This window comes from Aptenodytes patagonicus, chromosome 1 (assembly GCF_965638725.1).
Source record: "Aptenodytes patagonicus chromosome 1, bAptPat1.pri.cur, whole genome shotgun sequence".
NCBI classification, from domain to species: domain Eukaryota; kingdom Metazoa; phylum Chordata; class Aves; order Sphenisciformes; family Spheniscidae; genus Aptenodytes; species Aptenodytes patagonicus.
The window spans coordinates 167,013,657-167,235,240 of NC_134949.1; the positions used below are offsets into that span (position 1 = coordinate 167,013,657).

Genomic DNA, 221,584 nt, shown 5'->3' on the forward strand with positions numbered 1-221,584 from the left:
ACCATACATAAGTCACGGGCAACCCTCAGAAATGAAAGCGAAGGTAAATAATGAGGTGCAAAACCTGCAAAGCTTGTAATAGTTCCAGTATGAAACCTCATTGGGAAAAGTTTGAGTGCCTCCTGAAGCTTTAGGGATCTAATGAGGTACTCATGGATTAATTAATCGCCATTTTGGACTTTTTTGACTAACCTCCACTTAAAGTAATTAAGCCTTTTTGTGGATCTGGCTTTCACATAGGTGAGGATAAAACCTGAAAACTTTTCCAGCATTGCCTGTGTAATAGGCAATTAGGATTGCTGTTTTAGTGCTGAAGATAAAGTTTGCTTTTATTTCTTTTTGCAGTTACACAGAATGTCGTGACAGAACAATCATTAATTTAGAGATTTGCAGTCCTGATAGCCAAGAACCAGTGTTCTTCTGTTTTATAAGCTCAGTTTTGAAGATTTCTCTGGATTGATGTCCTACAAGGTAATCATATTAGAGGGATTCTTCTCTGCAACGTTGAGCGCTGGAATTGGATTGAAGGCAGAATCATTGAACATACTAGAGACGCATGTATTTTGCTGAATAAAGATGCATTTGGGCAAATATTTAAGAACTATTTTGAAAGCAGCTCTGTAGACTTGTTATCACTGACAGATTCAGCAAAACTGAATGAGTAGCAATAGTTGGCAAGCTTCTCCCAACAATATACCAAAATACTTGCAGATTTGTCAGTACTGCTGGGATACAGGGAGCTGGCTCTGAATTTATTTGCCACTGTCTCATTTAAGTCTACAAATATATTACGGAGTCTACGAAACATCTAATGATATCCCTTGTTTCAAAAAAGATTTATTAAGTCAGTTTTTCTGGGATTAGATCAGATGAGATCCACTACGTGTTTCTGAGAAAACTACATATGCCATGCTAATAATTAGAGTTTCACATACTGGTTGAACAGTAGAGGAAATGTAGTTTTTGCCCTCAGGTACAGTGCCAGGCAGAGAGGATTTTTATCCCAACACCGTCAGTGTCAACTGGTAGCTTGTCGTAAGAATTATGCAAATGATTTGCATTATTTAAATATACAGCGTCATCCACTTGGGGTTAAATGAAATCATCAGTCCTCATGCTTGCCTTGGAACATATCCCAGAATAGGAAGGCTAGCACTTATCTACTAATCTACTCAGAACAAGCTTAGAAGGCTTTGACACTCCTCAAATGTCAGCTTAAATATCTCCATTTGTTTATTACATCTAGTTAGTGGGGTCAGTTTGGTATGTTCAAAATAAAGTTATTTAAATTTCCTGCTTAAAAGAAAATCCCAGGAGACTGGAATTTATATTTCTAAGTATTTTCTAACATGATTAGGTTGCTTTCTTCTCTGAACTTGTGATGTTTTTGAACCAACTCTTAATTACTAATTAATCTCTAACAGTCAGATGCTCCCCTGCCAAATAGAATGAAGGATAGCAGCAGAGTAAACCAGGGTGGAAATGTAACACCTCGCCCAGGAATTTTCTGTCTTAACTCAGTGCAGGTTAATGATTCTGCAGGTTAACGGCAGGTGGTCTATGTCTCTTTGACGTCTGCGGTTTCCGTGGCATTCATAGTAGCACTTGCAGTTATTACAATTACCTGAAATATTAGCAGATACCTGAAAAGAGGTTAATGTTAAACTTAATGATTTCAATAACTTCTCCCTACTGTTTCCAACCCTTGTCTTCAGTTACAGAAGACTGTAAAGAAGAAAGCTGTGCACCATACATACCCTACAGAGGAGACTTCTGTGGCAGCGCAGCTTGCTGATAGCAGCTTGCATGGGAACAGGAGGAAGGGCAGAAGGCAGAGATCCACTGGGCTGAAATCAGACTGATTGGTCCTGTGCCTTTCCAAATTTAGAGAATTTCTCTCACTCCCTCAGAAGTGAATAAAGCTTTGTACCGCAGCAGACCTGCTGTTCTCTTAAACTGTAGTGGGTTCATTCTATTACACAGATTATTTTTTTTTACTATAGCTAGAAGATACAGAACATTTTCTAGATTAGTTCTTTCCATGTAGAGCTGGTAGGCTTACAGTTAATGTGAGGAACAATGGAGTGGCTAAAGGAGGAACTTTCGGTGTTTCTTAAGTAAGTTCTAAAGAAGTGGGCAAAGGAAGGCAATCTAGTGGAAAAAATGGCGAGAGTATTGGGTTTTATCTGTTTTTTTTCCAATTGATTTTGCATCACACTATTATAAAAAACATAAAGAGTGCTCAAAAGTTTTCCATTTGTTATGGTTCTAGCCTTTTCAATGAGAAGTTTTGCAAAACTTTAAACACCATGTTAAACCTGAGCTCCGTATCAACGTCTAGTAATACAAATCTGTGGGTCACTATTGCTTCAATAACTCAAACATAATTCAAATAGCACTATCTTGTTTTTCAGCTAGAACCCCAGAGGCGATCACGGTGCAGTGTTTAAGGGACTGGCTCATCTGGAGCTGAGCCAAGTCACCAGCTGGTGGTCACCAGCAGCCGCAAGCTCCGGCTCTTTGCATTGCCCACCTCCATCCCCAGCCAGGGCCTTTTCATGCCTGCTTCCCTGCCGGGTCCCTCTCAGCCTTAACCACCTTCCAACAACAGTCTCCATTTTGTCCCAGCAAGTCACGAGAAATGTGCTGCATCTGCCACCTGGATTCATGCCATGTCCTGCAAATGTGGGTGAGAGGAGAGCAACAGTGCCGTACGTCTTGCAGAGATGCATGGAGGAAACACAGGAAGAGAAGTGCTTGCCTGGGCCTGTGGAGGCAACCTTGCTTACTTCTTCACATTGTATCTTTGTGGACTGAACGTACACACTGACAGTTTTGCACTGAAAGTCTTAACCATCGCTTCCCTTGTAACAGTCGACCACGTGATCCTAAGCACTGAGATCACATGCACCCAGACGTTGGCATCTCTGTGTTCAGGGGCATCACCAAGCACTTGATCAGCAGCTTTGTCTCTAAATACTTGTAAAACACTCCCTTAAAGTTGTTGTCCTTAAATTCTCTCTCACAGGAGCCAGGCTATTTATTTCAGTGAAGGTTGGGATCCTGTGAAAAACAAGAACATATGGTAGCATAACCAGGCACTAGATCCTAATGCAAACATACTAGGAAAACAAGTTTAAGACAGGCAAATTGATTCTGATGTTTCTTAATTGTTGATTTTGATCTCACTCTTTATGTTTAATGTTCTATGTTCATGTTCCATTTGTCTTAGGTGAGACCTCATTCTTGTGAGAATTAAAAATACACTGGTTCAGCTGCCCTTGGCTGAGCAGCTGTCACTGGATTTTAGATCTCTCATCTGAAGGGCGTTAATTTATTACAAGGTAAATAGTGAAACATCAGTAAGCATCAATAAATGACGAGATTTAAGCACAGTGCTCAGAAGACCCAATTAAGGAATCCATTAGGAAGGCGAAATATTATGTATAGCATTGCATCATGCAACATACTTGCATATCTGTACTCTTCTACGCATATTAGAGATCAAGCACTAGCCATCTATTTCAGACTGAATTTATGTCAAAGAGTACCTTTGTGATCTGGAGTATATACTGAATTACCCAAGATCACTATCAGCAATAGCAAAAAATTTAAGCCTTTAAGATGCAGAAAACGAGTTGCATTGTTCCATACAGGTATGGCTGTGCTGAAACTGCCTATTCTGAAAATTAGATTTTAGAAGATATTTATAGGGGTATTCAAAGGATTTTTTCTGCCCGACAACTACCCATATTTCTCAGATATCCTTCTCCTCTTGCTTCACATCCGTATTGTAGGCCTATCTGTGTATCTCCACACAGTGCAAAGGTTATTAAACGCCCATATTTACACTCGGAGGCAAATCTGTGTTTAAGGAAATACGTGGCCACCCACATCATGATGTTTTCAGGCCTGTAGCATAACACTGCTAAGAGATTAAAAAAAATGATAAAGCTTCAAGCAGTTCTTCTCCCCAAATGTCATTATCTTATTTGTATTTGATTTATTTAAATTCGAGCATGAAGGAATAGTCTGGTCTTTTTTTCCCCTACCTCTAATTAGCCATACCAGAGGATGTTTGTGTTTGTATGATTTTATTGAAATACAATGATACCTCAGAATAACTTGCAAAAAGTTGAAGGATATTCACCCCAGAAATGTACTTGCACGATATTTGCAATAGAATTATGTACGCCTCCAGGAAATAAGCATTCTTGGGGTTTCTTTTTTCCTCTAAAAATGTTAGTAATGGCAAAGTTAGGTGCCAAAAATCTGTATCATACAAAAGTGTAAAATTTTGCCCAGCTGGGGCCTTTAAATTGCCATCAGAAAACTAAACTGGTCTTCATTATCAGAAAGAGGAACTATTGTAAAAAAAAAAAAAAATCAGTGTGTTGATAGATCACATTTAAATACAGCGGAGCTATTAGAAACACAAAAAATATGGCTTATTGCAATTATTCTTGATCCTATGCTATACTTTTTCCAGCGTGGGCCATTTTCTGTTCGCTGCTACAAGCACCGTTATGCGAGCGAGATTTCTGAACCTGAGGATTAGACCTAGTCTAAAAATGAAATATAAAACTAATTAAATGCAAAAGCCAGGATTCTTACTGTTCTATTAGCTCACTTCTCTGCATGTAGGAAGTATTCCTTGTTTTTCTTGCTGAGCGCGATTTAATACACTTCAATATTTTTTAAAAATACCTGCTTTATAAATTGGGGTCAGGGGCACTGCAAAAATCCTTGTTAGTGGGGCCGGTTGTAGCAGAAATCAGCGCCCACGGCAAAGAAGTCTTTGCTGGCATGAAGATGATGTTCTGGACCTGCACTCAGCTGCCATTTTGGGCTCTTCCTCTCCTCACCCAGGAGGCAGGACGGTGCCATTTTCCGGTTAGCCAGCACAAACAGTGAGGGTGGTTTTTCACTGAGCTCCCAGGATCAGACTTGACCAGGGCGTTAAACCAGAGAAACGAGCGCCGACATTTCGTGCCATTGTAATTTTTGAAGTAAACCCCAAAATGCCTGGATGCTGAAGCTTCCGGGGGATTTTTGTGCGCTGCCTTCAGCCTGCCTGACCAGCGTGAGCTCCATGCCTCCGTGCTCTCGGGCAGCTCGGCGGCTCCTCTCCAGCAAATGTGCCTGTGCCCAGGGGAAATGAGACAGCAAGCAGGAATTCATCGGGAGAGGAGGAACTGGAAGGACTTATTTGAAGGGGTGTCTAAACCACAACATTAATCTTTTCTATTATTACAGGCACATGCTGGAGCTCTTGCCACAGACTCCTCTGGGGGCACGGGCAACCAGCCACGCCGAGCGGCTGGAGTCCAGCGATGTCTTACCTGCCCATATACTCATCTGGCAGTCGCACTAAACCATCGTTAAGCCGATGTTTGGCATGTTAATCGTGTCAAGAAATAACAATCGAATACTAAACCAGCTCATACTAAAACTCAAGTTTATTGTTTTGTCCCTGCTGTAAACTAAGTTAGCAAGCTTTTCAAGTAGGAGAAAAATAAACCAGCAAAGTCAATAAGCTCATTTGTATGTACAAGACATGCATTCGCTGTGACATTTGTTCCTAAGTACATATTTGGTCTCCGAGTATATATACTAGTAAGTATATATTTACAACACAAGTCATGTTACACAGGTGACAAAAAATTACTAGTACAAATATTGGTTTGATTCAAGAATACCGGGCAGGATATTACTTTTGATTAATTTTATATGTGAAAGTATATTGAGAAGAAAGTATTTTCAGTCATTTTCCTACGGCTTTGATTCCAGATTTCAGTGCGGTTAGTCCTTCCACAACAGCATGGTTGGGGTCTCAATAACAAATGATTGAAACGTATTATCCATCAACATGAGCAAGAACTGGTATGTTTGCACATACAGGAGAAGCAGCTTGCAAGCTGAATTCAACATCAGTGATCTTGCTGGCAACAGGTACATTTGGGAGCAAAAATTAAGCTTTTGTATCCTAGGCTGCATTTAGAAGTCATACAAAACCCAGATATTTTGCTTACTTGTAGGTAAACTGTTTTGATCTGAAGATCACTGCGTAAAAAGACAGACACGATGTCCAGGAAAAGCACCCGTTTGGGGCTTAAGTACCTGCATTCGATGCAACACTTGGGATCCGCCAGTACATTGCAGTGTAAAACAGGAAAGAAAAAAATTGCAACAAAAAAAGAGCATGGAAGCCCCAGATGATTTATGGCCTGATTCAAAGCACCCTGAATTCAACAGCGAGAGTCCTGTTGTGTTTTCGGTGGGGTTTGGCTCAGGTGGGTGCACTTTAAACTTCCAAACCGCAGTCAGTACAGCAGTGAGCTGGGGCAGATGGAAAGTGCCTGTCACAGCCGGGTTGGTTCAGGGAACAGATGGGCTCTGCCACGCTCCCGCTTTGTTTTGGGAGGGGAGTGGGAGGATGCATAGCTAACATTGGGTGGGAGGCTGCCTTTGCTCTGCATGGATGGCGATGGCATGAAAGAATATATTAAGGCGAGAGCAAAAAGAGAGAGGAAGGGAGTGGTCTGAGGGGACGGCTGGGTGGAATGTGCGGAATTAGCACAGGGTGGAGCAAGAGATAGGGGAAAAACCAGAGGCACACTTGGGGGTTATGCAACTTGGCAGGTCTTAAACCTGCTACTGGCAGAGGAGGAATCCATAAAAAGCTCTGAGGAGGAGATGTGGCAAGGGGGATTGACAAGAAAGGTAACACCAACGGGATGGAGCCCAGGTGGTCTGTGCACAGTGGAATGATGACTTAAAAAAAGAGAAAGAAAAAAGTGAAAGAGAAAATGAGATAAATAGTAAAAGAAGAGTTGCTGAATTATCTTGAAGAATTCTAGTTGCCTTGTATGTTGTATCCACAGAGACTCTTTTTCTGTAAGTTCATGCAACTAAAGGGTTTTCTGAGCTGCACTGTCTAGCTAGGATGTCCTGTATCCCGAGTACCCTCATGTTCCACGCGAGGTACAACAGGTGCAAAAGTGTCTTCCCTCTGCAAAATCCAAATGTTATAGGACCTTCTGCATGTGTGTGTGTAGGCAACACACAGCAAAACCCTCCAAATAATGTGCAGGTAAGTAACTTTTCTTGGGGAGTGCTTGTCAATATATATTCTGTGTGCGTGCATGTACGCGACCACAATACACACAACCATAGTCTGTGAGCTAAGCTAAGGAGGCCAGCTAAAGAGGTCAGGGTGCTGCTCCAGCAAAAACCCCCACAGTTTAAAAAGTCATTTTGTGTAATATTGGTGCTTCTGTCATGGAAAGTGCTCAATGGAAACCTGGACTGATCATCAGGTGGCTATTTCATAGTAATGAAAAGTAATGACACGTGCAAAAAAGCCTCATCAGCAGTTTCAGCCTAAGAGAATGAACCCTTGCCCGATACAAGCAGAAAAATGGGAAGAGATCTAATTGTGCTATGTTGGAACAAATCCTAATATTTAGAACTGGATTATATGGACTTTGAAATGAAATTTGATGTCTCACCGGTGTTTTGATGATTACTACAAGCACTCTTAAGGAAGTTTCAAAGTTCTTCGCAAGTAAAAGGCTAATACTTTCTGAATCCAGGGAGTATGCAACCTGGCTTCTCCCTTCTCTGAAAGAAGCTCAAGGAAGAGAATCAGTAAGTGGATCACTTAATTCAAATGACATTGTGTAACCACTTATGGTAAGAATTTAGGGTGAGGCCTGAGAAACACTTTATCGAGATGGAAAATTATAAAGGGTGTGTATCTTCCATCACGTATTGTATTTCTTCATTTTGTCTTGCTGATACAGTGACAGCCAAGATGATCTTCTCAGACATAGCCATAATTAACAAGGCATTGGCCTGGATTCAAGACAAGAGTGTTTTAGACCTTAGAACAGAATTAAGATCCAAATGGGTAGTAGATTACTCACTGCTGAATGAAGACCTTCAAGGATTTAATTAGAGTGTGGAAAAAAAGCAGGTAGACTTTCATAGTGGGCAGAGGTAAAGGTGGACATGCAGTATTCTCTCTTTTCCTGGGCCGTCAAATCCAGCAGGAAAGCCACTATTCGTGAGGAACCAACAGACAATATTGTCAAAACCCAGCTGCTAATGTTGTCTTGGCTAGACCGCAGCAATTATGATGTCTCTGTCAGCACCCTGTCTGACTTTCCCACGGATCCGAGGAATGAAGGAGATTTGAATATATTTACAAATAACAATTTAGTCAAGCAAAAAAATGTAAGTATGTTTGAAAGGAACTCTAGATTTCGGCCAGTCTATCTGAGGAGGTGATTAAACAACAGCTGTTCTTGCCTCCTACAAAGGTTTATTGACCAGTAACCCCACCCCCTGAAATCACAGTGTACATCTGGTCTTTCGTTCACGGTATGATAAAAAAACGGGGTAGTCTGTCTGCTAAATCACTTCTACACCTAGGAATATTTGCTGACAGATGTACTGCTTTCACACCAAACTGTCTCCTGACCCAGCAGGGATTATTTTGTCTCTTCCTTGCTGTGAGAGTGCTCATAATTTGATGGATGGATTCTGCATATTCCCACTGCCCAAGCATGAGGGAGCTGGTTGCTATTATGGCTCTCCCACAATTGTTTTGCACAGATACTAGTCTTTCAATCAGCCATGCTGCTTTATGGCAAGAGAGGAGTGTAATTAAATTATGTGGGCTCAGAAGACTGTAAATGGAGGTGTGGCCTCATATGCTGTGTGACAAAAGGGGCCACCCTCTTGTGACCTTTTCTTAAGGCTTGTCCCCGTGCAGGAAGTCTTGTGCGATAGGTATGAGACACAATTAGAGTTTAATAACTATCTAATACCTGCCCTCTGCATGGACTTTCCTATTTTGCAAGAAAAGCTGTCTTGGGGTTTAGCATAACCCAACACAGAATAACTTTTGCACACAAAACACCAGCACGAGACTTGATGCTATCACTTGTTACACAGCATCTTTCTAGCACTCGTCGTTTCAGGCTTTTCCTTCCTGTAAACACGTTTGGTGGAATTTTTCATAACTGGTGCTCACCAACCAGCAATATTTATTTCTCTCAGACACTTGTCATCAATCCTAACTAGAATGTATGCTGGAGCGGTGGATGAAGAGTCTCAAACAAACGACTTATAATCATTAGACCACTTGTAAACAGAGAAGGACTTATAGAGGGATTCAGAAACAATAAATTCAAGAGAGACTGAATCAAGATTGTGATGTCCATGTTAGGAAGGATTTTGAGGCGTTACATTAACCAAGGATTTGGTATTCACCCAGATAAAAAAAGGGATCCAGAACGCTCACTGTATTAAAGGACTCTTCCTTAGAAGAGAAAGATTGCACAAACCCCAGACAGCGGGGTTTTTAAGTCTCAAAGCTCAGACTCCAGGAAAAAATGCCCTGTATGAAGGGGGAATGGAAGCCTAATGAGATATGCCAGGCATTATGCTAGCTGACACATCAGCTCCTAGATAGTGATGTTGGTATTTGCAGGAGTTATGGCGAGAAGAAAAGTTGAGGTGTGTGAAGACACAGATGCTGGCCAGTGCTGTCTTGCAGCCACAGGTGATAAAAAGAAACCGAGGGGCATCCAGGCACCTCCGCTCTGATCACAAGAACATGCTGGGAACAAGGCAATGATGGTAAAAAGGCTGCTCTCCAGTGCAGGTTTGCAAGTGGGAATCAAATGTCTCTCTCTCTCTAGCTGGGGCTTTGTCCAGGTGATTCAGGGGGCTAAAGTACTCACTCCCCTACTCCACCATTACCTTCGTCAATACCACCTCCATGAGAAGCGTGGCCTTACACGAGAGAGAGACACTATGGTGCTGTACTGCTCAGCTATTTCATCCCTTTCACACGCAGCCCTGAACACCCCCTGACCTGTGAACGTAGCGCTCAGAAGGGGCTATTTCTGCATACCGGGTCAACAGCTCAGATGGCTATATGGGAATTTCTCCCTGTCTGTAAACCCCATGACTAGGTCATGTGTTGACTCTACTGATTTCCTTTTCTGTTTTGACCGTTCCTTGTGTAGACAAGTACTCAAAAATTATGCAAAGGCGAAGGTTTGATTCTCCTTTCCCATTCATGTTAATTCAGATTCAAATTTTTTACGTGTGTGTGTGTGTGTGCGCGCGCGCATATATTTAGCTCATCACGACTGACAGCCCTGGAGCATGGAATTATTTGTCTGGAGTACATGTACGAACAGGCTGGTAGCAGTGTGTGTTTCAGTACCCGCCTTTGCCATTCTGCCTCAGCACTGGAGAGGCTGCAAGATGAAAAAGTAGCCTAGATGTATTACAGCATCCTGTAATTTTATTATGAGACTTACTATATTTTGTGGTCTTCTTTTAACCCCAGAGACTGAAATCCAGAGATTTCCTGAGAATCTCTGCTTTGATTTTTCCAAAGGAAAAGCATTGAGGTCTTGACACTGCAAAGAAAGATTTGAAAATTGTGATGCAAGTTTGCCACAGAGATTTGGAAGGAAAACACCAAAAATCATAAAAGGCACTTTATTATCTGGGGAGGCTGACTCATGTGTTTTGGGAAATGCAATTTGCAGTATTGTGTAAGGTCACTTCTGCCCTACTTCACCTTTGCAATCACTCATACCAAAAAAACCCCATTATAGAGCATTACTACTCTTATTTTGTAATATGCTCAGCTCACTGCTCCAGATCAGCTATGCAAAGGATAGAGCAATGGTCCTGTTGTGTTTTCTTGAACTTCTTGGGCAAGCTTACTGGCGTTCTTAAAACACAGCTAGCCAACACAGCTCTTCTTTGGGGAGATCAGAAGGGGTCAGAGGCAGCAGGTCAGAAAACGATTAATTTTAAGAAATGGATTGTGCCTGTATACATTCAAAATAGTTGAAACCACACAAAAACTGTGCTCAGACTTTATGTTCACATCTCTAGGTATTCTAGGGAGTATCATCTAGCCATTGTCTTGGTGTGCACAGCTGACATCCCTATTGCTATTTGCCCCTTCTTCAACAGAGACAGAGAGGCAAGAACTCTTCAGAAACAATGAAGCAATTCAGGTTGGATAAAATGTCAAAAGGAGGAGGTACTTTTAAACAAGCCCACCAACCCCAGATGATAAAATACTGAATGATGGGAATGGAGAGCAGAATTGTTCAGTGGCATGGAAAATGAAACGACACAACAAATCTAACAAAATTGGCCAGCAGTTTCCTCAATGTGTAAGCAAGATTGCTTTCAACCCAGCCATTCTCTCTCCCCCTGTCAAAATGAATTTCAGAGTTGAAAGCCTCATAAGTTTCGTGGTTATAAGAAAATTTGATGCAGATCCTTAGATGGATTAAGTCAATCTAGCTCCATCCATTCATTCCCTTGAACCAAAATCAGTTTGTTGCAGTTGAGGATCTGGCTTCTTCCTCCTCCACAACTGAGCACAGATACAGCTCCCTGTTACCACCTTATATAGAAGCATCTCACTTACAAAATCTGTGAGTTTCTTTTAACTGTGTTAAAGTTCATTTTGTTTAAGCATGCAGTTCTTCTTGCCTCAACACAATATATGCAGCTGTAATTTTTTTTGTGACTAATTTGCCCTCATAGTTGTGGGCGATTAAATGGCTTTGCCATATTTGGTTGGCAGAGAGGTAAGCACCTTTAAATATATTGTAATTGGGCTTTGGGGTTTTTTTTTGTCTAGCCTTGTTAAAAGCTTAGTTAACACCTTTCCTGGAGATGACTTCATGAACACACAAATGAAAAACTTCTCTGAGTTGTTTTGTAAAGCACAGCTAATTAATACAGTGAAGTACAACGGAGTTAAGTAGGAGAATCACAGCTCATAAATAAAGATAAGAAAATTATAAGAGGTGTGACTGATATGTATGTAATTACCTGCTTGGGAGGCAGCCGGATCTGGAAGAACCAGAAGAGTTTTGGGAGGCAGGAAATCCTGTGTCATAATCCTCATTCCGCCCATGACTCGTGCTGCCGTGGGCAAGTTGCCCTGCCTCTCCTTCCCCAAACAGTAGTCAACTCAATGAGAGTCACGTAAGGATTTATTAATAGAACGGACAAAGCACCTGAAACACTTAAAGTGTCATTTAGGTACTTATGAATATTACATGGCACAGATATTGTCCCAAATTAAAATTTTCTTGCACCATTCTCCATATCCTGTTCAGAAGTGAGGAAACGGAGACTCATCGCTTCTCAGTGGTTGCTCCTTGAAAGTTAAACAAATCTGATTTTTGTTACTTTAAAGTAATGGCTTACAAAGCTGATTGCTAGAAGGGAATTAGCACAGTAAGATGCATGATCTTGAAGAGAGTGCTGCCAAAGGGCTGCCGATAGTACAGAATCAAGATTTTTTGTCTCCTTCAGTCAGGAACAAGAAATCAGTGTCAATCCTCAAAAAAAAAAAAAAAAGTCTCAGTTATTGGCAATTAATAACCAATAAATCTGATGTTATAACTCCATGTTAATCCAGAATTTTACTCAAAAGCAATGTTTATAAAAAGATCTCAACTCCTGTTTTGTAACATCTCACTCCCACAATAGACAGAGGAAAAAAAATCTGAAGATGGGGAAATCTGAGAGGAAGTAAACTGGAGGTTGAGTCAACACTGTAACCGTGCAGTCAGAGGGTAGATGTAAAATCCTGAAATGCGCACATCTGCTTCAGTGAGCTTTGCTGATCCAGTTCCAGATGCATTTAGACAGACGGGGGAGATTCCAGCCATCTCCACAGTGTTCCTCAATATTCAGACCCTGCTGGGGGGGGGGGGGTCTGGATATGTTTTGTCTTACGAACGCAGCTAGAACATCCGTGCTTTCCTATGTTACACGATGACTCCCAATTTGTAATACCAGCTTGTTTATATTGTCTCGTTTGGTAACATATAAGCTGTACATTTGAAGTTATTTACCCACCTTGAGCCTGAAGAAATCACCTTTCTAAGCTGTTAGGGGTTAGCATGGGCCTGGTGAGAGGATTCCTGCGCAAGTTCCTTCCAGGCTATTGCCACCGAGGCACAGGCTTTGAGGGCACAGGAAGAGGAGCAAACCCTTTTCAGGTTCCTCCTAGGACAGTCTGTAAATCCTTTCTCTTTTCAGTATATTTAATTCAAGGAAGATTCTTACCTCCACTAAATGAATGTAATTAATTTAGGCCAAGTCACCTCGCATACATGCTAGATAGACCATGGCACCGTGGCTTCTCTAGCCTCTACACCTCTGTAACATCCATTCACAAAGAAGGCTTGTATTTCCTGTCGGAGTGGATAACTGCACCCTTACAAGGCGGAGGAACTGAAATAGGATGAACTCTCTCATACTTTTCTGTTTGAGTTATTGCTGAGCAAACAAAGACTATTGTGAAGAAAAGAAACTAAGAAAATATCTGAGCGGGACAGTGGAGCTGCATGCTGGTCCACTAGTGCTAAAAACATCTGGAAATATAGAGGATAAGTGAGGACGTTTTTGACCTTCATCTGGGAGGAGAAATCAGAGAGGTGCCAGTAAAAAGTCAGGCTAATGAAAGGTATTTTGCCTTTTTTGTTACAAAATTTATTTCTCCTGGATACTTGGAAGATAATGACTATAACAATACTACAACTGCAGCAAAATGGAAACCAGCCAGGTCATAGTTTTGTTTCTGGCAAGGAGCTGAAGCACTTAATACCTTTGATAATGTTTCATGAAACCAGGCAGATAAATTATGAGTATTACAGAACGTGAAAATGTAAAAGTGAATTGAAGCATATAGGAAAGCTGTTTTCATCAGAAGGTAGATAAAGAGGGTGAAACGCTGGAGAAGGTTGACTGGTCTAGGGCTGACTGTTTTGAATAGTTGACTTGGATGAGGCAAGACTATTTGAATCTGGAACTAAGATTCAGAACTGGAAAGCTGGAAGACTTGGGTTAAATGTTAACAAAACAACTAGAATTTTTGAAACAGAGGAAGTTACCTAGCCCAGCTGGAACGTACAAGAGGAAGGACAATAGCCTTGCACAGATGCCAACACAGAGATTTCAGAGCTCTCCAACAGAAAGCCCAGAAGCAGAAAGACAAGCACAGATCGAATTTCAAATCCATTGAAAAAAGAATAAAATTAAGGAGCTATACACATTGTAACAAACAACATGAGCCAACACAATGTCTGGCATGGGGATGGTGGTGTAAGATCTGCACAGGATTACATCACTCTTCAAGAGCTTGCCAGCAGTAGCAGGTTGTGCACAGCAGGCTCAGAGGGATGAGAGCAGCCTCGCCAGCTCAGAGGAATGCTTTGTACAAGCATTGACTGTACAGCGCGCCACGGGAACGAATGAGCGAGCGAAGCAAGGAAGGAAAGAAGGAAGCATTGTTCGGAGAACAAATGGGGTATTTGCGCTCAGGTGTGCAAGCCAGCGTGCTGCCAAAGGCCACTGGTACCCGGGAAAATCTACAGCAGTAAAAGGCTGGCAAGGGAAAAAAGTCTGTTCTCACCCTGGCTAGCTGGTCATCAGTAACAGGGGTGCACTACCTTAAGGAGAGAGATCTGGCAGAGACTGAGGCAGGACTATGGGACAGTTGTAGGGAATCTGAAGTCCCTCTCTGTGCAACAAGGACTGCGAACACTGAAAGGCTTTAAGCAGAAGACTACCGGCATGCCTTTTGATTTTTGCTGTTCACTCCATCTCTAGGTGAATCGGGGGCCGAGCTAGTTGAAGGGAAATACTCAGAGTCACCTCAGTAAGGCTCTGGTCACAGATTCCTGGAGAGAAGTATTTAACACGACCCACTGCAGGTGGCTTTGCAAGCATCTGCAAAGCTGGGGGTGGGTGAGAGGGCTGGCATCCAGGGACTGAATCCAAAAATGGTAAAACTATAGGATTACCTCTAGCAAGAGGAGAATGCAGAAAAACCTGCCATGAGAAAGGTGCCTTTGTCAAGGATTGTGAGGCTACAGAAAGAGTGGCGTGCCCAAGCTCTCAGTGTGAGACTAATCAGCCAGGGCTAGGATTGCTGCGGACTTTACAGGACCTCTGGCATTGCTCTATGCAAGACGTGGCTTTTCCTGTATTTTCATAGCAGCTGGCCACTCTTGGGGACCGTCAGTAAGCAGCTTCGGCACTTAAACGGATAAACTGTACACAAGCCATATCTCCAGTACTGCATTCAGCCGACCCTGTGTGTGTGCATTGCGTATCTGACCCATGCAGGCGCTGCAGTTAGATGCACTGTGGCCACCCAGAATGGCTCTCCGTCCCGTGGCACTCAGTTGGCCAGACTTGAACTTCACACATGCTGTGTAGACAATCCACATATGCTACAAGGCAGAGTAGAGGCCTTCACTACACTGCCTCAAGCCTCCAAAATCTTTACAACATCCTTGAGTACAAAGCTCAGCTCACACTGTGTTCATGGTGGCGAAAAATAATAGTTTTTCATCCAGTTCTGGAACTTTCACTTTCTAGTGAGAGCGAAGGCTTGTCCCTCGGAAAGTGTAGTACCGTGAGAGGCTGTGAAAACATAACAGATGCTGCTCAGCCCACATCATGTCTCCTTTCATCGTTCATAGTTCTGGACTTTTATTTTTGGGTCTAAAGTATGTTACTAGAAGAGTCAGCTCTTAATTTCAATGAAGGCTGCCTTTCTGGTAACCATTACATCACCTTGGAGGATAGAGGAGATCCAGGGTCCCATGACAGCATTCGAGTATGCAATATTTGCAATATTTCAGTGAATCCTGCTTATCCCCATTTCCAGCTGTCTTGAAGTTCCATGAAAATCACTCCCTTCCACATCTTGACTTACTTACTTTCCTAAACTTTGCCTCACCCCAGAAAAGTAAGACTTCAAATACATGCCGTAAGGGTTTCCAGCTGAGACAGAAGAAAAATCGCTCAAGGATATGCCAGTACTATTCCCAGAAGGAGAGAAGGGGAAACTTTAAGAGGTTATCCATGATAACCTGATGCCAAGCTGAGGCATTTTACGGCTGAGCCTCAGCTCATCCTCCCGGAGTGCAGGCAGAGCTCCGTGTGCCCGTCCAAGCTCTGCCACCAGCCTGCATTTGCAGAGCAGGTAGGAGGACTTTCAACACCCGCTTACCAGACATTACTCCTTAGCAAAGCCTCTTGTGTCAGAAGCCAGTGCTGCTTTGGGAACATCTTGCAGCCATTATGTAGGCTCTCTGTTACTCAGTGACAAGCCATTAGATAACTGTGTGTTACCACCAGGAACAGAACATTTCTGTTAACGTTTCTTCTTAATGGAGAAAAAAGTAGTGGTAGCGGTTTGAGAAGTGACACCCATGCGAAGCTGAAAATCCCCATTTCTTTCATAGCACCACAGATTCCTGCGGCTATGGGATTCTTTACTGTAGGGGAAGCCAAATGATGATTTATTCTGCTCTGTGTACTCATGTTGTTCAGGGTGGGAGCACAAGCCCCCGCTGACACCACCGTTGAGTTCACATGCACCAGAATCTGTGGGGAGAGTTTTTCGAAGACCCACAGTTATTGCAAGAAAAACAAAATGACTTTTTTTTCCCTGACCACATCTGGATGTGGATGTGGTCAGTGCCAGGTTCTGCCCTAGCGTTGCCTGAAACAATACTGTCTGTCCCATGAAGCCCTCTCTAAACTCATGCTATCGCAAGTATGATAGCAAACATTTTAAAACACAGTTATTTTCATTTCTGTGAGATGCCATTGGACTGTTGGATCAACTGCTGACAGAGTCAAGGACCTGAGACCAGCCCGGAGGTGGGCTTTCTAGATTTTTTTTTCTCTCTTTTTACTATTTTAGTCACCTAATAGTATGTGAGCTGCAAACCAAAGCAGATGTGATTATCTCAGCTGTCACTGGGACGGAAGTGGAATTGTAAATAGATAGGATCCAGACCACATAGCACTTTAAAGATCCAATTGCCACACGCCGATATACAAATAGTGACAAATAGGAAACCACTGCAGCCTTTCAAGCATCAATGCAAAGCTTTCACGAGGACTACCACCATTGTCAGCTGTTATTTCATTCATACCTCTGAGTACCACCTTACGTAGAGTGTGCTGCAAAAGCTCCTTCTCAAAGCTGCATGTTCAGCTTTAGTGAGAAAAGGAAATGGTAGGCAGAAATAAAGTATTTGAACTGCCACAGTTATGGCAACCCTAACAGCGGCTGAATCAATGAGAAGTGAAAAGTATATTATGGGCGATGTAGACTTTCGAAAGGAAGAATGTTATTGAGAAGGGCAAGGTTAGAAAATCATCATTAAAACTAGATTTAAAGGTATAAGCAAAGACTCAGTCAGCCTGAAAGAAATTATCTTCACACAATTAAGCATATATTTAACTGGACTTCTTATTCAACTTAGCTTACACTTAAACAGTTTTCCAGTACAAGTAGTAGTTGTTCTTATCACAGCAGATGTTCTCTGAAATTCTGTGTCAGCATCCATTGTAGGTAAATCAACCTGTCTATGGAAAACAGTTCCTTTTACAAAATCATAGGGCTTTTGATATCTAGGACAATTAAATAAAACGGATGGTTTTGCCTATTGTTGTGTATTTATAAGTGACTGGTACCCACAGCACACCATCTGTAGGTAAAATACTGCCTGAATGGTTAATTAATTTTATATTTGCAGATATACTATCGTTAAGTCAAGTCTGATTCTGCTAGCAATTCTAATACCCTAACTTTACATCTTTTTAGGGTTATTACCCTATTTTCTAACAAATATTTTTATTTCAAGGGGACTTTTCAGGGAGCAAGATGCTTCTTGGTGGGAGTAGAACTGGCAACACTTTTAAGGTAGACTTTAATAGTAAACAAATCACTGAATTTGCTAGATTTCTCTGAATATTATATGATTTTTGATTTATATATCTAATAACTTACAGTAGTTTATTTTTACATGTTATGTTAAAAACTGTAAGCTTAAATTCTGCTGAGTCTTTGGTATATTTATTAGAACCAGAAATAGTTATGAATAGAGATAAGTCATTCTTTGACTCTTGCAGTGAAAGCTTACCTGCAACAAACTGTATTATATAAACTCCCAAGTTTCATTTTACCAGTCAAATAATTGAAGTACATGTAATATACTTCAGAGCCTAATGTTACTAAACCGTGCAAAACCTGTTAACAATCCACAGAATTCTATTAATGCAAATACTACCATGGGTAATTTCCCTTCCTTTTTTTTTCTTCTTCTTCTTTTTAAAAGTAAATGAAATGCAGACACCTGATCTAAGGAAGCCCAAAGAAAGACTACATGGTGAGGGTGTTTTGCTCATGTGTATTTCTGAGTATAAAACAGAAGAAGGTTTATTCCATTCTGCATCTCCGAATTAAAAGTACAATCAAATACATTTTGAAGTGCCAAAGGGAATTACTACTCAGGAAAAGTTCAGATCACAATCCTGTGTTTGTCTTGTAAGGGGCACAGGTTACGTGCACTGTGCTGACCTCATTGACATGACTGTATCGACCAGAGGAGCTATCCTGTGATTTTACAGTTAATTTTGATTGAACATATCCCATCAGTATCCTTGTCAAATTTGTCCTCCCTCAGGCTGCAGCTTGAGAGAGAAAGTTAGGTATCTAAAAGATGGATATCCTTATCTATAGCAGCTGCATTATACTTCCTTTAGCGCTGATGGCGGGAAAGAGACACCTCCAGAGAGCAATTCGTCTCACTCTAAGGTAAATGGCTGAAGTACATCAAATGAACTGCCCTCTGGAGATACTTGTTGCTGTCCTTTATCTATATAGCAGGCTTTAGGCAACTATTTAGGTGGTGAGATGTACCCCAACTTCAATGTCTACATTGTTTTGAAAACAGAACTGAGCCATTTAAGCCTTCACCACGTGGGAGTCGCACGCAAAGACTTTGGTGGGATCCCAAGGTTACTGGAAATTTGCAGCTTCCCCAAGACTGCAGCGGTACCTCTCCAGGACTCAGTGTAAACCCAGACAACCTGAGAGCCCCTCTAGCGTACACCACCCGGCTATTGCTGTAGCCAAAATGGTCTCTGTGCTGCTGTCTTAGGGTATTCTGAAGGGGCACGATGGGGCCATTCTGCCAACCTTATGCCACCCAAAAAATATTCTTATGATAATAAAAATCACAGGTACAAGGGGCTTTGTTGCCCATTTGTATGAAGGGAGATCACATAGGCTGTGGCAGAAGCCAGTATCTGAAGTTCAGGTTTTGCAGTATCCAGCCATTACAGTAGGCTTTTCCTTAACATTTTGCACCGATATACCACGTCCGGCACAGCCCAGTGCCTCTTCCATGGGGTGCTGCAGACCTCATCAACTTCTCCACACCAGAGCTTACACCACCGTTGTCACACCTGAAGCTGATACGAGGTACAGCCTAAGAGAAGCTCAGCCTGTGGAAAGGCTACAGGGGCTGGAGATCTGGCTGGAAACTGCATGCTGTGACGGCAGCTGGTGGCCAAGGAGAGCTAGTAGGAATGACGTCGTTGCAGGGCAGCCCCGTATCGGTGCTCACACCCGTGCTCAGGGAGCTGGCCGTTAGGTTTCATTAGCTCCTCTGGCTGCTGGAACAAAATACTCTTTGGAGTGGCAAGGCACAGTTTCCGTTTTCTAGGACACCTGCTTACACTGCTCTTTAAGTCAGTTATTCCCTCTTTTCAGTCTAAACCAATACAGACTTGTGGAACAACGCAATAGTTAATTTTTGAAGGAGAAGGTGACGTAGGACAGCAGTTTTTCACAGCCCTGATCTCAAACAATTTTTTTTTTCCTTGTGGATGAATTTCCTCTTTTTTAAGCTCATAGTTACTGGATACTGTAATCATTTACCTTGGTTCACTGCAGCTTTATAAAACCCAGTGTGATACACTTTAAAAAATGGACTAAATTCAGATTTCAGGTTCATTTTAGCAGCAAGTAAAATGTTTGGCTTGCAAACCGTGCCTTTCAGTAGGCTGAATGTGTTTCCGTGCTAGGAATTTCCAGGAAACTCTTGGGTTACAATTACAAGAAGTTAAAACTGCTGCAGCAGAATTGTTAACTGGAAGTCAGAATTTCCTTTACACCATTCCTCTTATGCTCAGTCCTAACTGGACATCACTTAACGAGCTGGCTTAAATACTATGTTTCTTTTCTTTTTCTGTTACATTGTTTTGGTATGTGTGTGATTTTTTTTTTTTTTATCCTAACCTCTAATTATTTGTTCTTTGGTCTGGTTCTTTTACCTTACACTGGATAATCTACTTAAACCAGCATTTTCTAACAACCCTTCCAGGTTACGGGACTCACTCCTTTAAATTTATTAGGGATATGCCGAATTTTTAAAACAGGTTAAAGACATTTTTTGCACTCCTTTCCAGGCTTCCTAATTACATGGTCAGTAATCCAAAGAAGAATGTAAGCAGGAAAGTCTGTGATAAGAACAATAAAAACAGTGTTTGCTCTAAGGAACAAAACTGAAGCAGGCTTCACAAACTAAAGGAAGAGAAGGAAAGAAGGTAATGGGTGGATTCAGTTGGAAGACAGACACGGGGATTTTTCCTTAAAAAATATTTTAGACAGTGAGAAACTATGAGTGAAGATAACTAGAGCATAATATAAAACCTGAAGAAAGAAATGGAAACATGATTTAATAAGGCTCAGCAAACAGCGAGTCTAGGGATGACACTGCAAGACAGATGGTATCCCAAACAGATCCCTGCTCCGCAAACTCAGATGACCCCTTTTCTTAAAGTTGCAAGGTCTTAAGATGCAAGGAGATGACCCTGGGAAAGTGAGAAAGTGAGGAAGGATAGGGCTGGAATGCTGGCTGAGCGAGCCACAGGGACGGAGGACAGTTTGTTTGATCCTATGTGTCTGTTATTTGAACATAGATCTGAAAGACGATAAGGACCGAAGACCTATTTTTCGCCGCCCAACATATTGTGGAGTTCTTTGCAAAATAAATGCAAAGCTTGTTGAAAGCAGTAGCATTTGTATTTAGTCGGATTTTACTCACTGTTATCATGGGCTTGAGCAACCATGCTGAGAAATGGAAAGAAAATTTGCATCAGAAGAAATGACACACATAGTTTCATGTTTGCTTACTTATTCTATATGTAAAATACAAAAATAATAGAGATGTTTATATGGTTGTTTGTATAGCAAATGTGAGGTTTACAGACAATTTGTCACTGCTGCAGCCACTGGAATGTGCCAGTAAATCTGTGGCCCTGTGTCTCCTTACAGCTGCTTTTACATTTGGAGTATAAGCCATGTTAGCTTCTGAAGGATTTATCAGTTTAGAGGACAGCTGTGGTGTGTTCAGGAGAGAACCTAAGGACAGCATGGCTCCAAAATAAAACTGTGTTTGGCTACTCAATCTTCTGACACGTAAGACTTTTCTACAGAGAAAAGACTTCCAGTGGAGGAGGCAGAGCCTTCCAGGGACCCCCTGCAATTACTTCCCCACTCTACACCACAGGCTTTGAAGGCTTCTTCTGTGAATTTTTCTTGTCTAACAGGAAAAAAAAAAGATAACATGGGGATGGATGAATGGATGGAATATGTACTATTAGAAAAAAATGAAAACATTCCAGCAAACACACTTTTTTCCATGAGAAAAAATCCACGTTAGTCACGTTGCTTGGTAAGCTTCTGGAAGGCTCTTAGATGTTGTAAGATAACACTACACAGAACAGGGTAGCTGTAGCTTGCAAATAGACAATAACCTGGTCATTTTGTTGACAACTTATTTTGTTCACACATGCAATTAAAATTAAATGTAAGGACTGTTTGGTAGTTTTTGGAAGACAGAAGAGTAAAATCTAAGCAATGTAAATCCTCTGCAGCAAGCAAGACCAGTTCTGAATGTAAATTTATTTTCCTTTTGTGTTGTTTTTTTTTTTTTTTTAAACAACGTAAGTACATACTAAACAGCACATCAGGAAAACCTAGGAAATCAAGTCTAAAATGACCTTTTTCCTTTGTCCTTGCAAAGGAAAGCTGACGAATGTTCATGAGCTTCCATTCATCATGTTTCATAGGAAAATAGGAGACAGTAGGCATCTTGAGCTGATCTGTATTGATTCACGCGCAGGGATCCTCCTCCAAGACCGTTGTGCTAAATAGCTAAGCACATTCCAATTGCCCTTCTAAGAAATCTGAGTTTTATCCTAAGTCACATTGGTCATCGGTCACATTTGAAAGGTTTCAAATACTCATTTGAATTATTATTTTGATTAGGAGATATTGCTTCTAGGTAGTATTGCACCAGATTATAAATTCCAAAGTCTGTCGTATAGTCCAGGATTGATTATGAAGTCTTTATCTTTATTTCTTGGAAAGATGTCTGACTTTTGCCCTTTCATTCTGTACTAGTCATGATAATTTCAGCATTCTGTTTTACGATTTTCTTATTTACACCACATCCAGAAATTCACTCTTGCAGCTGTTCCTCATGTGATTATTTCTAGTAGTTTCATTGTGGTTACCCATGTGAATAAGGCTTATTGTTGTGGTATACCATCATAAGCTACAAACATGCAAAAATGATAAAGGGACAGGAAACTTTCAAACCCTTTAAATAATTTATTTTGGTTTTGGATATGTATTCTTTTTTGGTTTTGCTTGGGGTTTTTGTTTTGTTTTGTTTTGTTTTAAGATTGCCCTGCAGCTATTTAAAAATAGCTTTAAAAAGTTTAAAAACTGCTTTCACTGGCTTACTTTAAGTAAGTCAACCACAGGATAGCAAGCAGTTTCAAAATCTGCCAAACCTTTAGCCAGTAGAAATTAGCAATTATGCAGTTATTTTTATTAGCTGCATATTTTATAAAAATATAAATATCTATACAATAAAATATTGTATAGATTGTTTTATTTTATGACAGTATATGACATTTATTTGTGACGGTATAACTGCTATGATTATTATAAATGACAGTCAGATGAACTGGCAAGGAAGAAACCATAGGAACCAAAGTCTAGTATTTTGGAGTATGTATTTATACTGGAGAAACAAGCTCCTAAATACACTACTGTAATGGATACTGGACAAGCAGGCACTATACAAAAAAAATTCTGTTTTCCTTTTCTTGTGAAGAGCATATGGTGAACACTGTTCCCTGGTGCCAGCAAAGATCTCTGCCACATCAGTTACTCTGCCATGGAGATAGGAACTATGAGCTTTTGGACTCACATACAGTGTAAACAATCACCGCTTGATCGCTTTGCTGAATACAGCTCACATCCTATTACTTATTTCTCAGCTCATGTCTTGGAACTGTATCTAAACTGACATCAAAACAAGGAACACTTATCCAAATTCTTCGTGTATGAAGAAGTTACCTACTCAAAATGAAAGAAATGTGAGCTATGCCAAATTAAGGGAATGAGCAGCCAAGTCAATAATGGAGGATTTGTAGTCATAAAGACTACTTTGAATTACAGTGTCTGCAGGAGACCTTGTCAGTACTTCGATGTGTTAGGAGGTTATCGGCCATCTTCTCCATGCTGCTCTTAGTTTAAAGTGGGTGGGGAGTCACAAATATTAACACTACAAGAAATATATTACTGGTTTGTGTAGCAAGGGATGCAGTCTCATAATAATAAATATTGTACCTGAACACTGAAGAACTGAAGTACCAGAATCCTTCCGCAGTTTTTAATGGAAACATCTTTGACAACATCAAGAAAGACTGATTACAGATAAGAAATCCGGGAATCAGCATATGGTCTGGCTTAGCTGGAAATCTCCATCACTACTGAGCAGAAAAATCCTCTTCTAAACGCTACAACAACCCTCATGCTGATAATAAAAGAAAGATGTGTCCCATGGTATGCACTTAAGCTGCTGCTGGTGGTCGTGACATGACACGAGGCCTCTCTTAAAAGGGCACAGCAACCCTAGATGGCAGTTCAATGAAAGCTGTGAAAATAAACAAACATTTAAAATTGTAGAAATTAAACTCTAAATAATTTAAAAATCTGAGTTAATTGGTACAAAACCTCATGCATCCGTTTTTACTTTTGTTAAATGTAGCCTTCATTACCTCAGTTTAACACAAACTATCTAAACTGAGTTTAGACAAACCTAAAAAATCTAAAACAAATTCACAGTAGCTACTTAGAAATTCTGCATCAATTTCCTATCAGGTTTAAAATCACGCATTTGTTGTACTCCATTGAAAACAGAAGAAAATTATGTGGAATTCCGCTCACGTTACATGACTAACTCCCCAAAAGATGCTACTAACGCTCACAGGTAAGCTTTTACAACTAACACTGAAGAAGGAATATTATCCCTGAAGCCTGAATTAAACTGATTAATTGGTAAACTGAAAGCAGTGTCATAATTGACTTATGAGTCAGTGGAAAAGACAGGAAGTGAATTATTCTGTATCCTCCTGAACTTGCACAGGAATTTATTTATGTAGAACTATAGTTACCCTAGTTGGAGTTTAGCCAGGGCATGAGAGGTAACACAACCTCCGCTTTTAAGAAAAAAGAAGCTGTATTTATGCCGTGCATCGATGCAGAGAAAGATTTAGTTGCTTATATTAATCCTGCAAGACCTCCGCTGAACATGAGAAATATAATTGGAAAAACGAGCTTTTAGAATTGCACCTGAATGGCTAGAAAGATTACAGAGCATGTACTTGGTCCTTCCTCAAGTTTCTATTGGCAGGGTTACAATAATTCAGCCTAAAACACAGGGCTACGCTGAAACCGATTACATCATTCTGCGAAGCAGGTAATGCGTGTAGTTTTCTGAACAGTAACACGCTGGAAGTTACTCAGAAACTTCTACTAAATCTTCCTGCCCTTCACCAAATGATATACCCAGATTTCCAGGTAAGGAATAAAACAGAATATTTTTTGCATTTCCATTTATGAGCAACAGACACACACATACACATACGTGCTCTTTCTTACTAATATAATCAAAGGAAACAACATCAAAGTAATTTATGCTGTATCCGCTCAGTGGAAATACACATTTCCTCTACCTTACACTAAATAGCCGGTTTCAGGTATTTGAATTTAAGATGAATAAAAGACTTTGTAGACCTGGGGACACTGTCTGATAAAAAATTATGTTATCTTAAGAATGCATATTATGGATTTCATGGGGTATATCAGCATTGTATAATCAAAGGAATTTGTAAATGTTTGTACATTTCTGTACATAAACTTTGGCACACTGTTATATTCCACTGGGGAAAAAAAAAAAAAACAACCCTAAAAGGTGCTATTCAGAAATAATTGTGTGTGCTGCTTGCATAATATTTGGAAGGATAGGTCAGCCATATCTGGGAAAAAGTCAGTCTTAGCCAGATGCAGAAAAACCACTCCATTATTCCTGTTGGGCATTGGGAGAATTTTGAAAAGGAGCTTAAATGAACCTGCTCCAGCACATCATTGTACGTATTAGTATGTTTGAAGATGCTAAGAAAGCCATCCATCAGTGGTATTGTTTTACTCTAATTTTTACAAGCATACAGACTAGTAGCTCATTTTAAATTAAAATACTGACAAAATGCTATCAAAATGTAGCTTTCTAGGCTTCTGCCTTTTAAAGCACAAAAAAAGGAATGCATCTTCTCTGGATTTTGAGATCCAGTTCTAAGTTGTTCATTATCTGTAAAACCTCCAGACTGTCTGCATATCTAACGTTTAGTGAGTACTCCCTTGCTTCCTCTATTCCTTTTAGCACTTACTCTGACCACATAATTTGTTATGATTTGGTGGCCATTAGCTCGTCAGCTCTTTTCCTAACTGAATGGATTTGCAGACTAGAAAGGTTATGATGATCATCTAGCTTGACCTCCATAGCAGTATAAGCCAAGAAATTTTATAACGTGAATTTTGCTTTGAGTCCATAATTTGAGGGGTGCCTTAGAGCCCAGGATTTAGAAAAGATATTGAATCTTAATTTAGAATTTGGGAGATAGATAGAGTTTAGTGGGTCCTTAGGGATATTATACCAAACAACTCCTCTTGTGGCTAAAAGAAAAGGATCTCATGCTTATTCTGAGTTAGTATAATTTCACTTGCCATTTACTGGTTTTCACTGTCATCTTATCTGACAGATTAAAACGCCTTCTAATATTTGAAATTTTCTTCTCTTGCAAATCCTAGTATGTTACGATCAAGCTTTTGTATAAGCTAAACAGATGCTTCTTCAGTCTCTCACTGCAAGGCAGATTCTCCTGGCTTTTCTAGTTCGTCAGTTACTTGTGTTAAAATGCAATACCACTATTTCAGTAACAGTTTGATGAATGCCATATGTAACAACAACATTATTACTACTTCTTAATATTCCTCTGCTTTTACATCCAAGATTTGTACCATAAGCATGAATCTTTTTGAGTTGCTCATAACCACACTAAACACCTCTATAATTTGACTTAATATTCTTTGTACTTAGATGCCTTTCCACTCATCTGTATTCAAATACAGTTCAGTAAGTCCCATTCCACCCCCACCCCCCCGCAAAAAAAGCAGGCTCTGCTTCAGAAGTAACATCTCCCTATAAATATTTACGGCTGCGGTTACTAGTGATTATTTTGCATTTTCTTTATATAAGTTAATAAAGATTATGAACAGGATTGGAATAAAACCAAATCCTTGTTGTACTTTGCTAAACAGGTATGTTCAATGATGAACATTCAACATTCAATGATGATTTTCAAGATATAATTACTTTTCAGATCTGCGGGGTAACTTTTTTTGTTCAGATAAATATATGTTGCAAGTTTTGTATAAGAATATTTTTACACAGAGTATTGGCACTAAATAGAATATTGGCACTAAATAGAATATTGCATAATGTCTTCATAGAAGCTCAAAATTATAGTTACCTATGCCAGGTGAAACACTAATCCCATTAACAACAGGCCTAAACTCCAGCCAATCCTGCTGATATTAGAAACTCAGTAATTCTTTAATTCCTACATGTGATGCTTATGTTTGACTTTCATGATTTTGCCAAAAGTTCTCGTCATGTTATTTTAGCTCAAATAACCTTTTGCTTTACATTTCTAATGGGCACCAAATCAGTTTCCCTCTTTCATTTCTGGAACGAACATAGACAGGTTGATTATCACCATGAATGATTCAGAATCCCATAAAATTCTGGGACATGTCTTAGTTGGTCCTGGAAGTTTAAATGTTTTTACCTTTACCTGTTGCTATTTAGCATCCTTACTAAGTGATGATTGAGTAAAACATGTGCAATTATATCCACAAAGTATTACTGCATTATCCAGGTTTCTATCAAATAAAGAAAAGAAATGCTTCTGTACGTCCGCATTGTTACTGAAAATTGAAATATTTCAAAGTAGCAGGGAAATCATGCCACTGCCAAGATTCTTTTGTTCTTGATCCTGACATTTTAAAAAACGTACTCCCCTTGTCCTGTAGGCAACGAGCCATGACTTTTCATTCATATATTTAGCTACTGTTGTTCATTCTCATTGTTTCACAACTGCTAACTTACCATTTCTGCTTATCAGCTTCCATATTTTTCCTTTCGTTTTATACACATTTTAATTGTTGCTTTCATTTTCTTTCTTTAACTGAATGCGTTCAGCTGAAAAGAAACTTGGATGATTGTGGCAACGTCATCTTTTGGGAATCCTGTACAGTCTTCCTAAATAAACTACCATTTACCTATTTGATGTATTTTTCCTACGTATCTCTACCTATACAAGCATCATTCAGAGTTTTCTTCAGATTTGGAACAGTGACCCTTTTCCAGCAAAGCTGCAAAATATATATGGGAAATATTTATATATAGCAAATATAGTTAAATCATGCCATTTACATTTAAGCAACCATAAACTCAGTAGTCTTTTTTTTTGGTCAGAATTGTCAGAATTCAAAGCACCTAAGTGCTTTGAAAACAACATACGATTTTATTTTAGAAAATGGTCATCTATTATTTATACAAAATCTAGGGCATGTTTACTTGTGGAGGTTTGAGAGCTAGACATACCCTACAGACTGAGACAAAAAAAATATAAAAGATGATCCTAAGATAGCTCGTTCTAGTTACTTTAGCTAAGTGTTTACATAGCTGCTCATCCAGTTCTGTATTCAGATAATCTGTCTCACCGGTGTCCAATTTTCTGATTTATCAGTCTAAACATTGACTCATAAACACACCAGGTCTTGGATTTGTGAAATCAGGAACTCCAGGTATCTTTACCGAGGCTGACAAGTCTACCTCTCTGCGCGTTCTGTCTGTCTTAAGGAAGCTATAAAGTGATACGAACACCCGAGTTGTGACAGACATCCTACTGAAAAAACATAGGTCACGCATTTGAATAAATGAGCCTTAGATACAGGTCTGCGAAGTATCAGCGGAAAGATCTTTCACGGACAAAAACTGCACGGTGTAATACATTTGTGTATTCGGACTTTTCCTTCTCCGCGTTTCCGAAAGAACTGCCTCAATTATTTGGCATCTTATTAGTTACAGATGTATTTGTGAAGCATCCAGAAAGTAGGCCCTTTCCCTGGCAGGCATTTTTTGAGTACGTAGCCTCCCATACACTCACTTTGTGATCTTTTTTCCCCACCCGAAAGCCCCCCCCCCGGTCCGCAGCCGCTCCCTCCGTCAGTGGTAAGCTGTATACAGTTCAGCGTAGAAAACTGTTTTTAGTTTACACAAAAAGACGCCCAGAAAGATGAAGGCGCGCAAGCCCCGACGCTCTCAAACGCCCCAAGCATTGCAGCGCAGTCAGGCGGCGCCTAAGGCCGGCGTGCCCTCCCAGTTTAACCCTACCACCGGCCAGCCCCTCGGAAGGAACTCACGGCAGCGTAAAAAGCCGCAGCCCGGCACGCGGCCGTGCCTCCGAGCGGACGCCTGCGGCTTTACCTACCGGCGGGCGCTACTCGCCAGGAGGCGGCCGCCCGACGGGGCACCTCACAGGCGGGGCTTCATCGGGGCGCAGGAGCGGCGGCGCCGCCGCCGACAGCGAGGGCGCCCGCTCCGAACGGCGAGCGCTGCAGCCCCGGCGCCCTCCTGGCCGCTTTGTGACTGTCTCGCGGCACCGCGTGCCTGCACAGACCCACGTGCGTACGTGCGCGTACTCACGGCCACAGGTATCTAGAGAGCTATGTACAGGTGCTTATACACAGACAAGACGAGCAGAAGCCGCTGGCGCAGGGCCCGGGCAGGCAGGGCGCAGCCGCCCCACGCCGACACCGCACTGCAGCCGGCGCCCCGCGGCGCTTGCGGCCGTTTATCCCCGGCCCTCGGGACGCGGCGGCTACGCCCGCCGTCTCCGGCCTCCTCCGGCCACGCTTCGCTGCCGACTCCGTCGCTCGGGGCCACACCCCGGGGGGAACGCGGCCCCTCACCCCGGGGCCCGCCACCGCCGCCGCCGCGATCGGGACGCTGCGGCGGCGGCCGCCGCCGCCGCCGCCGCTCACCGCAGCCCGCCCCGCCGAGGGCGGGGCCTGCCCGGCAAGGGCGGGAACTTCCGGCTCCAGCCGACCCCGCCCCTCACCTTGGCCTCGGGTCCGCGCTAAGCCAATGAGGGTGGGGAGTCCCGGCCGGGCAGGTAACCAGGCGCCCAATCAGAAAGGCGCCGCGGGGACAGGTGGGGGCGGGGCCTCGGCGTGCCGCGCGCGCGGCCCCGCCCCTTTGCCCCGCTCGCGGCCGCGCCAATCGGCCTCCGCGGCGGCGCCCCGCTCCCCCCGCCCGGCGGCGTGCGGGCGTGTTTGGAGGTGGGGGCGCGGCGCGCGCCGGGTCCGCCGGGGAGGGGCTACCTGCCAGGAGCGGCGCCGGCTGCGGCACCCGCCGGCGGGGCTCGCGCCCTGCCCGCCTCCCGACGGCCGCCCCCCGCCCCCAGCCGCCGCCGCGTGAGGGGCCGCCCGGCGGCCGGGCCGTGAGGGCAGCGGGCGGCCCGGGCCGGAGGAGCGCGGAGGCAGCCATGGCACTGGTGGCCCCGGAGACTCGGAAGTTCACGCGGGCGCTGAGCAAGCCCGGCACGGCGGCCGAGCTGCGGCAGAGCGTCTCCGAGGTGGTGCGCGGCTCCGTCCTCCTGGTGAGCGGGGGGGGGGGGGGGGAGGACGGCCCGCCAGGGGCCCGGGCGAAGCTGCGGGCGGGGGGAGCCTCCGCCGGGGCCGCGAGGCGGGGGGGGCCGGCGGGGGCCCCGGAGGAGGAGACGGGCCCTTTGGTCCTTCCCGGGCCCGCCCGGTCTGTCACGGCGGCGGGCGGGGGGAGGTCGGCGCGGCCCCGTGCCGGGCTTGCGGCTCTTCGCCTCCCCCGGAGGCTGCTGCGGGCGGGGTAGAGGTGCGGGTGCAGCCGCAGGCGGGGCGGGGACGCTCCCAGCGGCAGCCGCGCGGAGGGCGCCATGGGATGCGGCGCCCGGCGGGCACGGCTGGGCGCTCCCGCCCTCCTCGCTGCAAACTTCTCCTCGGCGTGAGGCGATGCGGGACAGCCAGGGCAAGCGGAGCTCTCCGGGAAGCGGCGGCACCCTCCTTGCCGTAACCTGCCTTAGGCTAGGTGGAGGGGCCTGCGTGCCTCCTTTCTCCTCCACCTGTAGAGGGGGTGCAGCTGGCACTTGGCCTCGTTTGACTGAAGTGCTTTCGTGTGTGTGAAAATAATGGTGCAAAAGTGATTTTTCGTCTTGCTGCTGTCTGCGCGCTTTACAACTAAACCACGTTTTTTGTCGTGTCTGTTGTACAGAACGGAAGATGAGTGCTGGCAAGTCTAGCAGGAATGTTTTAGTATGTTATTTGTCCCTACTGTCTGTACTGTGCTAGCATGTGGTAGTTGTTCTTGCCAGTTCGCAATTGGGCGCATTAGTTTAATTTAAACTGCTGAAAGTAGATTTGTGTGAAGGTGTTAGATGGTGAACTGAGGCATCTGGGACCGAGAGAGAGAGAGAGGTATGTTTTTTTGGCCTGGCTGTACCCAGGTGACGACATCTTAAACAGCCTCAGCAAGATTTTTCAGAGCTTCTCTCTCCGGGCTCTTGTTCATGGCATGCATTTGTTTTCCATGTGGTTTTGTTATCTCCAAGGGGAATGTTTTAGTAAGCACTTAACCCTGCGTAAGTAGAGAGTTTTTGGTGCTGGGGTTCCTGATTCTGGAAGCTGATCTGTCATTTGGTTTTCACTCTTGCTAATGCTAAGTATGGTCTTGTCTAACTTTTTTAAACTGCTTGTCAGAATGCTGTTTGTCTGGTCATAGCTATGTGTTGTGAGAGTAACAAATGCTGTAGCTGTAATTCAAAGACAAATACCTTTCCTTGATAAAATGATGGCTCTAAAATTAAATTACTCTTTATTTAACTGTGGGTTAAGGAATGAATAATAGAAGACCTAATATGCATCGTTCAGGGTCCACCTGAATACTGACAGCTTTCCACAAGACACTAGCACATATACATGTGATGAACATCCAATATATGTTAACGCTTCTCCAGGGATCAGGTCTTTCCTGGGAAGAGTAGAAGAAGGAGACACAGAGAGAGAGAGAGAGAGAGAGAGAGAGATAACAAAAATATTTTTCATATTGAGGGAGCATGAAAGGGATTTAGGTATTTTCATGACACAAATAAATGTTTCTTTTGCAGTAATTGGCAACCCTGCCTCCCCCCCCTTCCCCTTTAGAAGTTTTTTTCCTTAGTTCACTTATGACTAGTGTCATTGAGTTGAGTTGAAAAATATTTATCCGACTCTTTAATTCATTCAGGTTGACCAAATATATAATAGGATAGTATTCGCTAATATTCCAGATATTTTTGCTACAATGGCATATTCTGCAGTATTTTAGGGAGGTGAAAGAAGTGATGGTGTGAAGTGGTGTACTGGCTCAATATTATCCTAGATAAGGTCTTCTATTACTATTTTAGAAAGAAAAAATAGTGACTTACCGTTCATGGCGACTTAACATTCATGTCAGGCTTGTGATCCTTTTCTGTTAGCTTGATGCATGGAGCAAAACCCCCATCTCTCTCCCATACAGTCTTGTGCTGAAGTTCACCTTCCTGTTTCAGCCATATTTTGCCCCTGCTGCTATGTCTTTCTACTATCATAAATGCTGTTCATTTTATCACTGAACTCCTATGTTCTTGCTCACACACTGTTTAAGTCATGAAATAAAAGGCTAGTGATTGCAGGTTTACCTTCACCTTTTTACCGTTTCTTCCTCCTTTGAATGTACTGTAACTCTTTTTGTTAAGCATTGCGATGTTTGGAATGAAATTGCTTTTTTTTTTTTTTTTGAAAAAGGAGTTCAGGTGGGATAACTTTTTTTTTTTTTCTATAAAAGACTTAAAAAATAGTTACTTCTATAAGTTTGACAGGTCGACCTGTTTCTTAACTGTTGGAGTTTCTGGGCTTTATTATCTGAAAAATCTCTTGGGCTGACCTGGTGAACATAGGATTCTTACCAGTATTACAGTAGTTGTGGAATGGTCTATTTGTCTGTGTGGCTTTAAAGAAAAGAAGACCCACTTTCTTTCCTAAGCTGCCTCTCAAAGCTTTTTGATGGAGCACCCCCCCCACCCCTAGGATTTTTTGAACTGGGTTGTCAACAAAATGTCTTGCTTAAAACATCGTTCAGCATTGGTAACTGATGTGATCTTACTGTCATCACTTGCTCATGAAAAAATACTGAAGTTTTCCAATACTGAAAAAATACTGAAGCTGTTTTCCATTGGCTAGGCTTGCAGTGTAGAACCTGGAGATAGGAAAGAATGAATTCAAACTAGCAGTTCTTGGAGGGTGATCTGTCCAGGTACGTGCAACCAAATATTGCTTCTGACTGTACATCTCTGCAGCAGAATGTACAGAGCAGTGGTGCAAATCATCCAGTCCTTACTTGCAGTAGCAGATAAAAGTGAACTGCTAATACCTCTGAGGTTGTATAGATTCTCTAACTTGTTATTGTGGTTACTGTTTTAAGTTCCATCCGTTTTTACCATCAACAATGTATTGCTAGACTTAAAAAAACCCAAAAAACCAAAAAAAACCCCCCCCCCCAAAACAAACCCCAAGACATTTCCCATCTTTAAATGAGGTTTATTAGATCACATTTCTAAAATATGCTTGTATTTTCTGCTTTATAAGTGCTCTTAGGATCATACTGATGAAAGAGGACCGAAACCAGCATGTCAGTAGGATAGCATGGCATATCTTAAATTTTCAGATTGCTCTTCATTGGAACTAAAAGTCAGAGATTTTCAGCCAACTGACAGACTAAATAGCTTGGCTGAGTAGTAAAAAAACATTAAGCAGATGTGGTTAGCCAAGCTAGTTTTCATCACAGAATGAAGCAAGCTATCTTGTCAGCATTTGACATCTCATACACGTTCTTTCTGTTAGATTTAGTTTGCTGAACCAACAAGTACAGTTTGGTTGACCGAACTGGAAACTTCTTACTTGGTAATCAGCTTTTCACTGTGGTGTAAGGCACATAATACGTATCTTGATTATTTGGGTTCAGTTTTTGCCATTTTCTGCTTAACAGTAGCATCCTTGCTGAATATGTTCTTGTGCAGTTGATGTTGTTTTGATTTCAGACTAGCCATGTGACTTAATGTGATGCCTCTGGCCACCCAAATACATTTCTGTCTGGGGAGGAAGACTATGGGGATGACAAGTCTGTCTCTTAAACCAGCAGTCTTACCAAGAGCAGTTTTCAATGCAATTTTAGTATTACACATAATTGGAAGCGGTCTCTTTAAGTGGTGATGAGTTACCCAAAGCATGTTGTATACAGATCAGTAGCAATGCTGGAGGGATATGTGGTGTCTTGATCAATGATATGTTAATGATAAATTATCTCAGTGACAAAACAATGTGTTCTACCCTATATTAAATTAGGCTGACACTTAAGGATAATAAGCAATTAAGAGAATGTTTGGCATACCAGATGTGGTCTGCTTTTGCCTAGCTGTCAATTAAATGCCCTTATCAAATATGCAGATAATGAAAATGTTTAAGTATACCAAATAATGCAGCAGAAGCTGTTTCCCCTATGTCGAAATTAACATTGTACATAAGAAGAAACGAGATATGGAAAAACAGGATGAAATCTGAGTGATTCCCAGATTGTTCCGTGCAGTTCTCCTTTTTGATTTGGACGTATAAAATAGGTTTGAGTATTTGAAGGCTGAAATAATCATATCTTAATATAGTCTTGGGCTTTGTATGTTAGCTTCAGGTACCTGGTAGAGCTCTTGAGTTCCAAAACTCTTGCAGAAATTCAGCTTTTCAGATGTGGAGGAAAATCAGTCTATCATAAAGACAATGCTTGGATCTCCTAACAAGTCTTTGATCTCAAACTCACTGATGTTATTTCTTTTTTTTTTAAAGACGACTTATTCTTGATTTTAACGTGATGTCAACTTTGTCTTCGCAATCCTGATCTCTGCTGTCTGTGAATCTCAATGCCATAAAAAAGATGGCTCGGTGCACTCCATGCTACGTTATTACAATGTTTTTAACATAGTGTTTTTCCAAGAATTCAGTTACTGGGAGGATTACGCAGTATTCATTTTGGCTAGGTGTTTTCCTTTCTGATTCGTTTATCCTTTCGTATGCCCTGTGCACAGAGGGCTTGTGTACTTTTCTGCAAAGCGGCTTCTCTGTATACGATGAATGGAGTATTTGGAACCTCATCAATGAGATTTCAGTTGCAGTGTTTGTGTAGAAAGAGATAGTTGATGTCTTGCTTTAGGAAAGTAGGAATTAAAAAGGGACATGTAATGCTGAAAGGATGAGTGAGGACTGGGGTCTTTTAGAGCTGATGGGTGCAGAGAAGCCGGGAACATGGATAAGGCTTGAGCTTTCTGTTAAGGAATGTGAAATTGTATGTGTAAGGAATTTGGAAGAAGCAAATTGTTGTGAATGGATGAGTGAAAGCAGGGAGATGAGAGCTGACACTCAAGATGTTAAAGGAAAAATCGTTGCTGACAATGAACGTCATCCTAACACATCTCATCTTGGAGGAACTCCATGCAAACAGTATTGCTTATTCAGTCAGTCTTGGAACTGTTGAACTTTCTCTTTACTTGCGGGGGAAAAAACCTGATACTCAACCCTGAAGAAGTTATTTAGTTTATGGTTAGGACAGCTGAATTTCTGTGTGAACAAAAACATATTTAACCATTCAACAACATTAGATCATTCTTGTTAGCTGCACCTTATTTCTTTATTATTTTCTGGAACTTTTTCTGTCCCACTAGATAAGGATAATTACGTTTAAAACAGAGGAGTAAATGCTTTAAAAATAGTTGTTCCTAATACAGCAAATGTCAGGTGTAGGGCGATGCTGGACTGGGTTTTCAGTCTATGGTGGCAGCAGCTCCCATGAAGCACGGAATACCACAGCATACCTTCTCTTCCCTCTCTTCCTCCTGCTCATGCCCTTTAATACTCAATCAGGATCACATATTTGTATGTCAATGAAAGTAGAACTCATTACACCTGAGGTTAAACTTGGGAATTTCACAACTCCATAATAATTTTTTTTCCCCATATTGAAGGTCTTGTGCAATAAACTTAAAACTGTATATCCCACTTAAAGTCATTTGGTTACGCTGCATTGTGCTCCTCCGCAAATGTTTCAAAAGGGTCTGTGATTACTGATTTTGAAAACTAGACCTTTAATGTCAACATCTATGTAGGTGTAGATGTTCGAGTTACTTATAAGCATATATGATTCTTGGACTAAGTGGTCACTTGTATGAGAGTAGTGTGTGCCCGAGATTAGATAACCGTCAGATATATGCATATATATGCAAGCTCAACATTTGTGAATTTGGCAGTTTAACCAGATATTTGTGTTTTTGAGGTAGCTTTAAGATTCTGCCGAAGTCATGCGTGTGTGCTTTGAAAATAGTAAGGAAAAATTACTGGTAAGTCATTGAAGCAAATAAGGGGAGTTAAGTTTTCCAGATAGCAAGAAGCTTGATTGTGTCCTTCTGAGAAATGTATTGTCTATATTGCTTTTATTTAAGAATTTCTGTAACTGTTAGAGGTGATTTGGTGCCAGTGGCTCTTTATGGAGGTAAAGAAAAGGTGTAACATCTTCAGTGCTGGTGTCCAGGAAGTTCTTATTTAGACCTGAAATTTCTGACGGCAGTTGAAGAACTTACCTAGTGCAGTGATCTTAAAAAATACTATATATTAAAAATGTACATAAAACTTCCTTTCTTAGCTAGTGTTTATTTTTGATATTGAGATTGAATGATCTCAAGTACTTAAGTTGACTTAGATACTGAAGGCAAAACTCCTTCATTTGAAAGAGGGTAAAGACAAATTCATTCTCCCTCACCCCCCTTGGGTTGTCTGTGTCCATGAAAAGCATTAATTATGCAAGGCAGAAAAGGCATAAAGTTGCAGAAGTAGTCCATGTATTACACAATTTCTTTCTTGTTGAAATATTTTTGAAATAACTTATATCTAAAGATGAGAAGATACTCTAATAATTCTGACCACGTAACTTATTTTGGACCTTAGTTTAGAGGATAGATAGGTTTGTGAAGGGAGGCTTACATTCTGTCCTAGTCCAGAGGTACTGATGTACTTAGTATCTTAAATTTATTAATATATGAAATAGTGGTGGGTGTCGCATCGTGAGAAAGCTATGGGATTTTTTTCTTCTTTTATTTTTCTTTAAGGGTTCTTAAAGTTCTTTTCGTGAGAATGGAAATAAGCATATATTATCTCAAAATAGAGACTTCCTGTAATATTAAAAACCCAATAAATTAACAGTCTTAGAGGCCTTAAAAACCAACCTGGTTAACATTATGGACAAGACTTCTTGTATTAAGCAAGAGCCAGAATTTCATTGGTACAATGGACTCTGCTTCGGAAAAAAATACTAGACATCTAAAGGTCTTCAGAAAGTTTGGCAGAAGCTCTGAAGGGGGGTTTATGAAGAAAGTTGTTCTGGAGCACAAAGGTTTGGTCAGAGAAATCCAACATCTGTAGCTGAGGTTGCCTTCTACTACACTCTGATTCTGACTGGTTGAGAGAAATAGCAGCTTTGCTGCAGAAACGTGAAGAAAATAAAAATCTTCATCACTGCAGGAGTGGGGGATGGGATTCTTTGTTAGCATAGGGATGAATGCCAACAATGAATGTTCTAACTGTGTCTGTTAGAACAGTTTGTCATCTCCTCATCTGTGCCCAGTGAATCGGGTATGAGAGGAGGAATGGGGAATCCAGATGCTGTCTTCTGCATTCTCCTGCTGTGTCCAGAGATTGCTGCCTGGTTTGGAGACTCAGGCAGTTCAAGTGAGGGGAAAATGAAAAAGAAGAAATCAAGAGCCTTTGTTGGAAACTCTGTCTGGATCCTGCACCTCAGACTGGTGAAACTAACTGCTCTGTTCTGTGAGTAGCACTTTATGTAAGGTAGTGGTGTTGCCTTGGGGCTACTGGTGAATGATTAAAAAAAAGCAGCAGGAAAGGTCTCTCCAAGGCATGTGGTGTGAAGGGGTGCCATGGTTCTCTCTCACAATCACAGGCTGGCTGAGGCTGGAAGGGACTTCCGGAGGTCATTTGGTCCAACCCTCTGCTCAAGCTGGGACACCTGGAGCCGACTGCCCAAGGACCATGTCCAGATGGCTTCTGAGTATCTCCAAGGATGGAGACTCCACAACCTCCATGGGCAACCTGTGCCAGCGCTCAGTCACCCTCACAGTGACAAAGTGTTTCCTGATGTCCAGAGGGAACCTCCTGTGTTTCAGTTTGTGCCCATTGCCTCTGGTCCTGTCACTGGGCACCACTGAGCAGAGCCTGGCGCTGTCCTCTTTGCATTGTCCCTTTAGGTATTTATATACATTGGGATCCCCTTGAGCCTTCTCTTCTCCAGGCTGAACAGTCCCAGCTCTCTCAGCCTCTCCTCACAGGAGGGATGCTCCAGTCCCTTCATCATCTTTGTGGCCCATTGCTGGACTCTCTCCAGTACATCCATGGCTCCCTTGTGCTGGGGAGTCTAGAACTGAACTCATCTGTGTACTTGTTCTGTAAGGTGTTAGTTTGCTTTTTAAGAACAAAGTGATCTTAGCTCTGTGTGCTGAGGAAGCAAGCAGATTGCAGGCCGATTCAGACTGGAGTACTTGTTGGTGTCAGTGTAAATGGAGGCCTTATCTGGAATTCTAGTTTTAAGCCTCTGGGTCCAGGGCGAGCTTTGGTTTGGGGCCCTCTCTGAATAAAAAGGCCCATTCCCATTAGAGGACCAGCTAGAATTTCTTTCTGCTCACCAGCTGAAGGAAAGGATGTCAGGTAGTTTAAGAAGGAAATTAGTTATTCAGCCCCTGGAATTGTTGTGTCAAAAAGGAACATGAAAGTTCTGGATCATTTTTCTATCTTGAGATAATGAGGAGGAAGAAATAAGTCAGTTGAGGCTGAACACTGTCTGAAAAATCTGATTCACGGGATTTTTGTGCAAAGGTTAAATGTAAAGTAGACCTTGTTATGTACAACATTGTCAATGCTGGTAGTTCTGGAAGACATGTCAACTTGATAATTCTGAGCAAATCAAGGAAACATGGTTTAGACTGGCTTTTTTTCTTCTAACTGCTTTTGTAGTACTCTTGAAAAGTTTCTTCTAGTGATGAGTCCAGGAAAGAATACTAGAAATTAAAAAACATGAGGCCCTAAATCAACAAAACGGTTCACCTTTCAAAATGATACCTCACTCTTCTAAACTTGTTTCAAATTTTCAGTGATGAATGAGTTTGTGCATAAACAATGTTACAGTCCCTACAAGTTGAAATCCAATAGTCCCTTTTGAAGTTTCTTCTGCTAAGAAACATAGTTGTTCATGCGGGGGGAATATCAAGTGACCTCACATAAAATTAACTAGGCAACCAAAATATGCTTTAAAACACAACCCTCCCCCAAACCCAAACAAATCAAGAAAACCAACTCCAAAACCCCCCAAAACTAAAAAAAAAAAAAAAAAAAATAAAAATTAAAGAAAATAAATTAAAGATTTATGTTTAGTCACAACAAAGCTGAGAAGGACTAATGCTGATCCAGAGCTGCTAGAATACAGGGAAGCCTGTAGTATAGATCCATCAGTGTAAATAAATAATCCTTAGCTGCTGCTTTGTGTACTTCTGGGTGCTTTTTGATACTCAGGTGTAGCTATTGACTTAAAAAGAGATAGCATGTTGACAGATACTGACCTAGGTTTGGAAATTTGAGGCACAGACTAAACTGCTTTTAGTACTACCAGGTACTCTGTGGATGGGAAGGAGTTACTTGGTGAATTCAGAGAAAAGACGTGGGTTTATGTTTTTACTACTATAAAATTAATCCCACAACAAAGAGTGACTACACATTATACTCAGAATGGATAATGCTTGCATAATTTTAAATAGAGAAAGCATTTAAATATCTGGTTACGTCAGTGCAAGATGTAATACTTCACAATTTTTGTGTTATCATGAGTGAAATGTAGTTGATTTCAGGAGCCTGGAATTCAATGTACATGAGTGTGTAGACATTTAATTTGGTTTCAGCTTTTAAGTCCAGTGCCTCCACTGCCTTTCGATGCTTGTGTTCTGACACTGAGATACCAATCTAGCAAACCAATGCTACCTTATTGGGTACCTTATTGTGTACCCAAGGCACGGCTGCTCTTCATATGCTGAAGGGAGTACTGAAACATACATGAATAAGAAAAATAGAAGCTCCACAGAATGAGCTGTGTGTTTTCAGTGCGAGAGGCAAAGGCTAGTAAGATAGCTCTCAGTCTTATTTTAACACGTTTGTGAAGAAATCAAAAGTCAAATGGAAACGTTAGCTAGCATTGTGGATATTAACATATAGAAAAGAGGCTTTGGTTTTAAGGTGATGGAAAAGGAGTCATCCATATTCCAGTTTGATGGCATTGTCAATGCTATTTCGTGCTTTGTTCTTTAAGGTTGCGTAATTGTCTTTATATAATTTGGTTTCAGAAATACTGTTCTTCACCAGGGTGCTGATACTGGCAGAGAATCTGCTTACACTTCAGTCATCTAGCCCGTTCCTCACTTGCCCCAGTACAGTGATGATGACAAGTGGTATTTCAGACCTCTTTCTGCCAGGCATATTTGCACCCACTTGCACTGGCACTAATACCTGCGTAGCGTAATGTCATCGGATTTAGTAGGTGCTTTAGCTGAAAATCATAGTAGTATGTTTGCCTTTAAGAACGTTCAAGGAGGCTTCACTCTTACTGTTTGCTAGTCCAAGAGGGATTTTAAATTCATGTTGGACCTCAAACGTCAGTGAGTTTAAAAAGAGCATTCAGGTTAATGAAGAGATGACACACATCATAATTATTTGAAGCACACTATTCTAGTTTCCTTCAGAAATTGTCTTGGGATTCTTGCTTGCCAGGCTTGTTATCACCTTGGAGTTATTTGCTGGGTATTGTATATGGCCTTAGATGGACCAATAATGTTATATGTTAATTTCTTCCCAGCCAGAGTGTACAGCATGATCCAGTAAGTTTTTCTTCACATGAAATATGAGGTTTCTAATAGGGAAAAAAAAAATCCTGTTGTATACAGTCTTGCTAGTAAAGTTCAGCATAATATTTTGGCAGCTAATGGTCTGCTGGAGGGGAAGTTGGAACTTGTTCCTGACTGAGCTAGGAACAAAGGGAAGGAGAAAGACCTGAATCTGAATAACCTCCATAGAAGGATTAAAAGTATAAAAGGATGTATGAGCCCTGAAGTTTCTGCTACTCTTCGCTGAACACAGTTAAGGTTGCTCAAAAACTGGGGTTTAACTTTTTTTTTCCTAGTCTGCTGTCCTGTTGACCATTATTTATTCTGGCATGATTTCATTAGCGTTTCTGAAAATAATATCCTATAATTAGTGACTTGTTCTGTAGTTCTCTAATAATAATAAATTTCTGTTGTGGTTATCTTACCAGTTATTTAAGAGCCCAGAACAGTCATGTCAACTTCAGAAAGCTGAAAGTTACGTGACCACTAGATGGAGTCCAGTGAGCATATTTCAATACCAGAAATCCTATGTTATGGCTTGAAATATGAAACAGTTAAAAGGGCTAGGTGTTTTGTGTCTCACGCTTAACGATAAATGTTCATTTGTTCAGTTTTGATTGACTTGGACAACTTCCTAAAGTGCTTTGGGTTATTCTTGATATGTCTATCCTCAAGGTATACTGAAGTTTGAACTTAAGGCACATGCTTTACTGGCAGCTCCCACTGCTCATCTGTGGATGAAAATGTATTGTTATTCATGTAAGAATGGACTTGTGAGAAGACTGACCTTTCTGCAGCTCTCAACTATGTGATCAAAAACTACTAGCGAAGATATTTTTTATATATATATTTATATAATTTTGTAACTAGCAGGGTTTTAAATTTGTGTGCATCTCTCCATCAGCACATTCATCATACTGTGTATGCAAGATTTGGAATAGCATTTCTTGGGTTGTGTCATTTATGCTTCCTTGCCACTTCTCTAAATGTATAAAAGGCATTCCCTTGTTTGTCGATTAAAAGAAACTTGTGATATTAGCCAGCTATGACGGCTTCCTTGACTAGATGGGACAGAACTAAATCTTGCTCCGATTTTCATAAGCATTATTTTTTACTTTGATATGATCTTTGACGTTAGGGACATCTCACACGAATGATAAACTGTTTCTGGTCTTCCACCCGGTGGTATATTTAGTATTTGTAATGTCACAGTAGTTTTTTGTTTCTGTTCAATGCAAATCTCTTCTTGAGGCCTTGCTGAGTGTGCAGATTCTTGGTCAAAATTACACGGGAATCCAAGCATGCTATTCTCAAGACTACCTCCTGGAGTAACCATACTGCCTTTCTTCTGAAGGACGGAATTCTCTTGGATCTTTTCTCTTTCTCTGTCTCCATGGTTAGTGTGTGGCTACCCAGTGTAATGCCACAGAATCATGGAAACTTACAGGTTGAAAGGAAAATCTCTGGAAGTTGCCTAGTGCAATCCCTTGCTCAAAGCAGGTCTGGTTAGAGCAGGTTGCTTAGAGACTATGCCAATCTGGTTTTAATATACACAAAGATGGAAATACTTTAACTCCAATAGTTGATGACCCTCATGGTTTAAAAAAAAAAAAATCTTTTTATGCAAATGGAATATTCTGTGTCTGTTACCACTTGTTCTCTGACTATACCTTCAAGAAGAGTCTGGCTCCATCCTCTCTCTACCTTCCCATTAGGTAGTTGCAGACAGCAATAAGATCTCCCTTTAGCCTTCACTTAAGGCTGAACTATCCAAGGTCTCTTAGATTTGTCTCATACATCATATGCTGCAGCCCCTAAACCATCATGATGGCCCTCTGCTGGAATCAGTCCAGTATTTCAATATCTTTCTTGTACTGAGAAGCTCAGCATGTTCAGCTTGCTGTCCACCAGGATGTCATCCTTATCATCCACTCATTCAGATCACATCTGCCTAATTTGGCTAAAAGGATGCTATGGGAGACTGTGTCAGAAGCCTTGTTTTACTAACGTTATTCAACGTCCACTGCTATCTCCGTGTCCACAGAGCCAGCCATCTCATCACAGAAGGCAAACAGGTTGGTCAGGCATAATTTGTCCTTGGTAGATCCATGTTGTCTACTTGGAACCACACTCTTATTCTTTATATGTCTGGAAATGGCTTCCAGGAAGGTTGCGTCATAATTTTCCTGGAGACTGGAGTGAATCTGACCAGCCTGTAGCTCCTCACATCCTCTTTCTTGCCATTCTGGATAGTGGATATGAGGGTTACTAAGAATAATCCATATCCAAGCAGGCACTCTGCACTAGCTTTGACAAATCAGGTGCTTAAGAATTTTACTCTAAACACAGAGTAAAACTCACTGTTGTGGCCACAAAGCAGCTTTTAGCACAGTTCCTTCTTTCCGAAGAAACATCAGTTCTTGAAGAGAATTGCCTGACAAAGCTCTTCTATGAAATTTGTATGAAATAGTCACTGCAGAAACAGTCCTTGCAACAGGAACCAGCACTTGAATTTCCTTCTTCCTCTCCTCTAGGAACATTCCTAGTAAGTATGAACTGTTGTCTGTACACTTCTTTTCCCTCTTGTAGGGCTATTGGATCTTCAGTTTTCCTGCAGTATAGCTTTATTGGGCAGAAGCGAGTATGTTGACTTTGATATACTATCATCTGGTTGTTAAGGCACTCCAAAGAGTGATAAGTGATGTTGGTTTTAATCTCTTCGGGCTGAGGAGGCTTTAGGCCCACATCTCTAGCATTCTGAGCTGATACACAGGCCGCTGCCAGATGGAAGGTAGTGCTCCACCTACAGATACTGTCATGTGTTGTGAAAAGCTGAATTCAGTCAGGATGTGTTAAGATCTCTAAGGAACCAGATGTTCACACCTGTCAAGATGGCATCAGTTTGGGCATGTTAAATACCAAGGACAACTTTGTAGGTAAAAATGTAAGTACCTACTTCTAATGTTTTAAGAGATTAAGCATATTTTTGTGGCTCTTATGCTGGGAGCTAGGTGCTTGAATCCTGCCTGAATTACGTTCTCTGGCAGATATGGGCCTGTGTCTTTATGAAATGCTTTGCTATAGTGATGGCATGTCTGAAGACAGAACGTCCATGTTGTTTTTAGTAAGACATTTGATTGGAAGGTCTCCCTAGTTTGATCTGTACTCTCTCAACTGTTCAATTTCTGTCTAGATGCCTCTAATAAATTCTCATTTTGTTAATAAGAATTTTATAGGATCCCCTGAAGATTTTAAATCAACCCAGGTAATTATTCCCTAAAGGATTCTACCTTTGTAAGTGTTAACCAGTGTCAAACTGAAACTTGTAAACATTGGTTAGAACTGTCTGATGTCTAGCACGCATGTTTACTTTGTACCCATGTGATTATGCTTGCTGGAACTCATTTGGTTGTCACAGGGTTGCTTAACATGTTGATTTGAAGTCCTCCAGTTTCCAAGTGAAACGTGATTATTAGGCATTCACTGTAATCAGAGGAGGACTGGTGGTTAGACCCTTAAAGCAATTGTCTAACTGTACTTTTAAGCTGTTCCCAACAATTTTTTGGAGGGGAACTAGAGCTTCTTCTTTATTACATGTCCAAGAGAGCACATCTCAAAAAGATACGATTGTGAACAACTTGGAGCTAACACAACTAATTAATCTTTTTGTCTTTGGGAATCTCATAGTGCAGTCAGTACAGATTCAATATAGTATACAGCAAGGAGGAGCTTGTTGCTCCCCATATAAACAGGTGGTTTGGCTTTGGGATGTAGTATTTGCAATATATACTAAGTCAAATAGCTCTTCATAAGTCTGCATGCTTTCTGGTACAGACCCTTTTTCACAAACCAAGAGAAGACAGACATTAGCGATGTCTCCTCTTCACAACGTTCCTTTCCTCCCCTCTACTCTTCCTTATGGAAGACGACCTTTTCATAACCCAGGCTCAGCTAAAAGGCAGTTTGCAATGTCTAGCTTGCTGCTCATATGATGTACGGTCCGGGCTTGTTCATATGTTGATTTTTTTTTTGTTTTGTTCTGTTTTTTACCATTGGATTAAGACTTTTACCTACCACAGGCTGTCCTTTAGCTCTCTTGAGTTGGTAGAAAAAGTTCTGTCAGACCTTTACAAGAATTTTTCCAGCCTCCCGTTTCACTTTGAGATGTAATACTGTAATGGATAATACTACATTGTGTCACATTTCAGTCTGGATGTTCACCGCTTGTGCAGCGTGGTTGCTCATTACAATTGCAGGAATCTCCTTAGTGAAGCTGGAAACTTCCACTTTGCACCAAGTTAATGTCAGGAAGGAGTCTGCTTGCTGGCAGACTGCTTTACATTGCATACTATTCAGATTTCTCTTAATACCAATATTTAAGCATCTGCTCAAGCTCCTCCTCCCTGTGGTTTCATCCCACCCCTCATGTCCCCGTATTTATCTCCCTTTCAAGCTCTATTTGGAATGCTTTTATGTCATTGTTGTTACCACTGTGTTGATCCAAGTCAGTTTCAGTTGTCTTTTCTAAAATAGTGTAGAAACATGATGCTAAATTTATTCAAGATATAGTCGGAATTAAATTTGCTCTTAATTGGTTTTGAATTAGAACACCTCCCAGGGTCACTTCCAACCTGAATTAGTCTACAATTCTGTCATCTGTTTGTCTTTCCAAATGAAATTTTTTGTCTTCCTGTTTCTCCACATCCTACCTAGTGCTTTAAAAATGAGGTCATTTTCTAGGCATTTGAAGGAACTGTCTAGTGCATGATAATTTGTTGTAAACTGTTTTATTTTTCTCATGCTCTCTTAAGGCACGAGCTACTTTTTCTACTTTTTGCTAGAAACATTTCCAATTATGAAGTCTTCGAAATTGCATGGAACAACCCTCTAAACAGGGCTTTCTTTTAATAATCTCTTAACTTTTGATACCACGTTTGGAACCTGAACTTTGTCAGGTCTCTGTAATCCTGCATTCCAGATAGGAGTGAAGTGGACTTCTGCACTAGAAAGAGTTAACTTGAATGTATTTTTTAGGGCTGCCTTCCATGGTAATTCCCATGACTATTCTCCCTCACATGTTTGCAAGCATGTCTTTATCCAACCTTAGTGAACAGAGCAAAGCATTTCCCTCACTGTCCTGCTTCTTGTTTTCAAAGAGGGTAGGGTAGGTAGAGAGACAGAAGAAGGTACAGAGACATCGCTCTGCAAGGTTCATGGTTATGTATGAATTACCTTTGCCCTTCAGAGTAGGATTTATGCCAAATTCTTCACCATTACCTTCTTTATTCTCACCCCATGAAAAGCTATTCCTTGTTAACAGAACTGCCTTAACACAATTTGTATTTCTTACAGTATCTGGAATGTGCTAACTGCTGCCTTTGAGAATATGGGACTGGCAGGAACTACTTGGATCACTGTCAAATATTGATTTTTTTTTTTTTTTTTTAAATCAATGTGTCTGCATGTTGTTATGGTGTATTTGGGTTAGAAATGTAATGAGAAGCATACTGAGAGGTATTAACTAGCCAGACATTAAGGAAAAATGCTAATAAATCTTAAACATTTCTTCTAAATGTCTCATTATAATGTGCAGGTATTTCCTTGAGATAAGTTAATTTGCATGGGGGCAAATCTGTAGCTGACATCATTAATCTGCTTATTCCCTCCCTTCATGCTTCACTTAAGTCCATTTAATTTAGCTTGTTTTAACTCCATTGCAACAATTTGAGTTTGTAAGTTCACCCTTTCATCCAGTTTTACAATTTGGTAAGTAAAAAAGTAAATACATCTCAGTGCTTTCAGTTTAGCAGAAATATAAAACTAATCAGCAATCTCTGACAGGGTGATTGATACTATTATGGTGTGAATTGGGACAGTTATTTCTTACAAATTCCTTGCCTTTAAAAGTAGTTTAAAAATTTAACACTTCTCAGTGTCAATTAAAGATGTTTACATACTTTTGTGACAGATACCAGTGCAGCATGTGGAGTAGAATCCCGTAGTGATAAATGCGATCAATACAGGTGTGATTCACTATAAAGCCAAGACATTTATGTATTTTAATTTTCATGCTTTTTTTTCCTGTTTTAGATGTGGATGTTGATCTGAACTAGATGCTCAGTCAGATGGGTTCTTTTTTGCCTTTTTTTCATGACTATTGGCTATTTGCAGTCAAGGACTAGATAAAGTCAGTTTCTGGCAGGTGAGAATTGACTGATGACTTTGCATGCGAGGAAGAAAGGAGAAAGTAAAGACAGCCTTCATCTCCCTGGTGGTTTGCCTGAACTGATAATAGCACGCTGATAACATATAGATTTGATTGAAGTAGGTTTATATAACACGCTGGGGTTTTTTTCAATAGCAGCAGTGATTTAAGAATTTTCCCCTCATATTTTGAGTTTTTTATTTTGAAGTTTTTTGTTTTAAACACTAAAAAGCACATATAGGTCAAGCAAAGAAATGTTTGCCAGTACGAACTCTGTGCTAAGCATTCTGGGAGAGTGCTTTCTTGCAGCAGATGAGGATTCTTTGTGGCTGGCAGCAGAAACTGCAGCAGTATCTTTGCAGTTTCCTTTCATCTTTGATTATGTTCTAAGGATCTCTGAAATATAGGAGCTCTTTCCCTTACCCTCTGGAATATCTTTTCATCTCTGTTGCGGAGTATAGCACATGCTGAAAGCCTCCTATCTTCTACAGTTGAACTATCCTTTGCTTTTCATCACCCTCTGATTTTTGTCTTCTGCGGCTGGATTTTTGGCAGTGTTTGGCTTAAGTAAATAGGATTACATTTCAGTAGCTGATGGCTTCTAGTTGAGGAACACACTAAATGTCGGACGTAATGAAGATTGTACAAAGAAATATTTCTGTGAAGCACAGGAAAATTATTCGAGTCGAGCAAAGGAAGACGACATTCTGCGAATGCAATCAGGGCTGCTAGAAATGCAAAATTCAACAGATTTGGAATGGGTTGCACTACAAGCGTGGTTCTGTTTAAAGGCATTCGTACGGTTTTTGAGAGAAACTGTGGTTATATTTGCAAACAGCAAGGGGAAAACAATGCCCTTGAATACACAGCATTCAGCTTGCCAAATGAAGATTCAGGAATATTGATTCATTCATCCCTGGTAAATACAAACTTGTTTCATTAATGATTTTATCTGCTAACTGAAAGCTAAACTAAAACGAGGATACTGTGTTTATTTAACATCTGCTATGTACTGACATGAATATACCTTGTCCTGATATTGTAGGATGTTAGTGCATGTATGTGACATGTAAGACGTGTGCATGCAGCTGTGATGTTAAAGCTTAGGATTCATACTCACTATATCATTTAGATTTGTATTGATAGCTCTGAAGAATTTGCAATCCATAAACAGGATTGTTATAGAAGATCGTCTGCTGTTAGATCTTTCTAAACATACTCTCGGAATGTATTTGGCACTTCAATTGAAGAACAACAGATGATTACGTTATTTGGAAAAACTAAGGAATGCATTGTTGGGAAAACAGTAACCCAGGATTTAAGGTTTATTTTTTTCAGATGGATTTGAGTACTTTTTTTTTCCTTTTTTTCTCTGAAACTATTCTATTTCCGTTTAACTTACTGAAAGGGATACAGGAGCATTCTAGAAGAAAAAAATGGTTAAAGGGAGTAATAACTGTTTTCTGAACCTGCTTTGCTCTCAAAGGCTTTTTTAGGTGTTGCCTGATGCAAAGAAAACAGGTGTTAAAGCGACACTATCTTCTTTGTACCCCCCAGGTTAATGACGCATTTGTGCGTCAGATGTATTGCATTTAGGCTTGAGGGGGTGGAATTGCAATAGCTAATGTGCACCGCTTGCTTCAGAATTGGGCTAGTTAAGGATTTAAATATTTATTTTAAATAATTTGGGGTTACTTGTTAATTGCTTTGTCACTGACTAGATAGTTGGAATAAGAGGGGTGTGGTACACTGAAATAACTGGACAGATTTTGACAAGCTTGTCGTGCCTGCTGGCATACCCACACTGTGCAATTGCAGTATGGAAAGCCTTTAGAAATTTCACAAAGCTTTGTTGTCATTATGCTGTTCAGATCCTTTCTTGCTGAACTCAAATATAAGAAAAAAAGGTGTGTGTGAATGTATGTATCTGTGTGTGTGTATATATATGCATGGGGTGTGTATGTATATTTATATGCACACACACACATATACATATGTTTATATACATGGATACACACACATAAGCTTCCAGGAAAGAATACAGTATAATGTGAACTGTCTTCAGATGCTTAAAATAACTTATAGTATGTATATTACCCATCATGATAGTGTTGCATTTTATAAATTCTTAGTATGATTTGATATTAGAAATAAAATGGCTTCCTCTTGGTATTAGAAGCCTTTTTACACTGTTAGCCATTTTTAAGTTAGCCTCATACAGATGGTTGTTAGACATTTGTTAAACTCTGGACAATGAATACTTTCAAGAACTTTTTCACTCCATTGAATTTAAGACCTAACACCTTTACAGGCCTTAAATTCTACATGTAGTTATATGAGTGAATGAAGAAATAATTTTTTAAAATGTAATATGAATTATTGTAACTTGGAGGGTGCAGTGAAAACTTCTTGTATTGTATAACATTTTTTTCTTTTTGTTTCATGTGGTATTGTTCCAGCAATAATTTCTTTTTAATTTCGCCCTACAGAATTGGTTTGCAAACTGGCAAGATTAATCACACAATTTGCTTAGTCTGCTGTTTAGAACTGAAGTTCCACGTTTGTGTGGTTTTTTTTTTTAACTCCAAAATTTCTAGATGTTTTTGAATAATGATACTGTTTTTTTGAATTTTCCTGTATGGCTTTGTCAGCTTGGTTTAACTGGAGGTAGTGGAGCAAGATAAGTTTCTTCCTGGGATCAATACCTGAAGGTTAGTATGGAAGAGTGTGCGGAATTGAGGGGTCAGCATGCCTTCTTGCTCCTTGTACTGAACTATGTAGTCCCTAAGAACAAAAGTCAGAATTTACAAGAAGAAAAATGGGACTTCGTGTAAAAGGTCACAGCTGGCACTGGCTATCGCTTTCTGAGATGTTGTCTGAGGCTGGGGAGCCGTTGCTACTGACTTACCCCTGAAGGGTGGAGAGCTGGATTCTCTGAACAGTGGGAAGAGGGGGAAAGATGCTGCAGTCCTGGGAACAGTGACAAGTTATTTTATGAAACTCATCTAAGTATAAACATGAAACTCTTAAATGACATAATTTTTGTACCCTCTGCTATAAAAGCTTATTTGGCCAGCTCTTCCCCCTGTGAAAGGTGGCTTTCAGGAGGAGAGATTACCTCGCTTCTCACTAAGAAGCCGTGCAGGGAGGTGAAGACTGCAGGAATCCTCTTCCTCTGAAGAGAAGCCGTATGGCCAAGACCAAAAGAGAGCGGCAGTGTGTCACTTCCCTGTGTTTTCTTTTATTTTGGCGGTTTTTGCAACAGATGCAAGCGTCCCTGTATGGCTTCGCCTATTTGTTTGTCTGTGCTTGTAACACATATTCGAGCTGCAATTTCTTATCTCTGCCTTTTTGGCTGTACCTGTTATCTGGTCTGTTTAGCTATTTTGGATCAAGTATCTCCTGATACAGAGCTGTTGTCAGAACACCAGGTAATTTCAGGGAGTCCTTTAATTTAAGAACACATTGATTCTCTTGCAAAGCCAGTGTTGAATATCTGTGAAAATGTTCTGTGAATAGAAAGCTCTCAGGAAGCAGTTCTCCTTGAAGGAAAAATCTCCTGTTCTGTGAAGAAGTAAGGAAGCAGAAGTAGTTGATTTAGCATACATTTTTCTTATTTAACCTGTAATCCAGAGGTCAGGAGGTTATATCTAAAGCCTTACTAAATTTAATTAAAGTTTTATCTTAAGCAGGTCTGCTCTTTTGCATGAAGGAAATCAAAGATAAAATGAAGCCTGCGTGAGAATGTCTTCTCAGGAGTACAGTTTATTTCTATCCATCTGATGTCATTCAAACTTGCAATGAAAATGCTATTTCTTATCTTTGGGATAGGAACATTTCTAGCCCATCGCATACACTTTATCTGGCTAGAACACAGGGTCTCTTAGGGTCTTTAGGTCCACATGGGTAAAAGTTAATACGTTAGTAAAAGATTATAAATTTAGTTTGAGACGCTATTAAAAGTTGCATCAAAATTAATGAAAATATATTTTCCCCAAATGTCCACCTAGGGCATATTTATTTTCTGCAGGTATTGAGAAAACATTCTAATTTGCTAAGTTTTGTAGTCAGTTGAAGGATACAGTTTCAAAATATTAGCTTGTATGCTTGAACTACATTACTTAGTTTGTTTTGGTTTTCCTATGATTTTTTTAAAATCCATTCTCAGCATGATGTTACATGTTATTTCTGCTGTGTTGCAGTATCTTAGAGTTAGGAGGGGTTTTTTTCATGGCCTTTATTTTTATATTCAAATTCCATTCTATTGGTAATCGTATAACCAATGACTATCTAAGAGTGAAGTGTTACTGTATGGTTTAGGGCCTAAACAGCTGTTTCAGATGATAGGCAAAGATGGAACATAAGCAAAGGAGAATGATGTGGTGACAAGAAAACTAACAAGATTTTAAAAGTTTGGGTTTTGCTAATAAGCCCCTTGAAATATATTCAGTGAAGGAAGAGGCTAGCTGAGCGTACTAGCAAGGCCGATGGAGGAGCTAGAAACTTCTGAAGTGCGACAGACTGGGCTGAAGGACGTTAACTTTTTTTTCTTTCTTTCTGTTTGTCTGAAAATTGCAGAAAGCAACATGCTTTTTTTCCATGCTTGAAATGTTTTTTGCTCAGTTTGCTTCTTATGGCCTATTCAACACTGCTGTTTCTCTCATTAAACTTTATAACCTTGTAGTTTGGTAAAGCTACTTCAGGTAGTTTAGTAGCTGTAGCATGTGCAAGATGTAGCCTAATAATTTTAAGTAGTCTTTTATTAAGTCTGATGTGGAAAATATCCTTAATTTGAATAACTGTTACTTAATTTGTGCTTACACAATTTCCAACAAGAAATGCAGGGCATTTTGAAATAGTGTATGTCCAGATTTAGGTATTTGCCGGAAACAGAACCACTCGCCTTATATTTTAGTAACGCCAGTTTCTTAGCCCGTGTAACCTGTTGACTTGACACCAATGCCATCATTAGGTGTTACTGAATTTTTGTGTGGCTGCTCTTTCTGTGCTGCTCATGAGTCATTTGGTTTATTAATAAACTGTGACATCTTTAAGATATACCAGAGTCTGTGCATGTGAGAAGATTGATTAATGACAGCAGTGAGCTATGTCATTCTGGAAATAACTCCACAATAGACTTTCAAGTTGCAGATGTTCTGATTTTAGAATAATTTTAAATTATCTGTGTATGATTTTCAAAAAAGACTGTTTTCTTGATTTAACATGTGATGTGTTTAAATTTAACCTTAAAACATTCATTTATTAAAAGGCCTTATATTAAGGCCTGTCCTTGCTATCTGAATTAACAAATTAATATCAACTTGCTTATTTAAAGTAGAAAAGTTTAGTATAAATAAAGTAGAAATACGTAAAGGAGAAAGTTCTAAGGAAGTCATTCTGCTGAGTAAGTGGAAGGTGTTTTTTTTTCTAAATGGGCTTAAACAGCTTATGCAGCAATTCTGTAATGGTGTGCAGATAATTTGTATGGCTTAGTCTGTTATTTCACTCTCATAACTTGCTTCAACTTGTAACTGTATTACAAGTGGCTTTTATTCATCAGCAAATGGAGCATTAGACCTCATTAGGCTTCTTAATAAGGAAGAAACAGACATGTTTGAGTACAGCATCTAACTGTTGCATAGTTTTTCATGGGTCACTTGCATGAGAGTGCTTCTTTTATCTCCTTTCATCTTACTGCTTCGGGTGAATAAAAACCTGATGTCTTATGTGCTGGCTTGTAGTTTTGGCTGAATCTCCTGATGGTTTCTGTAGAATTTTTTTTTGACTCCTCATTAGACTCCTTTGGGAAGAATGCTCAAATGTCCATCTCTGGTATCCCTCTGCCCTCTCGTCAGGGGAAATTGCAGCACAGATTCACCAAACGTAGTTCCTGCAGCAAATAAACTTCTTTGAAACATGCATGTGAGAGGATCATCAGACATAGGTTGGCAGACACTCAGTGCACTGGCATGCAAAATATAAGATTAAACATTGTATCTTCAGGAAAAATTATTTAAGATTGAGGATTAAATCTGAGGATAGTTGGTCAAGCCAATATGCCATAAGCCATTGTTCATCCATGACAAGATAGGTTGGACTAGCACAGAAAGATATCCAGGCCAAACATGGCATTAGGTTGCATCCAGGTAGAAAACGTGTTCCCTTTGAATGTAGCAGCAGAGGCTCTTGGAGGAGCTGGATATCCTGCTTTGAAAGCAAGCAAGATGTCTGGAGTTAAAAAAAAAAAAAAGACAAAACCAACAAAAACCAAACCACCAAACAAGCAACTTTAAAGCCTTATATGATCTTGAGGAATGGGAAGAAGACTTCTATGGTGGAGAAGCTGCGTGGGTGGTGCTTTCAAGACTAAAGTCTAGACTTAGTGAACACGCAGAACAGAGTTGACTTCTCTGCTCTTTCTTCCTGATTGATACTTCCTTCCACCTGCTTTAGGAACAGCCTGAAGTGCTCACTTGAATCATCTACAGATGCAGGTATCCTATTCTGGCATGAAATTAAATGTGATTAAAGTAAAGCTGGGAGCCAACTGCTAACTCTTGCAATGTTCTTGTTTCTTAGAACTCTACATTGTGAAGTCCGAGACAGGTTGGTATTTCAGTTTAGAGGCAAACCAAGATGCGCTCTTACTTCAGCCCAAGGACAGAGGTGAATTAACAATCTCCAAAAGAAGCAAATCGCTCCTGGAAAAAGTCTTGTAAGATTGGTGTTACACAGTGGGAAGACCCCTACCTCAGGCTTCCTTGGCACAGAACTCCTTCAGTTTGAGGGATCTTCAGACTTGGGGTTTTGACTTGCTTCTTTGTCTTTGGTTTGGTGTCTGTGCTGTCCCATTAGTTTCTGGTAATTGTAAGGTACTGTCCAGGTAGGACAAAAGTCATCTTTAGTCCAACACTGTTCTCACAGTCAGTCTGCTTGTACATGTCCTATCTCTAAGGAGGTATGTCAGAAAAACAGTTAAGTCCTTTTGCGTAAGTGCAGTTTTAATCTTGAAGTCTCCTATCCTGACTAAATTCTACTGATTTTTTTTTCTTCTTTTTTTTCTTTCCCCTGGGACCATAAGGAAGTCAGGTTTTCCCTGAAAACTAAGATATCCACTAAGTTGGTATGAAATGAATCAGTCACCAGTGAGTCAAACAAATGCACCTTAAGTTGATACTTCATAGATAACAGTATGCAAAAGTGTGACATGGACAAGACAAGTTAATCTGTATTTTGCTTAGCTCCGCTGTGATTTTAAACTTATTTTAGTTTGTATTTGTCACAGAGTAAGAGTGTCCAAACTAAGGTACTGTATCTTATCTGACAGATAGTAATGTCTAGCTGAGGGTAGTAATGAGATATGCCATGTTGGTGTTAACAACTTTAGCCAAATTCTCATTCCATGAAATAAAGAGCTTTTAAAAAATGCATTGTACAAAAACATTATGGATCCAGTAGAGGCACTGACTAGGAGAATCCTTTAACTTTATGCTGCCACTAAAACAGGCAGATCAGTTTTTTATTCCAACTTCTTGAGTAGTAATACAGACCTGTACATTGGTGTTATCTTTTTTCATCAATGCAACCTACTTATTATAGAGACCTTTTCTATGTGGTAGCTCAGCATCTTTGTCCTGTCCAGGCCACTTCACACTCTCCCTAAAAATAATGTTTTGAGAGTAATTTCAACTGTAATCCAAAATTTGAGATTTGTATGGTTCATTTTGATATAAAGAGATGCCTCTCCAAAGAGGGATTGTGATTCTACCTATTTCAGAATGGGCTTAATTCTTGCTTTGCCAAGGCAAGTCAGTGAAATGGGAGTATTTTAGTTATAATGTTGACAACATAAGTTACATAATATGTAGCACGCTCATATCTGTGTCTTACACTTTTATATTTTTCCTTCTTTTCCTTTTTTTTTCCTTCTTTTTTCTTTTTTTGGATGATTTTCTTGCTAGAGAATGTACTCCCTATTGGTGGGACTGCAAGTTACACATTTGCAGTATTTGCCATATGAGGAATGAGTCTTCCTAACTGACTTTCTTGCGACTTTTTGTATTTCATCTGAATGTAATATGCATGGCAGTGAATTGCCAGGTGAATTGCATACTGTATTCCATCTGCTATCAGCTGGCTGAGCCTTTCTCTTGAACTTGTGAATATATTCTTCCAGGGCAAGTGCACATCTGTTGGTCACTTATGAAACTTAGAAGTATTAAGATATGTGTAGCTGCAACACTGAATCTTCCACTGATATGTGAAATGTTATGCCTTTAATACAGCTGCAAGGCAGGCTGCCAAGTGTGGGAGGGCAGTGCTAGAATACCTCTTACTAATAGAGGTGACAGCAAGAAGTATTGGCTTTTGATGGTGCTTGTCATTCTGCTAAAGTGGGTCCATATTTTCATATGATCTACTGCCTTAAAAACTCAACCCAACCCCCAAACCAACCAACCAACCAAAAAACCCAAACCCCAAAACCCCCAACAAAACAAAGCATCAAAACCCTTCCAGTTGTCCATCCTTCTCATTTTTGAAAGTTACTTGTTAAGAGATGCTGTGAGTTGCCAGGGAATTTAAAGAGCCACAAAGGAGTAGAGAACAGGTGTAGGGTTTTAGTAAATGAGGTTGTCAGATCTTTCTATTTTCACATACACAGGACATGCAAACCTACAGCAGGATTACTCCTTCCTCCTCTCCTCCCACCCCCCCCACCCCCCCCCAGTTGCTACAGGTTAAGCAACAGTTCTTTCCCTAGAACAGCTAACAGAGACAAGTTTGATGGCTGTAATTATAGCTGGTAGATTTAGTGAATGCTGATGCTGGCCACTGAACAGGGTTTAGTGATCTTGATGCAGGTTGTAAGTGGGACTTGAAGCAAAAGAAATGCTATTAAACCAAACTACTCGCGTTTTAGCCTGTTCCTGCAGTGAGGCTGGGTAGTCATCCATTCTTCCATCAAAGGTCAGAGGAAATTCTCATATGCTGCGTGTTCCCTTGCTATCACTTACTCTTCATTATGTGGTATTGTGCATTAGGAAAGCAAGCTCCTGGAGTGAAAAGTGATTTGAAGGAATAAGAGGGTGTATGTGGGCAACTTGTCTTTTGGGCAGCAAATTTGCTGGATGAATCACTGAGGTATGCTGGGAATACTGAGAACTTTTTTACCTATGTAATTTTGTAATTACATAGGTAATTCCTTAAGGGTATACGACGCAAGAAGAGAGCCAACTCTTTGGCTATTGGAAGTAATATGAAAAGTACTGCTGTTAAAAGTACCATGAGAAGTCCTTCAAACCACTGTGTTTGTAAAAAGATGAAATGCATTTTTTCCATAATAATCTGAGTTATTTTGCAGATAGGTCTCTATTTAGCTAGTGATCTTCTGCAATTTTGGGAGCCATGTTGGAAATGCAATCAAATAACTTTTGTACAGTGACATTCTTTTTGTACGTGCATTGTTTTCCTGGATTCTCTGTTGATCCTTATTCAGATAACTGCCTGATACAACAAATTGAGTAGTATTTTTTTTTTTAATTGCAGTTAAATGGTTTAAAACTACAGGTCATGTAATGAGTTGATAAATTTTCAGCATGTCTTAAACTCCTGTTTTTCATCTTTTACTTTTTGAATCATAATGTGTTATTGGTCAAGTTTTGTAATATACCTCTTTATTAAAGTAATGTACCTCTTTTAACTATGTGGTGCCTGGGTAAGCAGTAGCCCATGTTTTTGTGGTGTGGGGTTTTTTTTTTTTTTGTTAATTAAATTATTGAGATAATCACTAAGTCCTCAGCAGAAAATAAATGTTGGAAATGCATATCAATTTAGCAATTAAGGTCTATTTCATGCAGGATATAGCTCCAGAGGTACTGCTTCACACTTTCGTTGTTCTTAAATAAAAGAACCCCCTCTAATGGTATATGTGTGTTAATGAAATGCAAGGTAGAAATTACATTAACTATTCAGTAGGAAAAAAAACTTCTGCTTTTTTAAACTGATGTTATAAAAATGTTGCCTTGTTAGCTTTCTTTTTCTCCTTCATTATGTTTTGAGAAGAATAGGGAGAATGATGGGGAAAGAAAATTGCATTTTTACTGAATTAAAGTAATCCAGATGCATTCCAGAGAAGTACCTGACCAGGATAAGTGTGTTGCAGTTTAAAAGTAGAATCCTTTGTTAAATTCACCAGGAGAAATACTATTTCAAGTGTATAATATTTTAAAGTCTTTATTAGTGTGAGTGTTTGCAAGTGCCTTGTGCATAATAAGGTTGTGCATTTCTGGTTGCAGTTAAATATAATTGCAGCCCATCTCAATGAGACAAATTCCTGTTTGGCAGCTGCATCCTCAAGTAATGGTATAATTTAGTCTAAGCTGTTCTCTACTTCCCTTTTCTGAAAACAAAAGGAGCTGGTGCAAAATAAAAGTGAAGTGTAACTAAATGTTCTTGAACTATTGTCTACCTTGATTTACACAGGAAGATCGGTTTTTGTAAATTTCACTAAACTGCTAGTTTCCTTCTTAACTCTTCAAGAAGCTTTATAGAGTGTTGTTTTCTAGAGTTCAGTATCTATGTATTAGAGAGACTGCTTAAAAAGTAAATGCATTGAACTTCTTTTTCCTAGAGAAAAAGACAGAAGCATAGTAAATCATTATTGTCTTGACTAATGTTAATTTTATTATTTCTTTCAGTCCACTCATTAGAAATGTGCTTGCATTGTGGATTGGGTGGGCAAACTCTTGGTCAGACTCAATTTCACAGTTGCAGTAACCTGAAATAACAATATCTTACGCAGGTGTGAAAGCAGAGAGAAGGGGAAGAGAAAGGGATATTAACGTCTTATGTTAGGTCTGAAGGGTAAGAGACCTGTGCCTGAAGTTGTGCCTTCTTAAAAATACTAGCAATAAAAGAGGATATTTGTGCTTCTCCACAACTTGATCTGCTTTCTGCAGATTAAGGTGACTTTCTCTTCTATTAGAGAATAGATAAAAATTCATGTCAAGTTAAATTTAGGATGTCAGTTATATCGAAGTGAGATAATTAACTGTCCAAAGAAGTGGAGCAGGCTGAGAATTGAATGAAGGTGGTGGCTTAGTTTCCACAGCTGTCTGGTTGCTCTAGTGGACAGGGAGTCTAAAATAGGGATGTGCTTCTCTGGGGAGTTGAATTTTCTCTCAAATGTATTTTTGCTTGGTAAATACAGCCACTGAGGTTTGCGCACTTGGAGGTTGCAACTCATTAGTGTTAAAAAGAAACAAAGGAAAAACCAAAATACCCCTCTCAAAACCTGGAGAAAACTGCTCATCACAGCTCACTTTTTTTGAGGAGGAATTTAGCATACAGCCATGTGCTAAACCTATTGCATGGGGGAGCTAGATTAGTCAAACCTTCAAAATTACCAAAAATGTCAACTGGATTGCATACAAAATTGCTTTGCACTACACTAAAGAATTGTACAGAAATGATCCCAATAAAAATTGCTGCCTCTTATTTTGCGAGTGTGTGTATGCTGAACAGTGTCTGTAAGTAACGATATAGTAAGAGAGTGGATTGGATTACAAAAGCAAAGTTGAAGCATGACTTGAGTTTGTTGCAGTTAAGGACAGGAATGGAAGATACTAACCACTGAGCACTGTGTAGCCTTGAATCACGAGGCCAAGAGACACTTCTGAAAACTGTTCACAAGACAGGGAAGACATCCCCTCCCGCTCCCCCAGTGTTTTGTACGGTCAGCAGAAAGAAAATCCTATGGAAGCCAGTGATGGCTGGCTGGTCTTCGTGGCTTGGAGAGCTGAGGTTCTGTCAAGTGACTTCACTCAAGATGTGTGAAGATTTTGTTGCGTTGTCTTCTTGGTGGTTTTTTGGAGGGTGATCAGTGGTGGACATCTGCAATGCTGGAGGGTTCTGAGGAGAGAGGAATGAGCTGAGAGCACTAATAATGTGCAAGACAGAAGTGAGCTAACTGGCTCAAGCAAGGAAAGAGGCTGAGGGAGACTGGTAGTTTACTTGAAGAGTTAAGTGCTTAAAAGTTGAAGGTATAAAGAGTTTTTTTTAAAATTTATTTTAATTTTGAGTTAGTATCTTTGTAGAGTATATAAGATTTTTACTGCGAAGACAATTTGATGTTAAGGTAAATTTTTAATATGGATTTAGCACTAAGATTAAAAAGAGCATTCCCACCCTACCCCCCAAAAAGAGCAACGTATCTGTTTGGGGCATTGGTCTTGGCGAATGTACTTGGTTAGTGGCTGTTTGTTGATAGTACCTGAGTAAGTGATATTAATGTTTAAAAAAAAAAAAAAAAAAGTAACAGGGTTTTATACTTCTAAAGAGGCCCAGTTGTCAATAAGTGGCTAATTTTTACAATAAAAATATTTTAAAATATTGAAGCCTTGATTTTATAAGTGCTGTAAAAGACTTGGGCTGTTTTAAATGATCATTTTAGAAATGCACATTCTCTTTTGTGTTTGACTCGTAACCTTAAGGCATTAAAATGGTTCCACCTTTTTTTTTTTTTTTCTTTTTCTTTTTTTTCCCCCAGAGGAATACAACGTGCTTAGGGGCTGGCCTTTGTCTGTCATGCATTCCCACCATGACAGATTTAGCGAACTGCAGCTGAGAAGTTGGGCTAGTTTGTACTTTCTGCTGCTTGTGCCAGGGAAAAAGCTATTATTTTCACTGGATCTCTGGCATGTTGATTATTTTGATGCCAAAAAGCATACGGTTTTGCTGCTGTTTGTATTTTCAACCAAAGAATGCAGGCAAGAACAAACAGAAATCCTAAGAAAGAGCTTATTATAGAGTCTCCGCAGCAGTGCAAGGATGCAGGTCCTTGTGAAGTAGAAGTGGAGAGTCCTGTGGTAGTGCTGGTAAGAATTGTTTAAGCAAGCCATCTCTTCCCTTTAATAATTCCAGTTCTGTCTGCCAGTGAAAAACTGCTTAATCTGACGCTAATGAGAAGTTCCAGCATTCTTACTTGTGAAGAAGGTGTGCTTAGGATTTGGGTTTGATACTTTGTGTGTTGTCTGCCTTTTTAATTATTTTTTGCTGTTCTGTTTACCAAATCTTTGGTTCTCTCTGAGTGTGACTTTGGAATTTGGTTTTCATACTAGCTGCTTTTCGGTGTCTGTTCTGTTTAGCATAGTTGTACAGCTCTTTGAACGTAGCATGAAAACTATTTACACTTTAAAATACATTCTAGCACTTCTATTTATTAACTGCCCAGCATATCTTTCAATTAAAATATATTTGAACTCTCTAAAGACTGTGTGTATAACGGTTAAATTTTACTTAAATGTTCTAAGAACTGTCTAAATAATTCAGGTGTACTTCTGCTAAAGGATCTGTTTTCCAATGCCTTCAGTGCACATTATTTAGGAATTTAAAGTTTTAAAGTAGCTTCCAGTGAGGGAAAAGGGAATATTTCTGTATGTGAGGGAAGTAATCAAATAAGAATATTTTTTTTTTTCCCTATCGCTACACACTTTGTTCTGTTGGATTTTCAATAGTACAACAAGAGAACATAAGCAGCAAGCTGTAATGAATCCACCAACCCTCTCCAGATAGGACAATAAACCTTTTCAAATAACAGAGGAGGATTGTTAAACTAATATATCAGTAGAAAGAAGTACTTTGATAGTTCTTACTAAAATTTCAATTTTACTTAGTAATATCTCGTACTTAATTGCTGAATTAAAGGATGACGGTCTCCTCTTTATTTGTCTGGCTGTGGTTGAAGTTAGTGGGAGCTGTGATCCTCAAATTATGGTCCCCCCCTTATTTGAGCTTCACGCTACACATTTAAGAATTGAACTAAAACATTTTGGCTATATATATATTTAATAATACACATCTGTAACTTTGTGGGAATTGTTACTGTATATAACTGAAAGCTTACATGTGTGTTAGTAAGACAAATTTTCTTTTCCTTCACAGTGTTTTATTTAGTTTCATTCTATTCAGAGCAGTTGTTAGTAAAACGTGTTTTTTTTATATGGGTGTGTTCTGATTTCTGGTCCAGATTTTCATCAGTACAATATGAGCTAATCTTGTGTGTGCTTTCCTGCCTTTGGAATGTTTAACTTTATTTAGAACTGTTTTTATTCCCCCATGAATACTCAGAGAGGATATTAGTGTTTCTGCAGATACTTGGAGTACTGCAGTTGATCAGCAAGCCTATGTACTTACTTTAAAAAAAAAAAAGTATAAAATATTATTGTGTTTACTTACAACCATTTATGAAGTACATCCTTATAATTTTTTCAGGTACTACTTAATTTAATGTTCATGGATTAATATACCTCCAGTGTTTGCCCTCCCTTTTTCATTTTCAGATGAAGTGGGTGCGTTCAAAACAAAGGTCAGTATTTCAAGGGAAGAACACTTAGGTTCCACATAGGTCACATAAAAAATGTCTTTGCTGTCATTTCAGTTGCTATTTTGGTCTTAATCTGTTACATGTATAGACAAGCATATATATGGCATATAATTATAGATGGTGTAATATCCCTTTTTGCTTCTGCTTTTGTCTAGTTTATTGAGGAAAACTAGATGAAATGGTGCAAGGACACTTTGCACTAAGTGTACTGCTAGGCGCAAAGCAAAAAGTAGGGTGTTATGTTTCATGTAACACCGACATTTGGGTCCATTTTTATTTCATTGGGTTGTGATATTGCAGTAGATTTTTACTGCCACAGTGAAAGTGGGTATTTTCTCACTGGTATAGGGTGCAGTAAGGTAGTAAGTAAGACTGATAACGTTGCTAGTTGGTGTAACAGAATGTAAACAGCAGAACTTCTTGTTTTCTGGATTAGAAACCTTAGAATTGTATTAGATAGCAATCCTCAAAGGCATTTGGAACAGCGAGGCTTCTGGTTTACTCTAGTAATACTTCTCATAGACTATTGCCTAAAACATTCTTTCAGGTGTGGATTTATTCCTTTTGTATGTGTAATTATGACGTTATTTACCTAGCATTCAAGTTTGAGTATTCTTTATAAAGATGAGGCAGAATCAGCTGTCAGGACTTAAAGGAAGCAACAAGTTTTTTGTGATATTCATTTAATTCTTTTAAATGTAGTTCACAGAGAGTCTGCTAGAGTATTTAGAGAACTGAATATTTATAAATATAAGTGTCCCACGTGATATTGAAACTATGTTATTTGATTGAGTGCTGTGCCTGAATGAACTTTTCCTGGATAGGTGGGTAGGTTCACAAAAGGAGTTGTCTGCTTTTTTCAGTGCCAGAATGTTAGTACGTGTGCTCTCTTGTTTTCCTGCGATTTGTATTAGATTGTGTCATAACTTTGCTTTTGAGGTTAACAAGCAAGAAAAGCCCACGGACAAAGCATTTAGATTTTCTGGGTGGTGCCTCAAAACCTTACTTGGGATGAACTGCTGTTGTGCTAGCTGTTAGTACACGTGCTGTCCAGTTCCATTTTGATAGTTAGAAGTAGTAACTGCTTATCAAATCAGATGATGTTTCTGGGAAGTTGGAACTTCTGGAGGCCGTCTTTCTGCTTGGAAACACACTGGCAGTATAAAATGTAAGACACCTGAGCTCGTCTGTCTAGCAGAGCATTGCCCAAGTCTGATTCTAGTGTTAGAAGTTTCTGTGCTGATAAGAGAACTTCGTAGGACACAGCATACTTGCTTTGCCTCTGAAAGTAAAGCAAAACACAGAGGAGGCTAGAAATTAAACAACTAGAACTGCATCCATATTAACAACCTGAGGTAAACGCTGGCAATACAGAAGGTCTTATCAAAAAGTTTGAGCTCTGAAAAGTGTTCTTGTGTTTAAATGGACCTTGACCATCAACGAAATACTTCTTATAAATAAAAGCACAATGCTTTCTAATTTAGACTGTGTTCATTGAGTTTTGGAAACCCCCATTCTCTTCTGTTACAGCCCCCTGAAGACTTGGGTGAACAATAGAACAAAAGTTTTCAGGTTAAGCGGGATGGGGGGGAAGGAGAAGTTAAGTATTGTTTTTTAAAGGAACACTGTGCAAAGAAGCCTGTATAACTGTCTACTCTACACAGAGAGAGAGTATGGCTCACGCTGTGTCTGTAGCCCCGGTAAAACTCCTGATCTGTTTATGTAAGCATGAAAAGAGGTGACTTAATGCATTTCATTATTTCAAGTCCTAGAGACTTAAAAGTTTTGAATTTGTCAATGAAAGCGCATTGTTGCTAAATATACGCATAGTGGTGGTTTTTTACATAAACCTATAGCAGCTTATTCCCTCCCACTGTCCCAAAGTTTACATCACAAAGTTAACCATACCTAAGAAAGGGGATAATAAGTAATGTAATATTTAAGAATAAGCTCTAGGATACATATAATTTTTTGAATGGATTTTTAAGTTGATTAAAAAATAACCCAACCTGGGCAATTTATTTTGAGTTTATTTTGGTTGTGGGACAATAAGATAAAGGGAGCTGTTACCCATGTTTAGTATTAAATAGTCTTATTATTTGTCCAAAGTGGCTTGCCTCAGGCCAATGTTGAGAAATACGTAACACCATATATTCATCAATTCATATTCTGTGTTGCCTGCTTGTAGCTCCGTTCTACTCTTTATGGGGACTTGTTAATTTGCAGGCTTATGTGCTAAATATGTTTTTATAAGGTAAATGATGTTTTGTATTGTAGCATGAGGCTAACAATACCCAGTGTGCTTAACCTGACCATCCTTTGTTTTCTGGGAAGAGAAAGATAACTTTTGTCTCAATTTAAACATACAAGAAAAAACATACTGTATTATTTTTTTCTGTAATATATAATGTAGGCAATCATTGAACTCCTAACTTAAAATTCCTTTTATCTGATGACTTTTGACACTGCTTGTCCAAATATATAAACCATATTCTGGCAGATTAAAATGGTTACCATGTGGGTGTCACGACTGCTGTTTCGAAATGCTTCTTATTTCTGGTATGTTTCCATACCTATAACACACTGGCAAAAAACAAAGTGGTATGGCAGATACTTTGCTGTTTTATCTTCCCACAAATACGGCATTGGCTAGCTCGAGTGCTGGACCCCATGAAGCCCTATGCTCTTAGCATTTTCTTAAATAAAAATGTTGCTTGTTGCAGATTAATAGGAAAAGTTAAGCCTTGTTTGAAAGACTGACTTTTAGTGCCTGTAAACTTGATTTTGCAGGTTTGACTGGGCTGAGTTTTATCTGTGTCAGCTGGTCCATAAATCATATTCAACAATACTGTACCTACCCAGCATCTTTTCTTTTATATTACATGAAATAATAGACCGGGAAATCTTTTTTTCTGAAGAAGAGCTTGAGAGAGAATCTGCTTCCTTGTGGTGTTGGAGGTTTGGCTAAATGCCAACATCAGTGTGCTGTTTATTGTTTTCTTTTTTCATATCTGGTTCAAACTGATAAAACATCCTCTTCCTTTTGAATCTGACAAATGACTAAGAAAGAAATGAGTAATGCTTTGGAGAAGCCTGGGGAAGCAAATTATTCATGAATTTTTAGAGAAATGATATTTCTGCAAATCAGGTACTTTACTGATTAAATGGTGTGGTTTTCTGGTACCACTAACTACCTCTGTGTTCCATTGACTTAGAGGAGAGGTATATAATCAGGGCCTCAGCTCCAGAGAGCTTTAGATTCTTTAAAAGCTTCTAATGAGGGAGGATTCTTTTTTAATCTTGTGTTTACAGCATGTAAGCAAAATGTGAGCAAAGCTCACTTTCATCAATTTTATGGTTGTGGTGGACCTGTTTTGTGACTATAGGGTAGAGTCATGCATTTGCAATTAATTGGATGCTTTCTGAAGCTGCAATATATGTATCTTTGGTTTTTGAATTAGCTGTGCTAGAGAAGTGATTTTTGTGTGTGTGTACACCCATGAAATAATTTTGGTTACGCTCTTTTTAAAAGTAAGCCTTTTCCTCTATTTTTGCTCGTAAAATGAAAGGAGCCAGAGATAGCTTCCTTCCAGTCTTCACCTGTTGCCTTCCCAAGAGAATTATGTGCAGCACCACATAGAAATCCATTACCCATTTGAGATGACAGCTTTCCCTTGCTACCAGTTAGTGGAATTGGTGCTGTGATCTGTCTGCTTGCTAGTTCAGACAGTAGATGTCCTGATATGTGAACCTTCTGACAGTATTGATCACGTATATGTTTCTTCTTTCCTTTAAAAGGCTTCCCAAATTGCATTTTAGGTATATTAAAATAGTGGCCTGAATTTTTTTTTTTTAAGGACACTTTAAAAATTGTGAGCTGCACTGAAGCTGAGTAACAGAATTCAAAAATGTTTTTGCAATAGCTTTTAATAAGGACAGAGTTTCATGTTCTGTTTAGTAATCTGAATCTCTCCTGCTTCTGAAAGGGTCCCATCAGCTCCCATCTGTTGGCACAAGTGGTCATGCAGCCGTGTGATCAGCATTTCAGAAAGCCAATCTGGCTTAACGCTCTCTGATTGGGAGGAACCCTCTAAAGCCAGATCACTCCTAATCTGTCTCAAAATACAATTGCTCAGTTGCTGGTACTAGTGTGAGAAGGCTCAGGAACGTGCCACGAGAGAGAGAGTGTCCTCCTAGTGTCAGCCCTCCTTTCAATTAATTTAAGCCAATTGTGAAGCCGAATCTTTAGCTGACAGAAGGCACTGATTGTATTCACAACTCAAATGGTCTTTCTCCCCTACTCATTTCTTAGACCCAGTTTAATCTGGAGTATTTATTTTTGTTTCTCATGAGGGTCAGTCATCCTGCACCACACTCAAATCAACCTGTCACTGTAGCACATTGCATATCATTTCTCATGACAAACTCTTCAAAAGGAATGGTCACGTGGTAAAGGCCAACTTGACCAAATGGACTGACTTGGCCATAGTACTGTAGTAGTCTCTAAACCTTGTTTTAACATAAGAGTGTACTGCACAAGAGCTCAAGCTCAGTGATTGACAGGTGAGCATCTTGCTTGCCTGGGTAGGTAGGTAGAGACCTGTTACTTACATTGAAAGTGGGAGAAGGATGAGCAAAGGGTGTCTTGCTTTATGAATGATAAGTTGTCTTGTACTTCATTTAAAGAGCAGTAAAGTTTGAGTGGCTCTTCATACTCTGTTATCCCCATCTCATGTGCTTGAGGAAGCAAATTGATACTGGACAGTTATTGCCTTGGGGAAGAGTTGGAGAGGGTAGGTGAAGTTACTGGAATTTCTTTGGAATCAGAACTTGGTATGACAATCTGGCACAGTGGGGCTGTTCAACCTGAAATTTTGTGAAGGGGTAATTTGGTAGAGCCTGCATCTCAGAAATGTATCAAATAGTTGGGTGAAGAAGGTGCACCTGGCCTTCTGAGTACTAAGGAAGCTTGGAGCACACCATTTCAGTAGTTTGGGATTCACTGCAGCAGTCTGAATATTCAAAGGCAGACTTAACAAAGTTTTCTTGCAACCAAAATATTTTGTGTAATTAGCACATTAGAGAAAATGTAACCTTTTTCTTATGCTGTGTTTATGTGTTTGTCTTATACTTTTCTGAGCTAAGTCAAAATGGTCCAGCCACTTCAGCTACAGATGCGTGCATGAACATAAGCTTAAGCCTTTTCTCATGGACACTGGTGTTAGTTCTTGGCTTTGTGATAAGCCATGTTCGAGAGGAGAAGGTGTACCAGCAGCTGTGGTTCAGGTGCTAAGCTCTCAAAATGTGTTGGGGTACAATATACAGCGAACTGAACAGCTGTTCTCCATCTCCTCTGAGGAGAAAGATGGTAAGCTCAGCATGTATTGGCCTGTGCTGAGCATGTTGTTAGACAGCTTATGAACTTTTAGTGAATCCTTCCAGTGTGATTGTAAATGGTAGCTAGTTTTGTTGAGAAAGCTACATTTTATTCATCATTTTTTGGTAGATTTGTTTTCCAGATTTTGCTTTTTTTTCCCTTTTCGGCTGTTATGCTGTTATGTTCTTGCATTTTTCTTAACAGTAAAACTACTATATGGTAGATATGAGGGAATCTCAAGTAAGTTTTGAGTAGCCTGTGAACTAAGCCTGAAAATTTTGGTAACCTTCTCTGACTAAAGCTTTCCTAATTCCTTGAAAAGCAAATTTATTTGATTCGCATTTAGGTGAAGAAAAGACCTGTATGGTTTCTCAGGAATAATATTGATATACTAATTATTAGAATAGGATAGACTATTTCAGTCAGAATGGACCTACAACGATCATCTAGTCCTACTGCCTGACCAACTCAGGGCTGACCAAAACGTAAAGCATGTTGTTAAGGGCATTGTCCAAATGCCTCTTAAACACTGACAGGCCTGGGGCATCGACCACCTCTCTAGGAAGCCTGTTCCGGTGTTTGACCCCCTCTCGGTAAAGAAATGCTTCCTAATGTCCAGTCTAAACCTCCCCGGCACAGCTTTGAACCATTCCCACGCATCCTGTCACTGGATACCAGGGAGAAGAGCTCAGCACCTCCCTCTCCACTTCCCCTCCTCAGGAAGCTGTGGAGAGCAACGAGGTCGCCCCTCAGCCTCCTTTTCTCCAAACCAGACAAGGCTATGAGGTCCTCAGCCGCTCCTCATAGGACATTCCTTCCAGCCCTTTCACCAGCTTTGTTGCCCTCCTCTGGACACATTCAGGGACCTTCACATCCTTCTTAAATTGTGGGGCCCAGAGCTGCACACAGTACTCCAGATGAGGCTACACCAATGCTGAATACAGCGGGATAATCGCCTCTTTTGACCGGCTGGTTATGCCGTGTTTGATGCACCCCAGGATGCGGTTTGCCCTCTTGGCTGCCCGGGCACACTGCTGACTCATATTGAGCCTGCTGTCGACCAGCACCCCCAGATCCCTTTCTGCAGGGCTGCTCTCCAGCCACTCCTCTCCCAATTTATACTTGTGCCCGGCGTTACTCCATCCTAGGTGCAGAATCCGGCATTTGGAGTTGTTAAATTTCATCCCGTTAATCATAGCCCAATGCGCCAATCTCTCTAGATCCCTCTGCAAGGCCTCCTGTCCCTCAAGAGAGGCAACAGTACCTCCCAGTTTGGTATCATCAGCAAACTTGCTGATGGTGCATTCAACTCCTGCATCCAGATCGTTGGTAAATATATTGAACAGGACTGGCCCTAGAAGTGAACCCTGAGGAACACCGCTGGTGACCGGTCGCCAGCCAGATGTAGCCCCATTCACTACAACCCTTTGAGCTCTGCTGAACATAAAGATATTTATTCTGTGCAGTACAGCTGGAATGTCAAAGGTTATTAACATAAGTTATGGAAATACAGATATAAATCTCATCTTGTCTGATCAGCTGTAATGATGGCATAAGCTAGCTTTGCTGCTGTTCTTATGTTTAATGTACCTTACTTTGAAATTAGTACTACTGATGTTAATAAAGTATCAATTGGGAAGTATCTTGTAATTGCCACTTGTTTAAAAAAAAAAAAGAAAAGAAAAAAAAAGGTAATTTTATGTCTGATACTGTGATATGCAATTTTAGTTGCAGAAAGTGCAAGCTAGATTGTAACTCCAGCTTTGCATTAGTTTGCACGCTCCGAGGCAGTGCTGCCTCATTGAGAGCTCTCTCTAAACCTTCTTTGCCATCTGACCACTTAACAGAATGCTTGGCAGGGTGAAGGTTTTTCTCTGTCTGATTGTGCACAGCCAGCTGTAGTGCCTTGACAGCGTTATAGGGTTTAAATGTTGAATCAATGCATAGTAACTGATGAAAGTTACTCATGCAACCAAGAGGAAGCAAATGGCCTATGGGAATTTTGAAAAAACTATGGAGAAGGAGGAATGTCAATTAGCCTACCCCTACTGCAGGTTACTACTGAATTAAAGTTCAGTCTTATCTTTGAATTAAGATTGTTTTAATCCCTGCTAAACCGAGGTCAGAGCTTTCTAGGCAGTATCAAGCAAAGGTAACCACCAATATAAGAGACTAGTAATTTCTTTATAATTTTTTTGCAGTGAAAATACATATGTGATTATTCTGATAAGCTCTGACTTAGTGTGTTTTGTGAAATAGTTGTTTCTTCCTTCTGAGGCAAATAGCATGCTTGTGTCTGTAATTATCAGTTGTACTTATACATGTAGTATAGTGTGACATAAAGTCTGCATTTTGAATGCTGTAAGTTTTTGATGTAGATGAAATCTCATTCTGCCAACTTTTTAAAGAGTAACTTCTTAAAATGAGTCAACAATTGTAATTTTTCCTTGAAATACCTGAATTTATTTTCCTTTCCCCCCCCCCTAGGCAAAACCAAAGCTCATAGAACCAATAGACTATGAAAATGTCATCGTTCAGAGGAAAACGCAGATTTTGAATGACGCTTTACGTGAGATGCTACTGTTCCCTTATGACGACTTTCAGGTAATTTAATCCTCTCCCTGCTTGCTTTCTTTTTTTTTTTTAAAGATTTTTAGCAGTAGTAGTCATGAGATGATAACTTCCCATTTCTTTGTTTTTTTAACTCTTTAGCTAAAAAAAAAAAAAAAATCTTTGCCATGAGTCGCTTTACACTGCTCGATTTATTCTGTCACGTTACAGAAGAAGAAATAGTACAATTTCTTCATCCATTCAGATTATAAGGTCTACTTCTGCAACTCAGCAATTTTACTGCCTTTTGAAGTAGGTGATAAGTCATTTTTAGATATTTCCCCCCCTTTCTGACATAGGAAATCATGTGATGTTTCTTCAAAAAAAGCATTTTGTTGTGCTTTAATTCTTAAATTAATTGGGTTTGGTTTTTTTTTTCCCCCTCCTTAACAGTGAAGGCCATGAACCTGTTCAAATGAAAGCTGTTACTCTCAGCTGTGTTTTACCAGCCAAAATTGGGTCTTGGCAAAATACCCTCTACATAACAGTGCTCTGACTTGATTAAGCCAGACTTTACCAAGATTTGTGATCATCTTGATATATTTCTATAAAATAACCATGTTTATTAAATAAAGTTTATTTAAATACACTTTTTTGAATCTTGTTGTAGATCCAGTTAGGATAACCACCAAACATCTTAGAGACTGGAGTTGGTGTAAATAGTGAGGAAAGTCTCTCACACATGCCCATACCTGCAGTCAGAATGTCTGCCTATATTTGAAAAGTATGCAGACATCTGAACTGTCTGTAAATTAACTACTTCTGGGGACTGTATCATAGTTGAATACCTTAGAATTGTTCTGCAAAAACCTATCTGAAAAGCTGAGCACTTTATTCAGCCAAGTAGTTTGTGTTTATCATGGGGAAAGTTGGTGATGTGTTGGTGTTTTTCTGCAGAAGGGCATATAAAGTCCCATAAATTACACATGTTGAGTTTTTCACAAATTCTTTCTAGCCTATTAAAGTATTTACCGGAGTGCACCTGGACTCTGTTTTTAATATAGTCTATGTGCTTCATTATCACTGATTCTTATGTGAATAACTCTACTTGTAGCCTTCCCACTCTGAGCTAAAAATTCTGGTTTTAGCAAGCTACAGGTATTTAGAGTCATTTGGGCTTCATGTGTTCTCAGCCACATGTGAAAGTTTTGAAGGACTGCAAGTAAGACTTCTTACAAAAGGAAGTCATGCTGCCTATGAACGTTATCTAATGATACTAGTGTTCAAATCCTAGACCATTTATGATGATGCTGTACATCAGGTATTGGCTTTGGGACTGACACGCATGTGTGGGCTATTATCAGCCAGATCCCCTTCCACAGCGTGTCTCTTCAGTATCGCAGATCAAGAGGAATCAAGGATACTTCTGCTAAGCGTACTCTTATCTAATTAACTAGTTCAATTATCAGAGGTCATCCTGGGGAACAGCTCTGAATTATCAATGGAGAAGAAACCTATCAAGAATATCCTCAGGCATTTTGTTTGAGCAGTCTGGGGGATGTCTGAAGTGTTTAACTGCTGTTTCAAGTGGCCTTCTGCAATTCTTAACCTCAGGCCTATATGACTGAAGCTAGTCCATAGTTCTCAGTCTGATCCTGTAAAGGGGATGACTGAATTTTGTTCACAAACTGTAATGCCTTTTGTCATCCTTTGTTTGGATTCTATGGTCAGATTTTCATCAAGGCAGTCATTAAAGCGTGTGTTACATCAGAGGATTTCCTTCAGGTAGTCACAAGTTTGGCATATAGTCAGATTTCCTGTTTCTTTATCGCTCAGCAGTGTAATATCTGAATACATTTTCTGCGTTTCCTCTATATAGTCTTTGGCAGGGTCTCATTTTATACTTGATTTATATGAAGACTAGTTTGTACTATCAAACTTCATTATTAAGCTATCGAACTTTTATTTCCTTCTAGGATTTGCTGGCACAAACTTACTCCAAATATTTTTATTGTACACATGACTCTCCAATACTACTTTGATCTATCTAGCTTGTTTTCAGCAACACAATGCATTTAAATCTGTCATTCAATGTATTAAGAAAATATTACCGAGTCACAGAACAGAAATCCCTTATGTGCTTTATTTATTTTTTTTGCAAGTTAAACCTTTTAACCCGGTTCAGTTTTCCATAATCATATTTACAGTTTTGAAACCATTAGTCTTAATATGGTTGCCAATATCATTTGAATCATTTAAATAATGGCATATTTTCGGTGTTTGCCATTCTGGTTCACATGTTTTTTTTAATTCCTTTTTCCTAACTTGTTGCTGTCACACAATGTGTGGGCAGCTCTTGGATAAGCCTCGGCTCATATGTTTGATACGGCCCTTATCCCCCACAAGATGAATTTAAAATAGTGAGCTAGAGTATTTAGAACTACCTGTATACACACTTAGAACAGTTTATAGGCGGAAACTCCTACCATTGTCTGAAAACCTGTTCAAGCCATTTCCTCTTAGAGCATTTAGTTTTTATTTTTACAAAGTTTTTCCTCGTGCTTAGGTTAAACTGATTACAATCTAAAAAACACTTGCCTAAAAAGGAAGCCAAGCCCTGATAATTTATAAAGACATTAAGAGTAAGGTTGTTTTGTTACCAGCATGGCCTTAAAACTAGCGCTTAAAACAGCACAGAAAATACTTTTCAGCACTAGATATCACTTCTGTAATCTACTGAAAATTGTAGAAGTTGTTACGTAGTTTCAAAGAGGCAGATTGATAACACTATTGAATTTGTGCTACGGTTGAAATTATTTTGGGAGAAATTGGAGACAAATGTGCATAATTTGGATAACTTTTTTCAGGTAATGCAGTTAGATAACTGAAATGTAATTTAATAATTGTGTTTTTCATATAACTAGTAACAATACTTGCAGGAATTCAAAGGCAAGGTTTTTATAACAAATGTTATAATGTCTTGTTTTGTGGTCATGGGCAGTGCCACGTTCAGTTTGTAACTCTTACTACCTCAGAGAAGCTAAATATTAAAGGAGAACTGATATGAATTGTTAATCCATATCGGAAAAGAGAGCTTGCACAGCAGCTGGCTTCTTTGGACCACATATAGCTTGCTTTTCTTTCTCCAGATGGAAAGTTATTCACCTAGTGAGGGAAAGGAAAAAACCCCAGGAAGTCACCTTTTTCTGTTCAGCTGTGACTGTTCTCCAAACATGCTGTCAGAAAGTAGCTCTAAGCTCAAACCATTACCAAAGAAATATTTGAGCAAGGATGGGGCAGAAAATGCTCTGCTCTGGGAAAACTCATGAAGATTGAAGGGTTGTTCCTCAGCCAACTGATCTAGTTACGTGAACCTTTCCAGATTTCTGCTTAAATGCATTTGCTATCATCCTAAACTTGGTTAGCTGAGGTTATGAATCCTGTTTTGTCTCCTTTTATATATGTTTGGTAGCAGCTCATATCATCCAGAAAAGGATGATTTTTGTCCTGCTTCGTGCTAATCTTCAAATCCAAATAAGTAGGTTTGTAATTTTTTTCCTTCTTTTGAGTTTCTACGTTTTCCTTGATGCCATCATAGCCAAATAATAGCAAGATTTGCTTTTCTCTAGTTTCCAGAAGAGCTCTTTATCAGCAGCTTTCTCTTCACATATTGGGTCATTTTTTAATTTACCATTTCAAGATTGTTTCAGTTGCTTTTCACAAGCTCAAGTTCTGAGTTTTCTGCACTGAATTCACTAATCAGGTTATTCCCTAACTTGTTCTCATCAAATTTATAGGGGCAGCCATGTTGTGTTTGCCATGATCCTTTTTACTGTTTACTGTTTCACTGTTAACATCACTGAGTTTGCTTTCATTCTTAGTAATTGGACTGTCTAAACTTTCAGTACCTTTGTGCTTTGTAGTCTGTTCATTTCTAGCTGCTTTTTTGTTGTTGTTTGGTTTTCGTTATGGTCCCTGTATAATGTGTTTGTTTAATTAAGATGATAGAACCATTTTCCTGCCACCCATTGGATCATCTCCTATTAATGTTCTTGCTACTCTCAATTACAGTGCTGTCAGTCATTCAAGCCTATACCTCTTCTAGACTCTTGCTGAGAAGAGTCTTCTCTTTCATAACCTTGAATGACTATATCCATTGGGTACTCTTGTATCCAATTTTGTGCCTCTGCATGGCTTATTATAATCATTCCAAGTCACCTGAATTTCAGTAATTTATTCAATAATGAAATAGCTTCATAACTAAATAGCATTAGTTTAAAACAGGCCACCTTCATGGATCACATTAAAATCATATGCTCAATGACTGCGAAATTGGTGATGTTTACATTAACTGCATAGTAGGTAAATTATTAAAAGAAACCTTAACCCAAAACTATAGTAGTGATTAGTTTGCAATAAGACACCTTGTATCTAAATGCTTTTGTTTCAAAATACCTAACTTCTGAGTACTACCTCCATTCTTATAAGAAATATTTTTCCTAATACAGGATAAGTGTACTTGTAGCAAATACAATGTGGGTACATTCCTACCCAAATTAAATATGGCATTACAAAGTTATCCCACTGTTATTTTGAAGGCATTTTGGTGCCTAGCTTAGACATCGTTTCACCTTTGTTACTTTTGGTTTTGAGCCATATGGATTTAGCACACTTTCACTTAAGGCGTTTGGCTTTTAGTTAATGCGAGTTAAGTACCTCTGAAAATAGATATTATGCCAACTTTGCACAAATAAAAGTAAACCCAGCTCATTCTACAAGAAGACACATCTTGAGTAGAGGGAACAAGCAAAAAAATGTTCAAGTAACATTCTCATTTTAGAGAGCACAAAGTAAACTGGTCAAGATACAATAACATACTGAAATGTTCAAAGAAATTTCACTATGACTTTTTTCTTTTAAAATCTATTTTGTGTTTTTCCTTGAGTCTTTAACCAACTATTCTAAGTCAAGGCTTCAATTTAGTTTGGAAATTACCTTATAATACAGCTTCTGACACTTCCCATACAACTGATAAGTCTCTTCTGGCACCTAGTAGCTTTAAGGGCATGATCTAACATACAGCGTGCCATCTTTTCCATTGACTCTTTTAAAACAATTTCTGTCACTGCTTCTTGAGCATTTGCCTCTGTGTAACATCATCTAAAGTAAGGATGGCCTGGGTACGTGACTGTTGAATTGAAACCCTGTACTTTTCTCCCCATTTTTCCTGCATTTTGCATAGTCCCAATTTTACCAGTAAGATACAGGACTTTATTAATAAACCTCTATTGGTTATATATACACTTGTACACTGTTGTGGCTTTTTTTATTCCTTTCCCAGTATTTTGAATAATCAACTGTTAATAATTTCAAGCATCCTAAAGGGATGTGGAGGGGGAAGTGGTTTGGGGGGAAAATTTTACTAGCTCATATTCAACAACCAACACTGGAAAGAGCGTGTGAAGAGGAAAAAATAATTTTTAAAACAGGTATTGGCAGCGAGTATGTGGTGTCAGCAGCAATATTTTGTACTTTCTCTGTTCACTGTAGCTGCTGAGACTTGCATAGAATGAGAGTGCTGTCACTAGGTCGACACTGTCAAATTTACAGAGCAGGAGATGACACCTACTTGAACACCTCCAAAGTGGAGAGAAAAATATAAAACACCCATGTTAAAAACACAGGAGGGAGAAAGGCAAAAGCTAAGGAATAACAAACCAAAATGGATATGTCTGAAGACAGGTCAAATGGACTTGAGGAATGTTGTGTGTTGGCTGTCTTCTGTCTCTTACCTACACCTACTGTAGTCCTTTCCTCTAAAATATCTGCACGTGGACCTGTTGTTCAGTGTAGAATTGCTGAGGAAGATACCTTCCTACACTAGACAAAACACTGGTAATTTAAGATCTGCCATTATTTTTTGCTATAGAAATGTAGGTGTTGGCACCTTATTTCCCAAAACGAACTGAATAATTTTGAGAACTACTTCTTTGTGTGTGATTTGATTTTGGATTTTTTTTTATTTTATTAAATATTTTGTATATGAAAAATTTACACATGCTTATTTTTCATCTTGATAGAACTAAACACTGATTTTGTTGATTAGTACTTTGCAGCATTGGCTTTTGTATAAACTGTGACCTGGAAAAAGGCCCACCATAGCTACACATATATACATTCATTTTAAATACTTAAATACGCATTCTGCTAAGACACCCCACTACAAAGTACTTGGCTGTCTTTTGGCAGTTCTTTAGTGCCACCTACAAGCATGTTTGTCTTAAGAACCTTGGCCATCTTGCTATTACTTTGCCCTAAAGCATTGGGGAAGGAGGACTAGGATGACTCAGAAAATTGCATGCCAGATTTTAACATCAGTAAAATGTATTATTTTTTTTAACCTCAGAAACAGAGCCATTTGCTAAAACTGTCAAGAACATGAAAACACCTTCTAGCCTGAGATAAGTAAAATGGGAAATCTAGCTTCAAATTGGTTATACGTTCCCAAATCTGAAGTAACGCTAAGTCTCACTAGCAAACACAACCTTGTGACAGAAAGAGTTTGGAAATCTTAAACTATATCCATCGCAGTCTGTACTGATTGTGGACAGATTCACTATCTGTATTCCATCAGGTTTTGAGTAGCAAGTACTCCTTGGCTGTGAGACTTGGTGAAATGTCCTTTCTGCTGTGGCCTTCTCTGAAACCTCAGCACATAGTGCTACTACCCTAAATCCCTGAGAATCACTTAGAAAGTAGTATCAGTAAAAGAGTCTGTTAATTGTGTGCCTCAGTAGTACGTGTGAATCCTGGCTAGCGTTAAAAGCTGTCTTCCTTAAAGAAGATTAAAAAAACCTTTCAATTACTGTGCTGTCAAACAGTAATTGAAAGGTGTTGGGTTTTTTTATCTTCTTTGAGGGCATGAGACAAACACTGTAGTTCCTGATGCTGCCATAAATCAAATGGTAACTCAAACCCAGAGAGCTGAAACATTTCACTGCTATGAAACAGTTCAACCAATGTAGTTTTGAAGAAAGTCTGTAGAGATGACAATCCTTCCTTCCTAATTTTTCTTTTGGAATACAATGTATATGTATGTGCATGCTTGCATTTTAAAATATTGTTGTGCTGTTGCTTTAGTAATTATTTTTAGGAATTTGCTCCAAATCAAAAGATATTACTCATTGCATTTCCTGCCTCTCTGATGAACTACTGCATCTGATGGGTGAGCTGAGAAAGAGGCAGCATGCATTAAGACAGTTACTAATATGGACAAAATTGACAAATTAAATTCATCTGTTTTGTCACTGATCTTGCTACAGTACTAAGATAAATTTTTTATATGTGAAAGACTAGAAAAAAACCCTTACTATCGTATTGATAATTGTGCAGTAGGATAACAGCAGCAGATGTTCTAGAAGTATGTACCGCTAGTTCAATTTTACTGAGTTCCACTATAGTGGTAGGACTTGATTCATGAGTTCATGGCTTTCCCATGATAAGTGCCTGGAAAGATGCCATCCTAGTCTCTGGGTTTTTTAAAATAATATTTTTTTTTTTAAAAAAAGCATAGTCTACCTGCATGCTTATAGAAAATATTTATATATTATATAAAATATAAATAATTTCCTATCAAATATCAGACTATTTCAGGCTGAGAAGAGGACCTAGACATTCTGGCTTTTAGCTCTTATAAGGTAGCTTAATACTCTTAATAATCTTTCTTCCTGTAGCTTGTGAAAACAAATACTTTAAGCTCAATATGGTTTGAAATAAGGAATATGTTTCTAGAATTCAGAAAACTTCATTCTTAAATGCTGTTAGCACATGAATGAGTATCATCTTGCAGGTTTTTTTTTTTAAACTGTATATTGCAAGATTTATTGGTCCCATGAAATATTTTTGGTTTTATGGTTTTTGCTTTTAATACTTCCCCACCTCTCCCACCCAAGCAGTTAGCATTGTCGCTTTTCAGCAGAGTTCTGGACTAGATGAATGACTTGACCGTGAGTATGGGATAATTTTTTTTTTTCTTTAAATCTTTACTGTACTTGAATAGTCTAACTTCAAATAGCCTCCCCAGACAATGGGGTGAGGCTTTGGTAATGACAGAAATAATCACCTTATGGATCAAACTCTCAACAGAGATAAGGTAATGTACTTGTGCACCCTTTCTTTTTGACCATTAATATGTGGAGTTTTTTCTTTTCACATTTTACTCTGATCCTTCCTGGTGCTGCAATGCGTGGAGTGTAGCTAATAGGTGAGGGATCACAACCCCTTCCAGCTCCAAGCTATGCAAACTCCCTTGTCCATGTCTGATGACCTAAGCTGTGAGATTCTTTTCCACATGGTGCAAAAGAACTTCTATTGCCATGTAGTTATTTTCATTTGTGGTCCAGAAGATTTTGTAAAGTTTTCATCTTTTACACTTACAAATTTAAAGTACCTTAAGGCTTACTTTAGTGCTGGTCTGAGAAGCAGAATTTCATGGTCACAGAGAGATTTTCTGCTCTCTGGCAGCCTTTCTATGCCTCTCTGAACTCCAGCATAGAATAGGAATAAGTTCTGACTTGATAGGCTGTAGTGTACACTTCAGTGATCCAGGCCTTCTTTCTAAACCTTCAGTTTAACAGTGCAAGTCTCATTTTTTTGCCAGCTGAGATCTGTAGTTGAACTACTCTTCTTATTTTGGTGTGAGTTTGTTACTTTTCTTGAGTAATAGTTTTTATATGTAGTAATTACACCTCCTTAATGTCTGTCTTCAAAATTTGGAGTTATGTTATCATGGTGGAATTATTTTTACTAGTATTTTCTTGCCCATGTTAACAAAATAGGGGAAAACATTTTTTTGTGGCATCTATTTCTTACTGATTTCAATCTTGCCCTCACTGTGAAAGAAGGAACACGTTGATAATCTTTGAATGAAAGCAAATTCTCATTAATTGGCTCTTCTGAAACAGTGTATTCAGAGGATATTTTCTGCTGAGCTTCTGTCTTAGTTATAGTGATATAACTGAGTGTTGCCATAATGCATCATCTTTCCTTTAATTGCAAGTTTCATTAATTGTTTTTGTTGTTTATCAGACAGCATTATTGAAGCGGCAGAGTCGATACATTCATTCAACAGTTCCTGAAAATGCAGAGAAGGAAGCTCAAAGCTTGTTTGTAACTGAGGTAATATTGGAATTGGATGTGGCTGTGTGTAGTAACAGTATTATACCTGAATTGTTTTTCTTCTGCTTTGTTTACCATTTAAAAAACGGGGGGGGGGGGGGGGGGAAGCCCTGAAAAAAATATTAAATATTTATTGCCATTTACTTGTCAATTATTTCAAGGGAAAATTTCCAGGAAAACCTAGTATTTTTTCCATTGGTGGCTGGAAAAGAAGGATTACAGGATAGCTTTGAATTATTTTGTTTGTGTTAATTGGCTTTTGCAGATGCTTCTCCCTCACCTTCTTTATGCTTTTGGCTTTCCCAGATGAACATGGGTGATTTCCATACATAATATCCAGAGCAATAGTAAATATGGAATGAATCATTGTGACTTGTTTTTCCTGATAAAGTGTTTCACACCAGTCATTCTTAGTTTGTTCATAATAGTCTTGTACACTTTGCTGGAACAGAGGTATTCATAACTGTAACACTCGTAGAGGCTGAAATTCATTATGACTGCTCAATTTGTATGCTATATGTAGAAGAAACATCCTCAAACCTAAAGCTTTTCATAACTGCTTGCTTATGTTGGCATTCCCTTGGTTCTGACTGTGATGTTGTATTTCATTTGGTGTCTTGTTGGAGACTTTTAGGAATGAAAGGTTTAAAATTTTTGTCTTTTTTATATTATCTACTGGTTTTCTACTGATATACTTTAAGCTGATATTTTAACATCTGAAACAAGTAAATGTCTGTTGTAATTCCAAGAAAACTGAAGGAGCTCCAAATAGCTGAATCTACCTCAAACCTCAAAGTGATTTATCCACGGTGATACATACCCTTAATACCTAACCTAAACAGTTCTAAGATAAATTTGAAGAAGGTAGACAAGGAGGGAGGAGCGTTATAGGTAATTCATGAAGTTTAATGAGTTTCTGCAGAAACAATTGCTTGGCAGGTATTAACTTTGTATTTTGAAATATAAAAGAAAATATCTTTGAATTATTAGATGCTATGTTTGTGTACATGTAAGTCTATTCGTGTAACATACAAAATTTTGTACCGTATGGTTTCTGGCAACGGATTTTGTCAGTTTTATGTTACTTCGGTCAAAGCCAAGATAAATCAGTACTTTTATGTTGTAGCAATATGGGTGGAGTAAAACGGTATTTCCTGTGATCTAGACCAAGAGCTTAATGACATAATTGCTTTTCAACAGCTGCAAGCATGCAGTTTAGATTTAAATATTAATTTAATTGCACTAGAAGTATCAATTTAAGGAAAAGATGTTTTTAGTTTCTCTGTATCCGTATGTGTGAAATTGAATATTCTATTTTAATAATGTATCTATTTTAATGCTGAGTTTTCTAAAGGCTCAGTCAAGTTTTCAGCTGCAGCGAAACGCTGCTTTAACTTTTCAGACAACTGAAGATGGTTAATCCAGATGCTGTGTATTAACCATTTTCTGGTTTTATAAAATACATGTCTAGCAGATGATAACATCCTATTGAAACATTACTTGTTGCAAAAAGCTGTATTGCACTAGACTGTATTGCAAATGAAGGGAAGTGTACAGAATTTTCAGAGACCGACATGTAACTGTGGTAGTTCATAAACAGCCATATCTTAAGAGGTTTTTTGTGTGTGTGTCTAGGGAATGCTGTTAATCCTTTTCCAATTAATACTGATATTTGGTTTTCATTAAAACAGTGCATCAAAACCTACAATTCAGACTGGCATGTTGTTAACTATAGATATGAAGATTACTCAGGAGAGTTTCGACAGCTTCCAAAGTAAGTATGTTATCTAGTGGTATAATAAAGATTTTGAATTTGTGAAGGAACTTTAACTGTATTTAATATAAATGTATCTATTACAGAAATTTATTAATACATGTAATATGTAACTTTAAATATGCTATAACACTGTTTAATAGACAGTAGAGATGATAAAGATTTGTTGGATGGAATTTATATTGATGAACTTGAAGGTGTAAAATCTTGTTAAGCCATTTTCTGGAAAGATACCGTAATAATGCCGCCTTATTAATAGGCAGGTCAAAACAAGAAATTGTATCATTGACAATGTGAATGTAAGTATGGTAACTAAACCAGGCTAATGTTTAGATGAAACTAAAATGGTGATATCCTGTTTTTGTAGCTTCAAAGGCAGCTTTTGGAACTCTCTTTAGGAGCTTAGGGAATAGAACCTAACCGAGATGGTTAGAGCAATTGTTTGAACTAGTGCAGATTTTCACAGGATGATTCAAAGCAAGAGCCTAATCTACATCTACTACAGACTTTCTAAACCATCTGCTAGAGAAATCTTTTCCAACCTTTTCAAAATTTTGTAGGGAGAGTATAAAGATTAGGCCCTTAACTTAAAATATCTGAGAGTGGCTGAATACTCTGAATCCCACAACTTTGGAAGATCTGTGTCTTCCCTACCTACTCTCCTGCATCTATCAGTTAAGAAATAGCTTTCTTTCCCTGTGAAAAGTTCCGATATACTCACGGGTTTTGTAAAAGTCAGTACCTGTTTTTTACTTGCCCTGAACAGAAACCACGATAGTCAATAGGAATTTAAATAAACGCATTGTCCTAAAAGGAGACAATGGTTACAGGTATGAATGCTTGCTCCTAAGGTATTAGGAGTGCAGTGAATGAGAAGGCATTTGGTTCTCTTCAGTTACACCTAAGGACAGTGACAAGCAGAACAAAAGAAAGACTGTGGGCAGACGTGCAAATTAGGAAAATTGCTGACTAAGAAATATGTTTCAGGAAAAATACATGCTTTTATTCAGTTATTCTTGTGCTTTTTCCTCTTCAGTTAGGAAAATAACATCTTTATTTTTGCAGCTGTAAAATATGTAACTAATCACAAAATTTCTAGTATCTTAGAAGCTTTTTCTTTCCTAGCAAAGGGTCAAAATCAGAGAAGCTTCCAGTTCATTTATATGAAGTGGATGAAGAAGCAGATAAAGATGAGGTGAGATAATAGTAATTCCTTACTTTCTCTTGCTTTCAGTAAAGAATTTTGGGTAAGGAGAGGTTACAAGTTGGGTTAAATGTTGATGTCAGTAAATAAAAACGGAGATTAGCTTGAACAGCCTGATTGGGAAACAAATGTAGTTATTTTACCTATCTCCTTTTGAATAGCCTTGTACTCCTGAGATCTGTCATGTGAGTAGAACAAGTTTTGACAGATGGTGAAATTGAAGTTTTAATACTTGGTGACATATAATCCTTCAGCTTTCATAAAATCTGTCTTGTCTTACACTGTTTCTGTGTAGACGGGTATATAGAGAGAAATGTTTCATGCAGTTTAATCACGAAGCTGAGTAAAATCATAGGTGATTGTTCCAACATGACAGTACACACACTTTAGCATGCATGACAGTACAGCATACGGTGTGAGTTAAAATTAGTTTGTCACAAATTTGAGTATAGGATAAGACCTGGAGATCCATTATGGAAACGAAAGCTAAAAAAATTGACTAAAACTCCAAGGTATTTTCTTTTTTGTCATTGGCTTAGGGAAACCAGAGATCTATAGCCTCAAGCAATTTTCAAGTATGTTTCAAATGTCAAGGACTTTTTTCAGTAACTGCTTCTGTTATTTGTGTAATTTATTTAATTTTTACCACGCCCTGTTTCAAAACCCCCATCCCATTCAAAAGCCCCATCCCTGGAAGTGTTCAAGGTCAGGTTGTATGGGGCTTTGAGCAACCTGGTCTAGTGGAAGATGTCCCTACCCATGGCAGGGAGGTTGGAACTAGATGATCTTTAAGGTCCCTTCCAACTCAAACCATTCTGTGATTCTATGAAAACACACTGTTTAAATGCCAGTGTTTTCTTTTCTTACGAGTACTTCAGCTCTTGCATCACAGAAAAGAATTAAAATAAAATGATTTTTTGTGGTTTTTACCCTTTGACAATTACTTTGCTTCTAAATTCCTTGTGTTCAGAACTGCTGCATATGAAATAAAAGTAGTTCCTTTCAAGTTTTCCTGGATTAAATGTGAAAAAGTAGTTCAGGGAATGCATCTGAATAGGTAGATTCCTGAACAGATAGTCTCAGGATGCCATTTCTCCTGCGTTGCTATTAATCTGCACTGTGACATTTGGACAAATAATTGCATGCATCTGTATCCAAATCTTCCTATTTGTAAGATTGGAATAATTATGATTTCTATTATACTGAAATTAAAAAGACTTGACGTTATTTACTGTGATAATATTTCTGACAACAGAAGTGTTTTAGAAAACAGTGAGTTAAACATGAAAAAAATTAAATGGAGATAAAACTGACTGTGATTGTTACTCAGAAAAATACTTATGGCTAGAGTTAGTTAAACACTGAAAAACTATAGCTTGGCTATTATTGTTTGGTATGTGTTTTATTAGGAAGTATAAGTGGAGAGGACTTTCTGTTTCCTTCTGCCCAATTTCCTGTTAGAGCAGGCAGGAATGTCCTATCTCTTTCAGTGGCACAGTCACTGGAGAAGAGGTCTGCTACTCTTTGAGGAACTTAAAATATAAACACAAGGAAAAAGCACGCTAGGAAGAAAAGGGAGCTTAATGGCAATAGGGTGGGGGGACCATAAATTCTTTCCTCAAGGGAAGAATTAATGCAAGAGGCTTTTCTTTCAAACATTAACATCTTTGTATGCCAAAAAGCATATATGCAAATCTTAGATTAAAAGTTGTTTGGTCGTCTTTTTGTTTTGCTTTTGTTTGTGTGTTTGGTTTTTTTTAAGACAGATGATTTATTAAGAGAATGATAGAAAACAAAAAGCTGCAAGTGATTAAAAATTGGAGGAAAACCAGACAAAGAGTAGTTTAATCTTGCATCTTTAAAAAGGAGAGGATTATCTTTCCAAAACTAATTCGGGCTATCAGGCCATCAGGTTGATGTTTGTAAACGGAATTTTTAAATCAGCCTGGGGTATGGGATCAAGATAAGGAATTGTTTTTGTTGAAACAGTTGCTGTTGAAGTAAATTTTGAAGCCGAGCTTGTGGGAAAGATCATTAAAAAACGTGAAGCACAGTGTGCAGCAGTAGTAATAAAAGTGAGGAAATTAACTTACCACTTGGAAACAGGAAGTATGTTTTCAGTGTAAAAGTCGTGTGTTAAAAACTGGGTTCTGGGTTCCTTTGTATTAACAGATGGTCAGCTGGAAAGATTCAGTAGCTTTTTGGCTCTGTAGGCAGGAATTCTGCCTGACAGAAAGAAATGGTCTAACTAGAGAGGCCCAACTGACAGTCGGTTTTATTGTTAGAAAACAGCATGTAGCTCAACAGAGTTGGGAAACAGTGCACCTCAGAGACTTGGAATTGGAAAAAGAGTTTTAATAGAGCTAAGTCTTAATTTTTGTTAACACAGGTAATGAAGGAATTCTCGTCGTGTCAGGTGATCCTATGTATGGTTTGTGAAATTACAGGAAAGCATTGGTTGTTTTGTGCCAAGCTTTGACGATAACTCATCATCTACTCATCATCTTACCCTTGTAAAGGTGGTTTTAAGCCATTCTTTCCTTGGGGATAACTCCTACCAGCGGAGGTGGAGAATCATAGTTGGAAACCCAGTGTTTTAAGTTGTTGTCTCTGTATCTTGATTGTTGTACAAGAAAAATGGTTATCTAGGTAATAGAACAGAGGTGGGGGCTAATGACTTGAAAATATGAAACAAGTAGACTGTATTGCTTGGACAGTGAGACTCACCAGGGCATATGAAAACTTACTGAGTATTTCTGGTCTATGCTTCTGGGACATTGTATCAGATGCACTGATAGTTGCTGACCATGTCATCCTTACTGGGCCTAACTTCCATAGTATCAACCTGCCTAGAATTTTTGAAGGAACAGATTGATGCATCTTTTGCCTTCTGTTTGCAGTTTTTTGAAGTTCACATGTGCATATGCCTATGAATATGCAAGCTAGACAGACTAAATAAGCTGTAAATAAATTAACCAGTAACTTTTTACAGCATGTTCCTTGATTTAGTTCCAGAAATTAATTAATATTATTCCAAAATTTGGTTTTAATGTTCAGTTGTTGAACTAATGACTCTGTCCCCCATATGTAATCACTTTTTGTTGTATGTTCTCTTAATAGCTGAGAAAAGGAATTAGAAAAAGTAGTTGAGGCACTTGAGGAAGTTTTGTGGTTTTGTTTTCAACTGGATACTCAGTTAATTTTGAATGTTTGGATAATAAATTATCAGAAGTACTTCTCCTCTAGATGGTTAGATATCTTCCTACACATCTAATTCATTAATGGTTTTTGTTGTGTCAAAACGGGTTACGTCAACTGGAAACCATGGTGAAGTCAGCTTGGTACTGCTCTAAAAGATTACTTGAACTGGTGACTTAATATTTATTCTGTGGCAATTATAAATCTGTCATTTTGATCAGTTTTGATAGTAGAGTACTGCTTTTTGGTAGTTGTTAACATCCTGTGGGTTTTGATGTAGTTTAATAAGTTCCATCAACTGGCAGATGGAAGCGGTATACAGGCAGTGGGTGTGATGTGTGATGCATGCATTGGATCTGCTGTTTGTGAACTTGCCGTTACTGCCAAGTTTGGTCTTGTTTTCTTTAGAAAGCTTTGATTCTGATCTGTAAAAGGGCAGATCCAATTCAAGAATTTAAGTCTTAGTTCTCTGTAAATTCTTAAGTAATGTCTCTGAAGTAATACATATAAAGCAAAACAGTTTGAGAAATCTCCATTGAAGTTTTGGATAAGCATGAGTTTACATTGTTCTTTTTGGTAATAGAAATTGGTAAAAATTCTTGCACTGGAAAATTAGAATATGAAAAAGCTTACGAAGTAAATGTAAGTAAATGTTTTGAGTTTTCCCTCTTTCCCCTATTTCAGTGGAATTTATCTAGACTAATATTTAGCTATCGAGAAGTTGGATCATCCTGCTGGCTATAGAGAAAGCCTATACAAGTTACCTGTCAAAAGTTAGATGAGGTCAATCTCATCCCTGGTCTCTAAATAAAATAATTGGAATTAGAAAGCTATAGAATTTCAGCAGGGACTCATAGTACATTATTATCATTACATTATGAGCATAGCTATTCCATCTTTAAAAATGACTTCTGAAATTTTCAATAAATACAACAGTTTCAGATTGTGATGCAAAACTTCCCCCCCCCCCCATCTCCCTTTCTTCCATTCTTCCCTTTCATCTCCAGGATGCAGCATCTCTTGGGTCTCAGAAGGGTGGAATAACAAAACAAGGATGGCTGTACAAAGGCAACATGAATAGTGCAATCAGTGTGACAATGAGAGTAAGTTTAAGAATCTTATGTGCGGTAAAAACTGAACACCAATATTAAATATCACTGTGCCTTTGAGAAGCCAATTTATATATGGTTTACTTCTTAAAAAAAAAAAGTGTGGGATGAAAGAGGAAAGCTTGTATGTAATTTATATCTGTGAAATCTTACTTTCCTTTCATTCTACTTAAATCAGAAAAAAATGTATTAAAAATCCAGTATGTAGGAGAAGGCCAGTGTTTTAACTAATTTTCTTAACTGGACCCTGGTGTGCTATTAGTAGAAAAGGGACTATGTAATATGAGTTTTTATTTGTATTGCCTCTTTATTTAGAAACAAACTTGTTATTTTTACAGTTATCATAATAAATATCTATTATGTGTAATATTGCAGAGTCAGTTTTAAATACCTTTCAATGGGTAAAAAATACTTTCAAATAATATAGTACAATCTTGCTGCAGGATTTTAAGTTAAAATTAAAAAAAAAAGTTAATGATTTCTGGTTTATTTTCTGAGGATAGTGATTAGGTTGTGTGTAAATAAAAGCTTTTTTTCTATAACCTACTGTGTAAATAGCACGATTGGGTTTTGTAATATGAAGCTGATTAACACTAGTGTTGCAATTGTTTTTCTTTTCTCCTTTCTTTTCACTAGTCGTTTAAAAGAAGATTTTTCCACTTAATCCAACTTGGTGATGGATCCTATAATCTCAATTTCTACAAAGATGAAAAAATATCAAAAGAACCTAAAGGATCAATATTTCTAGATTCATGCATGGGAGTGGTTCAGGTAATTGTAATTATTCTGCCTGTTCTCCAGATAATTCTTTATTTGATAGCAAATGGATTTTTAAAAAATACAGATAACTTTTGTCAGATGTAGATAAGTACCTATTATGCAGAGGAACGATTAGACACGCTGCATCTTGCAAAAACAATGAATGAGATTTTGAGGGGGAGGAGGCTGAATTTTAAAAATCTTTCTGAAAAGAACATAAATTACTAGTTGATGTCAAGTATTTATCAAAAACATCAAACAAAATTTTAAGACAAACACACAAAAACCCCCAACCTTAAATCATGGCAAAGTAATGACAGCATAAAATTAAAGTTCATTTCAGTTACATTTTGTGCTTACATGAGCTGTAAAAGGTTTTGCATAGCTTCTTGTGTGGGATTTTTGTTGTGGGAATTGTATTAAATTCAGTCACCCTTCCAGATGCTTTCATTTGACCTTTATAATGTTACTTTTATGTGCTTTCCTTTATTTTAAAAAGTTAAGGGCTTTGGTAAAATGTTTGTTAGTAGCAAGTGCCAAGGAAAAGATTATTTTTTTTTTCCTTGTGATTCTGTTATGTATTTACAGTACAGCATGTAACTGTTTTGTTAGGCACAGCATACCTGGAAAAAACTCTTGGGTTTTAGGGTTTTGTTAACTTGGATAGAAATAAGCGCAGTTTAATAAAAATGTGTTTCTAAAATAATATTTTTTTTTAGTATAAAGTTGTTTGAAGATTTATACAGAGAGATACAACAGCTTTACAGAGGATTATTTTTTTCCAAATATTGTAATAATGTTTTTGGATACACATTTAATAGATACTTCGCATGGAAAGTCTTACAACTGTAATAAATTTAATCATATTACAAGTTCTATATACAGATTTACACAAATTGTTTTGCCTTAGGGGTACGATTCTGGCCAACTCCACTGAAATGAGTTTGATTTGTGTTTTTGAAACAAACCAACAAACAAAAAGTGGTTACTAAACACAGTTGTAGTCTTTGTCTTGCACTTAAAATGTATCTTTCCTTCTGCTCCTCAGCTTCCTCTGCTTTGGCGCTCCTCTCTGATAATATATATTCTCCATCTTCTGGGCTGTTTCTGGCCCCTTTTGTTCCCTATTTAAGCGATGGCTTGTTTCTGGTTCTCAGCCTGTGGCTCTGGTGCAGACTATTGTGAGCACTACAATATTAGTTTACATCATCAGAAAACATTGAGATTTTGAGAAGTTACGAATGAAAGAAAGGCACTACAGCAAAGGGAAGTGCTAAGTCCTGCAGCTGGGGAGAACAACCCCAGGCACCGGTACAGGCTGGACAGGCCACCCAGCTGCAAAGAAGTTGGCAGAAAAAGACCTGTGGGTCCCGGTGGACACCAAGTTGAACACGAGCCAGCAATGTGCCCTTGCTGCAAAGAAGGCTAATGGTCTCCTGGGCTGCACTAGGGGGAGTGTTGTCAGCACCTCAAGGGAGGTGATCCTTCCCCTCTGTACAGCTGAATAGCACTGGTGAGGCCACACCTGGAGTCCTGTGTCCTGGTCTGGGCTCCCCAGTAGAGACAGGAACATACTGGAGAGAGTCCAGCGAAGGGCTATGAAGATGATGAAGGGATGGAGGATGGAGTATGTCTCCTATGAGGAGAGGCTGAGAGAGGTGGGACACTTCAGCCTGGAGCAGAGAAAGCTCAGGAGGATCTCATCAATGTTTATAAATACCTGAAGGGAGGGTGCAAAGAGGACAGAGCCAGGCTCTGCTCAGTGGTGCCCAGTGACAGGACCAGAGGCAATGGGCACAAACTGAAACACAGGAGGTTCCCTCTGAACATCAGGAAACACTTTGTCACTGTGAGGGTGACCGAGCACTGGCACAGGTTGCCCATGGAGGTTGTGGAGTCTCCATCCTTGGAGATACTCAAAAGCTGCCTGGACATGGTCCTGGGCCAACTAGCTCTAGGCATCCCTGCTTGAGCAAGGAGGTTGGACTAGATGACTTCCAGAGGACCCTTCCAACCTCTAACCATTCTGTGATTCTATGTTTTTGGGTTTTTATCATGAAAATCCCCTTTTTTCTAAATCATCTTTTCATAAAGTACTGTTCCATACTTTCTGTTCCATCAGTTCAATTCAAGTAACCTGAAATCTTCTCAGACTCTGTCAGAAGCTTTCTATTTTTTTTTTTTATTACTGTTCCTTTGTTCTACTGCAAGTAAGGTTTTGGGCTGATACAGTAGTCTTTAAGTAAAACTGTACTTCGGATGCTTAAAGTTTATAGTTGGCTTGTGTCTTGAATGCTATACTGTATTCTACAGTACCATCAGTGTTCATCTTGGCATCTGGATGTTCAGAACTGCATGTAGAAATTTGAGACTGGTTATGGATCAACATCAGGTGCAAAACCAAAATCAGTCAATGCTCACTTCTGTGAAACCAAGAAGCCATTCAATGGCTGGAATAAAGGGGTTTGGAAATAGCTATTTTCTTCACTTGAATTGTTGGTGAGGGGCAAGTAAATGAGATTTTGAACTATAAAATATTATGCATAATGGCCCTATTCCAGATGTGTGATTTTATTATTTTATATTATGTACTGTATCCTTTCTGGCTGATCTGACTTTATTCATTGTCTTACTGTTACTTATTATTGGTGTTGTATTAGCATCTAGAAGTTCATATGGGAAAAAAAGTGGTGTCTACACTGTAGAAATTGCATTTCCATTTAATGGAAGAGGAAAATAAAATAAAAAATTGTAAGGACCCCAGCCACTGTACTTTGCAGTAGTCTGACTTGGAATGCGTAGAAATGGTTGCTCTTCTTAGGTAGACACACTTACAAGCTTTTGTTCTCAGAATCAAACTACTTGTTTCAGAGTAAGTCTTTGGTGAAGGGGGGTTAGTTCCCATTGCATTCATATAACATTTCTTATTTCTGTTTTGAGTTCATTTAGTACCTATGCTTACTTACTTTTCAAAGGCAGTAGATGCATAGGAAAGGAAAATGCTGACCACCAACAGACATTAAAGATAAAGCAGAATAGAGTAGAATATGCTCCTTCATCAGTAGTTGTATAAGAGGAATGCCGAATATGTGCAATAGGTTTTTTTGGTTGTTTTTTGTTTGCTTTTGGTTTGGGTTTTGTTGTTGTTTTGTCTCCAAAACTAAAAAGGTTAAATGAAAAGACAGGAATTGCCAAAATACTGTTTGGGGTGGTTTGGTTTTGTTTTGTTGGGTTTTTTGTTTTGTTTTAATACTGAAGTATATTGAGTCTTTTCTGCATCACAGGGAAGTGCAGTCACATAATATATGCAGTGTATATATTCACACATACAGTCATATATATATAGGCAGAGTTGCTCTAATTCAGTGATTTGTGAAAACTGAGAAGTGTGATAAGTACCACCTGTGTCAAGGGTTTATGCTGTGGAAGTTAAAGGTTACTGTTCTTAAGATTTTTTCATTTACTTCAGTACTGATTTTAATTGGTAAGACTGCCTTAGATCTGGAGTCCATACATTTGTTTGTATCCTCCTTAACAGAAACTCATCTTTGGTAGAAAGCTGACTGTTTTGCCAACCAGTAGTTAGTCTGTTTATTGAAAAACCTGAAGTATAGTGAAACTGAAATGTAATTTGGCATTTAATTTAACTTAAAACAGACAAACAAAAAATCCCCCAAACACTAAGTCTGTCTTATTGTTTAATTTAATGTTTATCTAATGAGTTATCAATTTTTTAAATTAAATTCATGATAATGTAGAATTTTCATTTAAGACTTGTGAATTCATTCCCAGGAACATGAGTCAAGCTAGGTGGCATTTGAAGCCTTGACTTAAATTGTGCAAAAAGGATGACAGTAATGGTTGAGGAACAAAGGAGGAATTGATTCCCAACTTCATGTATGTTTAAAAGACTAGCAATATCAGGGCATTCGGGGTTGAGGTTGGTTATGATTTAACCTCCGGTATAAAATCTCAACATGCAAGTGATTCTCACTCAAATATTAATAGTTTCATGCTTTTTTTTATTAGTAGATCTTAGTTAGCTTCACTTCTAGGTGATCTGAGTACGTGAAGACTTGATATTTGGAAATTGGATTTTTTTTTTTTTTTAAATTATTACAAACAGAATGATGAGGGGAAACTGAAAAATGGGCTGTTATCTTTCATACTTCCACTTGTTGCAGTGGTACAAATAACTTCAAAAGGTCAAATGTCAGAGAGGAATAAGTGTAATTATAATACACTTGTTCAAAATATCGAACTGTATACTTTTGTTAAAAGATCTGAAATACATATAACTTCCTTTGGTTGTGAGTAGACAGTATGTAAAGATATTATAAAGAACTTTTATTTTCTTATAGAACAATAAAGTCAGACGTTTTGCATTTGAGCTCAAGATGCAAGACAAGAGTAGTTACCTTTTAGCAGCAGATAGTGAACTTGAAATGGAAGAATGGATAAACACTCTGAACAAAATTCTTCAGCTTAACTTTGAGGCTGCAATGCAAGAAAAAAGAAATGGAGAGTCTCACGAAGGTAAGCAGGGTTTCTAGCAATGCTAATACAGTTATGTGACAATGTCTACATACGTGCATTTGGAAAGGCTTTATTGTGGCTAATTTGGTTTTTTTCTTTGGTCATAAAAATTATAGGCTTTTTCACTGTCTGTTTGAACTCATTAAAGTTTTGACCTTTTGGCACTAAAATAGCACCGTTCTACATTGATTCTGATTGAGTTAAGTCCAGAAGAGAATAATGAGACTGATCAGAAGTCTAGAAAAATAGAACACACAATGAAAAATCAGGACCAAAGCAGTTTAAGGAAAAGAGAAAACTTAGGAGGGACTTGTTTTGAAATGTGTAAAATGCTGCTGAAAATAGAATAATCTGTTCTGTGGTCACTGTAGGTAGAAGACTAAGAAATTGTGGTTGCAGTGAGGGACTTAAATTTAGATGTAACTCCCTTGACCACAAATATTTCCCTAAAGTACTGAAATAGATTGCTTGGGTGTAGAATCTTTTCTGTTGGAGCCCTTTAAGAATAGGTAAGGCAGATATCTGTAAGGAATGTGATGTAGGTATAGTTGATAATTTGGTGACAAAAGGATAGACTAGATGTCCTCTCGTGCATTTTTTCCTCTTGAGAGTGGATGGGGAAGGCAATTGGTATGAGACCAAGTGTATGCATATCCAGAAGAACCTGGAAGTACTTACAGAAAGTTGTTCTGCTTATAAATAGCACAATATACCAGAAGAGACCATTAGAGTTTAAAATGAGATATCACAGTCTTTGGTGAAGATTGCCGGAATTTAACACGATGTTTGCAGAAAAAGCAAATCAGAAAAAGAACCCTGTAGCTCTGTGAAAGACATTTTAGTCAGTGGTCCCAATTGACCTTGGAACTGTAAGATGCTTATAGCTAACTGAATGGTTGCTTTGTAAATCCAGTAACCGTTGGAGAGTAGAGCTGGGAACCTAATGAACAGAGGGAACTGGTTTGGAAATCAAGATACAATGCATATTGGAAAGAGTAATGTTAATTTGTGCATTGAGTATCCCCTTTCCCCATGCAGATGTCAAAATTAATATTAAAGCTATTTGCTAGGTAAGATTAGAAATAACTGCTACTTTACCAATTTCTGTAACTGGTTACATCCTCCAAGAAGTCACTGCATCAAAATGAAATGATGGAGTTGTCCACAACCTGATTATGTTAACAATTGTCATTTTTGAGGGGGGTAGGAGTTAAAAAAAACCCAACAAAACCACAACACCCCCCCCCCCAAAACCAAACCAAACCAGAAATATTTTTGACATGGAGTTTTGTGAATAGTTTGGGGTTTTTTGCTTGTTTGGCATTTTTAATTTTTTTTAATGTGGTTTTATAATTTCAGATGATGAACAAAGCAAAATGGAAAGCTCATCAAGTAGTTTTGATAACTACTATCCTGAAATTGCCAAGGTAATATATATTGTAAATGCCAATTTGGGATACAAAGTAGTAAACGTAAGTTAGCCACATGAACTTTCAGTAAAGGTAAGGTATTGGCTTCTAGCTTCCAGTCTGTTTGTGGTGCTTTGAAAGCTCAGAAGCTCTTTCGTGAATAGATGTGGTTATTGAGCATTTTCTGCTTTTGGAAGCAAACTAGCTACTGTCTTAAAGTTGCTTATATAAATCTTGACATGCTGTTTAAAAGCAGCATGTTTTATTATTTTATTAGTTTATTGTATTTTGCATATTTTGTATTGTTTTATTGCATGCAGGTAAGTGCTAAAGTATTTCTGTAGAAATCTATTTTTATACTAAAGTGAAGTTTTGTTTTTAGAGTTAGAAGTCTAGAGGAGCTTAATAGCAGTGATGATGTGAATGTATTTTAAGATGCTTGTGTCTGTAATGAGCTGGCAAGTTCATGGATACTTCCTGTATTGCCATAGTTCTTGCTTTTCAATTTTGTTCTTACAGAGGTATGGTAGAAATAGAAATAAGAATAAAATAAAATAGAAATAAATAGAAAAAAATCAGTAACTCTTCCTCAGCCCATTTGCAGACTTTATTTCAGTTAAATCAGTGACTTGTGTGTTGCAATAAGTTTTGTGAGTTCTGTAAGGGAGAAATTTTTGTTAAATCACCTAAGGACTGGAACTGGTGACCTTTTTCTATTGAAGTTGGAGAATCCAAACTCCTTCCTGTGACTTTCTTACTCTTTCTTCTGTGTGGCACAGCCTGCAGTCTTGAAACTTTTTCTGCTTGACCATGCTCTGGAATGCTCTCCCCTTCTTTTCTGAGAATCTGTCTGACCTAGTAACTACTCCTGATGGGTGTGCAGCTTATAAACTGAGGACAAGCAGTAAAACAAATTTTGTCTATTACAATAGGTAACATCTCAAAAGATCCAGTCAGAATACATTAACAGGCTTTAAGCACCCAAATTGGTTGGTTGGCTTAATTCTTTCTGTTACTGCTTTGTAATCAACTTAGCACATGTACACGAAAAGCTGTTACGTGATAATCTAACTCCAGCTATGGCTGTATTTGGAAATTAATTGGGACTGTGGTGCATACAATCAAGTTTTCCTTGGAAGAGCTGTAAGCATCAAACAGCACACTTACATGAGGCTATGAAAATTTATTTTGGAAACAAATAGAAAATTAGATGCTCTTATTGTATGGAAGATTTTTCTTTCTTTATAGTCAGAGTTATTGGAATGCCTAGGTTCCATATGACTTCCAGAGGGGACTCTTATTCAGGGCTGCAGCACCTGCATATAGTTTTAGTACTACAAATGCTGCTTCCTGTTTCCATAACCTTCTGATCGGAAGCACGCAGCTCTTTAAGCTAGGTATTCTTCTAGTGTGTTATTTTTCTCAGCGTTTTAAGCACTGGCTTTTTTTATTCCATGGTTATAACCCCTTTAAATTTCTGTTTCCTTCAAAATAAGTTTTTTGGTTTTCCCATTCTAGTTCATCTTTACTAAACACTACCTTTCAAAATAATTTGCTCTAATGTGTTTTTCTAGCCTTTTTTCCCTGAGGAGAAGTACAGGGAAAAATCTGCCCATTTGCATTCGTACACTGTTTCTGCCTTAACTTGATTATTTTATATAAATGCTGTTTGTTTTGAGGATTTTTTTGTCCTCTATTCTTTCTTGCATTGTCTTTTCAGCTGTTATTTGGGTTTGGATTTGGTTCTTTTTTCCCAGTGAAAGACTTACAAGGTATTGAGCCTTCTTTTAGAAGAGTTTATAGCTGCTCTATTATTTTTGTTGGTTCTAGGAGGAGATTTTCACAATAGCTGACCTCATATCCTTATGAGGAAAGAGAAATTCCTTCAGGGGTGATTGTAGAGCACCTGACAATAGGGGAAAAAAACAGTCTTCCTAGGAAAGGTTTAACCCTTGTGAGTACATCTCCAAGCCTTCATTTTTCTATCAACAGCTGTTAGTTTATAACATAAAATATATAAGATGGTATTGTGCACTTCAGTGCACAAATGCGCACGCATATATCTCTGTCTGTCCTGCCTACTTCATGTTCCTTTTATCTGTAACTTAAATACCAAGAGTGAATGTAGGTTTTTTGTTGGTTGTTTTTTTGTTTTTTTAATCTTCAGAGGAAACAAATTAGACCTCCATCTTAAATAACGATGTGACTGTCATGATCAGTGTGCCCAAGTACCTCCTTAACCGTTATGGGTCCCAGTATTCCTTGAGGTAGGAAAACATTGTCCCTGTTTTACAGATGAGGAAATGGAATTACAGTCACTGCCATACTGTAGACAGGGTTGATGACTACATGCATTTTCAGTTCTTGACTTCTGACCGACTGCCCCTGATCTGTCAGTCAAAAATGCATATTTTTTGTCTTGTCTTTAGTGCACAAAACACCAAAGAATCTAAAACTATTCAAGATGCTTCAGCTGAAATAGTTTCTGTCTTGCTCCTATGACTAGATCATGTTCCTCTTCAGTTCTTGCCACTGACGATTCCCTTTCCAAAACATACATGCAACCTTCTTGCCATCTTTAAACTTCTTCACAGTTTAGTCCTGTATTTCTCAAATCATACCGGCTGTTGAACAAGCAAAGTCTGCCAATAGTCTGCTGGTATCGAGTGTCTGGATGGTGTCTTTCAGAGCAACTCTTGTCTTTTCTCCTGTGTGTGTGTAAGAGAATGAAGTAAAGTAGATGAAATCCATTACAGCATCTGTACTCAAAATCACACCTCAGAAGTTCCTCTTCTGTAATGCATCATTTAAGTCAAATTCTTTCTTTATTATTACTATCAACCTAAAATAGAATTTTGAGCTCTTAGAGCTGGTGGTTTTTTGGTTTGTTGGGGTTTTTTTTTTTCTTTTTCTTGAGACATAGTAGGAGTTCCTTCAACCTTTAGCAAAGCAGATGTAGGCAGTAGATGACTTCAGCTGATGGTCAGTGTTGGGCATTTTGGGTTGGTAACTTCTTTTAACCCATACAGGCTGATCCAAAATTAGACACCTGTCTGTAATGTAATACTTTGTATCCCTGTTTAGCCAGCTACTACTTTGGGAATGGCAACTCTCCTACGCGGGTAATTTTGGCGCAGGCATACATCCATTTGTTATGTCCTGTGACTTTAAAAATCATAGAATACTCTTTAAATAATACCTTTTTTTTAAAAAAGTAACCTATGTATACCATCAGTTTTCACATTCTATTTTGTTCCACTTTACTTTTGTTTTACTGTTAATAGGTAGGTATCCACAAATCCCAGGCAGGATCAGTGTACAGTGTACTCTGCAAAGTAACTTTTAAGTGTGAGGGTTTTATCTTTTGGAAGTTTTGGGGGGTTTTTTCATCTACCCACAGGAAAACCACCTCTTTGGCAGTAGAGCTCAAGAAAAGAAAAAAAGAAAAAAAAGAAAAAAAGCAAGCAAGCTATGATGGTGTTTCTTAATTTAGGTAACCTGTTGTTTCCTGAGCAATCTTATGGTCTCAGGATAGCTCTGAGCTTTAACCTACGTTCATACTTTTTTTTTTAAATAAAATAGTGTTATGAAAGTTATTGTTTAAGGAGGCAAAGTGCTGTATGAGCTACACTGGAGTATGCTTTCCATGAGCTTGGAAGGTTACATGTTGCTGATATAAGTTTTTGTGTTTCTAGGCCTGGAAAAGGCTTTAGAAGAGAGGAGTCTTCTCTCACTTTTTACTTGAACATGATGGAGCAATTTAAACTAAGAAGTTGCAAAGCTCAGTTAGGGAGAGAAGAGTGCATGAATTAAAAACATGTAAAGCTTTGAACATCACAGAAAAAAGAATGAAATTGAAAACCACTTTAATTTAATCGTGTGATTCTAAGACTTTTTTTTTTTTAATATTTTGAACAGAGTACCAGAGAAGCAGAAATCAAGTTGAAAAGTGAAAGCAGAGTTAAACTTTTTGCCTTGGATCCAGATGCACAGGTTAGACTTTTTACAAGGAAGCATGTTATTTTCTTTTATGTTGATCCTGTTGAGATGAAAAACAACTTGCCTTAATTTTTCTTTTCTCTTTTTAAAGAAACTTGACTTTTCTGGTATTGAACCAGAAGTGAAGCCATTTGAAGAGAAATTTGGAAAAAAAATTCTTGTGAAGTGTAACGATTTATCTTTTAATTTGCAAAGCTGTGTTGCAGAAAATGAAGAGGGACCAACGACAAATGTAAATAATTCATCTAATTATTTTCTGTTAATATGGTAATGAATGTCTTAATACTTTGTTGGCACTATTCTTAATGGCAGGAATTCCTAGTTATGATTGAGAAACATGTATTGTGGGGTTTTTTTCTACTCCTTTAAATCCAAATGAGAGCCTAAATCCTACAAAAAGTAACTTTGCTACTAATCTTTTTGTTGTGTTGTAGAAAGTGGAATTGTTCTTTTACTGTCTTTTACATGTTGTCAGTAATATCTAGAGTGATGGCTGTGTGTAACTGTTTATAAAAATGTTACTCATTTTCCTTTCATACACATTTCTACAGTAATATAGATGCCAGCAATGACACTTGATTCTTTTTTTTAAATGTGTAGGTAGAACCTTTCTTTGTCACATTATCACTATTTGATATTAAAAACAACCGGAAGATTTCAGCAGATTTCCATGTTGATTTGAACCATGCCTCAGTAAGGCACATGATATCCAATGCATCTCAACAAATGATGAATGGCAGTGGTGATAGCTTACACAGAATTCAAGACATTCATGAAACTGTGTTACAATATCCAAAGCAGGTAAGAACTAGTAACCTAAAGAATTAGTAGAATTTTTGAATACAAATAGAGAGTCTTCCTGCATGCTTCGGATGGCTTTCTATTATGTGTTGTAAAATGTGTGTGCATTTTCCTTTTATGTTTACCTCTTGTTTTATTTCTAGGGAATATTCTCAGTCACATGTCCTCATACTGACATTTTCCTTGTGGCTAGAATAGAAAAAGTATTACAGGGAAGCATTACACATTGTGCTGAACCATATATGAAAAGTTCAGATTCTTCAAAGGTATGTTATCTTCTTCTGTGGCATGGAAAAAACGCTGAGGCAAGACAGGTTGATTTCAAATTAATAAATGTCAAAAACTTAGTTCTTTTATAGGAAATTCAAATAACTGGATGATTTGATTTAGTAAGTTGTAGTTACTACTAGTAACTTACTGAAACATTATAGATAGTCTAACATATAATTGGGAAACATTTATTTAGCTTTTTCTAATCGGGACATAATCTATAATTTTTATAATGGCTCTAAATAAACTGGTTTGACAGAAGAGTATTAGACTTCAATGTGAAAGTTGAGTTGAAAATTGTTGAACAATGAAGTATTAAATATAGGTCAGAAATTAACTGTATGTCTCTTAGTTAATGCATCTTATTTACTGTATCATTGTTGTTGACTTTTCCTTTGTCTTACTTTTTGGTGACCATAGTTTACTATAACTTTACCTGCATTCTTGCTGTTTTTTACTTCAGAACCATTGAGATCATTAAGACTCTTTTTATGTATAAAATACTTTGCAGATTTGATAGAACTCCAAATCACTTTTGGAAATAAACCACTGAAACATCTTAAGTTTGCAGGAGTCTAGGATGACAACATTTTAATGTTTTCTGAAACATACCTACAAGAAGCTTTGTCAGTTGCTGCTTCTTGTTTGTTGCTGAAGAAACAGAGTTTTAATTTTGTTGATTTACAGTTGTGCTTTAATAGTTGGACCAGGATACTAGGAGAAAAGTTTTTTTTGTAAGCAGTGTCAGCTACTGTTGACATTCTTCCTGTTTTCAGCTAGTGAAAGGGAAGAAGGAAGGGTTAACTTTCAGTCTCTGCAGAGGAACAGTGTTCTTTGCTACTGATTTAATGCTGGCTAAGCTACATGTAAAAAACCTGTATTTTTCAGTTTGTCTTAATATAGATCAGACTACTGATTTGCTTTTCCAAGAATACTTGGGATTTTTTTTTTTTTCAGCTATCATTGGAGAACAGCAGCTTTGTATTTTAGGAGTCTGGTTTTGAAGTGTATGCTGACTCTTACTGAGTTAAAACAAACCTGAACTGAGTAACTGATTTTGGTGGTCTTGGGCCTGAGCCACATGGGAAGTATTCCCAAATTTGATGCTGAGTGCTAGACTTGTGTTGCCCTGTACTGCAGGAGTAGCCAATAGGAACATTCATGGTTATATTAACTTATGCTGTGCATTTCTGGTACTTATTTGCTTGTAATTTTATACAATTGAACACTTAGTTTGAATTTGTTTCTGTTCTTGTTCTCTGGGATTACACCGTATTAATTTGAAACAAAACAGAACAGTACCAGCTATATAGGCCTCCATGTGTGTCAGTGCAATAAGCAAGTTCCAGTTCTTGGAGAATTGCTGCTCTGGACAAGAAAAAGGGAAAACGGAAGCAGCAAATTCTATAGCCAAGAGATCACTTCTCCCCTTAAACATTGAAAACAGTGAATTAATGATGATTACTTACCAAGGTTCTATGCTTCTGAGTGCAATTTCCCCCTTTTTACAGGAAAGGATAATGGAGAGTTGGCTCAAACAACACACTAATAGAAACAGCTCTTTATAATGTCAACAGCATAGATCAGGGATAATGTTCAGGCAGGTTTACTCTGTGGTTTTTTGCCTCTGGCAAATAATTTTGCTCTGCATAGGCACACAGGAGAAGCTGGTTTCTGGAAAAGAGAAGCCCACTGCTCTGTCAGGAGCTTCTGCTTTAGCTCAAGTGGTTCAGCTCGGTGTTAAACATCTCAAACTAGTGGGTTTCTAGCTCTGATTGTTATATGTGTTGGTTCTGTATAATGGAGTTGTTTGTTCACTTAATAGTTAACAAAACCAAAAATTTAAAGTTTTAATGAAAGTAATATTGCAGTGTCCATACATAGGATCGTCCATGTGATCTTCATACAATTCCTCCCCGTATTCTGTGTGTACTTGTAATGCAAGTATTGCAGAGTATTTTACTATTTACTCTGTAGGAATGTGTTCCGGTACATAGAGTGGGTGATGAATAGGGGAGCAAGTGGTGGGGGAAATGTTTTTATCTGGGGTCACAATTTTGTCTTAAAAAGCAGTTGAATTTTGCTCTAGCTTTCGTATGACTGTTGTATATATCATATTTTTTTTCTTGCTTAATTAAATATGTATTATCGGGAGTGTAGATGGGTCTGTGTTTTCACCCATGAAATGCTGTGAAATCAGCAGGCCCTGCTTAACCTGAAATGAATTGTTAAAAGGTATTTTCATTTGTCTTTCACTTGCATACTTAGGATTAACTTTCTAAAGAAGAATTTCCAATTCATATCTGTGTCAATATGTGGTTTCTTCTTGTGTACTAACGGTGCAAAAAATGTAGCTTTTCAAATGTGGCTATTTCTTATGTTCCTTGCAGGTTGCACAGAAAGTTTTGAAGAACGCTAAGCAGGCATGCCAGAGATTAGGTCAATATAGAATGCCTTTTGCCTGGGCAGCTAGGTAGGGACAGATCTCATCAATCTGTGTTTTTTCCTAACTTTTCTTTAACACTATTTTCTGCATCTTGCTTCTTGTAAAACTTAATGTTCTATTTAAATTATTTCTTGTTTTACTTTCAATTAACCAAAAATTTCTGACAAACTTACATTTCAGCTCTGTAGTAGGAAAAAAGTTAAACGTTCATTATATTATTATTCAAACCATTGAATATTGCCAACTGTTTTCTGTTCTCAATATTTTTTATTTTACTAAGAATGAAATGGTTCACACTTGACTTCTTAGACTGAGCTATTTTATATGTTAAAACTCACCTACAGTGACAAGAGTATTAAATGCTTAATATGAAGGATGATGCAGTATGTTCTAATTTGTAGTAAAGAAATTTCTTGAAGTGAATTTCAACACTTTCATAAACTCAGCTGAAAGCAAGATTTTGACTTTCAGGACGCTGTTTAAAGATGCCTCAGGAACTCTGGACAAAAATGCAAGATTTTCTCCTCTCTTCAGACAAGACAGTAATAAACTTTCAAATGAAGACATGCTGAAATTGTTAGCAGATTTCAGGAAGTAAGTCTAATTTCCTCACTTTAAAAAACAAAACCAAACAAACCAAGCACAACCTAACACCCCCTACCTTCCTGCCCCCCGCCAAGCCCCACCACTTTTTGTTATGGTCTTGAACTGGAGCAGCTAATCTTTTTGATGTATGTGTTTCTATGTTCTTCACTTCAAATATAGAAGTTGTATAAATATGATCAAGGCCTTCATACAAGCTACAGATCTTTTCTTTGCAGTGTTTGGAGGCTACAAGTAGGACTGAAGTATTATGCCATGTCTACCGTGTAGTAAGCATCATATCCTGAAGTAGCTCTGTGTTAGGAGTTATGCTTGCACAATACATTCTTCTGGTTCTGAAAGGAAAACAAGGATGAGCATAAGTCATGTGTTCACTGACCTTGGACAGAGAATGCTAGCTCTCAGGGAAAGGGATTCAAGCCAGTATCCAGTCCACCTTCCTTGGGAGTGCCTGTGGCTTAGGATGCCTAAATAACAGAACATTGGTCATCCTTTTTTACAAGGTATTCCTAAAGACTGCATCGTTTGTGTGCAAGACTTACGAATCTCCTACTGACAGATGACCCTATTAATAAACTAGTTTTAATCCCCTTTCATATTAAATAAGATGTAAAATAATAGAGCAGTCTTTGCTGCTTCGCAAAGGCTTTTCCACTTCTGTTATGGTAGGGTTAGCTGGAGTTGTATTAATTTGAACAATCGCCAATCGCAAAAGGTTTGGGTATAGTTTCTTTATTCTATTCTTGCTTACCAAATCTGATAAGGAGATGAGGTTTGTAATAAATATTTTAATTCCATTTTAGCAAGCTGCTTACAGTTTCATTGAAGTTTACATAGCATTGAAATTGCTGTGTACTGATGCTTCTTGCCATAAACAATATTATTGAAACTGAAACTAATATAGTAAATTAGCCTGCGACATCACTTTACTTTGTGAATTAAGGAAATGCTTTTGGTTATTTCAGCATCCTGTTTGTGGAATCGCGTACAGTATTTCACGGGAATTTTAGTAAGAAAGAGATTGTAATATCTAAGGCTTAGCTACTGGAATTAGAATCCAGACTCCAACCAGGAAAAGTTGTTTGCTTCACAGCATGCGATTGCATTTTGGGAAAATTTTGCATCCACTTCCTCTGCAATAATTAAAAGCAATCATGCTGCTGACTGTCTTTACTAATAAAGGGTTCTGCACTAGTGTGTTAACATGGAAAATACTCTTACTTCAAATCGTATTTCTGAATTAGCTACATGATAACATCTAAGAAATTTCATAGTAGGCTAGTTAATAGTAAATATTTTGCAGGGTGAGTTATTACTCTAGAAAAAGGAGGAGGTAGGAAAAAAATTACTGAGTAGAAGATGCATTTTGTTAGCTTACTGATTTCTCTCCCCTTTGCTCCATTTTGCTCCAAGTTTACTCCATTACCATAAATGCTTGTCACTGGCTATTGAGATTTAAAAAGCTTACTTATAGCTCCCCTCTTTGCTGCAAATGATAGTGAGTTATTACATGGCAAACAAAACCTATCTTTAACAAAGTTTTTAATTTTGATTTAAAGAAAGAAAAACATCATGCTTTTTCTTAACCTTTTCCACACTTGTGAACAAAGCCTTACTTTTTTTTTTTTGAGAATTTAAAGAAGAAAACTGAATCTAGGCAAAAAGCAAGACCAGATCAGTCATCCACCCCCAAACCACCTTTCCTCTCATACTACTGTTTCAGGATATTACTTTTGCCTCTGTTTCCTATTATCTCTTTTCTCTGGCATCTGATAGTTTTGCATTTAGCCTGACTTTGAGGTTTTTTTCCTTCCTATAGACCTGAAAAGATGGCCAAACTTCCTGTTATTTTAGGAAATCTGGATGTTACAATTGATAATGTGTCAACAGATTTTCCAAGTAAGTATTAATAAACACTGTTAAATGGACATTCAGGCTTTTTCTCTTCAGTTTTTTATTGGTTTTTTATGTATTTTCAGATTATGTTAACTCATCATACATTCCCATGAAACAGTTTGAAAACAGTACCAAGACACTAATAACGTTTGAAATAGAGGAATTTGTACCCTGTATACCAAAACACACTCAGCCTTTCACCATCTACAACAATCATCTTTATGTTTATCCAAAGCACTTGAAATATGACAGTCAAAAGTCTTTTGCAAAGGTGAGTACGGGAAAACTGTACATCCTTCTTTCTTAGGTTTGGTTAAGATTGTTTACATATTATATTTCTGTGATGATCCTTACGATTAAGTGTTGGGTTTTTGTTTTTGAATACTGCTTTAGGCTAGAAATATTGCAGTATGCATTGAGTTCAAAGATTCTGATGAAGAGGATTCTTTGCCTTTAAAGGTTAGTCTTTTGATTTTTGCAACTGATAAAAGAAAATAGTGAACTATTCACTAGTGAACTAGTGAATAGTGAATAGCTAAGTAACACAGTAGTACTAGATTAATTTATCTAGCTTGGCATGGCGGCTTTCTGTCCTCCTTTTGCATTTAGCATAAGAGTAACTCCCAGATGACATGCTTGTTTTTGATATAAAAGATTACTAAAGAACCCTCAGAGCATTTAATTTCTTTATATCAACAAAAATTCCAAGAATAAACTTGTTGCAAACAAGGGTGGCTTATGCCTACTCCACAGGAAAAATTATTTAACTTAAAAACAGTAAAGCTTTAGATCAACTGCAGAGCCAAGCTCTGTATTTGTTTATGAGCTACCACAGTGTGTAAGAGGTGCCCGGAAGAAAAGAAGTAGAAAAAGGTACAGCAATCCTGAGGTGACATCACAGTGTTAGCTTTACTGCACATCAGGCAGACTACAGATCATGTAATCCTCTGTCTGTGCAAAGGAACCAAGTTAAACACAAGTTAAAATATTTCAAATTCTGGGTGAAACAGATTTTAAGCTGAGAGTGAAAAAGGATTACAGGGTTTTTTTTTTGTTCTTTTTTCCTTTATTAGTGTATCTATGGTAGGCCAGGTGGGCCAGTATTTACTAGAAGTGCATTTGCTGCTGTTCTGCATCACCATCAAAATCCAGAGTTTTATGATGAGGTAAGCTACCTTTCTGAGGTAACTTTTACTGGTTTAGGTATTACGTAAGTTTCAAAAATACAAGAAAAGATTTGAGGATTGCAAAGTTCTTGATAATTATTTCAGTTAAATCAGACCTCCCTTTTCACTGTAAGTAAATTTTTTTGTAAGTTTTGAGTGTGTGATTCTTGATCTTGCTTCAAATAGCGTATAACTGGAATTGCTTTTTAAGTGTGTGACCAGTAAGGCATGTCACTGCTCTAGCTGAAGACTTCTACAGAGGTTGTGATTCTTTGCCTTTCAGATCAAAATAGAATTGCCCACTCAATTACATGAAAAGCACCATTTGTTGTTCACCTTCTACCATGTCAGCTGTGATAATTCAAGCAAAGGGAGTACAAAGAAAAAAGATGTTGTTGAAACACAAGGTTTGTACGCTAATGCTTTACTTTCAGTAATTACTGGGGCGATTTTATGAAGTATGCTTATCCGGTAACCTGTGATTTTTGTGATCCATATAATGCTTTCTAATTACATTATACAGACTGAAAGATTTCATTAAGTATTTCTTTTAATTTAAATGTTTCAAATGTTGTTTTAGAATGTCTATCAAGTTCTTTTCAAACTCAGTGACAATTTATTTGCCTTTTCAATTATTTCTAATTGTTTGAGTTCAAATCATTTGGCCCTTACAGTAACATTTTCTGGTTTATGAATTACATATCAGAAGTGTACAGTAAGACTTTTGTAAGGGTTTATGTAAAGATTCATAAAATTTAAAATTACTTGCCTTTCATGTTCTGTAGTTGGGTATTCTTGGCTTCCTCTAATAAAAGATGGAAGAGTGGTGACCAATGAGCAACACATCCCTGTGTCAGCAAATCTTCCGTCAGGCTATCTTAGTTATCAAGAAGTTGGCGTTGGAAAGGTATGTTATATAAAATTGCTCTAATCTTTAAAAAAAAGATATGGAAAGAGAAGGTTTGGTTGTAATTCCCCAGTCTGATAAGATTTAAGTCATTTTCTAGCAGAAATTTTTTTTCTTCTATAGTTGAAATGGAGTGCTTTGCAAAAGTTAGACATCTGCCTCAGAGGAAACAAACCAACCCAAAGAGAAATGGGAGACAAAACTTATGACCAAATTCTGACTTTTACAAGAATTTGAATCAACCTGTCCTAATACAGGTTTTCATTTAAATTGTTAAGTACTTATTTCTGTTGTTATTATTCAGCTGATGTACATAGGAAATGTTTAAGTTTAATTTTTTGTAATAACAATTAACTAGAAGTTACAGTAATTTTTAAATACATTAAACTATTTTGAGTTTATGAAGATATGCAAATAATCTGAAGTCCTTTACTAAATTTTTTTTAGCATTTCATGCTGTCTCCTTTCAGTAAGTCCTTTATTCCTGACAAAGTCTTATTCTCACATCTTGATTTTTGTGATCTTTATACTTCACTAGCAAAATTTATGGTTGTATTTTTCAAAGCAGAAAGCTTGCAAAATTATGGTAATAAAAATGATACCGAGGAGGATACAAAATGTAAAATGTGATAGGGGATTTGACTAAGAGAATGAAACACAGAGACAAAATTGACTCATTTTGGAGGAAGAGTCCTAAAATCAACAGCAAGAGGTGCTGCTCTCCTCCTATTCTACCACCTTTTCTTTTTTAAACTCTGCTGTAAGCTTTCCAACCATTGTCTCCTTCACATCTTTCATCTTTTCACATCATAGGTGTATTCCTTGTGCCTCTGCTGTTAGTCTCTGCTCATGCCCATGGGTAGAAGGTTACGATCAATATGACTAGTTGTAGATCTAGCAGTAAAATCTTTCCCTAACTGGTTGTCAGGATAGTCAGCTGAGCATTCCCATTCTCAGTTCTTTGGAAGTGGGATGGGAAGGAAGCACTGGCTGCTAGCTATCGGTGGCCTATGGTAAGGTTTAAACTGTGTCAGTGTCTGTGGAAATTCTTTTGTTCTTTTTCTCAGAAAACTAGTAGATATCTCTCTCTAGTCACAAGTTTCTTTGCAAAGTTGTAGGGGAAACGTGAGATCTGTGACTTACAGAAAAGCAATTTTGTTAGCCAGTGAGGAAACTACTGTGGGACTTTTAAAAAGCATTTTAAGCTTCATAAATGCTTTTGGTAATATTGCCTGCATAATTTTCCTTTTTTTATGACTTTATTCATTGCACACATTTCTTCAACTTGTTTTTTTAAAAAAAAAAAAAGTGTTGTTTGTGGTACTATAAACAAATTGTTTTACTCTAGTATAATGCTACATTATTTTACTTTTCCTCTGCATGTGTGCGTGCAGCATTCTGGTCCTGAAATTAAATGGGTAGATGGAGGCAAACAACTGTTAAAAATATCCACTCATCTGGTGTCAACTGTGTATACGCAGGTGAGTTATAAAATAAAATAAATTAGAGAAAGTTTTATAAATAATGTATGTTTGTTATATGTATATACAATATTTGGGAAAATTCTTAAACTCAATATGCTGATCTCTTTTTTTTTTTTTTTTTTTTTTGTCTCTTGGACACTCTGCATGGTATCTCTCTTTCACATCAGCTGTGAAAAACAGCAGATCTTAAATGGAAGCTATTCAAAATGTGAACCTTTTGTCTAACATGGTCATCTATTCCAATCTGAATTTTCCTGTTAGATGAGAGGTCGTAGTTGTCTGAAAGCTATTTACTGGCATATCTACAAAGCAATGAGTCCTGTTATAGCTGCTCATAAAATACATGTTATGATCAGTTGGGATAACTAACATTAAGTATGCTATCTTCTGCATGTCAGTTGGTTTGAAGCAAATATAGGTGGTGTTTTGTATAATTGGTATTCAAAAATCACTGGAAATTTCTTATGTGGGTTAAAAAAGAAATCAGTTACATGTAGACTTAAATTAGTTTTCAGAGTAGTGCACTTCAATTATTTTTGAAAATTGCATCTACGGACACATATGGATTTCTATATATAAATTTTTTCATGTGTTCTGTTTTGGATTATGGATAGTAATGTTAGTTATTGTTTAATTTGTTGTTCTTTTTGTCTTTGACAGGACCAGCACTTGCATAATTTTTTTCAGTACTGTCAGAAAACAGAGTCTGGAGCTCGTGCACTAGGAACTGATCTTGTAAAATATCTTAAGGTATAAAATGGTAGTGAGTAACAGATTATATTATTTATTTATACTTTTGCAAAACCTAGGAGCTTCAGACATTTTCTAGGTCTCATTAATGGAATATGCAGTATAAAAAGAACAAGAAGATACTTCCTGCCCTAGGTAAATTTACAATTGCAATATAAGAGGAAACCATGAGTAAATAATGAGACAGTATTGGTCAGCCTTATAAGTGATAATTTCGAAACACTAATGGCTTATTTTGTCAATATAATCAAATGGAACTGCACATGGGAATGGTAAGGAATGATGACTCTTGATTTTCTAAAATTTTGCTTAGGAGGTCGTCATCATCATCATCATGTCTACAGTTCTCTTTCAGGATTAGATGAGTAGAGTGCATGGTTTCCACAGCAATTTTGTCTTAACCAAGTAGGCCAAATTTTTAATATAAAATTTAATATAAAGCCCAAAATTCAGTCACCTTAAAATCTATGTAAGTATGACAAGTAACTCTTAATTTTCTTAGGCACAACAGAGTTTATTGTTGTAATTGAATACCATCAATTAATAAAACTGGACTGTCTACTCAAGACATTTAAGTAAGAACTTAACTATTGAATGTGGCACACTTCTGAACTGGACTTGTTTTGTGACCTTGTTTATGTCAAAATCATGGCTCTGAATCGTCTTCCTTGCCCCAAGACTTCTGTCATCAACTTTGGTACAAAACAGGACACAGTACGTTAACAGCAGGAAGATGGAATAAGCCTATTTGGAAATAGGTTTTTTTATCATTACCATTTTTTACTGACAGACCTGTTTCTCAGTCTTCTATTTGTCCTTATCATTCTGAAATTTTGCAATCCCAAAACGTGCTGGCAAATCATATGACAATAATACAACCCCTTAGAAGGGATTCTGGCCATGGTAGCTTCACATCAAAAGGGTAAGGCAAAGACCATAGTCTTGTAGCTGAACTTCATCATCCCCCATGGTTACTTAGAATGAGTCACTAGAGATGCCTCTCACTTGGGTTTCTGCTGCTGACATTCTTGTTTTGATATAAGATGTCATTTCTCTGTGTTTTTCACTTGAAGTATCTGTTTCGGGTTCCTTGATAATTTTCGATCTGGAGCCATCCTTATTTCCACTGCTTTCTGCAGCAGTAATTGTACCAAATAGTCCCCAATTAGATGGCGCTAGCACTAAGCCTGGTAGTGTTTTGGCTTTAAAAGTCAGCACTCTTGCAGTATCAAGAGGCCCTACTGGAGTTAGAGACAGCTTATGTGCAGAATCCCTCCCTGATACCGCACTTGCAAATCCTCTGTCATTGTGACACTTTTCAAAATATAGAGTCTTTCTAACCGTGTATATGTGGTTTGTGCCCTGAAGAACTCTCTCCAATAGAGATGGAAGAGGAGAGGAACCACTGCTTCAGTGTGTTTCATCTTGCCTTGAGGCCAGGGGCCAAGGGGATTATTCCATCTTTCCCCAAGTAATCCTTCTGGGACATTGCGGCCCTGCTGTCTGAGATTTCTGTTTGAAGAAGAGAACCTCTATACCTCTCACTTCCTACTGTTTGTACTTTTCTGGCAAGGGATTTAAAGTTGCTGGTATTCAATTTCCTCCCGTGTTCTATCAAAATACAAAGGAATCATCCAGGTTTTTAGAAGTCCTAGTCATAAAAGGTTTTTTTTCTCATTGATGCAGCTTTGCCTTCTTGTCCTCTGGTTGTGGTTTTGAGATCAGTTGGGACACTGAACCTTTATCATTGGACTTAACCTCTCTTTTTTTCTCTCTGTATAATAAAGGTGGCATGTTCTGTCATCATGAATTAGAGGTCTTAGAATCTGACCTGTGGCTCATTGAAGCTCTTTAATATTGTCAGTATCATTTCCATCACTTTTTTTCAAGGGGTGTAGCTTTCCTGCTACTTGAGGTGCCAGAGAAAATGGCAGATGTTTTCTGGTATTAAGAAGAAGGGAAGGATTGTTGTCCATACTGGACCTCAGGGAATTGAATGTCTATTGATAAGTTCAGGTGAAAAAAAACCAGAATTTGCTCTTTCTGGTGCTGTAATATAAAGCAGTTGGTCTGGGAAACAGTCAGATGTTACATGAAAAGAAACATTATTACTAAAATCTCTGCATACATGACAAGTCTGAATCACTACTATTAAAAAATCAGTTTGCACACCATGGAGAGACTCTTTACCAGGGTCCTGGCAGCAGTGACTGTTCACGTTATGAGGAATGGAACGACCCTGTACTTTGTGGGCGGTTGGTTGATTCTTACCTCAGGAGCTGAAGCTGTAAACCAACCCTCAGTCAGTTTCTGACCTGTTTGATTCATCGGGATTCACACTACTTCGAGAAATCCCACTGTTTCTTAAGTTTACCAGAGCTCTACTTGAATCTGATATAATAAAAATCTCTTTCAGGGACTAGCATGGCAATTTCAGATTTATCTTGCCACCCGCCGACTGTCAAAAATGACAGTTGGCTGGAATCAAAGGGTTGATGTCTTCTTGATATTCACAACTCTTGTTAGTCTGGTAGAACAAAGTGACCATCAGATATTAAAGTATCATTTTAGGGAAAGCTCAAAAGAACACTTCCTCAGATTACTCCCAAATCACATTATTTACTTCAGTTGTATGTGATGACATATACTGTAATATATTTGGGTAGCTTATTCCTTTGCCTTTAAACACTTAATTTATTTATATTTATATTAATTCCACATTAGCAAAATCTTTAGGTTCAGTGACAAGACCATGTCTTGCCAAAATCCCTGGGACAGAATAATGCAACTGCAGAGCCTCTTTATAACTCTTGCTTGTTGTCAAACACCAGAACGCTCTCACCACACAGTATAAACATGTTCCACACCACTAGATTAACACATCACATTGACTTTATTGCCTTGCTTCATGGTAGCAGAAAACAAATGCTATTTTCTGTGTCAGCTACAAATTATGGCAATTCTCAATTCTCTTGGGCCAAATTCCTGTCTAGCTGGGCCTCACAGGGACCCAAATACTTTTTACTTCTGTGTATTGAGAGCTTGCCTTTTGTGTGTCAGCCTGTACCTATCTGTGCCAGACTTGGCCAGCCTGAGTGCTAAATGTTCTTTAAAAATCAACTGGTGACAGTTTCCTGCAGGTAACGTCTATGCTATAATGGCAATGACACATTTAAATACTTAGGATTTACTTTTCTCCACAAAGCCAGTGTGCTACTGGCAGAGTAGCTTGGGTTACTGAACCTGACAAGCGTTCTCCTGTTCTCTCTTCTTTCTGCTCTTACCCTCCCTAACAGGATTTTGTGTAAGCACTGTCTGACACTTCTACTTAAAGGTTTTCTGAGACTTACCTGACTCGAGATGTTTGTATGCTCTCCTTCATGTTTTGTGAGCCCAAACATCACTTAGCATCTCATAAGTTGAGGTATCTACTTGTAGTTACCTCCATTGCCACCTGAGAGATCAAAGGGCACAGCTACTTCTGGCAGTCTAAGTGTAATTGTACACTAAAAGGCATCAGAGGTTGGGTTACAAGTCCACTTCAGAGTCTTACTTAAAACAGCACCTTACCAAAAAATGTCTGCATCCTGGAAAAAAGTCTGAGCTGAAGTTCCATTTGCCTGTTTACCCAATACTCTGATATTCAAGGCTTATAGAAAAGATGGTGTAGCGTATGACTGCTGTTTCCAAGAAAAATCATGGGTCATGTAGGAAGGAAGACTGTTTTGAGTCCTGAATAGTGTGAACATGCATAGAGGCAAACATTCAAAGACAAGACTGCTATGTAACAGTGAATGGAAATGTTTGAAATGTGTTGTCTGTACGCGTGTTCAGCAAATACACTCTTTTTTTGTCAAACTCCCTCTAACTCCAGGGAATTTTGTGGCATAAAACAATGTAGGATGAAATGCCATACACTGCCTTTTATGTCAGGGTTGTTATGTCTATAATATCTTTTGCATGTGATGGAAAGCAAAGGCATATCGTGAAGAAGTTGAGTGGTTAGTAACTCACTGTCTCCAATTTCCAGCATTAGATAGTTAGGGATTTTAGTTCATTCTAGTTTTTAACATATTAGTTTGTTGTGTTGCAGTAACTAGTATAACTAGTATTGCACTTAGCACAGGTAAGCAATCTGTATATTTTTGTGGAACTTCTGTTTGCTAAATGTCTGCATTGGTGAATGAAATAGCAAAGTATCCCAGAGTGTCAGTGTCAGCTTGCTGTGGTGTACACAGGTAGTCTTTTCATTGAAACATTACCTAGTATGCATTTCAATGGAAAAGTACAAATACTTCTAAAATGCTTTTAATAAAACCTAATTTTTATCCCTAATTTACCTTAATGTAGAAAATATTTTACCAAATACTTATGTTGGAAACTATTCTCAATTGCTTTCTGTGCAGTATTTCAGGTAATTAACACCAAATAGTGCAAGCAGTGTGTGTTTTTGGAAAAAGACCTGCAGTAGATTTTATTGTTTCCGAACTTGTGATTTAAATGCCATTGTTTCAAGGGAGTGACTCTATTACTGCTTTCTTTTAGAGCCTTCATGCTATGGAAGGCCATGTGATGATAGCTTTCCTGCCAACTGTTCTAAACCAGTTGTTTAGAGTTCTCACTAGAGCAACTCAAGAGGAAGTTGCAGTCAATGTGACAAGGTAAAGAATTTTAAGTGCTTCATAGAGTTTAAGTGATGACTAGGTTATCACATAAATCTGTAACTGAGTAGCATTTTTGCTATTGCGATCATAGCTTTCTTTGTAAGCTTACTTGGTTTCCGACTTCTGTTTAGGGTTATTATCCATATTGTTGCTCAGTGTCATGAAGAAGGCTTGGATAGCTACCTGAGATCTTATGTCAAGGTAGGTAAAAAGTAAATTGAATATTTCCTTTTTTTATCTCTCTAAAAAGAGTATATTTAAATTTAGTTGCATCTATTCAATTTCAATTGTTTCATATTATGTCATAGTTTCATATTATATTCTGTTTTTCCTCCCCAAGTATGCTTATAAAGCTGAACCCTATGTTGCTTCTGAATATAAGACAGTACATGAAGAATTGACAAAGTCCATGACAACAATTTTAAAGCCATCTGCTGACTTTCTTACAAGCAACAAGCTACTTAAGGTATATATTGAACTATACTTTTTACTGTATGTTCTTGTCATAACTGAAGAATAGGAACTAATTGTATTGAAATAGTTGTTGAATGCATGTGGCAATTTTACAGAATGTTTTCTTTTCTCTGCAGTATTCATGGTTTTTCTTTGAAGTTCTGATAAAATCAATGGCTCAGCATTTGATAGAAAACTCTAAAGTGAAGGTATGTCAACTTTTGCAAAAAAAAGTGTTATTCTAAAGAGAATTTGTATAGTCTCTTCTTTCTCCAATCACATTTTTATTGCATATTAGAAGAAAAAGTTTTATATATAAACGGCTATGATTTATATATAATAACTTCATTTATAAGAAAGGGAGGAAAAGAGCAAAGCAGCAGGAGAAATCAGTTGAAATATTAGATAGAAAAAACTACAGGGGTAGATTCAACATTACTATAAAAGGATAGAAACCCCTTAAAATCCATACGGTAGAGCAGTCTGTGTAAATCACCAGAGAGACTAGTTAGATTTCTTAATACTAATGGTACAATGAAGCTGGAAGCAACAGATAACACTGTGGACTTTGATGTAAGTACTACCCAAAAATATCTAGGCTATTTCCTAAGCAGTACAGTAGCCGTGATATAAAATGTCCCTGAGAACAGTGAATCATGCAGTCTACAGTCCTTCTCTATGCGATAAGAAGTATCAATATTTAATTCTGTGTTATTTCCTATGCTGGAAAGAGAATGCTAGAATTTTAGAAACAGGCATTTTTCTACCAGCTTGGCCTATAAGCAGTATTTTTCTTACATTGGTGACAGCTTTTTAGTTTACTTACTTCTGTATTAAAACAAGTCTTGAAAGTAAAGTTTCAAGTATACAAAATAGTTCCAGCTGAGTAACATACCAGGTTGTTCTGAAATCTTTATCAGTTTTTTCACTGTGTATTTAAAACACAACTGGAAGTCTGAAGTACGTGGGGGAAAGAAAAAAATACTTGGACGATGATCAGGAAAAACACTTTAGAGTGCTACACTTATACTGTTCTGCTGTGGTATGATCAGTAGAGTTTGAGTCCCAGTTCAACTTACTTTAAGTGTCTGGACTTTCCTATTTCAGTAGATCTAATCTTTAAAGAAATTATTGATTCATTTTTCATTTAAGAAGCATGTGAACTCCATGTGATAATTGGTCAAATGACTTTTTCATCATTAGATATTCATGAAAGTAATGTGTTTGATGTCCAAATCCTAGTAACCATCACTTTCTCTTAGAATACTAATACAGAATAAAAATGTTTTCCTGTTCATGTTACTGGTTTACTTTTAGTTAGAAGAATTAAATCGCATCACCAGACTGACTGTTACTTAGTAGTAAATTAAAAAAATCTGCCTTAATACAGTATTCAGCTGGACTCATTTTAGCACTAATTACTGATACATGATTTGCAGAATACCATAATAATAGAGAGGAAGAGCATGATTTATGGATTCAAGTTGAACTATGCATTCTACTGAAATAGATCACACAGTAAAGATACCAGGCTTCAGCATTGCACCCTTTGTAGAAATAGAAGGAATTTTTTTTTTTTTAACAATCTGAATTAAATCAGGAGGAAAATCTGTAACACGCATAACTATTTTTCCCGCTGCTCTGGAATGCAGGAGGAGCTCAGTCAGTTTGTGAGGCTCCTCATTTAGTAGCAAAATCGATTGTGTATTTTAAGCTTAACTTCCCCCACCTCAGTCTGCCCAGCTATGTTTTATTCTGACTTTCAGTTTCTATGAGTAGATAAAATCTGCAAAGAATAGCTGACTTCATCCTGTTATTTTGCATTTGAAGAGGACCTCAAATTTTTGCATGTAGCCTCATGAGATGCTAGCTGTTGTGTTGCGTTTTTATATAAGGAAAAGGAGTTGTCTCCATTTAAAATGTCACAAAGAAGAGAGTGATGTCCTTTATGTTACTAAAAAGAAATGATGAAATAGTTTTGTTTTTTAAATAAAATCTCAGCTTTTAATTGGAGCGGTGGTTCTGGAAATTCTGGAACCTTTATTGGCAGATTTTTTTTAAAAACAGCTTAGACAGTTGTCAGGGAAGACGTGTTTTGTGCAAAACCAGCCTGATGAACTCTAATATACGGACATAAACTTTTACCTGGTATTTGTAGTCTGTTTAATCTAGAAATAGGCCTTTAGTTTAAGGGAGTGGGGGGAATTTGAGTATTTACATGGTACTAGTACTACAGTTTTAAGTATCTTCTGAAGTGTGGAAGAAGGCAAGCTTTTACCACTAACAACTTAGATTGTCTAGGGAAGTGTGACAGCTACCATTTGTTTAGGAGTTTTTAGAATGCAAATATATGCACAGAGGATTTGCTGTGCATGCAGTGCAGTAGTACATCCTTTTGCATTAAAGGTGTCAAACTTCTTGCTGGTTTTAACTGATCAGCTCTTTGGGAATTCCTCAAAATTTCTAGCAAAAAGGAGAGACTTACAACTTTTTCTACCACTAATCAATAGAAATACTGTTAATTCAAACCAAAGTAAGAAAAATATTCAGATGGACTTTTTTCTGTTTCTCTTTTTTTTGCTCTTTCATAGTATCTGTTCAAATAATTCAGGATCTTTAAAATTAAATTTTTATTATTGATTTGATGTTCCTTGAGGAAGGCGTTTGTGCTTCTGTTCACTCTGTGAATAGAGTATTTCTTATTTCACCCCGCTATTTTGAGCTTATTATAATCAGTTAAATTAATTGTATTAATTTAATCAATTAAACTGAAATGAAAGTATAATCTTACAAAGCAGAAAACACTGCTGCTTATTTAAAGATGACATTTTCTAGAGAATTCTGGAATTGAATTAGAATTTTATAATTTAAAAATGATGTTGATAAAAACTGAAGGAATTTTTGTTGGTTTCAGTACTTACGTGACAGTACTAGCAGTACTTTTTATTTTACAGTATTCAGCTCTGAGAAGGATACAGTTTTTCTAATTACAGAATGTGGTGCATCTGGGCAAGGTTTTCAAAACATGGTTTGTGTGAAACTTGTATAGCTTGAGGAAGTTTTCTATTGGATTTGGTAGGTGATACTCTGAAAAACAACAACATGCTGTTTGTGCTTGGCTAAACAAAGTTTATATATTTTTTCCTGATTTTAACAAACCTACAGAAGTCCTCACAAGTTTGGAAACAGCATATTGGTTTAAAAAAAACTTCAAAGAAACCACTAACTTGCTGTCATACAAACCCATTTCCTTAATTTAATTATAACTTCCTTACAATAGGATTATATTTTTAAATTGAGATCAGATGGTGGATAAAATAAGTACAGTAGAATATCATCTTTTTTAAAGCAGGGATCTGTGTAAACAAACAAAAACCAAATACAATTTACTTTTCAGAATGACTCTGCCAGTGCCCGTGTTTTTAGTATCCTCTCCCATATAATCTGCATCTCTTGTATAGTATGGTATGCTACCATTGATGAGCATTCACATTACTACTAGTTCTTGATTATTTTTTTAATTTTTTTATTACTATTTCTTTCCTCCACAAGTGCTATACTGATTCATTTGCTCAAAGCTAATGTGTCTTTGCTGACCCATGTAATCCTAATAAAAGAATTATATTTGGAGAGCACCAGCACGTACGTCTGAAGAACAAATTCAATTTAACAAGACTTTAATTTTAGGGAAAACAAAGTTGGTAAAGGAACACTGTGTCAGTTACAGAAGCCTGAGACTGATTTGATTACCGGGTGTTATGGAAATATGGTGTGAATTGGGGTAGGCATAACCATAACTATTACTCGAAGACCTCCATCTCTTTCATGTCTAAGTGACCTAAGTATCTATAAGAGAAGGCACTGATTATTTTCTTTTTTTAGTAGTAACAACCAGTAGCTGAGACCTAATGGCCTCAGGTTTGCTGTACTTGAAAGATTGAGCAGTTCATTTTGTGATTTACTATGTGCTATGAATGACATGCTGTACAAACTGTGGTCTTCTGAGATCGATTTCTAAGGGTTGTTATGAGTAAGCTTAGGATTTTCATTAAAATGCACCAAAAGATGTAGGCAGGAGACAATTCAGTGTATGTTTATATTTCTGAATATTGGTCTAGGAATTCTGACCTTTCTTTAAGTGATATTTTACATCAACTTGTTGCATCAAATTTTGTCTATTACATGGGATTATATGATCATATAAATTCTGAAAAAGTTTTGTTCTTTTTAAGTAATCTTTCTGCCCTACAAAATTCTTTAGGTAGGCTAAAAATTTATATAATTTCATTTTAATGAATGTTTGCTCTACCTCTTAACAACATAATTGTAAACACGCATTTTGTAGAAGATGGGCTGAGAAAATACTGACCATGGAAAAAGCATGACTCTTTTCAAAGAAAGCACTAATTGCTAGTGGCATTTTATTTATGATTCCAAGTTGCCAGAAAGAAGTAGATAAACCACAAAAATGTGATCTAAATACTGATGGCACTTTTAACTCTGTAAGAGACCCCATTTTATTTCAGAAAATAAGGATTTTTATAGATTTAGTAGCTTCTGTAGCCATAAATCTTTCTAAGATGATAACAGTTCATACAGAAATTTTCTTATGCAGCATTGAAACTACCAAAATGTTGCCACGTTTTTTGTTAGGACTTACATGTATAGTAGCATGCAGTCATTCTACCTGAAGAGGAAAAAAAGCCCAAACCAAACAAAAAACCCCACCCCCAAACCCCTAAGCTTGATACTGGAAAATACCTGTCTGGTTTCTATTGATGTCCCACTCAATAGTGTGTTCTGCACGCTAGGTATACTTGTTGTATAGGAGCCCCATCCATTTCAGGTTAATATTTTGTTTGTTTTTAATAGTATCTTCAAAAGCAACCCCCAAATATGAACTGCTCAATTGTACAAAGGAAACAAATTCTTTTAACATGCACCTTTAGATTCTAGTACTTTACTGTGTATCACCTTGAACGGCTGTTCTTTCTCATTCTTCCCCTGCAGTAACATGAAGTAAAGTTCATAGCTTATAAACTACTGGAGTGACATTTTATGATAGACTTTTATTGTTGTCTCCACATTTCATGTTAAAAAAGACATTTCCACTTTTAGAACTCACCTCATTGTCATCTTCCCTGTGACATGAAAGAAAAAGGAGCAGAACTCACCTCTTGTTTGCATGTATCCTCATTCCTGAACATCACTTCTTGATGTACGAGCTCCTTAAATATCAAATAAATTATTTTGCTAGCTTTTTTTCTGTCTTACTGGGTAAAGTAATAAATGGAACACGCATTCAGATATTTTCTACTTATGAGAGCTGATAAAAAGATGCATTTCTGAGTGCAGCAAAATTATTTCTGTAACAAGAATTTTGTAGTACTTTTAAAAATATTTAATTACTGTCCAGCAAAGACTGAGTTACAAGAATATCGTAGGACACTGACTGGCATACCCACCAACAGAATTTTTAATTGTTATTTCATCAGTGAGTACTGCTGATATTTATACAGGGATCTTTTTCAACCTTAATATCTATCTTTTAAAAAATATTTTTTTTTTTTAAATAGAACTAGAGAATTTGGAGCACAGTTCAAACACAAAGGGAGCAAATTGTATAATTGATTTATTCAGGGCCTTGACAATGACTTGTTCTGCCTAGGAATGTTGCATTCAATATAGTTCAAAAAACTATTTAAATAACAAAGTATTCAGAGCACTTGGATGTTTTGATTTTAGTTTTCAGAAAGAAAAGACATGACTGTACAGTTGAAACAGTTTTTGTCAGCGTTCACTTCTTCAGCCTCACACCACCAGTCATTAAGTCCCTTCAGACAAAAGACAGAATCTTTATTAAAGATTGTAAGATGTAGAGAAATAAAAGAGGCTCTGCAGTGCCAAAAAGCTGAAGAGAACTTACTGACCAATACTGGTCAGAATGTACAAAATCATTGATGAAGATAATATAGATGGTGAGTGGAAAGGAGGAAATCGTGAATGTAGAGGAGATCTTTTAAGCTACTTGGCAAACTGCCTAAAAGCAAGGGAAAACTGTTCTGATTGTGGAAACTTAAAAACATGGAGAGTAAGATTCTGAAGCCTGTACGAGCTGAGATTTGAAGCCGCTGATGAGCAAGAGAAAGAAAGAAGCATGGATGAGAATTTCCACAATGGCAAAAGGCAAAGGAGTTGTTAAAAAGATAGTTGCAGAACAGCAAAAACGTTTTTTTTTTTCCCAAGGCAGAAAAGAGATTCTGATAATGCAGTTGCTGTACGTGAACCAGCTGGTGTCTGCTTTGGAGAGGAAGATAGATAGAATTAAAAGATTCCCTTTTATTCTTAGCTTCTGTCGTCAAGTTTATTGTAGTATAGAAAAATATTACTGCATTACACTTACAAACTTTTATACGTGTGTTTTTGTCATCAAAGATGCCTTGCTTGAATTTTAACAACAGATGTTAGTGCATGTTGTAATACTTTCTTTTAACCAAATGCTCTTTTTTCCCCCTCAGTCTAGAAAGTTCAGGAAAATCTTGAATTCAAAGAAAATGTTACTTTAAATGACAAATGAGAAAATTTGAAAACTTTCTTTGTCTCCACTCTCCTGGTCAGGTTATCTATATCTTATCTAAAGTAAATTTTCTGATCTATTTTAATGTTATAAACCATATTAAATATTGTATCTGAATTTTTTTCTAGCTGTTGCGAAACCAGAGATTTTCTGCTTCCTTTCATCATGCAGTTGAAACAGTTGTTAATATGCTAATGCCACACATCACTCAGAAGTACAGAGACAATCCAGAGGCTTCAAAAAATGCAAACCATAGCCTTGCTGCCTTTATAAAAGTAGGTACACAAGCGACTTGGGCTCTGTGGTTACTTTTTCAATAATATTGCTTCTTCATGGATTTTAAAGAATCTTAAAGTGAACTCATGTAAAACTGAATATGGATAATGCTTTTTAAATGTAATTCTATGTCCAAGTTAAAATGCATTGAAGTATAATTTGCATCTTCTGTAATCAAGAAGACATCTGTTCAAAAGTTTGATATATTTTTTAATGTATTTATATTTAATCCAAAATGTGTTTTGATTTTTTTTTTTTTTCTTCTTTAAAAATATCATCTCGGTTACCTTCTAATCCTACAAAAGCTTCATACATTGAGTGGTGTTTTATTTGCATGCATTTTATGTAGACAGTATTTCAGTGTCTTTCCTTTTCCAGCCAATAAGATCCAGTAGGGAGAAAAAAGGATGGGAAATAAAATGGTAGATAAAACTGCTAGTGGCACATTCATTTTCATTTCTGTCAAGATAGAGTTCTTCTCTCCAAACTGCTTTTTATTTGCAATTTGTTTACATTCTGCACTCTAAGGGAAAATTTGGTATTCATATATGTATACATATATTTAGTTTGCTTGTTTTATTATTTTCTATATTCAAACTGAAATACCAGTCATGTTTGGAAAATAAACTTATTAAATACAGAAATATAGTTACTGAGCACTGAGACAGTACTAAATCAATTCTATCTCGGTTTTGCTTGTTTTCCCCAGAGGTGTTTTACTTTCATGGATAGAGGCTTTGTTTTCAAGCAAATCAATAACTACATCAGCTGCTTTGCCCCAGGAGATCCGAAGGTACTCAGTGTTTTTAAACAAACTATTTGTAGGAGTTGCCTCTTCTTGATGCATGTGGATAGAGTAGCGCATTAAGTCTTCAGACTTCTTCCCAGTTACATTAGAAGTCCCTGCACTGTGCCTAGAGCATTTTCTTTTTCCATCAAATCACTTCTTCATATTTTGATTCCCACCTTCAGGTGCAACTTTACCACCCTAGAGTGTGTGTATTGTGAAAGTGGTGGAGTGTGGGGGTGCAACACTAAGCAGAAATTTTAAGCATGAATGTGAGAAAGGCTAAAGTTGGAAGAGTTGATATCTGATAAGTTTCTGTACATTTACTGTAGTGGTGAAAGCATGTACCAGATGTCCAAAGAACAACTTCTGTGGGTCCAAACTTTTCTTACATCAATACATGATATGCTAGTAAACTTAAATAACTTTGGACAATGGGAACACTAAATAGAACTATATCCAGTTGTCAAACATGAATTATGCTGGAATTATTTTATACTGACATATGGAACTTCGACAGGTCTATATCCCTCATACTGCAAGACTGAGAGAAATCACCCGTTTGTGTTAGAAAGCTGTTTCTAATGTGTTATTCAAATCACTGCATCAGTTGTTTAATTTATACTTTAAAATTATTTTTGCAGACTCTTTTTGAATTCAAATTTGAATTTCTCCGTGTAGTCTGTAATCATGAGCACTACATACCTTTGAATCTACCAATGCCATTTGGAAAAGGCAGAGTTCAGAGATACCAAGGTAAGTTCTTCTGAAGAAGTGTATGGTATATTTCTTAGATGTCACCTTTTTATTATTAGACATGTAGACTGTGTAACTTCAGGTCTATGAGATGTTGGAAACCTTGAAATTGTTAAATGGAAGCTTAAAGTTGTAATCCTTTTGTTTAAACTTAAAGGAATAGTTTTGGTAGCAATCTATCCAAAGTATCTAGTCATTGAAAGATATGGTAAACTACGTCCTTGACTCTGCCTCCCTTTCCTGCTATGATTATTAAGTTTGGTTTTTTTCATTAGTTAGCTTTTAATTCACTAGCTGTGGAAGCCTGCAACGCTCCTGTAGGTAGGTGTGCATGTGAGGCTTGGTGTAGTTACTTTTTTTTCATATACCCATTCAGGTTAAAAGGGACTTCAATAGGTCTGTAGTCCAACCTCCTGCTCAGGTCACCTCAGGCCTTCCCTTCTCCAGACGGAACAAGCTCAGTTCCCTCAATTTCTCCTGATAGGGCATGTGCTCCAGCCCTCTAACTACCTTGGTGGTCCTTCACAGAACTCCCTCAAGTTAAGATCCTTCTTGTACTAGAAGGCCCAAATACTACACACGCTATTACAGATATGTCTAACAAATGCCACGTAAAGGGGAATAAACACTTCCCTTGATATACTGGCTATGATCCTGTTGATACAGCCCTGTATGCGGTTAGCCTTTATGTTAGCCAGGATGCCATGCTAACTCCTGTTGAAGCTACTGTCCACCTGGACCCCTAGGTGTTTTTCAGCAGAGCTGCTCCCAAGCTAGTCATTCCATAGCTGGTACCATTGCAAGAAGTTCGTCCATCCCAGGTGCAGAATTTTGCATTTGTCCTTGTTGAATTTAATTGACATTTCTGGTGACCCATTCCCGTAAAATCTAGATTCTTCTGAAATGCAGCCCTGCCCTTGAGCATATGGACTGTACCCCATCCGCAAACATGATGAGGGCGCACTCCATCTCCTCTTTCAGGTCATTGATGAAGTAGTATTAAGTAGGATAGAACCTGGGAAACTGCTCTTGTAGCTGGTCACCAAGGAGGGTACAAACCATTAACCATCAACCTTTGAGCCCAATGATCCACCTAGTTGTTTTGCACATTTAGGTGTCTAGTCACCTAGACTGTGATGTCCCGTTTGGATACAATGACCATGTGGACGTACGCAATTCTCCCCTTATCCACAGATGTAGTGAGTTCATTGTAGAAGGCAGGTTAGCCAAGCATGGTTTATCCAGGCTAAACCATATCCTGGCCATTCCCGCTCACACTCTTCTCCTTCACTTGCCAAAAAATGGCTTCCAAGAGGACTTGCTCCATGACTTTTCCAAGGACCAAAGTGAGGCCTGTAGTTATTCTTGCCTTTTTTTGAAGATGTGTGCAATGTCTGTCTTCAGTCATTGCAAGGTCCCAATTATGGGAGACCCCTGATCACCATGGCTTAACAAAGGTGATAGTGAGTGGTCTTCCAATGATATTGGCTAACTCTCTCAGTGTTTCATCTGGTGCTGTGGATTTGCATGACTGGAGGTCTCTCAGGAGATCCCTGACCTGATCCTCATCTGCTGCTGATAATTCTCTTTCTTGAAGCTAGTCTCTAGGCTCTTAAGACCTGGGAACCAGGTCTGTGGAGGATAAGGTAATGAAGGTATGGAGTACTTCAGCCTTACCCAAGTCCACTGTCTCTAAACGACTGTGCCCATTCAGCAAATATCCCATATTTTTCTTATTAAGGCTTTTAATGTTAATGTAGTGGTAGAAGCTGTTCTTGTTGCCATTGATGTCCATTACCAGTTTCAGCTGTCACTGAGCTTTGGCTTTCCTGGCACTGTCCCTGCATACTTGATCAATGCTTCTATATTCCTCTTTTGTAGCTTGTTCTTGCTTCCACCTCGTGCATCTTTCTTTTGCACTGGAGCTCAGTCATGAATGCCTGGTTTAGCCCAGCTGGGCTCCTGGTACATCTAGCCTTGTGCCAAAACAAATAGTACGTTAGCTATTGCATTTGTGGCTGTGAAGACGTTATTAATTTCTTCCAGGCATTGAACTATAGCAGACATCAATAAGCAGAGGTGAGGAAGGTGCTTTTACAAGTAACATGTAAACCTGCCTAACATTTATATTTTTGTAGATTAGGTTATTTTTTTCTGAAATATTTATTCAGTAGACTCTGCTGGCTTAGTAATGTTGAGTACAACTAATTAACGCTTTCATCAAGGTCGTAGAACAAGATTTGGGACTAAGCTGGACAGCTGCATAGAACTTGTTTCTGTCTCTGGCTTTTTCAGCCTTCGGGAGTGTCTTGGATAATAACACTGCATAAATATTTCCATAGAAAAGGGACTATCAGTTGTTGGTTTAGGGATCCTAAGAAAAGAGAAAAACTAGAGAAAATAGTGTTTCTGATTACACAATAAAGAACAGTGTAAAATGCTGCTCTGTGGTGAACTAGGAGTTCGGTGAGGAAAGACGACCTTTATTAGAAGTGTGTCTGGCTCTGTTTTGCTGTCTCAAGCAAAAGACATCTCGGGTGATGTGGTTGGCTCTTAAGTGAGTTACAAGAAGGCCTGTAGAATGTCTGCGCTGTCTTATCTATGTTTCTTTCTGACTTCATGGATTCCCTTACTGGGAGAGCTCTTTGAAAAATGAAAGTGCTTTGAGATTAGCATGTTTTTTGATTACTGTATTGAACAATGACAGTGAATATGAGAAACTCTTGAACACTTCAGCTGAAATTTTAAACATATACACATTCTAATACATAAGATCTTCAAGCTAAAGTTTCTCTTAAGCTGTCATGTGTTCAGTACATTTTTGTGGTTTAACCTCAGCCGGCAACTGAGCACCACACAGCTGCTTGCTCACTCTCACCCCCCACAGTGGGGTGGGGGAGAGAATTGGAAGAGTAAAAATGAGAAAACTCGTAGGTTGAGATAAGAACAGTTTAATAATTGAAATAAAATAAAACAATAATAATAACAACAATAATAATAAAAGAATACACAAAGCATGTGATGCACAATGCAATTGCTCACCACCCACCGACTGATGCCCAGCCAGTCCCCGAGCAGCGGCCCCCCCGGCCAGCTTTCCCCCAGTTTATGTACTGAGCATGACGTCACACGGTATGGAATGTCCCTTTGGCCAGTTTGGGTCAGCTGTCCTGGCTGTGCCCCCTCCCAGCTCCTTGTGCACCTCCAGCCTTCTCAGTGGGTAGAGCATGGGAAGCTGAGAAGTCCTTGGCTAGTGTAAGCACTACTTAGCAACAACTAAAACATCGGTGCGTTATCAACTTTGTTCTCCTCCTAAATCCAAAACACAGCACTGTACCAGCTACTAGGAAGAAAATTAACTCTATCCCAGCCGAAACCAGGACATACATAAATGAACTGGATTATTTTATTACACAAAAAACACTTCTAAAGGGAAGCAGTTTGACTTTGCTGTGTCAGGTGTGCTGGGTTTTTGTGTGTGTGTATGTGTCTATATAATATCTATATGGGGCTTAATATAGATTTACAGTTGGTTACTACTAGAAATACTTTATGAAATAAAATTGCATTGCAGTGGTTTAAGCACAAATGTTCAAATAAAATGTTCTTTAATTCCAATTCTATTGCAATTAACACTGAATATATAAATATTTCTGGAAAATATAGTATTGTTTAATTGTAGCAGAAAAATTGCCTACTGTATTACAATGCAGGTCTAATTTCCATAGATGCATTTAAATTATCTCGTTTCAATTTTATCGTGTCCTTTTGTGTTCTGATATATTAAGAAATTGCTTAATTTGGACACGTGTTGCAAATGCAGTCTCTTCATTACACTTTTACTACAACCTGCAAATTTTTGGGACCATTTTCTTAGAGAATATCAATTAAGCAAGATCACAGTTATTAGCAGGTTTATAGTCTATATTCATAACAGATACACGTGTAAGATAATGAAGAAGGAACTTAAAACTGCAGTACAGAAATCCAAAACTTCTTAATTCATGTTTTACTTGCAGTCCTTCAAATTTACTAACCTGGGACTGAACCACAGACTAAAAATTAAATTCTTCTCCTACCATACAACTAAATTCCTGAAATATAGAATGTGCACAACCTTTGTGCGCTGTGTGTGTTTTCAGTGCCTGAATATAGATTTAAAATTTGAATTTGGAGCTATAAGATGCTGGTCCAGGTAAATTTAACAGGAACACTTTTGAATATTGGACAGTATTTAAAATATTTTTTTTTAAATAATGTGTTTAGATTTCTCCAGCTTCTGTTGATTGAATATACATCATCATTGTCTGTTTAATAAATGCATCATTATGCAGTGAATTGGGATAGGGATATATGAATAACTATGATTTTTTATATATATACACGAATATATATGAATTTGTCAATAATGTTGGAAACATTTTAGTTCAGCCTTAAGTTAATTGATAAATTGATTGAAATAATACCATTCTTTACATAGAACTTGTACTTTACTTCCAGACCTTCACCTGGACTATTCATTAACTGATGAGTTCTGTAAAAATCACTTCTTAGTGGGACTGCTTCTAAGGGAGGTGGGCAATGCATTACAAGAGTTCAGAGACGTGCGGCAGATTGCTATTAGTGTGCTCAAGAATTTGATGATAAAGCATTCTTTTGATGATAGATATGCTTCCAGGGTAAGTGTATTGCTATGCTAGTAGTACAAAATAATAAAGATTAAGTGTGCACACATACAGAAAATTTTTTCTTTCACAAAAAACTTGTTAATTTGCAGAAATGCTATTTCTGTTCAGACTGTGATGAAAATATGTATAAAAACTGTATAAAAATCAATCTGCAGATCCCGTATTTTTACCAAATGAAAGCACAAAGCACCTTTTAACATAATTACATGTCTTTATTACATTTTGGCACATCTAACTGCTGTTCTTAAAGTAATCTGATTTTTACGAACGTTTTTAAAGCTCTTATTTTCATTAAACATTAGCTCTTAATATTTGGCAGATGTCCTTCCATCATCTATTATTTGTAAAATGAGTATAAGAAAGCTGCAAGTCATGGTAGTAAATTTTGAGTGATTTTTAATTTTCCTGACCTTTTTTAACATCAGCTGTGCTGTGGAGAAGCCATAAAATTTTAATGGAAGATATCATTAATTTATCAAGCTAACATAATATTAATTTACTTGATTAGTCTTAGCTAAAATTACATTAATTTAGGGTTTTTTCTGCATTATGCTGAAATGGTAAATAAAATTTACTGACCTTCAGTAAATTAGAATGAAATACAGTGATGATCACTGCTTTTGCCATTTATAAACTTATGAATGTGGCCTCTGGCTTGGCAAATATTTATTAAATGCTCTGTTTTTGTAATTTAGGAGTGAATAGCTTAAAAAAATAATTGGTCATTAAAAATCAAATCTGTAATTTGTTAATGAACTGTTAAACTCTACATAGAGCCATCAAGCAAGAATGGCCACTATGTATTTGCCGCTCTTTGGACTGCTCATAGAAAACGTTCAGCGGATCAATGTTAAAGATGTGTCTCCATTTCCTGTTAACCTTTCCAGCAATGTGAGTGACCATTTCTATTTGGTATTCTGAATTATTTTTATTGTAATTTATTGGTAACATGTATATGAAACACTGCATACTTCTGGCAAACAGAGAATTTCACAAGCTTCAGAATTCTGTGAGTTTGTTCTCCCTGCTTTTTCTGAGCTTAAAAGCTTAGTTAACCTTTGTGGTTTTGGCTGCAGTTTCTCTTCTCCAGCTAAGTTATGCCTAACATAATTGGCTAGTTTGGTCCTACATACAGGTTACACTGCCCTTATTGATCTCTGCGTGAACCTCTGAAGATTTTTGGAGAATGCTGGGCCACGCAGATTGCCACAGCATCATTCTAATGCCATGTGATTATACTACCATGTAACATCTTGCTTTTTCTGTATCTCTGGTGCATGTGCCTATATTTCAATACAAACTATAGACTGCACAGGATTGGACCTGCTGCATCTTTCTGAGTGTTCTAAGAAGAGTAGCCAAAGAAGCTGAAGGAACAGTGTATTTGAAATAAAAAATACCAGTTGTTTCTGCAATTTAATGGCCTTCCGTTTGTATCTATTACCCAGTTCTGATACAATTTCTGAGAGGGGTTTTCATTAAATTGTCTCTGTTTTTTACTCAAAAATTAAAATTACATTTCTCTTTAGTCTGCCTGCCAGTTTGTATAAACAGTTTGCCTCTGTTCTTGTAGATCCTGGCATTGGAGGCACTTGCACATACTTCATTTTTATGCAAGAGGATACTCCCCCGACATCTAACACATAGAGAATTAGTTATGTTTGCTAAAATCCTAACAGATTCAGTAGTTGCTGTTGCTGTTCAGCAGAAAAGATTGTATATTGGTGGTAGATTTTTTTTTTAAACCTTGTTTTTCAATTCAGTCCAACACTGAAATAAATGGACCACAAAAAAAAAAAAGGTTAATTTTCTAGAAATTAGAGAAGAATTTTTAATTTTAAAGGAATGTGCTTTTGGAACAGCTGTAGTGTAAGAGGGCTACAGGAGAATGAATTCAAATGGAATTTGTGAAGGTGTATATTGATATATTATAGTTGCATACAATTATTGACTCTAAGATTTAATTATTAATGTATTTTATTTTTGTCCGTATCTTGCTGTGTTCCATTTGGTATTAAGACAGACATTCACAATACCCTTCCAACAAGAGAAATGTTTGGGTGTTTGAAATAAAAGTAATTTGGGTCTTTTGGAAATACCTGTTTTATAGAGTTTAAAATTCAATGGAATATTCCTTTCTTCAATGTTTCCTGAGGTATCTTAAGTTTTAGGCTATCCCAAGCTTGTGCAAATACCTGAACATCTCATTCCATGCTTTTGAGCATATTTAATAGAAATTAAAATTTAAGAAAGAAATATATAACAAATACTGCTCTAGAAGATAAAGTATGTCATATTCACTAAGTCCATAATGTTGGAAAACAATAATCACATTTTCCTCTTTTTTCCAAACAGAGTGCAAAGGATGATGCAATTAATTTGCCAACTGCAAGTCAGCTAGTAACACCACAAAAATCAGGAAACACATTGGATAACAATCTTCCTAAAGATCTATTTGGTGTTATCTCTGGCATTGGTAAGCTATTAAAAAAAAAAAAAAAAAAAAATTAAAAAAGGAACCAGTTTCCTTTTTCATTTGTTACCAGAAATAATTGTTCTGTGTCCAGCTTTGGTTGCTTTCTGCATATATACTTGAATGTCACTGCTACTTTCATTAACAGAACCCTAATGCAATCAGCTGTTCAGCATGGGTCAGAATTCACAGTCTGTACATGAAAACTTTCTTTTGGGATCTTTTTGGTTTTGCTTTTCTATTTGAAACTAAAGCTATTTCCTGGAGAGAGCTGCTTTTTCTCCCCATCAAAGGTGATAGTTCTTGTCTTGCTGCAGAGAAACAGGAGACAAGACTAGCCTTAGTCACTTATGGCAAGAGTGCCATGATCCATGATTTTGTACATGATGTTAGAGACCACCTCTAAGTGGAGTGTTGCTTGTGCATACCTGTCTGTCGTCTTAATGTGTTTTTCTATTTGTTGTTGTCTGCTGTAATTAGTTGTGTCACTTACTAGTCAATTAAAAAAAAAAAGATGAAAAATGGCAGTTTTTTAAATATACATGCTGCTTCACGTGTGTATGTATTGCTACATATGTTTTTTACGCATGTGTGTATGTAGTTGTACATAAGTCTGTGTGTATGTACGTACATATATACTTTGCTGAAACTCCTGAATAAGTTTGTCTTCATTGAAAGTAACTAAATGGAATTAATTATTTGCCTGCTGAAAAAATATATACATATATGGTGGTTTTAGAAGTCTGACTAAACTGCGGAGTCTTTTTTCAGTATGTGTATTGTTTGAGACTTTTGTATTGTTTTGGGTTTTTTTAGCTTCTCCATACACCACGTCAACTCCAAATATTAATAGCGTGAGGAACGCTGACTCAAGAGGCTCTCTTATAAGTACAGACTCGGGAAACAGTCTACCAGAAAGACACAGTGACAAGAGCAATTCCCTTGACAAGGTAAAAAAACCAAACCAAATTAAAAAACCCAAAGCGTATTCCCAAAATTTCATCTTAATTCTCATAGGAGTTGACTTCTCTAATCTCCATTGAGAATGGGCTTTCTAGAATAACTGTAGAGCAGTATTTTACATAAGTTTCTCTTTTGCAAAATAATTATCGTGTGAACTCTTTTTGCATTGCATTTATTAAGCTGTTTTACAGAAAATACAAACAGATTTTCAGTGTAGAGACATAAGCAAGCAGTTGTTGTTTCCTTTGCTAGAGGAAGGCACTAGATGAAGTGTATTGAATTTTGCTTGAGAGAACTGAATTCTAGTTAGGACAGCTTCTTTGATTTTGTGGAGACCTTCACTCCATCCTGTTCTGTACACAATATACGCAGCATTTTTTAAATGTTGAAAAACCAGTTGCTGTGCTTCCTCTAGGTGATTTCTTTTATATTAGTTTGACTTTCCTAAATCATTTCACTTTAAAGCTGTTACGAATTAGGAGCTCTGGCTGCAGTAGCTGTGAGGTATTCAGTCATGTCTTTCTAGAGCTTGTGTTGATACTGATCACATTTCATTTTCTTAGATCTTGTTGTGCAAGTCACAACATGTTAACTTTTTCCCCTTGACTCTGACATGCCTTCGTGTGGCAGAGAGAGAAGCTTCTCAGAAGGCACTCTGCTCATGCTATGCACCCTAATGGAGGAGAAGAAGAAAATTCTCACCCTGCAAAGAAAAACCGTGTTACTATGGATTTTTCACTTCTGACAATTCCAGCTTTGCCAGAGAAAATTTTGCATGCTGCTTTCTCTCTTCAGTTACAAGAAGTATTTGGTTTTTGTGCTTGGTATAGTTAAGCTTCTGAGTGAAGTGTGTGATCAGTAGTTTTGCCACTTCTTTGCAACAGTTGAATCTCAAGCCAGATATGGACAATGTAACCATGTAAAATTCCTTCAAATGACAAACCTGGAATAGTTCATGTACATGATTTAATTTAAGCGTAAAAATCCAATCAGCTTAAATATCAGCAGAATTTGAGTCTTAGGGTCTTTAATATAAATAGAACTAAAAAATCTTCTTTGACATTGACCAAGTAAATAAAGAAATATCTTGTGCATACACTGTTGCTAAATGGCAATGCTGTCATCTATTACTTAGTTGTCATGTTGTTAATTACTATTATGTAGTGTTTTTACCAAGTAAAAGGGTTTTCAAAGGAGTCAACATCCTTTGAAAATTCTACTCTGGTCTGCAAGTTTAGGTAATACAGGATTTATGTTTTGCATGCTGTTAATATTTTCCCCGAATAATACTTAATCCTGGCTTCTTATTTGTTGCTTTCCAGACTTTCTTTCTAGTAGATCAGTTGTTCAGTGCATGTTATCTTCGAGTTTTTGCTCATTGCTTGATATCATTACTGAAGAGCCATGTTTTTGTTCTAATTTTCTTTCAGAATAACCTGTAGAACTATACTTGTGGAATCAGAATTGGCTGGAAGTATATCAGTTTCTATTTTAATATGTGCATACTTTATAGGTTATTGACATGATTTTAAATTAAGCTTGTGGGTAGCTATAGCCCTAGTTTTATCCATGTACATGTTCAACTATTTTAGAGGGAATATTATCTAGTTCTCTGGACAGTATCCAAAAGTCTAGGAAACTCAAATCCTGTGTCTGCTATGCCACCCATTAATTGCCTGCTCTATTTCAGTATCCATAAAGCTGTAGAGTAGCACCTCCTTGTTCACCAGAGATATTTCAAAGATAAACGGTTTGCAAGGTCTTTAGAATCTGCAATAATCAGGCCTATATAGGTGTCCATTTCCTCCTAAATTACAGTAACTTCTGGCTAGTATTAATCATAGTTTCACAGTCAGTTTCACTGCACATCCATTGCATGGCTAGTATGTGACAGATTTACACAGATTGTTTTAGGACAGCAATTCTTTCCTTTTACACGGAACACGTTAAAGGACTCGGCAGTCAATTGACGTGTATGCTGTGAAATGTTCCCTCATGGATTAGCATGTCTCCTACTTTCAGTGAGGAGTGTTCCTGGAAGGGTTGTTATACCCTTGAGGTATTGGCACTTCTCGCTTTGTTTGTGAAATCAAGTGCTCTTCTCCCTTGAGTCTATGTTTTTATTTTTATTTTTTTCTAATTTTGATATGAAGGATTTCTTTTCCAACGCTGGTATGTGTCCTTAAAAAGGTCACGGAGCCAAGAAGGTGATCCAGCTTTCTGAAAGATCAGTTATGGGTTTCTTTCCTTTTTGGACAGACTTTAGTATTGAGCATTGCTGATTAACTTCCCACAGTGTAGGAATTGTATAAACAGATGAAGCAGGGAGGAAGTTTTTTGGTTGGGGGTTTTTGGGGTTTTTTTGGGTTTTTTTTGTTTTTTTTGTTTGGGTTTTTTTTTTTTTTTTGAGGCAAGGGCAAGTTACTTATCAGTAGTTAATCTTTCAGAATGCATATTATTGCCATTCATGTATGTTTTCCTTGAGGTTCTTACATCTTTAAATGGAAGGAATTTTGTAGAGGCAGGTCTGTCTACAGTTCAGCATAAAGTCTCTTCAAAAGCAAAGGAGCATATATGTATCACCTAACACAGTAGCATTTATTTTTCAAGTGTTCCATGTAAGCAGAAGGGGCATGCCTGATTTCTACAATGTGGGTATCTATGTATAATTAACTTTAATAATCACTGTTAGGTAACTTTTCCTCTTACTCCTCCCTCTGGGGGAAAAAAAAAAATCATACAAAGAAGGAAATAAAAATAAACAGAGGTAGAGAGACTTAATTTGGTATACTTCATGTGTGTAACGTGTGTTTTAGTGACCTGTCTCTACATGAAACATTTTTGTCTCCGTTCCGAGATCCTTTTTCTGTTGCAGGAATTAATAAGGCAATTTAAAACATTTTAGTTTATTATCAGTTTAAGAACTCTTCAGCCAAAATACGTCTATTTTCTTTTCAGAACCAACAGAGCAGCACTTTAGGAAGTTCTGTAGTTCGATATGACAAACTTGACCAAGCAGAGATCAAAAGTCTGCTCATGTGTTTCCTTCATATTTTAAGAAGTATGTCAGAAGGTAGGTAATTCCACCTATTTTTCATAAATTCGAAATCATGTGTTGGATTTATGCCTGTGACTTTAATACCTTTTCAAAATCAGCAGAACATTTTAGGTGTAGGTACAGTGTTGTGCTGCGTTTTACAAATACGTGTGATTGATCAAATTAAACTCTGACTGAAACCTTGTAAGCATTAAATACTCATTATTCCTTCAAAGTGTGAGGCTAACTAAAGGACTTGGTAAGAAAATGAATATTTGTGTGTGATTGTACAGTCCAGTTTGGAAAATGGAGGTGAAGAATAGTTCATTGGTAAGTAGAACAGTCTCGGGCTAGTCCATTCCTCCATTCTGTAGAACTTCCTGTGTGACAGGGAACCAAATGATTTGATAGCTGTGTATATTCCCTTTTCTGGAATGGGGATATTAGCGCTTCTTCATTCTCCTGGGATGTTTGTGAGATGGTCCACTGAATTTTTGAAAGAGCCATATTATTGCGGAGAAGGTTGCAGAGGTATAGAAATACTGCATGAATGGCAAATCTTAATTTTTTACTAAGATCATACAACTCAGAATCATCCCTATCCTTGAACCAATATTTTAAAAAGAGGGTGAGTCCCTTTTGGTAAAAACATTGAATTTTTCAGTTTATGCTAAGCATATCAAAAGTAATTAATTTATTTTCTGTGCCTGTTTTGATGTTAATTTCTAAAAATCAAGTTTATGCAGTACTTGAACTCTAATTTATTATACCACTTAATCAAGAATGAGAATTGAAACGTTAATAAGTATTCAATATCCAGTCACACCATTAGATTTTCATGTAATTACTTCGATATTATTTTATGTATTTCAATTACAAAGAATAGTAAAACTAAAAAATATCTTTTTCACTATTTTACACTTTGAAATATGTAAAAATTAGTCAGAATTTCTAGGAAATTCAAGTTAAAATTTACATAAGCACAGTGGGGACTTCTTGGCCTCAATTGTCCTGGAAGAGAACAAGTGTCAAGTAAACTTTACCACACATCTTTGCAATAATTTTGAATTTGTTAGCTAATTTGGAACATTTTTGGTAAAAGAGACAAGGTCTTGGCTACGTAACTACAAGCTTTGTAAAAAAATATATAGCCATTTTTGACATCTGTGCAAATAAAGAAAGTCTGAAACCTGTGCTGAAAAAATATATCCATAGTAAAGCATTGTAAATTAAAAAAGAAGAAATCATAGACTTGAATTTAAAAAATGTTGAGACCAATCTATAAAGAAGCAGGTTATAGGACTAACAGTCCAAAGTATTCTGAAGTCTTATATTTTTTAGAATGCTGTAGTCACTACTGACTACACAATTATTACTATTTAAAATATGAAATTGTATGGGAATATTATGGATTAATTAAAAGCATATTGTAGAAACTAATTTGGAGAATTGATATGTGCATTTTTGTATAATCAGCTTCAAGGAAAACTTTAAATAGTAATAGCTATCTGTACCCCACGAGCCATTTTTAGATTCTCTGAATCCTCATTATCTGAAAACGAAGAACTGATGTTAACTCTTTTACTTAATATTTTTGTGTGTTTGCTGCCTTTGTCTTGTTTTTCATAATTTTCATTTTCCTAGATGCATTGTTTACATACTGGAACAAGGCTACAAAATCTGAACTCATGGACTTTTTCACAATTACAGAGTAAGATTTTTGTTGAGCTTCTTGTAAAATCATACGTTTCGCTATACTGTTAAAAACATGAGTGTGGATATAAGTGTATATATACTTTTCTATTTATTTGTTTGAAAAAATAATGCCATCTTAGTCTGTTTAGAAGTCCTTAACTTGATATGCACAATATGCACTTCCATGATAGTTTCTGGAATTAGACTATATAGAAGTGATCTCAGGAAGTTCCTAAGCAGTGAGTAGTGCTCAGAATATTGCTATGCTCATGGAAGAGGAATCAATGGTCTTGTTACCTGTCTGCATTAAAATGCATCTTATAACACGAACTGCTGAAATTATATGGTTGCAAATCAAAATGGATTGAATTGCATAACTGCAGAAACAAAGGGATATGAACTGTCCTCCTGGCATTCCTCTTGTCCCTTCTGCCATTCTGTAAGGGAAAAGGTACAGGATGAATCCAGTATTTATCAATGGCTACACTCTGTCCCTATGTACACTTGGTGTGTTTGTTCATGAGAATTGACTGATGTATTAATAAAAAGTGAAGAAGGTGCTGTTTGCTTGAAGTGTGCCACAGAAGCCTTACTGCTTGCCTTGCTTGTTTCACTGGACTGCTTACCTTTGTTTCTGTAGTAGAGGCTCATTCAATGTAATATCAGTCGTTAATTGTGTTATGGAATGTGCTATTGAAGATCTATTTTATGAATATATTGTAGGTAGTCTTTTAACTCATCATTTGAGTACATCTGGCATGATATTGTTTGTACCAGAGACAGAACTGAACAAGTAAATGAGCCTTCTTAGTAGGTTCTCTGAAGCCTGAGGTGTAAACTGTACAGAATCAGTGGTAAACAGTATTTTGCCATTAGATGCTTCTTATTTAAGGGCTGGATAGGATTAGTTTGTGATCAAATCAGTAATCTCAAATTACTAATTATCAAACATTTCCATCACAACAGCAGTATATGGAATACAGAATAAAATTTCCATCTCGTTAGTGCAGTGGATGATATCACAGTTTCTTAAACTAGAGCAGGAACATGGCTCATAAAAGTCTACCTCTTTCAATTCCAGGAGTATTTTGCCAATACAAATAATATTCGTTTTAATGATGATTTTTATTAATACAGGTCATTACAAGAGTTTCTCATTACCTCAGTAAGACAGTGTTTCTGGTAGGTAGGTACTCGCCATGCAAAGAACTTTTTCTGAAAAACTTAGAATCTGAAAAAGGCAAGTAGATATCAGAAAGGGGAACTGAGGTTAGTTTGCAAAGAGAGTGACAAGTTTGGGGGAGGCAAACACCATTCTGACTGCAGTTTGGAGACGGCTGATCTACTTAAGGTCTGAGTACAAAATGGAGCTGAGTTGAACAGGGTATTTGCCAGTCTTCTCCCTCATTCACAACTGGCACATGGAAGAGAGAGCCTGAAAACTGGCTTCCCGTTTGGATTTACACTTCAAAGAAGAACTTTCAGAATATTCTTACCCGAGGGACAAGGGAAGTTGCATTAAGTGTTCTGAATTATCAGGATAATTACTTACAGTGGGAAGAGTCAAATAAAATCATTACAGCCTCTATTCACACCATTTTTCTTGATTTGAAAGTGTGACTTCTAGTTTATTAGTCATCAGTGTTGTGTACTTACCAGTTGTGAAGACAAGCAGAGGCACCTGGCAGATTAGGTTATACTTTCAACTTTCTTGCTGCATCTGAACCAGTAGTATTATGATTCTTTAAAATATAACATCGTATTGAAGTGTAGATTTTTTTTTCATGAAAAATTATTTTGGGGGATTTGCCTTTATTGTCATCTAATTGTAAAAGCAGATTCTCTTTAGAAAATAGTTCTGTCAGAAACCCTGTTCTTGTTATCCTGGAATCTGGAGACCTTAGGGGGGGGGGAGGGGGGGAAAGAAAACAAAAAAACCCAACCTGTAACCAAGAGAGTTTAGGCCAACGGGGGAAAAAAGCAATATGTATTGCCCTTATTTTGAACCCTTATACACATTTTGCAAAATATGTGTGTATCTGTAATGCCTGGCTATCTGTTTTCTTCTGTCATCCATGTTACTTGTCCTGGATTACTGTTCATTTGTAAATACCTGAAACTGTGGGCCTCATTTCATATAATGAAATTTTGTCTGTGATAGTTGAGTCTAAACACTTCTTCTCTATAAATACTAAAAATCTATACAAGATGAAGCACTTGAACTCACTGTTTACAGTTTTCTAAGGTGTTTTGTTTTTTCACCATTTGTCCCTTCTACCTTGTCACTGTTAGACTTGCTCTAGCTGTTTTGATTCAGAGTGTTGAGATAGGTGTGCTCTAGAGGCAGCCTTATGTGCCTTTTGCTATTAATCCCAATTTGCCAGAACGACAACCATCTGTGACTGATTTCAGAAGAGCCATGTTTACCTTTTCTTGGCTTGGGGTCTGGAAGGGAATTTTAAGGGTGGGAGTAATAAAGAAGTTTTATGACATAAGAATTTCAAGTTAAACAAAAATAATATTGAATAATTCCAGTGTACATAAATCTAGAAGAGATTGTTTTAAGTGTTGCTTCTCTGACTTATGTGTTCTCTGCAGAGTATGCTTACATCAGTTCCAGTACATGGGAAAACGATACATAGCCAGGTACTGTGTGGAATTTCAATTTCGCTGTCTTGTTCACTAAGAATAATAGTGTGTACAATATGCCTTGAATCTCTATTACAAATAAATTGCATGAGTAGAAGAGTTATTGTGAAATGATACTTAACAGTAAGTAACTGGTTACTATATTAACAAATCTGTATCCTGTCTGGAAGTCTTGTATCTGTTTAAGAATGATGTGTGTGTTGTGTTTATTATCAATTACTTTAAAATCCACCCCTTAAATGCTATCTTTTACAGCATTTTTTTCCTTGAAATAGTGTCTTTGGGGAAGAAATTTTATGATTTAATTGTTTTGTTTATTCACTTGGCCATAAAACCATGTCTGTTGAAATGTTTTAGAAATTTTATATATAGTGTTTTTACTGAAAGGTGAGTAGTGAACATTCTAATGCTGCTGTTTTTCAATTTGAAGTGCGAAGTACCATTAGATACCTGTATGTTCCCATTGAAGGCTGTTTAGGAGAAAATCTGTGGGAGTCAGAAACACGTACTAAATTATTTGAATATCTTTCCATTAATGTGGTCTTTAATGTGAAGTAGTTTTTTAATACAGTAAAATATAGCAACCTGTTTTAGGCCTTACACTCTGGTTGACATTGTAATACTGTTATAATTACATTTGTGGGATTGAAATACTGGCCCTCTTGAACTCAGTGAGAAAGTTGTTGCTGACTTTGGGTGGTAAAGCATTCTAACTAAACTGTTAGCTTTTTTTATTTTAATTTAGATTTAATTGTATGCGAATCTCTTTCTACAAACAACAAACTTGACTACCTCCTTGGAGATTTTTCAGGAAAAAATCTCATCTCTCTTCACATACCCTAAAAAAATCAAAGGCCAAAATAAATCTGGCTTTCTTAAGGTTTTGATTGTAACTTTTGCATTTAAATGTAGTTCAAACTCTGGATTTACAGGAGTCTCTAATTTTCAGGCTTTTTGTAAAAATTCTTCAAACTAATTTGTTTGACTAGTTTGTAGAGAAGACTACCACACTTCCTTATTGTTTACTGATCGCTTAGTCTGTGTACTGCATGTTAATGCTAAAAATGTTAAGCTATAGAAATCATCTGGTGTTCTGCAGAGATACTGAATTTTCCCAGTGAATGTGGCTTTCTAGTCTTCCACATTGTCATTACACTGAAGTATACCACAATTAATGCATGTACCCTTAAAATACACAAATGACAGAGAATGAAAGGGAACAGGGAATTCTGTAATTCAAGCACTGGTTTTCATTTTTCATCAGCTCTGGTGGTGGTACACGATAGGAAGTTAGCCTGTACTGATTGCTAACACAGATCACTTTTCTGTTTTCTTCACTTGATTGCTGCAAGTTTAACAAAGTATATGGCTCTTCTCCCTTCCTGCTTGGGTAAGATGTACATGATAATACCTCAGTTAATTCCTACTCTCCTGTTGCATGTATGCTTTCTAATTTTACCATTGTGTGTCCTAACTTTTTTCTAAAATTTTTACAATCAAAATAGAGGATTTGGTTTTGGGTTCTGAATATTTTCAGAATATATATGTTCTCAAATATTTATGTTTTCAAAAGCTCTGAAGTAAATTTAGCACTTCAAGAGTGACTGCTTGTGTGCTGTTGCTTTCATGCTTTGAGGTTTTAAGAAAGAGTTTGCTGTGATGCTGTTTTTAAGCTACCTATTTTTGTTTTATAAATAAAACATTAAATAGGTTGCATTATAATTCTTTCTGTAAAACTTCTTGTGCTTAACTAACACTTCCTGTCTTGCTGCAGTTTGACATGTCTAACTTTTGCTTCTATCCCATTTCACCCATCTTGCAGGAACCAGGAGGGGTTGGGATCCATAGTTCATGATCGAAAATCTCAGACATTGCCTGTTTCCCGTAACAGAACAGGAATGATGCATGCCAGATTGCAGCAGCTGAGCAGCCTGGATAACTCTCTCACTTTTAACCACAGTAAGTCTCATGACATGATAACATTCATCGTCCTCAACCGGTACCACAACACCAGAGACAGGTCCCAGAGCCACACCAGTGCATTTCAATGACTTCTGTTGTTCTAGGTCAAACAAATAGCAGGAATCAGTCGATGGTCTGTTCCCTGCTTTATGATAGAACAATCAATGCTGGCTGATGCCATAACATGGAGCATGGTTAACTACAGCATATTTTAAAATTGTATTTTAATTTTTTTTAATTATATGCACTTCAACTTCGTGCTGCACATAGTTACAAAATTTACTTATTTTTTCTATTTGCTTTATTAAGCTTCATTTCCACCCCACCCCACCCCCGCTTGGGCCTATAAATGATTAGTCTAAAAGTAAAAATATGCACTCTGACCATGTCTCCATGTTTTGACATCCCCAAGGAGAAATAAGTTTCTTAGAATTTCTACGGAGATTGTGAAGCCCATGATTTGGTTTGTCTGGAAGTGAAAAGCGTCCAATAATGAAGTGATTTTTCTGTTTTCAGTGTGAGAAAGATATCAAGTATTCTTGGAATTTCTGTAGACAATGGTAAGATTTAATCAGGTTGAAGTCAGCTTGTATAAGACTGCTGTATTGAAAACTAAATCTGCTTGTGGCCTATCTTTTTAAACATGCTGCTTTTAAATTGCAAAATATACTGTATGTAAAGTATTCTGAAGCACGATTTTTCAATTTTCAGCTTCAAAACCCAATGAAACTGGTTGACTAATCCAGTAAAATACAACACTGGCACTGAAAAGAATTGTGTGCAGTAAAGTAATTATTTGAGTTAACTGTATGATCACTGTGTTCATCCTTTTATTTCCCAAAGCATATCTAACTGTCCCTTAAAATCTTTTAGCTCGTTATCTGTAATATAAAGCAACAGTTAGCCTGATTGCACAAGACTTACCACATAGTCTAGTGTGTGTGTGGGGGGGAATCCCACCAAACCTCTCTGTTTATAAATGCATTTTCATGCCTGTTTAAATATAATAAACGCAATTCTTTGATTTTAAAAATGTCAGAAAACTATATAGCTGTGCAAATTCCTTTTTTTTTCCTTGTAATAAGTCTGCTACTGCTGTATCATAAAAATTTCTAGATGTTTTTTGATAAACTAAAGAAAGAGCTTTTACAGTATATGACTACACACTCAGTAAGGTAAAATACTTTGTAGATTAAGACTGATTTTCAGAAAAAATCTCTGGGAAATAAATAACATGGCTGTTTCTGGGCCCTGTGCAAAGAGATTTCATACTTCCAGAACTTGGCAAAGTTTACTGATTTTTAGGAAACAGTGAGCTGAAAGATTTTAATAAATGCATGCTTATGTAAAAAGGAACTTTCTGTTCTTTTCCATCTGAAGGAAATTATGAAGGAAGGTGTCTCATTCAGATAACTTTACACGAAGTGATAATAGTGTTGTTGGTTTTTTTTAATGTTGGACATTTAATGAATATCAGGATATTACACCTTGTATTGACCAAGGTTTTACAAAGTGAAAATAAGTTGCTGTAAAAGCCATGTCAAATGTGAAATTGATTTTTATATCTTTGGTCTTGTTATTGTCTAACTTTTAGTTTTGTTTAGTTGCCAGTCTGCCAGTATCATGTATCCAAAGTAGTTTTCAGAATTTGAATAAATCTTGTAGGTATCCTGTGTGGGATACATACAGGAAGGATGTATCTGGTGGAAATAGTTGCTTTACTTGTTTCTAAAATCATGATTCTTTGGCAAAAGAGTTGTCTATAAATGTAAATTATAAACTTAATTTCTCCCTTTCTAATCATTTAAGCAAGGAATAGAACTGAAGTAATGGTGTAAGTGATATTTCACATCTCTGAGTAATTTCAGTATAGTTTTGTGCTTAAGTATGAAAGAAATTAAGCCCTTTGTTCAAATTTCTAAAGCATCTCAATACAAACTAAAAGAATGTAGATTTATATGTGTATTGTTGGGGCTGGAGGAGGAGAGGATGCTCAGTAGAATAGTGACATGCAAACATACTGAAACACAAGAGATAAACCCCAATCTGTAATTGCAGTATATGATCATTGTCAAACTTGTAGTCATTAGAGATTATCCCATTTTCAGCGTTCTTAGATGGTTTTAAACCCAGTTACTCTGCAGTAGTGTGAATGTATGGGCGCGTGTTCATGTGCGTGTCCAGGCAGATGTCCGTATTATATGTGGTAATTGTAGTTCCATAGTTTCTTTTTAAGTTACATGTGAAAAATAGAATCCAGTGTGTTAGTTATACATGAAGAATACAATATTAGCTTCTTTAAAATAATACAAATTAAAACAAGGATAGTTTTTAGCATGTATATAGAAAAAGCACTGCTAAATCAGTCTTTTAACTCAACCGAATTGAGTGTTCCTTTAAGTTGACATCCTGCCCAAAACTTCTGTCTCTAGGAATAATGCAGAGTAATCAATCAATGACCTATTTGTTTGTCCTAAATTATTTATGTGAAGAACAAAATTTGAACTGTTTGGAGTCTTGTCCATTGACTACAGTTTTAACTTAATATTTATAGTAAACCTTGCACCTTTCTTCTTATCTGGAAGAGCAAACAAATTATTTCTTTAAAGAATATTTCCCCTATCCTCAATGCAGTTCTCAAAATAGTTGTCGTCCCTTGGTATCTTCAACATTACTGAAACCACAGGCTAACTTAAGGATTTCTGGTCACCCAAAGGTGATTGCTATGAAAAAGGATTTTTCTTTGAATTTCTTTAAGGAAAAGAACACTTTTACTAAAGGAAAAATATTTGGCAAACGGCTGTTATGTTAAAACTTGCTTCCAAATGCCAGTTGTTCCTTTCCGTCATTACAGAGGTGAAGGGACGTAGTTGGATTGAAACCACAAAGAAAACACATGGGAGAAGGAAGAGGTGGAGGCAAAGAGAATGCAAAAGATGATAGGAGAGAGGTGTATACTTCCTAACAGAAACAATGTAGAAATCCAAAGAAACTGGTGGTTATGGGTATGCATGCATAGTTCAGCCAGGGAAGGAAGAAGGTGCAGAAAGAAGTGGCCAGGTGTCATTATAAAAGAATATGTCATTTCTTCTGTTCTGTTCTTGGACTCAACAAGTTTGTCACGCTTGTCATTGATTTAGTGATAATAAGTTGATGGTAATTCTAACATATAAACATGATCCAGACCAATTTTTTATAAAGCAACCAGGGCACATTGTCAATCTGGTTCTTAAAGATCAATGTTAGGGAATATAAACAACATATTATAACCAGTGCTGAAGCAGGATATGTTTTTAAAATTATTCGAATATAGTATGGAGCTAGAAGCAATGAAATATTTTGATTAAATTTGGAGTTATTCCATTATATTGCTACAGAGCAGAATTAATTACTTGGGTCTTCAGCTGCATATAAGTACATGATTGTATTCCTTCAACTCTTAGTGTTTTGTATTTTTATATTGGTTGACTTATGGTTGACTTTGAGATCATTATAACGTAGCTAAATTACCATGACATGTTTTCAGCTGTAACTCCATCCTACTGCAGTACTTATTTTAAGAATATATATGTGTATATACATAACTGTGTACATTTATATGTATACACACGTGTATACATACACATATGTATGAAACATCAGACATTTATTGTTTTAACTGCTGTTTAATGCTTCTGTTGTTGACATTTGTGCATAATATATTTTATGAGCTTGTGCAAATTATGTTAGAATAATTATATGCACATATTTGAAAAATATTTAAATGCATATGAATTATTTTTCTGTATCGAATACTAACTTCTGTCAGGCTTTTTACTTGTTAATCTTTTCCTAGTTCAGCAAGTCTTTTGGAAATAAGAAACATTTAAATGAGCATATCCAGCACTTATACTTCATTTGGAATTTCTGTAGGCTATGGCCATTCAGATGCAGATGTTCTTCACCAGTCTTTACTTGAAGCAAATATTGCCACGGAAGTTTGCCTTACAATTCTGGATACTCTATCATTATTCACAATGGCTTTTAAGGTTTGTTCTTGACTTGGTGTTAACGTCTCCCATAATTATCTTTCAGAAAAAATGGGGGTTTTAATATTTTTAAAATTATATTTATATTTTATAGTCTAGTAATATAGCATAATATTTTTAGCATTCCTAGCATTGTATTTCATTATTGTGTCATGTAAAATCTGATAACCTCTCGCAGCAAAATGCTTTGGCTTCAGTTACACATTGCACACAGACTCCTTACTGATCAGCAGTAATCTGTGGGAAAAGCTCCTTCCTCATCCTAACTTCCTAAAAATATTTCTAGAAACTTTAGTGACTACCTAATATTAGTGGTAAAACTATCTTTTAAAGGCCATGTGGGGTGAAAGATCTACTGTATGGCAAAACCATAATTCATGATTGGACACTATCAGACTTTTATATTGAACTTGGCTTCTTCTTATATTAAGTCACTCGTTAATCAACAGTAATTTGTGTGTGTTCCTTTTCTGTAACTTTTTATTTCAATTTGTCCACTAATAAGACTTCTTTTTAATTGTATCAGTTACTGTAGCTCTCCTGTGGAATCTTTTTATAGCACGTCCATTTGCATACGCCTCCTGCCTGTTTTTCTGAGCTTTTCCTAATGTTAAAGGTGAAACTATAAAAAGGAGACATGATAGCTCTAGCTTGTTTCTCCCCTAATTAGAGCAGTGTATCCAGATCCTTGCTTGAAGATTCAAATTTAGTGTCTTGTCTTTAATCTAGTTATGAAAACATAAGCTTATAAATAAGAAGATTCCTTTTATTAGTAATTTAATTAGGTAGAGTTTAGAACCGGTTCTGTCCACAGACTTCATGACAGAATTGAAAATGAAGATACCTAGTTTTAAAGATTTGAAGAAGAATGAACACTAATCTTTTAGTTATCAGCTGCCCATCACACTTGGAATGACAGTCCTTCAAGGTTATCTGTATGTAGTATGTTGAGAAAGCAGGTAAGAGTATACCAGAATAGTCTACAAGATCCAAACAAAACAGGTAGGAGAATCAGGAGCTTCTTGACTGCACTAAAATACATGAAGTTTTAGAATCATAGGATGGTTTGGGTTGGAAGGGACCTTGAAAGATCATCTAGTCCAACCCCCCTGCCATGGGCAGGGACATCTTTCACTAGATCAGGTTGCTCAAAGCCCCGTCCAACCTGACCTTAAACAGTTCCAATGATGGGCTATCCACAACTTCCCTGGGCAACCTGTTCCAGTGTCTCACCACCCTCATTGTAAAAATAATTCCTCCTTGTGTCCAATCTGAGCCTACCCTCTTGTCAATTTAAAACTGTTGCACCTTGTCCCGTCACTACAGGCCTTGGTAAAAAGTCTCTCTCGATCTTTCGTGTAAGCACCCTTTATATATTGAAAGGCCGCAGTGAGGTCTCCCCAGAGCCGCCTTTTCTCCAGGCTGAACAACCCCAACTCTCTCAGCCTTTCTTCATAGGAGAGGTGCTCCAGCCCTCTGACCATTTTCGTAGCTTTTCTGTCGACCTGCTCTAACATATCCGTGTCTGTCCTGTACTGAGGGCCACAGAGCTGGACGCAGTACGCCAGGTGGGTGTCTCATGAAAGCAGAGTAGAGGAGGAGAATCACCACCCTCGACCTGCTGGCCACGCTTCTTCTTATGCAGTCCAGGATACAGTTAGCTTTCTGGGCTGCAAGCACACATTGCTGGCTCATGTCCAATTTTTCATCCACCAGTATCCCCAAGTCCTTCTTCACAGGGCTGCTCTCAATCTGTTCATCCCCCAGCCTGTATTGATACTGGAGATTGCCCCAACCCAGGTGCAGAACCTTGCAGTCGGCCTTGTTGAACTTTGAGGTTCACACAGGCCCACTTCTCAAGCCTGTCAAGGTCCCTCTGGATGGCAAGCTACAGGGAAGCCTCTAGCAAATCAACTGCACCACTCAGCTTGGTGTAGTCTGCAAACTTGCTGAGTGTGCACTCGATCCCACTATCTATGTCATTGATGAAAATATTAAATAGTACTGGTCCCAATATGGACCCTTGAGGGACACCATTTGTTTACTGGTTTCCACTTGGACACTGAGTGTAACTCTTTGGACACAACCATCCAGCCAATTCCTTATCCTTCTAACAGTCCATCTGTCAAACGCATATGTTTCTAATTTAGTGGCAAGAATGTCATGGGGAACCATATCAAAGGCCTTACAGAAGTCCAGATAGATGACATAGCTCTTCCCTTGTCCACTGATGCAGTCACTCCATCATAGAAGGCCACTAGATTAGTAATACCAATCTGCTTCTTTTGGGAATAATTAGCATATTATATAGAAGGCCAGACAACTTTTTTTTCCTCAATATCATCTTTCACTAGTGGGGATCCAGATCTCTGTTATCTATTACAGCAGGGAAATCTCAAGTTATGTCTGCTTCTTGGTAGAATTTTAACTGATCCTGTGTGAATTCCTACTACTCTAGGTGGTTTTAGTGAACTACCTACCTCTGATGTTGGGACATCTGAAGAAAGGATATTGTATCAATTTCCTCATAAGGATAGGGGTTTGTAAGACAACATTTCATTATTTTGCTATAAATCTAGAAGTACTAAGCCTTACCATCTTTTAGAACTTGCAGTTAGGTGTTTAGGTTTAGGTCATCTACAGAAATCTGTATACTGTTCCAAGAGATAAAACTTTTTCCTATGACCAAATAGGCTGACTGGCTTATATCCAACCATTTACGTCTAGCTTCCTCTAAAGTGACCTGCCTGTGGCTTCACTGCGCAGCATTTGGAGATCTTTGGTCTCCTGCAAGCATTTGTATCTATTCATCCACAAAACTTGAAACCACACTGAGGTCTTCTGGTCTGCAAGTCACAGTATCAGAATGGCTTTTAATGGAGGACTGCCTCCTTCATTTTTTTAATATTGAGGAACACCTGAAATGCCTAGGGCTGTGCTGAATTTCTTTAGCCTGAAGAATTTCTTTTGCATCTCCATGAATAGAAAAGGAGACATCTGCAGTTAGACATCTCTTCCATATTTGAGAGAGCTTAAGGCATGCTACAAGAGCCCAGGTCTATACTGGGCCTCAAGAATCTTTAAAAAATTTGTTAAACTAGATTCTTTGAGTTAATATTACCTTAAAACTTACTTGAGATAGTAATGGAGCAGCCTTGCAGCATACCGTTTGGATGCCTGTATATAGTAATGACAAGGAAGAGTGGAGTGTGCAGGGGGGAGTTGCAGAACATGCAAGACCTAGTAGAATCGTGTTGGAGGGCCAGTGGAGTCAGAGGGAGCAATACTTAACATGGTCCTCTCAGTTCTGGACTCCCTGGACTGGATTGAGCAGTCCCTGAATTGATTAACCTATTTTGGTGTTTCGTAAGAGGAGAGACCTCGTCGTTTCGTCCTAGAGTCCCATAGGAACCTAGTGCATATGCTCAGTGGACAAAGGGAGAAAACAGGTCCCCAGAACAAAACAGAAGCAATATGAACTGTTAAAAGTAGATGCACAGACGGTACCTGTGCTAGAGAAATTGGAGGAGATCAGATTTAAAAAAAAAAGTTTGGATGGAAGGCAGCTGTTGGTGATACAGAAATCAAGAGTAACCCTGCATATTGCATGCCTCAGAATGAGCTTTGGAATATTGATGCAGGTAAAACTCTGAAAAGTAACTAATGTCTTCATCCTTAAGAGCCCTTTCAGTTTCAGTTCTAGGACAGTAATGAAAAATGGTGAGTGGATGGGGGTTTGGTTTGGGGGGGGTGGTTTTGAGAGCATTGTAGTAGGAGGTACTGCTATGAGAAAATTCCACTGTCTGAGCTGCTAAAGCCAGTGTAACCAAAGTGTGTTAATACTTTGAGTGTGCCTCTCAAAGAACTGTTAATAGTAGTGAATTTAATTAACAGCTGTTAAAAACAATTGTGTTCTATAAGTGTATTCGGAAGCCAACACTTTCTTTATAAGCAAGATTAATGAAGTGTTAGAAATATCTAATTAAAATTCAGATATGTTTGTATTATTAAACATCCTGGTAATACTATGCAGGTTGTATAATTTTTTTTTTTTTACATTTCCTCCTTTTGGATGATCTATGTTCTTAGAATAGTATAAATGTATCATTGTACAAAACTCCTAAATTTTCACTATCAATTTAAAGAATCAACTACTGACTGATCACGGGCATAATCCACTGATGAAGAAAGTATTTGATGTATACCTCTGCTTCCTTCAAAAGAATCAGTCTGAAACAGCATTGAAAAATGTCTTCATTGCTTTAAGGGCACTTATTTTTAAGGTAAGAAGTTTAAAAATAATTAATTTTCAAGTATTTATCCAGTTCTTTAGTTAACAATATACTATGTAAAAATTTAAGAACTAAAATCCCAAATTAAAATTGGTGAATAAGGACTGATCTGATCCCAACAGTATGGAATACTTGTCCTTTTGAATTGCTGTAAAAATCGTTTTGTTTCATGAACTACTATAACTGTCTATTTTTTCCATAGTTTGGGAATATTAATATATTTGTATTTTTCTTGACATGCTTATTTTATCAAGAACTGAAGCTAGTTTTAATGAATAACTTTTTTCTTTTCTACTTTTTCCTCAGTTTCCTTCTACATTTTATGAAGGTAGAGCTGATATGTGTTCTGCACTGTGCTATGAAATTTTGAAGTATTGTAATTCCAAACTGAGTTCAATTCGTACTGAAGCTTCACAGTTACTGTACTTCTTAATGAGAAATAATTTTGATTACACAGGGAAGAAGTCTTTTGTTAGGACACATCTGCAAGTTAGTATAATTTCTTTATTTTTCATTTTTTAAATATTGTATTTGTACATGCACAGTTGCATACCAGTGTGCAAAGCCCGCTCAATAAAGACACAAAAGAAATTATTTTGGGTTCAAGCAAGGCTGGTACTATTCTAAGAGTAAGAAGATGGCAATAAAAGTATGTTCAGTATAAGGAAATACTTAGAAACAATTGGATGGCCCTGTGTTTCGTAGGAAATAACTTTTATTTGTCAGTAGCAAATGTTCTGTTTTGTAGATGTTATTTTGATTGTTAAATGGCATACCCTGTTACGTCTGAAGAAGAAAAGAATGCAGCAACAAGCATGTAAAAGTCTAAGATAAAACAAACACATAGAAAATTGTGTGTTCTGACAAAGCTGGGAACAATAGTTTACTACTTTTATGACCTCTGGCTGGTTCACCTAGCAGTCAGTCTTTACAGGAGAGGATGCATGTACATTAAATTTACACAAGCCTGTTTTTTCTTGCCTATGTTATTGTACAAGTAACTTTGAAAAAAAAACCTAAATACAATTGTACTTAAGGGAATAATCTTTCAATTAAAAAGAACAAAACTTCCTTTGTAATTGCTTCATAGGTATGTCTCAAGGGTATTTAATGAAATATGCACTAACAAGTCATTTATTTCTGTCAAGGTCATTATTTCAGTAAGCCAGTTAATTGCTGATGTTGTTGGAATTGGAGGAACTAGATTTCAGCAGTCTCTTTCCATCATCAATAATTGTGCCAATAATGACAGGATTATAAAGGTCTGTTTTTATTCTTCTTTCCATACTGTAGAAGAATGCTTGAAAACTCTTTCATAGCATCTTCTTGCAATTATGTTTCAACTTTTTATTATGCAAAGAATAGGAAAAGATAGTAGTTAACCTAACTTTTCCATGTTTTAGCACACTACATTCCCTTCTGATGTTAAGGATTTAACAAAACGGATTCGTACAGTACTGATGGCTACAGCTCAGATGAAGGAGCATGAGAATGATCCAGAAATGCTTGTAGACCTGCAGTACAGTTTGGCAAAATCTTATGCTAGTACACCTGAACTAAGGAAGACGTGGTTAGACAGCATGGCAAGGATCCATGTTAAAAATGGAGATCTTTCAGAGGTAAGAGAAAAAAATCAAACTAGTTTTAGCTTCATAATAAGCTTAAGCTTATCTTTCTTTAAACAGAATGTACTATATGTAGTTGTTAGTGTGTAATATAATAAACATTTTTAATAAATTTTGAATTGTTAGTAGACTAGTTTGAATGGTTGATAAGTTTTTGTCCTACCCAAGTATATCTGTGAATCGTTTCTGATTACTAATGTAAGGTATATGTTTAACTACTGTAGCTGACACGCTGCTAAGCCAGGAATGCTCAATGCAAACCATGGAAGACGCAGACCTTCTACTTGGCAACTGATAACAAAGATATTTTAAAACACTTAAAGCCACTCCTTGAATTCCTCTCCAGTTGCCTTTACAGAATTAGCTTGATTCTATTCCAGACTGCTTACTAAAAAACTCCTGATGTTCTTAAAATCGACAAATCACAATTTTTTTGTTTGAAAAAAGAAAGCTATCTAATTTTACTGTGCTGTTAAAATATTTAATTCTAGCAAAAAGGAGAGTTGGGAGTGGGGATTTTTATATGTCTTGATGTAAGTATTTTATTGGCATACATAATGAATTCTGTCTCTTTCTGGAAGTTTGTTCCATCTGAAAGTAAATCACATTGCATGACATCATTGAATTTCATAAGATTGTTACTATTTCTGTTTTAGGCGGCAATGTGCTATGTCCATGTAGCAGCACTGGTTGCAGAATATCTCACACGAAAAGGTATGATTTCAAAATCTTACTTGAATGTTTATATTTTTTCATTATAGTTTAGGAAAAGCAATGGTTTCCCTGAGGAAGTTGCAAGCTTTTCAGTGTTCACTGAGGAAAAAATTCTGACCTAACGGGATAGCATACAAATATTTAAGACCTATACTTGCATATCTAAGGGGCAGCATTTCAGATGAAGGTAAAATAAAATTTTTAGGAAAGTAAAAATTTTAATTTTACACCACAGCTGCTAATAGCTGAAGTCAGACACTTTCTAAAGCAAACTTACAAGTGAATATTCTTGTTCAGCAAGTAGTCTCTCACTGCACATAGGGAAACCTGGCATTGCCAGAGAAGTCAAAATAAATTCATACAAATTTTCAGATGCTGAGTCAGTGATAATAGTGCTCAGAACGCTTCACCTGTCTCGGTGTTCTGTGCTAGCAGCTGTCTGTAAAAGCGGGTTTCTGATGACCCTTGAGATAAGGGTAGAAAACTGTCTTTCATCCATACGATCAGAAGAGTTCCCAGTCAGGGTTTTGAGAAAATAAGAGATTATATGGCTTTTATTAAGAAAAATAGATCTCTAGAAGAAAATTTCAGAAATCTGTTAAGACTGACTATGAAGTTGAGCTCGTGTTTTGTTCTTATAGGCAGACAGATTGATGTTCACAGCTTTTTAGCTTTGCCTTTGCATGACAGTTCAAAATGAAGCAAAGTCATGGGTCTACAAGATGCCTTTCCTCTGTTCCTTTTGTGCCTCTTGCCAGATACTTGTGTAGTGTATAGGCTATCCCCTCTGCCCCAATGACTTCAGAAGCTTCTCTGGGACCAAATCTGAAACTAAGTTGCTTGTCAAAGTTACTATGTCCTCTTGGATAACAACTAACTGATAACTAGCGATAATCTGTATTAATTTGCGATTCCTTTGGATGATCTGCTATTTTTGTCTACTGTCATATAAAAGTTATTTCCTCTCAGTAGTATAGAGGGTTGAACTTCTACCTGTGGTATTTGCAGGAGCACAGCAGAACCATGCATTTGAGGCAATCATTCAATAAAACCTCTGGTGGTCAGACTCTCACCCGAGCAGAAAGAATCTTTGTAGGAATGAGCTGTGAAATAAATATGTGCAAGTCCTTGTGTTTCTGTAGTATTTACTGATTGCTCTTGAGGCTTTAATTAATACAGGTTTTGGCCAAAAATCCTGATTTCTTAGTTCAGCAATCTGATACAATAAAAAAGAGCTAAACAGAATGGGTAAAAGAGGTAGGTTTCATGTTAGAACGTTCTAAAACCCACTTTTGTTAAACACTTATTTCAGTAAAGGAAGTTAGATTGCTGGGGTGTTTTTCTTGCTTGTTAGACTGACTTCCTGTATCTACAGCTGAATAATCTGGTTTGCCATCCTTTGATCATTTTGTGTGGTTGATGTCAGTCCATTCATGTTGTTCAAACTGGGGAAGCTGATATGTCAGGGCCTGTTAGTGTACACAGTTCCAGCATGACTTCACACCAGTTTTAATTAAATACTGTAAAACTTACCTTGATTACCTTAGACTTAGGGTGGGGTAGATTAGACACAGGTTTAAGATAAAATAGGAAGATTCAGACACTACTTATTTAGGTAAGAGTCCAGATACTAACATTTGTGGGTTTTTTAAAACCTATTTATACTTACACAGTAATGTGAAGTCTGGTAATTTAGTCATGCAGTGGGAGGCTGGATTTTTTTTTTATTATTTATTAATTTGGTGGTAAGTGTATTTAAATATGGCTTCTGCCTTACCCAGCATCACAAAATGGCCTAATGTTATCCTGGTGGAGAAAAGTAAATTTGTCTATTTTTCAATGACAGGGATGTTTAGACAAGGTTGTACTGCTTTCAGAGTAATCACACCTAATATAGATGAAGAGGCTTCAATGATGGAAGATGTTGGAATGCAAGATGTTCACTTCAATGAAGTAAGTAAACATAAGAGTATTAGAATTGATGCACATTGAAGTGCTGTTTGTTTTTTCCAAGTTTTGTGTTTCAGTCCGGAGGCTGACTAACATGATGGATATTATAATTGTTTTCTTAGCCACTATTCTTATCCTAAAACGGAAATTAAAAAATTCTGTGAGCTGTCCCACCTTTAGAGAATTTACTATATACATATATTTTAAATAAAGCACTAGCACATCAACTTAACACCACTATGGGAATAAAAGTAAGCAAAATGGGTTTTTAAGCTAGTTGACAAGATGAACACTAATGTGGCTTATTTATTAGAGTTAACGAGATCTGGTATTTTTAAAACTGACTTTGATTTAGATTGTTACTACACCAGCAATCATGAAAATGTGTTCGCTGGTTTTTACTGGTTTACAGTTTCCCTAAGCAAATGTGCCATAACAATGAAAGTGGGTTTACTGACACCAGACTTGCGTCAATGGGGTTTTTTTCTGGCTTAAGTTTCACTCCTTGTGTCTTTGCTGATCCATCTGTGCTGGGTTTACAGTAAATTTTACTATTAAGAAGCCTATATGAAAAGATCATGAATAATCTTGCTCATGAAGGGCTATGTCTACACTATGTATTTGCCAGTATAGGTGGGGGAGGAAGGGACAGACCACTACTTGCATTAGCTGTGTTGGAAAAATCCCTGGTGTGTAAGCATAATTGTACAACAAAAAATATTTTTCTTTTGTGTTTTAGTTTGTATATGGTGAAGGTGTATGACAAAATTATTTGACTGTGCAAATTGTGGCTATGCTAACAGATTAAGACAAAAATTGTTGACTTGCCTTTTTCTGGGAAGGCAGGAGTCGGAATTACTTGGAATGAGAAATACAGTGCTTTTTCTTTCCAAAGACACCCAATATCAGGTTGCTTTTTTGAATTTATGTACTATATTCTTTAAATCACTGATTCTCCTGAACCAGCATGGAATTTAGCATGTTAGTCAAAGCAAAATGTAAGCTGCTCTAAGTGAGCCAAGAGCTGGGTTTCTAGGGACTACTGCTGATGGAAACTTTTGTTAGAAATTGTTGTCAGTGTCTACCTGACAAACCATTTGTCAGAGCTAAATTCTTTTGTATTTTTTAAATTGGAATGTCTTTACTCTTTTTCTCATTAGTCAGTCCCTGCAAAAAGAATATACTGCTTTTTCTGGGTCATTGAACCTTACGCAAATTTATTTCCATCTCTCAGTATTTCCATGGAACGGAAGTAAGCCAAGAGTGAAATTATAAGCCTGTGGAGCTTGCAAAAGGATCAAAGCTTGCCAAACTTCATTTTTCCCTGCATGCAACCCTTTTTAAACTTAACCATGTAGTACCCTAACTGATTAAATATTGAAAAAAGTTACTATTTTTCAGATAACTACTTATAGTTCACCCCAGGAAGAGTAATAATAGGGAAGAACTGTTTGGTTTTTAATAGACTAAAAATCATGGATAAATTAACATGACTAGTATTTTACAGAAGTACTTCAAAACAGGTAGTCTGATTGCTTCATGAATAGGAACATATTCATATATGGAGTGTTTCCTCAGTATGTTCTTATGTAAGCAAAACTGTATTAGTCTAAGAAAAAAAAATCATATGACAGATCAATTGGGTGCAGAAAGCAGAAACAGATCTTTCAAGCTGTACTTTACTACTACTGAGCAAAATGATGCTCTGATGGGAATTCTTCCTATACGTGGTAACAAGAGTCATGTGGAATTTCTTTCTTTAAAACTTGGGATTTCCCTGGATGCCAGTTACTTTAGAGTTAAATCTCCAAAAGAGTAATTATAAGTATGGGGGGTCAGGGGGATCCCTCCATGTTTCTAAAAGGGGCAAAACATCTTTTATATTCTCCAGTTTGTATATATAAAGTCTTCCTAATTAAGTGAAATTTGTCTTAAGACTGTAGGCATTTTCTCTTTTAAAAAATTGAAATTTTTAAAATTCTCTATTTAATTCTCATTTTAAAAGAATTCTCTCTCAGGCCAGGGTTACTGTGACTCATTTCCTAAACTAGCCAGTTGGAAAAACAATTTTTTTTTTTTTTTTTTTAAACAAAGTTACTGTGTGCGTTTCATTAAAACAGATGTTTACCCAGACAGCCTATTCAGCAGCACAAGTCAAATTCTCCTTGCAGAACTAAAAATCTTCTGGGTGTCAGAAATAGGAACGTAAAAGCCTGGAACCTGATATCCTTTCCATGCTAGACTGTGCTGTAAGCAGTCCATGTGTGAGAGATCTGAGCTATGGCTAACAGGCCTGTGGCAGGTGCCAGATTCCATGCAGATTAAGGCTGGAAACAATTTCATTCAGATTTGTTGGGTTTTTTCCAGAATAAACTCTGCCAGAACACAGCTCCACCACCCATACTAAGTCAATCTCTACCTTCCTATTTGTTTTTTTCTGGTCTCTTGTTAGCTATGACTTTCCATGAGAGAAATTATTCTAACTTGCAGATTGGTAAATGGAAGAGCTTCACAGCTCAGATGGTATTACAGCTCTTGTAAGTGATCAACGTGCAGTGTAATTCAATATATTAAAGCACTTTATGAAAAGCAGAAATAGGTATTTACCCAAACATACAAGATACTTTAAGTATGGTGGTGAAGGCTGGTATTCTTCAGGGATACTCAGACTGATATTCTTTAACATCTTCATTAGCAATCTAGGTCATGGGATACAGTATATCATCAAGTTTGTGGATGAAACTAAATGGAGGGGGAGTAACTGATATGCCGAGGGCAGGGCTGCCATTTAGAGGGACCTCAAACTGAAGGAACACCGAAGCCTCTCAAAGTTCTACAAAGACAAGTGCAAACCTTGCATCTGCGAAAAAATCACCCAACGTCTCAGTAGGGGCTGGGGACGGACTGGCTGGGCAGCAGCTCTGCAGAAAGATCTGGGAGTTCTAGTGGGCAAGAGGTTGAATGGGAATCGGCAGTGTAGCATTGTGGCAACGGAGGCCAGCTGCCTGCAGGGTTGTATTAGAAAGAGCATAGAGTCAAGAAGTGGAGGGAAGTGGGTTTTCCCCCTTCTACTTGGCATTTGTGGTGCCCCAGCTGTAATCTTGTGCCCAGCGCTGCCCCCCCCCAAAGTCAAGAGAGATATCAACAAACTGGAAAGAGTCCAGCTCCTAAGGTGGTTAGTGGAAGAATAATCAGACTCTTCTAAGAGGTGCGCCATAAAAGAGTAAGAGGCTGTTCTCACAGGTTACAAGGGAAACTCTGATTGGATATATGGAAAAAAACTCTTCCTATGAGGATGGATGAGCACTGAGACAGGTGGCCCAGAAATGTTGTGTTCTTTTCCTCCCTCCTAACAGCTCTCCCACATGAAGCGTTTGCTCTCTATTTTTTTTTTTTCCTGCGTGCAAACAGAATTTTACAGCTTTGCTGCATTCGGATGCCCTCTGGTGTCTGAGATAAGGCTCTTGTCAAAAAACAGTGTTTATGGACAGCCCTTGTGGTCCAGCAGTGACACTGATCTTTCAGTTTTTACCACCTGGTTGCTGAGAGTGGAGATACCAGGAAGTCTATACAACCCTATAACGACTGGGGGAAAGGAGATGTTTTAGGGTCTGTTGCAGCACAAGGATAAGGGTAGCATTTTTCAGTCTTTTTTTGCTCTCAGTATTAAAGCTGGCTTTTCTTAGTGACGTCTTTAATGCTGTCTTAGTCCTCTACCAAAGGGAGGAAGGGAATAGAGTATCAGTGGATCCCTTCTAAGGATAAAAGGAGTTATTTCCAGCTTCTGGCTTCACCACTGCAATGCAAGAGTGGTACCAGAAGCTCTCAAGAAGTAGAAATGTCATGTCTTCTGACACCTCTCAGTCTCTGACTTGGATTCTCGTGGAGATTCTTGGAGCTTCACACATGTTTGAAGAGGACTGAGATCTGTTAGGGTATGTGGATGCGAATGGGCTTCTTGACTGTGGCTCTGTCACACTCAAGCCGTGACAGCTTCATCACAGGAGCTATAAGCTGTTCCATAGTATCTGTAAAATTGTTTTTTATAACTGTGTTAATGGAGATAGCCAGGTAATTTTAAATTTATGAAAACTGGAGCAAAGTAATAATGTTTATCTTAGGGTTTTTTATGCTTATTGAAGTAGAAGAAATTAAATGCATGGAAAATAAAGAATTATGAAAAACTGAAGGAAGGGACTTAGGTATAATTATTTGCCGTGCTTTTCATGAGTACTGAATTGTTTTACTTTTTCAAATGTCTATCCAAATCTAGGATGTGCTGATGGAATTGTTGGAGCAGTGTGCTGATGGACTCTGGAAGGCAGAACGCTATGAACTCATTGCTGACATATATAAACTTATAATTCCCATTTATGAGAAACGGAGAGATTTTGAGGTACTAAATTCATCATAAGTAAATTTGAACAAGTAAAAAAACCCCTAATTTTTCTAGTCTAACTGCATGACACGTTGCACTTCACAGAACAAGAGTATTACAATTGTAACTGAAATATCAAGGTGTTAAAATTTTTGTTTTAATTTTAAATAATTAAAAATGTTTTTCCCTAAATATAAATAATTAAAAATTAAACTTACATATTGTCATTGTGATGCAAGTGCTAAACCTATTACTACTGTTCAATAAAACAATGGTTTTAGTTATTAACTACAAGGACATCGTTCATTGTTGTTTTAAAATAGGAAAGTTCTACATTATTCTTTTGCCCCATGGTTGTTTTCTTTTATTTTTAGAGGCTTGCTCATTTATATGACACTCTTCATCGAGCATACAGTAAAGTAACAGAAGTTATGCATACAGGCAAGAGACTGCTGGGAACTTATTTCAGGGTAGCGTTCTTTGGACAGGTGAGTGTTATTTAACTTTCATTTGTCTGCTCTATGCAGTAAGAAAAACCTGAATTTATTTTACAAGGTGTATTATTTCATCATCTATATTGATACCATGACATAAAAAGCACAAGAAATATGGTCTGTAAGAAATAATTAAACACTATCAATAATTTAGTTTAAAGCATTTATCAATTCCAATACAATTCTTCCTTATTTTCCTCAGTAAATTTTTTGCTTTTTTTTTTCTTTTTCTTCTTTTATTTACTACCTTAAGGCAGCGGTAAGTTTTCTATAATGTCGGTTCTTAGCAATGTATTGACTTAATGTCTGTAGTGCTACAGTGTGGTTTGCAAGGCTGCTTCTTAGATTGGTATGCATTAATAGCCATTGCAATTAAAAAAAATAACATTAAGTTCCATTTAGAGAACAAATCACTCGTTTCTCTGCATCAATATTGCATGCTTCAATGAACAAAAGTTCTGGCTGTGTATCGGACAGCTTCACATCCTCTAATGTATGTCTAGAATGCATACGTATCAGTATGGTATCACGCAGTATCAAGTAATACACTTCCTACATGCATAGCCCAGTTGCTAATTGTTCAGCTGAGCATGGAGAATTGTAAAATACTCTGAGCAGTATAACTTCACATGTATTCTGTTGTCTTTTATAACTTTATAGCAATACCAGTTTACAGACAGTGAAACAGATGTTGAGGTAATTACAGTAACTGCTTACAAAGCAAGCAATGCAGTAAAAACTACTGCATTTCACCTTAGTTTGATGTGGGTATTTTCGTCAATCTAGCCTGTGTTTATACATGATATGTTGTGTTTTTCTATTTTGTCTGTTTCGTTTATGACAAAAATATTTATTTTCTGATTTCAAACATGAACTCAGACGCGGCTTGTTGTTTTAAACCAATGACCTGTTTCACTTTCCATGTACTCTATATTGCATTTAGTTATGGTTTTAAAACAAATGCTTTATGTAATAAAAATAAAGTAGTATATGCCAATATAGTACAACATAAAATGAAGATTTTTACATAAATTAAATTTCATTTTCTGGAATTAACTTTTATATTACTACATAAAGAAATTTTTCAGATTATTTTTACGTAAACCATTGCCAAAATACTCACTTGTGAATCAGATAGTCCTGTTGGTCAACAAGATTTCTGTTTTGGCAAGTGAAACAGTGCTGAAAGTTCACTTTTAAATAAAAGTGAAGAAAAGCTATCTCAAAGGCTTGGCACGCCATAAAATTACAACAAACCTTTAAAATTTTAACTGTGTTTCCATTATCTCTCACTCATTCTGTAGTAGATAATTATGTTTTTCTGGGTTTTTTATTCTCTTAGGAAACCTTTTTTTATTTAGATTTTAATTTCTCTTTATTTACGTTTGCTTGAATCCTGATGTTAAATGTTTATATTTGCTTTGAATCACACACATTACTTTCATCTTAATCATTGCCCTATGTGGTTTTTTTTTCCCAAGATTTTGATTACTTCATTTTTTACAGGGATTCTTTGAGGATGAAGATGGAAAGGAATATATCTATAAAGAGCCTAAACTCACGCCTCTCTCAGAAATTTCCCAAAGACTCCAAAAACTCTACTCTGACAAATTTGGATCTGAAAATGTCAAAATGATTCAGGATTCTGGCAAAGTATGATCTTTATTCTCTCTAAAAAATTCTAATATATTACTTCCACTAATCCACTCGAAATACTGTGGGATCACTCTCTGTTACTCATTTGGTACACAAACATATGTGTCTAAAAACTCTACCGGTTAAAGGGCATCAGAGAAATACCATCTCCTATTAAGTTTACCTTTAAGAACAACAGAAAAGCTTAATTTCCATAGTGTTACCTCTCAAAATAATAATTGTATCGTAGAACAAATTTGGATTATGATCATATCCTGTGTTTTCCTTAGCTATATTTCTTGCCAGTTCATGCACTGTCATTCTTTGGAAGTTTTTCCCTTTTCTGCACGTCGAGAGCAGAGTCCAAACTTTCTTCTGAAGTAAGAAACAGACCCCTCTGTCTGAGAAAAGTACCATATGTAAATAATATTTTAACTCTATCAGTTGTTCTTGTTATCCTTTGCCTATGTGTCTGAGCCTGTTCAATTTTATAAACACTTAAACTGTAGAAAAAATATGCTCACACAGTGTCATTTGGTTAAATCTAGATTTGTCATAGGACATGCTTTCCTTTGTAACTGAAGGCTCCAAAACCGGTGAACTGAAGAGGGCTACAGTATCCTGTACGCTGAGAATAACACGTACGGCACAAGATGCCTCTCTGCAGTCCTTTCATTCCCTTCCTCAGCCAATTTTTAACTTTTGTTTGGACTCAGAATTTATGGTGATTTTCTCTTATTATAATTTCCTGTCTCTTCTTCGATTCTACCAGTAAGATCACAAAGTTCTGTGCTTCTCGGCCTCAAAGTGCAGCAATGGGTGGGCTTTTCAATATTGGAACTTTAAAAGGAGCGGAGGACTTATGCAAGGGCTAGATTTCATGACATGGAAGGCAAGAGATTTATATTGTAATCTCAGTTTTTCACAGCTCTTCCAGTATACTCTCCTGAATTCTTTACAATTAATTATGATGCATGTGTTTGTCAGCATTTGTAGGGAACATTTTCTATCAGCTGTATCAGAATGAGTACATAAATTACCACTTAAGTTCCAGTCCAATAATCTTGAAAACATTGCAGATTTAAAAAAAAAAAAACAACCAAGCAGCATGTTCCAATAAAAATGGATAACAGCAGGGAGACCTTAGCTCTGTTCCCAGTTTGCTCCAGGACTTACCTGGTGACTTCATCTGTCTGTTTGCATTGTTGCTTTTCCCATTCAGTTTATAGAAGTGAAATGGCTCAGAGACAGGCAGAGATAACATGAATATTTGACGTGGGACTAAAATGGTAGGCAACCACTTTTAGAAAGATGCGCAGATTTAGGGTGCCCTCTTTATCCCGTGGTTGGGGGAATTTACAAAAAAAAAAAAATCCTTGGTCCATTTGGGGACCCTGCTGGGCAGACTTAGGAAGCCTTATCTCTTGGTACTGGAGACTAGTTGCTGCTTTTACCAAATCAAAGATCTGCCAGTCCATGAGACTCTTACTCATCCAGTTCTAGAAACAAAATGAACTGAATAGTGAAGCCTTCAATTTGCCCTGCTCCGACCAGTATATTCTTTAGGACCCTCATAGGGTGTCAGAGTTGAGACAGACAGGTTGGGAGGCATGCCTTCTGAAGGTGATATCTGAACTATTTACAGTGCAGGGTTTTATTTTTAATTATTAACTTTTTTTATCACTAGCAATTTTTGGTCTCCAATCTACTATTGTATCAGTTGTCATGGAGGACAAGTATTTCTTTCTGGGTTTTCTGTACCTGTGCTGCCTTCCAGTGTTAATCATGGGTATAACTCTGCATTATGTTTTTGTTTGCAGTTCTGCATATAGCAATTACCGATAATGAGTGCTTACAAAAACAAACAAACAAACCACAACATGTTGCAATGCATCTAGCTGTGTTGTCTTCCTAATAGTTAGAAATTGAATGCAGAGCATCCCTGTGAGAGCATTAATGTTTCCTGTGTTTTCAGTAATTTACAGATTGGGAGACCAAATTTATTTTCTGAAAGTTGTGTGACTCCAATTAAATCCACTTTATTCACAATGTAGCTATTTGATTTTTTTTTGTCATGTTTTTAAGGTAAATCCTAAGGATTTAGATTCAAAATATGCATATATTCAAGTTACACATGTAATTCCATACTTTGAAGAAAAGGAGTTGCAAGAAAGAAAAACAGATTTTGAAAGGACTCATAACATTCGTCGCTTTATGTTTGAGATGCCTTTTACTCAAGCTGGTAAAAGACAAGGAGGAGTAGAAGAACAGTGTAAGCGACGGACTATTTTGACAGGTACTAACTGAATGGAAATCTCCTTTAAATGAAAACTGCTCTTTTGTTTTTCATACTTAATTCTTGATACTAGGTTTTTCTATATGTTGTGTATTTTGTCAGAAAAAATCCTTTAGAAGATTTCACACATGACTGTTGGAGGTGACAAGAATTGCAAAGTATACCAAAATACTGTTAGACAAAACAACCTTTCAAAATTAGTACATGCTTGAAAATAAATGATATGCAAACACTTATAAATGACCATCTGAGAATATGTATATCATTGTGTGATTTCTTAGCTGCTAAGCATTGGAAAAAGAGAGTAAAATCTTATATTTGACTATGTTCTAACTACCCTTCACTTTTAAATCATTTTGGTTTTTTTTTAACAATGGAATGTCTGCATCTCTCCCTTTGCCCTTCCGTGTGCTCACCTCTCTTTGCTATAAAACATTGAAGAACGGTGGTATTATGCTTGCTGGTTTGGGTGTGGGGTTTTTCAGCATTCTTTCAGTTTGTGGACCTGTTGAATGCAGCAGCGTTGGTTCTTTTGTCTAAAAGCAGCTGAAAGAGCCTGAAGGCAGGTTCTGGTTTGATTTCCAGCCTCTGTTCAGTTGTGACTTTGGACTAATCACTGTGCTTTAGTTTCTCATTTGTTAGCTTTAGAAGGGAGAGAGAGTGCCCATCTATCTCCCCATAGGCTCAAACTTTAAAGATGTTTAGTGATACAAAACATTCTATAATGCTTTTAAGGGAGATAATTAAAAGTTACGGTTTGTTTGGCGATGTTTCTGTATAACATGTAAATCTAAATTTGTGAAATAACAAGTTGGGCTTTGACTGGAAGCATTAATTCAAATGGTCTAACTCCGTTCTCTATGGGTTTTTCCATTTCACTTACTTAAAGTCCTTTACAGCTATCAACTAAAATACTTTCCATATTTTTAGCCAAACTGGTTTTCAGATGGGTTTCTTCAAGGGATAATCCTGAAATAATTCTTTTGTTTTTTTCCTTAAGCTTCAAGAATTGTGAATCTGGAGTCTAGCTTTCCTTGTTCTTAGAAAAAGACTATTTTGTGTTTTGTCTCTGTTAAGTGTGAGCTTCTGTATCACTGTCTTAATATAGCGGTAAAAGCAACTTAAATAAATGACTTTATTGTGTAAGCTGTCCATAGCTTATACTTGTGAGGAAATAAAAAATACAGCTTTGCTATTTTTGATTCTTCTCCTTTTTGAGATATGTGGATGATAAGCAATTCTTTTTACAGTTCTTATATGAATTAAGTTCCAATGGTTTATTTCTTGGTTATTATTAGTAGCAGTAATGACAATGATGTTTCTTTGCTGTAATACATGTAAAGCCATGCATATTTATATTTTCAATATTTTGTTTCCCTGTATATTTGGTAGTATTTCTAATTATATAATGTGTTATTAAATTGGGCAACTCATTACATCACAATGAGATTTTAGCATAAAATTCTATCCAAACGCCTTATTCAAAAACTTTTTTCTAACTATATTAAACTTGTTTCCATCCATAGCTATACATTGTTTCCCATACGTGAAAAAGCGCATTCCAGTAATGTACCAGCACCATACTGACTTAAACCCAATTGAAGTAGCCATTGATGAAATGAGTAAAAAAGTTGCAGAACTTAGGCAGCTTTGCTCTTCAGCTGAAGTAGATATGATCAAATTGCAGCTGAAGCTACAAGGAAGTGTCAGTGTTCAGGTAAGACCATATACTTTTCCATTCAGCTATTTTGCTTGCTTCTGTCCCTGAAAAATTGTATATGTGGCATTTTATCATTAGTTTCTGTTCTGTATATTCAAGAATGTCCTGAATTAGAAATAAGCTCACTGTTTGCAGTTATTTCCAGAATAGGAAAAGCAATAAAAGTACTTCATATAAACACTGATCATGGACAGTTACATGAAGGATTAAGATTCATCTCTGGAATCTGTGGTGGTCTAAGCCCCACCAGGTTTTGGTGTAAAGCTGAAACTACCATAAAATAGTGACTTCCCATGTGAGGATGAATGAACATATTTTGCCTAGATGTAGGTCTGCTCCCAGTAGGTTCAACATGGTCTTTATTGCTTTTGTATTTTGGTCAGATCCCTATGGAGATGAAGAGGGAGTGCCAAAATATAGGAGGAGGGTAATAGTAGAAAATCTCACTGTGCTAAGGCAAGCAAGAACTGAATGTATAAAGAAACCATCAGATTCGCCAAAATAGAGTACATAAAGCAGTTGTAGCATGTACAAATCAATATGGTAAGGGTCTTAAGAATGCAATGACAAAAGTGCTGCTCTTTGAATATTTAACTGATTCAAATCAAAGGAACAGTAAACACAGTTATCTGAAATGAACTGCTGTCATGTTCAAGAGCAAATAAAAAAAAAAACCAAACCAAGGTTCCAGAATCAGGAAGTTGTCAAGCTAGCATTTGGGATGAGAAGGGAGGGGCTCTTGCTATTAATATAAAAGAATAATAGGGCTGAGTAAGAAATTGTTGAATCCACTTTTCATGTAGGTGCCGTAATAGCACAATTAAATTTCTGCTAATTATTGAAGAATTTTCAGCTTGGAGGAGTGTTTTCAATAGATAAGCAGACCAAACAGTAGTAGATTTAGCTCATTTTCCTCATTTTCCCACCCTAATTTCATAAACAGAGATCACAGATTGGCACTATCAGCAGTTACTTTGCCACATCATCGAAGTGGTTTCTTTGTGCCAGGACAGGTTCATACAAGAGTGCTGTAGAGACCTCTCCAGCTTTTATGTTCCAACTCCAGCAGTCTTCTGATTTCATAAGTCCAGGTTTTTTTAAATCAATGAGTTCTAAGAAAAGCAAATCAGACAGACACTGTAGTATCTGTTATTGCTAAAACAATATGTCAGAGAACTGACTTTATTTTGTAATTCTTGTTCTTTTTAGGTTAATGCTGGTCCGTTAGCATATGCAAGAGCTTTCTTAGATGATACAAACACCAAAAGATATCCAGACAATAAAGTAAAGCTACTAAAGGAAGTTTTTAGGTATGGGTTTTTTTTTAAAAAAAAAGACTTTTTTTCAAGACTGATATCATAAGAATTTTTTTTAAACTTTTAACTTTTATAGTGTTCTGACTGTATTAAAAACATACTTCAAGCTGGCATTTTGAATTAATGTTTTGGATTTTGTATTCCTGATTGAGATCTTTTTTTTATTATTTTTATCTAAATCAGGCAATTTGTTGAAGCTTGTGGGCATGCTCTGGGTGTAAATGAACGACTTATAAAGGAAGATCAGTTGGAATATCAAGAAGAAATGAAGGCCAACTACAGAGAAATGGCAAAAGAGCTTTCTGAAATAATGCATGAACAAGTATGTGCTGAAATTAAATTATACGTACCAGCATTCAGAATGTAGCTGTAATGTGAACCCGCTAGGAAAAGTGTATGTAATACTTTACATAAAAAGATTGTTTCTTCCCCCCCCCCCCCTTTATTGGAGTATAAGCATATCACGGAATTGTGGAACTTTCTCATTTTTTTTCTCTTCGTGAATTTTCTGCAGAGGCTTTCTTGACCTTCAGAATTAAGTCGTCTTCGTTAAGAAAGTAAATCTAGTTGGCACCAGCCTATTTTTTTGTAGAAGAGGAAGACTATAGTAAAGATAAAACAAATTTAATGACATGAATATATATGTCATTTATACTTCATACATGTGTAGTAGTTACAGGGGTCTCTATTCAGTGACCCAAAAAGTTCATTTTAGTCTATACTTCCTGGTAACTGTAGGGGAATTTGATCTGCAAGCTTAGCACTTTTTATTCGGATTTCGGAGGTGTAAGCATTTACTTTTGCAACAAAGAGTTAAGCATCTTTCAAGAGGTATTCCAACACATTTTCTTGAGGGGAATCCACTACAGACAAGCTGGAGATATGAGAAAAGGAAAACCAGAACTCTTGTGGAGTGAGATGTAGGACCTTGCATCTGGGATCTATGGTAGAAATGTCTCCTGACTTCAGAGACAAGGATATTATTTCCAGGAGGACAGGAAGGGCTGAAGATTCATGCTTGATCCCTGCCTCCTTGACATTTTTATTCATCGTATTCATCCCTTCAGGTTCCTTTTCTTTCATCCACTGTTATTTGTGTAATCTTTTCCCAGAGCCATAGAGTGGCTCATGGATTTAACCCTCAAAACTGGTATTTCTGGCCCACAAGAAATACCTGTGTTTTCTGATAATATTTTACCTTACAAATACATGTCTGTGACACTTTCTTAGATGTATGACCATAATAGCAACGTTTCTTAGTCTAGGAACAAATGCATCCTAGTCTGGATAACCAGTTGGCACAAAGAGGAGCTCTGAGTTTTTCTTGTCCATACAAAAACTATAAGCTTTACTCAGAAATCAAATTGTACAAGAAAAATCAAACTTGAGACCTACCTGAGGCATTCAGTCTAGCTGATATTTAAATGTTCTGTTAATCTTCCAGGTTTTTTTTCAGGATTGCATCCTTTAGATGTACAATGACTTTACCCATTTACTAGTTTTTGAGATCTCTGAATTACTCTATTATTATCCAAGAAATACTTACTCAAAAAGCTAGTCAGCTTGCCGGTATAACAGCTTATCCATAGGCTTATCTAAGAAAGATTTGCCTTTGTTCTACCCTTGCTTAGATGGTATCCAAAAATGTTACGGCGATTTTTTTTCTGTTCGAAAATGTGTCAAGTGTCCAAAGTTCACTTCACACGTTTTCTTGCTCTCCATTATTTCCTGATGTGGTTTCCTCAGGTACTGTGCTATGAGTAGCTCTGTGCTATGATATAATTATGGTGAAGCACAAGAATACAGCAAGTGCACAGGTTTTATTTTCATTCTCTTATTCTTTTGTTATACTATCACAGCTTACCACAAAACTGTCTTTTTTTTTAACCACCAATGACAGAGAATATTGTGAAACAAGGTTTGTAGGGAGTGTTGCTATTTTGTCAGAATCCATGTGGTGGGTTTTTTTTTTTTTTTAAAAAGCCAGTGTCTTTCAGATATGCGTGTAGAGGAAAACAGTTTTGAAAGATCCCTGGAACAGGAAAAGAGATTGCTTAGCTGACAAAAATGAGACAGTTTGACTGTATTTCAATGTGATGTATTGAAAAGCAGAAAGCAGTGGAGGGTTTTAGAAAGGAGAATAACTGATGGGACAGCTGATTAAGATGAATGAGGTATATGAGAGAATGAGACAGCTGTACAGAAGACCCCTTCAGAAGAGAGAGGAAAATGTTTTGGTCAAATAGTTTAATGATAAGGATAATAAATGAAAGATTAATATTCGCCTGGCATAGGAAAAAGTAAAAGGATATAATGACAGTTTGTACACAAGAAAAAATACTTTGAACTCAGTGCAAGACATATATATTTAAAAAATGCTCAGGTGTGTGAGTTTCCAAAGATTGACCATAAGAAAAAGCATGTAATGCCTGAAACTTCAGGAGTAAATCACATTGTCTAAAAGTAAACAAAGAGAAGAAGGGGCAAACAACTATATTAGTGTTTGCCTATAAGATAGCGTGAATAGAATATGAAAGTACAGCACTGACTGCAGTAACATGTACTATTAGCCTACCACTGTGTTCTTTTTATATAACTGTAATTAGTTGTAAATAATTAAAACATGCTGTTGTTGGGTTGCTGGTTTTTTGTTTTTGTTTTTTAAATTAGATTGATTGCTTCCCTGAAGGCTTAGAATCATGAGGCTCTTCATGGAAATCTTTGAAAGTGTCACCTTTGTGTGCCTACCTATCACTGTATTTGGAAAAGAGCTTCTCACAATGTTTGTTCCAATGTCATTGAAAAAAAAAACTATTAGCTGTCTTACAATAGTGTGGATTTTTAAAAATTGCAAAAATTTTGTTCTGAAACATATAGAAAAGAATCTTAACAGATTTTTCTTTTTTCTCCTCTGCTGCTTGCCAATATGATCAGATGGGATGGTAATTAGTTTTCTTTACTTCTGCTCTTAGTTTGTCTCATCTTTATATAAATCCTTTCTTTCCAATATTTCTAATCTTAGCATCAGTAAATATATAGCTGTTAAGAATGAAGTCTTTTTGGTGCTTCAATAGCTTTTGATAAGAAATGCTCAAATCATACCTCTAAGTTGAAAAAACAAAAACAAAACAAAAAACCCCAAACAAAAACAGGCAAAAAGGAAGCCTGTTGTCCTTGTGAAACTCCCTTTGAAAGTTAACAAGAGAAATGAGAGAAGCTATTCAAGCTTCCTCTAGAGAGGACCATGTAATACCTAAATTAGGAGAACTGATGTTGGAGAAGTAACTACTGCCCTCCTAAATTTAGTAGAGGATGGCTGAAAAGAGTAACCATCCCCAAAAAGAAGTCCTGTGCAATTGAGAAAGTACTAAAAAGTTGAGTTGATGAGCAGCACATCATGAAATTGGTTAGCTGTTTTGTACGTGCTTGTGTCATTTTGTAACATTTTGGTAAATACATGTTTTCCGTTTTAAGATTACTCCTGTTGAAGAAAAGGCCAGTGTTATGCCTAATTCGCTACACATTTTCAACGCCATAAGTGGAACTCCAACAAGCACAACAGTTCATGGGATGCCCAGTTCTTCTTCAGTTGCATGATTGTTTTGTAAAGGAAAGTATGTTAGTGTTTGGTTTTGTTTTTTTTTTTTTTAAGTATGTGGATTTGCTTCATTGTGTGCAAACTCAGGATGATTTTGAAGCTAAATGTTGGGCAGGTGCAAGCTGCATAATTCATACGAATGTCTGAGCACACTTAGCAAATAGCAGTTACTGGTAATAGTCTTTTAGAGCGAGGGAGGCGCACAGATATTTTTCTAATCTTGCTGGTAACATTTAAAAGTATTCACAATGTCATTGCAGAGGTGCGTGTTGGAAAATTATAAAGCTGAAGTTAATTTCTCTTTTTCATTAGAAAGTATTATTAAAATTAATTGCACATTACAAAAAAGTGTTGTGGGATGTAATTTTGCAGATATGTAACATTCAGGTGTTCTTTTTGTGTATGGCGCACAGAGATTGATTCCAAGTACAAGAACTATTTTGGGGCTAGACAGAGACACTAGTTTTTTGGGTTTAATGGAACTGACAATAGTAGTTTTTGTACCATTTGGCAATTTGTTGTGCTTTATTTTATACCTTGTTGCATTTTGGAGGTATGTGAGCTTAGATCTTATTAAACAACTAAATACAACCAAAGGTCTGTATTAATGAACACTGAGTTATACTAAAATATCAAGAGTAGTAAATTGTTATGTACATATTGTTTGTTAATACAGTCCGTACAGTCTGTACATAAATGTATTACATTTCTAAGCATTTTCTAATATTCATACCAGCTCTTATTCTTCTGCTTTCAGTTTATTGTGAAAATTTGCTCATTCCAAGTATATGCAGACTTTACAGTTCATTTATTCCTGTATATAAGTAAGTGCAATATAAAGATGTATACAGTCTTTGCTATGTTAGGTTTATATGCAGTTATTAAAAGAAAAAAACTTTTTTGCCAAAGCAATGGAGTATGTAATTGGTGATCATAGTTACTGTGGTAAATGGTGGTATAATTTAAAGCTTTTTCCATATTCTTATTCTTTTAAGACATTAATTTAGTAATTTTATATTTGGGGAAAATAAAGGTTTTTAATTTTATTTAACTGGAAGCACTGTCCTGCTGTAATTAAACATGCTGTACTACATCTATATTAAAAGAAAAAAAAGTAGTTACTTTTCTCACTGTGTGCTCTGGTTTTTATTTCAGATTTGTCCCTGAGACTGGGGAAAGATGAAAGCTTGATCAAAAAAAATGGCTTTTTGCAGCTTAAGTATGAGATGAGATGCAGACACTTCTAGGGCATGTTTCATATTCCTTGTCAATAAAGGCAATTTAGGTTATTAGTTAAGACATCGGTTTTGGATCCATCACGTTTGACTCAAGTACCATGTTACGGTAACTAAAGGTTGTTACTCACCAGTACAGTTAATATTAGGAAGTCTTCAAAACTTTTCATCAAATGACAGTAAAATCATCTTTTGCTTATGACATAAGGTTTACTGTCACTTTCTGTAGCAGAGCATGAAACTCGTATGTTGCCATTACTCATCAAAGATTTTTCCAAAACAGCTTATCCTGGCAGTGAAATGCTGGATAACTCTGCTTTTTCCAATTATGTTTCTGAAACAAAATTCCTGTTTGTTTAAAATTCTTTTCCTTTAAAAAAAAAGGGGGGGGGGGGAACCCCAGATAAGTACTTCTAGACAGTGAACCCATAATGCTGTGATAAGAGACAGTCCCCTTTCTCCCCCTCCACCCTATATGCTTTCACTTTTTTGTTTGTTTGTGGAAAGGGGTGTAGGAATACTTTGTTACGTATCAACATAGTTAGTCTCGAAAGGTATTTCATTATTAGGAGAAAATATCCTGTAAAGTTGTTTTGCCATTCAGGAAGATTTCTATATCAATATATTAATAGAAATTGTGTACATCAGGGTGGCTTCTTGTAATTACCCTGCTTTTTCTAACTTCCCCTTTGCCCTGGGAGCAGAACTGACATTTTCCTACAGTTGTACAACACCTTTTGCACTGAGACCTCAATTTGACAGTTGTATCAGCTAACCAACCTATGGATGTAGTATGTATTCATAATTGAATATGTATCTATGTATATTTATATACATCTGAATATATGTGTAACTGTGTTGCTTGCTGACAGTTGGCCTATGAAAAATAGTGAAATGTAGTTGACAAGGTTGACGTAGGTTTACATAGGGTAGGATTAATGATTAGCACATGTTCAACTCTACGTCTACAGACATTTTGTTTATAATCTTACATGATGCATTTATATGAGAGAACACACCCTCTAATGTATTGTTTTGGTTTTAGTTATGCTAAGAATATAATTGTTGGGTTTTACCTCCTGAATAATTCCTTTTGTACCAGCCTCCCTTTTCGGCTGTTACTTCCGCCAACATGCAAATTAAGTATCTGATATGGGTTATTTATTTGTAAAGACTTGGGCTCTGTACTGGTTTTGGCTGGGATAGAGTTAATTTCCTTCACAGTAGCTAGTATGGGGCTGTGTTTTGGATTTGATGAAAACAGTGTTGATAACACAGGGATGTTTTAGCTATTGCTGAGCAGCGCTTGCACAATGTCAAGGCCTTTTCTGCTTCTTACGCTGCCGTGCCAGCGAGTCGGCTGGGGGTGCACGCAATAAGCTGGGAGGGGACACAGGCAAGATAGCTGACCCCAACTGACCAGAGGGCTGTCCCATACCATGTGATGTCGTGCTCAGCAATAAAAACTGTAGAGAAAGTTTGCCAGGGCAGCAGTTGCTCGGGGACTGGCAGGGCATTGCTCAGCTGGTGGTGGGCAATTGGGCTTTTTGCATCATTTGTTGTTCTTGGTTTTGTTTTTCTTTATTTGATTTTTTTTTTAACGCATTAAACTGTCTTTATTTCAACCCACAAGTTTTTTCATTTTTACTCTTCAGATTCTCTCCCCTATCCCACTGCAGGGGAGTGAGCGAGTGGCTGTGTGAAGTTAAACCACAACAGTCCCTTTTGGCACCCAGTGTGGGGCTTGAAGGGTTTGAGGTAACAGATTTGACCACAGTGTGTTAGAGGGAACTTATAATTATTATCTGTTTAACAGTTGCTGGTCTCAATGTTGATTTACTTGTTCTCGGCATTGGTTTATCTGATCAATGCCATACTCCCTTTTTTTTTTTTGCTGTACCTCAAATTTGAGAGCCTGTTAGAGTCTATATTTGACTTCTGCCATTTGCTGTGCAGTGTAGCACTTGGTTGTGTTTTGCCTGGGAGAACTATGATAAAAACATTGGCCTTGAGCCTCATCTGGTATTTGGGCCCTGCATTGTTGCATTCCCTTTACTTCAGGAACTATCTCATGAAGACAATTAACAATTACACTTTTTCCCTTTTCTCCTCTGAGAACCAGTCGGTGGAGGGAATGAAGAATGGCACCTTCTTTTCCTGCGGGGTAGATGTTTTCTCCCTTTTTACAATAACTCTTCAGTATCTTGAACATCCTTGGGTAACCAAAATACTCCTATTAGCATGTTTCAAGAATATGTTTCCAGCTTTTCCTAAGGTTAACCAACTATTTAGGAATATCACATAGGGATATGTCCCAAGGCAGCATGGTTATGGGTAGCGAGGCATTTACGAGAATATGGGCAGGTACCTAGAAGGGTTGTCATTTCTGATGGTCTGGGAGTTCACCCCCGAACAAGTGCAGGATCTTGATGAAGTGATAGAACGTTTGAAAAAAGGATGCCTTGGCTATGCCAGAGACACAACTTAGGGCCCTGTGCTGGAGCCTGGCATATGCCTACCAAGCACTATTCGGCACCCTCAAGGGGGAAGAGGAGGGTCTATGGATCTGAAGACATACAAACAGCCCTGGCTAAACCAGAGACCCAACCCTCAACTGTATCAGTCGCCCCCGATAGTCAAGAAGAAACAATGGAAGCGGAAGTCAACTCATTTAGTAAGGGAGGAAGAAGCTTCTCCTGAGAGCAGGAGGGAGAATCAAAAGAGACAGCCTGTTCTGCAGCACAGCAGTCACAAGAACAGGAGGGGGAAGAAACTGAAATCATAAACAAGTCAGAAACCACCTGATGACTAATTGAGCTGTGAGATAAGCAAAAACATTCCAGCCATCATCCAGGCGAGCAAATTATCAGCTGGTTTCTCCAATGCTGGGATACTGGGGCCCATAGTCAGGAATTAGCAGGTCCTGAGTGACAGCTATAACCAGATGGAGCCCAAAGTCATGGACTAAATGAACTCAATGGACATTTTGTGGACGTTTTACAGGGGTGGCCCGTAGGCTAAGGGAATGATACCTGTGTATGTATCTGTAGCACACATTTGTAGTGTCTTATACATGAAAGCTATAGATATTAATGAGCTAAAGCCAAGCTGCCTAAATACAATTGCTTGTCTACCTTGCCTTGGTTTCTTGTATTTTTTTCTGTCTATACTGTACAATAATTGTATAGTTTTCTTCTTTATGTATCACAGTATTATAATGTATTTCTCTGTTATTTCTCATTAAAAATATTTAGGCTGCTCTGGGTGATCATAATGCATTGGTTCTTGAAGTTTTAAAAAATTCAACATGCATTAAACATTTGCACAGGCAAGATGTTTAATATGGGCACAGTTTCAGAAAATTTGGGGAGAATAACTTTCTTGCATACTTCACCACCAATAATTTGTTTAATTTTTCAGATGATTATTATGATACAGGTTTTTTGCCTACCCATGAGATGTGGGGATATTTTTAATTTTTCTTCCTTTTTAGCCTGATTCCTTAAGAAATTTCGCTTATGCAATTCACTCTATTCATCCAACGATTTGGTGTTCTCCCTAGTAACTTTTGAAGCTGTTGACCAGTCTTGATCTTTGCCAAATTTGGCTGAAGAGTTTCTACATGCTTGATGACAAAATTGGCTGGCGGGGGTGATAGATTTAAATTGATAGCATTGCTTATGGAAGCGCTGCAACGTGAACATGACTTGCTCTCCAGCTGGCCGATCGGGGTGCCCAGGGTGGCCAATAAATTAGCATCGGTTTAACTCAAAGTGAGTGATAATATGGCTTCCTTCCCCAGATGATAGTATGCTCCATAGCGTACTGTGGAAAGAAAACCACACGTACTGCAGAGGAGAGGGTCAAGTCACAGGAATGAGGAGGTGAGTTGGGCCTGAGGCAAGTAGAGATGAGGGGGTGTACGGACAAATCAGGAAACCGGGCCCCTCTGATGCATGTGCTACAAAAATCTTTTTCCAAGATGCTGAGCATGCTCTAGTTTACTGTTGCCACAGTTTACATACACAACAGCAACTTGTAATGTGGTCTTGGGGGGTCTTTGCAGTTAGTTCTCAGGCTGGACATGGTAAAGATAATGTTAAACCTAACCATAATGTTATAAATATTTTTAAAGTAGTATTTAATTAAATGGAATGATTTCAAATAAAACAGTGTATTTAGACGAACCTGGCTCTTAGTGAAAACACCTAGTCTAGTAGGCCAGGAATGCTTTTTTCTAATACCCAGTTTCTTTTATCTTTGTTTTCTTTGTGAGAAGACTTATTTTCAGTAAATAGAAGACATGTAAGTCACTATCTGTCGTGAAGGCTATCTGGTGAAGTTTGGGAAAACTAGTGTTCTGTGTTTTTCATGAACTGAAAAACTTGTGTATTTAACTGTGCCCAGACTAGGGGTCCTGGGGCTTCTTGGACAAAGGGCAGAAAAACCAGAAACATGAGGCAGATAACAACTAACTTAATTGTCTCTCTGATATTTGTAGAAGTGTCCATATTAACACCTTTAAAACATTTTGATGGTGGCTTTTTCCTTTCTGAAGTATTATATTGAATGTATGATGAGTTACTTAAAAGCCACTTAGACTAAATATTTTTTGGTCTTGACACAATTAATTAATTTAAATTATATCTAGTGATTAGGCAGTATTTCCCTTTCAAGTTAACTGTAGTAGGTATTAGGTTTTTTGCTGGCATTTTCTGCATAAGGAGGAGTTTTATTATTTCTTCTCTCTACGCAAAACTTGTAATTGTTTTTTCTGCAAGAACAAGGTGTAATTGGTATTAGTAAAGTACCTGGGAATGCTACACTTAGTTTAATTGATACATGTTGCGAATGACAAAAAAGCACCGAGAGCTTTGCTAGCTGCATGTTTCTGTTTTGCCATTTGGATTACGCTATAAAAGATGAGCTAGCTGGAAAGACAGAAAAGAGGAGGCCGAAGGGATTTAGGTAAATAATCTTTCACTGTGAATCCTTAGAGCATCTTTCTTTTTGTATGCGTGAGCTGATTCAGCCGCTACTTTGATCAAGCTTGAGGGCTTGGATGACTAAATGACGTGCGGTTGTGGCTAAAGGGATACCATACCTTTTAAAGCCAACATCCGGGTGGAGAATCTTCCCTTCTCTCTTGGGTTGACGTGTCTGTTATTTCTTCCCCCAAATACTGGATAATGCAGCCACAGACTACAGGTTTGCTGCATCCAGTTTAATACAATACTGCATGAATTCAGCTAACGCGTGCTTGGGTTTAAATTGCCTTTTTTTTTTTTCTTTAAACTTTGTCTCTCTCTGTCCTGTAAGATTCATTGACGCTGGGTACCTGAACAGCAAGTGCAGCTTCTTAGGATGGTGCGGTTTGTAGCTGGTGCTGTATAATCTTTTTATGTTTGTCTCTGTGATATCAGACTGCCAAAAATGTGAATGTTTGACTTGACAAATTAAGATGGGGGATGTGAAAATTGTGAACAAAATTGACAGAACTGCAGCTGAGATCTTTAATGCAGACTCATGTCCCAAAATAAATATTCTTTTAGGTTAGTTTAGTTTCCATCTAATATTTTGAGAATTGGTATAAGGTTTAACCAGCTTTACACAAACTTACTTTTCAAATTAATGAAAATGAGAAATCAGATTTTTTTCCAAGTGTATGAGGAAAAACAGATGTCTACTGGTCTAGAACAGCTATCAGACTATATACAAGAAGACGCTGGTAACAGCTGAATGAGTAAGTTCGAGCTGGCATTTAGAGTTTGAAAAAATGGAATCTGAAGCCTGGAAGAAATCTGAACAGAAATTGGCTGCATCGTTTTGCACTAGTAACATCATTAGCGCAACTACCAAGAGAGCTGAAACTTCTGATAGAGCTGTTGAGTAACGTGATTTTTTCAATGGCATGAACTGTAAATGGAAGAGATAAGAAGTTCCCAAGGACGTACAGATAACTGTAAGAAAAAAACCTTAGTTAAGCAAAACTGTTCAATCCATTGCTCGTTCCGTAACTCTGAGAAGTCTGTGAACGTTGCCTGGGGAGAGACGAGTCCAGAGCTGTGTTTGATTTAGTGAAGCTTTAGTAGCCACCTTAACCATAGTTATCAATAACAAGGCGTGTAAGGGGACCAGCACCTTTTATAATCGGTCTAATAAAATGGGCGAATTGTCAACATAACTATTTAGACTTTCAGAAGGCCTGTGACAAAAAAGAAAATTGCTGTTCATCCATCAGCAGAGGGTTGGGTTGTTTTTTCAGCTTGCTTAAAACCTTTTTCTCTCATCATCACCAGTGATGGATCCTTGTTCTGCATCCACAATTTGAAACAGCTGAGTATTTTCTCCTCACAGTGTGCTAGTAGACTGTAAAAATACACAATAAAGCTTTGAAACAATTTATTTAGATGTGCCTAGACTAATTATGTGACTGTGACTTTTTTTTTTATCACTTATTTACTTGAGAAAGATAAAATAGGGGAGGTGACTCCCTACACTAAAACTGATGGTTATCTCTCTTGGAGATACTAATAACTCCAAACCATAGGAACTGAAACAGAAATGAAGGAATGCACGGGCTGGTAAAGCATGAGGCAGCGATGTGTTGGCGAAGAGCTGTGTTGTTAAAGCTCAGAACTGGATGATTAACTTGCCGTGCATGTCTGCGGTGGAAGATGACCCACAGCCAATAGTAAAATATGCTTATTACGATATGCTTGTAGAAAAACCATTGCATCTAACAATACGCAGCCGGTTTGGATTATAGATTATTATAATTAAATAATTACCATACTGGATTTTGGTGCATGTCTAGGAACCAGTGATCAAAACTTGACAGTTAGGGCAGAGATAACCGTAAAATGAAATTTACATTTTATTCCCAAAACAGTAAATCTGTTCAGCTTGTTAATTAAATAAATTGGTAAAAACTAGAAGCTTTTAAAAAAAAAAAAAAAAAAAGTTGACCGGATGGATGCGAAGCTATGACAGCAAGGAAGGAAATCCTTTTGCTTTTTGACAAACTGAGGATAGTGATGAAATACGGACACTTAAAAAAATCAAATATTTAAGAGGAAAGAAGAGGAAATAGAAGTTAAAGTACAGAAAATTGCTAAGGAATTTAAGATGTTGATTGGAAAAATCTACCTCACACAGATGAAGATATTAAGGCATTTTGTTGAAATACTTGCTAGCTGCAATATAGCCTCATTACTAGGCAGGTGGTCAAAGGTCAAATTGTTAAGTGTGGAGATATGTTCAAAGTGGTTATGTTCTATCTTTAGAAACAGTGACAAAAACACGGGTTTGCATGATAATGCAATAATGATATATATAATGATATATTTCATAGCTCCCTTATAATCCAACAGGAAGTTTATTTCCATCAGGTATTCAGTATCTACGGGCTTAAAATCTGAAACCAGGCGTGGTAAGAGTTGACCGAAAGGCGCTGGCTTGCTAATGTTCCTTCAGGAAAGATCTCTGAGCACGGAAATTTCGGAATAACGTTCCCATTGTCCCAGTATTCAGAGAAAGCGTGTGGGATGATGATATGCTTGTTGCCTTGGTACTGGTGTGAAACACCACACTGGCAGGTCTAGTATGAGATTCAAATAACAAAACTGAACTAGACTCATACAGAAAATATTTGGGAGGGGACACAGCTGGGACAGCTGACCCCAACTGACCAAAGGGACATCCCAGACCAAATGACGTTGTGCTCAGCAATAAAACTGTGAGGGGGAGGGAGGTTGGCCAGGGCAGCAGTTGCCTGGGGACTGGCTGGGCATCGGTCGGTTGGCGGTGAGCAATTAGGCTTTTGGCAGCACTTGTTTTTCTTGGGTTTGGGGTTTTTTAATCTTTGTTTTATTTTTCTTTTCTTTTTTGGGGGGCGGGAGGTGGGGGGTGGGTTGTTTTGTTTTTTTGTTTTAATTATTAAACTATCTCAACCCACAAGTTTTTGCACTTTTACCCTTCTGATTCTCTCCCCCATCCCACTGGGCGGGGGATGAGCAAGCGGCTGTGTGGGGCTGAGCTGCCGGCCAGGGTTAAACCACAACAATCACCCAGGTATTTATATCCTTCAGCTATTACAATGTGATTTTTCCATCATAATCTCGCTTACCTCATCCCCCATAAACCATAGGGAAGGTTGCTACCTGTGGTTTGTATTTCGTCATTCGGGTATCTTTATGGCTACAGCCTTTCTTCGTGCTGGGATAACAAGCAGCAGACTGGTGCATACGGTGTGCTGTAATCCTGCTGCCGTCCTCCTGGTGTTGGACCTCAGGTCTTCTGCTGACAAGTCATCCTGCTGTGGCCTTATTGGAGCTCAGTCCTCCTAGTCTTGATGTAAACAGCACATTCCTCAGTGTTTACCAGTTTAATTGCCGTTAATCACGTTCCGGGTTATCAACTCATGCCGTTCCTTCAACCCGTGCTGCTGCTCGTGCTTTCACGTAAATAATTCCCACTCATGTTTCATTTAAACCAATCTTCATGTTTCTGTTTCAGCTCCCTGCAGCACCACACGGTAGTGCGATATGAGCGGGCCGTTGTAACAGAGCGTGTGTCCAGATGCTGAAGTGCAGCCTGGCAAATGCTTTTAGAGAGCGTTGATGGAAAATCAAATGGAGATGCTTTCTGGAAGTCTTCCCAAAAGTATCGGTATCATAGTGGTACTATTCAACATTTTCACTGGTATTCCAGAAACAAATTAAAAAAAAAACCCTGCCACTTTAAATTGCATGAAAACAAAGGTCAATCTCTCCAATTTGAATTGCTCCAGACTAGGACCTTTAAACATAGTATGCTAGCGTTATCACCTACAAAGTCATAATTCTAGGAACAAAAAATGAAAATTAAATGTACGCATTGTCTCTTGGAAAATAGCACCAGTGAAAAGGATTTAAGGATTGTTCTGAACATAGAGCTTCCCATAAGCAAATTCCGAATGTAATTCTGTGGTCAAGAGGACTAATGCAGCAAGTGGATGTAAACAGAATGTATCACGGTGGTTTTACCCCCTGCCCTGCAGCACCTGTGAAACCACTCTGAAACCACTCTGCGACTGGGCGGACACTGGGGCTAAGGTTTTAAAATGTTGAACTGAAGAATTTATGCAAGAGTCACAAAAGCCCAAGTTCAGGGAATAGAGGAAAATCTTACATGGTAGGAGACCTGGGGGAGAGTGTTTCGACTTATCAAGTAGAAAATCGAGAAGGGGTGTACAATACAAAAGCGATCTTGCCAAGAAGCATAGCGGACGCTGCAAGGCTTTTTTTAATGTGGCTAAGGAAGATGTAACAGAGCTTGGATGCTGGAGCCAAGCAAATTCAGACTAGAAATTCAAATCAGGCTCTTAATCCCCATTAACTACTCTATATTGGACGCTACTGATGGTGCTGAATTCCGAAGGTCTGGGCGTCTTCTGTCAGAAATTCTTTACAGTAAGGGGATGTTATTTATCTAATGACTTCTTTATTTCAGGTATTGGTAACCTGTGGTACAAAGCTTGGGCTGTGTGCATTAGTTCAGAGCTAATGGTCTCTCTTAGGTCTAAATGCTGAAGCCAAAATTTGAAAACCAGTGTGAAATCATTAGCTGTCTTAAGCTAATGTTAGTTACTATTAACTTGTTCTGTTTCATGGCTATTTTATAACAACATTCTGGAAAAACAGATGCAGGCGGTCTGTAACACGGTAATTTTAGGAAGTGGTCTTACTGTTGACTGGGTCTTCGTTCAGGACAGCGTGTTGTTACTTATCAAAAGACTTGTGTTCAGCTGCCAGATTTCATCCAGTTGTTAGTCACAGCAGAGGCTTGTACTGCAAGCACTAGTGAAGCAGCTGACAAGAAATTATATGCTAATATTTCTAGTGTTTGAAGCGATTTGAGATGCTTGTAAGTGAAGAAACGCCTGGGATGCTCGTTTGAGAGAACAGTGTCTTGTATGAATGACCTAGAACTTCAGTCTTGTTTTTTTTCCTCTGCCTCCACCTTTCAGATAGCAGTGAGAAAGTTACTTTATCTCAGTTTTGGGTGGTACATATCAGCTTCTGCAAGACAGTTAAACCGTTTGGTCCATGCAGCACGAAAGCTGAATTTTGTCTAATCCTGTTAAAAGAAACAAGGCCCTGGGTTGAAATTCTTAGAACCTGGAATTCCTCAATCCAATTTCATACACGAGGTGTCTTGTGTCCTAATTTGTCATTTTTAAACTGTTCTAACTTCATATAGCCATTTGATGATGCACTGGGAACAGCTACAGGCTTAAATCTTTTCCTGTTTCTTGGCTGACAGCTGCTCTTGCTCAAGTTGCAGATCTCTGACTGGGGCTTTACTGAAAACCGAGTTAATTTAAACTAATAAGCATGTGAAAAATCCCACAGTATACTTTGTTGTCCTTTTCAAATGTAAAAGTCCTTTATTGAGCTGTGGTCCTCCTGGAGCTCATAAATCTTTCATTTTGGCTTTTTTTCCGCTTTCCTTTTACCACATTGCAAGTCATCTACATATGATTAAATTACATTGGAGTTATAGGTCTACCAGTTAAATATTTGATAGAAAGCATTTCAATTCAACCTGTTTCAACCCCCTTTTCTTAATCTACTTGTCTCGTTGGTCTATTTTAACTAATTTTGATTCCTTTCAATTAAGACATTAATACACATCAGCTTGACTCTATCCTTAGCTAATTATATCACTACATGTAAATTAAGACATGAACAGATCTCCCTCTTTTCCTAGCAGGATGTGTTATATTGCCATTGAAGCTTACAAATTCCTGCCCAAAACCTGCACTAATTGTCCTTCCCTTCTTTGAACGTATTGTATGCAATTTATATGTACAGTTGTCATCAGAACCATTTTTCAGATCCTGTAGTTAACAATAACTGATATATATTTTATTTATTTATTAGTGACATCGGAGGGGAACATCTTGGGTTAAGTTACAGTGTCATCCAGCTTCCTGACCTTGCCTCGGGCCTAGCTTCTCCCTTACTGAAATCTTGGTTCTTGAGAACATCTTCACTAGGAGAACTGAGCCCCTAAATAAAAAATTGGCTGTATTTTATCATCTCTATTCCTTCTGTCTGCCCTGATTACAAAATACGTCAGACTGCTGTAAAAAAAAAAAAAATTTACTTACTACAATGAAAGTTAAATAGCAAGGTAAATAGCACCTCTCTATCCCAAATAATAGAAAAAACAATTCACATGATTCCCACTTCACCCTGATACAAAATGCGGCAACACCTGTTAGGAGGATGTGGCAATGGTTTCATAATGTACAACTGCATTGCGTAACAGCAGGAGTCAAAAATACGTTTGATCGTGAGAAGGGAAAAGATAAGTCAAGTGTAGTATATCCCTCCTACCAGGACTCGCCTTTCAACCTGACTTTTCTGCCAGTTAATTTTCAGCTGTTTAACTGCTGAGATACTGTTGGTGCTTGGTTCTGTCTGTACCACAGCTTCCTTTAGGTGAGGTCTCCCTTTAGGGAGACTGCTCACTGGTCTTTCTCCTCACCAGTCCACCTGCAAGGCCCAGTCTCTGAACACTCCTCTTCGGCCGTTCTCCATTCTCTTCAGGTCCGGTGGCCTTGTTCCGGCCAAAAAAAAATAGTTGCCTTCCCTGCAAATAAGCCATTTGGCCGAAGTCCTTCACTGTGTTCAGCTCCCCTTTCATAGCACGCGTCAGCACCGTTCAGGCTCAGAAAATAGTCGTGGTCAGCATCAGACAGAACATCTTCTTGACCATCGTTCCCATGTCATGCTTCAGCTCATCATGTTTAAGGTGAGCCAGACACAAATATTTTGAACTGTGCACGTATACTACAATGGTGTCCTAAATCTCATCTCAGTCCACCCTTACCAGGGTCATCTTGCACCAGAGATCTGTCTTCCTGCTCATTAATGACCCTACACAACAGGGTGGGGTATCATTGAGGAACTTTGGTGGGGCAGCATCTGACTCTGTACAAGCTTTCTGAAGACACTGGCTTTTTTTCTGTAGTAGGCAATGTTTGCCCCATGAAAAATCTGTGGTCTCAGCTGAGTGCAATCAGAGACCTTTTCTGGAAGGTTTTGCAGGGCTCCAGAGAAGCTCGTCAAGGGTTACTGGTTGGAGTATTTCAAGTCTCAGGCAGATACCCAGCATCAGCTGTTCCCAAGTGAACCATAAAGGAAAGTTCAGCGTGAATATTAACAAAACCAGCTATAGCTGAGAGGCCTCATTAGGAGTTTGTGTTATCTGATAACAGAAAGAAAAGGAAGTCGTTTAGTACGATGCTAAACCAGGAACTGCTCATCGTCTCCAGGAACTGTAAGTGACTGGATGTGGGAGCAAGAGGATGACACCTTGTTCTTTGACCATATTTTCTCATCCATTTTTAGAAAATGTTCTCAAAAAGAGAATAAAACTAATCTTTTTCAATACGAGGATGAATATATCTGTGGATAACTCTTATTGGGGCACGCCAATAAGTATTAGAGAGGTTATAATAAATAAGCAATTTGATTTTATCAGAAAGGAGGTCACAAAGTACAAAGCTATTCGATATGTACACCATAATGAAATGGGTATTCCTGTTTCTTACGGAGAGGATGCGGATAAACCTTTTCTGCTTGGACAGACTTGATTTTTTTACCATGAGCAAAAGACAGGTATTACTGCAGCAGTAGCAGGACTTGGTAAAGCATTTCTGATCAATATTACATTCCTGAAAAGGAAGGTAACAATGTACTAGAAACTGGTATTAATAAAAAGCTGATTTCTAATAACAGTATACAAGCTTAACTTATATATATAACTTAAATATTTTTAAGTTTAAGTCCAGTATTGAAACAGATAAATGTGGGCTCTCTTCTAGTACTTGCCTGATGTGAAGCGCCTGCAGTTCTGGAGGGATAAGCCTGGATTAACTTCTGATACACAAACTGATTCTCAACCACTCCAGTTCAAGTGACACATGTAGCTTATGCTATATTTGTTCTCTGGAAGACGATTTTATAGCCTGTTACTAAAATGCTCAAGTGTCTTAAGGCCTTTCCATAATAAAGAGCCCTTCCATTTTAGGCTACTGTTTTTTAGAGCTGTTACCTATAACTAGCTAGGAGTGTTTTAAAGAGCTTTGCTCTTGACCAGGTATAATTGCTTGTTTATGTAAGAAAGCACTATGTTGCAGGCTAATCTGCATCAGCTTCCAAACAAACAGAAAAATAGAGCAATTTATTCTGCTTGCATGCCCTTTCCCATCCCAGGTTTTGGGCTTTTTTTGCTTTTCAACATCGACTGTAGGGAAACATTGCTCTGCATTGACTTTGCATCATGAGGGACCGTTTCCATTACAGAAAAGGTTTCTTGTGTATATAGTGTATGTGTTGTATAGGTTGAGCGATTTGCAATCTTTTAAAAGAAAGATTTTTATGTAGCGTGAGTGTGGGATCTCAAGATTTCCAATGTGCTAGCTCCATGATCTCATTATAAGAAGACTTAGACAATTTTGAATGCAAGGTATCATCATATTATGCAGCATTTTTAGGGTAAAGAACTAGAAAATTTTCTGTGTGAAAATCTGATGAATAACTACAAAGGTTCATAGCTGTTATGTTTTTACAGAGAGAAAAACATGTAGGAAGTTTAGATTATTCACTGAAGTGTCAGTGGGTCAATAGCAAAGAAAGAATTGAAGCTGTGAATTCTGAATCCCTGTTTTCAACCCATTAGGCCTGTTACCCTCTGATTAATAACAGCTCTTTCTGTAAAACTCTCTCATTTATAAAAATTTGCAGTAGAAAAATAACTACAAACTCTGCAAACTTTGACAGTTAAGAGAGCAGTGAAATTTAAGTATTGATCGATATATTGGGCAAGATATAACCTTTGATTGGACAGCATATTATTTTTAAACAATTTCATTTTTTGTATAGCTAACCGCAGGTGTTTGACTAACTTGCAAAGTCTCCTGAAACTTCAGCTGTATCTTCAGATGTCTTTTTTAGCACTGGATAATCAGAATTCTCAAAACGTGACATCTGTGGCAACAAAAAATATTATATGCTGCTGCCATGGTTATATTCAGTCTTTACATTTGATTTAATTGGACACTTCTTCCACCACAAGACAGTAAGCGAACTATGAATGGCAGAACTTGATGTACTTTTCAGTATCATATTTATCGGGGTTTTTTTAAACAACTATAAACATAAGACATAGGGTTTGTGATCCTTACCTTTTCCATACGTAACAGCCATGCTTACCAGAAGAACTGGAGACTGCAAGAGCTCAATCACACGTTATACCCTTAATTTTTCTTCCCATCGCAACCTTCCCTCAACAACAGGATTTCAGGCAGGAGGTTGCGAGATGGCGATTTGATTCCCAGTCTCGCGAGAGAGGGAGGGAGCAGAGATGAAGCAGAAGGTAGAACGTCCGACGGGAGGAAAAGGACTCGCCTCCCCGCATTACTGTCCTTTACAGCATTAGCTCAGATGTAGATATCAAAGATGTTTTCTGTCTAGAGCTGCTAAAAAGTGACTTTCTGTTCACTCTTGGCAGAATAGCTTTCAGTACCAAAATTGCAGGCAAATTAATTACAGAATTAAAATCTCTGTGTTACTGATGCTTCTTCTCTGATGAGGACAGTGCTATAAGGCTGTCGTTAGATTGCTATAATGCGATCTTTTTTGTGAGTAGATTGTCAATTACCTTTCATTCAGTCGCTGGGATCACCAGGAGCCACTTTTGACAAACGCAATATGTTTCAACACATAAGAAAAATGCACACTTAAAAGAAAGACACGGCTGGGTGTATTCCAACAATGAGTATATCCAGAGCAGGAAAAAGTCCTACCGTTTTGAGCAGCGCTTGTTAAGCTCCCAGGCTTTGCTTTTGGCCTGACCTGAAAATATGGGAATGTGCTGCTTGCTTCCTACTTGTCTCTCTGGTGGTTCTTGGAAGACTGTCATCTCCTGTTTCTTGGAAAACTCATTATGTTGAGGGAAGCAGCGAGTAACCCAACAACATGTTACACTGACGTGCAGGACTAGGTTATTTATGTGCTGCCGTTTCAGTTTATGAAATAGATTATGTAATTTTAGGTGGTTTATGCACTGTTGTATTGTAACCTTACCTTTGTATTGAATGCATTTTACCCAGAAGCCTTTGCAAGAAGCAAAAAGCTGTTGCTGGCTGGCTTTTTGTTGTTTGGGGTTTTGCTGTGGTTTTTTTTCTTTCTTTTCAAAATCTCCCCCTCCCTTAAGGGGAAAATGAACTGAGCTATTAGCAGGAAGTGTAAACAAATCCAAGTAATAGCAAATCCTGGGCTTTCCAGGGGACATCCCTCTTTTAAAAGCTGAAAGAGCAAAGTAATTGAATGGTGTTGTGCTGCCCACTGGGAATCAGTTGCTCAAGAGAAAATAAGAATATAACTGCATAGGTGTCATGGTTTAACCTCAGTTGGCAACTAAGCACCACGCAGCTGCTCGCTCACTCCCCCCCGCCCCGGTGGGATGGGGGAGAGAATTGGAAGAGCACAAGTGAGAAAAACTCGTGGGTTGAGATGAAAACAGTTTAATAATTGAAATAAAATAATAATAATAATAATGTAATAATAATAATAATAATAATAATACACAAAGCAAGTGATGCACAATGCAATTGCTCACCACCCGCCGACCGATGCCCAGCCAGCCCCCGAGCAGCGGCCCCCCCGGCCAGCTTTCCCCAGTTTATGTACTGAGCATGACGTCACACGGTATGGAATGTCCCTTTGGCCAGTTTGGCTGTGCCCCCTCCCAGCTTCTTGTGCACCTCCAGCCTTCTCAGTCGGTAGAGCATGGGAAACTAAAAAGTCCTTGACTCGTGTAAGCACTACTTAACGCACCGATGTTTTAGTTGTTGCTATCAACTTTGTTCTCCTCCTAAATCCAAAACACAGCACTGTACCAGCTACTAGGAAGGAAATTAACTCTATCCCAGCCGAAACCAGGACAATACGTTAATAGTAACACATTTTTTTTCTAATTTGGACAAGTATTAAAAAAATAAGGAGGCCAGCTAGAGGAGATTAGAGGTGCTACTGGAAAAGACCAAAGAGATGTAGAGAGGCGGGGAAGCCCTCGGAGAGACCACAGTGTGCAGGTGATGCTTTTGTTGCTTCATGGGCAAATCCATATTGTCCAGCGCCATCTCAGTATTTCTTGCTGCCATAGACCAAATGCCATTTTGCAGGAGTGGGGGTCCGGGTGAGGGCCTGAGAGGGGGAGCAGGAGGGGTGAAAGGGGTGTGGAGGCTGGGAGACGCTTCACAAGGGAAGATGACAGGGAGGTTTGGGGTGGGAGTTCACAGCCGATGAAGGACGTGGGAGGTCTCAAACGAATTTCATTGAGGCTGTGGGTAACAAGAGCTTCTCTCTTTTCAAGCACCTCATTGACCACCTACCCAGGTTAGCAAGCTACAGATGTTCCTGTCCCTCTCTTCAGACCCTACTCCCCTTCAGTGTGGGACCCTCACCATGAAATCCTCTTCTAGCCCTTTCCTCCACTACACTGTCCCTTCCGCCCGACCTCTCCTCCCACTGACCCCTCAAAACACAGTGAGTTGAATTAATCCAGCTGAGCCCTGGGTGCTTGGACCTTTCAGTAGCAACAAAACTGACCTAGATTTCTAAGATGAAATATGAAAATTGACTTTATAGCAACTTCACAAGAGAGCAGTGAGATAAATGAATCCATTGAAATTTAATTACATATTAAATTCTGTCAGATACTGCTGCTAAAGTCTTCATTTAAATCTGAGTGAGGTACAGTAGAGCTATAGGTAATGGAAAGAAGGAAGCTTTGTATCCTCTGGTCAAAATATGAATGTCTGTGTAAATAACGTGAAAATCCATTTCAGGAGGGACGAGCCCATCTGCAAACTTCTAACAGGGCTGCAACAGCTAGACGGTGTCAGCTCTTGGTCTCCAGTTGCAGAATTTCAACACCAGAAAATGCGTCTCTAGGAAATGATGTGATGTTGTCCTATTACCTGAACTCAAAACACATTATTTCCACTGTGGACATTAATGTCATCTGAAGTCACGTATGTTTTGTAGAGCAGCACTGCCTCTCCCACCCCAAAAATGATGTACAAAGTCAAAGGATGTTTTGTCTTGAAAATGTGAGCATCCAATCTTATAAGATGATTTATTTGGGGGGGGGGGAGGGGGGGGAAGTGTGCATCACTTATAAATAATCATCTAAGTATCTCCACAAGTTAAATACAAATCACACTTCAGTTCCTAAATATTGGGTCAGTTTAACTCCAGTCTTTTTTCATGCGCTTGAGTCAAAACACAGATTGGTCAAGAGATGACACTTGTACTTGCATTGTCTAGTCAACAACATGATTCATTTTGCAGGGCTGGTTGCGTAAGCTGACAAGATAATCCAGCCAGCCCTAGCAGCTGCTGTGCTGCTGACAGTCTGATGTCTTGTCCTTAAGAAAAAAGCTAAGGACAGTTTGTCTGAAAACATGCTGGTGATGAAACTGCGGCAGACGCAATGCAATGAAAAGCTAAAAAGTTCCCTTGAAAATGTCAGGTCTCGCAACACAAGTCTGAAGTTTCAGAAGAAGAATATCAATGTGGAAGTACAAAGAAAACAAACTGTCGAAGAGCTGGTTGGGTGGTTTCGGTATGCTTTGAACAACATTCAGCAAACTTGCATTGCCTTAGGTGAGAGAGGATGATACTGTGTGTCAGGCAAATTCAAATCTAATATGAAGAAAGGCAGAGGTACATAATTCAGAATAAAAAAAGCTTTCACTACCCAATGAAAGAGTTGAATCCTAGCTGGGTGCAGGATACTTACACCTTCGTCGTTGTCTTTTTTTCTTAAATACGGTTACATGCTTCGAAGGTACGTGTTTCTCTGTAGTAGAAAGGAATACATAAAGGTTTTGAATCGGGAACTCTTCTGTTCTGCCTTACTTCCCTTACCAGCTGCCCTTAATGCTTACGCTAACACTCCTATTTGTCTACCCCACGTACCTGCTGGGAGTGCCCTCGCTTGGCAGGTGAGAATCTCCCAGCCTCAGAAACGGATTGCATAAGGTCTGACGCTAACTCAGCATCAAAACTGGGATTACCACACGTGTTTCTGCTCTCCCAGTCTCATGCCTGATGTGTTACACAGGCACAACACGATGTGCGCTCTCTTTATTTATTGACTGCGTGGTAGAAAGGTTAAGGCTGAAGGCTGGACCTAGAGAGGCATTTCAAGGCTGGAAGGGATGGTAACATCTCTAAGTCCAAAATCAAGATTTTCAACAGCTCCTTGCAACTGTCAGCTAACGCTGGTCTCCATACAGACCTGCACTTCCAGAACTGAAGTTCCCTATTAAATCCAAGCTTTGCACGGAACACCGTCCCTTCAGATTCCCTGATGGAAAAACTGGAGGAAAAAAGCAGCAAAGGTGGTGTTGTCATGATGGAGATGGATATAAAGAGGAAATGGACGAGGGGTAAATCCTGGCTCGGCGGGGGCACCCCTTGCTCCTCGCGGTGGCTTGCGTCTACTTTTGACAGGTGTCTGAGTGGGGCTTCTTTTCCTTACTGGCAATCCATCCTGTGCTCTCCTCACCAATAAAAATACAGGTGAATGTAACTGGTTCTGCAGAGAAGACAATGTTATCGAACAGAGTAAACGAACTGGAAATAAAACACCCTGAGTTATTGACCTCGAGTTATGTTTTCAGCAAAAATTAAAAAACCGAAACCACTTTTTGGCAGAAGTAACTTCACAATGTATCGTGTACCATTAACTTATTAGGTCTACATCTGCTATGTTAACTTTGCATGAAGTGCCACAGGCACTGCTAATAAGCCAAAGATTTTTGGCATCAGTCTGGGGCAGCTCCAGGTAAATAAAGTTTACTTAGTTACTTTATTTATGTACAGGTCTCTGCTCTAGTTCCCGCTCCCCTGCTTCCTCGTCCACCCACACGTTCAGTGTGTGTACAGACACACCTGCCAGAGAAGAAAAGTTCCTTCAGGGCCACAGAGCATGAACTCTTCTCTTTTTTCTGGGGAGGAATACCTGCCAAATTCTGCTGAGCTGGGCTAGCAGGCTGGGGTGGTAGAAAACTTCTCTTTCTCTGCATGTCTCTGGTCCGGTTTAGCAAACTTCTAAGTTGCCAAACTTCTAACTTCGAAAGCCAAAGTTGAGCTTTGCGTGGAAATTAAGTGAGCATCTCAAATACCAAACCTAGTGTCACTTATGGACGTGCACAGCACCTGGCAGCTGTATTGCTGGTGGTTGAAGGCAGCTGAACTGCTGCAGACCCCTTCTCAGAGACCCCTGGTGCCCCTCTCCCTGCAGTCCCCATCTCCTCCAGACCATCCCACCAGTTATTTGCTCTGCTAGCAAACTGTGTCTTCAAGAAACAAAACAAGACACAGCGCTATGGGAAAGGTCACAGCAAACAAATTCTGTTTTCTTTGTTATCTGAACGTTCATGGTTTTAGTGGGATGCCTCAGTTACGTTAAAAAGTGCAGCTCCTCTGTGGAAGGCTTTCGTATGCACCAGCTGATTCCCTAATCCCTTTTTTCCTCAGATCCCCTGTCTGGAAGGCGGAGATAAACTTTTCTTGGAAGGATGTATTGTCTTGGGAGGAGTAGTTACTGGGAAGTGACTAGTGTTAGTGTTTGGCTACTACCATTGTGAAAGCCAAACAAATTGTGGTTATAGAGCAAAATCCATTAGTCTTTGTTCATAATGGAATCAGCGCACTACCTAAATCAGTTTTCAGCATCCCGCCCAATACTGGCTATCCCACGACGAGCTGCACACCTTTGCAATTTCTTTATGCTTATCATTTTTCCAATCTAAAATACCGAGTCAAAAACATCTATTAAGATTTATAAAATACACGTATTCTAAACAAACAGTAATTTGTCTTCATTTTCTTTAAGATACTTCAATCTTAGTTCAGGTTGTTAACAACTATTCATTATTTAAGGACTGTCAACTATTCCATATTAGGGATTCACCTCACCAGCTTCTCTGAAATGATCGTGTTCTTCCTACCTACGAGACACAAGGTAACAATCTTACTGACTTCCCTACAAGCTTTAACTGAGCGATATTTTGTGGTGTTTGACTAATGACAGAGTAAGGTACCCATCAATTACAATTTCCACCCATCCAGCCAAACAGTTGGTGCTAGGATATGGTCTTGGAATAATGTGTCATTTTAACCTGCACAGTTTACAGAAATCACATACTGTACTTTCTAATCACCAACTGTGGTTTATACTTAATTATTCGAAGTTATGTTGCCTGAGTTTTCTATTATACCTTGAAAATGCACTCCTGTGAGTTCTGAGCTTTGTAGAAGAAAGCAGAATTACGTCTTCATCTTTGTTTGCTGAATATTTAACAGCCCTGTTGTGCTCTGAGCTCTCCTAGAAAGTGAGCCTCGCTAGGAAACTCAAATCCTCTGAGAACAAATTCTGTCCCTCCAACAAGTACAACCACAAAATAGCCCCGCAGAGGTCAACCTCGTGGCATCGGCTTACTGAATGAAAGCAGAATCCCATCCACCTCAGAAGTAGCTGTGAAGCAATTGTGTGGACCTTCATCTCTCTCCATGGGGCAAATTAAAACATTTGTACTCACCAGGGTGAATTCCTTACTAGTATTGTTAGGAGATTTCTGTAAGGTTTGGGGTTTTTTTTCATTTTTGGTTTAAGAGAGACCTTGAATACTGAAATGTAATATGAGCAGAGGCCACAGTGATCCAACTAGCCCGTTTATCTCAAATTGCTGAGAAAACAGGTGTTGTTTTCTTAATTTCTGCTTCCTACTTGTATGTCTCTTTCTAGGAAGAAACACCAAAGGCCTACTCTCTGTTTCCACCAAATGCACGGGGCTATACAAGATGTGCTTGGGAACAAACTGAAATTCCCATTCACCACCGTTGTTTATGCAAGAGGAAGAGACCAAACGTTCAGGGAAGAAATCACATCTTTCATTTCATACTTTAACAGCTCAAAAATAGTGGTAATATCATCTCAATTATTTCTGTACATGAGTGAGCTGTCAGTGATTTCAGCATTCTTCGCTGCATTACAGACTGCTTGTTTTGCTGGAGTAACCATAATAGAGAAATGCAACACTGCCTGTGCTGTGCGGCCATATATATCACAGAGCAGTGATATATGACTAGCATCAGCTGTGGCAGTAGAACTTACACAGCAAGATTTGTTTCTTACAGGAGTACGTGCTATAAATACAGCTATAACTACACACGCGTTCTTTACCTTAAGAATTTATTCATGATTTTTTTTTTTAACAGTCAAGAGTATGAGTAATGGATAAGAAGGTAGAGTTCCTTTGAGCAGATTACCCCCATATAAACACAGTTTAAGAAATCTGGGTTCAGCTGTAGCTCTACATCACAGGTCAGAGCAGCCTTCTTTAGCACCTGAAGTGCTGACTAGATATTCCATATTGCAATACATTGCAACGCTTGTTTGATTTGTACCTAAGAAGAAATCAACCTGTTTAGCAGCCAGGTAATTATTAAGTGCACGCTGTAGGAGATGCCGTCGGACTGATTGCATAAACCACAGACCAGTGTAACACAACACCAGCAAGCCTCAAAGAAGGGTTTTATTCTTCTTTCAGAAATTTCTTTTTTTGGCAATGCCTACTAATATTTTTCTGTTTCTGCACTCTGAGTACACTGAAGTCTTAGTATTGTGCAGCTTCCCTAACCCGCTCCTCTTGTTGGCCTCGTGCTCTGGTGATTCGCATGCTAAACTTCTCATCCATTTATTTCACGTATAAATCTAGTTGAGTAAGATGCAGGCATTGCTACAATTCAGCATGGAACATACATCGTGTTATATCGACGAGCATTCTCCCAGCTTTCCCTGTAGTTTGGCGGCACACACGGCACGCAGGACGGCCGCTGCTGCAGACAGCCCGAAGTGACGAGCGAACTGGGTTACAGAAACATAGACTCACAGAATGGTTTGGGTTGGAAGGGACCTTTAGGGATCACCTAGTTCCAACCCCCCTGCCGTGGGCAGGGACACCTTCCACTAGATCAGGCTGCTCAGAGCCCCGTCCAGCCTGACCTTGAACACTTCCAGTGATGGGGCATCCACAGCTTCTCCGGGCAACTTCTGAGAAGCACCGGTTCGTGGGAGCCGCAGGTCAGCCATCGCTAGAAACCGAGTGCCAGCTGGCAAACTTGTGTTTCCTCTTGCGTTTGGCAGCAGCAGTCGGGAGAAACTCCGTCTCCCTGGCTGGAAAGGAGGGAACGAGGCAGAAGGCTGCCCTCCACACAGCATGGAGGGCTTACTCACTTCCTAACTTTTCCATCATGCCGTTGACATCAAAGGGACAACGCGTGGCGTTAGCATTGCGCAGCGCTCAGTTTGGCTTATAGCATTGGCTCTGCGCTTTCTCATAGCCACAGAAAGAAGAAAACCCGAGCAGAGAGTTACCCTCCTCATCCAAAAGCCGGAGGGGGAGAGGGCGGCGGGGAGGGCCGGGACCGGCTCTCAGACCCTCCCCGCTGCCTTGCGCTAACGCAGCGCGGGTCGGAACCGGCGGGTCAAGGGCGGGCGAGCCCAGCAACAGTTCCCCCGGCGATAAGCTCCTCCACCGCCGGCGCCCCGCTCCCCTCCCCGCCACCTGCGCTGCCCTGGCCGGCGGCGCCGCCCCGGAGCAGCCGGGGCCGGGCGGGGCCCCCGAGCCGTCCTTAAAGCCCGGCCGCCTCCGGCATCCTCCCTCTCCGAGCGTCCCGCCAGGACCGCGCCGGCAGCATGGGTAGGTGCTGAGGGGCGGGCTGGGGGCAGCGCCCCGGCGGTGGGGTGGGCTGCGGGGGCCGCCCGCCCCAGCCCGGCCCGAGGGGCGGCGGGGCCGCTGGAGGGATGCCGCCTCCGGGCTGGGCACCGGGGGGGTCCTCGAACCGCCTCCCTCTGACCCGGGTGTCGGTGCTGGGCTGTGAGCAGCCCGCGGAGAGCTGGCAGCGTGGCCGAGGGGTCCTGGGACCCCAGGGCCGGCTCTGCTGCTCGGTGCAGGTCTGAGGACGCCTTCGGGTGCCTTGTGCCCTCTTCCTCTGGGGCAGCTCTCCCTCTGGCAATGCTATAGCCAAGCTTGTATGAACCTGCCTTGAAAGCCAAGCGATGTTGCCTTAGCCTCTGTAAGCTCTTTGAGCCGAACCCCTAGCTGGTAAGGTTTATCTTAAACTTTTAAGGCACGTGAAGTTTAAAATCCTAGTACAAGTTCAATGTGGTGTTTCTCACAGCTCTTAAATAATGCTTTTTCGCAAGGGAGTTTACCTAGGGCTGACCTGATCAGTGTTCTTTAAATACATAGAAACACAGCTGGAAGATTCAGATAAGGGCACAGCCCATTTAGCTAGTTAATCCTGAAGATTCGTTCCTGTCTAAACTGGAACACCGAGTAGTAAAGGCACAAACGATGCTTTTCTGTGGTGTAGCTCTCCACTGCCCTTTGCTGGACCCTTGGTCCTGCATTGTCTGAGCACGTTGGTGTGCCTCTCCTAGCAAGCAGTTCCTGAGCTGGGGAAACCTTGTCTCGTGTAGGGGAGGAACCTGAGGTGCCCAAAAAATGAGAAAGTACCGCTGGTACTTTGCCCAGAGGCAAATCTGCGCTCTGAGGACAGGCAACTGTAGTGATGAGCAGGCAGAGCTCGGCAGTGCTGCTGCCCGGAGGGGCACCAGGCTTGGGCAGCCAGCGGGGAAAATAGTGATGGCTCTGGGAAGAGAGAGAAACCTGATGCAGCTGGGTCTGCTCATGTTACATCAGGTTTGCTGCGTTATAGGTTTGCTTTGATGGTTTCCGTGTCAGTGTCTTTCTGGAAGAGCGAGGTGTGAAGCAGGGACTCCTGGAGTCTCTTGCCCTGATGGCAGCAGCATCCCTGTGTAGGCGCTATAAGGCTGCTCCAAGGAGCAGAGGCAACAGCCTTGGCTGTGCCATGAGTCAGGCGGCAGGAAAGCAGGCTTGCTCTGGAGCCAAGAACATCCTAGGTGACAGTATGGTTGTGTACAGGTTTAGCGTGGCCACAGACATGAAGTATTTCAACCAGGTAAAGTTGCTGTGATGCTGCATGGAGCGAGGCAACGTGCTCACATCTTGTGACATGGACCACGAGTCGCAAGAGCTGCAGCATCCCACAGCGTCCCTGACTGCAGGGAACCATACTGGTGGGAGCTGCTGGGGAAGGGGTCGGAGCCATAAGGCTGTGTCATGCCCCGCCCCCGCCCTTGCCTGCAAATGTAGGAAGGACAGAGTGATCCACCGATAAATAACTATTTAGATTCAGTGCTCAAGCCAAGAACTGAGTAGCTTCAGTCTTTACACTGTTCAAAAATATTTAATATCTTAAGAGAATACGAAGTGAATAACTATTTAGAGCTTTATTTTGAAAAATGCAAAGCTCTTCAGTATTTTGTGGTGAAAATGAGCAGTTCTGCAGGTCATTCTTTGTGGGGAGATAATGAGAGGTACCGAGGATTGCCCAAAGGAGGGACTGCTCCAACGTGCCACTAGCAAACCCCAGATTTATCACTGAAATCGATGCAAAATGCTGGGTGCTCTGTGCTTTTGTAGGTCTAACCCTGAAGCTGCCCGACAGTGGAGTTCCTCAGACAGTTTAGGTGCCTATGTTGAAATGTTGGCTTTAATGCCATCAGGAGTTTCCTGACTGTCGCTGTAAAAGGAGATTAGAGGGGAAAAGCCAAAACGGTGGAGAAATAAGTTTGTCTCTTAAACATTAGAGTCAGTCAGTGTTGTCTGGAAAAAATGCCTCTGCAATGTCCTCTGTGTAGGGTTTCTTGCAGAGGTGATACTTTTACCCTCTGGAAAGGAAAAAAAAACCCACCAAAACCAAAGCAAACAAAAAAAACCCCCAAAACCCAACCAGCTACAAGTTCCTTGATATTTTCCCCCCCCAAGGCTTAGCTAACAGACAGGATTGAGCTGCTCAAACTGATGTTATGTGAAACTGGCAGTAGGATGCATATGTGCTGGAAAGGCCAACAAGTGGCAATAGTCCAGAAGTTGTTATGAACACAGTCTATCAGTAATGCCTTGGTATCCTTCAGTATATCTGCTCACATAAGTTATGTGAGCAGGGACGTTACCAATAACTTTAATGACGCCAGTATCTGCCCATGTCCTGAAGTTGATGTGTTAGCACTTTCTGGATGTTACTTGTTTTCTAGAAAAATATATTCTTGAACTACCTGCATAATACTTCCTCTGTCTCTATTGTGAAGGTAGTTGTCCACGGCAGTGAAGGAAAGAATCAGATTAATTTGTTTTAATAATTTTTGAAAGTGACTTTATTCAGTATCATGTCAAACACTAAAGTATAATGTTGCTGTCAGCTGTTTTCGTCTGTTGTAAACTATGGACTAAATAACGATCTTGGCAAACACATTTTTCTTAGAGATCTATTATGGGCACACATCTTTTGCAAGCAGGGATTTCAAAGTTCATATCTTGTACTTGGTCTTATCTTAATGATAATGAACTTGCTCATGTGGTTTTATAGGAAATGCTGACATCCACTATGTGGGCACAGGGCCTTTATCTGAAACGGTGCAAGCTCAGCCTTCGAGCCTGTCCCCTGAGCCAAGCAAGCCCTGCAGAACAGTGCTTGGAGGGCTGCCAGGGGTAGCGAACCTGCCGTGAGCAGCTGGAAGTGACTTCGGGGCTGCAAGCAGCTGTCTGCTCTCGCTGACCTCGGTGGGACCCCTCCTGTGCTTCCAGGGCTTCCTAGGTTTATCTCCAGGTTGTGGGAATGCCTGCTAACATGGATCACTCCGTTGGGCCGTGTATTCAGCCCCCCTTAAGTCTAAGCCGTGCAAAGTTTGTCCCTTTTCAGGACTTGGCATCCACCCTGGCAGGGCATCTTCAGTCTATTCCTTACTCTTGAATTGCCTTTAGGGTAACATCCGTGAGAGTGAATTAAAGCAGGATTCATCTTCTGTGCATGGCAGAGTGGTCTACCACTACCTTCAATGATGTGTGGTGCGCAGTCATAGTAGGATGGGATGCTTTGTCTCATCAGTCCTTTTTGATTTTTCCCTGGGAGTGTATGTCAATCTGCGCATAGCCTGAAAAACACAAGGCAATCAAGTTTTTCCCAATAACCTCTTTGCACCATAAAAAGTCCCCCTTTAACAAACTGAAAATTTACTCATCCTGAACAATACTGTGTTTGTTTCACAATTTGTTTTGAGCTGAACTTTTCTCATGTCTTCCAGTGGTTTTAAAGGAACGTTACTTAGTAGTTTCCATTAACGTCTTTTTTTTTCCCTCCACAGCTGCAAAAAGTAAGGGCAAGTCGGTAAGTATTGTTTTCTCTTATGAAAAGTTGCTATACTGACTCTCTTTGGGTTACATTGTTTGGGTAACTTTAGTAGTGCGCAAAAAATGATCCTATAAACATACTTTAAAAGTATGAAATAATGAGTTATTGGCCAACACACACAAAACAGTCTGGTAGCTCATTAAATCCCAGCTAAGCATTAGTGTGCTCAACACCCTGATAAAATGTCTGAAGAGCCTTTGCTGACTGGGCAGACATTGGTAGGGAGGAGAAGGGTCCCTGGAGCCCATCCTTCATGTGGGTGAGTTGTCATCATCTGCTGACTCTCCCTTAGGACCTTTTTACCTTTTGGTGTTAGTGTTCTTCCTCTTGAATCCTTGAACTGTTAATGACATGTCTCAGCAACCCTATCTCTGTCTTTGCTTTTCTTATCTTGCAAGGTTTTACTCTGCAAACTTTCCCCGCAGCTTTCTCATAGCTTAGTGGCTTCCTCAGCAGCCAAAGTCAAAGCTGTGCAGCGGGGTGGTGTCAGACCTGTGCCTGGCATCCCCAGGGCAGGGGAAAGTTACAGAGAGCATTATAAAACATAACCTTCAGCTTACTTCTTCAGTGGTGGATCCAGTGCTTTCTGGCCAGTAGGGATCCCCACAGAAGGTATTTCAGTAAACGTGGGTGTAGGCACACGTAAAATGCACCAGAGGTTTAAGAGGACAGTATAGTGCAAAACAAGAAGAGTATAGGTCATATATTATCAAGGTATAACTGCATATTCTCTTCTTGCTTGTATCATCTTGGAAAAATAGGTCTATTACTTTGGGAAAGACCCTTTAGCTTTCTCCTGCGTGCCCCTGTTTGTGCTCAGCCCCAGCTGTGACATGCAAATCTCTGCCAGCTCGGGGTCAGCCAGTAAAAACCCACCCACGGCTGCTGTGCCAGCGTGTGAATGCAAGACATCTCTGCCAGGCACATAAGTGCTAGTGGTTTAAAACAGAAACCCAACCTTGGTGGAAGTTTGTTACCTCCCCAGATCAGCACATAACACCGCTTAAACAATAAGCTGTTGGGCAGTGTGATGGTGTAACATTGGGGAGGTTTGAGAACCCCAAGAAGGACAAAAAGGCTTTGTGAATTTCTGGTGGGGATGGGTCCTGCCAGGACTGCTCTGTCCCTTTTTTCTCTGTAGGCAGGCCAGAGACAGGGAAGGCTGTCTCCTGCTTCAGATGGGGACATCCTCTCTTCCCCAGCTAGGTTATACCCAATTACACTGGCAGAAACCAGCTGCACGGTGTGGGTTTCTGTTTTGGGGCCTAACCCAACAACCGCTGAAATCAAAACCTTTTGGCTATATCTATGGGTGCTGAGCCAAACCTTGTGGTTTGGGAACAATGTGGTTCCCCAGGAGCATGAATGCATGGCTTAGTGATGGTGCACAGACAGGGCTGGGTGGCATTCTTCTGTATGAACTCCAGTCCACCAAGAGCTGTGTCCAAGTTGGGGCTAGTCATCTAGAGCTCCTGCTATCTTCAGCTGAGGGAAGTAGGTACCTTCAAGTGAATTTTATTTAATTTGGGATACATGTGGATGGTCTTCCTTTGGAGGCGCTTCTTTCTGCCCATGGAGGATGTGATAAATCCAGAGTGACAAGTTTCTGCTTAGGCCTCTAATTTCCGTTGCTCTGAAGCTAGACAAGTCCCACCTGGCACTCACCTCAGCTGAAGTCAGATTCTTTCAGTGCAGCTTGCTTATCAAACCGTGGGTAAGATGTGCACTCTATACTCGGTTCAGCCGATAACAAAGATCAGTGCTGTTCAGGCTGCTTGGACATCCTCGTGCCTCAGTCACACTAAGTCAGCAATACTCTCACCACTCTCTCGTTTTCATTTCTCTTGTGGTATTCACAAAAAGCTGATTGTAGAACGCAAGTCTCAGGAAGTGTTGTGGTGTTCATTAAGGCCCTGGCCAGAGGCTTTGCTGGAGACATGGGCTCTCCGATTTACTCATGTCAGGCAGGATTTTCCTGCATAAGGTTTCTTTCCTTTTGATCTAGAGAGTTAACTTTTTTTCTGTTTCACGTGGAATATGGATTGGTTTGATTCCTAAACCCTCACAACATGAAGACAAACAAGGCCATATTTCTTTCTTGTCCATGCTTCTTAAGTTTCATAACTCTTCTACCTCTGGGATGTTCTGAGGCTTCTTAAAAATCTGATTTTTGCAACTTGCAGAATTAAACCCATAAAAAAGGCAAAATATGGAGGTTTATGTTCAACTTGCATTCTTAGTAATTTTAATAGAAACAATATCATGTATTCATCCACTAAGAAAAGTAGGCAATCAGAAGTTAAACTTCCAATTCAACTGATAATGCCAGACTGGTACCTGAGGTGTCCTTTTCCCTTTGTTGCAATGGCAAGAGCCACGTCACGAGCTGTGTGATGGTGACTGTGGAGATGCCTATCGCAGCGGGTGAAGGCTCAGTAAATTTGGCAGTTAATGCCATGCCATATGTCCTGGTTTCAGCAGGGATAGAGTTAATTTCCTTCCTAGTAGCTGGTACAGTGCTGTGTTTTGGATTTAGGAGGAGAACAAAGTTGATAACGCACCGATGTTTTAGTTGTTGCTAAGTAGTGCTTACACTAGTCAAGGACTTCTCAGCTTCCCATGCTCTACCCACTGAGAAGGCTGCAGGTGCACAAGAAGCTGGGAGGGGGCACAGCCAGGACAGCTGACCCCAACTGGCCAAAGGGACATTCCATACCATGTGACGTCATGCTCAGTACATAAACTGGGGAAAGCTGGCCGGGGGGGCCGCTGCTCGGGGACTGGCTGGGCATCGGTCAGCGGGTGGTGAGCAATTGTACTGTGCATCACTTGCTTTGTGTATTATTATTACATTATTATTATTATTTTATTTCAATTATTAAACTGGTTTTATCTCAACCCACGAGTTTTTTCTCACTTGTGCTCTTCCAATTCTCTCCCCCATCCCACCGGGGCGGGGGGGAGTGAGCGAGCAGCTGCGTGGTGCTCAGTTGCCAACTGAGGTTAAACCACGACACCATATTAGGTTAGGAGTAAAGTCAGTTCTATTGGCAAGTCTGAAGAAATGAATGATTCTTCATCAAGCCAAGTATTTGTAAGGATAACCTCTCTCTTCTGAGAGATTTGTTTGAATAAAATTTTAAAAAGTTTTTCTGTCTCAACTGGAGGTATTCAGCAATAGCCTCAGGCTTCTAACTTTGGTGTGCTGTGGGGGTTTGGTGTGGGGGTTTTTTGCTGGGTTTGGGTTTTGATTTTTTTCAAAAACATTGGCTTTTTGCATATTTTTGGATACCAATCAGGATTGCTCTAAGGGTTAGATGCTGAAGACTTCAAATATGCATAGTGCAATGCTTGAAGGGCAAATATAGCATTGCCAAAGATTTCCAGCAAAGGGCAGATGAGACATCTGTAGAGCTCTGGGGACCAAGAGGGGAAAGTGAGAATTGACTCTTGGTTCAGGTAAACCAGTGTGGTTCCACAGAAGCCCATGCAGCCTAACCCTCGAGTACCTACCCACTCCCTCTGAGTCTGTATTGAGCTTGCTCAAGCTGTAGGTCGCAGTGAGTGACGTTAGTCTGTGTTGCACAGCTCTGTCTGGGCTCACGCTGTCTGTCTCTTGCCTCCAGCCAAGCTGCTTTGGCTACCCCTTGAGCATCTTCTTCATCATCATCAATGAGTTCTGCGAGCGGTTTTCCTACTATGGCATGCGAGGTACGTCCCGTGTCCTTGTGCCTACCATTACTTACCCAGCCCTGACTTTGGTTTGTAACCCGTTGTCTTGTTTTTCCTACAGCGGTGCTCATTTTGTATTTCAAATATTTCCTGCAATGGGATGACAACTTGTCTACAGCCATCTACCACACGTTCGTTGCTCTGTGCTACTTGACACCGATCCTTGGAGCGCTCATTGCGGACTCTTGGCTGGGAAAGTTTAAGTGAGTCCTTCCTCAGAAAATCAAAAATCATGGCAGCTCACCTAAGATCAGTGGTACCGAAACCATTTCCTAAAGCAGCAGCTCAGAACAGCTTCAGAGCTGGTGTTGGCTACTCCAGGGTCGTTTGTGTTTTGTTTTGTTTTTTTTCTCCAAAGCTTGAGGTTTTAGTTGATTTAGCTCAGACCTGAAACTGCACTACAAGTTAACAATTGTTACAGTCCTGATAATCAGTTAAGGGTAGTAGCTTGCTTTCCAAGCATGCTGCATGTTTTTTCTCTCATCTGGACAAAATGTAAGCTAAACTAAGGAAAGTATTCACCAAGCTCTGAAAAGAAAGAGATACTGGAGGTTATAATTACATTGGATTGAATCTTTATGCGTTGCAGGTGGCCAATGAAATAGTGAAATACCGTGTTATCTGGTATTAACTGAGGCTTAGAATATATTCTAAAATATTCTTTGATTTCAGTATTGACTTGACAGCTCAGTGGGAGGTTTTACTGAGTTGCAACTCGTTCTTGAAAGGATGAATTCTGGGTTTTTACCTGTGTGCTAGTTGCTCAGAAAAGCACTGCTGAATGAAGTGCTTTGAAATGTAACCAAATTATTTCCGACAGCCTGACCTCGCTCTCCTTTACCGATGTCGTGATTCTAAAGTGTTTACTTTGCCAGAAAAAAGCACAATAAAGATTTTATGGGGGTTATGAGTCAGAAATGTTAGCTGACTTGTCAAAGGTCTCCCCGAGGTTGGAGATGAAGCTGGCTGTGATGTTGGTCGGCTGCAGGCTGCACCATCTTCTTCCGCTGTGTTGACAGTCTCTGGGAGACCAGGGCTGCAATCACTGTCAGGTGTCTCTGCGGAGCTGGCCTGATCATATAAGCCATTGCAAGTAGCTTGATATCTCGCAGACTTCAGCCTGAATATATGTGCACTCACTTGTTCAGATGGTATGATTTTTTTTTTATTTTTTTAAAAACTATTTTGGCTTTTACCTGTTTTACCAGATGAAGCTTTGCAGAGCTTGCATCGCTTCTCCTCTGGTACTTGTGTATACCGGTGCCACAGCTGCAAGCCCCTGGCCACCAGTCCCTTAACAGGAGTTCGATGGGATGGCTCAGGGCTTAAAACTGGAACTTTAAGCTTGACAAGAAAAAACGTGCTTTTGGAAAAAAACTAAATTTGCTGGGTTCAATGTATAGATGCCCTAAAATACAGCAAGGTGCCATGAGGAAGGCTTAAACAATAATTCATTAAAAAATGTATGATGACAAGAGGAAGAGGAGGTTACCCAAGCACTGTTAAGCACTCTTACAGGAGATACTCAGACCTTACACAGTCCATGTACTTTGTGCAATGTCTGCCGAGGAGCATGCTGGGACCTGCTCACATATTGTTAGACATAAAGTTCTTGGGGAAAACAGTACAGAAATCACAATTATTTTCTTAATTGGGTACCATCTATGCAGTGCCAATTATGTAAATGTTGTCTTCACAGCACGCTGATGCACCTCACAAATAAAAACCAGAAGTTTCTTTCCTGGTCAGGTCAGGTTTAACTTCCATTGGAAACTTTCTCCCAAGTTGTTAAGCAACTAAAGTAACTATATGGAAGTGCTATTTAAAAAAAAAAAAGTTCTGTTTTATCTAATAAATAGCAGATTCACTGTTGCCTTACTTTGCATAGCTTTTTACCCAGCTACAGGGAAGAGCATTTTGAAATCAAGCTGTTCTCACTTTAGAACAAGGATTTTCTGATCAATGGTGTGAGTGATGCTTCCTCTGCCCCTCTTATATCAGGGTGCTCCAAGCTTGCTGTGAGGCTCTCTTGCTTTCCTCAAACAGATTCAGATTGTCCTAGGTCCCTGAGCCTCGCCCTTTGAGTTTGGGGACTGCTTCTTCTGCGAACTAAAGTTTTAAATAATTTCACATCATTGCATCCTATTTCTCCTGCTTTTCCTCCAAACCAGAGACCTGGGTCTATGCCTATTGAATGGAGCTCCAACCAAGGAAGCAAGTGAACGTGGGTTAAATTAGTCATGTACTGAAGTTCCAACAAAGTTAAAATGGAGTATGTTCTTCCACACAGGAAAGAGGAATGGACCCTAAAGGCATGGGGGGGGCCTTGGTGATTTTGTAGTATTACCTTCCTAGGCACCTCATGGCAGAGGAAAGTCAGGCTGAAAGTCTGTGGTCTGTACTCTTCAGTGCTGGTCTCACTCCACTCTGAGTTTAAAGATGTTGGCATTTAAAATAGTTTGTTTTTTTTTTTTTCTCCTTGCAGCTAAAAATTTAAAGAACATAGAGTATTTAAACAATATTAAAATCAGTGCCAATTGCATACTTCAGTGTTGTAGAGTAGTCCATTTGAACTTCACCATATATGAAATGTGATAATGGCATTCTCGAGTTGGTTATCGTCCATAACTTGTTGCATCTGTTAATTATGCTTCTTTACTAAGCATCTTTGAAATGAGCAGAAGTCTGCATTATCTGTGCGTGTATGTATATGTGCGTAATTGTGTTAACATATCTAAAAATTTCTCCTCTCTCTATAACAGGACCATTTTTACCCTGTCTATTGTCTATACGATTGGGCAGGCAGTCATGTCTGTGAGCTCCATAAATGACCTGACGGATCACAACTGGGATGGCTCTCCCGATAATGTATCAGTGCATGTGTGAGTTGCCTTGTACATGGGTCTTTTCCAGGTTGATGAAGGGTGGGACAACTTATGCCTTAAATTTATGCTACTTGAATTTCAACTGTCTTGCAATCAGTCTCTTATGTATGCTTTAAGCAAGGAAGCGAAGTGATTTATTTTTTTCCTTTTTCTCTTTTCTACTTTGTTCCAGTGCTCTGTCCATGACCGGCTTGATCCTCATTGCACTTGGTACTGGTGGGATCAAACCTTGTGTGTCAGCGTTTGGTGGAGATCAGTTTGAAGATGATCAGGTAACAATGTCTTTCAGATTTTAAATCATACAAATACTCTTACTAATGTTTGACTACTGTAATACTCTAATAATATACATATTTAGACATGTGCGTTATTGTAGTATTTCTTGAATAGCTGAAGAAAGAGCTAGATAACGATTTGTCTTGAACTGTGCAAACAGAGCTGCTGATGGTTCGATCTAGGCTGACCAACATGGTTGTGGCTAAGCCTTTCTAAACATCTTTTTGTTTTTACTGTAGGAAAAACAAAGAACTAGATTCTTCTCCATCTTTTATTTGTCCATTAACGCTGGAAGTCTCCTATCTACTATAATCACCCCAATTCTCAGAGGTAAGGCCACACATTTGTTTATAAAATAGTTAAACATCAGTAAAGCGTGAGCGTTGGATTGCAGTCCAGTTAGGTTTAAATGAACAGCCTCTTCTTTGACACCTTGTGGACTTGTCTGGCAAATAGTCTTCAAGTCTTCGTGTATGTCATCCAACTTCTCACAGGTAAGGTACTGTCAAAAACAAGCCAGTCTGAGATCTGAATTGAGTTTAGGATCAGAAGTACTAGATCTGAAGAGACATGCTGAAGCCACCAACTTGTATGCCTAACACATGTTTTATTCCATGGAGGTACAAATGTGGCACCTCTTCCAATGCCTCTAAAACCATCACACAAGAAAGCGGTACTGTTTGGTGGGAAGGGAAGGGGAGAGAGAGCCCTCTACTCTGGAAGTGGAGACTGTTCTAAAGTGTGCCCCTACAAAGTACAGAAGCACCTATGCACACATGAACACATTTATCCATGTGACAAAGTAAATCGTGTTTTTCATATCGTTAAAGGAGAAAGTTATTTTCTCTTCTGCTTATAACGAATAGCGTGATCCTAAACAAAAAGCAAACAATTCGCTGATCCATATGCATATGGATTTTTATGGCAAGCTTACACAGATGGTGCTGTACAGAAGTGCTTGGCAGGAGTTTGAGGAAGGCTGGTTTTTCTCAAAAGAAAGAAAACAGCATGAGAGTTCTGGAATAACCCTAAAGCACTAGGCTGAAATTCTGGTGTTTGGGTTTCTTGACTGGAACAGACTGTGTTAGAAGCATTTTAGATGTTTGCTTAATGCAAATTCTAGCCTTTCCCAAAATGGAAGGAGATGTGCATAAGACACAACATGCAGTTTACTTCCATGCTGATACAGGGTGAAAACTACCTTGGAAAAACTGACAAATTCAGCTGAGGAAAGTGATACCATTACTTCCTGTAAAGGTTTAGCTAAAAGGTTAATAAAACTAAATCAAGACATTAATGAGCTGCAAGCTAACATTTGTTCAAATCAAATCTTCTAATTCTCCTTTTAAAAGAGGTATGGTGAAAAAGTTAATTTTGTATTGTTTTTTACTCTTCCCTGTTAGTAACTACATCTACGCTTTGAGCATCACTTCAGGATGTGTGCATGAAGTTTATAAAGTCACTGACTACTGCTGGGGGTGGGGGGAGTTTTTTTGAGAACTTTTTGAACAAGCTATACTTGTTATGTTATTTACATCTTTGTTTATGAACTTGTCACAAAACTTCTGTAATCTAGTTCCTTTCTCACAAAGAACGTGCATCTGAGCATTCTAGCAGGATTCTTCTCTCCTCGGTGTAAAACTAAATATAAATCTCGTATGAGGGAAGGTTGAGAGAGCTGGGACTGTTCAGCCTGGAGAAGAGAAGGCTCAGGGGGATCTCATCAAGGTATATAAATACCTGAAGGGAGGGTGCAAAGAGAAAGGAGCCAGGCTCTGCTCAGTGTTGCCCAGTGGCAGGACCAGAGGCAATGGGCACAAACTGAAACACAGGAGGTTCCCTCTGAACATCAGGAAACACTTTGTCACTGTGAGGGTGACTGAGCACGGGCACAGGTTGCCCAGGGAGGTTGTGGAGTCTCCATCCTTCGAGATACTCAACAGCTGCCTGGACATGGTCCTGGGCAACCGGTTCCAGGTGGACCTGCTTGAGCAGGGGGTTGGACCAGATGACCCCCAGAGGTTCCTTCCAACCTCAACCATTCTGTGATTTCTGTGATACATAATTCCTCTTTTCAATAATGAAAATCATCCACTCTGTCAGTAATGTCAGCAGACATTTTTTTTTTTTTTCTTTCCCCTTGAATCAACAATTAATGCAAAGAACAGAAATCCTTTGTAAAATACTGGCAGTGCTGACTGGGACTTTTGTCTAATGTTACTTTGCTCTCCAGCTCAAGAGTGTGGCATTCATAGCAAACAGCGATGTTACCCACTAGCTTTTGGAGTTCCTGCTGCCCTCATGGCTGTCGCCTTGGGTAAGTGGAACTGTTTCCACCTTGCTGCTTCAGTTCCAGACATGATTAGATGATAATGATCTCAGAATAATGAGAAAGTGGTAGAAATCTCCAGGTATCAACTTCTACTGATACCAGATTGTTTCTGCAATTTTTTACTTGAACTTTTTTTTTTTGGGGGGGGGATTAACCCAAAGCACTCACGTTTACAAAAGAGACTAATTGACAAGGAGAGACTGGTAGTGGGGAGAGGCACAAATATACCATCAAATTCTGTTCATTATGCCACTTACTGTCTATATTGCTTGGACTACTGGGGTGTATAAATAAGATCTTTTGAATGTAGTGTGAGAACTCTGAGAAAATGTGGTTTTTGGAAACTGTCCATAGTCCAGGATAGCAAACTGTATAAGGTAATTGTCCCTGCACTGGAGAAATGCCATACTGGTGTGTCAGTATGTCTCAAACACCTGCATTTTTACTAGCTGCGCTATGGGTCACTCCCCAAGCTTTTCTGCTGCAGCACAAAGACCAAGAAAGTAGGGGTGTCAGCATGTACCACAGAATCCCTTGTGGTGCTGGTCCCTTATGGTCCTGATTGGGAACCCCCCCAGGGTGGGCCTCCAGCTACCCGTGGCCCCATCTTACCCGTGCACCCAACCCAGGGCAGACGGTGGCTGCAGAGGTTTGCCCGTGTCTTGCCCTGCACATGGGAGGGTGAGGCCAGGGAATGTGCCTGGGCGTGGGAGCTGAGGACACCTCGGCGAGTCCTGCAGTTCAGGCAGAGCCTCACGTGTCCCTGCATGACATGAGCTGCAGCGTCCTGGGCTCCTGAAAAGGACCCCGTAAAGCTGTCTTAATCTGGTACAGCAAGGCCAGAGGCAAGGTCCTAAGTGGTCCTTGTTTTGACCATCCCTCAACTAAGCTGATGTCCCACTGAGGACTTACCTTAAGTGTTTCTAGATTTAGTCCTTTGTCTTAAATAGAAGCAATCTGCTGGTATTAATTTGATTTCTTTTACTGTATGATAACATGCCAATAGGCACGTTCATTGCTCCTTAGGAGGCTTATTCCCACCCTGATGTAACTCCTTGACTGTTACAGTTTCCATACCAAATTATTTGCCACTATTTTCAACTAATCCTGAGCTGCTTTTCGTTTCTCTTTGTGTATTGTAGTTGTGTTCATAATTGGAAGCAGAATGTACAAGAAAGTTCAACCTCAAGGAAATATAATGACTCAAGTTTCCAAATGCATTGGAGTAAGTAATATCTGTATTCCCAAAAATCCTGGCAGCAATTTTTAAAACTGTTCAGTAAACTTGCCTACATCAGAAATCTGTCATAATATGAGGATGACAACTGAAGATTTTTTACTTTTTTCCGTACAGAAGGCTTCTTACTGACACTTCCAGATTTACAGACTGCCTTTTTATTTACCTATATCTTGGTTTACATGTGTATTTATACACAAAGGAAACAAAGTAAGATGTCAGTGATGCGTAAAAGCTTATCCCAACTTCTGGGAATCATTCCTTCCTCATTTGTGCACCTTTATGCAGCCCTGTAGGAAGAGACAAACATGCCTTGACCTGAGTCAAGAGCAGAGCTACTAGTGTATCTTATCAGCAAAACCTTATTGCTTATTAAAAGAATGTTATTTACAATGCAGAGGTATATTGATCCCTACTGTATTAGGGAGGTCAGGGGCGTTACATGCCAGTGCAAGCCTGCAAGGAAGGGAGCTAAATCTGCATGAATAGCACTGCACATCACAACTTTGCAGTGTCTCAACTTTGAGATCAGGGGATTTTTTTTCATTTATGGGCTTCTTCATTCTCCATGCAGATCTGCCAGCTTGTAAGCACCGTCAAAACCAAATCTCTGTAGGTGACTTTGGCCACCGCTTAGCGTGCTGCCCCTAAGGCCCAGCTCAGCCTTGCATGTTATTCCATGCAGAAAGTCTTAGGAGTCCTTCAGGACTATATTTGTGTATATTCAAGTGTCAAGGTATGAGGAATACCTACAAGATGCAGCTTCTCATAGTGAAATGTACTCTTACAGCCATTCAGCTCTGAAAACCCGTGCATATGACATTCTTCTATTTATTGTTGTACATACCTAAGTCTGAAGTAGGCAGGTCTTCAAGTTCCTAAGAGCAACCCACACTGAGAGATACTACTCTGAGCTGTTTGGTTCACCTAATCCCAGGTGCACACTCCACTGGATATGCAGTATGAGGCCTTAAATGCAAAACTCCTTTAGATGCCTAGAGCAGTTAACAGAAGTAAGTCACCTTTAGCACCCTCTAAACGCTAGGAGTGTCATCTTTAATGACAAAACAGCTTATAGCATTTATAAATATTTGTAACACCATTGAACAAAATTCTCTCTCTCCTCAGTTTGCCATCAAAAACAGGTTTCGGCATCGCAGCAAGGAGTTCCCCAAGAGAGAGCACTGGCTAGACTGGGCGAGTGAGAAGTATGACGTGAGTACTGCGTGAGCACTCCTGTGCCGTGACATCCCTTGACCCTCAGCTTCTCTTCTGTCTGCTCTGATCCATTACCTCAAGCGCTGGGCAAATAGTTTTGGGCCTCTCGATCATTTAGAAGCTAATGGCCTGGCCAAACCTCAGTGCTCCCCTGGGATTGCAGGTTACCACCCCAACTCCTGTGGGTGAAAGCACAGCTGTGTGAGTCGATGCTCTGTGTGATCATAGGCTGCCCGGGGAAATTTGAGGGAGGTGAAGAAAAGACCTCTTGTCCCTTGTTGAACAAATACAAGCACCTGTTAGTTAGTAAAATAGCAAGCATTATCCCCATCAACTTTTCGTTTCTCTCAGTAAACCAGCTTCAGAACCAACTTGAAACAAAAATATGCTGGTTTAATGACTGCAGAAGGGGAATATGGGCATGCTGTTGACTGTCACGGCTAATGCCCAGGGCCATGACACTTGTCTTGGGATCAAACTGCAGAATTATGCTTAGGAACTTCAGCTTAAGTAGATAAACACAGCATCCCCCCAGCCTCAGTACAAGCTCCTTCCCATGACTCTCAATACCGTGTTTCCCATAATCCCCAGCCTTGCCTCCTGTCTACCCTGCCCTGTTGTCGACAGCAGCACAAACCTTAGCCTGTCCCCTTTATTTTCCTATTGCCTACGTGCATTTTTCATGCGTGAAATGCATTCCTCAGTCACCCGTCGTTCAAATGCCTCCTTCCTAGAAACATAAAGCAGGACTAAGTGCTACATCTCATGCCGCCATCAGTATACCTGCCAAGAGACGCAGGTTTCTCCGATATCAATGTCACCCTTATCTGGCAGCCCTTCCCAAACCTTGACAGGCACAGGCACAAGGCAGACCTTGTGCTTTTTAACAGAAACCAGCAGAAGTACCCACAAGATACAAAGTTCAGGACGTGCGTAAACATCACATGATGTGCCTTTACCTGTTGCTGTGCTACAAATAGCAGGCTGCAACTGTCCTTTTTTTTTTTGTGACTAATTCCTCTTGTGTAATTCTCGTTTGTTGCAGAAACGACTGATTGCTCAGACTAAGATGGTGTTGAAGGTGCTTTTCCTCTACATACCTCTCCCCATGTTCTGGGCACTTTTTGACCAGCAGGTAAAGTAGAAATTGTTTGTCTTAACAATTAGGGCTGTACCACGTTGCTCTATGTACTCTGAGGTCACCAGATGTGAAAGGTGCCTGTATGAGGGTGGAAACTAATTCTTTGCACGTTTTTTAATCTGGTTCTAATGCAAAGCGGTAGTTATTGAGTCATGTTAGTACGGGATGTTCTGCAGCCATGGAAAACTTGGACTACCTAGACATGCCCAGGAACTGATTCAGTCACTGCGGCCTTTCCAAATCTTGTACCAGCCAGGACTCAGAGGATGAAACAGTAATTTAAAGCTTTCTTAGTTCTAATGCTTCGTCCACTCTCAGCTGGGAGATGCAATGTAGACTCCTAGTGTAAATGCTCTGGAGAGTTGGGGATTAAATGAGCTGGTGACAGCTGTCTTAATCACTCAAACTTCTTATAAATACATCACACCTTCAAGCAGAGGTATAAGCCTATAATTCCCATTCCCTTGGTGGACTGAGTGCTCAGGACTCATGAAAGCAGGCTTTCAGAGTTAAGTGTTGAAGTATGAATTTAGGAGGGTATCTGAGAGAATCAAGGGCTGAAAGCTTTATCCAAGGCAGAGTGTAGGAAGTTTGGTCCAGATTGCCTGGATCGTGCTGCTTTAGTCTGGTACCAGTGAGCTGTAACTATCAGTGAGACCTGTTACAAACAGGCAACCTTGCTGTGAAATTCAGAACTAAATACTCATTACTTGAATAATAACTATCGCACCTCACAGAGGTACGTTGTGGGTGGTTAAAGGCTCTTGCCACAGATGCAGCGATGCATGTTCCTGTCTCGCCCTGGGCTCGGGCTGAAAGTCAGCCCTGCTTGACCCAGCTCTAGGCAGGTTTTCTGGGCAGAGGGCTCAAGGCGGGTCCAGCCCTGGCTTGGCCGCTCACTGCTGGGCTGTGCGAAGGAAGGATGGACATGTCAGTGGTGTGGGGCGCTGGGGCGCAGGTAGATGGCACAGAGGCGCTCGGCTGGCTTCTGTGCACAGCACACAGCAGTGCTCTGCACAGGATGTCCCTGCCATCCCTCCGGCTAATCTCTGCGTCTAAGTTATTTTCCACTCTATTTCATGAAACTAGTAAATAAAGTGAAATGGGCCATGAGGATCACTTTGTTCAAATGTTTACTTTGCAGAGTAAGAATACTCCTGTAGCAAGCTAGCTTTATTTTTTTTATTATATTGCATGTCTTTCCCAACACTTTACACATGAAAGCAATTCAAGATGAACTTTGGAAGATTGGTTTAATGTGGCATTTAACTTTCTCTTCTTCTGTTAAGGGGTCAAGATGGACACTGCAAGCTACAACAATGGATGGGAATTTTGTAGGTTACTTTTTTATTGCTTTTTTTCTTAATTAACACTTACTTTTTAGATCAGTTTTTTTTGTTGTCATAATGTTAAAACCTATTTATCTTTTCTTCACCAGGGAGCAATTCAGATTCAGCCGGACCAAATGCAGGTATAGTAATCTTCTGTCTGCCAATTCTAAGTACTTCCCAAAGATTATTGTCCTGGTTTCGGCAGGGATAGAGTTAATTTCCTTCCTAGTAGCTGGTACAGTGCTGTGTTTTGGATTTAGCATGAGAACAAAGTTGATAACGCACCGATGTTTTAGTTGTTGCTAAGTAGTGCTTACACTAGCCAAGGACTCTTCAGCTTCCCATGCTCTACCCACTGAGAAGGCTGCAGGTGCACAAGAAGCTGGGAGGGGGCACAGCCAAACCGGCCAAAGGGACATTCCATACCGTGTGACGTCATGCTCAGTACATAAACTGGGGAAAGCTGGCCGGGGGGGCCGCTGCTCGGGGACTGGCTGGGCATCGGTCAGCAGGTGGTGAGCAATTGTACTGTGCATCACTTGCTTTGTGTATTATTATTATTATTATATTATCATTTTTTTCAATTATTAAACTGGTTTTATCTCAACCCATGAGTTTTTCTCACTTGTGCTCTTCCAATTCTCCCCCCCATCCCACTGGGTGGGGGGGGAGTGAGCGAGCGGCTGGGTGGTGCTTAGTTGCCAACTGAGGTTAAACCACGACAATTATTTATATATATATTTTTTTAATTGCCCTTCATTAAAAAAAGGACTTTGAAAAATACTTAATCTTTTTCCCTTCTTATGTTCATTTTCAACAGACTGTGAATCCAATCCTGATTATTCTAATGGTCCCAGTTGTAGACGCTTTGGTTTATCCTTTAATCAAGAAATGCAAGATCAATTTTACGTAAGTTGATGTACTTACCTGACTTCAAAAGAGGCTCATTTTAGTGGTTTCTTTAAACTGCTCTTCCAGCCCGAAAGTAGCAAGAGCAAGCATTCAGCTAAGGACAAAATAGTAGTGTATTTAAAATGGGGTTAATAATTAAAAAAAAAAAAGAAAATTAAAAAACATGTAGGACTCTGCAAGTGGTATGTATAGGTACCACAGACTAGAGGAAGAGAATCTAATAGTAAAGTAACAATATTTTCCAGTTAAGGGCAAAATCTTTTGACTGCAGGAGATATGCTGTTTACTGGTTTCCACTTTCCCTGTCTACCCACTCTCCCTCCCAAAGTGTAAGAAGTAGAAATACAACATACATCCTTAGCATGTGTCATGTTTTGGGCTTAAAGCTACCTGAGACAAGATATGTTTCCTCTTCGGTCCCAGCAAGGAGTCTGGCTCACTGGATACTTCTAGGTGTGGTTTCAGAGGGCATTGCACATTATTTCTAACTTTGGTAATGAAGTGGTAAGCACTTGCAAGTTGGAGGGGCAGAAGAGAATATAGTCCTTAAATAAATTCTTATAGGGCTAAGATGCAATGCTGGTTTTCCATCTAGTTATGAAAAATTTGGGGGGGGGTGTGTGCTGCAAACACTGTCGTTCATTTGTGGACACTCTACATCTGACAAACGATACCATAAATAAAATATCTACCTTAAATTTACCCTTACAGATTACCTGAATGTCAGTCACTGTCTCCCAATTCAACATATTTCCCTGACTTTTTTTGTTCAATATTATTTTGATTTAAACCTCGCAACATAGACACAAGTAGTTACCCTTTTTTAAAAGGCGTAACTTCTTGTCTCTTCGTTGTTTTAAAGCTAACAACCGTACTGGATTGTTTTTTTTTCTTCTTGTAGATCAAACTTTTCCAGGTCAAATACAGAAACCTAATAATTATGTTCAGTCAATGTTTGAGCCCAGCAGATGCGGAGTAGCAGGTTATTAAGATGCTCCAGGAAAGACATATTTCCCGATAGTGTAACTATGAATTGAGGCACCCAGTTTAGCAAACACTTTCTGTAACAACGTCAGCCCTTCAGATGGTGATAATGTGCTAGTTGTGACTGTTTGAGTTTCCCACTGTGGAAAGAAAACAACCAACAGCTGAAGCTTTGAATTAATATTTGTCTAAAACTCACATGTGTGTTGTTGCTGTACTAGGCCTCTGAGGAAGATCACTGTTGGTATGTTCCTTGCATCTTTGGCTTTTGTTGCTGCTGCCCTTGTGCAAGTGCAAATAGATGTAAGTACAGCCACAAGCAAGTATTTACTATTAATATTTAGTTTTTAATACAGAACAGAGTATGTTTAAGGGCAAAATGAGCCAAGACTTCTAAATCTGGAACCAAGCATATGAGCACAGAAGGGAGGGAAAAATTTAAAGTATATTGCAGTAGTGTGATTAGCATAATTAACTAGCTATGAACACCATCCTGCAAAACATCTCAGCTGCCATTAACGTAAATCACGCATTAAAGGCAACCTCAGGTCTTTAAACTGAGACTAAAAGCTGAAAACCAGAGATTTGTTTGGCCTACCAGGGAGCTGCTTTTTATCTCCAATCTCTTCTGATATTTAGACCGGAGGTGAAGTGTGGCAGTCTGGGAAGCATCATCACAGCATGAGCAAAGACGATACCTGTTTAAGGCAGGATTCAACACACCTAACTTTCCTTGCCCCAAAGGGAGGTGTCATGCCTGAACCAGATGTAGGTTTCCCCTGTAGCTGAGGAGTTGGCAACACCTCTGGGAGGTGGTCCAGTCCATCCCAAGATCTGAATAGCTGTCCAGAGGTGCCTGCCTGTCTTCATGCACTATCAAGGTGAGGCCCTCAACTCTTAAATACCTTTAGTTAGGAATGAGGAATTCCCTCCTTAATGTCTGGATCTGGCAGCAAAGCAAGCTTTATGTTCAACTCTGCCTCTTGAAGTTAAAAGTAAAGGGTCTGGCCTTCAGCTGGTATAGACACGTCCAGGCTGTCTCCCTGAATGCTCTGTTCAGAAGGCCAGAGCTGTGCACAGACACACCTACTGGCCTTGGGCAGAAGCTTCATCAAAGCTGGTAACTTCCCAGACTGTTGCACAAGCATCTCCTGCAGAAAGGGTAAAGATGGACCTGTTTTTGTTGTGTGATGTACCTAAAGAGATTGAAGTGGACAAAAGTATGGGAAGGGAGATAAGGTTGAGGTAGAACTGAAATAAAAACAATTCTTGCAGCTCTTGATGCTCTGCAAGAACAGAAGTTAGTTACCGTTAGATCTGGTGGGAACTGGAGTCTCCAGAAGTTCAGTTTCTCTGGGCTAACACACCAGGCAGTGCCCATACATGCTTCTGCCCAGTTCAGCAGCACCAGTGCTGGGGGGAAAATGAGTCAGAACATGGTACAAAGAAACTCAGGAACCCAGGCTGCCACAGGATGTGGGAAAAGCCCATTCCCTGAACTGCAGAGTGGCCTTGGTAGTGGCGGCATGCTGCAGGACGTGATCAAAGAACCACCACATCTGGCAGTGGAGGTATTGTTGTGGATGAGAGACTTCTTTCCCGAGGGACCAGTAAGGCAGCTGTAGTAACAAAAAAACCCGTTACTAAAGTTGCATCCCTCTGACAATCACAGATCATAAAGCAAATGCTGATCTTCATCATGAGATAATTAAGATCACAGTAACTATAGTACTTTTTCCATGTGATTTAGGATAAGCACTGATTTTACTTTTTTCTGTCCTACAGAAAACTCTTCCAGTTTTCCCTGCAGCTGGGCAATCCCAAATCAAAGTAATAAATCTAGGTACTGATAATGCAACAGTTTGGTTTGAACCTCAAATTCAGAGTGTGAATGTAACATCTATGGAGTCTGTAAGTAAGGGGAGATGGGGAATAGCAAGTTAAAAAAAAAATCTAATGGAGTAAGTCAAAGTGGTTCTTGACTAATTGTTCAAAAATTATTCTTCTCTCGTTTTTTTTCTCTATTAATTTTAAAGATTTTTTTTTTGTATTGTGGAATTAATTGTTACTGAAAACACAGTGAATGAAGAAATGGTAACTATTTCAATATTCTAAGTAGTACTAGTTTGCTTTTGCAAGATTTTTTTTAAAGAAACTTAATAGTGATTTTTGAACTAATTGAAAATTTCACTCTTGCTAAAAAGGTGCAATTTCTTAACAGCAAGAACACCCCTTCCTTCAATAAAAGTCCATTCAGCTGTAGTAAGTCACTGCTCTTACTGTGATCACTTAATTGAGCAGGGAGCTTTTTCTGTGGCTACATCACATATATCAAGCTTCAGAGTTTGCTGTCAAAGAACCTTTTCAGATTCTATTACAGCACAACCTTGATAGCCCTATTGACAGAAAAATGTGGTAGAGCTGATGGACATTCTTAATAATGGATGTTAGGAAGTGTGTTCTCTGATAGCCTGCCGTCCTGTTTCCATATAGGAGGAGAAACCCTATTCCATCCTCCTCCAAATTTGCCTCACATGGAAACTGAGATGTGAGGAGAAGATAAGGGCATCCAAATTGTATGCTGATGTGGAATTGATATAACCATGATGCACACCTGAAAATGAAGGGTGTAAAATGCTCCACTCCCTACTATAGACATCTTATAATCCAGATGTTTTGGATTATAAAATGCTTTTTATAATCCTATAAAACAAAAGGGCTATTTTAGTACTATATTACCATGTTTGTTAATGTTTTAAGTATTTTATGCTGATGAAACATATTTAGAATATTTAAAACGTGTCCTGGTAATAGTCACTCCTGTTATGTTGAAACCATAAAGACACAGCTTGTATTTGCATCTCTTACAGGGTGTTGCCATTTGGAAAATGCTGTATCTTACGCTAGTGCTGTCTTTGTAACTAAACAGAGTTTTATTTGGTGGTGGTGGTAAGCCTGATCTATCTGGAGCAAGAAATACACAGGAAAATATAACATCTATTCCATAATGCTTGTGGGAAGCTCACGTTACTTTGAAGCTTGTGTAATGAAAGAAATTATTAAGAAATGATGATCAAATGAAATTAGAGCTTGATGTAGAAAACGTAACAAAAATGAAAGTTAGGAGATGCTCACGATCTCTGGCACTCCAGAAGTAACAGCCCTGTAAACTGCTGACCCCCTGAGTCCATAACACTCCCTCAAAGGTGTAGACAAACATGCAGTTGCATGGAAATTCATAGCAATTCATTTGTCTTTGTAGACGGCCTACATGACATTTGAGACTTCTCAGTTGCTATCACTTAAAGTAACCTCTGGAAATAAAATTACGAGTCAACTTATCAAGTTGTCAGAGGGAAACCGTTATACTCTTGGAGTTAAAAATAATGCCACAGATATCGTTGCTGAATTGGTAAGTCTGCTTAATTCCCAAAATATACATTAACGTCTTGGCAACTACCTGTGTGGAGTGTGTGAAGCTGAGAGGATGAGTTCTAGGTAGCTTTTCCTTTGCCTTGTTTTCTGTCTCTCCCTCTCTCCACTTTATCAGTGAGACTAGTGAGCTGTAGAGAGCAGGGCAGGGTGTTGTTTAAAAAACAAAAGTAAAAAATGACCAACTTAGTATTTAACTTGACAATTACCCTTTCACCAAGACTTAAATGTGTAGTCATACAGCATTTTCTAGTAGACGTGTATCTTGGTAGGATCCTCAAAGGAAAGGTCTGGAGTCTTGCTCTGAAGCCTCTGTTAATTCTCAGTGCTACCTAATAGTGCACATTTAAGCTGTTCACTGATGCCAACGAAATATCTTGATAATGGTCTCTTCCACCAGCTGTTTGACAATGTCACGTCAAAACCAGAAGAAGGAAATAACCTCATCAGGTAGAGTTTGTTTTGCTCCTAAATTTTGGCAGTAGTGTGACTTCAATCTACCTCTTGAATGGACTCTTCTTGCTTAACTGTAGGAAATCTCTGCTTGCTGGACAGCTCTCTCGATGTTCAGGGGGTGTAGGAACTTCTGAGACATGATTCATCTAAGCTATCTTGCATATCTACTTTGGGTATAATTTAGCTAAAATTGGAAGTGCATGTTTCGCTTCATTGTCTAGACTTTTCGTAGACAACCAGCACAGATTGCATGGCTACACCTCCTTTTTAATCTTGGGTAAGAAGTGTCCTACCACTTCTCTGGTTTTCTTCTGCATCTTCCATTGCAGATGTACTTGTTACTGGCTGTAGTAAAGGCTTGCTTTTGACATTCTCCTAAGCAGGCAGTGGGCCGATGTGGGTCTAGCTTGCTTTTTGCATTAGCTATGTTTTAAGAGATTTAGAGTTTTCAGAAATGTTAACTGATAAAAATGAAAGGGGAAGACTTGATACTTGTTGTGCTGCCAGTATATAATTAGAAGTAAAACCCGTATTCTTTGACTTATGCGTATTTTGTTTAGTATTTCATCATTCTTGCATTTTAAAGGTTCATAAACAATTTGCCCGACACTATCAACATCACTATGGGTGACACTTCTTTTGGAACACTGGCATCTCTTTCTGCCAGTAATTACAACCTTTTTCCAGGAGGAAGGTAAGCGTTTTCCTTTACCTAAATCTAACCACTTAAAGAAAGACATACTTGTCCTTGGGAAAAGGACATAGAACTCTTTTATTTTACATAATACACCTAATTGTCTATACCTATGGTCAGAACTGCGTCTTTTCTTTTTCAGAGAAGATAAGATTACAGCTATTATAAATTCAATGCCTTGTTCAGTTACTTCAAAAGCACTTGGATTTGGCAGTGCCTATACAATTGTAATTAACAAGGTGAGTTGCCAGTGCTGTTGGATAGACAAGACAGAATTACTTTTCATGTCAATATTTTCTTTACGTAAAAAAAACTTGTAGAATTATCCCTCTTGCCCTTAATTGTACATATGATAGAATTATTGTATGTTAAACAGAACATAAAACCATTGTTAACTATAAAAATAACGATGGTATGATAATGATATAATGCAAGAATTCATGTTCATCACTAATGGCCTTAAATCTTTAGCCCTATTAGACACTAAGTATTTGCATGGAGTCTGCTGTAAAATAACTACTACTTTATAACTAGGTATGCAGCGCTTCACATACAATATTTCTTACCCAAAACTTTGTGTATATATGATTATACAGATGATACAGAACTGCTTAGAGTGTCTTTAGTGTACAGACTCTTTATCACTGTTCCTAATGTGCTATTTTAATTTCTAGTGTTCTGGAGCAATTCTTGATGTAACATATTCTGAAGATATCCCACCCAACACAGTCCATATGGCTTGGCAGATCCCTCAGTATTTTATTCTTACATGTGCAGAAGTAGTCTTCTCTGTCACTGGGCTGGAGTTTTCATACTCACAGGTAGGTTTTGGTCTTCAGAGCTCATATTGTGTTAAGAATCCTGGTACAAATGAAGATCTTCTGTGACTTATTGGTTTTAAGCGGTGGTTCCATATTGCTGCTTTGTTTGACCAATGATGTCCTCCAGAGCTTCCTAGTAGGACTATAGGCTGGTGCAAGTTGGCCTTGTTTCACTAGCATTCAGTGTTTTCCATGAAGCTATGCTGAATTATATCATTTGAAGACGACCGCCAGTCCTCAAATCTCCTTCTCACATGTGACTTTCCATTGAAAATAAGTGGAACTGTACTGCTGCTGTAAAACCAAACTGGGGAGCCCTCAAATATAAAATGAACAAGTACTGACACCTTATCTCCACACCAGTTTCCTCCATACAGTCTTCAGCAGCAGTTTAATTATATGCTCTTAATTCCTTTGTTTTCCAACTCCAGTTTGTATTATTAGCTGTGTGTATTTCTTCCCTTAACTCTGAGTCTATAAACTACAGTGATGGGAACATTTTAAGATGTGGCTTGATAGACTATGGTGCGCTCAATTTCTTCATTTAATGTGTACCATGTGCGACTGAGTCAGATGTAAAATGTGTCTGTTAGTTACTCAGTGTGTACAAAGTAAAAGGTGTTATAGTCAGTACTAGTAATCTCTTGTTCCTCAAAGCCTTCCCCAGGCCTGTTTTAGTTCTCTAGCAATTTTGACTTAAAAAAAAAACCAACAACAACAAACAAACAAACCAACCAAGAAATCCCCCTCCTCCCCCCCCAGAGAACCAGCATTTGTTATAATGTAAAGAGTGCAGTAAACATCAGAAAATAAGTGATAGCAGTGTTTGACTAAAACTTAAGTGCCTTTACTTCTATAGGCCCCATCTAATATGAAGGCAGTGCTGCAGGCAGGATGGCTGCTAACGGTGGCTGTTGGTAACATAATTGTCCTTATTGTGGCTGGAGCATCCAAACTCAGTGAGCAGGTAAGCACACAAGCAATTGGCATGCTTTTATATTACACTGAGAAAGCGGCTCTAATATGGGGGGAGTCGTGGCTCATAAACCTCACCACAACTTTTGAACATCAGCATTATGGTGGATTTGCGTTTATAATTGGAATGTAGGAGGTTAGTGTTAGCTACAAGAGTGTACCAGTCAGTTGTAGAACTAGTGCTTGACTGAATCTCATTACAGTATATAAGTAATAGAGTTATGAATCTTTATAAGCTATCTGGATTAACACTAGTGTTAAAGGCTGTGACAACAGGGTGGTAACTTGTCTTCTGGAGCCACTTCTAAAGTTTCTGTTGGTCTTCTTCCCCAGCACTTTCCCAATGCGTGTACTCATGTACATACACAAATTAAACTTTAAACAACTCTAGCAAATACTACTTCAACGAAGGTTTCTACCTCTTATCTGTTGTTTGCCATTCTGAACTCTTGCTCCATCAGGCTCCTTTCCTTGCAAGCAGCAGTTTCTAGCATGTCTACAATAAATTGCTTTTCATGGTGTGGAAATGCTGTGAACTTCTGGGCTGAAATTCTAGACTAATGGGATTAAAACCTACCAAAATTCTGTCCACTGTTAATGAACCTTCACCTGCATACCTCAGCCTTGCCATGTCCCTTCTGGCTCCATTGGTTTCAAACCTCATTCCTTGGGGCATGAAAGCTGTGGTTCTCCTGGTGAAGAGCACTTGGACAAGACTTTATCAGACTACTTGTGGCACTCCCTAATAAATCAAAAAGGACATCAGAGAGGGGAGAGCCTGTCTTTGAAATGGGTCTGGTGGTCCTGGTTTCAGCTAAATTAACCAGAAAGAGCATGAAACAGAGCTGTTAAGGCTTTTCAGGTGGAGACAGCACTTTGAAACCAAAGTTCCTGGTCATGTTCTCTGCCCAGATCTGTCATCAGTAGAAACTTTACTGCTGACCTAAGTGGAAGCAGGATCACTGCCAGCCTGGTTAAAAATGAGATTACCTGACCAAAAGAGGGGGCTGAGTTTCCTTTTCAGGCTTTCGCTCCCTTCCCATGCCTCCAGGAAGAGGATATTGTAGAACTTTCCAGCTTTCATAGAACTTTTGCCTCTTCATTGAAGACAGAACTACTGAAAGGGCCTCAATTCTGAGTTGCTTTAATATGTATTATATACATCTAATACTTAGTCCTTTAAGTCATATGGTACTTGTTATATGTGCTCAGTTTCACATTCTGAATTAACTTCATTCCTTGCAAATGGTAAAAAGGTGTAATATCTTTGAGGAATGAATATTGATGGATAAAATATACTCTTTTTTTTTTACAGTGGGCAGAGTATGTGCTGTTTGCTGCCTTGCTGTTGGCAGTTTGCATCATTTTTGCTATCATGGCTTATTTTTATACCTATATTGATCCAAATGAGATCGAAGCCCAACTTGATGAGGAAGAAAAACAAGTCAAAAAGGATCAAGACGTCTATGAAAAGCAAGCTGAAGCTGACTCTCAGATGTAAAAGGTGTATTCAAGGAGTGTTTGTAAATTATGGTGTCCCGTTACCCTGATTCCTCTTACTGCAGGGATAGTTATCAGTAACACCTCTGGATAGTATGTCCAATGGGAGAGGTTAAGAAAAACTGTTTTAACTTAAAATGCAGCCTCTCTTGGGAAGCAAGAGGAAAAGATTAGTCTCTCTTGTACTGAACATGGTATCCTGAAGAAACTCCGGCAGAATTTGCACTCTTAATGTACCTCAACCTTAAATATTTAGCATTAAAATATTGAAATTGCACTCAGCACTATTAGACCCTGTGAAAAAATGTATTTTTATACTGCATTTCAATTTTATATCATGAAAGAAATAAGTATTGCCAAGAAATGGTAATCAAAGCCAAGCTGTCTGCATGACCCGTCTAGCCACACTGTTACTTGAAAGCAGCAGGTCACATGTGCCTTAAATTCTTTTGTACTTCCTTATGGATAATGGGAGCAAAGCTCTGGCATTGCTCAGATTAAAATGCTGTCCGTGCTCCACATGACAGTAATATGGACATCCACTGTAATATAATGCTTTATGTGCCTGTTTATTACCCATTTAACTCCTGTTATGTTTTTAATTAAATGTATTAATGAGGTGTCCACTCAGGTAAACAGACAATGGCAAATGACACTTGGAATAAGCAACAACAATAAAACTTTTGTTGTAACAAAATAATGGAAGTGATGTAAGAGTATGACTTAGTTGCATGTTAACAAAACTTGATACCACCTCTCTGCTGCTTCTTGGGCCCCTCACTACAAGAAGGACGTCGAGGTGCTGGAGCGTGTCCAGAGAAGGGCAACGAGGCTGGTGAGGGGTCTGGAGAACAAGTCTTATGAGGAGCAGCTGAGGGAACTGGGGTTGTTTAGCCTGGAGAAAAGGAGGCTGAGGGGAGACCTCATCGCTCTCTACAACTACCTGAAAGGAGGTTGTAGCGAGGTGGGTGTCGGTCTCTTCTCCCAAGTAACTAGCGATAGGACGAGAGGAAATGGCCTCAAGTTGCGCCAGGGGAGGTTTAGATTGGACGTGAGGAAAAATGTCTTTACTGAAAGAGTGGTCCAACATTGGAAGAGGCTGCCCAGGGAAGTGGTTGAGTCCCCATCCCTGGAAGTATTTAAAAGACGTGTAGATGAGGCGCTTAGGGACATGGTTTAGTGGGCATGGTGGTGTTGGGTGGACGGTTGGACTCGATGATCTTAGAGGTCTTTTCCAACCTCAATGATTCTATGATTCTTACGTGCTCCACCACTTGAAGCTAATGGACCAGTGTCAGTCTTCTCTATCTTAACATACCTGTAACACCCATCAAGGTTATAGTAGGGAAGACTAAAGTTTGCTGCTTAACAGGATTCTGCAGCCCTGTGGACCATGTTATGGAGTGCCAGTGGTCTATGTATTGTTTGGGGAATTCCTGTATTTAGATCCACATCCTACACTTTCTCCAGCAGCTGGCTTGGACTCCCTGGCCCATCCAGTAGCCTGGCCAGACTTACAGCTGCTTTGATACCTGGCTTCTGCTACTCTTATCCTGCTTTACAGCAAGTCCAGCTTGTATGTGCAAGTGATCGCACAGACATACATAATCAATGTGCATGTTGCCAGCACTGCAGATGCATGGGCCCCTGTGACCCCTGCTTCCCACTTCAGTTGCTGGCACTTAGACCTCCATGTATGCACGTGCACAGAGAAGAGAGTCCTTCACCCATGTGAACAGTTAGAAATGGAGTTTGATAAGGCAAATCCAAGGTGCTCTTCACCTTCATCCCAGTTAATACTGTACCCCATAGGCAGGAACCCCTATTGGTCTCTAAGGTCATCCAGGGAGAGCTTTTCCCATGGATTCAAGATGCTGGGAGTCCCCCCCAGCCCATGGGGCTGAGGGTTTCCTGGGACAGCCCTGGGAGGAGCTGGCTCCCTGCCATCCTCTGAGGAACTAAGGGGGTTTGTACCAGTTTTACTTGTGGTAGACTAGCCAGCCTTTCCTTTGCCATGCAAGTTAATCAAAATAAATTGCCTCTTAACTGTATCCTTACAAGATAGCTCCTTCTGTCTGCTATTTTGCCCATACCAGGTGAAATATTTATTTAGCATTTTAATATGTCTTTGTTTTTTTCTTTTGATATGCAGGTTGTGTCTATTTTTTATATCATAAGCTATTGGACGTTTGCACTTTAGCAAACCCACTAACTTGTCTACCACATGGATGGATGGATGTATTTTATGGGTAGAAAGCCACTAATGCTGTAAAATTAGATGGGAAAGCTTTCTGGCGAGGAGAGAAGAAGCTCCCCCATCTCTTCAGCCCTGTAAGGTAGTATGGAGGCAATCATATGTGATGAGATTTTATCTCATTTTCAACAGGGATTGAAGTAATTAAAGTTAAAATACCCATGTGTCTTCTCATCCAAAATTTGATGTGAAAAAAATCAGGGAACCTTGTATAGACACCTGGGCAGCTCTTGTCAGTATTGCTGTGACTGTGTCTAGAAGCCGTGTGCAGGGAATTGGTCTTCAGGCTGGAATCGAGTGTTTTCAGTCCCTTAGTTTTGAGGATTAAAGAGGTAAGGTTAGCCTCAAAATCTGACAGCGTTTCATTTTGCATGCTGCTATCTAGCCTACCAGACTGCTGAGAAGGTCTTTTGCATATCTTTTTCTGTTACAGAGAAGATACCTTGAAATCAATCTAATTAACAGTTCATCATTCTAACTTCAGTTCTTATTTAAAACAAACAAAAACATTAAAAAAAAAAAAGCAAGAGTGGTGAATTATGAAAGCCTGTTCTAGCAATCAAGTCTGCACTCGTGTCTGGCCAGGTAGATACGGGAATGTGTATGCCCGTATGCTTACTAATATTACAAATATACTATACGGCTTCCATGTTTTTCCTACTGCTAATGACACTTGACCAGGGCACTTAGAACTGTTCCAAGTCAGATTCTGTGAACTACGTGAATCCAGCCCCTGCCATTTGCTGTTCTTGAAAATGGGCCTACAAGCAGCACAATCCTTTCAAAGGCTTCTCTATACTTTTTGGCAAACGTCTATGCAAAGTTGTTGGGTTTTTTAATTCCTGGAATTAAATTCCTGGAAGCAATTGCAAGCCACCTCTATATACTGCTACTCTACAAATTTCTTATACATTTTTTCATTCGTGCCTTGACACAGTGCTTTAGCGTAATACCACTGACCATCTTGCAGAGTTTAGAATATTGATAATAAAATAACTGGATCATGCCTTAGAGAGTGAAAGAGAGACAAAATTATCAAAGGGGAAGTAGCAACTCCTGAAATCATCCTACTCCACCAGGAGGTGGTTCAGGACAATCGAAGATGCCCCATTTCCAGTCTAATTCAATTATTGCTGTTCCTCCTAGAGATACCACTGCAGGACACGATTTCGTGGAGTTTAGCACAGTACAAAGGTAACATGAGAGCCCGCAATTCAGTGGACTCTCCATTATTGCTGTTAAATTTTTATCACCTTCCCATGATCGTTCCTAATCAGAGTCAAAGCTCTGCATAAATACGTAATGCCCACAGGTGGATACCAAGTCACAGTCCATGTCCTGGGGAGTTTAACAGTTGATCTAACAGCTCGGGGAGAGGGAGGAGAGGAAGATAAGCAAAACAGGACCTGTGTTTTTCAGACAGTAGCTATGTGCTTACCTGAATTGGTTCAAATCGCAGGTACATTTTAAGAGACTTATGTGAAGATCAGCGGCCACCTGCTGCTGGCATCTACCCCATCACTTGGAAGCTCTCAGCAGCATCCTGGTGCAATGACTCTATGAGATGGTGAAGGAGGGCAGTCAGGGAAAAAATGGGCAGGGTGTGGGAGTCGGTTTGTCACCTTTTTGACTGGGGTATGTCTTTCACAAGTGTAGAGAGCTTAGCAAAGAGCTGGGAGGTGGTCACTTGGAGCACAGCCTGAGTGAACTTGGACAAAAAGTGGGGTGTAGGCAGTGCACCCTCACGGGTGAAGCCCATGCTGCAGCAAGCACAGTTCTTCCCTGTGTAGCCTTCATAACTGCTTTCGTGGGTAGCAGCTGGGCTGGACTCAGCCAAGCCACTTGTGCTTTTGTAAAGGGTCATTTTCAATGAGATACAGAACCCAAAGCCTTTTGGCAATGGAACAGCTTGTAGAAACTACATGTCATTATTTCCTTCGTACTGACATACCAAACACTGATTTGACAATCTTAAGTGGTGTTACAACTGTGACTGACTGCATCCTAAAGGAATCCTAATCTTTGCAGAAGCTAATCAGATAGGCTTGCCTTTGCCAGCAGACATACTGGAAGGAAAAAGCTGGCTTTCTCTACAGTGCCAAAATGGCTGTAAGACCTGACACACTCATAAGAAGATTATCTGCAGTGAAAGTGGCTCTGTCTCAGTAACACCATTGCTGTATTTTGGGGGTGAGGGGGAAATAAAAATTGAAGCTGTGGAAGCTGCATAAATAAAAATGATGCAAGAGCTAGGCATGAAATAGATTGAGGCACTTTCACAGCACT

At 38.6% G+C, this 221,584-nt stretch overlaps 2 protein-coding genes across 18 annotated transcripts; both read left to right on the forward strand.

The window, feature by feature from the left end:
* Positions 1–29,875: 29,875 nt before the first annotated feature.
* Positions 29,876–166,599, forward strand: DOCK9 (dedicator of cytokinesis 9). Of its 16 annotated transcripts, none has more exons than XM_076361714.1 (54): positions 29,876–30,024; positions 68,896–69,012; positions 78,046–78,135; positions 79,827–79,909; positions 81,035–81,104; positions 85,319–85,414; positions 86,057–86,191; positions 90,541–90,715; positions 92,075–92,142; positions 96,043–96,117; positions 96,215–96,355; positions 96,724–96,924; positions 97,068–97,190; positions 99,585–99,667; positions 100,112–100,234; positions 102,063–102,142; positions 102,223–102,410; positions 102,533–102,598; positions 103,213–103,305; positions 103,589–103,712; positions 104,091–104,212; positions 105,607–105,693; positions 106,357–106,446; positions 110,992–111,107; positions 111,242–111,311; positions 111,451–111,576; positions 111,701–111,772; positions 118,269–118,415; positions 119,126–119,209; positions 119,848–119,959; positions 124,460–124,638; positions 125,422–125,538; positions 127,003–127,123; positions 127,937–128,070; positions 128,714–128,887; positions 131,042–131,156; positions 132,765–132,831; positions 135,414–135,461; positions 137,287–137,423; positions 141,339–141,454; positions 145,600–145,737; positions 146,053–146,235; positions 146,895–147,008; positions 147,150–147,365; positions 148,028–148,085; positions 149,932–150,038; positions 154,309–154,431; positions 154,788–154,901; positions 156,414–156,560; positions 158,628–158,838; positions 160,365–160,555; positions 161,768–161,868; positions 162,058–162,196; positions 165,349–166,599. In XM_076361714.1, the coding sequence occupies exons 1-54, from the start codon at positions 29,911–29,913 to the stop codon at positions 165,469–165,471; spliced, it is 6,444 nt and encodes a 2,147-aa protein (XP_076217829.1). In that variant the 5' UTR covers positions 29,876–29,910; the 3' UTR covers positions 165,472–166,599. The 16 variants fall into 16 exon arrangements, with proteins under 16 accessions (XP_076217829.1, XP_076217871.1, XP_076217912.1 ...); XM_076361704.1 differs by lacking the exon at positions 29,876–30,024 and adding an exon at positions 46,979–47,567; XM_076361733.1 differs by lacking the exon at positions 29,876–30,024 and adding an exon at positions 46,979–47,567 and having other exon boundaries at positions 137,356–137,423.
* Positions 166,600–196,767: 30,168 nt separating this feature from the next.
* SLC15A1 (solute carrier family 15 member 1) lies at positions 196,768–217,746 on the forward strand. 2 transcript variants are annotated; one of them, XM_076332277.1, is made up of 21 exons: positions 196,768–196,829; positions 196,912–197,053; positions 199,613–199,732; positions 199,908–200,007; positions 200,251–200,341; positions 202,245–202,328; positions 203,486–203,568; positions 204,709–204,795; positions 205,844–205,933; positions 207,229–207,273; positions 207,378–207,410; positions 208,091–208,179; positions 209,388–209,469; positions 210,952–211,077; positions 212,429–212,578; positions 212,999–213,048; positions 213,641–213,748; positions 213,891–213,987; positions 214,423–214,569; positions 215,429–215,536; positions 216,860–217,746. In XM_076332277.1, exons 1-21 carry the CDS (start codon positions 196,823–196,825, stop codon positions 217,043–217,045), a joined length of 2,025 nt encoding a protein of 674 aa, XP_076188392.1. In that variant the 5' UTR covers positions 196,768–196,822; the 3' UTR covers positions 217,046–217,746. The 2 variants fall into 2 exon arrangements, with proteins under 2 accessions (XP_076188392.1, XP_076196872.1); XM_076340757.1 differs by lacking the exon at positions 202,245–202,328.
* Positions 217,747–221,584: the final 3,838 nt, after the last annotated feature.

Coding starts and splice junctions, on each gene's coding strand:
- DOCK9 (XM_076361704.1), top strand. CDS start 47,406: ATGGGTTGCACTACAAGCGTGGTTCTGTTTAAAGGCATTCGTACGGTT. Junction 85,415..86,056: donor CAATCAGTGTGACAATGAGA/GTAAGTTTAAGA, acceptor TCTTTTCACTAG/TCGTTTAAAAGAAGATTTTT. Junction 99,668..100,111: donor CCTTTTGCCTGGGCAGCTAG/GTAGGGACAGAT, acceptor TTTGACTTTCAG/GACGCTGTTTAAAGATGCCT.
- SLC15A1 (XM_076332277.1), top strand. Junction 208,180..209,387: donor AAATGCAAGATCAATTTTAC/GTAAGTTGATGT, acceptor TTGCTGTACTAG/GCCTCTGAGGAAGATCACTG. Junction 213,049..213,640: donor GAAGGAAATAACCTCATCAG/GTAGAGTTTGTT, acceptor TGCATTTTAAAG/GTTCATAAACAATTTGCCCG.